The following is a 268,798-nucleotide window of genomic DNA, read 5'->3' as shown; positions in this document are numbered from 1 at the left end:
GAAGGAAACCGAACCGCAGGTAACCATGCAGAAAAATATGTCAGGAAGGCATGAATCTTATCTCCTAACACCAAGACTAAAGGACCATCCAAATGCTGCCCGTCGGGGAGGATTCACGGGCTGACAAGTCTCTCAAGTTGTCCGCAGCAATTCCCCCTCGGCAGCATCGAGGCAACGCAGCTGAGCAAGGGCACCCCCTCACCCCACCAGCAGTGCAGTAGAAATGCACTCAGCATTTCTCTCCAGAGTCCTCAAGGGAGCTCACCGCCGGAACCCGTCAGCTCACATTTCTGTGGGGATTACAAACAAAATTACCGTCTAGTCAATTTCACAGCAGCTGCTCTGCTCCTTTCAGCCGCCGTGTTCCAGCAAGACCTGCTGGCCGTGCTGTTACCAGCCAAGACAGGCACATGCACAGCTCCTGCACAGGTTAAGCCATCACAGATAGTCACTGTCACCAGGCACAACCCATTCCCAGCCTAAATCAAGGGAATAAGAAAGAATGTAAAGCACAAGCAGCTGGACAGAGAAATGGCAGCTTTGAAGGACCTTTATCAAACAAGCTTTCTGCGTTCCCAGAAATAAGAGGCCACATGATGACCTGTTTGTGACTAGACCGTTAATGAAGCTTTGGTATCAACACAACTCTTATCTACTCTTAGTAGCATGTTGCAGCAGTTTTAACTCTAGTGCTTATTCTTCACTGCAGTTCATGTAAGTAACCCCAGCTTTGACTCAGCACTGGGGCTCTGGCCAGCTTTAAGGGTGTATCTAGTACTCTGTGCCCCCCAAGATAGCAGGGTGTCTCTTCTACAGCACGTTCCTGGAAGCAGAAAACAATTTGTTACTTGTGTTAATCCCTTGTACACAGAGGATTTGGCCTATTGCTGGAGTTCTTAAGACTGACTCATGGTACCACCAGCTGTTTGTACTGCAGTACAAAGATACTGCACACACACAATGCAAGAGCAAAGGTCTGGCTAAAGTCAAACCATGTCATCTCCCAGAACACTCTCATCAGCCTCTTTATTTCTGACCTGCCACCTGCTCATTTCATTTGATGGCACACAGATTTGTACTGAAAAAGCCTAGGGACAGTCATTCCTTACTTGCTTCCTCTGTCCTGTCAAGGTTTCACAGACCTGCACAACTGCTCTTCCAGGCTGATGAGTTCTCAAGCATATAGTTACTCTTCCAGAAGTCTCCCCATAAATTTGATTATTCCCATCCTTTTCCAGGTGCACCTCCAGCCAGGTGGCAAGCATCACCTGCAGAGATCCATGAGAGAGCAGGCAAAGACAAACAACCTGCATGACACCTACAGCCATGCCTTTCTGATCTCCAAGAGCCTAAAGACCCCCAACAGGGCCCACTATCTGCAGCACAGCAATGTGGAAGCAAGCCATGATAAATGCAGAGCAGCTGTACACAGCAACTTCTCTGCCTATACAGAAGCAGAGAACACCATTAAGGTTAACTCCAGCAGTAGCATCTCCTGTGGCAATCCCCACTACTCTACAGGGAGCCTGGAAGGAACTCCAAAAGGTTTTATTGCACAAGAGCAAGACCAAATGCCAAGGAAAAGACAAATCTCAGCTCACTTCCCCAACATGTATACCCTGAGCAGAGAACCTGATGGGTTCTGCCATCACACTCAAGTTTTACTCAGCATCTACCATGTCATCTTGCAGCACAAAGTCAGTCCTGACTCTGGGTTAATTTCAAAGCCCAGAGAAAGCTGTAAATCAGAATCAGTTCCAACTTCTACATTTCCCAAGCAACAGAGAAAGCTATCCTACAGCAAAGACCCCCAACACACCCAGGAACAGCAAAGTCAAAGAGAAGTCAAAGGCTTCACAGTCAGTCATTTAGACCTGGAGACCACTCTCTGCACAATCATCTGCTGCCCTAGTAACAGCCTTCCAAGAAGGAAAAATCCACCTCCAACAAAAGGACATCAAGTTCTTTTATTACCTCATAGATTTAGAAACTGAAAGTTACTTTTATTTCTCTGTAAGATGGATCATTTCAGAAAGCAAGCATGACCATTTATGCCAAACTTACTTTTATTTATTTTACAAACAAAAATATACATTTTTTCCCCTATATTTCCTCTCTTTTTGCTCCTCTTTCCCTCCCCTCTGCACAGAATACTCCTGCTTGAGGTCCATTTTGAATATGGCATTATATATACATACAACAGGAGGAAGATCAGTCCATGATCTAGCACAGAAGCTCCTCAGCAGCAGAACATGGGACACTCCAGAAATACTGGAGTCCTGCCAGCAAAGGACAGGACGGACATGTTGACCACCTGCACAGGTGATTCTTCAGCATTGAATTCAGCCAATAAAAAGGCAAATTCATAACCTGCTCTTCACATCAAGGAGGGCAGGTAAGTCCACTCAGTCAGGGTGTTGAGAGCCACCAGATACTCCTTTGGATGGCAAAGCAGTTGCTCCTCTGTTTCTCAACTGCTTCACGACCTTCATATCTCAGCGCTGTCCGAGGCTCACCGACTTCAGGGAAGCTTTGCAGGTTTCCCCACGCTTTCTACCAGCAGCTCAGATCAGTCATAAGCAGCACTAGGAGCAGCAGCAGGGCAGTTCTAGCACCCTCATCCATCCCTTTCAGAGTACACAAGCATGCATGGCTCAGGCCAATGCAAATGACAGGAGCAGCACAGAACACTGCTGATGTGGCAGGGTTGGGCTGGCCACTTGCTTGTCCAGCCCGTACACAGACATTGCACAGAGGGGAAGAGTGAAAGGCTGTTGACCTACACGAGACAACTCAGCTCTCACACAAAAGGAAGCCTTTTTTCCTCAAAAGTACTTTTTTTTTTCTTTTTACAAGGGGGAGGTGTTTGTTTTCAAGGTGCCAGTGCTACTTAGAGGCCTGTGGGGCAAAGTCCACAGGCAGAACAGAGAGGCTGCATTGCTCATTAACAAAAAGAGATAAGCAAAGGGCCTGCATAGTTTTGGCAACCAATATGAACTTAGTGTTCTTACCCTGGTAACCAATGCTTTCCCCCACCTGCTCCTGATCCAAACAATTCCACACTGCACCCTGCATGACAGTTTCTCAGGAAGTTACTTCAATATTCTTCAGGACAAGCAGTGAGTTGGGACGAGATTTACACAGTCCCCAGACATTTCAAATTCTCTTTCTACCACACCTAATGGGAAGTTGCTATTGCTTATAGCAGATCATCACCTACCTGGAGGACTCAGGTAGGAAAGCACCCCCAAAGCTTGAGGAATACACCTCTTCATCCTTGGAGAGCACAGTATGTCCCAGAAACCAGCCTGATGCAGCTTTCAGCTGAGCAGTCCCTGGACTGGAACATGATGTCTTGAAACTGCATACAAAACAGCTCAGACAACAGTAGTCCCTTTTCCAGCACGGAAGAGGTTAATAAGAAGTTCCAGATGGTCTTTAAGTGAACCACATTCCACATGCACATAAGCATATCAAGACATGAAACCCATTCAAACCAGCACTAGTCCAGGGATCTGAACATAAGAGAAGGGACACTGCCAAAGGAACACATCCATCTCCCACTTGCCTACCAACTTAAGACACCAGCCAGCTTGATCCTAGCACATCTGTGGTGTTTGAGTACCTGACAGCTCAGCTTCTGCTCTGCCTCAAGCACCTGAACATCTCTGGAGCCTTCATCTGCAGAGTCAGTTTCCTCCATCACAGCACTCTCCAAGACCCTGCCAGAGCCATGAAGCAGGATGCAGACAGAAAATGCCCCTACCCCATCGCTTTTCTTGAAACTCAGCCTTGATTCAGTGTTGTTACTTAAGATTTTCCTGCAAGTTCAGATGCACAGCAGTACAGCCTCCACAGACTGTTTCACAGCTACTTCAGGTCAGCTAGACAGCAGCACTGTCTGTCCTTGTCTCCCTATTGTTCAGCCAGTTCACATCCATGCTGCTAGCTACCACCCCAGCAAAACGCTGCTAGGGCACACAGAAGAGTTCACTCCTTTTAGCACCTCTGTCCTCACTCACTCAGAACACTCCTTTTAACCCCTAGCAACTGCAATTCATTATTTCCATCAGTATTAGCTGAAACCAGAGATAAGCCCAACTTTGTCTTTTCCAACAGCTTTCCTCTTCAGACACCATCACCACTTATGCTGTTGCATTATGCCAAAGACCCAGGCAGCCATGCTGCTTGAAAATGCCCACGAAGACCATCTTTGGTTTCAACCACCAAACTCTTTCTATATATGTACAATACAGCAGTCAAATCAACATCCTCATCCCTAAACACCATTCCCCAAACTGGCAGACAAGTGTTTTCAGTCACTGAAAAGGAAGAGGTGCCAGGCAGGCCTATCTTCTGGGTCATATTCACATCTGGAACATGGCAGAACAGGAAGGTTCAGTGTTTATAGGTTTATGAAGACTGTTTTACATTGTTGTCAGATAGTGAAACAAAAATGTTCTTTTCAACAGGACTTGGGCTGCCAACTCAGTTCCACAATAGGTTTTGGAAATCCTAAGGAAGAGCAGAAAGCCATGGCAGATAGCCAAGGCCAGGTTTCCAGTGGACATCCTAACAGCTGTGGTATCAGGGAGTTTGGAAGGAAAGGAACAAGACATCACATGAAGCAGGTAGCCCTGCTTTAGGCATTGATGGCTTTCCAGCGGTCACTGTCTATGCTGTTGATGCTGCCCACGTGATATGGCATGGAGGCCACATCATCCAGGTAAGCTGTGGTGTCTATCTGAGTGCTTGAGTAGAAGCCAGAATCCATTCCTTCCTTCTTGGCAACAGCATAAGGGTGGGGTAGGTGCACATCCACATCCTCAGGCTCATCCACTTGACATTTGTAGGAGAAAAGGATCTTTGGTTCAGACCTGGAGCGATGAAAGATTTCAAATGTATGGTTAAGCAATGTAGTATCACAGCCACTCGCCCTTAGCTGAAACTCAGCAGCACTAAGAAATTGTGTATTCAGACCCTACAAACACATTAGCTTTCAGGCCTGAAATACACCTGGCAGAGCAACTGCCGTAAGGTAACGCTAAATGTAGTTTTAGACTAAGTCACCTAAGAGAAATAGAAATGGCAGAACCCCAACTCTAGTGTAGGAAAGGTGCTCTCATCTTTGGAAGTTCCAAATCACTGAGGGCAACAGATTCCAAACACCACTGGGACTCCACAGAAACCTGGTTACTGATAGCAACAGAACAGGTCCACCTCAAGCTCCACTTGCATGCATCAGGAAAACCAAAACACAAACACTTGTGGGTTAGCAGTAACCATCTCTAACTCCAGGCACCGTTCCCTTCTGATTTCAGAAGGCAGCAGAGGCACATTTGGATATTTTAAGAGCACTTTATGTCCATAGTTATTTCAAAGCCTGCTGTTTCTCGCTTATGAACAAAGCTAAAGGTCCTGCATCTGGGTCGAGGCAATCCCAGGCACAAATACAGGCTGGGCAGTGACTGGCTGGAAAGCAGCCCTGAGGAGAGAGACTTGGGGGTGCTGGTGGACAAAAAGCTCAACATGAGCTCTCAATGTGCACTTGCAGCCCGCAAAGCCAATCAGATCCTGGGCTGCATCAGGAGAAGTGTGGCCAGCAGGTCAGGGGAGGTGATTCTCCCCCTCTACTCAGCCCTGGTGAGACCCCACCTGGAGTACTGTGTCCAGTTCTGGAGCCCCTATTACAAGAGGGATGTGGACATGCTGGAATGTGTCCAGAGAAGGGCCACAAGGATGATCAGAGGGCTGGAGCACCTCTCCTATGAGGTCAGACTGAAGGAGTTGGGGCTGTTCAGTCTGCAGAAGAGAAGGCTCCGAGGTGACCTAGTTGTGGCCTTCCAGTATCTGAAGGGGGCCTACAGGAAGGCTGGGGAAGGACTTCTCAGGATCTCAGGTAGCGATAGGACTAGGGGGAATGGAATGAAGCTAGAGGTGGGGAGATTCAGGCTAGATGTGAGGAGGAGGTTCTTCCCCATGAGAGTGGTGAAAGCCCTGGAATGGGTTGTCCAGGGAGGTGGTCGAGGCCCCGTCCCTGGAGGTGTTTAAGAGCAGGCTGGACGAGGCTCTGGCCAGCCTGATCTAGTGTAGGGTGTCCCTGCCCATGGCAGGGGGGTTGGAACTAGATGATCCTTGTGGTCCCTTCCAACCCTGAATGAAACTATGAAACTAAAGCTTCCACCGAACCACTGTTTTCCCTACCAAGATGCATCTCCTCCGAGTGGCCACGTGGCGGCAACCCCGACCCAGGAATCACTCCCGAGCGCTTATAAGCGGTGGCTCTTAGGCCCACATTAGAGGAGTCCTCAGGCAAAGAGTTAACCTAACCCCTAAATCGTCTCTACAAATCTACTCAAAAAAATCCCACCCAGAAGACCATTTAACCTTCCGAGATTCAAGCTCTCACTAACAATTAAGTTAATTACAGTGGGAAAACTCTGTAGTAAACAAGACAGACACCAAAATGGTAATCCTACCACTGAGAGGTGGTACTGAGAGTGGTCTGAGAGGAATATAGCTATCAGCTCTACTTTGCATGCAAAGGAGCCTTGGATAGAAGCAAGTATCTCTGGATCACACAAGAAAAACTTCAAGGCCAGAAAGGAGAAAGTGGTTCCCCATCTGGCACTTGAGCCATTACCTTTATTCTACAGATGGGGAGAACTTGAGTGCAAAACAATTAAGTGACAGTCTACCCCCTGTAACCTCCTGTGCCAGGCTACTCACCCAAAGAAGCCTTTCAGGAATGCCACATATATGAGAGGTGCAAAGAAGCTGAAGTAAAGGAACGTGGTTGCATCAACACAGCTGTCAACAACAAAAAGGAAGAAGGAATTTGGCACTCAAGCACAATACAGCTGTGTAACACCAATCACATCCCCCTAGAATGATCTAATTTCCCTCCAGAGGACAAGTCTTGTGCTAAACAGATTCAAGCTGATGTAAAGTAAACAGACATTGTCATCAACACGTGTCACTGCTCTTAGACACTCAGAGGGAGCCCTGCCAAGACTCAAGGTCTCAGTGCTCCCAATTTTGACTCACAGAACCAACACTGACCCTGAAGAATGAGACTCTAGATATGAACAAGGCCATTTCTAGCAAACAGAATATTCAATTACCTAAAAAACATGGAAACATGAGCCAACGGCCAGGCATTTGTTCTCCACCTCAAGAACACTGCAGAGCATGCAACTCTACAGACCTCTCCCCTGTGAATTTCTTGACCACATAGAGGGCTTTTGGCACAAACCAGACCAAAGAGCTTTATTTTTCCTGAGGAACATAGCACAAGTTTATTTCCTTGGGAAAGGCAGTGATGAAGCACAGTCTTATGCAACATGATCAGCTGGGCTGTAGGCCTCTTCCCCCAGCATACATACCACAGTCCTTCTATGATATCCACACAGAGAAGAGCACTGCCCAGGCCCTGCACCAGGTTCAGCAGTGCCAGGATTCCAGCATAAACATAAAAACTCTTCCTGGCTGTGGAAAAGACATGGACACAGATAAAGCTCACTTTGTAAGAACAAGCCCAGTGTAAATCTGGTTTGTCAACTCCACCAAACAGAAGCACCTCTCCATCACATCTAAGAACTCCTGAAGAATTAAGACTTTCCCATCCTGACAGGATTCATGGAGCTATAGTGGACTAAACCACATCCTCCTGCATGTGTATGATGGCTTTTGAAAACGTGGTCATGGCAACACATGCAAAGGCTTTACAGGCAAGCATCTGAAACCAGTGGCAGTCACACAACTGAATGTAGGAAAAATAAACAAAAGACCCCACACAGCTGAACCAGAAGCTGAACTCTCCCAAAGAGCAGCACTAGCACAACCGCTCAGGAGACCTGGACAGAAGCAGGATATGCTGGACACTGTGTAGGTCAGGCTTGAGGCATGTGCCACACACATCCACTCCTCCAGAGGACCCCCACACAGAGGCCAGCGCTACTTAAGACAAAACAGCCCAATGCAACCAGCTCAGTAACATCTTCTCTCCCTATTCAAGAACTGCAGATAATTCTGCCACAAAAAGAAAAGCCAGAGAAGCACCTCAATACAGTAAATGTAAAGAAAAAAACTGAAGCAGCTCACAATTAGCCATGCTTCCTCAGGAGATGACCAGCATGTACACTTTAACATCATCCATGCATTTCAAAGGAAGCTATTATTAGGAAGCCATTTCTTGTGACTTTCTGAACTTCATATATTTACATCTGTACCACTACCTGAGCAGTAGATCTGGTTTGCTTTAGGGAATGCTTAGCTGCTGAAGTAGCAAAGTAATTGCCCTTACTGTGTTCTCTAAAAATGTACCACATGTTGTTTTTTCCAGGGACAACTTAGCAATCCTTTGCCATGTACCTGTACCCTGAGACAGTGGGATGTACCTGCAGCACAATCACATACAGGAACCTCTTACCCCCACCTATGTTTTATTCTGACACTGTCTGCATCTGTACCATGGAAGACACTGTGGTCACTTACAGGGCAAAGAAATCCGGTCTTTCAGAGGAGTTTTTGGAAGAATCACCACCAAGGAATAGACCTGTTGAGACAAATAGCTAACTGTTCCATGGCTCCTTGGCAACAGCACTCAAGCACCTCTGCAGGAATGGTGCCACACACCCCCTAGATGTCTCAGGACAGAGGCACAGACCTCCTGATATTAAACCCAGTGCAGATGGTGCACATGTGAAGGTCTCACACCCCATCTGCACCAGCACAAAAAGGCTACTCACTGAGAAACAAGGGAGAACATCTGCTTTCAGCTGGAATTCAGCTGCCACAGCTCACACCACTCCCACCTCACCTTTACTGCTTCCAGCTTCCCTGCTGCATGAGAAGCATCGGTGCTGCGCCGTATGGGGCAGGAGGGGCACTAGGGCCTTATTGTACACAAATCATTCTCCCTGCCCCATTGGGAAATTACAAAGAAGCTCTGAGAGGGCATAACACATGCCCAGTACTTACCAGAAAGAAGAAACAGGAGCTGGCAAGCCAAAAGTGTCTTCCTCCATGGCCATAGATGTTGAAGTCTTCTGCTGAGAGGTGGGCATCAGGGTACAGGATTTCCAGGGTGCCCTAGGAGAGAAAAGGCACCAACATAATTCCATTATAACCAGCATCCTCACTAGAGAAGGTGCCTGAACAATGACTATGTCTAAAGAAGTTCAGGCACAGCTGTATCTACCACCTAAGATGAACCACTGCCCAGCTTAGATCAAGCTCACACAGGGAAAGTAGAAGAAATTGAAAACAAGGGAGGGGAAAAAAGTGGCAGGAATCTGCATCTGAAGGAAATAAGCATCAGTGGCATTCCAGAAGAGAGACTGAAGGGACAGGGGATGCAAGCAATTGTCTGTTTGAAATAGAGATACATTTCCATCTCCAAAGCAGGCCTTTCCAGAATACAGGAAGCCCACACTTGTGAAAGAAATGGGAAAGGACACTCTCATTCACTTAAAACTCCTGAAAAATGGTATGAAGAGAAGCTACCACATAAATAGACAGTGGAGAAAAGAGCTTGTAAGCACTCCTGAACCCAAATATAGCTCCAACCCTTGACATTAAACAAGGCTTCCCCAGGTTTATCATATGGTAATGAACAGTTCATTGCCTATGCAAGCAAGAGCCTGGTCATGGAACAAAGAGCTCTGTGTTGTTCTAGCACTGTCCCAAGTATAGAGACAGAGGGCTGACCACTTACACATCAAGAACAAACCCAGACACATACTGCATTGTTCAGAGAGATGGAGACAGCTAATAAACCCAGTTAGCAAGCCAGCTGCTAGTGTGAAGAGAAGCAAGAGCTCTCAGAGTCAGGAGACAAGAGACTCACTGCACTGCCCTTATCTGGCAAACACCTCAGATCTCTCATCCACCTTCCATGGCACTTCAGACTAGATTCAGAACTTGTGGCTCAGGAGTAAAAATTCTCACTCCTGTTCCAACATTCACTTAAGGCAATCCATCTAAACCTCACCTTTCTTCACCTAGGCTGTGTTGGAAGAGGAAGAGTCTATACTTTACAAGGCTGAGCCATTCCTGCCACAAAAAGGACAGGAGATAGAGTCTGGTGTACCCTGGGGATGCTGATACATTGCCACAAGCATCCTGTCTTACACTAAAACCTCATCCAAAGAATAAAGCTGACACTTGCCAGATAAGAGTCCCAGACCTAACTACCTAGCTCCAAGTAAAGTCCTCTCTTTTGCAAAGACTAATTCTTCTGCTCCAATGTACCCACCTGGGTGACAGAATATGCCAGAGACAGCACTGTAGTGATTGCCAGAACACGTTTCACGCTTGACTTGCTCTCCAGGTGACCTGGAATTAAGAACCACAGCAATGACTCATGATAAAAATCAGTTCCCTCCAAAACCAATACAGGAAAACATCTGTAACTCCAGAGGCCTTCAAGGGAAGGTTAAAGTTCACTGAACTGCTATAAATTGCTTCCCTGCTTGTGGAGTTGAGCCCTTCACAGACAAAATAGTCCTTAAAAACAACAGTGCTTGCTTTCCCCCTAACACAGAGAAAGTAACTGAATTCTTTCACTGAGTTTAACATAAAAACCAAAACAAACAAGCACCCAAAACCCAAGAACCAAGTCAGGAATGACTCCAGTGCCACACACTCTGAGATGCTGTGAAGTTTATTCTCAGGAAGAAGAAAGTTTCTGGGAGACTGGGTTAGAACAGGGAAGAAGGGCTTATATCTAAACCTCCAGAAACTCCTTCCAACCTAAATTATGCTGTGAGCCCTCAAAAGATGAAAGAGCTCATGCTCAGTTATCCCACTGGCAGACACAACAGCAATGCCTAGCAACCCTTCTCCTCTACCTCTGGCCCACAGGAAGAGGTGCTCCAAAGTGCATTTTTACTTGTACAATTGAAAAAAAAGCAGAGTCACAGATTGCAGATACAGTTAAAGCATTTGAATGAAGCCAGGATGGAATCAAACCAATCAAGTAGGGGATTGGAAGACCCCCAAAAGCACAATCTTCAATAAAATGGAACTGAAGCAAAGATCAGACTGTTGACATCTGTGTATGTCTTTCACCTGAACTGTACACTCCATCACATGCTTGCAGGACAAACAAAGCACACTGCACAAGCCACAGATCTGTAAAAGCAATCAAGCTTGCAGCCATTTCTAACTAAAACTCCCCAATTAGTCTTTTGTCTTTATTCTACAGCTCCTTCACTTGACAGAATCACTATCTCCACAAAGTTATAGATGCAGCCTCTGTGCAAAGAAAGGGAATAGGAAACAGCCAAAGCACTGAAACACCTCCTGACACATACCAAAGGCAAGGCCTAGAATCACCACACTCAGTTCAATCGCCAGAAGGAAGAATCTTGTGATCTCCCACAGGATCTGAAGGATAACAGAAACCAGATAAACTCAATTAGATGGAGCCAGGAACCAGTCATAAGTTAATACAGCAAAACTCTACTCCCTGCTCCAGGGGATGGCAGCCTCTGAATGGAGTAGGTCATTTCCACAAACCTACCACGTGCTTTCTAGAATACCAATTGCATGCTTGTTCCAAGCCCTGTCCATGCCCATGAAACAGACCAGTTGTGTGAGAGCAAACAAAGAGCATGCCTACAAGAGAGAGGAAATGGCTGGTTTGCCACACTTGAGGATCTGCCACTTGTCTTGGAAGTATCCTTTTAGCTGTATTCCCAAGAATCACAAACCCAAGAAGACATCAAAAGTGTACTAAATAGGGTCAAGCAGTAGATTCTGCAGTACAGTTATGACTGAACAAACTCAGTTTTCTGCACTCCTCCAAAGCCACCAGTCCCTGAATTTAAAGTATATTCAACTCCAAAGCCCTCCCACTTCCCATGTCTTCTGTGGTGAAACAAGATCAAAAAAAACAACAGGTGAGGCAACTTTTAAGGTAGTCATGTAATAAATTAGTGCCAAACCTAGATCAATAATCCAGATTCTGGTTTATTAATCCTTTTCCTCTGATCACTGAATGGCATTCTCTTGTACACAATATTTAGAGGCATTTGATGAGATTTCTAAGCTCAAAAAGTATAGAACTACAGAATGCTAGGGGTTGGGAAGGACCTCTAGAGATCAAAGTCCGACCCCCCTGCCAAAGCAGGATTACCTAGGGCAAGCCACACAGGAATGCATACAGGTGGGTTTTGAAAGTCTCCAGAGGAGACCCCACAACCTCTCTGGGCAGTCTGGTTCAGGGCTCCACCACCCTCACCATAAGGAAGTTTCTCCTCATGTTGAGGTGGAACCTCACACACAGTGTATTTGTGTATATGAGAGAAAACAAAAGAAAAATGATAAAATGTATGTTCACACGAAGAGAAGCTTGACAGCATCTGTTTTACTGCATGACTTCCCAGCCAGGTGCACAACACCAACAGAGCTGGGGAAAAAAAACCACCTTCTCACCTATTCTCCATTATTTGCATCCCAGACCTACATCTATTTGAGAAGTGAATGAACATGCTACAAACACCCAGCCACTGACAACAAGCAGTGTATTACAATGCTTTGACAGGTAACAGTAAAGGGGAAAGTAAAAGAACCAGACCAATCCCACAGAAAAAGCCAGAAGAACCTAGACACTATGGGTGGCTCTTGTTCCTCTACCCCCAGAGCCTTTTGTTTTAGGTAATACTCTACTAAAAGTCAAATGACCACAAAGAACAGCACGTACAAAGCTATTTCCTGTTTGCTAAGGGTTACCTTGTGCTCAGAGTGGCCACAAGGACATTCAGCTATCAGTCTCAAGTGGAAATGCAGTTTGATTTGCTCTCAGTGCAAAGGAATTTAACATTTTTCCAAGAGCCGCTCAACTACTGCAAGGACAAAGCAGCCCAGGTCTTGCCCAGCCACTAAAGGTATCTGAATGTTTAGATGATCCCAGCAACAGGAAAGTTTTGCTGCCACTATTTTGTGTGCCTATTTTAGGAAGTCCATTGTTTCACAGCCCTGGCTGTTGTGACTATTTAGATAAGAGCTATCAGAACAGGATTCCATAGTACACAAGTACTACAACACCAAACCCACATTCCTCTTGAATGGATATAAAAGGGAAAGCACAGCAGACTGGTGTGATCAGAACTGCAGTAAACAGCATGGTACCTACCTTATCTGCAACTGTGGCAGCATCAGAGGCACTCACAGTCATGGAGACAACAGCACGAGCAATACCGACTAAAGCCACCACAAATACCTACACAAAAAGATACCAGAAGTGAGCTCCTGTCTACAAGGAACATTAGGTAGTAGTGACCAGAAAGCCTTCTGCAATGCTATTTCCAGGTCATCTTTCAAACCTGATGTGTATTAAGGATTTCCTGCAGCAGATTACTTTGCTGAAGAAGATTCCTCAGGCCTGTTAGATGTAGGAGCACTGGTTTAGAATTTAGGAAGGAATAAATCTCCTCAACTGTCAGATTAAATAGTTCTGAAGAGGTCTCATCCCCTCCTTACAATAGTATCTTTACAGACAAGCAGGCTTCCCACAGACCACTGAGGCAGGGCAGGAGAAAAACTAGACAAAACCCACATCCCTCCAAATGACAAGATCAAATGACTGAACAAGCCACTCACATCAGATAACAGAAGTCACTCACCTGACTACTACAGGTCTGTGATAAAGCTAAAATCCACAGTTCTCTCTCTCTCTCTCTCAACATTGACAATGCTCAGGAATGCAGCAGAAATTCAGCTGCAACGAACAGCTTTAAAACATCTTACCCTGATGCACAGTGCAACATAGAGATACTTAGGTCATGACAGCAGGGAGCTCAGTAAGGCTAATTTACCAACTCCTGCGCTGTCACAGCCATACTATGCAATTAAGAGCTCTGTTGGATATATCTACCCTCTGCTGTGCAGACTTATCCCCTAAGAAAGCAGATTTTTCCAAATAAAATTCTGTGAGGCACAGGCTAATTCTAATGATGCAGGTATGAGACAGCTAAATCTGTCAGGGAATGAAGAGTCCAAGCTGATTCTAAAGTGTCTGTAGAATGGAAGTGATCAAGAAGCCACCTGCAGCTGAGTATTTCTTCCTTAGAGGAAGAAGGGATGCAAGTGGCAGGAAAGAATAATACACCACCCTCTCCTGGGGTGGAAAACTCTGACAAAACATTGAGAAAGAAGAAGGGTCCCTGAACAAAATATTCTAGAGCAGCTACCAGGCATACAAGATGAAAACACACCCTCTTTTGCTTTCTCTAAAGTAGCCTGAGACTTTGCTTCATCTATTAACTTTAATATCTACTCCACAGGAAAGCATTCCTACAAGACATGACAAACAGCCATTTGAGAGGAAATTCTCACAGAACACACTTCCATCCTCATTTCCCAGTAACATGCTCCAGAAGATCAAACTGAATGAAACTGTTTTCCTCTAAGGCCACTTCATCACTTTCTGCTTTTCTGACTTGAAGAAGGCAACATCACAAAGTCAGTGCACTTGTTAATTCCCTTTGGTTTATCAAGGGTTTCACTTTCCAAAGCCTTTGGCATGAACTCCCCACTGAGCCATGTGCACTACTGGAAGCATAAAGGAAGGTTTAAATCCAGATTGGAAAGGGCTGGTAATGTTTTCAAAAGTTTGGACCACTGATGTGTACACTTGGTCACCCAAAATCCTGCACAAGCCCAGTGCTCACACTCCAGGCCTGAAAGAGCAAACAAGTGTTCCCACCAGAGATTTAGTTGGGGCTACTAGTTCAGATTTGGTTTTGATGCTTCTTGAGTTTTGACATGCCAGGCCTCCAGCCCAATTCAAACACACACTGCCTTCTATAACTTGTACTCAACATACTGAAGAAAAGCAAGCACATTATGCCATGCACTAATGCAAGCCAGGATCATAAAAAGCACTAAAATAAAGCTTCTGAACAGTATTTTTAAGCAAATTTAGGTGAATTTACTTTTTTAACTGGGGAGAGAACAAAATCTTAGATGTCCTGAGAACTGCACTGCCTATATATTCTGTTTCCATCTTAAGAAGCATGAAGAGCATCAAGCCAGCAGCCACTGATATGGCAGGAGAGAAACAAACTGGGTTTGGGTTCTACATTCTCAGACTAACCAGAACCCTGTCAAATAATTTTCTACAGCAGATGGTCAAGCTCTTAAACAGCTTCACATGAATAATTCTCCCATGTTTCTCTTTCACTGCCTCAATGAGAAGCTGGTTTTGTGTCACATGCTACTTACTGCATGGAGAAAAGTGTAAGATACTGGATTCCAAGACAACAAAGTAACAAAAGAAGGGGGAAAAAAAGAGGGGGGGGGGGAAGATCTCCACAGGAGAACAAAATCCACTCACATCCAGTAGACATGGTCCCACAATCTGTGAAAAGCAGAATTCAGACAGTGAAAAAAACCACCTGTGTTTACTTGTAGCACACTTTCAATTAAAAATGGATTTTCTCTCTGTGAGATCTGGTCTAGGCTCTCTCTCCAGCAGCTCCTGAGTAGTAATAAAAAACACTCACTCATCACTTCACAAGCACAGTGGTACTCACTAGTATGTAGAATGTAGTGAAGATTGGGCTGGAAGTGACCCGGATTTTGGCCCTGGCAGAGGGCAGTTTCCAGAGAAGAAACACAAAGAAAAGTACGTTGGGAACCAGAAGCAGAAGATCCCAGTAGCGGACCCTGCAAAAGTAAACAGATCAGCTTTTGTCCTGTTCTTCAGCATCTACAAGTGCAGACACCAGCCCCAGTCCCTTCCCAACCAAACTCTGAGAAATAAAGCTCTCTCCCCTGAGCCAGGGTCAGTTCATTATCTCATTTCTTCTGTCTCACCTGGACTTCCCAATGTCCTCATAGAGCAACAACAGGCACTTGTGCGGCACACTGATGTTGGTGTCATTGATTGCCTGTGTTGTTGTTGGCCACAAAGCTGTCACATTATCCAGTGGTGTCACCAGGCCAGTTGAATGTGTGATGTTGTCAGACACTGTGAACCTCATCACAGACATCACGGACCGGAACATCCTGCCCTCCTTCTGGTTCAGGTCCAACCCAGCACAGGTCAACCACAGAAGAGACAAAAAGCAACATTCAATCAGTAGTGAGTCAGAGCTAAAGAGCACATCCCTGCCATTAGGCCCCTGCACAACTGCTTCCTGCTTGTTGCAGCCAATTATCATCATCTGAAAGACTGGATTACACAATGAAATGCCACCTGCCCTCACTCTCCACACAGCCATTAGGGTGGCCAGCACAGAAACCTATCTTGTATCACAGTAACAAGCACCTTCAAAATAGTGTAATAACATGTTGAATTCAATTCTGTGATTTTTCTGAGCTTTGACAGTCTGCAGTCTGAGAACAGGGAAAGCCTCACATGCTGTTACCTATGGGGACTGTACAGACTCTTCATCTCCCTAAGACAACACCAGCAAAAGCCAAGATTCAAAGTTATTCTTCTAACCCTCTGCAAGATGCCAGAACTATTCTGATTTTAAACATGACAGTAAGGCTGTGAAAAGACAGTGCCTAAAACCATGTTAAGCATAAAGCCCTTCAGCTTCTTTGCATTCAGCAGTCTCAACTGCATTGCCCTTCTCAGACAGATCAGCATCAACCCTAGTAGCTTACAAAAGCCAAAACCAGGCACAGTCCTGTCTAATGGGTTTCCTGAGGTCAAGCCCTCAAGCAGCAGAGCAGTGTGGTCAGAACATGAGGAGCCATGGCACTCAGTTCTTTTGCCTGCACTGCTTTACACCTCTCCTGTCTCTCAGAGGTGACAACATGGAATCTATCATTTCCCTGATGAAACTTCTTTGTGCTATCTTCCCTGAGAGCACATTCAGATCTTTTCCACCATCTGCCCACCCCCCAGACCCTACACTACTGTGATATTAACTGCCCCTCCAGAGGTTAAAAGGAAACAGATGTGATCCACAAGCCCTGAGTGCTTCATGCTCACGACTTTGGCAGAAACTACACCAGCAGTTTTCTCTCTGTTGCTTCTGTGGTTATCTTGGAGCTTAAGTGGACTACAGCCCACAGTACTTTAGATCAGGATTTAGCACATACTAATTAAATCAGTATATACTGATTTACCTTACTAAGCCTGCTACTGATTTAATGTATCACTTCGTGCAAATCCTCTGCTCTTCCCTTTCTTAAACAGAAAGCCTCACCCTTAAGGCACTTGACTGCCTAGGAGCTGACTACAAACAGAAGGTCCTAGCCCATCTCCTGACAAAGAAGTGGTCACAGAAAACACACACAGACACAAAAATCTCTGTCAGCTGGCATCTTACAGATGCACATTGCCAGGAAGCACTCCAGCAGTCTGTGTGCTAGAGTTAACCCAGGATTCATCAGGGAAAAAATACTCTCCCTGTTTGACTTTAGCCCTGGATGCCATAGCAAAACCTGACAGGCTCTGTGACAGGACTCAGGAGGTATTTTCCCTGTGAGGTTCTGGGTAACTCACAATTCAGAATGAATCAGCACAGCTCCAGATCATCTGTTAAGCTTTCAGAGTTCAGTAGCACCTTCCCCTCAAACCACTCAAGACTGTCAGCCACAGACTCCTCTTTCTCTTCAGAGGCTAAGACTCTCTTCAGGTCTTCTGAGGGGTAAGGGGATCATCCTCCCCTCAGCTAACAAACCCTCCTTTTGATTCATCCATGCTGACAGACGCTCACTGAGCTGGGACTTTTCTTTGGTGACTGCCATATGCTGTGATACGTAAGAGAGATCACATTAAACAAACACACAGACCTGGAAAGATCAACTTTGAGCCAAAAAGTCCCAGCTCTAGAACAGCTTCTAACAAACTTTCACCTTCCTTATCTCTTCAAATGTCCTCTCTTCACTCCAGCTTCTCACTTCTCCGAATTAACACTATTTAAAATAACTTCTATCAATAATTTTGCTCCTTTCTCTACCTCTGAAACTCCTCTACCCTCTCCATAGCAGCAAGGATAAGGATGTTCACATTTGTCAGCATAGGAAAAAGCAATACATATTACAAAAAATACTGGAGAAGAGTAGATAAAAACCTCACTGAGCATGGGTACCACAGTACCATGAACTGCAAACCATAGCACTCTCCTACTATTCTTTCCTGGGGCAATGGATTTGGTCAGCCTGTCCCACTGAAAAGAGCTCAAGAATAAAGTTGCAAGAAAATCAAAAAGGAGAAAGATCTTCCTTTATAAAATGAACAAACAGGCTCCATTCTTTGAGCCTAGAAGCCACCGCTATCATGCAACAACAGCAAGCTGCTGATAAAGAGAGGAGTTGGCCACACGCAGCAAGGCTCGAGTCACAAAGTTTCAAAGGGCAAAGAGAATCAAACCTGCCTGGCTGGGCTGCTTGCTACAGCCTTGTACCCATGCTTGTATCAGCATTCTATTTTTCCTCCCAAGATGGAGCATACACAAAGCAGAGCAACAGACCGTCCAACATGATAAGAAAGGGCAGCCAAAGCCATCAGCCAGACAGCACAATCATCATGCTTTTGTACCAGCTAAGGCCCAAGGCAAAGATATAAAGAACTGGCCCATTCCCACTGGAATCACCAGCAAACACTCTGTGGCAACAGGACCACAAGCTGATGGCAAGTATCTGGTTAGGCTTTGGCATTCCCAGCAACACTGCTCCTTACAGCACACTGTCCAAACCCTCACCCTATCTAGCTCAGAAGAAATCCAGTCAGCTGAGCATATCGAAGAGATCACTCACCACACCCTGCCTGTACCAGGCTACTCACTGCAGCCGGCCCAGCCTACACAATGGGGATAAAATCACCCCATAGCCACATAAAAGCAAACCAGTGCCACAGTCCCGGTCTCCCTTCTTCTTCTAGCAGGTGTATCTATTCACCATACACCAGGAAACAAAATAAAATGCTTTTCCACACAATAGCTGAAGTCTGCCCGACTTGGCACAGGCTCATTTCTCTGTCCAGGCACTGGACTCCCAAGGTGCACTTAGTTCAAGAACATCCACATGACTTAGGCTGCCGTGACAGAGCTGCTGGGGAAGGCTTGGCTCCACCTGCAGTGAAAATGCCTCCCATCCAGGGGATGTTGTTTCTTCATCCATGGCACCATAATCACATCAGAGCTCAAAGAAATTCGGGGGTCACATCACTGGCAATCGTGTGTGTTCTCAAAACCCAACCACAGAAAGGTGAATTACACACTACCAGAGTTTCAGCTCTAATTAAGAAGAAAAAAAGTTCTCTTCATTTCTGAAAAGAGTATCAGAAAAGCTTGCAAGTACAGATCACACTACACTGCATACTGCACACTGCTCCTTAAAACATTAGTGCAAGTAAAAGCTGCACTGTCCAGATTCATGCTTAAATATACCTCTTACTTCAATAAATGCTTAAAAGCAAAAGAAAAGAAAAAACCAACAACAAACACACACTTTTTTTTCTTCTCTTCCTTTTTAAGACGGCTCTTCAAGTTTGGGTTTGGTCCTAACAGTTGCATTTCGCATTTCACCCTCAGAACTCACAAGACAGGGACTTTCTACCAGTGATCGAAGACCTCTCTTTTCTCCAAGTTTTGCTCTGGACTAAACTCGGAAGAGAAAAGAACTGCAATGCTAAAAACAACCGGAGAAAAATACCGAAAGCAGAAGCAACAACGATAAGCCGCAACTCTCAGGAAGAATCCCAGCTCAGGGATGTCTGTCAGCAGTTAAGAATCCTGGTTTGTTTTGGTTTCGTTTTTTTTGTTAACTCTAGAAGGTGGGCGCACATGCAACAAGCAAGAATACAGCAAGCGAAGCCAAGAGATCAAGTACATGGTGACTTCACTCTACGCTGACGAATAAACATTATCTATGTTGAATGGTACTAAAAGATCCCGAAACGGGGGGGGTGGGGGGGGAACCCACGTTAAGTTACTTTCTACGGCATAGGATCGGCAACGGCGCCTGTGGACGCTCCTGCCACAGCCGGGCTCCCAGGCTGCGAGAGGAGGCACCCGCTGGAGCGTTCGCAAAGGACAGGGCAGAAGCTCAGAGCACCGAGGTCGTCCCAGGCTACCGGTAATCTCCAAGCCGATACCGACTGTAACCCAAGAACCGCAGCGCCCCAGGCAAGGCACGAAGCTTCCTTCATACACGAAAAGGGCAGCTAGACGCTGGCTACTGGAGCCTGACAGGTATGTTCAGACTCCCCGCTCGCTCAGGGACGACTGCTGGAATCCGACAGTCCCTAGGGGTCCCGCACAGCCCCGGCCTCGCCGCTCACCTCGGAGGGCCGCGGCCCCGCCGCAGCCAGGCCGTGCGGCCACGGCAGAGCCCACCCCTCCGGGCTGAGGTGCCCCGCTGCCCCTGCCCGCAAGCCCCTCCCTGTAAGCCCCTCTCCCGGCGCCAGCTCCGCTCCTACCCGCCGCGGGCGCCCGCCCCTGCCTCCCCGGCGACGGTGCTCAGTCGCGGAGGCCCAGCCCCACCATCCCAGGCCCCGGCCCCGCCGCTCCCCGCAGCCAGGGAGCGTCCCTAAAGAGTGGCTCAAGCAGAGCGCCGCACCGCCAGAGCCGGGCGGGGGCGGTCTCTTTTCGGGAGTGTCTGGTGGCGCTATTGATACACAGTCCCCGAGAGGGAAGCCGCTTGGACCAATCAAAGACTAAAGAAGAGAGAGTCGGTGACACGGACCGAAAGAAATAGCGGCGCCAGCCAATGGAAGGGGGCGAGAGGCGGGACTCGGGGGGCGGGCCCGCCGCCCTTTAAAGTGCCGCGGGCTTCTGTTCGTCTAACTGTTGGCTAGGCGATTGCCCTGCAGCGGTCAGTCCCTTTGCTTGATCGCTCCCTGAAATACGTGGTAGGAATAAAGCTTCCCCAGTGCTGAACCCTAGCTGCTCTTATGCCCTCCTCCCTACCGGGCCCCTGCAGTAACTTTGTATTGAGAGCAGCCCTGTGGAGAAGGACTTGGGATGCTGCTGGGTGAAAAGCTGGACGTGAGCTGGCAACGTGCACTCACAGACCTGAAGGACAACCATGCCCTGGGCTGCATCCCCAGCAACCTGGGCAGCAGCTCAACAGAGGGGTTTGTGCCCTCTGCTCTGGTGAGACCCTGACTGCGGTGTTGTGTTCAGCTCCGGAGTCCTCAGCATGGGGTAAATACAGATATATTGGAGTGGGTCCAGAGGAGGGCCACAGAGGTGATCCAAGGGCTGGAACACCTCCGCTATGAGGACAGGCTGCGAGAGCTGCAGTTGTTCAGCCTGAAGAGAAGGCTTCAGGAAGACCTTTTTGGGGCCTTTCAGTACTTGAAGGGGGGCTACAGGAAAGTTTGGGACCGTCTTTTTAGCAGGGCCTGTTGCAACAGGAGAGGAGGCAATGGTTTTAAACTATAAGATGTACACTAGATGCAAGGAAGGAAACTTTTTTTGCAGTGGGGGTGGTAAAAATACTGACACAGGTTGACCAGAAAGGTGGTGGAAGCCACGTCCCTGAAAGGTCCCTTCCAACCCAAAACATTCTATGATTCTGTCTTGGCATGGTGCAAAGGACGGTGGGGAGCAAGGCAGAGCAGTGGCGCCGTTGTCTTGCCTGAGCAGAAGCCTATCTTGACCACAGGCAAACCACGTTCAATGCTGCCTGTAATGTGCCAGCTCTCTGTTCTACAGCCTGATCATATTTTACAGGCAAGCCCACACGACCCAAAGCTATACCCAAAGGCAAACACTCATAATCCTGTACTTGTATTGTCACACACCTCCATGGAGAGGCGAATAAGGGTTTTTATGCTACTTCTGTATTAGAATTATTGATTACAAGGCAGGGGAGTTAATAATCTTCCATGGCCTGGATCCTATAATCAAGTCCCCATGGTAGAGAAGGATTTAAAACTGGGAGAGTTGGCTTTTAAGGAAAGTTTAAAGCTGACTGAGCCAACCTGGCATAACTTGGATAATAGCAGCTAAAGGGTAAGATGATAAATAATCAGCATGCTGTGGAGGTGAAAATAATAGGCCAAGAAAAGAGTATTTAACTATAATAAGCAGGGAAATAGCTAGGATGAATTAGTCGAGATTTTAAAAGGTAATTGAAGGAAATAACTGACTAAATATTAGCAGATTATTCTCAGGAGTAAGAGATATCTAACTGTGAACAGTTCTTGTTATCTGAGTTATTTCAAGGACTGGGGGATAAACTCTGGTGTGGTTTTCTACCTGTGGTTCACCTAGGGCTTTAGGGATGGCTTCTATAGGAGCACAAAGCTTTTGCTAAGCTGAAATTTGCTGTACAAGGCCCACACCTCTTAGGGAGATCCCTACATTGATCAAGTTTGCATTCCCTGCTCTAGCCAACAGCAGGTGCACAGAGTTCTGGGTCAATCTCATGCATACCTCTTTCTCAATTTAGTTTGGCTTGATCCTCTTCTTGGGTTTCATTTTTGAGTTTCACTACAGCAAGCCTCATGAAGGGGATATACCCTGTGGCTGTGCTGCCTGCTGCAGCCCTATTCCTGCGATTTTACACTGGGGTGAAAGAGGTTTTTATACTGGTATCATGCCTTTGGAATGACATCTGGAGTAGCCAGTCCTTAGCTTGTCTCTCCCATGCTGCCATTCAAGTTAATCAGATGTTGCAATATTTTGACTTGTTCTATTTATGGATCCAAGCTCAGAAGCTCAGCAAGCACCAGCATCTCTGAGTTACAGAAGAGACACTTCTGTTTAAAGAGAGGTGGAGTGCTTCTGCCTAAAAAAGTGCCTTGGTAACACAGCCAAGACCAAAATCCATGTCTTCTCTCTTGTAGCCTCAGGCACTACCTAATTAAACATGTTACCTCCCACATAACTGTGTCAGAAGGAGAGATTCTGCTTTCCAATCCACCTGCTCTTTCCATCTGATTCACTCTGAGGCCAGAGCCCAGCACTTGTGACAGCAGAGCCAAAAGCTGTATCTCAGGCAGAAGACTGCTGGGTGCCACTGCAAGGACCATGACACTTTAGATCCTGACTTCCTCACTGCCTACATAAAACTTGTATTTCCCTTTATTTGTAAACCATGCCCTCCAGCCCAAACATGGTGTGTGCAAACTTAACTTCCACCTCCAAGGACTGCCCCATCTCCTAACTGCACACATCCTCCCACTTCAGCTGAGAACCACTGCTCTCTCTGCACTCCATGCAGTGCATAAACACGATGGGACACACTCCCCTTGTCCTCACTGTGCCACTTGGAGTTGCCAGGCTGAAGCAGAACAAGAGGTGATATTTACCAACTTTAGTATAAACATGAGGGCCCCAAGGAAAGCTGGCACTTGGTGCTGTACTTGCTGTACCGACCGCAGTCTACTCTCCTTTGGCAAGGTCACCTGACGTGCAGGTGTTGGAGGTGGAAGGCACGGTCATGGTTTCCAGGGCAGCATTACACCCTCGTATCTTCACCAAATTCCACTCTTCTAGGACATTTTATCTCTCTAAAATACTCTTTCAGCTTTTATTAGACCAGTCTGTTGAACAGGGCATAGCCCTGTCCTATGCATATTGGCCACCTGATTTTAGGGTTTTAGCTGCCCAGCCTCAGGTCTTCTCAGAGAGAATGAGCACCCTAATTGAAGCACAGGACCACTTGTAGCAGGCACCCAAAGAAAGCAGCAAAAAAATGGATATGCTGCATGGTCTTCCGGGAAGGACAGAGCAGACTGTCCATCCAGCTGTCCAGTGCCTGGAGAGACAGTGGCACCCTGTGGTGAGGCTGTTTCATCACAGCATGTCACCTGCGCCTTGTCAGACAGCACTGCCTTACACAGCTCCTGGGTTGCCTTCCTTTAAAGCCATCATGGTCTCTAGTAGCCTACAGGTGGGAGCATCTCTGGGTGCTCCTGGTGCCTGAGCATCAGCCAGCTCCCCATGATGTGTCACGCAGAAGAGGCTGAGGCACTCCTATTTATATCATGGTGCTCCTGCTTTGCTATATTCATACCAGGCTGAGTCATCCAGTTGGGCTTCTGGAAGAGCCATTTCAGGTCTGATTGTCAGCTGCCTCTTTAGTCACTTTTGCTTTGGGTATCTCCTGTTTCAGGGTTACTGTCTCACACTTGAGTGCAGCCAAGAGCAGAAATAGCCTGATAGTAAATAGTGGTCAGAAACCCTTCAGAGAAGACAGATCTACAAAATCCAAACTGGTTGCTGTCATGCAAGGGCCTGTGGCCTGGATTGGAAGTGGTTCACCTCCTTGCCAAACACTAGCCTTTTCCCATCCTTTGTCTAGATTTCTCCTCCACTTTCTGTGGGACAGGTGTTCACTTCTTCTGGCATTGCTTGATGCATCAGGCAACTGTGGAGATAGATGTGTCTGCTCTTCAGAACTACTCCAATTAGCTTCTCATTATTGTTATTACATATGGACTCACACCAAAATCAACTCCAAATGTCTGAGCCCCCTTCCCATCTCCTGTAGTTTCAGAGTGATGCAGAATAAAGGTGGTTCAAGCAGGTGGCCCACGGGTCAGTGGCAAACACGGTCAAACCAGACTTGATTTCAGCTGCAGAAGAGGCAGACATGAGAACATGGACACAAGAATTCCCAGTAAGGTCTCTCTTGTAACTTAGGTTCCTGGCAGGAAAGGACCCCTCAAGCACAGAGGGAAATGCCCAAATCATAGAATACTTTGGGTTGAAAGACACATTTAAAGGTCATCTAGTCCCTGCAGTGAGGAGGGGCATCTTCCACTAGATTAAGTTGCTCAGAGCCTGGTCCAACACGACCTGAGATGTTTCTATGGATGGGGCATCTACCATCTTCCTGGACAACTTCTGTCAGTGTTCCACCACCCTCACTGTAAAAGAAATATTCTTCCTTGTATCTAATCAAAATCTCCCCTCTTTTATTTTAAAACCATCACCCTTGTCCTGTCACAACAGGTCCTGCTAAACAGACTGTGCCCATCCTTCTTATATTTCTTTCTGATCTGCCTGTTAAGTAGTGAAATGTCACAATAAGGTCTCCCCACAGCCTTCTCCAGGCTGAACAACCTGGCTCTCTCGGCTTGATCGCATGGTGGAAGTGTGTTCCACCCTCTAATAATTTTTGTGACCTCCTCCGGACCCACCCATGGCTTTCCCGTGCTGAGGACCCCAAAGCTGGACACAGCACTGCAGTCAGGTCTCACCAGAGTAGAGGGCAGAATCCCCTCCCTGGAGCACCTGCCCTGACCTTCCGGGCTGCGAGCACACGTTGCCAGCTCATGTTCAGCTTTTCACCCATCAGCGCCCCAAGTCCTTCTCCGCAGACGAACTTTTGCCAGTTGCTTGCAAAATTTGCCAAGCTGGCCGCTGCTGCCCGCCGGGCGCCCGAACCCCCGCGGCCGTGCCCGTGCCCGCGTCCTCCGCCCGCCTCTTTCACATTTACATAACGGGGCGGGGCCTGCCCCGAGCCCTAGTTCATTATTCATGAGGTTTCGCGCGCTTTTGCAGACCACGTGGGTCTGTTTTCGCGCGGAATCCAGCCGGGCAGGAAGAGGCAGCGGTGATGGCGGTGAGCGGCTGGGCCGGATCGGCCCAGACCGGGGCAACGAAACGGGACGGGTCGGGGTGCCAGACCCGCGGGACGCACATCCCGGGCCCTCCCCGCCGCGGGAGCTTTGGCACCGCGGTCGAGTGGGGCCCGGAGGGGATCCGGGGGGAAGGAGGGGGCGACTGAGTGGACTACGCTCGCCGGGGACACCCGGAATGCCGAGGGAGGTTTTCCATGTGCGCTGCACCGGAGAAAAGCCGGGCCGGGAGAGATCGGATCCTTTCCCCTCCGCTCCTCTGCTCCGGGCTCGGAGGATGGGTTTCCCCCCGCTTTCCCGTTCGCTGCTGTTGCCGTTTGCAGGGAGGGGCTGAACTCTTCCAAACCTTTTCCCCGCATCGGAACAGAGGCACATCGCTGAATGACGGCACCCTCTGACCGCCGCCCACCCTGCGGAGGCTCCTGGAAGCATTGTCTCCCCTCTTCCCCCACGGTCTGGCGCCTGGGAGGAGGGTGCCCGGGCTCTCTACCTCACCCTCTCCTTCCTGTCCTTGCAGGACTCCTCCGAGTCGCAGGCGGCGGTCACCAGCCCGGTGCGCAGCTCACGGCGGGGCGATGCCTTCACTTCCAGCCCGGGCCGGGACCTGCCTCCCTTCGAGGATGAGTCTGAAGGGCTTCTGGGGACCCAGGGCCTCCCCGAAGAGGAGGAGGAAGGGGAAGAACTCATCGGGGAAGGGATGGAAAGGTAAGGAAACCGGCGGGAGCCAGCTTCTGTGCGGGGTTTTGTCTGGGGTTTTGTTACTTGGACGCCAGTGCAGTCAGCAACATCAGCGACCTGGGGACAGGGAAGCTCTCAGCCATGGCAGGGTCCTTCTGCTGTGCTGTTAGCTGAGGTGAGGGGGCTGAAGAGCAGCTGGACAGTGGAGAAATGTCAGGGCCTGGTGTCATCTGTGTCCTGGAAGAACTAAGCAAGTTGCGTGCTGGGAGCAAAGTGGCATCATGATCTAGTGTGGGTTAAACCAGGATCTCCCTGGATGTTTGATGTGCATCCAGACCAGCTCTTTACTCTTCCATGTGTGAAGTTTAACGTTTTCTTACTCATCTGGGCCTTCCCACTGCTGGTGAACTTTACAGCACGAAGGCTTGAATGCTGACATTCATAACTATGGTGCTGGAGCCGTTTGTATTTGGGACATCTTGCCTTATGAAGAGCCTTCCTTCTCAACACATTCAGTCTTGAGGCAGAACAACTGACACCTACCCAGCTGCAGCCAGAGAAGGGCTGGAGAGACGCTCTCTGGAGCCTGGCCTCATTCTGTGCTCTGTGTGTGTGCTAGGGACTACCGCCCCATCCCTGAGCTGGATGTCTATGAAGCAGAGGGCCTGGCCTTGGATGATGAAGATGTGGAGGAGCTCACGGCCAGCCAGCGGGAAGCTGCAGAGCGAGTGATGAGGCAGCGAGACCGTGAGCTGGCGCAGGGCATGGGCCGCATGAGGAGGGGACTGCTCTATGGTAGGTACAGATGGGCTGTAAGCCAAGTGGGCTGCTGATCCCTATGTCATTGACTGTAACTTGGCTCTTTTGGGAAAGACAGACTGTCACTCTCAGAGAAGCACAGAGGTCCCTGGAGCTGCAGCCTGTTTGGGTTCATAGTGAAATCTCTGTGGATGGGTTCCTCAATGCGTGATCTCTTTGATTTGGGCTTCCTAGGAGCTCATTTGATGTGTTTTTCTGGTCACATGCTCAGTGCTGAAATGAAGTCAAAATCCTGGGTTTATATCGAGGGTTTGGTATTTTAACTGAGTGTATATTCTGGAGTTTGCTCGTGTTCCTATGGAGAGTTCACTGGGCCAGGTTGGAGAGCCCTTGATGCACTTGGAAGCCGATTCCTTGGTGTTTCTCCCTCAATGCATTAATAGACATAACTGGATATTGTTGCATATTAATCTTGTTATTTACCTCTGTAAAGTCTTCAGCTATGTTGTGGAAGATGTAGCTAAAGCTGGGTTTAGGCTGGGCCTGGGATGGTTCTTAGGTTGTATCCCAGGCTCTGAGCTCTTTGCTTCCACAGCCTGTGCAATCCAGCAATGACTAAGCCAAAGAGTGAGAGTGGGAGTCCCAATTCTTGAAGATCTTTAATAGCTTTTCCTCCCGACCCTTAGATAGTGATGATGAAGACGAAGACCGCCCTTCACGGAAGAGGCGGCTTGCGGAACGGGCTGCTGACGGCGTCGAAGAGGAGGATGAAGACATGATAGAGAGCATTGAGAATCTGGAAGATATGAAAGGACATTCGGTGAGGGAGTGGGTTTCCATGGCAGCTCCCCGGCTGGAGATCTACCACCGTTTCAAGAACTTCTTGAAGACCCACGTGGATGACCATGGGCACAATGTCTTCAAGGAAAGGATCAGTGACATGTGCAAAGGTAGAGCTGGGTGATTAGAGGCTCTCTCCTCTTTATGCAGGTCATGGTGCTTTGCAGTGATTCAGTCCAGAGGTGGAGTTTTTTTCTGCCTGCCCTGTTTGTCACAGACATTGAATCAGCACTTCAAGAAACTGGGATGCTGACAGAGATAAATGAATAATGGAAACATGTCTACTCTCTTCTTTGATTCTGGCTGACTAATTAGAAGGCCTCTGGCGTTTGCTACTCATTAATATTCATATGGCAGAAGTGCTAGTAAAAAAGAGTATGTGGGGCAGCAGACAGTGGTCTGCAAGCTTGTGATCTGAAAGAGACAACAATTGCTTGCTGTCTGTGCCAGTTACTTTCTCACACTAGAAACTGGATTATCCAGTGAGGGGACACAAACAGACCCTGTGACTTTGAAAGCCATGTCAGCACTGTTTTCTGACTAGGCACTGCCAGAAGAAGCAATCATTAAAGCTGGCATTGATAAATTTTAAAAGCAGAATAATAATGAACAACTAATGCAACAGCAATTGTTTGTATTTCTTCTTTGTGTTGGGGCAGAAGCTCCAGAAGCATGTGGATCAGGGTCAGTGTTATGCAGCTTATATAGGAAATAAAAGGTATTTGTCTTAGAATCATAGAATTAATAAGGTTGGAAGAGACCTCAAAGATCATCAAGTCCAACCTGTCACCCAAGACCTCATGACTACTAAACCATGGCACTAAGTGCCATTTCCAGTCCCCTCTTGAACACCTCCAGGGATGGTGACTCCACCACCTCCCTGGGCAGCACATTCCAATGGCTAACAACTCTCTCTGGGAAGAACTTTCTCCTCACCTCGAGCCTAAACTTCCCCTGGCACAGCTTGAGACTGTGTCCTCTTGTTCTGGTGCTGGTTGCCTGGGAGAAGAGACCAACCCCCTCCTGGCTACAACCACCCTTCAGGTAGTTATAGACAGCAATAAGGTCTCCCCTGAGCCTTCTCTTCTCCAGGCTAAACAATCCTATCTCCCTCAGCCTCTCCTCACAGGGCTTGTGCTTGAGGCCTCTCCCCAGCCTCGTTGCCTTTCTCTGGACACGCACAAGAGTCTCAATATCCTTCTTAAATTGAGGGGCCCAGAATTGGACACAGTACTCAAGGTGTGACCTAACCAGTGCTGAGTACAGGGGCATAATTGCTTGTCCCTTTCCAGGAATTTCAGTTGCAGAAGGTTTTTGCTACCCATTCAGCATAGTTGTCTTTACTATTAATGTCTGTTTCCTGGAAGTCTGTAGGAAAGTTGTGTGTTGAACTGAGGGTTTTGAGTCGCAGGAACACTGAGCCTGGGAAGTATCTGTGCTGAACCAAAGAGGAGCAATCAGAAGTTTGGTACCGGTGAAGAGTCTGTCAGTGAAATAAATTTAAGAGTTTTCTGCCCATTTTCAAGTTGTTGACCCCTAAACATTTTTCAGGAAAGGTGTAGGTGTCTGCAAACTGCTGCATGCAGGATACAGGCTGGTCTACTCTGGCAATCTTTTGCAGACTCTTGAGGAGTGAGCAGGTTGAAAATACAATTCACCTTATCTTTTTCTTCAGAGAACAAAGAGAGTCTGGTGGTGAATTACGAGGATCTGGCAGCCCAGGAACATGTCCTTGCCTACTTTCTACCTGAGGCCCCAGCAGAAATGCTGAAGATCTTTGATGAAGCAGCCAAGGAAGTGGTGCTGGCCATGTACCCCAAATACGATCGTATCGCCCAGGAGATCCATGTCCGCATCTCCCACCTCCCTCTGGTGGAAGAGTTGCGGTCGCTCAGGTAAGCAGCAGAATTCCCTGCAGCAGGCCTTGGGATGCTCAGGAGAATTGGTCTGCAAGCTGAAGCTCTTGATAGCTCCAACAGGATGTGTGAGTTTGTTCCAGAAGGAAAGTCAGTTTAAGGATGAGCTTACAGTGTTCCCAAAAATAAAGCACAAACCCTGCAAGAAAACTACTGGTAACTGTTTTTTTGTAGGCTTGTGGAAGTTGTGCCTTGTAGTAAGAATATTTCTGTAGGCTGTTCTGCCTTCTCTGCCCTGCAGGCATCCAGCATCTCTCTGTCTTTCCTCAGGCAACTGCACTTGAATCAGTTGATCCGGACCAGCGGAGTAGTGACAAGCTGCACAGGGGTGCTGCCTCAGCTCAGCATGGTCAAATACAACTGCAGCAAGTGCAGCTTTGTCCTGGGACCCTTTTTCCAGTCTCAGAACCAGGAGGTGAAACCTGGGTCCTGTCCAGAGTGTCAGTCTCTTGGCCCCTTTGACATCAACATGGAACAGGTAAGAGATGTGCTTGCCTGGATGGAGCTATCTGCTCATCTTACCTAGGCTGCTATGCTGCCTAGTCTCCCCAGGCTGGCCTTGGAAAGGTCCTGGATAGGGCCTGATGCCAGCAGGGAGGTCTACCCCCATACCCGGGGGTCCGTGAAGATAGGTGTTACCTGTTTGAGCTCTTGACCTGAACTGGCCCAGTTTAGCAGCCAAAAGTAATGCATTTTCTCATTGTGAGTGTTTGTGCTGAATCTTGCCACAATCACCTGTGGTACACAGTTACTTACTTACATTACAGAAACAGACCATCCAGCCCTCCTCCTTCCAAAGTCAAGTCAGTATTTCCTGGTCTGCCGGCTAAAGAAATTAGAAGACAATAGCAAAAGCCTTCATGTAGAGCTTCTCACTTTTGTCCTTTACTTTAAGTATCATGAGTGGAGCATCCTCATCCCAGAAACTGCTCTAGTATTTGGGTGGACAAATACTGTGGAGGCTAAAACACAGTGGTGAGAAGTGGCAAAGTGTTTTACTGCCCCTGTTGCCTGTCACACCCTGGAATGGCTCCTCACAGCCTTCATCCTCCCATGCCCATAGTTTTCTAACCAAAATACAGTAAATCTTTGGTCATTCTATAGTGAGATGCCTTTGAAAAGCATGGGCTGTGCTGTTGCCTTGCTGGGTAACTTCTCTTTTGCTGCTGCAGACAGTCTATCAGAACTACCAGCGCATCAAAATCCAGGAGAGCCCTGGGAAGGTAGCTGCTGGCAGGCTGCCCCGCTCCAAGGATGCCATTCTCCTCGCAGATCTGGTTGATAGCTGCAAGCCAGGAGATGAGATTGTGAGTACATTATCAATCTCAAGTGTGGGTGAGCACAGAGCATCTTGAAACCCTGGAAATGACATCACAGGAATGTATGTGGGGAGGGTTTGTCCTGAGATGTGTTCGGGCTACTTTTCAGACTGGTATCTTAAAATGGAGAGGAGGCTGTTTTGCACTGTGCAGGCACTGACATACCACCCCCTGCTTCCCAGGAGCTGACAGGAATCTACCACAACAACTATGACGGCTCCTTGAACACTGCCAACGGGTTCCCAGTGTTTGCAACTGTGATCCTGGCCAACCACATCGCCAAGAAGGACAACAAGCTGGCTGTTGGAGAACTGACTGATGAAGATGTGAAAGTCATTATGGGTCTGTCCAAGGATGAGCAAATTGCTGAGAAGGTGAGCCAGCCTCAGACATTCCTTCTGTTCCTGCTGATAGCCTGCCATCGCCTGGCAGCTGGATCGCTAAGTGATGAAAGGTGTCAGATGTCTAAATAGTTGTTAAAGAAACCTTTACCAATCTCAGCCCCTCTGAATGGTCTTCTGTAGCTCTCTGACAGCTGTCAATGAAAGTGAGTTGTAGGAGGGAAGTAAATAAGAAACTGTCTTTGTACTTTTGGGGGTAATATTTTCTGTTTCTCTCCTGACTTCTCTGAGTCTTCCACATCACAACAGTGCTGGAGGACGAGAGAAAGACACTTGGACACTGCTTCTATCTGATCATTGTTTTTTCTCCCTGTATCTTGAAGGGCAAGTATTCAGAGGGGCCAATGCTTGCATCTCCAATCCTCTTAAGGGGATGTTATTACTTAGCTTAAGCTATGGTAGAGATCTTAGCATTGCTTCTCTTTTCATGCTAAGACCTGAATCCAGTACTGGGAAGAACAAAGCTCTTCGATTAGTGCATGTTCAACCTCATTTGGGTCAGGTTTAAGCTCTGTAGTAGAGGGACTTGCTTATCTTGCTTTGGTCCTACTCTTTTTATTTTGACTGCTGTTCCCAGTTGGTGGAACAGCTGCAATTGAACCAGGACTGTTTGAACGTTAGTGGTCTCCAGCATCAGGCTACTGACCATATAACCTTGAGAAAAGAAGACAGTTGTTGTTAGTATTTGACCACTATCATGTGCAGTGAGTTACATCTCAGATCAAGGTCTCCAGCTTTGCAGTAGCTGATAACAGCCTCTGCGATGTGCTTTGTGCACAACAGGAGTGTGGAGGCAGTGGCAGCAGCCTCCAGTGCCAGACTACACAATCTGCCATGCCCCAACAGCCCCATTTTTTGTAAAGAACTTTTAGGGAGCTCTGGGTGGGTAGCTACCTTGGAAGAAGCCCCCTCACTGTGGATAATAAAAAACAAAGGCAGCAGCCTTGTTAAAGCAACCATAGATAAAGCCTCTTGCTGATTTTCATGCCAAATGCTGCCCAGACTGGCAAGTGGTATTCCCTGGACAACTCCTCCTGTTTTCCTTTCAGATTTTTGCCAGCATTGCCCCATCTATTTATGGGCATGAAGATATCAAGAGAGGCTTGGCTTTAGCGCTCTTCGGTGGAGAGCCCAAAAACCCAGGTGGGCGTCGCTTGCGTCATTTGCAGCTGCTTCACTCAGCTGAAAGGAAACTGTTCTGGGTTTGTCTACAGTGTTGCAGTGAAAGTGGTTAGAGTTGTCTGTGTGTCTTGGTGAGGGACAAAGTAACTGAGGGATATCTGTGGTGGCAGTAGCTGCTTTTATCATGCTGAAAGTTCTGGTGTGGCAGTAGAAGCTCTAGACTGACAGCAGTTCCTGCTGCATACCTGGGCAGCTTTTTATTCCTGCTCCTCTGGGAGGTCATGTTTTAATGTCCCTTCAGAGGTGTGACTTTTGGAATCCTGATTTGTTTTCAACTCTCTTAGGTGCATTCAGCAAGGTTAGACATGCTGGTTTACATGTGACCACCTCCAAAGCTGACTTTCCTTCAGCTTCCCTGTAAAGTGGTTTCCCTGCCTACTCTTTGCCTTCCCTTCAGCTTTGTGGTGTTCAGGGCAGGATTGCTATCAAGCTGCCAACGTATCTCTTCTGTTACTGTTGTAGGTGGCAAACACAAAGTCCGTGGTGACATCAATGTGCTTCTGTGCGGAGACCCTGGTACTGCAAAATCACAGTTTCTTAAATACATAGAGAAAACATCCAGCAGAGCAATCTTCACCACTGGCCAGGGTGCTTCTGCTGTGGGTCTCACAGCCTATGTCCAGAGACACCCAGTTAGCAAGGAGTGGACTTTGGAGGCAGGAGCCCTTGTGCTGGCTGACAGAGGCGTCTGCCTGATTGATGAATTTGACAAGGTGAGGCCTATCTTTATTCTGTGAGAAGGATTAGCTGTAGAGGGACTATCTGTATCCTCTGTGATGAGGAGACATTATAACTCCTGGTGCCATCTTCCATCTGACTGAGATTGGTGTGGTTTGCTTAGGCTCTCACCAGTCTATAGTGCAGTTGGCTACTTTTTCAGCAAAACAGGAGCTGACTCTCCTTGGTGTATTGGGCAATGGGTAGAGAAATGGACTCAGTTTAAATCACTCTTGCTTTCTTATAGATGAATGATCAAGATAGGACCAGCATCCATGAGGCCATGGAGCAGCAAAGCATCTCCATCTCCAAAGCAGGCATTGTCACATCCTTGCAAGCCCGCTGCACTGTTATTGCTGCTGCCAATCCCATAGGTAAGTGCTGGCAGACCACAGGACTATCTCATGCCTCCAGCATGAGTCCTGCTGTCACAGGAACTGGTGTATCTTCCCTTTGCTTGGTTTCTCCAGTTCAAGTGAGCAGTAAAGTCTCTCTGTGCAGAAGGTCTGTGCTTGCTTCAAAGCTTCAGCCTTGGAGCCTGTGTTTGACTTGGAGACATGTTTCTGTGCTCTAGGAGGACGATATGACCCATCGTTGACTTTCTCAGAGAATGTAGACCTGACAGAGCCCATCATCTCTCGATTTGATATCCTCTGCGTGGTGAGAGACACAGTAGACCCTGTGCAGGTACAATTTGAGCTTGTGATGATGCTGCTGGGATGCTCAGTTGCAGCTGACTGCTGAGTTTTGCCATCCAGTGAGCATCTTCAATGTCTGTTAGTCCACTGCTCTCTTGTAGGATGAAATGCTTGCCCGGTTCGTCGTTGGCAGCCACATCAAGCACCACCCAGGTAGCAAGGAGGCAGTGAATGGAGACACCAGTGAGATCATTCTTCCCAACTCATATGGGGTTGAACCTATTCCCCAGGAAATCCTGAGGAAATACATCACCTATGCCAAAGAGAAGGTCCACCCCAAACTCAACCAAATGGACCAGGACAAGGTGGCCAGGATGTACAGTGACCTCAGGAAAGAGTCTATGGTGAGAATACTGAGGAAGAGGGGGAAGCAGTATATATCTAGACTGCAGAGCAGCCTGAGACTGCTCCAGCATATGTTGACACATTCTTGCCATTCCCGTCACAAAAGTATGTGCCACTGTTTTGTGACAGACAGACAGATCCTGCAGTGTCTGCTGAACAGATGATTCTTCATGTAAGTGCAGAATCGTGCCTGTTGGTGATCTGCAGACTGATGGACTGGACACATGCACTAGTTAGTGCCTGCCATGGCAAAGTCATTTCATTGTCACCCAGTCTGGCAGGCCCACAGGAGATGTTCTCATTGACTCAGACCCATAAGCTCCTGGTACATTAGAGGGAACTGCCCAGTATAGAAGTGACCTTCTCTTTTGACGATGCGGTGTCTCAGGGTTGTTTCTTGCTCTCCAAGTGGAAGAGGAATTTGCTGAGGTCAGAAGGAGATTTTTGGAGCTTGGGAAAACTTACTGTCTTTTCTTTGTTATTTTGTTTCTTGAACTCCTCTTAAAAGTGGCTGGAGGAAATGGGATTGCTGTTTGTGGAAAAGCACTAAATAGTGGCAGAGAGGGACCTCAGGTAGCATCCCCTCACCTCCTGCTGAACTGAAAGGTTGAATGTGGGAGCTTGTCTCCCTCTCTGCAGAACATGCCAGCAGGTGGCAGAGCCTCCTTAGCTTGAGAGTCCTCAAAAGGCCAGCAGCAGCTCCCTGCAGTGTGAAGTAGACTTCCTGGGCCAGAAGCCATCTGCCTTGCCCCATGCCTTATGCCATTTGCTAAGGAGTTGCTTCCTCCTCTCCACGCTTAGGCAACGGGCAGCATCCCCATCACAGTGCGTCACATCGAGTCCATGATCCGGATGGCTGAGGCCCACGCCCGCATGCACCTGCGGGACTACGTGGTGGAGGATGATGTCAACATGGCCATCCGGGTGATGCTGGAGAGCTTCATCGACACGCAGAAGTTCAGCGTCATGCGGAGCATGCGCAAGGTGGGCACCGACCGAGACAAGGGCTGCAGCTGCACCCTGGACCCGGAGGGTTTGACTGTGGCACTGCCCTGGCCGTGGGGAGAGACTCTTCCAGGCTCTGCAGGGGTCTGTCCTGCAGATTCAGGTGCTGAGCCCATGCAGTGAGTCTGAAGGCACCCCTACGTGACTGCCTTTCTTTAGTCTGTGGTAGAACAGTGTTTTTGTTGAGGATGAGAAGGAAGCACGCCCTGAGCGTCTGTATCTAAAGCACGGCCACACTGCTCTTTCTTTCTGATGCCTTCCCTGCTCTTTTGGCACAGGACTCCCACTGCTGCTGCTGCCAGGTGATCAAGCCCAGGCAGACAGTTAGTTTCTTCACGTTTTTGATCAGAATCCTCAGTGGATGGTTAAGCACAGGGGCAGCACTCACTGTGGTTTAGTGCACAGTCTGCTCTTTTCTCTCAGTGGCAGGGGCTGGCTCCAAAAAGCTTTTGGCTGGCCACAGCCTGGCATTTATCCACTCCAAGAGTCTGCCCTTAGTCTGGACAGCTCATGGCCTCTCTCTTTGCCTGCAGCCAGACAGCCAAGTGTGAGTGTCTACTGGGGAGGCACAGGGCAGTCTGGGTTAAGGGAAACTGCTCTGTGCCTTCCCCAGGGTCAGCCCTCCCACAGCTATTTCCCCAGTGGGCAGCACACCTTCACAGTAGTGCACTGCCAGCCCCAGGAGGCTCCAGGGCTGCTGCTGAACCTCCTCAAGAGATTTTTTTTAATGGATGTAAAAGCAGCAGGCAGGGGAGTGTCATGTCTTTGACAGGGATGTGTTTTAACTGCATGTACAGGTGGCAGCTGGGCAAGGCCAAAGTCCCTTAAGAGACACTAAGGGCACAGGTGACAGTGCTGTAATTCATTTGGTTGATGTTGGGCATGGGAGACTGCTGTGTCACATGTTTCCTGACCCTCTTGACTGATCTTGTCCTCCTTCCCAGACGTTCTCCCGCTACCTTTCATTCAAGCGAGACAACAATGAGCTGCTGCTGTTCATCCTGAAGCAGCTGGTTGCAGAGCAGGTGATGTACCAGAGGAACCGCTATGGGGCCCAGCAAGACACCATAGAAGTCCCAGAGAAGGACCTGGTGGATAAGGTATGGGCTTATCATAATAAGTCTTCTCTGGGTTTTGTTCCTGCTCTCTCTCTGCACCCTCAGAACCAGAGGTGTTCTAAGGCTTGCAACTTCCCTTGCTGAGTTGTGGTACCAGACAAAAATGGTGCTAGTCATTTTAACCCAGGGTCAAAACTGTCTCATCTGTCCCTTCTGCTCTCTTCTGTAAGAGCACCATATTCTTCCCCCTCCCTTCTCGTGCATCCCTGTAAAGCTTGGGTTGGAGTGGTGAATCTGCACTACGGCTGGTGCTTTGTCAGGGAATGAGGACACAAGTTCCCTGGCACCTGCATTTGAAGAAGCAATGAGCAGAAAAATCTCAGCTTGTAAAATCTTTTCCAGTCCCTCCTGAGGCTCATAATCATCCTCTTTAATGCATTCTCATCCTTGTCCAGGTGCTGCATTCTACCTTTCTGTATAATGCGTTGACCTTGCTTGGCTCTAAAGCAGTATTTGATTCCTGGGTGCTGCTTTTCTGTTCATTCTATCAAATGTGCAGAGTAACTGCTTCCAGAGGTAACAGCTTGGTGCATCATTGTGACCACCTGTAGTCAGAGGTTTCATGCAGAACTGTCTCCCACTGGGTGAGGTATTAGGGTTTTGGGATGACAGCTGTGTTCCATCTCTAATGGAAGTAAAAGGGCAAACTAAGAGCAGGCAGATGCTGAGCCAGCATCCTCTCTTTGCTCTGCTCAGCTCAGCTCTGCCAATGCTCCTTTCCTCCTGACCTGCAGTCTCCTTTGCTACTGCAGTTCTGGTTCCCACTGAGCAGAGCAGAGATTGCTGACTCAAATTTTATGCAGCCTCTGCTATGGAAAACCATCTAGTTCTTATTTGTTTTAAATAACCATTTACCTCTCCCTTCCCTCCTCCTCATCCCAGGCTCGGCAGATCAACATCCACAACCTCTCTGCCTTCTTCGACAGCGAAGTGTTCAAGATGAACAGGTTCAGCCGGGATGTGAGGCGGAAGCTGATTGTCCAGCAGTTCTGAGGCTGACAGTGGAATTTGCCACATGCTCCTGTGGGATGAGACCTCCCTCTTGCAGCCCTCCCAGGCTACAGAGATCACCATCCAGAGGGACTAAGTTGCAAGTTCTCATGCTTGCTTTGTGCCTTGTGGATTAAGGGAGTGCTGTGCTGCTGAAGACCTTGTAAATAGAACAGAGTTAAGTAGTTAAATGCCCAGCCAAGTCTGTTTAGCAGCTTCTTTCAGTATTTTGCCTTGTAGCTAAGCACAGCAGGGGGAGAATTGCTGGCCACATAGATGGCCTGTTCGCTGTTTGTTTGTTGCTAGTTGTTATGGGCTCATCTGCAGGAGGGACCAAGAAGTGGGAGCATTCGAAAAGCATTTGTCTGCCTTCTCCACGCCCCTTGGATTGCAAACACCCTCGGGGATTCTCTTTTCCCATCTCTGGTGACTCTGCAGCCTGCTGGGTGATAATTGAGCCTGCTTTCAACTCTCTGTGAACCATCCAGCCTCTCAGCTCAGGCTTCTGTGTCCAACACCTCACATTTCCCCAGGTTGACACACGTATTGACCTTGTGTTTGTTAAGGGGGTAGGGCAGAGGAAGGTGAGAACTGAACTAAAACATAACAATTTCTAATATTAGTGGTGATCTCTGTGGGCATTTTAAGCTCCTTCAATACATGCTGTGGAGTGTTCAGAAGCCTTAGGGAAGGGGCTTCCCTTGCCTTCCTGGGTGTTTTCTTTGTGCAGCTGGCAGATGTGAATTTATGGTGGGATTGAAGTGCTGGCATCTGAACTGAACAACATCTTTCACCTCTATTTGTTGAGGGTGAAGTACCCACAGTGCTGGTTTGGGGAGCAGCAATGGAGAAGCCCTGAGTTGAAGGTGTTCAGGGGGGACAGGATGGGCTCAGTGTTGACGTGTAATTTTCTTACTGTGTGCTTTTTTAATACATTTGTCTTTAAATACTTCTGTGTTTCCTCCTCTTTGGGAATTCCTACAACCACAGAGGGGAAGGAAGAGTGCAAGTGAGCAAACTGGATGCTGGACCAGCAGCTCAGCAGTTTGTGGGGTTGTGTTTGGGTGGAAGCACATCTCATGATTGCTCTTCTAATAAGAGCTGCCAGTGCTGGTCTCAGCAATTGCACATCTTCACCATGGGTAGATATGAGGACACAGATGTCCACCAAACGCTGTCATAAACAGTGCCTTTCCCACCAAGGGCTTGCCTGAAGTGGCCCCTTCCATGTCTTGCTTGCATTGATCTCTGTGTTGGACTCTTCTGTAAATGTTAGTGTCAACTGGAGACTGTCACATCACTGTATCTCCCATCTTCCTTTCCCACTCTTGGGTGAGACAGCTAATTCTCATGTCTTGGCTGTCACTTGGATTCCAGTCTGGGAGAAGCAGTAAACTCTCGAAGATGCAGCTGAGGTCTGTAGTGAATGTGCTTTGCCTGGCCAGGCTTAGGGCATCGTAAGGCATCTCCAGCTTCCTGCTGCCTGTGCTTGAGAGAATTTGTGAGCTGGCTGCTGGGGTTCTGTGCTGGCCAAGCAGACGTGTCCCTGGCTGTGGGCACGGTGGGGTTTGTCATGGTGATGTGCATGCGTGTGTGTCCTCTCAGCTGGTTTGTTTCTCGGGAGCTAGCAGTGCTTGAACCCTGCTGGGGGCTTAGCACATGACTCTCAGCCTGAAACTGGCTCCGCGTGTTGCCTTTTCTGTCTGCCAGCTCCCTCCTGTGTATTTGTTTAACTGTTTTGGCTCTTTTCACCCTTCCCACTGAGTCTCTGTCTACCAAAGCTTTCCACGGGCAGCCCACAGAGACACTTCCCTGGCATGCTTTTCCCTGTCTGAGCGAGTCCTTTGCCCCCTGAATGTGTGTCTGGGTCAGGTGTGTGCTGGGGATGGCAGAGCTGCTGTGTGCCTGGAACCACACGGGGAGGCCCAGCGCGTGGTTTGTCAGAGCTGGGCACAGAACTCTTCATGCCTCACCGCCTCGTGCCAGAGGTCATGGGCAGAGGCCATCCCTGGGGAGAGCAACTGCCAGCACTTGCAAGCTGTGCCCGGCTCTATGTTAACTCGCACACCTTGCAGGGGAAAATGCCGTCCCTGAGACGGTAAAACCAGCAGCAGTGAGTGATGGAACAAGCTTGTCAAGCAAACTGAGCTTGTGTGTTGTGGGCATGAATGATGGGTGTGGGAAGAGAAAGAAGTTTTGTGTCACACTGGCAAAATACAAGCTGCTTCCTAAACACTTGGCAGCCTTGTGAAGCCTCTGCTGTTCCTGTAGTGACCCACACAAGTAAATGCATAGCCAAGCATGCCACACAAACAATGAGAAAACAGACAGGAAGGGACCTGATTTTCCCAGCTCCTTGCCCTGTTGCTGGACAGGGTTGTTGACAGTCACCCTTCAGTTTTGCCTTACAAATTACTCCTGCCTCTTGTTCTCTGGTCCCACCACACTTGGCACACTGTGAGCAGTGATAACAGAGAAATGCCATTGGAGTCACTTGTTTGTCACTTTGCTTACTCTGCCTCCTCCCAAAACCTCACTGCAAAGGCAGTTGTGCCCTCCTACCTTGTTGTGTTGCCAGCATCCAGCAGAGCAATGAATTCTTGCAGCTGCGCCCTTGCTAATGTTGGCATCAGCTGCTCCATGGAGTGCTAATGCCAGTCTGAAGGCATGTTCCTCCTCTCACAGCCTCTGAGCTTTTCAGGTTCCCTGCAGCAAGCCTTGGCTGTTAACAGGATCAGGTGTCTTGTCTGGACAGGGGTACAGACAGGTGAAAACAGATGCTGCTTCGAACAGGCACTGCCTTGCCAGGGGGCATGTTCCAGCTGAAGGCAGCAGGGATTTTACTGCAGGGCTCTGGAGATGGGCAGGCCAAGCTGCACTCATGGAATGAGGAGTTGCTCCCCTGACAACCTTGAGTTTAGCCAAGTTTGAGTATTTGGCTTCTCACTGCTGTGCTCCAAATGATGCACAGTGCCTCCAACAAGCTGGGGGAAAAGCAAGAGTCTTGGGAGGTGAGGTTTGTCCAAAACAAGCTGTGTGTGAGCTCAGATGGAAGATGATGAAGATGCTCCTTGAAAAACAGAGAGGCCTTGGTGAAGCAAAGCAGTGTCCCTTCTAGTGGTCATTCCCCCCGTGGGATTGTGGTTGTTGGCAAATGCTGTATGAGACTGGCTTGGAAGAGCATCTTGATTTGAAATGAGCATGATGGGCCAGATCTTGACCCACTTCAATTTGAACATGCTGTGTGCATGCTCCTGAGGAACAGTGCAGTTCTTTGCTGCTGTTTGACCCTAGCCCAGCACAGGGCATTCCTGTACACCACAAGCAGCCTGCTTGGGCAAGGTGAGCAGTCAGCCAGCTAACAGGTGAGGATGTGATCTAGGAACAGGTGAGTGACAAGCCCTCTCCTATTCTTGCTCTCCTATTCTGACAGGGTTTAGAGCCTTGATAGCTTCTCCCTTTATTGTGATCATAAACCAAGACACTATATTTGCAAGTCCTGGGCTGTATCCAGTGTGTTAGTGGCTGTTTCTGAGTCTGCTTGTCAAATGGCAAGTAGGGGTTTTGTTGGTTTGTTTTTTTTACACTGATGCCAAAGCCACTGAGAAAAACTAGCACACTCCAGACCTTGTCTGGAACCTGCTCTGTCCATTGCCTGTGTATTTACTAAAGAGCCATATGGAAACCAGTTATCAAGAACTTTCCTAGAGTACCTGTGCTCAAGAAGGAGCAGTCATGTTGGATGGTGTCTTCTTCATAGATTACAGGAGGCAAACCAGCTCCAGTTCAGCCAGAAGGGCCAATTCAGGTGCTTATGGCTATGTCCTTGTTGACCTCAACTGACCTGAACACCTGAATTCCAGCATGTGATTGCTGAGTATGTGATTGCTGTGAGGGCAGTATGGGAATGTGTTTACAGAAGTGGATCTACAGATAGTGGCAAGTCCCTGCAGACAGCTACTCCTCATGCAATGCTGCAGGGAGGATGCACTTTGAACTTCCTAGTATTTTTCCATCTCCTAAAATACTTTCCCACTGAACAAGGCAGAGCCAAAATTGGATCAGGCTTCTGCTGTATTTTGCATCTATTATGCAGTTCTAGCTGCCATGACTGATTTAATGTCTCCATTATCATGGAGCACTGGCCTGCCAACAGCTCCAGCCGTCCAGCATGCTCCTCAGCCACAACTAGATGTCTGTGAGGAGCTCTGAATGGCTGCTGGACACTGCATCTTTAGAGCAAAAGCTCCTTGGAAGGGGTTTGTGCTCCTTTCTGCTCATCTTGCAATTTACTTCCACCTAAAGGTCAAGATGAAGCTGTGGGGAGATGTCAGGTTTCTTCTCTGGGTTATCTAGTGTTCAGGGAGATCTGAAAATAACTGTCCTGTGTAAAAGATGACAATGAACTTCAGTCCCACTTGGAAACACATGTAGAAATGCCAGTATTCCCTTTGAGCCAATGGATGGCTCTCCTTAGAGTCAACAGACACCAGCCCTCCTCAATCCAGGCTGCTCTGAAGATAACCACATCCCAGTTTGACCAGCTACTGAAGAGCAACCACTTTCTCTGAGGATAGCATTAGGCTTTTCAGTTTAGCAAGGAAAGGTATAAACCACTTTAAGGTTCTTCCTAGTGAAGATACTTTGCTCAAACTCCCCTCCCATTTCACAAGTCACTATGCAAGCAGAGACACTTGCATTGTCAGGGTCCTGAGGGTAGAAATAGGCCTTGTTTGCCCTAACTAGGCTCTGCTGAGGCCTTCAACTACACCCATGGTCCAGGTGTTCTATTTAAGCTCAGCTCAGGGCTCTTAGTGCTTGCTTGAGCTATGAGGTGTAGGTAGCATCTGGCTCACTGTGCCTGGTCACAGTCCTTATTGCTTTGGGCTGTGATGTATGGACTGCTGTCTTGACCTGACCTTGGTCTTCTACTGCTTTGGTGCTGCACAGCAATCACTAGGTGATGTTTGACCATGGCTGCTATCAGCAGGCCTTGGTTCTGACTTCCTGGTTTGATGTTGGACTGGCTTCACCACCATGAGTTTCTCTGAGCAGCTGCCCTTCGGGCTGAATCTGGCTGCCACCCTGAGCTGCTTTGTTCATCTGCCTTGGGTACTGGGAGGACTCTGTCCTGTGGGTTGGTATTGTACTCAGCTCTCTGATGTGTGCTCCTCAAACCCTGCCCATCGAGGGTTGACAGCCACTTATTTGGCTTGGGTTGTACCTCTAAAATAGGCAGAGCTAAGACCAAATCTCCTGCACCTTGTCACCAGCCTCTTGCCTCTGCTTGGCTTTAGCTTGCTTATCCTACTGCTCCAGTAAAAAGCTTCAGGAGGTCTGAGGTTTGCCTGTCCTCATGACATCTTACTTTTCTGCATTTCTGAAGATTTTTCCATCCCTTCCAGAAGGACACTAGGTCTCTGCTTAGTATCTGAGTTGATGAGCTCAACACAGAGATTGGAGAGTTCTCCAAGCTTTGCTAAACAGAAGCCCATCTTATGAATGGGATACGAATAATCCACAAGAGATGTAGTCCTTCCTCCTTCCAGGCTGGGAGCTCAGCAGTCTCCCCTCACACAGTGGAAAGCTGTGAACATCCCTTTGCATGTTAGCTCCACCAAAGCAATGTGTCTGGGTTGCTATTCCTCTGGAGTGAGGAGCCCTGCCCTCTGGGCTGTGAGGAAACCTGCATGGTCTTTCAGCCTGAGAGCTATCTGCTTCCTTGCCCTGGGTGCCTCTGTTAAAGGTTACTCTGGCTCCTTAATCAAATTCAACATAGCTTTGTTTTCCTCTGCCCTCTAAGAGTCCACTGAGGTTTGCTGTCAGAGCCTCCTGCAAAAGAATGGCAAGGCTACTAATGCAGCAATCAACTCCACTTTAGTGAGGAGAGAAATGTAAATCTTCAGGGATGGAGGGCAGCAGGGTCATGTGAAAACTGGAAAAGTAAATCGTGACTGGTGCTTGCTCTTCCACTGCACCTGACAGCAGGGGATGAGAAACAGGCAAAGCTGGGAACACTGTGCACCAGGTAGGCAGCATGCCCTCCTCTAAGGTGAGCAAGATGATGCAGAGGGATGAGGAAAGGCTCAAAGTGATAGAGAAAATCTTGGTCCTGGGCTTTAAATTAGAGCAGATTCTGTTCCTTTTTGATTACAGCATATCTTAGAAGGCATGAATTGTTCCAGGTCACTGTTCCTGAAGTGTTTATTTTATATCTTCTCCAGTAGGATTTTGGATGAGAGGAGAAACTGCACTTTGCCCAGAGTATGGCTGCATGCCTGGGCTGCACAAGAGTTGAGTGAGTACCCAGCCCTGCTTGGTACAGTCAAAATGTTTCACCGTGTCCCAGCATTAAAAAGGCTAAGTCAGCAAATAAGCTTATACAAAGCTTGTCAGAGGCTCTGAAGTAAATTCACATATGCTGAGACATGAGAGAGGTTAAATCTTTCCTTGTGCTTAAGGAAGGAGGGGCTGAGCAAGGGAATTCTCAAGCTTTCCTCTTATGGGGGGATGAGACGTCAAAAGGCTGCATAGCTTCATAGATAATGGAGTTCAATGGCACGGTGTGCCACAAGCCTGCTGTGTCACCCAATCTCTGTCCCAAAGAGCCAGCCGTCGAGCTAAGGGGACAGAATCTGAGAGCAGGCTTTTCCTTTCTGATCTAAGAATGGGCAGCAGAGATCACCTTCTGTTTTCTGGACAGTTGTCAGCGTGCAAAGGAAGAAGGGTTCCAGTGACATCCTGCATTTTCCAGCACTGCAAAAACGTGACATCTGACTGCCTGTTTGTTTTGCTTATTGTTTACTTTCTGCTCTGCTGAGCAAGGGCAGTAGATGAGCTTCACCTTTGTAGGTGAATTCAGTTTTGCTGTATTTAGAGGAATAAAACACCTCACCAGCATATTTCAGGTTAATGTATTCCCTTTTTTTCTTGTTTTTTTTTTCTTTTCCCCTATCTGGAGTTTCAAAATAAGTTACATTTCTGTTGAGATTAGACCTTGTGGCTATTTTTAATTAAGTCCCAGACACCAAATTCTTTCCCTTAGCTATCACCTCATTCTTCTACCTCAGTAGTATTTGGAACAAAATGTGGCCCTTAAATTGAAATCAGAAAGCTGGCTGAATTTCCTGAAGGCAAAAGCTGTTATGGTAACTTACAGGGGCAGACGGCAGAAGGATTTTCAGCTTGGCCAGCCTAAAATGCACGATTGCATTCTGATTCTGCCTAACAGACCTAACTGTGAAATTGAACAATTTGGGGGAAGAACAGAAAAGCACAGATAATAGTAATGCTGAGAAAAATTTCTGAGCAGCTTCGAAGCAGCTATAAAAAAAGCATTTAGTGCAATTGTAAAGCCCCTTTTTACCAGCGCTCTGAGCATCACTGGAGAATACACACCAGGTAGGGAAGCTGGAGGAGATCAATTGAGAAATGCCAAGCCTTTGACTATAAAGCTGTCAATCCTTCAGAAGGGAGCCAAGCCAGCCATAGCTATTCCAGGGAATGTAAAATGAAGACACAAGGGCTGTGCTCTGTTTGAGTTCACGCTGTTTCTAAAGAGAACTGGTGTTGCCCATCTCTGCTGGCTGTTTTCTGCTCTGCTGGCAGCCCTGCCCTGCCTGATCGATGTTGCCACTAATTTTATTTAATTGTCTTGCCTAAAATGTAGCTTCTCCTTTCATATTCCCCACTTTGTTGCTCAGTCTCAGATTGATGTGTAACGTCAAAATAAATCCAGGGAGCAGCACAAGCCTCACAGAAAGTGTGCTCAGTGCCACGGCCGCATGGTTTCCTTCCCTCTTGATTCGAGACCGTGTAATACATGAGAGTGTTTTTGCGCTTTCTTTGATGTGATTAGGCTGCTTCAGACACTGGATTCAGTTTCTAAGATTTGGGAGCTGGATGTGGCAGGGTCAGGAGATCTGAAAGGCTTTTAGTTACCCACTTATAGTAAGCCACCTGCATGCTAAGACAGCCAAATTACCAGCAACAAAGTGAAAAATGACAAGAGCATTCATTAAATGCCATGCTTGGACTAGAATCTGAGCGCACTGAAGTGTTTTTATCTCATCTAATGGGTAAGTGACAGCTCGGTAGTTCCTGCTGCATTTCCTGCTCAGTGGGGGCTGGGGGCTGCATTGATTCTGGGATAAAAAGGACTTTCAAAGCACTGGAAGGATGTGGTTCAAAAGAAGCCAAAAGAAGTACTTTGGTTCAAGCCTGCCTTGCTGCTTTGGGTGCAGCCAGGCTGATACCTGCCCTTGTTGTGCTCAGGGTAGCTGCTGCATGGGAAAGAAAGAGCTGGCAAAAAGAGGCAGGCAATTGCACAAAGGAGTGACGTGTGCCAGCGCTGGGCTGGAAGGAGCTGTAGAGGCCAGTATTGATAATAGTGGGTACCCTCAGCTGGCTGTTTAGGTCACTAGAAGGTTCAGAGGGCTTTGGCACATGACCTTTAACTGTTGAAAACCATCAAGTTCATGCCAGGAAAAATCATGATTGATAGTTTTTTTTTTCAGGAGTTTCATTCTTCAACCAACCACCAGATTAAATTAATACAGAAAACAAACAAACAAAAAAACCACCAAACAAACAAAACATCACTCTGGAATATTTTTAACATACAGTTATTTGAGGAATAAGAGTGTTTGAATTTGAAGTCCTGATCACCTTCAGAGCTACATCCTGTCATCTCAGCAACATGCTGTACTGGAGACCTAGAGCACTGAGTGCACAATGCAAGCATTGCAAGCATGAACACACTTGGTAAGGCCATGACAGGGCAACTGTTTCCTTGCTCAGAGCTTGCAGGGCTGGGTTTTAGCATCTCCTGCCCTCCTAGAGCTGTGTGACAAGAGAGGACTGTTTTGAAACCAAAGGAAAAGGATCCTACCCACTGCCTTTTGAGGAAGCTTGAAAACGTGAGCTGAATGTCTAATGGGAAGGGACTGATATGTTTTGGGGTCCTTTGGCTTGGAGTCATATCGTGTTTGCAGCCTTGTGATGCTTGAGGCTTGCCCAGGTCCGTGGAATATTTGTCTGGGGCAGGACTGGATGTTGCACAGCTCTGCACAGCTTGTGATGTGGCCCATGCTGGAAGCCTGCAAGAGGGAAGCAGGAAGGCTGCAGCTCATCCAGTGGGAGCTGAAGGGCTAAGGTGCAGGGAGCTGGCAGGTATCCCCTCTCAACTGCTGTGTTATTATGGGACCTGTTGAGCCTTATTTCTTGGATACCGGTCTGATAAAGACCTTGCTCAAATAATTTACTGTAATGTTGTGCCCTGATGTCACTAAAGATGTGTTTAATTTGAAGTTGAATGTAATTGGAGCAGGCGGCCTTACTGCTATAATAATGATTTTCAACATGATATTCAGCATGTTTCTGTGCTGTGCTACCCACCCCAGCAAGAACTGCTCCTAGAGTGACAAACTCAAGAGCTGCCACACTAGAAAATCTGGGAGGGGTTGTTGTTGGGTTTGTTAGTTTATTTTCAGAGATGTGCCAGTTTTCACAGAAGGGCACAAAGGAAAGGGCATCAGTTGTATTAGTATCACTGTGCATCTCAGATATCGTGGTCAGACACCACAGAGCGGTTTCCCCAGCAGGTCTTGGAGCTGCTATCGCTGATAGGGCAGAGGCACCAACACTGTCCCAGCTTCAGATAATGCAAAGATGCAACCCTCCAAGCTCTAAGCTGCAGCAAGTTCCTGGGACTTCTTTGTGGTGCCAGGAGAAACCGGTGCTCTGTCCTCAGGAGTCGTGCACTCTAGGATGAGCTGTGCCACCAGGTGGAGGAGTTACAAGAGGAAATGAGCACACTGTGCAGCATTAGAGAAGATGAAGGGAAATAGACAGGGTCTTCTCTGAGACAAAACAACTTGAAGACCTCTTCACCGCAGATGAAGTAAAGAAGCAGCAAGTGTCCATCCCTAATATTAAGGTAAGGTCATGGTGGACACGTCTTTGCCACAAAGAAGGCCAGTGGTATCCTAGGCTGCATTTGGAGAGCTGTTGCCAGCAGAGTGAGGAAGGTGATCCTTCCCCTCAGTGCTAGTGAGGCCACACTTGAGGTGTTGTGTTTGGTGCCGGGCCCCCCAGAAAATAAGAGACATGGACATATCAGAGAGAGTCCAATGAAGGGCCACAAAAATGATTCGAGGACTGGAGGATTTCACATACAAGAGAAGACTGAGAGAGAGGGGATGTTTTTCTAGCCTCGAGAGACTTAAGGGATCTTGTCAATGCATGTAAATACATGAAGGGAGAGTGCAAAGAGGATGGAGCCAGGCTCATCTGGCGCACAGCAAGAGGATCAGAGGCAATGGGCACAAGCTGAAACACAGAAGGTGCCCTCTGAACCTCCCCTTCTTTGTTTGTTTGGTTTTTTTTTTTCCTGTGAGAGTAACAGAGCACTGGCACAGGTTGCCCAGAGAGGTTGTGGAATCTCCAGCCTTGGAGATACTCAAAAGCCATCTGGTCATGGTCCTGGGCAACTGACTCTATGTAATCTGCTTGAGGAGAGAGGTTAGAGCAGGTGACTTTTAAAGGAGGGGAAATGATAGTTCCTCTGAGAGAGAAGTTTTTCCAGACAGTATTCCAAGTGGTAGCTGAAGTAGACGCAGTGGTGCTGTGGACAGGTGAAGAAAGGTCAGAAGATGGATGCTAACAGTCTTTGGGCTGGGCACCATTCCGGTCAGGACCGCGAAGACAGGCAGATACCTTCCCGCTGTGGCTTTTACCCCTGTCCCTATCTCACCCTGCGGAGGGGGGCGCGCCGGAGGCGTTCGGCGCTCTCATCTTCCCGCCGCGGGGGCTGATCACCCACCGCCGGCGCATGCAGCCGCACCGCCGGCACTCGTTGTGCGTGCCCGGGGCCCAGCAACCGGGGGCGGCCGGGCTGGGCAGCGCCGGGCCAGGGGTGGCGGCGGCTCAGCACCCAGAAATTAGGTGTAATCACCGGCTGCGCCCCGCCTCTGCTCCGGCCGGTCCGGCTGCGCACCCAGCAGGCATTTAGGAGAACCCCCCCCGCTCCCGCCGCTTCCCCCGCCCCCGGAGCAGCGGGCAGCAGCGGCGGGAGGAGGCGGCGCCGGGCGGCGGGATGCAGTGCGGGGCCGGGCGGCGGGCGGGCGCGGCGGCGAGGGGCAGAGCCCGGCGGGCGGCGGGGCGGCCCCGCTCCCCGTGAAGAGGCGGCGCGGCAGGGCAGCGGCCGCCGCCGCCATGCAGTCGTTGCACCGGGCCCCAGCGTTCCTGCTGCTGCTGCTTCTGGCCGCCGGTGAGTGAGGGCTGGTGGGGTGGGGGTCGCAGCCATCCCTATGGGCTGGAACTGGCCGACCTCCGGGAGACCCGTGGTGGTGCTGGGCAGTGCTGGGCAGCGGGTGGGTGTCGGTCCCCTCCCTGGGCACCGGAGAGCCACGAGCATAGGGACCCTCGGCACGGGGTGGGTCTGCGCCCCCAGGCCCGGGGAACTGCACTTGCCGTGGGTCCAGTGCCCCGACACACAGCAACCTCTGCGGGAGATCAGTCCCCATCATTCCCTGCCTGTAAAGCAGCAGCGGCTACCGAGGCAGTGTCGGGTCCCCGTCCTACACTCCGGATCTCTCCCCGTGGCATTGCCCCCCATCTGGGTTTTAGAACCCTCTGGAGTCGATGGCTGCTGCCCCAGGGCTCTTGAGGGTCGACGGGGGACGGCCGGGCTCCTGGCTCAGGGGCTGAATGCACGTGGGTTTTACCCCGCGGGGCTGGGGGCTCACCCGGGGTCTCCTGCTCAGAGCCGGTACACGCAGTGCTGTCCATGCGGGGAGCCCGCACGCCATGGCCAGCAGCGGCGGGGCGGGAGAGGATGGACGGGGCGCGCTGTCCCAGAGCCGCCTTCCCTTGTATCGATGGCTTCGTCTGGCGTCGTGGCGACTCTGCTAAACTACCGCGAAACTGGCACAAAGAAAGGGGGAACCGCAAATTGCTCCGCGTTTCCCCAGGAGCCTCCTCTTGAATTTTGGAAGAGAGGTAGGGTGCCAGAGAAAGGCAATTAAGTGCAAGAATAATTATACTTGGAATAGTTATGAATGCTGTGCTTCTATTTTTAAATAGGCTGGGGAAATTTACCAACAAAGGGATGCCCCTAAAGACTGTGAGGCTGAGATTGTCCGCTGCCTCCCTACCCCCATGCGTTTTGTACAAAAATCTGGTTAGTGTGGAACCGGAGTTTTCAACAGGGACATTTAAAGAGTGGGGGAGTCTTTGTCTTGAGTCATTCTGGCCGGGAGGGAAGGGCTGATCTCCCAACCAGTCGCTTTCTTCCAGCACAACTGAGCTGTAAACCAGTGACGTCCAGCCCCCAGCACATCTCTTCTTACCCCCATCTCCCAAAACCATTGACGGGAAAGTGTGTCATCTATGGAGCTGCTCTATTTATGAGCTGTATGTACAGTGCCTCACCTCTGTTGTTTGGGGCTCCCTAAAGAGAAGGGATAAAGCCTTTTAGGTTTGCAAACAATAGTGAGTTTAAGGAGCAAAATGGATCAGAAAACCTGTTGGGGTTTTGTGCCAATACTCAGTGGCACAATAAGCAATAAGCTTTTTCAGGGCTGAGCAGGGGAGCCAGTTTTCTGGCTTCCTCCAGGCAGGTTGTCCATGTTAGGGAAAACCTCAAGCACAGCCAGCAAGGATCCTGTAGCTGCATCTCAGGAAGAAACCTGTGTACCCAGGTTCAGCCAGGGGGCAAGGTGCATGCATGGGGAGCTGCTGTATTCTGCTGACTTGAAAGCTGCATTTGCTCTGCAGACACAGACCTTGTTTTAAAACCTGGTGTGCAAAAGGACCATAGCAGATAATGCTGTGCCGAGGGGAGGGTGTGCTTCTTGTTCTGCTGAGACTGCTGGAAACTTTCTAGCATTGCTGTCCAACCCGTGATGATATATGTAATTTGGGTCCTTGGCTTTCCTTGTGATCCTTTGTTGCCCTAGCAGGTAGAAGTATAGGTATGGGAGGCAAAGGGCAGTTCTGAGGGACAACTCAGTTCCTAGCCTAGTGAAACTGGTACTCCTGGTGGGTTGTGTTATCTCTTGGAGGGCTGGACTCAGTTTGCCAGGCATCTCTGGACACCTGGACTCCTACCTAGATGGGAGGTCAGAAATGACTGCTGGGAATTTGTAAATGAAGTGCTGTTTTGGTTAGCAGCTTTGCTCAGTGGTTTAGGATCTGTTCCAGTTTGGAATAATTCAGTGTGCTCTGGCCTTGCTCCTCCAGTCCCACAGGACAGGAATAGTTAAAACCTGAGAGAGATGGAGTGCTTCCCAGGATCAGAAGCCTCTGCAGACCTGCAGGATAGGCTGAAAGGGGATGTGTGCCTCATCAGACAGCTGGGCAGCACAGATCTGCTGACAGAGCGTGGAAACATCTCTCCAGGCTCCAGGGTATCTGAGCCCCTTTGCTTTTGCAAGTAGGAAAATGATGTGGTTAAAAGCAGGGGGAAAAGGAAGGGAGTTTATCTCTTCCCTCTTGTTTTATCCCCAGGTGTTTGTCTGCATGTGGGCTATTTGAGGAGTATTTTTTTCCCTTCTGCCTGCTTAGAAGATTCCTTGTTAGCATTGTGTGAACGAGCACGAGATGAGCAAGTATAAATCAGGATGGATGAAAATTCCCTGTAGACAGTTTTTCCTTGGCCTCTTCAGTGCCATAAGGAAATGTTCGTTTAATTATAGGCATCAGGGGTAGAAATAACTACATTAAGCCCTCAAGGGGAAGCTGCCTGTGACGAGCTGTAGATCAGAGAGCACAAAAGTTTTTCTGCTTGCTCGGTGTGGGAAGAAGCTCCAGTGTTTTGTGGGTGCCCGAGTGAGCAGCAGCAGCAGCAAGAGCAGCCCTGTGGCAGGGCCAGGGAAAGAGGAGCTGTGGGGAAGGTGCATCGTGGCCCGTAGCTGGCAGTCGGGTGAGCTTGCTTCCCATCCTGGCTGGCTCTTGCAAGACGTAATCCCAAAAGAATGGAGAGAGGCTGTTTGTCAGCCGCGCGAGCGCAGCCCGCACACAGGCAGCGCAAGCACGTGTGTTGGTTTGTTCAGAGGGCCGGGGATGCTGGCAAGGAACATGCGTCTTTCTGGGGCTTGGATCAGCACCCTGCTGTCCCTGTGCCTGGTTAAGCCCCAGTGTGGTTACCAGGGTATGGTTGCGCATTCTTATTTGGGGGATAATTTTGTACTGTTGGGAAGGCAGCTTTGCTGCTCTTCCTCTATTTGACAGCCACGGCAGCTCGACTGTTGCTATCCTGCCTGATGCGTTGGGAAGATAGTTGGGACCCATATGTGTGCCCTGGGACTACCAGAACTTTTGCATGGGATTTTTTTTGCCGAGGATGCACCAGGTTGGTTGGAGACTGGAGCCTCTTGGGGTGAGACTGCTGCGTACATGGCGGTGTGTGGCGGGGTGTTCATCACTGCTCTGCTACAAGGGCTAGAGCAGAGTGTGACCATTTTGTCCTCAGTGTTGTGCCCAGTGAGTTTTAAACACCTTTTGGGGTGTAAAAGGCTTCTGTTACATTTTGATGGGTAACCACGTCAAGCCTCCTGCATCTGTGCTAGTGCTCGCTCTGTCAGGGAAGGGAGGCTTTTGAAGATGAAATGGCCACAAGCTGTTATTTGTTGGGCTGGAAATCAGACAGAGCACCCTGCAGGATGTGGTCCATGTTGTGACACAGTGAGAAGAGGAAGCACAGGCCTGGCTAGGTGAATTTTAGAAGGCAGATGAAATGCTTTAGGCCTATGAAAGGGCAGAGAAATCTGTGGGCTGTGGTTTTTTCCTTAGATCAGTGGCTTTCATCCTGTGGTCTGTTAACCCCTAGGGGTCTGTGGGCTGCTTTGAGGAGGCCTATGAAAGGTAACTGAGGAAAGAAAATTTACTTCTGCTGTACACTACTGTCTATCCAACATTGTTCTATCAGAGGCTATGTCTCCACTCACCACCTCCCCCCTACCCCAAGCTGGGAACTGCCACTGTCAATAGCAAGAAACATGGAGGAGAGCAGGGATCAAAGCAGCAGAGGAGGGAGGTGTGAATGCTATGAGACAATCTGGGGAAGGAGCAAAGGCAAACAGTCTGGGAGACTGAAACCAAGCAAGATTGTGACTCCTGGCATGAATGGTTGAACAAAGTGGGAAGGATAAATAGACATGTCTGAGTTGCCTTGACCTGCTTGCGTGGAGTCTCTTCTGTGGAGATGGGTGGTGGTGCTTAGAACAGCCCTGATATTACTGATCATAAGGATAGGAGACCTGACTCTTCTCAGTGCTGGGCTGAGGAGGTGAGGCCCCTGGTACACATGCTGACAAAGGGCACATCTGCAATTATCTGCAAAAGCAGGTACATCTTCTGTCAGTTCCTTGCCATTTCTTGTGGATATACCTGGGTCTGTATGCTGTAGATGTTCTCTGCTGAAATGTCAAGAGAGCAAGCGTTGGCAGTCCTTCGCAAGGTAGCTCCCACTCAGTACATGCAGACGTGCACAGCCTGTAGCCTGGTGTTTGAGCTCTCTGATTATGGTAGCTGTAAAGGTCTGTGCAAGCTGCAATACTGGCACAGCTACTGTGTGTGGTAGGATCTCCCTCTGAAAACCTGTCCCATTGCAAGGGCTTCTTCACTTGTGCTTTGTTCCTTTTGTTGGCGCAGATTAGTTAGTGTATGTGCTTGCCACAGACTCAAGTGCTTTGCTTATCACTGTAAAATATACTAGGGTTATGGGAAGGGGGATGGCTTTAGAGGGGTGCTCAGCAAGGGACCTGGTTGCTGACAGTACCAGAGGAGGATGGGAGTGTGATCTTGTTTTCTGAAGCCCTAAATAGAAATCATCTCAGAGATTAGGGACCTTGCTGGGTTTGTAAGTGGTCTAGTGCAGTGCAAGAAAGCAGCAATAAGGCCATGTGGGAGCTGGACTGGAAGAAGGTCTCTTAGGTGGAATGTCACAGCACAGATAAGGTCTGTAGCTGAATTAGCACCAAAAGTACGTGGTCAGCACAGACTCTAGGTGAGCATGGGGGAATCAACATGGACATCCCTCACAGAACAACATTTTGTTTTCCTCCACTGTCTGTAGTTGAGATCTTTTTTTCTTATTTAAACTCCTCTGTGTTTTGTTATGTTCTGCAAATGGTTTGTGCCTTTGGTTGTTCTGCCCTGGGGCCTCTATCCTCTTTGCCCTTGGGCCTTGCTCCCCAGCTTTTCCAGGAATGGTGGTCTGGGGGAGGGAATATCCCTGGCAGATGCTTCCCTCATCTGGTCATTGTGTTTCTGTCCTAACTGATTATTAGTAAATGACCCATTCCTGACCCAGCTCTCCTAGGAAATAACATTGGTGAGTAACTCCTGGGTTTGGGGTGGGCTTGAAAGGAAGGCCAACTGTAGCAGGACCAGATGGACATTGTTATGGCTGCTGCATTGGCAATACCGAGATTCTCTGGCCCCCTCCCCTGGTACCAATTGTATAACTGCATTTGAGTGGGGCTGTACAGCTTCTGCTAGTTGGTGGTGAGAGGCAGGTAATTCATAGTGTGTGCTCCAGGCAATTGCTTTTCTCTTCAGCAGGCTGATACTGCCTCTGTGGTGTGGTGGAGTAGCCGCAGCACCCAGGAAGGACCTGTTGCATAAACCAGAGGGCATGCTAGCCTCTCTATGGGTCAAGTTGATGTGGTGCCATCTTAAGTGGTGTTTGTGTGCTTCCTTGGTGAGAAAGTTGATGTTTTCTTGTTAATTAAAAAAAAGGAAAATGCTAAAGGCTGTTTCACACAGTCAGAGCCAGATTCCGTTTCATGTCCCCAAATCCCTCCTCTCATTTCAGCTGGATACAGAAATGACTTTTCTCTTTCACTTCTAGTACTATTCAATGCATCAGTTGGGAGCTTCTAAACAGCTGCCCTGTCTCATGGAGAGGTGGCTTGCCTTGTGGGATAAAGTGTATCTTGGTGGACTAATGCAGAAAATACTTGAAGCAATTTGAGAAGAACCCCAGAAATGTGAAATTGCTTATTCACAGCAGTTTGGGAGAGAGATGGCAGATGTGTGGGGTTTTTTTTTTACATTTGCTTCATTTGCTTGGGTTTTTTTTCTGCTATTGAGTGAAACTCCCCCATCTGCCTTGTCCAATGCTGTTGCATTGAATCCTTTGCTGAGCTCATCAGGGGAAGCTTCACCACGTTGACTTGGAACTGTTTTCTGAGGGGCCAGTGGGGTCAGCAACCAACAAATTCTGTTGTGTCCTCCTGGCTGGCTCTCTTCCAATGGCCTTGGAAAGGTAACACTGCAGTGTTATTCCCTGTTGTTTAAATTGCCCCATTGTGCTCCTTTCAGAGGTGAAGCATCTTTTGCAAGGTCAGCATTACCTCCACGTGTCACCTTTGTGGGTGGTAGCAGCTGGGGAGGTTGCAGCCAGCACGGGAGCTCCCGTGGTTTTTTTGGTTCTCGCTCTGTCTTTGTTCCCTTTTCCCCCTCCACCGACTTCTCCCACTTTCTTTCCTTTCTCAGCCCTCCTCAGTCGGGTCTGGGGAGGGTTTTTGCTGCGGTGATCACAGCCCTGCCGTTTCCCCGAAGGCTGGCAGCCCTCTTTAGCATGCAGAGCCTCATCTCCTCCAGGTTACGCAGAGGTGCCGCAAAAATAGAAATGAGAGACAAACACCCCATTGAAGCAGCTGGCGAGCCCTGGCTCCATTCCCTGCTCCCTCCCAGCTACACTCACAGGGCTTTATTCGGTTGTGTTGCTTTTTTCCTATTGCTTGATCTGCCTTTTAGAATACAGAATTGGGAGATTGATGGCTAATAGAAGTCATCTAATCCCCGTTGCCCATCCTGGGAGGAAAATGGCTAGCCACTGATGGCTTGAGCATTAAATTTCCTCTCTCAGCTGTGCTTCCCTGCCTCCCAGCTCAGTTTGTGCTTTGATTCTTTCTTTGCCTTGCCGTTGACAGCTGCGTTGTGCTCCTTTATGAGATGCTCGCAAGAAAGCGGGGAAGGTGGCAAATTTTGGGTCTGCTTTTTGGCACCTCAAGCCATTGAGTTTTTGTTGCTGGTACAAAAGATATACAGTGGTGCCAGGATACTGTCTGGAGAGGTACTGGTTTGTACACTGGTGGCGGTGTTGGCATGGAGGGTTCCCCCAGGTCAGCCTCTGCGTCCCATCCTATGGGTCAGGCCCCAAGATGTTGTCTTATGTCAGATCCACCCCAGAAACCTAGCTTGCTCAGGCTATGTCTCTTAATGACTCATTCTTAAGGGTGAGGTGATGGAGTTTATCTTGGGCTGATGAGAGCAGAGCATCCCAGGAAACCACATAATGCAGCTTAGGGGATTTTAACTGGGTAAACACTTCAGAGTTAAATGAGGGTAAACAAACTCCCAGGACCTGAGCTTCCTGCATGGATGGGATTAGCTCTCCAGGTGCCCAGGCTCACCTGCCACAAGATGTCAATTGTAGAGGTGGTGTGATGGGCTGTGGCTGAGCTCTGGAGGCAGCCCAAATGGGGTGTAGCTGATGGAAACAGAGAGGCTTGAACCAGTGTTTGGAGATGGTGCAAAGTTAAACTTTGAGGCTTTGTCTGGCTTGGCAGGGGACCTGGGATGTGTATTGTGGTGCTGCTGGAAAGTGAAGGTGCATCATCAGCCACATTTCTGAGGCATTGGGGTGGATAAAGAGTTGATGTAGGGTCAAGGCAGACAATTGCAGTCCCAGCTACACCAAATTTTCCATGTGACTTTGGACCTGCTGTGGTCTCTCCCCATCTATCTGCCCCCCTTTCCTGGATAGCTTTAAGAATAATGTTCCCATTCTCCTCCTCGCTGGTCTCTGTCATGTTTGCTTAAGCAGTAAGCTCCTCTAGTCAAGCGCTCTCTCCGCTGGCTGTACAGGGCTCAGCAGTGCTCCCCATTAGTGATGCAGGTCTCTTGTGTCAGCCTGGGAAAGCCCAGTCTAGGCACCATCACTCTGGAGCCTGGTGAGCACCACTGAATGGACATGGGGGCTGGCCTGGTAAGGTCTCTCCGGATCCATGCTCATGCACTAGAGCTTGTTTCCAGCTGTGGATTTCACTGTGCATGCACAGCTCCCCAGGGATGCCCAGAGGGGCTTTGGCTGGCTCCATCATGCTGCAGTAGCTTCCTTCCCCTTTGATACTCTGCCTCTCTTTGCTGCACAGGCCGCAGCCGATCTCACCTTGGATCAACAGAACAAAATAAAAGAGGATTAAGAAATGCTGAAGTCTGGCCCAAGTGTTTATGGGAAAGAACAACCAATATTGAATGTTGCTCAGTTCAGAGAGTACTGGAGACAGGTGGAGAGGGTCAGAGCAGGCAGAAGGCTTGAGCATTTCTGGCTTCCAGTGCTCCCAGGACAGGTTTGGCAATCAGCCTGTCAGGGTGAGCAGCAGCTCCCAAACTTTTTCCACTAACAAGCCCATGGTTTCAAGGAAAGTAGCGAGGCCCACCCACCTCCTGTTGCTCTGTAGCTCATCTTAGCACTGGCCCTGCTTTGAATTTGTCCTTCTGGGATGTGGAGTCATAGGACACAGTGGTGGGAAGGAACCTTGGGAGGTTTTCTCGTCTGTGCCCTTGCCTGAAGGCAGTTCAGCTCTGCTTGAATAATTTCAGGTTGTGTGTACCCAGCTCTGTGTGCAGCATCCAGGTGATGCCTCAGCAGTGCTTTGTAAAATCTCTCTATGCTCCAGGACTGTGCAAGCATTTTCACATCTGCATTCCAGTGATATCTCCAAGCTGATACAGATGGCTTCCTATCTTGTATCAGAAATGTTTTGTGCTAGTTCTCAAGGTCGTGACTTACCACTTTGTACTATTTCTTTTGATAATATTTGTGATTTCAATTCTCAGGATTACCTAGCTGTACCTACAGTCTTTGTCCAGTGAGACTGTCTCCTTGCTTTGTGTTCCTGGATAATTTCATAATCATATTCCTAATTTTTGTTCCAAGGTCACTCGGGAAAGTATTAAAGAACAGCAGATCCAAGGACAGACCTTGAGGAATTCCACTAATAGCCTCCCTCTAATACAAGCTTCTGTCATTTTTCTTATGTCCACTGCCTTACAGATTTCCTGCTAACCAGTTTATTCTCTTGCTCTTTTTGTAATTCTCCATGAGAGAACACATCATGTTTTACTGAAGTCCAGTTGGATTAGAACTGCTGCATTTTGTTGTCCAGAAAATTGGTTATCCAAGGAAAACACCAAATTAGTCTTCATTTTAGCTTCTTCAATTAGTTCAGTTCAGTGACTAGTTCATTAAGAACTGAGAAACTGAGGATAAGCTGAGAAAGCAGCAAAACTTGTCCTTTTTTTTATCTAATCTGTGAATAAGAATCAGCTGTGAGAGGATGAGATCTGGTTTTCATGTGCTGAAGAACAGGGGGCTAGGAAGCAATTGGTGCAGTTCACTCAAATTAGTTACTTTGCTTGCTTGACAAAACTATTTAAAATGTAAAACATGTTGTGGTAATCTCATTTTTTTTTTCTCCTTATGTCTCCATATTTACCATGGTATTTATTGGTTGAATAAAGCTAAGTTCCAGGTGCTGTTTTCTTGCATTTTGATTGAAGTTCAATATGCATGTGAATGTACCTTGACACAAATCACAATTAAAGTCTCATCTAGGAATCAAGAAGTGTCAGTCAGCCCTTCTAATAGATAAAATGGAAATTACAAGGATGTAATTGTTGAAAGAGAAGCGTAAAGTGCAGCCTGCCTCCCTGCTCAGCCTTAGGTGGATGTTTGGTGTTGGTGCATTTTAATTCTTACCTGTGACAGTCAGCCCCTCCTTAAGAAAACCAAAAAATGTGAATGCAAAATGAAGTTCAAAGGAATTGCTTAAGAATAGATTTCCAGTGTGCTAATTTAAAACATGATTAATATTGGCATGCTAAATAATTTAGGTTTAAATCAGTCCCCGTGTGTATAACACAGCTACAGATCAGGAGCACAGAGTGAAATCTTGCCTGGGTGACGGTCTGATAGGAAAGTGCTATTGACTTCACAGGGCCAGAGTTTTGTGGCTTAAGTATAAGACATTCCACCTGTTCTCCAGGATGGGTGATTAACAAGGCACCTTGTTCTTTCAAAAAGGCAAAAAAAATCCACAGAGGGAGTGAACCATCACTGCCCTGTTGAAGAGAAGCTCCCCAGGCTGGGTGGCTGCTTGCACCAGCCACTCCTGGATGTGGATGCTCTTCAGCATGGCTGTGGATGTTTCCCAAAACGCCCTGATTTTTCCTTATCAGCTGAGAGCACAGCCCCCCTCGGGGGCAGGTCATCCTGATGGCAGGTGTAAGTGTCAGATTAATTTGGTGGGAGCAGGCAAGAAGGGGAAGACAATCCCAGTGGGTGTCAGCCCTCTCACTGATACAGGTTTACTGTCATCATACAGGGACCTTGTGGCTCTGCCTTGCCTCCTCGGAGGAATCCACCACTGATGGCCTCACATCAACTTCTCTTCTGGAATTTGCCATGATGTCCCACCTGGAGGCCATGAATTCCCACGAGCAGACCAGCCCAGAAGCTGCAGAGCCAGATCTTGCCCCTGGCTCTCTGCATGCTGCCCCGGGATCGGGCTTTGCCAGCGAGGAGAATGAGGAGTCCAAGATCTTACAGCCCCCGCAGTACTTCTGGGAAGATGGGGGAGAGCTCAATGACTCCAGCCTGGACTTGGGACCAGCAACAGGTAGGTTATTTTTATCCCATTCTTCCTCCCCACTCTGCAGGGACTCTGGGGAGGTGGGAGGATGCAGGGATCTTGCCTCCTGCTTTGACACAACTCTTGCTAAGAGGGCCTGAGATTAAACGTCAGCTCTATTTTCTCACCTCAGTGCCTGATGTGTCCCCAGTGAACCCTGAGCAAGCACAGGCTTTAGAAACCAAGTTACACTTGAGCCTTTATTCCTGAGCTGCTGTGAGCTGGGAAAAGTATTGCCTCCACCTCCCATTGCATTGTGCCCTTCTTTCTCCTTCCCCGTTCTTTGCTCTCTTCCCTCTCCCTCCTTTCTATTATTGTCAGTTATGCACAACCTGAAGGTCTCAAGGCTCTGGCTCAGAGATCAAGGGCCTCTGGGTGTTTGAGTAAGAGCTGAGTTCCATTGCCCAAATTTTGTATCCTTTCCTTTGCGACTTCAGTGGGGATTTGGCCTGAGAGAAGACAGCAGGTTTTCTGTCTTGGGCAGCTGTCCTGCTGCCTTTCCTGTGCTGCCTACTTCCTGGGGAGCCAAGGCCAAAATGAGTTTTGTTAGCATTTGAGCTTGCTTCCTCTGTGGAGTATTTTTTGAGACTAGTGAGTGGTTTCTACCCTAGCACCTTGTTGGCTATGAGATGCTCTCAGGGAGAGAGATGGGAGGAAGGAGGAGGAGTGTTGCAGGGTTTCCAGTAGCTTAGGAGATTATTTCACATGCTCCTGCTCTTAAGTGTTATGTGGGGCATGTATTAGTGTTACCCAGGAGCCACGCTTTGGCCTGATCCCTCTGCTCTTATCCGGTGTTGTCTCCTCCCTGCCGGCAGGTCTGGCTGAAGTCTGCAGTTAGAAAGCACAAGTCTTGGTTTATCTTCACTCATGTTTCTGTGACCTTAAAGACCTGTGCTGGCACAGGGCTGAGGGCTGCCACAGGGCTGCAGCTCAGGCTGCCCACTGGAGCACAGTGCATGCTCTGCAGGGCAAGGGCCATCCCAGCTGAGGTCTCCAAAGCTCTTCACTTGCTAACACTGCTGCTAAACTCATCTGGCCACACTCCTGCTGCCCTGTGGCTCCTGTGCCCCGTTGGGAGACTTGCAGGCCTGGCCGTGGGGAGGCTGTGCAGATGCCGGGATGGATGGCGCTGGTTCTACTGGCGCATCCTTGGGACACGCTCCGGCTTAGCTGCTCTCGCGCTGGCAGCGCGCTCAGCGGCGCTTTTATTTGCGTGCCAGCAGGCACCTGCGTGTGCTCACAGCTCGGGACGTGACTTGGAGAACAGCATGTGCTTGTGCATTGAGAGCGGGGTGCGCTGGGTACCCAACCCAGCCTCGCCTCCTGCCTGTGCCTCGCCCCATTTGTATGCAGCACACGCGCCTCTCTCCTTCCGTTCTTGCCTGCAGTGCTTTCCTCCATGAGCAGATGTGCTCTTTCAGTTGTCCTTAACGCATACCCTACCCTGTCCACTGCCCAGCTAACCGCTGACGTGCTTCCCAAGCGCTGGTTTTCTTTCCCCTGGCCGTTGCTGTGTCCAGGGCTTGTGCCTCGGTGGCATTTCAGAACCTTGGTTGATAGAGCAGTTTGAATTATTCAAGAGCTGGGAGCACGTTTCTACTTAAAATTTAATTAGAAACCTGCTGTGTGTCATTTTACAATAAAGGATGTTGTAATAGCATCCTGAAAGTGGGCAGCCTTCTCCTGTCGTGCAAAGCCCTGCGCATGAGATGTGCACAACCAATGGATCTTGCATGTTCCGTGTGTGACAGGTGCTGTGTGGTACCTCCTGGAACTGTGTGATGACATCTGGTTCAATGTATAAATCCCTTAAAGAGCTTCAAACAGCTGCTGTTTAAGGAAAAAAAAAAAGTTTGTGGTATAAGCTTCCCTTATGTGGAATTTGTATCTGAATGACAGTTAAGTGTGGCCCAGCAGAAGTGGTAGCTCTGTCCCAGGCATGGATTTGAGATGCTGTATCAATCAAGGCATAAACCAGGATTGTTATGTTACTGGACAGAGAAAGTTCCCATGAAAGGAGACCTGCTCTGGCTTCTTTCTGTGTTTGGTGTACAGATACTGGGTCTGGAATTGGTGGTCTTCTTGCAGAAAGGCCAGGTCCCCTGAGATTTCGAAGCTGTTAGTCCATCTTTCCTTTCTTTTTTGGTGTTTTGTCCCTCTCAGGTCTGTGTAGGGAGACTTCTCTGCTTTCATGTTTCTGTGAGGCTGCAAGAGATTAAAAAGTAATAACAATCTGCAGCTGCTGCTCTTTTTTTAATTGCACTTGAACACCCTTTAAAAATATTTCTGGAAAACATGTGGCGTGTAGGGCCACCTGTTAGTCCATTAGAAAGTGAGAACAGCCTCCTCCCTCTGGCAGAGCACAGCTCAGCACGGGGCTCTGATTCTCCTGGATAGTGTGGTTTTGGTGACTTTATGCTACAGAACAGTAAGTCTATATTGGCATCCATGAGCTTCAGCCTGTGGAAGGACCCTGAGCTTTGTCTCATTCTGTTGGGTGTACACAGAAGTGCAGGCTTGCATGTGTGCTAATGTGTACAGCTGCTACCCAGTGGAGCTGCATCTGCAAGACATGAATTAGGTCTGATGGGAATGTGGATGCCGTATCCTTAGGAAAGAAGCAGTGTGTGACTCATAGCCAAGAGGCAAGTCAGTGGAGCTGTGAACCTGTTACTTTTGCACCCAACTGTCCTCAGGCTTCCAGGGAACTCAGAAGCTTCTCAGGTTGTAGTTTGTGCTTGGCTGCTTTGTTTCCCTTTTGATATCAAATTGGCCTTAGCCTAACCCTGGAGATAGACTCGACCTGCAGAGACTTGGATCTGGTCTTGTCCTCATTTTCCTTCTTCCTAGCTTCCCCGTTGTGTTTTGCTTGGAGGCTTCCAATCCCCCAATTCCTGACAGGCTGGATTTCCTAGGCAATGGGTGCAACATCTCTTCTAGCTTTAGGGCTTGAAGAGGGGAGTCATTAGGGATGCAGATCCCTTTGAGTCCCTCATTTTCAGTGAGTTATATGGTGGTGTATGCATCCTGGAATGCTCTCTGGCTTGCATCTCTCAGCATTCTCATTTGGCTCGGTCACAACACCATGCCCCATGTGTTCCCCATGCAGTTAGGTTGAGGCAGCCTAATGATTGGTTGTTGTGAAGAGAGGGCTCCTGAAAACTGGTGCAAGACTTGTGAATATCTGCTGAGTGATGTCCCTCTGATGTCCCTCTCCTCCTTTGCCCAACAATTAAGCCTCCAAGGATTGGAGTGAATTATCACATCTTCCAATGTGATGGCAGGCTGACAGGGAGCTTGCTTCATTAGAGCCAGGATCTATTCCTTCTGGCTTCAAGGTTGTGCTGTTGAAGACCAAAGTATGGCTGTGCTAAGAGCTGTCCAATCTAGTCTTACAGGCTGGGGATTCACTAGGATGGCATGTGGCTCTTGGAGGGGGGTGGGGTGTGGAAATTGTAATCTTTTAATTATTCATAGTAATTAGCAGAAGGGATTCCCAGGATGAGGGATAGCAGGACAGTCAGGTTAGAAGAGATATATTCAAATAAACTTGTTTTCTGAGCAGCTAATAGAATAAAGTATCTTCCATCCCTAACTCTTCACTGATGGTGAGATTCACTTCCTTCCATGATGAATCACTTGCCTCTGGCCAGAGAGATCCCAGTCTCTCTCAGCCTTGCTGAAATCTGCTGCCTCTTCATCCAGACTGACAGCAAATCTGCAGTTCTTAATACCATCTTCAACCCAAGCATTAATGAAATGAAGCACCTGGTAAAGACTGTCTACGTAAGAAGCTTAGCACTGAGCAGCCCCCTGCCTGAGCTCAGCTTTTGTTTATGCCCTGGTTTAGTGCACACTGACACATTGGGTGAGCTGTCTCAGGACAAGGCTTCTCGACTGAGACATGGCTGGCAAAGGCTGACCTGTGACAAAGAGGATTTCTCTGTGCACAACGTTATTTTTGTGCAGCTATCCCTGACTGACTGTGTTTGGGTGAGGGTGGCTTGTTCTGGCCTTTTTGCAGTTCAGGCACAGAGCAGTTTGGGAGCAGCTGTAGCACGTGGTGCCCAGTCTCTACCTGAAGCAAATTCCACACATAATAAGACTTAACTACATTGCTACCCTGGATCTTTGAGGTTTTTTTAACTATGATCTCTTTTGTGTGTGTGTACCTTTGTTGGAGTCACAGATAGTAACTTTTAGCTCTTCTGGAAGATTAGGATATTAGCCCCAACTGGCTTAGTTCCAGCACCAGTAATTGCATTTTGCCTCTTTCAAATCCCCCTGCAGTTTCAATCAGATGATGTATGCCTTTTTGCAGCAAGCCTCACTTGCGCTCTGTGCTGCAAAATGGTGAGAAAATATCACCTCAGACCTGGCAGCTTTTGAAGCAGTGGGTAGAATGCACCTTGTATTTCCCAAAGTTGGCAGGTGCTTTAGTATGCATGGTGCTATCAGGCTGTGTTGTTGTGGTGGGGGCCTGATGTTCTTGTCTTTATATTACAGTGCCTTCTAGTTATCAGTAATTCAATCACTAGTTAACATGATCTTCCAATTTAATCCAATAAAGACCTTATGGTCAGGTTATGTGTACTAAAAACAATGAGGGTCACCCTTTTTCTGAGCTGTCACAGTTGCTTTAAACAGCTAATAGTGGCAAATACAGGGTAGGGAACCTTGCAGGGCAGTGACTGAGACCAGCACTTCTGAATGAAGAAGGAGCAGAAATGTAATGAATTGAATGTCTGGCTGGGGAGCCATGCCTTGGCACAGTGCCAACTCTTGGCCCCTCTGGTGTCAGGGAAGTTTTGGTATTGATTTCAGAGGAAGCAGAGCATCGCCTCAGTGGCGACTCTTGCAGAGGTTTGGAGCTCATGTTCACCTCTCCCAGGGCAAATCATCTTCCCGGGCGATAGCAATGAATCTGCGCAACCCAGGCCTGGGTCTGCTGGGAGATGCAGAGGGCAGTCCTTGGAGTCACAGGAGGGCTGTGCAAGATAGTCTCTTTAGCAAATAGTGCCTGAGGGTCTTCACAAGTGAGCTTGGAAGGGAAAAAACTGGGAGGGTGGGAGGTGAGGACAACTGGATGCTGCAGTGTGAGTAATATCACTATTGATGGAAAGCTTCAAGGGTTGTAGCTAAGGATGTGGTGGCAGAGAGGTGAGGTGGAGGTGTGGAATTTCATATCGGTGAGCCAGACTCCCAAGAGGATGGTGTGACTGAAAAGCTCTGAGAGATGCATAATGTGGCTGCCTGCTATGCTCATCTGGTCCATCCCTGCTCAACTGTTTGACCAGAGATGCTGGGACAATTTTGTGGCTTCAGCAGGCAGTTCTCTCGAGCTGTCCCACTCTGATCTGGCTGACTTCATCGTGGCTTGACTGCTTGTTTGTGGCTGGAAGGGGAGCATGGCACACACCACGGCTGTGTATGTCTGTAGGCTCCTCTTGGTCTCCAGCCTACTGCTGATCTTAGTGGGAGACTTACAGAGCAGACCCTTATAGGGAAGGAGCTTATGGTGTGTGGTTACCACCTCCTCCCTTCTCAGGCACCCTTCTCTTTGGCAGTGCTCTGCTTCCTTGATGATAGTTTATCAGCTCATCTAATCTGGTGAATCTGGCATTGCAGCCACCTCCATAATACCTGTCTCTAACAGAACACTCTGCCCCATTTCTGCAGCAGGAGCACTCATTACCTGTGTCTGTCTGGCCCCTGTGTTCCACAATTGCTTTTTTCTCTCTGCAAAACCTGGTGGGATTGGGGCTGAATAGCACTGGTATAGGTGTGTGGGAAGGTCTGTGGGTGCAATTCCATGTGCCCAGGGCATGGGAAGCAAGCATTAAGGATTTGCAGAAGGTAATGGATAGCCAGGTGGGACAGTGGGTTGTGAGGTCTAGAAAACCACTTGCTGAGGCAAGCTGCTAGCTGAATGTTGGGAGGAGCTGCTAAAAACAGGCGATGGCCTTTGAGTTACTTTAGAGCTGGGAGGGAGGGGAGATGAAGCAAATGCTGAGATAACTTTCCAAATGAGGAAGCTCCTAACTCTGCATTGCACAGATGACAGACAGAAACCAGCTTGTCTGGAAGCAATCTTGGGAAGATGCTAGGACATACTTAAGTGGCCAGGATCGCACCAGGGAGATGGACGGGGGCAAACATTCCTTCAAATGGTGGGAGAGGAATGTAAAGTAAAAGAAAGGGTGAACGCCTTGAAGAGACCTGATCTTGAGATGTGGACAGACCCTCTTGGTAGTGAGGCAGTAGGAAGTGAATCCAGACAGGATTCTAGGTAGAATGTCTGGAAGGAAGGATTGACTTGCCATCTGTGAACCTCTGAACCTGAAAAAATAGTTTGGGATCTGGGTTGTATGGAGAGCTGCTTGTTTTAAGGTGCACTAACCAGCACAGCTCTGACCAAGGTGCCTGGAGTTTCACTGTTCTCTGTGTGAATCTGAGTAACAAGCCTTGCAATATTTGTGGGGAGTTGAGGTTATAATCAGTGGAGTCTTACAAACCAGACAGGAGACCAATGCTCCCAGCTTAGTATGCAGAATAGTGGAGGGTGTGGTGGCAGGTAGGGATGTTAACTCATTTAGTAGTGAGTGTGAGGATTCCTGTGTCTGCTTCTACCTTGTTGATTTGTAGGCCCAGTTTCAGTCTTTGGTTGCCTTGTTAAGACAGAAGCTTGCTGGAAAAGAGTGGGATGGGTTCTCCCTCAGCTTCCATTGCCTGGGACAGATAGCAGAGGCAGCAATCCCTCTGTCCTTAGATCTTGGTGGAAAGGCGGCATGGCTACACTTCCATGCAAGCGGGCTAATCTGTCCAAATGTGTTACTTGAGAGGTGAGCTGACAGGCCAGGAGCATTTTTTGCTCCTGTGGGACAAACCTTGTGCTTTACCACCCCCCCACCCCCCTTTGTTTTTTCTGCTGTGCCCATCTGCCAGTTCTTGTTCTCTTCCAGGTAGGAAGAGGGATAGAGAAGAGATGCAGAGGAGCTGAGAGTAGCCGAGAGTGTCTTTAGGCAACGGAGATGGGATCACTGATCTTTGAAAATAACATCTCCCCTGACAGGGCCTTGTTTTAAGGGGAGAAACTCTCACTTTTCCCCCACAGTGTGTCAAGGCAGTCAGGTTTTCTACAAAGTTTAGTGGTTTTGGTGCAAACCCTGAGTTTCCCTGCCTCAGGAGGAGCAACAGTGAACACTAAACCTCCCACCATCTGTCTGAAGTGGGGCCCGACCTAGTGTACTCAATCTCCTGGTCTGTTCCTGCTTTTAACCACCATCCACCCAGCAAGGCATTGACTGTGTCTGTAGACCCTGGGATGTGTAGCTTGATAAAGGCCTTCAGTGCCAGGCAGGGAAGGGGTGATAGGTTTTGTTTGTCTGTGCTACTGCTGGTTGGTCTTTCCAGCCTCCTTGGCCACTGAGGATGCATCACCAGGTTAGGTTGCAAAAATCTGCTAATCCTGAGAATCCTTGGGTAGACTCTCAGTCAGGGTGAGAGCTCTCCACTGAAACATACAGCAGAGCAGATGTTGACGTTGCTTGCGGTGGTCAGTAGATCCCAGTGGCTTTTTTTGCAGTCAGAACTGTGGGACAGATGTGTCACAAACCTGAAGGTCAGCAGCTGGATCATATTCATCTTTGGACAGCATCTGAAAGGAGCTGCTGGCAGTATGAAGGGAATAAGCTGTGGGTTAAGGAAAGCTACTTGCCAGCTGAACAGGACCATCTTTGCACCTTCTCCCCTGGATGGAGGGACCAGCATGGTTCTCTGCTCAGGAGGCATAGGGAGGAGTGTGCAGGAGCAGCATGGACAGTCCTCATTGCCAGAGAATATCCAAGGTAATGGATGTGTTTGCTGACAGGGCTCTGTCTGCCTGGGAGCTCACACCCACTGGCAGCAGCAAGCAATGGACTGGAGTCAGGGATGCATGGAGAATCCTTGTGCAGATCTCCACTGTAAGGCATCCAGACAGCTGCTGCCCACCATGCTCAGTGGAGCATCCTCTGTAGCAGGCAGGAGAAGAAATGGGGGCCTTGGGGGTTTCAAACAGTCACCTAATAACAATAACTACCCATGGGTGCTTGTTTCTGGCTGCTGAGGGGTCATCTTCCTTCCCTTTCTCACTCAGAACACATGCTGTGCTGGTCTTGAGGAGAAGGGGAGTTAATTGGGATGCAAACTCCTGAAATGGAGCTCCTCAGCTGCAGGCAGTTTCTCAAGAAAGAAGAGGGTTGATCTGTGCTTGCTGTTTTATGCCTACCATTCTCAGCTGAACCTATCTGACCTTACAGTTACTCTCCTTATCCTGAGCTCTCAGAAGACAGGGCTGCCTGCTCTGACCTTGCATTTGTAAGGTGCATCTTTTCCTTCAGCATCTACATTTGTCTAGCAACATCACAGGCAGTCATGGTCAGAGCCACAGAACAGCCAGGGGTTAAAGTTGGAGGGAGAGGCTCCTGTTTCTGGCTTCTGTTTCCCTGCAGCAAAACTATTCCTTAATCACATGGGAGTCTTAAAATGCATATGTTTGTGAGATGACTTCTGCTGTGAAGTGCTGTACAAATGGAAGTTCTTAATTTCAAAGATGCCAGGGTTGATTCATGTTTTGGTGACATTACTGGAGTGTACCAGGATTTAGTTTGCTGTGCTTTTGTTTCTCTTCCCTAGTGCTTTCCATTTAGCTTGGGGCTGACTGCTGCTAACCACTCCTTATCTTTCTGAATTCCATCTGAAACAAATCTCTGGGTCTCTGCTTGATTCCTAACTCTCACAACTTCATCTTAAAGATGCCAGGTGTCAAACCAGTGTATTATTGTTGACGAAAATGCCTTGGGACAGAAAGGATTGGAGAAAATGAACATGTGAGCTATCCTTAGGGGAAGTGATTTCACTGGGATGGGATGGAGGGAGCTGGGGAAATGCAAAAGCTGCAGTGTACTTATCTGATAGAATTGTTCTTTTTGGTGGCAGGGTACCAGCTCTTAGAGGATCTCTGCCATTTGACCCCATCTGTAGCTAGACACATACAATGGAGCTAGCTGTCTGCCTTTTGGAGGTCATGGTTGCTTGGGTTGTGACATGGAGTCTTCTGGATCTCTTTTTAGATTACAGCTTTCCTGCTGTGTCACAGAAGGCCCTGCTGAAAGGGAATGAGACACAAGTGAAAGACACCTGGGAAACAGCCACTGCCCAGCCACCAGCAGAATTTGTTGAACCTGACTTGAACACACCTTTCTCCAGCACGCTGGAGGAAGAGGAGGGGCTGCTCCCTATAGACCACTCAAGAGGAGGAGTGGAGAACTTCCAGACCTCTGGGCCAGAGATTACATCTTCTGAACCAGCAGATCAAGAGGACTCCTTCTCCCTTCTGTTTTCCACAGCCTCTGCCGGGCCAGGTTTTGTGTCCAAGGCAGCCGCAGGAGGGCAAGAAGAGGACTCTGTTCCTCCAGGCTTAGACCTTGGGAGTAGCATGGGACCAGGTCTTCTGCCCATGTCCTCTGTTTTTTCTACTACTGTTGCTGCAAGGTCTCCCAGTGTTTCAGAAGAGCCCTTTGAGGTGACAGCTGGGGATGTGTGGGCTGTTGAGGGAGCAGATTCGGAGCTGACTGTGACTACAACAAGAACAGAGCTTGCAGAGCCCACAGTGGAGGCTGGTGGGGAAGAGCATTCAGCCAGAGAGGAGGTTTCAGAGGCCACGGTGGGGTGGGAGATGCTGGAGCCCACATCACTAACTGAAATGGAGCAGACAGTAGAAATGCCTGTGGGGACACCCTCTTTGGGAGGCAGCTTCCCAGGCACCCAAACTATTTCTGAAAGTGAGCAGCACACCACCTCTGCATCTCCATGGGACAGGGATGATGAATCTGCACTGGATCCCATTTGGAATGACACCGAGTCAGCCACTGAAACTGTGGCAGCAGAGAGGAGCTTCTCGCCACAGGCTGGGGATGCCCGCATGGCTGTGCTACCAACAGAGCTGCCCTGGGATTCAGCACAGGTAGCTCTGGGAGCAGGGAGTGTGTGGGAGGTTGCACTGATGATATTTGGGCCCTTCTTCTATCCCCTTAACCTCACCTAAGTCCCAAAGTCTTACTGCAAGTAGCTTTTTTTAGTTCACCCAGCCAAAACTGAGAGTATTTCACAGTGCTTCTTACTGGCATCCATCAGCTTTGGTGAAAGCCCTGCCCCCTCACATTTCCCCCAGTGAACTGCTGCACAAAATTCTGCTTCTAATAAACACCTGCCCTCTGGGGCATGCACAGCAGCAAAAGCTCCTTGTTTCCTCAGCCTGCATTATTGGAAATGTCAGGACAAAAACGGCCCCAAGGATTTCTGGAAAGGGAGTGAGAAAGAAGTGCTATTTTTGCTGCTGCCTGCAGGGACCAGATGCAGAGCAGGTAGAGTAAGATACAGCAATCTCTGTGAGTATGTTGGTCTCCTATGGGAGAGGAGCTGTGAGGTGAACTGCAGTTCTTGAATCCAGCAAACTGGCATCTAGCTAAGGGTAGCAGGAGCTGAGTGGTGAGAAAAAAGCATTCCCTGATACTAATTTTGCTTTCTACCCCATGGTACTTCTGCCTCAGCAAGAGACTTAGTCCATCTGTGCATCCAGTTCTGCCTGCAAAAGTGCTGCCCTGCCCAACCAGTTTAAGGACCACAGAGGCTCCTCATTAGGTTTTGTGTTAAGTGCTCATCATATACAGGACAAGGCTGCAAGGCTAGAGAGTTTTCCACTTGAGTCATCCTGGAGTCTAGGGAGAGGTGGAAGGTAAGATGGACTGTGGCAAGCCAACACAGTAACCTTGTCCCTGCTTCACACACTAGCACTGAAATGGGCGATTCCTTCCTAGTGTGGAGAGTTAGAGGACAGTTACACCTTTTGAGAAGCACTTCTCAGGGTTATGGCACAGCCCCTTGCTCCTGTCCCTTGTGTACCCTGTGCTTTCAGCAGGGAGCTACAATCACAACCTGAACTCAGTTGTCTTTGTCTTTTCTCTTCAGGTAATCTGCAAAGACTGGAGCAACCTTGCGGGGAAAAACTACATCATCCTGAATATGTCAGATAACGTTGACTGTGTAAGTCAGCCCACAGAGATCTGATGGCATGGGGGAATAGTGCTTAGAAGTGGAGGCAGGCGTAGCTCTTGCTGTCTGCTACGAAACCTTTTAAAAACACTCAATCTCGACTTCCCTACAGAGGCTATGGAGGGAATGGGAGGAGGACAGAAATACTCCTTCTCTCCAAAAGGAAAAAGAGTGGGTGGAGAAAGATGATTTTGCTGCAAGTCTAGCACATGTCAGACCCATACTGGATTTTGACTAACTTGTGTGTGCCAGTCAGTACCTGGATTGTCAGATAGGAGAGCTTTTAGTGTTGCACCTCTTACTGGAGGAAACCTGGCAAGGCTGAAGTGCCATTCTCCCTTCCTCTCTTACTTTTCCTCCTCTGCTTCCAGGATATAGATGGCTCAGAGGAACAGGGACTCCCCATTTGCAGTGCAAATAGTTCATCGTCGGGCAGCTGTCACTAAATCTTCCTTAAGTGCCTCTTCTCCCAACCCTGTTATTTTGTGTGTTATCTGGATCTGCTAACCAGCCATGCTCTGCTAATCCGGTGCCTGTCCATCCATCCCTGTAAAGCTGCAGTTAATTCATGAGCCAGAGCCCCTTGTGGATCCCTAGTAAAAGGGCTCATTCACTTCTGCTAGGCCTTTTATCAGGCACTTTAAAACCAGTTGTGAAAGACCTGGGGTCAAGGTGCCCTTCATAATTCTAAGAAATGATTACCAGCTTGACAGCCCAAGACCAAAATGTTTCATCAGGGAAGTGTGTTCTGGCCTCATGTGTCTGCGCTCTTCCCTTCTGTGACTCCTGCTCTGGGCAGAGCTGCCTGATTTGTTACTGCAGAGTAGCTCTGTGGCTCTGATCTATTTCCACCAGCGGGTTGTTGGGTCAGGGTTTTTTGTGGTTTTCTTTTTAAGGTAAACTTTCTGTGGAGAGGGAAAAGAGGAGAATTCCTATACACAATAAGGCATGTTGACTGCTTTAAGGACAGAAGAAAAGTCAGTCTCTTTCCTCCTGATGGAGGCAAACCATTTTGCTCTTTGGAGGGTTTTAAGTGTTTCTGCTGTCCCTTTTCCTCCATGTCCTATTCTCTATTGCTTGTTCTCCCATGTCTGTGGAGTTTAAATGCTGGCTAATTTTGTAGCACATAGTAACTTGCTTCCCATGGTCACCTGCACTTGTGTTATTTAAACCACAGGAAGGGAGAGAATTGAAAAGCAGATGTGCAGATGTCTCTTGACCAAATGGTGTTGAATCCTAGGTTCTGCCTTGCTGAAAGAAGACAGGGCCCTGGGATAGGCAGGACTGAACTGTTTTTCTACTTCATTTCATGTTTCAAAACATATTTCCTAGTGAATGATTTGTGCTGCCCTCCCCCTCATGCAAAGGGACACTTGTCAACATGCATATTTAACGTGAGCATCGCTTCATTGCCTGCCTCCCATTATCACTCTGCACGGCTGAAGCTGCTTTCCACTGATGTTGATGCAGTTTGTTTCCCACCTATGGTAATTTGTTCACTTTGGGCAATTCACCGACCCTCTGCCTGTCCCTTTTGTTTCCTGGTTTCTGTATCTGAGCCCTGTTGTGTTTGGATTTCCAGGGTTGCAAGGGAGAACCTGCATTGTAATTGGTGTAGTTCCAATCAGTGTGTGGGGATTCCTCATTCTTTCCTGTGTTCCAGTGCCCTGATCTGCCTAAGCACTGAGTTCTGCTGAAAAGCTGAGGGACAAGAAGGGTGCTTAGCCCCTTCCAGAGGGTCATGTTTGAGCTTAAATATTCTTCATAGTGCCAGGCTTTTACCTGGGGGAGGAATGATGTCTGTACTGCTGGTTTAAGCTGGCAACCCATTTATCTTCCTAATGGACTCAGGGCAAGGGAGGCATTTCAGCCTCTCTCTGGGCACATCTTCCACTCAGTATGCCTGGAAATTTTGCCCAAGTGAGGACTCCCAGGTCTGACCCAACAGTGCTACTGAGAGGTGGCCTTCACCTCGGTGTATGTGTGTCCAGGCTCTCTCACATCTCTCTTTTCTCCACTACAGAGAATTTATCAGTTCTCTGCAACCTCTGCTTTTTCCCATCACTGGAGACATCTCACCTCTCTCTGTCTCCCCCCTCCTCCTGCTCTTGTCTCAGCTGCTCCCCCTTCCTCCACATCCCCCAGAGCAGAGCCACAGGCCTGCGGCACGGCCGCAGCATAGCGCTGCGTCCTCATGCTGCTCCTCCTGCCTCCCCATGCCCAAACCCGTAGCCTGATGAGAGGAGGCACTGGCAGGCCCTTGTGATTCAGGCCCCAGTCATCGGTGTCTTTTCCAATTAGGCCATTTTCAGCACAGGCCTGTGCCTGCCCTGAGCGCTTCAAATTGCCATGGCAACAAGAGCTCTCCATTTTATTAATCATCTGTGTGGCCTTCAGGTTGGCATGGCAACCAGAGATAAGAATAGAAACACAGGAGTGAGAAAGCAGCAGAGGAGCCCAACAAGGGATGGCTGGAGCATGTCATGCTGAGCAGCACCCGCTGACCCAGCACTGGCTGCAGGGAAGAGCCTGGCTGTTTCCTTGCCTTACCTGATAGTGTCACTCCAGGATCCCTGTGTGCTGGGCTAAGTGGGCTTGGCATGGTGTGGGGCATATGGCCGCAGCAGGAGCCCAGATGGAATGTTGGTGTGTTAGGAGAAGTACATGGGTCCAGCCTGGGGCACTGGGGATGTGCAGGGGAATGTTGCACTGGGTTTAACATTGCTGGCTTTTAGATATGCCTGGTTCAGGGGTCACAGCTGTGCCAGCCACGCAGTGCTACATCTGCTCTGTTCTCACCATGTACTCACCAAGGTCCCTTTCCTGTGGCAGGAGGAGTTTCGTCTGGAGAGGGGTCCCCAGCTGTTGGCACTGGTGGAGGATGCTTTCTCCAGACAGGCAGATGGACTGCAGGACCGCTGGCTGATATCTCTGAGCAAACCCAATGAGAATGACAAGCACTTGCTAATGACACTGGCAGGGGAACAGGGTAAGTGCTGGGAGAAGGAGCCTTCCTATCATCAGGGGGTTTAGTGAAGGAGCTCTAAAATGGAGCTTTTACTCTCCAGTTCATTTCAATCACACTAGTTCCCAGTGTTGACTACACTTGAGGACTTAGAAGAGGGACTGAGGACAGAAGACTCTTCTCCACATTCACTTCCTGGCTTGTCCCTTGCCACTTGCACAAAGCTCTGTCTTAGGCACTTTGCCTCCCACTTAGCTCCCTCCCTTGAAGGCCTTCACTCAAACATCCATCAGCTTTCTCTCAATGCTTATATGCTCTCTTCCATGGGTGGGCCACTGCAGTGGCAGGACATGACAGCCTGCTCCTACTTCACTTCTTAACAATTCTTAAATCTTGTCTAAGCTGGGCCAGTCCTGACAGTGCCTCCACTGCATCCCCAAAGAAAGATAAGCTGACAGTGGAAGGTGGGATGGGCTGGAACATTTTAACATCTCTTTAATCCTCTTCTGGTGCTTTTCCTGCCCTGCTTCTGCTGCCTGCTTAGTGATGGAGGTATCTTCATGTTGACATGATGGGCTGTGTGAAAAAATCCTAGCAGTATCCTGAAGTGGGCCACAGTGACAGGAAAATGAAGCAAACACTTAAGCGTGTTTGCTATATCGATGCCTTAAATCATTGCATCTCTCCCACGCCCCTGAGCTGGACCATGTGCCAGTGAAAAGGCTTTGGTGAGCAGTTAGTCTTCTAAACTAAAACCTTCATGCCATCATGCAAGGGGACATCCTGAAGAAGAAAAGAGATCTGAACTCCAGCAGCAGCACAGTCAGGCTGAGAGAGTTTTGAAACCTCAGGAGCAGAAGTGTTTTCTGCCCTGAAGAATTGTGTTTTCATTCAGTTATTCTTTTTACTGCTGTGAAAGGGGAGGGAGAAATGGGCCTCAGCCTCTAAATCCTCGCTGACTACTTCTGCTCTCCTGTCTGGGAGAGCATCCTGGGAGCTCCTAGTGAAGGAGGATTCCAGGAGGAGGTGGCTCAGTGCGGACTGGTGGCTCCTTGACTGAAGCTGTCAGTGCTGGGAGTGGAGCTGTTACGGGACATCGGCAGTCTCTGCTGTTGTGCTAGGCACACCACCTTGCCAGGGTGCTCTGCAAAGCAAGGCATACCTGCTAATGGTTGTGATAGGTGAGCATGAAGCTCTGTGGGAACATACTGAGTGGTGCAGCTCAGAATCATGTTGTACTGGATGGGGAGGATGGATCAGGCAGCATAGGTACCTGCCTCTGTGAATTTTTGGACATCACTGCTGGCTGCCAGAGCACAGATCCTGTAGCTGTGGGAAGGGCACCTAGGTGCTTCTGGTATCAGTTTGTGCCTGGATTTTTTCCCCCCACTTTAAGGAACACTTAGAGGTACCCTTGGTTTTGGTCCTTGCATTCTTTCAGCCTCCTAATTTGAAGTGCCAATGAACAAAAATTTCCATTTCCTTGCATCCATTCTGTTAGGGATTTCACAGGGTTGAGTACATCTGATTGAACTAACATGAGCTGAGAATAGCACTGATCTCTCTCTCTCTCTCTCTCCTTTGCAGGCATCATCCCTACAAATGATGTACTCATGGCACTAGGGGATGTTAAGAGGAGCTTAGCTGAGGTAAGAGCCTGTCTGCCTGCATCTATTCATTAAGACTAGCTATACAATTAAAATAAGCACCTTGAAAACTGGGACCATATCTCGGTCTACCTGAGTGCTGAACCCTCAGCAGGCAAACAGATGAGTCACGTATTTGGCAAACTCCCTTCTCTCTCTAGTAGTTGCCAGGCCATCAAATGTCTGCTCCCATTAAGGGTGTAAGTATGGGTTATTCCTTCTCTGCTTTTCTTGCTTGGTTGGGAAGCTGCTTTTTGCACATTCATTGTGCTGGGATAGTTGATCCCATCCCTTCTGTACTATTGCCCGCAGCCACGTGGGTGCTGCAGAGCCCCAGATTTTGCCCTGCTCACCCTTCAGCTCATTCACATACACTGGCTGCTCTCAGTAGCTCAGGCTTTGCTGAAGGAGGTAGGAGAGATGCCTGTGCTAGATGGGACATGTTCACACATCATCTTCCTGCAATCCCAGTGTCTGGTTTTCATTCCTTTAGACAACTGCCTGCACAAGGGCAGACAGAAGACCAAAGGCAATAGATTCCAGACTCCTCTGCCAGCTGCCTCTAGCCCTCACTTGTTCTTTTCTAACCTTGGGCACCTTGGAAGAGGATAGAGATGAGGACAAATTAGTCCCATGATCCTGACTTTGCCCCTTAAGCCTGCAGGATATGTAGCCACAGAGGGCCTGATTGTGCTTGACTCTTTTACACTGCTGGAGTAATTCTGCTGATTTGAGCAGCAGAGTTGGGCCACTGCCTTGCTGGCTGTCTGCTCTCGGGTTTTCCTCTGACCTAACAACAAACTGGTGCCGTTAGACAAAGCAAATTAAGTGCTCAGTACTGTATTGATTGGCTTACACCAGAGAAAGTGCAAAAAGCTAACCCTGTAGAAACTGTGACTGAAGTATCAGCAGCTAGAAGTGTCCAGAAAAAAAGGATTTCTGTTGCTGTAAGGTTTGACTTTGCAACCATGACCCTGTGCTAAGGCACACCCTACCAGAGCACCCCTGCCACATGACTCTAACTCTCCAGCTCTATCAATAATGAATCGCTGCTCATTACACCGACCTTGTGCTAGCATGAGATTGGAAGGAGGAGGAAGGATATTCTCTTACACTTGTCATACATAATACTGAATTGCTACGTAACCTGGTTGAAATCTGCCAAGTCACTGGGACTGATGTTAGGCTTTGTCTGCTAACAGTCACAAGGAGTCCATTTCTAGGGCAGCTATTCCTAAGCTTTTTGGATCAGCAGGTAGCTGTCTACTTCAAGACCTTGGAAAGACCATTTTTAACTCTTGGGACCAGAGCTTTAACGTAAACATTCTCTGTCAGTCACTACAGCCTCAGCACCCATCAGTGGCCCATAGTTTGTCTTGGGAACTCTTAATTTTGGGCAGTTTCTCCCATGAAAGCTTCCTTGTCTTGCACGTAGGTGGGATCTTTGTGCATGTGAGCAAGGTAAGATTGTACCTACTGACATCTGCTGACATGTCAGCTTCCATGGAAGATGAAGTTATATTTAATTATGTGCCTTCTAGTTGTGTATGCAGTGTACATCCTGACTCCCTAAAACCTGGCTTTTAGTTCCTGTGCCCACACCGATGGTCCTGTGCTTAGACCCTGGAAAGTCTGAACGGGATCCCACCTGACTGTGGGCCAGGGAACTCAGTGTACCCCATTCTTCCTTCCAGATTGGCATCCAGAACTACTCAACCACCACAAGCTGCCAGTCACACCCCAACCAGACACGCAGTGATTATGGGAAACTCTTTGTGGTACTGGTGATCATCGGCTCCATCTGCGCCATCATCATCGTCTTGGGCCTCATATACAACTGCTGGCAGAGACGCCTGCCCAAGATGAAGAACATGGTGAGCACTGGACGGGTGGAGAATGTGGCTGTACTCTTAGCCTTTGGGATGGAAGGGGAATTGGAATGTTAAGAGGGAGATGATTTTCCCCTGTCCACTTCTGGGATATAGCTAGATACACTGCTGCAGCAGCAAGGTAGCCTGTTCAGGGGTAAGAGAGATGCAAACCTGTCTGCTGCTTTGCTCAGGACAGTTCATTTCCACTGCAAGCACTGGGCTAGGAATAAATTTATCTTTTCCTGCTGACCCTGCAGAGTCCTCAATGACCCTCATAGCCTGGTCTGATTGTGCTTCTCAGCAACATTAAAACCTGTCCTTCTTTCTCTCCATTTGTTTCTCTTGTCCTTTGCAGTCACACGGTGAGGAGCTGCGCTTTGTTGAGAACGGCTGCCATGACAACCCCACTTTGGATGTGGCCAGTGACAGCCAGTCAGAAATGCAGGAGAAGAAGCCAAGCGTGAATGGTGGAAACACTATCAACGGTCCTGACAGCTGGGATGTCCTGATCAATAAGCAAGCGAGCGAGGATGTGGATGTGTTTGAGGAAGACACACATCTTTAGAAAAGAAAGGAGGGAACCACCCCCTTAAATACACTTTCTCTCCTACCTTGACTGTTGGACCATGGGATCAGATGGCTTCTCAGGTCAAGTCTTTGGGCAAGCTTTCCCAATAGAAGTCCTGAGTCTGCATCTGAGGTTTGGAGCCAGGATGATCACTGAACAGAGGGAAGCGGGGAGGGTTGGGTTTGTAGGTCTCTGTGTGTGTGTTCCTATCAGTAGCACCAATGCTTTCATTACCTTTAAATGCACTTACATGTAGCTCTCTGGTAGTGGCTGGGCTTGAGAAGCAAGGCAGTGAGGCTAAGTCTGCCACCAGGAATCCAGCTTTAGGGAGTAAATTCACTTTGGGAGTCCAGCTGGAGCTGTGGCAGCCAGAATCCTGGCCGTGAGATCACGTTCAGTCCCTGCAGGTGCAGTAAAAACTGCATTTTGGATAGAGGGGTCTCAAGACTCAGTTAATATCCTGAACAGTGTTTGCATTCCACATGTGAAAAGAGATTTTTCTAGTGCTCTGGCATTCAGCTGTTCATTAGATGGGCTGATGTTTACATTTTGGGAAAACATCCCTCTGTAATCTTATTTTCCCCCTCCCACCACACTTTTCAGCCCCACTCTTTTTCAGCTCCACAGCTCCAAACTGTTTGCAAAGTTTTGAGCACTTTACCCTTGCTTGACTGATTGCAGAGAATTTGGTGCCATAGTGCAGCATCTTAGCTAGGAATTTGCTTTAGGTTGGAGCGTTGCTTAGAGACATTTATGTGCCTCTCTCTTGCAACAGCCTGTGAAATCAGCAGCAAAGCATCCCTTGTCTAAATCTTGAGTGTTAGACTGGCAGGCCTTCCCACTCCTGTTCTTTTTTCCAGGATAGTTTGGTTTCAGTTGGTGGTCTTGAAGTAAGTGTAAAGACTATATGTGTGACTTTTTAAACAGGGAGAAAAGTGAAAGCTTGGAAATTTTTCTAGTCCCTTTTTTTCTCCTGTTCAGCATCCTGCCCTAAGGAGAGGAAGTGTTTAATGTCCACAGATGTAAATCAGGGTGACATCTTCAAAATAGCTGCATTTAAGCAAGTGTAAAAGGCGGTTCAGATGAGACGAGAATCAGATCTAAGAGCTCCCCAATGAATGTTTCATGCCTCAGGCAACTTTGAGGCTCCAGCTCCCTGAAGATACATGATAAAAGGCACGTGAATATGCGTAATTGTTCTCTGAGCCTTGCCTAAACTAAGGCTCAGGACTACTGTCAAGCCTGAAATCCCAGAACATTTGTTTCTTGTCATCAAGGGATTGTGGGACTTGCTTTGGTTGCAGGCAGCAGTACTCCTCTGTTACGGTGATCTGCATGCTTCCTTACTGCAAGATGCAGCTTCACATTTGGTCTTTAAGTGAACCTTTGTACAGACAGACGCCAGATATGCAGCTTGATGCTGAGCCTGTAAATCTATCCCTGTATGTATAGAATTTTTTAGCATGCTCATCCCCCATGTGAGTGCCTGAAGTCAAGGTACAAGAGTCTGTTGTTTCATCTTGTATAGCGCTTTGCATACAAACTGAACCACGGATCACCTCGATCTGGGACCACGTTGGTATCAGTTTGTTAGGGATTCTAGAAAGGAGAAATCCTTTGGTTTCCTATCCAGATTCCAGTTTTCAGTGGTTTTATCCTGCCTCCATACCTTTTCCTGTGTTATGTAGGAGGTGGCGATCGTCAGCTCCTTTGGTATCTTGTTGGTAGGGTTGCAGAGATGCTCAGCGGAGTGCCCCCTCCTTCCCCAGCAGCTGATAATGGGGGACAGTCCTTGTACACTGCCAGCCACATGTGGCTTTTCTCTGGCCACTCCTTACTGGTGGCTCCTGCCAAGTTTGATGGGTCTGTGTGTGAAACTGCACAAATTAGGTGGCTGTGCTGATGGCACTTTGGGGCTCACAGGATTAAATGCAAGTTGTTGTGACAGTGTGGTGAGTAAATTAAAGCATGGAGGAAAAACTTAAGTTTGTATAGCACTTAGCATAATGGGGCCTGGCATGGCTGTAGCCTTCAGGCAGTTTCACCATATGAATATTTCTAAGTCAAATAATCCTCATTACATAGGTTTTTCATGCCCAGTGGCTACTAATGATAATTCCACCCATGAGATAGGAATCTGTTCACCCACAAACCAGTTCCTTGGTGTACGTCATTGCAGGGAGCTGCTTTGCTGCTCTGAATTCTCTGCACTACTAATTCAGAGAAACAAGGTGCTGATAAAGCAATGCTTCTGGCTAGGCTCAGCTCCTCCTGATCTTGTGTCAAACTTTAAAGAAACCAAGGGAGCTATGTGGGCTTAGTAGTAAGCTAGCACATTCCCCTGATTTGCTCTTCTGGCTTCTTAGGGCCTGAAGGTTTTCCACAGACTGTAGAGCTTTTTTGTGCCTGGAGTATCCAGGTGCGCTTGAGAGTATCTAAGAGTGGCTGTACAGAGGCTGTGAACAGTTTTCTGCTGTCTGTGACAGGGTGCACCTGTCTGTGTGATCTCAGTTTAGCTCCAGAAATCTACTGGTTAATAGCATTTCACTTTAGTCTGGTGATACTTTTTATACCTTTACCGTTTGTTTTTCTCTGTATCGTTTTTTTGCACTAGGCTGATCTTGTAAAGTCGATTGCACTGTTGTCCCTCTCCCACCAGCCTTGCAGAGACAGGCCATCTCTGGGGACCTGTGGGCTGAGGAGCACTGTAGAGATGCTGTTGATAGACCACTTACTCTGCTGTTCAGTGCTTGGGTTTTACAGCTCTGCACAGGGAGGATTTAAAGAGGAAGAAAAATTTTGTCTTAGCATTTGTAACAGGAAGCTTTTCTATCACCTTACTGTAGTTAAACTCCTTTTTAACAAAAACTGTCAAAGCTGAACTTCTTGGAGTGGTGTGCCCAGTGGCAGAGCAGATGAGGGAAAGAAACTGATCCCTGGAAAACTGTTTTCCACCTACTGGAACTTCGCTGTAGTCCAATCCGCCAAACGTTTGATCTCACTGACACCTGGTGGCTGTGGAGAGCTGGAGACGAAAAACCATTCAAAAAGGAGGACTCTTTCCCCCTCTTAGCTCTGGGTATTAATTTCCTGCGGCTTGCCTAGGACAGTCACCTGCTCTATTCACAAGGGTCTGCTGGACTTGTCTGTGAGCAGAGGGGCTTGCACCAGGCACTTAAGAGATGATTTGTGTGAGTACATCTTCATCTGCAAAACAATGACATTCCTTGGAGTCACTGGTCTAGAGGTCCTGGTAACAATACAGGGTCTCAGCTCCATCTCCTCACTTTCTCCTCCACTTGCCCCCTCTCCTCCCAGGAAGCACAGCAGGAACGCAGTGGCCCTGGCTTGAAATGGAGCAGCTTCAGAGAGAGCATCAGGTGCTGGTGTAAGGAGTTCTGTGCCCAGGGGAACACCTGCAATGTCATCAACTGGATAAACGGTCAAGATTGGAGTGGCTCTCCATCTCTGTGCAACAGTGCTGCAGTTCACTCCAAGATGTCTAGAACAATCTCTGTAATGTGGAGTCCAACATGTGCTAGGACTTTGCATCCTGCAGACTGCCTCATGGTATGTAGGGTGTAAAGAAACTAAGACAAGGGACACAATAACTGTGCTATGGAGTATAATGCAGGTTGGGAATGTAATTCAAGATAACCACTTTAAGGATCTCTCTGGGCAAAGGATGCAGGGTGCGATGGAGGTAATAATTGTATGGATCATTGCAGTGTGACCCTAGGGCACTGCAGCATCATCCTGCTCCAACTGCTGCTGTCAGCAGCTCGTCTGTTCCCATCCACCTTCACAGTCATGCAGAAGCATCTCTCTCCTTCACAGACAGTTTGAGCAGTCAGCAAGCACCTTCATCTGTGCTGGTTTATGAGAGCCTCGTGGGCTCATCAGGGCTGACAGCCAGGCTCCTAGCTGTCCATCTCAACACCCTTGTTCCTGCTGGACCTAGACTGTCTGCAAGATCTGGCCACTGCTTGAGACTGCTGGGGGAGAACACTTAGAAACACTTGCGTCTGGCCCTGGAAGCAACAGGGTTGTGGTTGTTTTCTTTGCAATAAAATGCACCTCCTGGGTGTCTGAACACTGATCTGAGTGGAGGAGTCCTTTGCTTGACTGCATTTACCAGAGTTCATGTCTGTGGGTCTGTGAATGTGGTGTTGGCCAGGGTACCTCTGCTGGGAGGTGAGGCAGTCAGTCTCCCTCCCGTGTTCCCTCAGCACCGTGATTCTCCCATCACAGGTTGCTGCTGAAGTCAAATTGAGGCTGGTGCCCGTGGGAACTAACTTATCCCTTGGGGTCATAGTCCTGGCCCTGTACGGTGCTCACAGGACCAGCCCAGGACCTCTGTTTCCTGCTAGTGCAGGTTGCCACAAGCCTCTGTTCCGGAGCAGAGCCCCTGCATGCCTGCACCCCCCTGTGCCACGTCTGTCCCAGAGCGGATGCCCCCAGCTCTCTTTCCTCGCGTCCCACCCCTGCTCCAGTGCTGGATTCCATGCAGTTGCACCTGTCCAGAGTCACCGGGTGTGCTCTAGCCCCCCTCTCCCACCCACGTTTTGGAGCAGGACAGCAGTAGTTGCGTCCCCGCTCCCTTTCGCTCCTCTTGTGTGTCCCGGAGCCGCAGCACCCCTAGTCCCCTGCGTAGCCCAGCCCAGCCCCGCTCCGCTCGCTCTCCAGCTCCGGGCGGAGGTCCTCCAGCCCGCAGGGGGCACTGCGCTGGGCAGCAGCGCCGCCCCGCTGCCGCCGCCCCGCCCGCCGCCATGTTTACATCCGCCGCCGCTTCCGTCCCGCTGGCGGTGCCCCTGCCCCTCCGGCCCGTTGCGGCTGTCCTCCGCTCTCCGTGTCAATGCGACGCCGCCGCTCAGCGGCCTGCCCCGGCCATGGACACCAGCGACCTGTTCACCAGCTGCAAGAAGGGGGATGTGAGCCGCGTGCGGTGAGCCGAGCCGGGGCGGGGAGCGGAGCGGAGCACTTTGCGGTGTCCCCTCGCACTGAGGCCCTGCCTTGAACAGTTGCAGTTTCTCGGGGGAAGCTGGGCTGGACCTGTCGGGGGGCAGCTTGGCCTCACCGTGTTCGTTGCTGTCTGGCGGCCGCCCCGGCGCCGGGACGCGCCACGCACGGGTCGTGTTTACCAGCAAGCAGCCCGGCCCGCCCTTCCCTTCCCCTGGCCGCCCTGCCCCTGGCCGCTCGGCCAGCGGCTCTTGCTGCCGTGGGCCTGCCGTGAGCAGCCGCCGTGCCAGGAGACACCTGGGGTGTGAAAAGGGAGAGTTTCTGGCTTTATAAACGAACGCACCTTGCTTTTCCCTAAGGCTTTGGGGATTTTGCAAAAGTCTTGTCTTTCCGGCTGCGCTTTCTTTGACGTCGGAGGCTGTATCTGTGTCGGCAGGAAGCTGAGTTCTGGGAAGTGATCGTCCGGGAAACACTTAGACACTTTGTGCTGCAGACTGTGAAAAACACCAGGCTGCTCAATTTCAAGCCAAGTGTCCTTGCTCACGTTGAAGCAGTATGGCTTAGCTGCAGTGACTGTAGATCAGGAGTCAGGTGGGCTTGGTCTCCGTAGGGTGAATGGGTGTTAGAACACCACGGCCCAGAGTTTACAACAGGCTCTTGGCTGCATCTCATGGTTTGAGTCTAAGACTGTTCTTCACCTTTTGCTCCTGCTTGGTTCTTCCAGCTCCCAACATGTAGATTTCCCCAGGTAATCAGAATGAGCCTCTCTGTTTCAGAGTGCTCACTAAGGAAGGGTAAATAGACACATAGGTGAGATCTGGGGAACACTGTAATCTGTTGGGTACTCAGATTAATTCATGACAAGCAATCACTTGTGGCTTTACTGTAGGAGGAGGAGCTCTGCAGGTGGCCTTGCAGAGGTTTGAGATGAGTGGCATAGAAGTGAAAGTGGAGAAATGATCAGGGATAAATTGGGCTGAGTAGAAAGGAGGGGAGTTGTTTGGGACTTTGCATGTGGTCAAAAGGACTTTAAATCTGAGACAGGAAATATGGAGGGAGTGCAAGGAGAGGCTGATGAGGGAAAAAAATCCCAGTCTTGAGAATCTTTGTGAAGGCTGAGAAGGACTTTTATGTAGAGAGATGATTGCTGCAGTAGCTGGAGACAGGCTGGATGTAACAAGAGCCAGGCAAAGTCTGTCTTCTGGAGGCTCTAAACAGGGGGATTGTTGCCAACATTTGATACAGCATGAATATGCAGGACAAAGAAGTAGCAGGACTTAAGGACTGCCTGGAATGGTGCTGATGTTGTTACATGTGGCAAACACAGTCATGAGCAGGATGGGCATCCAGGCTTAGACTTGTGAGCTTGGCCACTTATTTGTAAACATCCAGTCTGTGTTGCTGGAGAATGCAAAGGTACTGCTGAAGTGCTCAGGCTTCTTTTGTGATTGCTGCCCTGTTAGGGGTCTGCAGGAGGTGGGATTGATGCTCTTCTTTTACCAGTTAAGAGTGAAGGGAGCTGCCGAGCCATGCTGCAGAATGCCATTCTTTGGGCTGAAGATTTGTCCCTTCAGCCATAGCTGACAGCTCTCCAAGTGCAAAATCCTGTCATACCTGTGGAAGTTACTGTACAAACTCAAAGTTACAGCTTTTGAAAGAGGAGAATGTGACTAAGTAGCTGCATGAAGTTATAACTTTGCTCTCCCTTTTCTTCCAGATACCTTCTTGAGCAGCGAGATGTGGAAATCAATGTCCGTGATAAGTGGGACAGTACACCTCTGTGAGTCCTGCAGCCTAGAGCGCTGGCTGAGTGGGAGGGAAGGGCTCTCAGAGGTCTTTTGCTCCTTAGCAGCTAGGAGCACTGCTACCAAATGTCTCAGGTTCTGCTTTTTGGGAGATTTGGGTACATATTTCTGCTTCTCTGTTCTGGGGGCGCTGTGTTATGTATGTCTTTGTTTCCTATCTGACGCTTGCTGTAGTAGCGCTCAGAAGGGTGGTTCACTTTGTGACCAGATCACCTGGATTAAGTGCTCTGTTCATGGTCTGATTAGGCTTTTTCCTCCTCAAAGCGTGTGTCATTCTAGCATTTCTTTTCAGGTGGAGGCTTGGCTTGGTGAAATACAAAGTGACTGCTGGATCACAGTCTGTCTGGCAAGGCTGTGAGCATGCAGTAGTTAGTGAGGAATCCCATGCTGGTGCTGAGGAGGGTGGTGTGACCTTTTTACCTCCCCACATACTAAATCCAAAGTTAATTCCACATAGACATCTTCAGTATATTCAGAGTATGGAATAACTCTCCAGAGCACAGGTAGGCTAACATTTGCTTCCTGCAGTTTACATTACAGGATTCTCCAAGTTTGTAGGACAATATGAGGTCCTTGTGAGAGACAATCGTGAAAGCTTAGATTGTGAAGGAGAAGACAAAGCTTATCCTAAGCAGGAGTTTGAGGGGTGGATTTGCTGTACAGCAGTGTGGGTGCAGTAGTCAGACTGACAGCAGAAGAAGCAAGGAATGTTTTTGAGAATTCAGTGGAATTGCTGAGTGCATGTGAAATGAACTCCATTAAAATGAGGATGGATTTGACAGCTGGTGAGGCAACAGAAGATGCTGAACTGAGACTGGGACCTTGAGATCTCCTTGCAGGACAGCAGTGCTGAGGAGTGCTGAGCACAGATCCTGCTTAGTCCTTTGCTGGGGTTGGACTTCTATGCTATTCAATAGCAATTCCTCACTCCTATGAGGAGTCATCTCCTAAGCTTATCAGGGATGGCTCAGTGCTGAGGTCTGCATGCTGTAATGTGCCTAAACACTGAGTTTTGCTTGCTACTGTATCTCTGATTGTATTTCTCTTCTTATTGTCAGGTATTATGCTTGCCTCTGTGGACATGAGGAGCTTGTGCGTTATCTTCTAGCCAATGGTGAGTAAAAATGTCTTGAGTTAGGGGTGCAGTATCTTTCTCCAGGCTTGTCCATAGGGATTATATATCCTTCTAGCTGTCCCTTGTGGAAACAACTTCTGCTACAATCAACTATCTGATCAGTGTCTTAGGCTGCAGTGGGAGCCCTGGATACACTTTCATGATCCTTTTTGCTTTCATTTGCTGCTTGAATTTGCTATGGGGGCTCACTCTGTGATGACTCAGGGCAGCATGACCCTCTGGAATCACAGCTGATGTCTTGTGAGGATGCATTGCTGTTGAGACTGTGCTGCTGTAAGAACTGTGCTTCACCTGTGTAAAACTTTCTTGTATCTTTCTGATAGCCTTGCTTTCTAAACAGGACTTAAAGGTGAAATGCAAGGACTTTTACTAACCTCAGAGCAAGACAGACTCTCCAGGCAAAGTATTTAGCCAGCTGGTTCCCAACACCTAAATTCCCTTAGGTAGTGGTGATGTTCTGTCTTCTGGCAGAGGAATCAGAGCGCTGTTGGATCTCAAAAGGCTTGTCTCTTCTGCTGCATTCAGACCATCTTAACCAACTGCTTAGTTCTAAAACAGCAAAATGAAAATACCCTCCAGATTTCTAGCAGAGTCTAACCTAGAGAAGTATCTTGTGCCTTGTGCAAAGCAGAAATGCCTTTTTTAGGAAGAGCTGTTGAAAAGTCCAGTAAATGGCCTCAGTCTTTGTACACTGAGATTCCTCTTCCCAGAGCACTGCTGGAGCCATGCTGATATGCCTTCACCAGGATCAGTGTGAATGAGTCATGACTTCTTCAGAGAGGGATTTTGCTGTGGGAGAACAGCTTTAGGTTATGCACATGAAAATGGAGCTTAGTTACTTTGAAATATGGTCAGTAACATGTGGGATAGCAGGCTGCCAGCCAAAAGTCAGGAATATTTAGCAAGCATCTGGGGACATGTGAGAAAGGTGTAACTCTGCCTTGCTGTCGTATACCTGTGATCATTTTGCAGGAGCAAAATGTGAGGCAAACACTTTTGATGGGGAACGTTGTTTGTATGGAGCTTTGAGTGATGCCATCCGACGTCTGCTGAAGGAGTACAAGCAGATCACAGCACAGTGCATGAAGAGAGATTACTACGATGTCTTCCTGCAGCGGTAAGCAGATGAGACAGCTCCATGTGCAGTGCATTCTGTCATCCTTCCTTCCTAGCTGTTAATCTGGATATCCAAGCTCTCTCTAAAGGCCAGATTTGAAAGGCAGCTGATGAGCACCCTGTCTTATTCCTGGGCATGTAGAGCTTCCTCTAAGGATGTTCTTTGTACCCTAAGGGAGAACATCCAGGTGTGTATGCATTTAAAATACAGCTTCCACTGACCTAGGTACAGACTCCAGAGCCAGCAGAAAGCTGATCATTATAATGCAGAAACATTAGACTGTCATTTTTGATTGTCAAACCAAAACCAGATCACTAGTACCACATGAGCAATTTAGGATAATTTCTCAACTGAAACTGAGTTTCAGACCTAGAGTGCTATAGCCCACGAGCTGAGGTTTCCAATAAACAGACTTGAGGTTTCCAGCAGTGATAACAGGCATCTTAATTTCTGAGACAGAGCACCGGTAGAAGCCTCAAAGTGACTTACGGAGACAGTGCTCAGTTCTCCTACATTTTTGTCAAATAACACAACAACCCCATGCAGCGCTACAGGCTGGGGTCAGAGTGGCTGGAGAGCTGCCAAACAGAAAGGGACCCTGGGGGTACTGTTTGATAGTAGGCTGACCATGAGCCAGTAGTGTGCCCAGGTGGGCAAGAAGGCCAATGGCATCCTGGCCTGCATCAGAAATAGTGTGGCCAGCAGGAGCAGGGAAGTCATTGTGCCTCTGTACACAGCACTGGTTAGGCCACACCTTGAGTACTGTGTCCAGTTCTGGGCCCCTCAGTTTAAGAAGGACATTGAGACACTTGAATGTGTCCAGAGAAGGGCAACGAGGCTGGGGAGAGGCCTTGAGCACAAGCCCTATGAGGAGAGGCTGAGGGAGCTGGGATTGTTTAGCCTGGAGAAGAGGAGGCTCAGGGGAGACCTTATTGCTCTCTACAGCTACTTGAAGGGAGGTTGTAGCCAGAAGGGGGTTGGTCTCTTCTCCCAGGCAACCAGCACCAGAAGAAGAGGACATAGTCTCAAGCTGTGCCAGGGGAAGTTTAGGCTTGAGATGAGGAGAAAGTTCTTCACAGAAGGAGAGATTTGCCATTGGAATGTGCTGCTCAGGGAGGTGGTGAAGTCACCTTCCCTGGAGGTGTTCAAGAGGGGATTGGACGTGGTGCTTGGTGCCATGGTTTAGTTATTCACGAGGTGTTGAGTGCCAGGTTGGACTTGGTGATCTCTGAGGTCTTTTCCAACCTTATTGATTCTACGATTCTATGGAATTCAAAGGTATTTCTTAAAGTTGCCTGTCACACCTTGCAGTCTTAATCTAGAGCTTGAGAAAAAGCTTAACTTGCTCAAAGAGTAGAGGAACAGTGTCAGTCTTCTTGCTGTTTGTTTTTTTTCTCTGATAGTTCTGGTGTTACTATGATTCTATGATTCTACACAGACTAGTTTTTGTTTGTGTTATTTTTATCTTCCCACGGGACTGATTTAAACAAGGCCAGCAAGGTTTCAGCATCTGTAGTTTCAAAACTGGAGAGCAAATAAGTCCTGGAAACATCTGACAATCTCACCATTATCATGGAGTGCTAATTTCTGAAGCTGTGAGGAAAGCAGGAAGAAAAGCAACTCATTTATCTGGGTAAAATCAGACTCTGCCTTTCAGGGAGGTAGAATTTTGCAGGGTGATTTATGCTCCCTCCCTTGGTGAGTTTGTGGCTCAGATGATGCAGGGTTGAGTGGACTTGAAAAATGGGCTGCAAGTGCAACACTAAAAGGCAAAAAATAAACACCTAACTGCTTCTATTTTGTTTTGGGCAAGATGCTAGTAGGAAGGAGATCAAGATCAGAATTCAAGACCCTGCTCTGACATTATCACCTTGTGTGACCCCCACACCTTTCTGTATACCTGTCCAGCTCTCTAGAAGGAGTATGATATCTTATGTCTGCCTGATTTGATCTCCTGGGGATGTTAGTGAGACCTGTATGTAAGGGCTGATAGGCATTAGGAAACCTTGGTGATGGTTCCCATAAACAACAGAACAGAATTAACCAGGTTGGAAGAGACCTTTGAGATCATCGAGTCCAACCTATCATCCAAGACCATCTAATCAACTAAACCATGGCACCAGGCACCCCATCAAGTCTCTTCCTAAACACCTCCAGTGATGGTGACTCCACCACCTCCCTGGGCAGCAGTCTTGGTTTTTAACCTTTTAAAGAATGAGAGTATGGGCATGTCACCTTCAACAAATCTCTGATGTGGTAATAGCCTGTATTTCATGCCTGTAACATCCTTCCTCCTCCTGAGAGTGGGTGACATCAAATCCTCTTGTATTTGCTACATAGTTAGAGTGTGTAGCTGACCATGTCTGGAGAGCAGGAAGGCTGTACCTCCATAGTGGAGTAATTCTTGTGTGCTTCCATAGGGCTTTTTGTCATCTGACCATTTGAAACATTTACAGATGTGTTTGGGGCCACTAGTTTCTCTTTACAGTTTATTACCTGGATTTAAGGGTTTGCCTGAAGTTGGAAGATTTCATTCTCCAGCTTCCCTCATGCACTAATGGAACTTCTTTGTCGTTGGAGGCAGTGGGGGATCCCACTTTTGTGAAGTACTGGCCCCACTGCTGGCCAGCTAACAGGGCAGGGAGAGACTGCAGCATCCAGAGGTATTTGTTCATTTAGACCTAAGTGTAGGTTTGCTGGCTTTACTGCATTCTGCCCTTTCTCATTTTGCTGACTTACTCCTCTCTTTGTTCCTTACAGATTGCTGGAGCAGGGCTACCAAAGCGACATTGTTTTCATTGTTCATGGCAAATCCTTCTGTGCCCACCGCTGCATTCTCAGTGCTCGCAGCGCCTACTTCGCAGAAATGTTTGAGACCAAGTGGAAGGGGAAGAACATGATAGTCTTGAAACACCCACTGGTGAGCTAGGCTGTGCTTCCAGCACTCTCCTTTCTTTGCCTCTTTCAGCTGGGTGGCAAAAGTGAGCAGGAAGGACAGTCCGAGGGTTAACTTCCACAGTGAATAGCTCAGAATGGAGAGGAGCTTGTAGAGGTACTGTGTGCTGTAAAATAGCTACTTACTGAGATAGCAAAAGGCTGTAGACTGTGCGCTTCCCCTTTGTTCCCTTGTCCTGGGCTCAAACATAGTTTAATTAATGGCAGCAGTAGGTAGCTGTTACCATCTGCCAGCTGCGTCACGACTCCTCTGTGGAATGAGTTGAGTCTGTCTAATTCCTGGTGGACAGGTGGTCTGTAGTGAACACATCACCTCCATAATTGGCACTAATTGAGTCCCTTTTGTTGCCTTTGCATCAAGAACTAAATAGGCCGTAAGTGCACTCCGTCCATTAGTTGCCAATACTCCGGCATATGCTTCTATAGCGCGTCTGTGGCTGTGCAAAACCTCTCATGACAAACATACTTCTGTTTTCTCAGGACGTTACTTAATATCTCTCCTTTTTCTTTGTACAAGAATGTGTCTTTCCTCTCAAATCATGAAGAGCTGGAAAAGTTTACAACCAGTGAAAGACTGCATTTTACAGAGCCTGTATTGCAACTGTGCCTTCAGAGCACCTCCATTAGTCAGGTCCTGTCTCCCCAGGCACAAGGATTAGTATCAGCTGATACATGTAGAAAGCTGTGGAAGCCTTAGTTACATGAGGGACAAGGAAATCAGGTGCAGTGTGTGAGTTGCCATTTAAACGGTTGGTTGTTTTGGGGTGTTTTTTATTTGTTTAGGATCGTGTTTCTATCCAAGCAAGTTTCATGCTTGTTACTAAATTCCTGGTAATTCTATAGGTAACTTTCTCATGTTTTATTTTAGATTAATCCAGCAGCCTTTGGCTCTCTTCTGCAGTATCTATACACAGGTAAATGACTCACTGTCTGTATACATGGCTGGCAGACAGCTGTCTGTGTCTCTGCCATATCACTGTTCAAGTTGCACAGGCTTGCAGACAGCCACGTTTGGGTGCATGAGCTGCCAACACATCCTCAGTGCTTGGCAGGAGGGGAGAATTTGAGCAATCCCCAGCTCTTCCAAGTTGTTTGTACCTTTTACCAGTTGTTGTCCTGCCAATGACTACATAGTCAGTTATATTTAAGGAAAAAAAAAAAAAAATCAGCTTAATTTGCTTGGTTGGATGGATGTGGAGAATGTTTTTAACTCAAGGAAGGAAAATCTGTCACCTGGGATAACAATCGCCTAAAATGATGAAGAGCCAGGTTCCCAAGCATAACAGCTTCAGTCTGGCAGACCTGAGCAGTGTGTGCTGAATGCTTTAACTGCTTTCTAGTATGTATTTCTTTTTTCTGAATAGAAGTTGATCCCAAAGCTCCTGTGAAAATGCTTAATGCTAAGTGCTGAACTATTTCAGGCCAGGAGGTGGTGCCAGATCTTCAAGGCTGTCCTTGTCACTCCAGTGTTTTCAGAAACGTTCTTTGCCACGTTTGCACTGGTGGTAAAAAGATTCTGGGGTGACAGCTTGTGAGCCTAAAGGCTTTTCTTACCCAAAGCCAGGTAGCCAGTGGTGGCAGTTATGCATGCTGCTGTTGTGCTGCTGCTTTTTCTGTTCTGAGGGAAATGGACATCTGTTGTTTGGTTGTTGGCATCTTGAATGAAGTTACCAGGGCAGACACTGGAAAGTGGGAATGTGAATTAGATGTCAAACTGAGATCCACTGAGGTGGTGAGGAAGCCTTAGCTTCATGGACCAAGTTGTAACTGGATGGTGAAAAGTGAGGCAATATGTCTGTGCCATCAAGTCTTCAGTCCTTACTTTTTGCCATTTTTACACCTGATTGTTATGGGTTAAAGTACCTGCCTGCATTTCTCCTTGGCAGGTCGTCTTGATATTGACGTGGAATACGTACATGATTGCAAGAGGTTAGCCAAGCAGTGTCGGCTGCAGGACCTCATAGATGATTTGGAGACCAAATGTAAAAAAGTCTATGAATTTGGTGAGTATTTTGTTTGCTGTTGTCTTTGCTGTGCCTGTGTACCCTTTCAAGGAGAGAGAAGGAAGTGTGATGGTAGATGTTTCATGTCGCCCTTGGGACTTGGAGAAAACGATTCTGCTGTGGAATTCCCATGTTTGTGTGACAGTTTTCAGTCACAGGCTCTCTGTAGGGCAGCTCTGGTGGTTTCTGACACATGCATGGGTATCATTTATGTTGAATGTTTCCGTTACAGTAGAGCAAGCGTGGCAGCAGGACTGTGCTGTGGCTGCCAGACATTCAGTGGAGCACTGTGGGATATACTGGGAAGTGCCTTTCATTAGGGAGCTTGTTTAAATGCCTGGGGGAGATAAAATATGTGCAGTTAGGTGTCCTTTTTTTTTGCATTTATCTGTCCTCTAACCAAATTCACTCAAAAGAGAGGTTTTTTAAAAGCAGAGAAGTATTTCTGAAAGCATGTGTGTAACACATGTATATGCCAAACTTTGATGACACTATCCTCTTTTTAAGTGCTCTTTGTTACCCAGTCATGACATTAGCTTAAAGTATGAAAACTAACAGTTCATCATTCACCTCCTTGGTTCAAGCTAAAGGACAGCACAAGTAGGGCAAGGCAGTGTTAGTCATTAAGTTAAAAACAAATAAATTACCTGGTAACAAAACCTTCAGGCTGAAAAACATCTGATTCTCACTTCCTGCTTTGAGTTAACTCCTTTACTTCAGTCAAGTTAATTTTGGTTTGAGGATAGAATCTAGTCTGTAGGTTTTAAGTCAATAGCATCATCATCTTTGATCTAAGAGGTAAAGGTGTAGCTATTCCTCCTTTCCCTTTTGAATTACAATTTCTGATTATTTATCCTTCTGAAGCTGCAGGGCTTAGCATATAAGAGACAGTGCTTCTGGCTCAAGAAATTCCTCATGTACAAATAACATGGAAGAAATGTCATGGAGCATATTGCCATGTGTATGTCTTCCCTTAGGCATGCCCAGTTGTTTGGTGGTGGTGTAGTACAAGATTACCATGATACAATTGTCCCCATGTAGACCAGGATGCAAGTCCTTATGGAAAGTGTCTTACCTCAGCCATGTAAACATGCATCTGAGAGAATATTAATGTGTTTCTTGCCACAAATAGTGTAAGCGATCACTTTGTGCATTAAGTGGTGGAGAATATAGAATAGAATAGAATCAACCCGACTGGAAAAGACCTTTGAGATGATTGAATCCAATCTATCACCCAACACCATCTAATCAACTAAACCATGGCACCAAGTGCCCCATCCAGTCTCCTCTTAAACACCTCCAGGGATGGTGACTCCACCACCTCCCTGGGCAGCCCATTCCAATGGCCAATCACTCTTTCTGTGAAGAATTTCTTCCTAATATCCAGCCTAAACTTCCCCTGGCACAGCTTGAGACTGTGTCCTCTTGTTCTGGTGCTGCTTGCCTGGGAGAAGAGACCACCACCCACTTGGCTACAACTTCCCTTCAGGTAGTTATAGACAGCAGTAAGGTCCCCTCTGAGGCCCCTCTTCTCCAGGTTAAGCAACCCCAGCTCCCTCAGCCTATCCTCATAGGGCTTGTGTTCCAAACCCCTCACCAACTTTGTTGCCCTTCTCTGGGCACGTTCCAGCAAGTTCAACCTCCTTCCTAAACTGAGGGGCCCAGAACTGGACACAGGACTCAAGGTGTGGCCTAACCAGTGCTGAGTACAGGGGCAGAATGACCTCCCTGCTCCTGCTGGCCACACTTCCTGATACAGGCCAGGATGCCATTGGCCTTCATGGCCACCTGGGCACACTGCTGGCTCATGTTCAGCCTACCATCAACGAGCACTACCATGAATAGAAATTAAAAACCACTCAGACAATCAGTAACAAAATTACCTTCTGGCACCTTTGGATTTCAGAGGAATCCTGTGACATACTGGAAATCTTTTTTTTTTTTTTTCCTACCTTGTTTTTTATTCTTTACTCACAAGGTCTGCCTGAGACCCTGCAGGTGACCATTCCACTTCAGTACATCAGGTTAAAATCTCATGTTGGTTTGTGGGAGGAGAATAGGATGGGCAGCTTGCTAGCTGTCTGAAGCTGTTGCATGGTATGTCATTGGCAACTAAGGATCATAAGTCCAGTGGTTAAATTTGGGAACTGCAAAAAAGCTGAGTTATTGTTGGGGTTTAAAAATAGAAAAGGGTGAACTAACATGTCAGGTTGGCTGATTAGGAGTTTCAGATACAAGCTCCCCTTGGAGTTTATAGTGCAAACTTCTTGGGTGGCACCAGACAAATAGTTTAGTTTCTCTGTTCCTTGGAGAGAAGAGTTATTCTTTATTTCTACAGCCTCACAGAAGATAAAATCAATGGTTGGTGTTAAGCACTGATGCAAGTACTAGGCTTGATTTTTATTTATGTCAGGTTGGATTTAAGTGAATAGACAGGACTAGCAATAGGTCTGTTGAAGTTTTGTTTCTTATATCAGATCTCACGTGGAAGCCAGGAAACTCTGATTCTCTAGAAAGTAATACATACAAGAATTACAAAAGCTTAAAACCAAGGAAAATCTTAGATTGCATCATAAAAAGAGCATTACTGTTCCATCTAGTCTGTTAAAAATCTCTGCTTGTTCAGAGTACTTTTCTGTGGAGTACTTTTCCGTGGAGTTCAGGTCTCCATGGCAGGGTCATGTCTTGCATCTGTGTTCTAACGTTGAACTCTGCCTAATAATAAACAACATGAACTCAAGCTTGGGCAGCTCCAGTGGATAACTGCAGTCTCTGCAATCTCATTATCTAGAGTTAATCAGCATTTCAAAAGCACTTAGTATCTTGGCATACACAGAAAGTAGTTCAGGAAAACCCTGAAGAGGTTGACCCAGTGCCTTCTGTTGCACCTGAGATAGACTTCACTGTCAGCGCTTGGGTATTTTCCCCTTCTTCCATGTATGTTGTGGCTGCAGCAACCAAAACCTCTTAAAAGTGTTGGGAAGAGCTCAGACAGTTTGTTCAGGTTAAGCCATAATCCTTCCTTTAGAAGTGGAAGTATTTGAAAATAAATATTCTGCAGTTATTCCTGCAAGTTTAATGCAAAAAGGTTGAGAGGAAGGTTTGTGATGCTTGTCTTTATATTGGTGAGACTGGATGTACAGAAGGTGTGCTTATAGCTAGTCAGAGCTTTGGGAAGGGGATGTTTAAGGCAGGTGCCCAAGTGTGGCATAATTTTGGAAAGGTTTAGGAGTTCCCTGTGGTATTTTGTGGTGCTTTGGCTCAGTTGAAGCAAAAGACTACAAAGAAGTCTTGAGCAGTAAAACAAAAGCAGCTGATAAATTGGTAGGTGGCATTCAGTGCTATACAGCTGGGCTAAACTGGGAAGACAGAATCCTCCACTCTGAACTGCAGTTGGGTTTTTCCCTTCCAGCTCCTTGCATTGTTTATGTTGCTCTTTCAGAAAACTCTTCATTCCTTCTTGCAATAAAGTGATGGTCCCTGCTGCTTGCTTGTAGCCAAAAGCTTATTCCTGTTCTGTCACTTGGATTTTTGTTTCTGTCAGGAGAGGGTTGCTTGTGGTAACAAATGCTGTTCTCTTGGATTTGAGAGATAGTGTCTGAAATATCTTGGGATAGATTTACTTCTCAGACAAATGAGTGTTCATTCATGTTGCTGTGAAAGTGTGCAGATGCTTTGTAGATCCCAAGAGAAGAACTCTTTCCTTTGACTACTGCTTAAAACTTACTAGGTCCATCGGTGCTTGCAGAGCCTGACTGACTTGGTTGCTGTTAAATAGGCATTACACAAATGCAAATGATTCTCTCTGCCAGAAAGAATTTCTGTTTGCACAGTGAGAAATTTCCTTCTCTTACACTGGTCTGTAAGTGGGCAGGGCTTTTTGAGAAAATGCATTCGTTCTTGTTTGTAGTAGTGCTAGGTGTCCTCTGGGCTTGTTTCCCCTTAGTCACCTATGTGAAGGTAGCATTTAGGTCTAATGGAGCAGCCTTTCACCTTGCTGGTGTAACTCTCTGTGTAGCAGTGGTGATAACCTGGCTGTCTTGTATTGGGAGATTGTCCTTCCTTTTCCAAGGTCTTTCTGGGATATTCAGCCTGTTTGAGGTACAGTGGTGACATATCTGAAGGGTGCAGCAGTAACGTGGAGGAGGGGGTGGAGAACTTGTTTTGTGGTACATCGTGGTCTTGTTTCACCCACGACTTAAGGGAGTCATCTGATGAAGCTCACGTAATGCCATGTAAAATGTCAGAAAAAATGAGGTCTCAAGGTGGTGTGATTCACCTGAGAGGGGTTTTAATGTGGTGAATCAGCCTGTCAGAAATTCTTCTGAACGCCTCAGCATGGGGCCACTTAACTCTTTTGTCCTTGAGAGTTAACTGTTTCTTTCAGGCTCCCAACAGCACTTCAAGCCTTCCTTACCACCACTTTGCATTTTCCGGTGGTGTCCTGTGTTTTCTTACCTGCTTCCCTGTACGCCAGGGGCGCTTGAATGTCTTACATACTTCAGTCCTCATCCCAGAGCACGCTGAGCTGAAAACAAACCTGAGTTAGTGAACCGAAGGAGTGAGGTGGCCAGAAAGAGCTGTGCTGGCAGAGGTGTTGTAACACAGTAGCTGGGCCTGCTTTGGGCTGCCACTCAACTCAAGTTAGAGGAGTTGGCTTCAAGCTCCACAGCAACTTTGGTCATAGCAAGACCACAAAAGTATTACCCTTTATTAGGCTGTTAGGGCAAGACAGAAAGACACACTGGGTTTGAAAAGGGCAAATGAAATTGCCATCTCTGTATGGTTTGTTTGATCTCTTTGATGGTAATGATGCTTATTTAGCGTTTGTGAAGAACATAGTCCAGATGTTTTGGGGGTCTTGGTGCTTTGGGGATCTGCAGGTAGAAAATGGAGAACAGGCTCTCACTATCTAAACAAGAATAAATCCCTTTGTTCCCTGGAGTGAAGTTAGGATGGTACAGCTGAAATGAGACCCATGAAAGCATGTGACAGAGCAGAGAGGCATGGAAGCAGCTTTATTTGGACTAGATACTCCCTGATGTGGGCTTCACCTTAAGTGACTGGTGCAGGTGGTAGGCAGAGGGAGGCATTGTATGAATGGCTCTTAACAGGCATCAAGGGCAGCCTGATCAGTGGACCTCAACTGTAACTGATGACATGGATGGCAGAGGGCAGGCTGGGCTTGAAATATGCCTGTGGCAGCTTTGCTACAGCTGATACTCCATCACAAGAAACTAAGTGGGGATTTCAGGAGAGACATCACCACCTTCATCCCCTTCCAGTCCTGCTCACCAGCTGTACTAGGGGTGGATGCTGTGTGCATGTTTAGATGGAAGAATGTCCTCTGCTTTGCAGTAAAAGCCAAGCAGCAATAATACTGGCTTCTCATGGAGTGCCCTGTCTTTTCTCCAAATGGGAAAGAATGTTTGTAGAGGAATTTAGGCATCTCTGCTCTTTTGTTTTTTGCTTCTTCCAGTCTCTTCCAAGCCAGGGACCTGTGTGAAAGTGCTGACAATTGAGCCCTCAGGTAACTGCCGGCTGCAGGAAGATTTGGCTCTGCTAGCAGACTGCGCCCTGCCAGCTGAACTGCGGGTAGGGAGCTTTATACTACTACTGGTCTCGGTGGGGCTGGGATGTGTGTTCACATGTGTTCAGTCTCATTCTCTCCATTTGAGTTAGTGCTTGCTTCTTTGCTGAAATGCTGAAAGCCTTTTATTGCTTGGAAATGCTGTAAATTTGTTTAATGAAGCTCCCAGTGCTGGCTCTTTCCCCTTGATTTTTCTCCCAGGGAGGATCATGGTAAACAAAACCCTTGCCTTGTGGTTGATAAGGATTTCCCCACTGACTACAATGGATCAAGAGTTGGCCCCTGGCTGTTTTCCCTTCTCTCTCTGCCATCCCGCTTAAGTATCAGAAGTGTTTTATCAGCAGGCATTGGTACCCAAAGGGACGTGTAGATGAAGATGGCTTGCTGGGCTTGTTGCTAGGAGCTGACACCCTGCAGTGGAGAGGTGCTTTCAAACCCTGGAAATATTTCCAGCAGAAATGTGAGTCCCTCTGAAGCAAATTTAACTGGCAACAGCTTTGCTTTTCATAACTAAATCTTACTAACTCTTAGAAATAGTCCACAGGCTACAGGTTGATGATGGCTGTATTAAAATACCACCAAGTCAGGTCCTTGCTCCCAGTTGCAGGAGATCAGGATAAATATTAGTGACCTTTATTCTCTCTGCACCTGTTATGTTCTGTAATATCAGCAGATTCATTTTACTCTTGAGTCTTTTTTTTCTCTTTTGGTCATACCAACCACTGAATTTAATAGCATGAACATATTTTAGGTGGCTGCTGTGCCTAGAGATTGTATGACTGAATGATGTAGTAAAGTTTGTTGCCTTTTTCTTTTGTCCCCTGTCAGATAGTCCTGCCTGGTGCAGAGTGTGTGTATATAGCATGGCAAAGGCTTTCTACCTGTACTATGCCAGCATGGTTTATGCTGGCTTTTGGCAGACATGTTTCTGAGTACTGAGCACTTTATAGAGGGATTTTTTTTCCCTCATCAAATTTCCATCTACCAATGCAGAAATCTTTACTATGTAACCTGCCTCCCCCAAATACCTGTGCATTTATTTGTGGCTTTCAGTATACTTGTCTGTATGTTTGCAAGCTTTAAAGGGTGGGGTTGCTACAAGTAAGCCTCAGATTTACCTCCCCAAGAACTAAGAAAAGGATTGTAGACCCCAAACCCGTGAGATTTACATAAATTTTCAATCACTTGACAAATGATAAGAAATACTTTCTCTTTGGTTCCTTGTTCCCAGACTTCAATGGCATGCTCCTGTCAGGTTAAGCTTTTCTTCTGAAGATTTGGAAACACTTTCAATTCTTCTATGCAGAATAGGAGCTGGAAACGTGGAATAATTTAATCATCTGACAGCACTGCGAATGCCTCTGAGAGCTGTGATTTTTCTCACTGAGTTCATAGATCAGGACAAAGGCAGTTACAGCAGTATGAGACTTGTTATGGCTGTAAAAGTGAGGAGGGCAGGGGCACACACCTGTTTACTGGAGAGTTGCTATGCCATGCACAAATGTGGCTGCCTTGGTTTAGCCTGATAAATTCTGAAAGGTTCCCAAATTTCTCTCTCTAGGTATTTTTTGCTTTTTCATTAATATATAAAGAACATATGAACAAAGCCCTTTATCCTATGGCCATTTGTATCTCATCCTAATGTTTACAGATCATTAAATTCCATGAATTAGACATCTGTGTTTGGGGACAGAGGGAGGAATTGTGCATCCTTGCTCTTACAAGATGTGATGCCATACAAGGAACAGTACACAAACTGTGACCCAAAATGTCAGGGACAACTGAAGAGTCACGTTCAAACATCCCATGTTCTCAAGAGAAACATAGGTCTGTTTATTTTTTTCAGCCTATGCAGAACAAAATAGATATTTGGCTTCTGGACTGAAGCCAGCATTCACAGGATTCAGCAAGAAACCTTCTGAGCTGCTGTATGTTACGGTGTGCCATATTACATCACGTGGGGATGTACACAGCTTTCTGTTTCACTGGAGGCAAATAATTTGCATGTAGTGTCTTCAGTGCTTTAATGATGCAGAAAACTCTGTGCATCCCAAATTCATCGTTCAGTAATATGTTTTATGAGTAAATAACATTTGATGTCCAATCACAGTCCATGAGGTTTTTAGAGCGAGGACTATCTGCTCTTTGAACTCTTAAACATCTTTATAATCTTCTTGTCTTGTTTCTCATTCTTGTTTATGCTTGAAAGTCCTTTTCTCTCTTAGTGTTTGGGTTTAAAAGTATGATTGTTGTCTGTGTTTTGTTTTAAACTAGTCGAGGCCAGAGCTTGTCTGACCGTGACAGCTGCTCCTTTGATTTGTTGCAGTGAAGTTCAGCAGTGACAGGTTTAAGGAAAATACCATCACAACTGTTAGAAACCATGTGGCTTTCCACTCTCTGCTTGCCTAGCTTTTCATCTCGTGTCTGCCAGGTGAACTCTGAGTTGGGGCTGCCAGTATATGAGACTGTAGGCACATCATTTCCTTGTAGCTGTTTTTTCATTACTTTTTAACTGAAATCTTATTTTACAAGCCAAGATTAAATCAGACTTCAAAAGACCAGAATTTGCTGTGAAATAAATCCTTTTCACAGAATCACCAAGGTTGGAAGACACCTCAAAGATCATCAAGTCCAACCTGTCACCACAGACCTCACGACAAAACCATGGCACCAAGTGCCATGTCCAATCCCCTCTTAAACACCTCCAGGGATGGTGATTCCACCACCTCCCTGGGCAGCACATTCCAATCGCTAACAGCTCTCTCAGTGAAGAACTTTCTCCTCACCTCCAGCCTAAACTTCCCCTGGTGCAGCTGGAGACTGTGTCCTCTTGTTCTGGTGCTGGTTGCCTGGGAGAAGAGACGAACCCCCTCCTGGCTACAACCACCCTTCAGGTAGTTGTAGCGAGCAATGAGGTCTGCCCTGAGCCTCCTCTTCTCCAGGCTAAACAATCCCAGCTCCCTCAGCCTCTCCTCATAGGGCTTGTGCTCGGGGCCTCTCCCCAGCCTCACTGCCCTTCTCTGGACATGTTCAAGAGTCTCAATGTCCTCCTTAAACTGAGGGGCCCAGAACTGGACACAGCACTCAAGGTGTGGCCTAACCAGTGCTGAGTACAGGGGCACAATGCCTTCCCTGCTCCTTCTGGCCATCTGTATCTCCATCTGTATTGCCATTTGGTGTGGCTGCAAAACAGTGGTCATGTGTCACTTTTGGGGTAAAGCTAAATCTTGCACTGTATAGAAAGAACAGTTTGAAACAAGAGGATGGGTTCCTTTTGTCTGCCTCCACACTGGTGTAGTGCAGCTCTCTGTGGCAGATATCCCTGTGCTTTGCTTTGCCCCCTTGGCAGAGGCAGACTAATGGAACTATTTACAACATGCTTCCATCTTTATTTTTTTTCCCCTCTTAAATCCAATCCACTTCTATCTGTTTATGGGCTGGTAATCTTCTCTTGGCTCACTAACCCTTTTATTTTGTGTAGTAATTTATTTACAATTTTCCTGCTGAGATGCTCTGGCCAAGGTACAAATTACTGCTGATGATTTCTTTTGTGTGGTGTTGGCTTTTTTTGCCTCCAGCAACAATTCTATTTTAGAGCTATCATTCAGATTTGTAGCACCAAAGGCTTGATCCTCCACACATGATGGCTGGAAGATCCTCCCAACTTTCAAGAAGTCTTACTGCTGTAAAGATGTTGAGAACATTTCTGTATGGTGAATTAGTTTATTGGGAATGTGTTTGCACCTCATAGGCTGAACTGCTTTGTGCTTTCTGTGTGACATACTCAACTTCGTCCTGCACAGAGATACGCTAAGTAGGTTGCCTGAACGGGGTAGTGGGAGGAATAAGTCAGTTTTCAACAGGGAGACCCTGAAAGGAAGATTAAATTCCTCAAGCATGACAAGGGAGGCACATAGAATTAGTAGAGTCTCAAAAGGGAAGTAAAAGGGAAAATTCTGTATAGCCACTTCAATGCTGAATAGGAGAGACAAAGCCATGAACCTGCTTTTGTAGCAGGAATTGGAAATGACCTTGTAAACCTGAGCATTGGAGGGGACCAGGCAGAGCTAGAAGCAGGAAATTGAGCCCAGAGGTATTTGTCATTCAGGAGACCAACTCTGAGGCAAAACTCCATGTGCTTTCCAGAGGGGATGGATTTCTTTCATAAAACTTACTTGTGTCTCAATAAAAGTTCTTGTGCTGCCAAGAGGGACAGCTTACCAAAACCTGTTTATAAATTTGTCTTGCTTGTAACATGCCTGCAAAGTTGCAGCCTTTGAAGTCACATCAGAATTTGTAGAAGACATGGAAGCTGTGGGCACAGGGTGAGGATAGCAGCAATGCAAACAGAGCAGGTAGTTGGATCAGGGCTACTGGTGTTTGTAAATGTGATGCCGCAGAGAGAGCATGGCTGCAGATCCCCAGACCACAGCTTGTTTGTTGCCTTGAAACATAAGGCACAAATCAGATAATGGCAGAACAGCAGCTTGGGGAATCTGCAAATGGGACAGTCTGATCTCATCTTCAATGCTGGAGGTGCCCTTTGTGTTACATCTGTATGAAAAGCAGGTAATGGATTAGGTGGGGATTGTACCTTGGGCTGCTGCCTCTCTTCTGGGAGGGGAGTTCCCTGACGGAGAGGCAGCGTTACTGCTACAACCATGTGTGCAATTTGGGCTTACTCTTCTGTGATTAGGAATGAGAAACTGCCAAATGTTGCTGTGGACAGACAAAAGAGCTTGGCAAGTGGATCCAGGTTGCCATGTGCAGTGGTGGCATAAGCTTTTGCCAGCCTGGTGCTTTGCCACATCCTGGGACCTGTTTTGTGAGAGAAACCTCACTGCACGCAAACTGAGCTTGGCAGCATAGGGTGCTGCAGGCTGTGTCTTTGTTCTGTTTGGGAGGGAGGAGTCATCTGGCTCCTCAGTAAAACTGAATCACTTGCTTTCAGTCAGGATGGAAGCAGGCATGTTGGGTAGTCTGCAGTTGGGAAACTGATCTTTGTGGTGAGCCCAGGGGTTCAGCCCTAGAGGCAGCTTGGGTTATAGCTTTCCTGGAGGAGAGACACTGGTAATCAACTCCTCAGCCCAGGAAGCTCCAGGGCCTGTGTTTCGAAGGCAAAAATGGGGGAAACTTGTTTCCAGGGATTGTCTTGGTTATGTGACTGTGACTATAAACTTTTTCTTCCAGTTGAATTACCCTGGATATAGGGTAAGGTAAAAAATATTTGGAAATGTCACATTAACATAAAGCAAACAAATTAATATTTGTCTGTGTGTGCTGTCTTTGGTCTGTGGGACTGGAAGGAAGTGTGTTGGTGTTAAAATAATTGACTAGAGTATTAATGCTGCACCAGCACTCTTTGGCTGCAAACAAATCAGAAATGTAAGATAGGCTTTAGAAATGTTGGATTATTCAAGTGAGGCAATAACTGTAGCCAAACCATTTCAGTCTGGTGTGTGTATCATTGTAATCGATAAGTTAGTACATCTACACACAAAAGGGCTAGTCCTAAGCTCTAGTGTGCTTATGATACCTGCTACATGCAGTAAACTTTGTCTCCACTTGGTTATCTGTCTTTTTGGAGGTACAGAAATACTTTGCAGAGGCATATGGGGAGTCAGGGAGTTTACATGGATAAGGAAGACCCCTGTAGCTTGTACTAGGAATATCTCCATCAGGAGTGCAAGGACTTCAGTTCTTCACATTGAAATCTGTCTAGAGCATCTCTGGTACTTTACACTGTACCCAGGGAACAGATGGATGGTGGCTTCTGGGAAGACCAAGAAGTCCAAACTTGGGACCGTGAGAGTATTTAAAGCACAGATGTTACAAGCAGTGTTTCCTGGTTTCTCTTCCTAGGTTGGTTTTGGGGAGTTGCCATTTGACAGCACTGACAACTTTGACAGTTGTCCTGACGTGTGTTTCCGGGTGGCAGATTACAACTTCTTGTGCCATAAGGTATGTGCTTGTGCTGGACTTCATTCCTCTCCCTTTCTGCTGTGGGTCTAGTCTACCTGTCTCCCCCAGTCATCCAGTGTGGGATGTGTTATTACAGCTGGCAACTATATTTCAAACATTTAACAAAACAGGAAACCCTGCCTGTCTCGCAGAGGTGAGGAGATAAATTTATGTATCCAGCTTCAGCATTCACAGCTGCAAAATATCCTACTGCTGGCTTGTGATTTTATTATCTGGAGAGGAGAATGTTTGATCTGCAAGTAAACAGCAGTAAGAATGGGTTTGGAGAAGCAGCTTCAACTTAAACTCCTTCCCTAAGGCCATGCTACTTTTGAATCTCTTAAGTTTACATACTGTTGTTTTGGTTTTAAGGGCAGCCATGGATAGAAGTAAGGTCATAGATGCATCTTCAAAATAAAGGGAGGATCAGAGTTAGAGGACTTCCAGAATAGCTTGGTGCAGTGAGAGAGATCCAAGTGTTTTGGGCTTTCTTCCCTCTCCAGGCATTTTTCTGTGGTCGCAGTGATTATTTCAAAGCCCTTCTTGAAGACCATTTCAGTGAGAGTGAGGAGCTGCAGACACAGCCCAGCATCCCTGTGGTGACTCTCCACAGCATCTCAGAAGACATCTTCATCCGGGTCCTCTACTACATCTACAGCGATGATACAGAGGTGAGGCCTTCCATGGAGCCTTTCCACCTGCCCTGGCTCATTCTGGAGGGGTTCACAGCAGTGCTTGCCTACAGCATCTGGAGCGTGTGCGATTTCTTTCTGCTCTGCTGCCTCACGTCTAGCTCAGGAACCCACACCCTGGGATTTGCTATTAGCCACGCAGGGATCCAGTTTATATGCATGACACTTGAGAAGCAAATCCCCAGTCTTTCATCCCAACATAAAAAATTGGAAATCAGATTGCACATTGTACATTGGCGTGAGGAATGCAGGGAGAGTTCCCTCTTGGGCTCTGTGGGAAGCTAAGGTGAGCAGCTGCCAGTAGATGGCAGATTGAGCACATTTGGAGATGTGGAAAGGTTGAGGGATTCTGCTTGTTTGCTCTTTGCATCATAGCCCACTTTTCCTTTTTTAGCAAGTCATTATTTCCACTGTTATTTATTGCTGGGGTGGGCAAAGGTTCCACTGGGAGACCAATGCCCTGCTGTGCTCTGTGTTACAAGCAGTAACAAAATGGCCCTAACCCACCTAGTTTCAGCCTAATGGAACGTGCAGCAACTCTCAGTGTTAAAGCAGCTTCCTGCTTTGTTTTTGTGGCAAATGCTTTCAGCAGATCTAGCTACTAGATGCCAGGGCACGTTCTGGCATTAGGGCAGTGATCAGAGATGCCACTGCACCTGCCAGTGTCACTTCTCCCAAGCAATAGTCATGCTCTGGGTTAGGTGCCACATACAGAGAGAGCACACAGCTGTGACCTTGTTTCTGCTGATCTCTTCACCTCCGGGTAGCAGCAGGGAATGTGTGGCAGGGAGAGATGTATTTAGCAGGCAGTGAGGGCAGCATTGCCATTGGTATGCCAGAGAGCAGATGTTTCACTTGTCTGCACTCTTCCATCAGCTCTATGCTGAAAGGGCAGGCAGAGAGGGAAAGGAGCACGTTAGGGTTTTGAAGAACCTCCTGACCTTGTGACTGCACTGCAGTGTGACTGTTGGCTGGCACCTCTCCACTCTGCCTGCCCTCCTCATACTGGCTCACAGGAGGGATGTTTCCCAGACAGAAGGGGTACCTCAGCTGCCTTGTGTGAACTTGGAGCAGGAGTGCAGATGAGTTGCAGCATGTAGGAGTTGAAAGGACCTTATTCATGAGGTTTCTGTGCAGAAACTCGCTTGGATTTCAGACTGAGCAGCCAAGATGTGAGCTCTTGCAGAGAGTTCATCTGTCATGAAGATCTACTGGGAAAAATCTTCAGAAAAACAGGAATATAGCTCTAGTTCCACAGTTTAATATGGAGTGTTCTCCTTGCCCTTGTGAGGTTCCTGAAGCTTATGAAAGGACAAAGCAGTACTTGATTAATAGCCCCAAGATCTTTGTTACACCAGTGTGGCACTGCAGCACTCATGGCATGCCTCTACTACATCTTGCATCCTTCTGCACAGCTGTTGCAGAGTGTTGCACAGCTGAGACTTTTGCTGTGAGTAGTCTCCATACACCAGTGTGGACAGCTGCAGGGGAAGAAATAATCAGTCTTTTGCAGTTGTCAGAGTGAGCAACTCCATGTGTGGATGTTGACAGCAGTGGTTTTGCTACCGACTGGTTCTTGGGGCAGCGAAGTACAATGCACCAAGAGTTACCATTCTTTAGTCTACATCAGTGTGGCTGGATGTCTAAATGGAAGAGATCTCGCCTCCTCCACAGCCAGGGTGTGCTGCATCCTGCAGATTCTCTGCTGAATTGGATGTGCCTAACTGTGCTCTTTGCACCTCACAGTAGCAGGAACAGAACTGTGCAGAGAGGCTCTAGCTCCAGGTTAGTGACGCAGATGGCTGACTAAAATAGGATTTGCCCAGCCGAGGGGAAGAGATGGAGTGAAGCTGGAGGTGGTATCTCCAACATTATCTACAGCATTTTTTTTATCCTCCTATCACTTGCAAGGAACAAAAGTACCCAAGATGGAAATGAGAGGGTGATTCTCTAGCTCAAGACCCTGAAAATATTAAAGGCCATCCACAGCAGTGTGAACTTGAGCTTCTGGTGCATGAATTTAGTTCAGTTTGAATGTCTGTTAAAGCTTTAGTAGTGTTCAATGTTCAGTCTGTTCCTTACTTAGTTGAGTCTCACCTGCAGTTCATTTGAAGTGCATTTTTTCTGTCCCTGGATGTATCCCTGTCCCAGGGAAGTTGTGCTGGTTGAGTTAGCAGAGCCAGTTTGAAGAGGGAACTTGTGAAAAATGTGCAAACTTCTCCTAAAATGTGAGTCCAGCAGTACAACATGGGAGGAAGAGTCCTGCTGAGGACAAGGTGCTCTGTTCTGCCAGCCTGCTCTGTCTCTTTGAAGGGTTTTCAGTACCTCTGGTTAAAGCTATGTCCTTCCATTGCCACACTGAACATTCCTTAGCAGCCATCTTTCTGGTGTGCTTCCGTGTTTGAGCATTGCTTTGTGCTTAGCTAAAGGGGTTAGCTGCAGCATGGCAAAGTTCTTGCATTGTGCTGCCTCTGCACACTCCTCTGTGGTAACTGAGTGAGGAAGACCTCTCCCTGAGCTCCCGACTCCACAGTACTGTTTACACTTACCTGGTAATAGGTGAAACACTGTCATCTCTGCTAAAAACACAAGACAAGAAGGCAGTTTGCCTGGGACAGGTGAAGTGGGTAGGACTGGACACTAATTCTCCCCCTTCCATGGCCAGCTGTCCCCGGAAAACGCCTACGACGTGCTGTGTGTGGCAGACATGTACCTGCTGCCCGGGCTTAAGCGCCTCTGCGGCAGGACCTTGGCTCAGATCCTTGATGAGGACAACGTTGTCAGCATCTGGAGGATTGCAAAGCTGTTCCAGCTGACCCGTCTGGAGGACCAGTGCACGGAATACATGGCAAAGATCATCGAGAAGGTATCACAGTATCACAGTATAACTAAGGTTGGAAATGACCTCGAGGATCATCGAGTCCAACCTATAAACACAGACCTCATGACTAGACCATGGCACCAAGTGCCACGTCCAATCTCCTCTTGAATGCCTCCAGGGACGGTGACTCCACCACCTCCCTTGGGCAGCACATTCCAATGACGAATGACTCGCTCGGTGAAGAACTTTCTCCTCACCTCGAGTCTAAACCTCCCCTGGCGCAGCTTGAGACTGTGTCCCCTTGTTCTGGTGCTGGTTGCCTGGGAGAAGAGACCTACCCCTTCCCGGCTACAACCACCTTTCAGGTAGTTGTAGAGGGCAATGAGGTCTCCTCTGAGCCTTCTCTTCTCCAGGCTAAACAATCCCAGCTCCCTCAGCTTCTCCTCATAGGGCTTGAAACACTCCCCACGTGTGCCCATAAATCTATCTGCACAGTGAGCCATAGATACAACACATTTAATGGTTGGGCTTTAGTCTGTTGTAAATGGTTCCCCTCTGTGGCTGAGTGAGCTTCCTGAAAATGAGCAGTGCTCAAGTAGCAAGGTAAATACTGAGTTAGGACAGAAGATGAGGAGCGTAGCTGTAGCTGATGTCAGTGAAGTAAGCCAGATGCTAGTGGTTGTCAGCATATCCCTGTGGGCTAAGGGGTGAGAAACCTGCCCCCAAAATTTTGCAAGTGCCATGGGCAGGTGACTTTCACCAGCCTGTCAGCCACTGTGCCCTAAGCAGCAAATGTGTTGCCTGCATCCACCAGCCGCAGCCTGGAGAACCCAGTGGGGTATGCAGGGGAGTTCTTCCTGACATGATGCTATAGGAGAAATCATTGTGATCTTTACTCTCCTCCAGGATGACAAACCTAACGGTAGGGTTTCCACAGGGGAAATTTGGCTGCTGAACAGCCAGAAGTCATGAATCTAACACTGAAGTTTTCTTTGTAGGGGTCTACTTAAGTGGTATCCTGGGTGATAATAGCATGAAGTTTCAGGACTCATGGAGAAAGTTGCCATGCAAAAGGATAAAGTGGAATTTATGGTGTGTTTTTTATCCTGAGACAGATCTTTATAAATGGCTTGTGCAGTTCATGTGGGAATGTAACATTTTCACCTGCAGCTTGAAAGGTGTGAAATTCTTTTTGGCATGTGAAAACAGTGAAGGAAAGGATGCTGGGGCTGTTACTTTCCTCAGTGTGTATAGGTGACAATAGATACATCAACATGCACCCAGACTCTGGCTTCTGGAAAAGGGGGGATTTGGTTTGAGAGCTGATGAATATCCCAAGTAGTAATCAGGCAAGGTAGGGCTTTGCTTGTGTGCTCCCCTTGTGTTGTTCTTCTCTAGACTGAGTTCTCAGACCCAGCACTGGCAGTCCTAAGGCTGCATTCCTAAAGGTGTTGGCACAAATGGAGCCACCCCTTCTGTTCAAACATCAGCAGCTGCCAGCATCTTGTGGAGATGCACTGATGGTGGCAACAGGGAGAGATTTTTGGCAGCATGTGTAGCATAGAGCAGGGCTCAGCAGCCTGCCGTGCTCAGGCACAGTTTAGCAGTGCAGGCAGACAGAAGCTGTCTCTCACCCTTCAGCACACCACATGTTCTCAGGGAATTTGGTGCAAAATTATTGATGGGTGACCTGATTCTGTCAGGTTGGGCGCAGAACAGAGCAGCTGCCTTGCTGCGGTCTGCCGGTCGGCTGGTGGTGGTGGGGCTGAGAGCTGTGGTGGAGGTAGTCATTTGTGGCTCCTGGTTCTGAGCTGGGCACAAGCACCTGCTCTCATGCCTGCTGCAAGACACTTTCCAAAAGTATCTGGCAGGATCTCCTGGTTCCTGCTGGGGAGGCTTTCTGGAGGCAGTGCTGTGTATATCCCTGTGCCCCAGTACTAGAGCTGTGGGTGGTGGGTGTTGCAGTCCACTGTTTGAGGTTCAGATGGCTTGCAGTTTTTGATCTTCTATTATTGGAGTGTTGCTGCCTCACTTGGATGAACAGCATGATACACCTCCAAGCAGTGTTTGTAGGAAGATTGGGGTCTCCATGTACCCTTACCGTTACCTTTTCTTCTATAGGATCCCTCAACAGTGGTTGAGCCCGTTGTCACAACCCTTCACATCCCTTTACCTGGCTTCTTATCTTTCTAATGGGTCTCTTGTCCATCCCATCCAGCTGGTGGAGTTGGAGGAGTTTGCGGCTGCTGTGAAGGAGAACGCAGAGGCCGTGGAGGAACGGCAGGAGACTGACTCCATTCCTCTGGTCGATGACATCCGCTTCCACATCACCAGCAACGTGCAGACTTACAGCGCCATCGAGGAAGCCAACCAGAAACTTGAAGCTCTGGAAAACCTCCTGGCCAGCATAGGGCTTGAGTGCTGATGCGTGCAAACCCTGCCTGTCCTATGCAGCCTGCGTAGCCCCTCTGGTTTGGCTTGGAGTGCAAGAACTTCTGAGTCTTCCCCTTCTTTGTCCTCCTTCCCATCCACTTTCAGGCATGGTGTATTTAATTTATTTATGTCTGGACATTTGTGTGTCTGGCTTATGTTTGGTTTTATTTCTCCTTTTGGAAGTAGCTCCCAAAGCTCAACCCAAATCAGTAGCTGCTCCTTTGCACAATGCAGTGTGGATAGGAGAGTGGAAGCTGTTGGGAGTGGTACAGGATAGACATGCTGCTGCCTGGTGTTAGTTCTGTTGCCCAACAACATGCTTCTGAAACTAGTTTGTACCAGGATATTTGTTGAGTTGTCACCAGCAGAGGAAGAAAGCTACATTAATTTCTCCAAATATATTGAAGGGGAGGTAGGCTTCTTTCACTGTCAGGATTATAAAATGGGCAAGCCTCCCTAACAGGGACATAGGAGTACTTGGCTATGTAAAAGGCACTGTAGAAGGCACCTGCTGTTCTAGTACGTGGATGAAAACAACCAAAGTGATTTCCAGATCTTCCTTAGCTTTCCATTGCTTTGAAGTGCTCAGAATTTTAAAAGCTTTGCTTTCTGCACAAACATCTTTGGGAGTAAGAGTAGAAACCAGAATCTTTCTGTTCATAGAAAGCAGTGGCTTTCAGTTTTCTTCCTAAGCTGGGAATGAAATACTTTCTTCTTGGAAACAGCACTTTTCCCTTTCTTTCTGTCCATTGTGGTAGAGCAAAACCGACTCAGAGGGGTCACAGGAATTTATTATTTTTAAAGTAAAAGGGCCTTTTGGGTCTCTTGCAGGGCAGCTGTCCCACTCATCAACCTTCTGGCTTTGCTCAGCCTTGAGCCTCATAGCTTCATTGTTCTCCAGGAAATTCACTGTTTGTGCTAACGAATGTTTTTGAATCTGTGTTCTGCAGTAGGTCATGTTATCTGCTGTTGTATCCCTAGGCTCCTAATGAGGGTAATGATGTTCTTTCTCCTTGGCACTAATCAGCAGCCGATAACCCTGCATAAAGCTTGCCTTGCTAAACAGGCTGTCCTCAGAGCTGTTCATCTCTGCAGTGGCACGTTGTTAGAGCCTGGGGTCTCCAAGGCATAGACCGGGCATGCTCTGTCATGCTGTGAGTGGGGAGGAAGAAGAGGCATTGTGTGAATTGCACAGGGAATTCTACACAGGCTGTGGGCTGCCCTTGCTGCAGTAGGATGCACAGTGTCATTTTGGTCACTTTCTGAAGCCAAGACTTGAAATAATCCATGTCCAGTGTGCTTTCACTGCTTGAGATGGGAACTGCAGACACAGAACTGGGATGCAAAACAGATGATGAATTGGGTTTATTAGATAGGACTGGTGCAGAGGGAAAAGGGGAAGGAGAAGCAGTGGGGAAAATACATATCAGAGAGAAGGGATATGGCCAATTTCCTGGCTTGAGAGCATAGAATTGTCACAGGGGCAGTTCTGAGTTTTTTGGTGGCAGGCGCACACCCTCTGGGGAGCGGGGCCCTGCCACATGGTCTGCTCGGGGCCTCCGACAGCACAAAGTGAGGCCCGCACTGGGCACACAGGCAGCGGCGCGAATGGAGCGGCGCGGGGCCGGGCGGAGCAGGCAGTGCGGAACGGAGCGGTGCGGAGCCGAGAGGAGCAGGCAGTGCGGAACGGAGTGGTGGTGGGAAGGGAGAAGCGCGGCTGCCTCGGGCACCCCTGCTCTCTCCTGCCTCCCCGCAAGCCCAGCATCCCAAGAGCTGTGCGGAGCGCCATGCACACACCTGCCCTTCAGTGGCGCTGTTTGAGACAAGTGAGATGGAGAAACAAAATTCCCAAGGAGTGTGCTAAGGCTTTTCTCTACAGGTGCCTCACCTGCTGAAGCAAAGGGACACCGGTAGTGGGCAAAAGCAGGAGCAAGGCAGAGAAGGGACAGTGGTGCTGGGAAGTGTTTTTCCAGTGTGGAGCAATTGAGGCTGCAGTTGTCCACGTGGAAGGAAAGGTCAGTGTGACCTTTTGGTCTGCCTTTCCAGTAGTGCAGTTGGGCTGCTAAGCAAGTGCTTCACTTAGTGGTCGCATCTGTCGAGTCTTGTCACATTGTCTAGTCACTGGGGTTCCTTTAGCCACCACTCCCTTTCCTCTTGGCAAAATAGGGCTATCAGAAAGCATGCATAAGCAGATGGTCAGCATGCAGGCAAGCTCTCTAAGATGAGCCAGATCAAAACTTAGATTTGAATTCACTTTATTCTTGCAGCAAAGAATTTTATTGCAAAATAAAACCCATTTTATTTTTCTGTTGTTGCCAGTGTCCTTCTTTGTGTTCTGCTGCCTCTGTCCTTTTTGATGCCTGCTAACCACTCGCTGAATCGAGAGGATTGTAAAATTTACCAGAGCAACGTTTATTTAAGAAGAAATGTGTAAGCATGTATGCAGCAATAAAACAGTCTATTTCACTATGTCTGTAACTGCTGGGGCCTCTTTGTTACCAGCTGATACCAGTGTGGCTTTATTTCTGACAAGGTGGGCTCCTTCCTTACTGTCCTGCTCTGGGGCCAGGGGCTGGCTCTGTACCAACTGGTTTCCAGGCAGTGAGGAAAGTGTGACTCTGCTCTGCTCTCTTGGTGACCCATTTGTCACCAAGAACATGGGGGTAAAACCAACGACTTGTTTTCACTGACTTCTGTCTCCCTGGGTTATGTCACTAGCAGCACTGTGGCACAGGCTTGGCCAGTTGTTGGTGGTGTGTCAGGGGGGTGATGGGTATCTTGAAAAATTGCTCTGGGCAGCCTCTCGGGTAAGCTGTCTCCTGTGCCTCTGGCACTGCTGGCTGTCTCCAAGGATGGAGATTTCTGAGCCTCTGCTTAACCACTCTGACTTGTTCAGTGCATTCTCAGCGCTTTCTCTGAAGCCATGTGTTTTCTCAAAAACCTCTGAGTCTGGTGAAATGCCTGTGCAGCCCTTCCTCTCCTCTCCTCTCCCCCTCCACATACACACACACACACACACTTTCTTTTCTGCCTTCTTGTATGCCTGGGTAACTGCATTAGTTTCAGTGGCAGTAACTTCCCTAAATGCCAGGATCCAGGAACATGCACATTTTTTGGGGGGGAGATACTAAAAACACCTGAGTGATTAATGCTGCATAAGGGAGGGACTGGGCTCAGGGAAGTTCAAGCACTATCTGGCTTTTGGGACAAGCAGTGTGGGGGCCTGGAGGAAACTCTGAACCTAAGATGTTTGAGTTGTTCATGTTGATATAGTCATGGTCAGACTGGGGATGACACCTGCCCATGTAACAGCTCCCAGCTGGTGTGAGTTGACAAACTCATCTTCTCAGGGTGACACTTGAGTTTTTCTCTCTCTTGCTATGGGCAGTCTCATGAAGCCTGCCACAGCCTGGGGAGCTGGATTGTGTTTGCCTCTTCTCAGCTCCCAGGGATGAACAAGCCTAGCTAGGGCTGTTGATGGGAAACAAGGGTATTGAGGCCAAAGCTAAGCTTCAAATGATGTAGGATCAGCATCTGGGGAAGGGGGCAAGCATGCACATGCTTTTTCCTACTTGTGGTTAACTTAATAAGCTTGCAAGTTCAGGGCATGGTTTGAGGGGCATTTCAGGAAACTAAAGAAGGGCCTGGAAGAAGACTGTGCCATGCCAAGAGCTAGCTCTGCTCCCAAGGGTCTGGCTGCTGAGTTCCCAAAATATGCCCTTAGATATGAGTGTAAGAGCTTTCCTCTCCCCCCTCCTATTAGCAGCATGGCGAGTTTGAGGTGAAAGAGAACAGGAATGGAAAGGGAGAACTTCATCCTCTTGACTGCAGCTTTCTGCCAGTGGATCTGTTTTGCTCCCTGTTCTGTTTGGTGGTATGCAAAACATAAGGCCTTTGCTTTGGCATGGTGTGTTAGAAAAGAGGGAGGTGAAGGGACTGCTGTGATGTGGCCAGATGGGTTGGTTCATGAGTTCAGGGTAGGGTGGGGTTGGCCTTTGTAAAGAAATCCAAACTAAATTGATGTACCGTTCCTGTGGAGAAACTGAGCTGGCCTGTGTTGCGCTGGGATGCCATTAAAACCCCAGCAAGAAAAAATGCTTCTCTTGTTATTCTTTTATCACTTCTTCACTAGCCAGGGTCATCCCAGTACCATTTGTACAAGGCTGCAACAGTGATGAACTGTTCAGGTAAGGCTGTGCTGAGACCTGCTCTGAAGGGAAAGTAAGTGTGGTAGTTACTGCTCCTTGAAATATGTTTTAGGAGATGAAGGCTGATTTTTCATATCAAGGCTAAGATGACAGTCTGTCTCTCCCTTCAGCTCAGAAGGTTTTATTCTAACACATACTTGGCACAGCATAGCAGAACCACCAATAGCTTTATGAATTCTATTAAGCTTGCTTCCATAATGGGAGCCAGCAATCTGCTCTTGAGAACCTCCACTCCCCCCTACTTCCTGAATCTAAAACTGAACTAGGCCTTCTAAACCAAGTTTGTTGGCGGCAAGTTCAATCTCTTTCCCATTCCCAAAGGCTCTCATTGAGAAGCTGAAAATGCTTCAAGCAAAATGTCCAGAGAGCTTCTTCTACCATGCTCCTTCTCCAGTCTAAGTGCCCCTTGGGCACAGCTTCTTCAAAACCATTCAAGGTGCTGTCTGGGACTAGCCATGCTGCTCCTGGGGCGACTGCTCCTTCCTTTCCAAGGGCCAAGGGAGATGGTATTTCTTGTTTCCTGATTTTGTGTGGCCTTTTCCAATCCTGTGCAACTTAACAGTCTAAAAGGTCTGGAAGCACACAAGGGGACAGTGATTCTCTTGCTCTCAGACTGCAGTGCTCACAATGCTAGTTGTGATAATAGGGCAGATCAGTCTTGTGTGTGAAGTTGTGTTTCCTGGGGATCCAGTGCCTTCAGGCTGGGTTTCGGTGCTGAGCAGCTACAGCATGGGATGAGAGGGCTTTGTGTTAAAAGTGTCCTGAAAGTTTAGTCCCACTGGGGCTTTTGATGTGACAAACACAAGGTCTGCCCTGTGCTGTTGGCAGGCAGCTTGTGGCTGTCACTGCAGCACAAAGCTGACCTGGCAGTCCAGCATGAGGGAAAACCTGTTTGTTTTGTTTTGTTTTTCCCCTCTGAATGGGGATTCAGAGTTGAGTATTTCTAGCATGTAGGTGTCTTCTGCTCCAGGATTCACCATGTTGGCCTGAGGAAAGTTTTGCTGGTGTTGCCATTGCAGAGTTTTCCATCTCAATGAAGGCATGACTTGCATATGAAAGCTACTGACCTTGGGAAGGCTGGAAAGCCTTGCTTTTCCTGGGGCTCTTCCTTATGGCAGGGTTTACTGTGGCCTGGCAGGGCCTCACTTGCCTTTGGTCACAAACCCTGCCTAAATGATGCAGGGAAGGGACTACTTGTCCTTTGCCCATGAACTGCCATTGTGACCCCTCCACTGTTCTCATCTCCACGTGTTTTCTTACAAGACAAACATTTTCCATCTTGCCCTCTCTTCAGCTGCTCCCTAGGCCAGTCAGCTTTCTTTGCCAAGTTTCCTCTGGTTAGATATCAGTGCATATCTTGTGATCCATCTAAACTCTTAATTGATCTCTTAGGAATTGTTTTTCATCCAAATTCCTGGAATGTTTCCATACACTAAAGAGTTTCCTCCGGAGGGAAGGGTAATTAATCCTGTGTCACTCCCTCCTGAGGAGCAGTGACCACAGGAAGGATGGTTGTTTGGTTTGCTCCTGTTGGGAGATGTGGGCTCTGCAGTGTTTGCTCACAGAGGTGGTTGTTTGGTTTAATAACACAGTTGTTTGGAGAGCAGCAGGAAAGTTGAGTGGTAGCTCACATCAGCAGCTTCCCCTGCATAGAGAGCATCACAGATTGATGAGCTGGAAAGCATTGCCCTGTTTGTTTGTGCAGAGGAGACTCATGCTTATATGTGGAGAAAAGAGTGAACAACTGCTCAGAGCCCCCCACTTTTGAGAGCCTGCCATGAGCAGGAGTAGCAGTGGCAGGCAGTCAGGCTGCTGGCACAGTGTGGGTAGCAGTGTGGTCGCTGATGGTAACATGGCACCTGCATGACCCCATCAGCTCCATTCCCCTTTCCCTGTGATGGAGATCTGCCCAAGACTAGGCAGGGATGATGGCAACTGGTGAAGCGGAAGTCCCTGCTTGCCCTCACCAGCAGCTCTGGAGTGAATTGCAGCCCCTCTTCTCCCTTCTCTGGTGGGCTGTAGATCCCATGCTGAAGCCACAGAATCACAAAATGTCAGGGGCTGGAAGGGACCTTGAAAAACCCTGCCAGAGCAAGATTGCCTAGAGCAGGTCACACAGGAACACATCCAGGGAGGTTTTGAATATCTTCAGAGGAGGATCCACAGTCCCCCTGGGCAGCCTGTCCCAGTGTTCTGTCACCCTCACAGTGAAAAATATTTCCTCAAGCCTGGCAAGCTATTGCCAGCAGCACATGCAGCTGAAATGCTGCCGCTTTATATGCTGAGCAGATCTGAAGTAGAATTGCTCCCTGCTCACTGAAGCTGCAGTGTTTGGCTCATCCCCGGTGCCTGAGCCTGGCTGGGTGGTCCTAGGTGTCTGAGAGGCATGGTCCCTGCAGCAATGTGATGGACTGTGACCCCTCTTGTTCCATGCCCCAATGCTGGAGCAGGCTATCTGTCCCTGCCAGCTCTCTCCCCCTCCCCACCATGGCACTGCTCTGACTTCTGCTTTACCTTTGTCTGATCCCCACTTTGCATCAACCCTGAGAGCCAGCTTTGCATAACACAAGGCCCACCACAGAATGAGGGAAGAGAAAAAAGGCAAAAAGCTTCAACATTTCCACAGACTCACAGGATGAGACTGGAAGTACATGCTCAAACCAGAAAGGTCACCTGTGGCTGTGACAGCTTGCTGAGCTGTGGTGACACCAAGAAAACTGCACTGCCAAAAGTGCTGCTCTCAGACTTGTGCAGGACTCTCCCCTCCTTCCTGGGCTTGATCCCTGTCCCAGCACTGTGGTGTACACCCTCCAGCAGCCCTCAAATCTGCAAGGAGCTGAACGAGGCACTAAAATACCCTGAGAAAGAGCTGGGGAGTTGCTGGCAGTAAAGTAAATCCTGTTACTAATGATGCTCCTTCCTACCACAGTGTGCCTGCTGGGTCAGCAAAAAGCCATGGTTCTGTGCTCTGGGTTGAGGTACATCAGTCCTTGGACAGAGCTCCTAACCTGGTAAGATGAGGTGTGATCAGACATACAGCCTGATGGGGACATAGAAAACTTGTATTGTTCTCTTGATTTAGTGACTCAAGGTATGAAGAGGATGCTGGAGGCTGCAGGTTGAGTGCACGAATGCATCATCATCCTGCCTGTCCCTTGCCACAGCAGCCCTCACCCCCTTTGGAGTGCAAGAGAGCAGCTGGGGAGCCCTCAAAACACAACAGCTTGTCCTGAAGTCTACACAAGGATGGAGGTAGGAGGGGACCCTGTGGTTGGTCTGCCCCCCAGCCCTCCTCCCTGGGTAGGTGTGACATTCCTGCAGCACAGGGCACCATGACAGCATGAGCCCTGTGTCTGGGTGAAGTGGGGGCTCCTACACCACCTGGGCACTGCCTGGGAGCTGAGAGAGCAGCAAAAATCTGCTCCCCAGCCCTCTCTGTAGTTGCAGCTGCAGGCACAAAGTAGGATTTAAATGGCTGCTGTTCCTGGCCTTGGTGCAGATGCTTCCTGTTTGAATGCAGTACAGTTCAACTTAATCCTTGAATGGACTCATAAAAGTGTGGGAACCAGGTTTCAAAGCAAGCCGAGACTGCTGATTGCCCAGGCTCCTCCACCAGCTCTGGACTCCTGTTTTGTCGGGGCTGGGGCAAGCACTTGGGTTAGGGAACTTTGTTTATTTTTTTTCCCTTGAAGTCAGCACCTCAGCTGCAATGTAAAACAAGGCAAGCTCTGGCTCCAGGAAGGGCCAAGCTAGCTTTCCTTGGGATTACCCAGAGAACCCTGCTAGGTCAGCGTGGTGTAAAGACATCTCACACCTGCAGTGCCTCCAGCTGATTTTTTTATTGTGCTGCTGTGGGCTATAGCAAATAGTGGTGTGAGGCTGTGGGTTTCAGGGTTCTTTGAAAAGCTGTCCTTGAAGCAGAAAGGGAATCTCAGGCCTCCATGAGACTAGACTGTTCCCAGACCCCTGGGCTTCAGTGGCTGGGAAGCAGGTGCTGACTGCATCCCCCTCCTCCAGAAGCTGAATAGCAATTTAATACCTCTCTGCCTTTCCCTCTGACCCTCCAGAGGGATGGCAGTCACCAATGATGCCCTCAAACACACTCTGCTCAGAAAACATAACTTTATTAGTAGTTGCAATATCCATTGCATTCCTTTAAGAATCCTAGACTTGTTTATGTTTTTTTTTTCCCCCACTGAAAATACATGTGTATGTATATATGCCTTTATATATGTGTGTGTGTATATATATATATATATATATAAATGTATTCTATTGAACTGGAACACAACAGAACAAGAGAGACAAGCTCAGAAATTACTTGGAAAAGTAAATGTGATCTCAATGGGCTTGTGCTGGCAGTGTGCTAAGGTGAGTGGTATAAAAACAACAGGCTAACTAGAAAAGGGGATGGATTAGGCAGTTGGGGCAGGGCCTGTCAGTGCTACAGGTGATGATCTCTACAGTAGTTACAGGTTGCTATTGCTCAGTTGTGAGGGCCACCTCTTCTCAGAGGCAGAGCGGTCTGGGGGGCGGCTCCACACAGCAACGTTCAGAAGGCTGGCTCTGCTCTCTGCCAAGGGGACCTGCCATCTGAAAATACTTTAATTACATCTCCCCTGGCAGCAGCTCTGCTCTTTACTAATCTGGTCAGGGAAAGGAAGAATTCCTCCGGGACATGGTGAAACCGAACTGGGTCAATATAAAGTAGCTTACAGGCAGAGTAAGGGATCAACAACAGCAGTGAGAGCTGAAGTGTGCAGCCTGAGCTGCAGCTCCCACCAATCAGTGTCTCGACTGACCCAGGCTGGTTTGCTCCTGGCCCCCTCTCCCTGAACTCATGCACCCTTGCTGCTCCCTCTCTGCAATGCAGCCTGCCTAGAGGGGTGTGCTGCCAGGGGCAGGCAGCTTTCCAGGGCTTTTCAGGGAGGTTTTCCCTGTGTTAATGTCTTCAGAACATGGTAACTCTTCAGAAAACTGGCTGAGGGTGGCATTAAACGTTGTGTCCATGCTTGGGGCTTATTTGGCTTGTTTGTTGTTCTTCATCTTTCAAATCCTTGTTTGTTAGCCTGATTTTCAAACATGGCTTCCCCAGGCCATTGCTGAGCTTAGCTAGACAGAAGAACAAGTCTTCCCCAGATCAATGTAATTGGTTTCCTTTTATTTCTGCAGAGCTGCAGATGTTTCTTGAAAGGACACATTTTAGCAAAGGCACTGATCATAGACTTTCCTCTGCCTGAAGCCAGGTTGGAGGGAGCAGACAGGCTCTGACCTTCCTGCTGGAGGGTCACTTCCCTCCACCCCCACAAAGTGCTTGTCAATTTGGGAAGGGATTTAAAGAATGTGTGTATTGATTTACTCCTCCTGACTTCCTTGGGAAAAGTGCTTTCAAAAATCCCATCCTTAAGTCATCATCTTGCTACTACCCCCACAACGTCTGTCACCACTGGATCACGCCTACTTGATTCTCCTTCCAGCTGAAGAAGCAGGTAAGGTTTATCACTGCTGTGGTGTTTCACTTCTTGCTGTCTTTGCCTAGCAGCATCTGGCAAGGAAGGATTTTGTGCAGGGAAAAGAAGTTGCAACAAGCCAGGGTGCTGGAAGACACAGAGCAGATGACCTGTGCATTCCCTCCTTCCCATAGCAAGTGTCACCAGAGGTTTAGCAGGGGCTGGTGAGACAACAGCTGATTGCACTGGAACAATATTTGACTCAAAAGCTGGCATTGCTGGGAGAACTACAGCTTATTCCTCTATTTAAAGGCAAGAAAATACAAGTGTAAAAGTGCCTGGATCAACCTATGTAACTTTCCAAGCACAAAACCTGCATCCACACATCTTTCATCCCCCCCCACGCTGTTGGAACTAAATGGGACCAAGTCCTGGTTCTGTTATTGCACAGAGGCCCCTTTCCTGAATCTTGCCAGAACTGGTTTCAAAGGGAGGAGAGGTGGATGGCCCCTGTAACTGTTGCAGGTTGATCCAGCCCTGGGCATGGTGGCTCAAGTCACAGCAATGGTTCCCACTGCTGGCAGGCAAGGCAAAAAGGAGGCTGGTTTCTCACTGGGGGAGATGCCTCCTTCTCTCATAATGCAACATCTGCATTTTCTTCTTGCAAAATTGGAGGGAGAAGCACAGGTTAAACTTCACTGGCTAGTGCTAAGTGTATTCTTAATCAGAGCCACCACCCCGCACAAACTGACCTGCAGAGCCATGCTGTGATCATTAGGCAGCTTTTAGTGTATCAATATGATACCTCTGCTCCATAACTGGCTCCAAAGTCTTTCCTTTCACCTTATTGCTACCAGAGACCCAGGCGGCTCTAGCATTTGGCTTGTCTGCACTGCTGGACCAGTCCACAAGCTCCTCTGTGGCAGCTTGTACACCAATGCCCCGGATGCCATCAGTGCACCAAGGCAGGCATTGGATGGATGACTGCACACTATGCTCTGTGTTCAGCCTCCCACCTTTCCTAAAGGGGTGAACTCAGCCCCTCTGTTTAGCCCCAGATTTGGCTGTGCTGATTAGGAGAAGACTGGGATGAGCTTAGAGAGGATCTCTGTTCACACTGTGGGTCTCCTGCTAAACTGGTGGACCATGAGGACACCCACTGCTAATCCCCACCCACCAGATGCTCTGCACTTCTCTCTAGCATTATTTTCAGGACATTTTCCAACTGATGAAGGAAAACAACAGATTATGACTGCAAAATTATGGCAAGAGGACTGGATCCCGGTAGAAAAATGTTATTCCTTGCCAAGAGAAGGAACAATTAACCCCTTCTTTAGACTCTCCTCCCATTTCTTCTCCAACTTCCAGCCACCTCTATATACATCATATATTATATTACTATATTCTCTTTCATAACTTTGACTTTGCATTTTCAGTAGCACAAGTGGTTAATTCCAAAAGGGAAAAATATAAAAAAGGGAAGAAAAAAAAGGGAAGGAAAGAAAAAAAAGGGAAGGAAAAAAAAGCAGCCCCTAGGAATATTTACAGAATAGCTCATTTTGCAGAGGAGATGAGGTTTGGCATTGGGAAAAGCATGGGTTTTGAATGTGCTAAGTGGGTTTGATTCCACATTCCTCCTCTCCCTTCTGGGATTTGCTCTGCTGATGAAAATTAAAGAGCAGTTCAGCATGCTTTCCTCGAGTGCAACCTCGCAGAGGACAGGCAGAGCGGTGGGGGAGGCTGTCTTGATGCTCTCCCTTGGCCTGACCTGCTTATCAAGACGGTATCCAAAGAGTCCTGACCTTGAAAACCAGCCTTTCACTTTCAGGGAGCTGTCAGCTCCATCTTCAGCTTCTCCTTGTTACCCAGCACCTTTGTTACTGCTCTCCTCTCAAGGACCAGGGCTTTTAAGGTACTGGATGGTGGGGACAGGGAAGGGACTATATGCACCTGGAATCAAAACCATAAAGTGGAAGATACCGACTTCTTTAACATACTAAAAATTATTGCAGTGTAAATACGCCCCTGTGATCCCAGCAAAAGCAGAGAAGGGGAAGTGGTGAGGGAGATTTGGTGGGTGAGGGGCATTCCAGTAAAGTCACTCGACCTACAGAGCTGTCAATGAGGGGAATGGCGATTTACATCAGCAAACAATGCCTCACCCTGTGCCTCTTCCCCCACCCTCCCTTAGGCTGTGCATGATAAAATATCCCAAGAGTCCCTCCACATTACATCTTTTTCAGAGAAACTTCTATTAAGAAAAGCATCTGTTCCCAGAAAGGCCCAGGAAAAGCTGCAAAACCAATTGCTCTTAGGTATGGCTGGTTTCCTCAGCTGCTGAGATCTTCTGGCCAATCCACGTTAGTATTTCTGTGAAGACAGAGGTAGAGACCTCGGGCAGCTCTTTGTGCAGGGCATGATAGGCTTCCTCATACACCTGCCACCAAGGAGAGAATGGAGATTAGCACAGGAAACAAACAAACAACAAACAAACCATCTTTTTAGCACCCATGGGTCCAACATGTCCTGCCCACACCTTGTCAGGTTTTTATCCTAGGTGTGGCAGGTTGTGAAATCAGAGAGATGCCATTGGTGATGCTGGCCCTCTGTGAGCAGGAAGGCATTGGCACCTGCAGCTTGACACCCTGCTGCAAGATAATGCATGTCCCAGCCCCATCCATTTCTTGTGTATCTCACTAAGAAGGAGGAAATACTGATCATGCCCTTGGAGTTTAAAGCACAATGGGAGATGCTCCCGTCATGCCTTGTGCAATTTTACTCCCTTTTATGCTCGGACTACCCAGTTATTTTTCCAATGACAAAAGCTTTCCCTTGGTCTCCCTATCTCTCTTTCAGGCTCATTCATGTGCTAACAATTGGTTAATCAGCTGTGGATCTCTTGAAATGAGCAGATGTGAAGTGGCTTTTGTTGTGCAGTGCTTTGGAAAGGCCCTGTAGTGTACCTTTACACACTGGGGCATGAGGTAAGGTTGGTGCTTACACCGTTAGCATTGTTCAGAAGAGATTTTGGGGTCAGCATTTTACTGCTTATGAGCCTCACTCCACTTCTAATACCAGGCTGCTTCATGTCCAAGAGACCCACTAGACACACAGCCACTGCTGGGTCAGATCTCACCCACCACCCCCTTGTCCACAGCCTGGTGGCAGCTGCTGAAAGGCCACCATGCTGTGCCCAGGGAGGGCTGCACTTGGGCTACCTCCTCTTGATAAAGGGACTGTAACCTGCTCTGTCTCAACAGTGCTCTGGAGCTCAGCAGGCTCCATGCCACCCAGTCACTCCGGCTCAGCCCAAACACTGACAGAATCATATCCTAAAAAATAAGCAAGATGACCTTGAGTGTTTTGTCCTGGCTCTGCACTGTGTCCATCAGCAAATAGGACCCTTTGATATCACAGAGCTTGTCAGTAGAGCCATGTAGCACCAGGATAGGCAAAGTCAGCTTGGGCAGAGCTCGCTCAATTCTGGCAATGGCATTCATCAACTGGATGACGAAAGACACCTTCATGCCACCATGGTAGACCAAGGGATCAGATGTGTAAGACTCCATCTGGCAGGGAGAAAGAAGTAATTTAAGGTCAGTGATATTTCGTGTGGAAAAGACAAAGCAGCTCAGCCTGGTGGTGAGGAGTCTCTTCCCTTGGCTTGCATGGTCATTTCCTGCTGTATCAGGACATCCTGCCATCAGAGTCAAGGTCAAGGTTTTTAGTGTGGCTACCCAGAACTGCTCACACAACCTGGCTCGCTCTTGGCTATATCTTCCTATTATGCACCACTAGAAAATATTCAAGCCAAAGCTCTTTCTTCAGGCAGACAACCAGTGTTGGACAAAGACTCTTCCTGAGGGGGCACCTGCCTACATTTTTTCCTTTCTGCCATGTCCTTCTGTCACTCAAATGTGACATCTTGTCTGCAGAGGATTCTTCACACTGTATTACTTCAAAGATGATGTTCACTGGGTCCTTATTCCCCTCTGCTGAGGGCTCAATTGTTTTTCTCTTCTACCCTTGCTCTCTGGGGTGAAGACCTACACCTACAGACAACTGACACACGTGACTGCAAAGCACTCTTATGCTGAGGGGTCCTTTCTCAGTACAAACTGTGCACAGACGAGGCAGCAGATGATGGTATTAGCCCTATGAGGAGAGGCTGAGGGAGCTGGGATTGTTTAGCCTGGAGAAGAGGAGGCTCGGGGTGACCTCATTACCCTCTACAACTACCTGAAAGGTGGTTGTAGCCAGGAAGGGGTTGGTCTCTTCTCCCAGGCAACCAGCACCAGAACAAGGGGACACAGTCTCAAGCTGCACCAGGGGAGGTTTAGACTCAAGGTGAGGAGAAAGTTCTTCACCGAGTGAATCATTCGTCATTAGAACGGGCTGCCCACGGAGGTGGTGGAGTCACCGTCCCTGGAGGTGTTCAAGAGGGGATTGGACGTGGCACTTGGTGCCATGGTCTAGTCATGGGGTCTGTGTTGATAGGTTGGACTCGATGATCCTCGAGGTCATTTCCAACCTTAGTTATACTGTGTGATACTGTGATACTGTATTAGGTGGCACACAAAAAAAGAAGGAAAAAAAAAATCACCAACTTGCTCTGCCAGCCTGTAAGAGGATAAAGATTTAGAAGAGCTGGTGCAGAAAGTTGCTAGGAACGAGTAGTTGCTGCAGCAGGCCAATCTACAGTAAATATTTGTATACTGTACATGGAGACGGCCCACACAGCCACTGCCATCTCACTATTTGCCAGAATGCTTTGATTATGGGTTGGTCTCTGGCACAGCCTCTAGTTTCTCCCATCCCTGGCAGATGTTTATAGAAATGATGGTTATTAATAGGTTAGCTGAAAACAGTCTCCTCGTCTCGCAGGCAGTGGGGCCTGTTCAATTCCTCCCTCACTGTGCTGAAGCTAGAGGTTCTCTTGGTTGCTGCACGTGTCTGCCCCTGTGAGGGGACCATGGCTGGAGGTGATCCTCAAGGCCACTGCAGGGGCATATAGCTAGGTGTAGGTGCAGAAAGGCACTGTAGCAGGACAGTGTGGCTTGTTTGTTCCCCAGCAAGAAGCTAGAAAGGCTTTGGGGTGGATTCTGCATTCATCTACCTGTGAGATGAAATTATCAAAGTGGCAGAAGGACAATACGAGGTGGAGCTTTCCTGGCTGGGGGACATTATTTTGATGAAGGACATGAAGTCGGTTTCCCTCCTTGTCATCTCAAGTGTGTTGGAACACAAAGCACTGGAAATGGAATTGGCAGTGAGAGATGAAGGTGCTCACAAGTCTTCCCCCATCACAGTACTACTTCCACTCCCCACCATTTGCTGTCACTTGAACTCATAGTTCCTATCCCTGAGTGCAAGGGGAAGGAGTGGGTGGGAATTTGGGACTATTGGCAGCTGGCATCCTTCAGTCTCAGCCCACCATTCTGAGGATGGGCACAGCAGTGACAGTTGTAGTGCCTCTAATTTGTGCTGGAGCTGGACCAAAGAAATTCAAATTGTTGCAGCAGTTATCCAGGGACCCTTGGACGCAGCAGATGTTTCTAGTATTTGATTAAGGCCATCAGTGGGTTTTGGCCCCTGCGCAAGATCGTGGCTACTCTGAAGTGATGGTAGTTTTTGGTGGGGAGACAGACATCAAGGTCTCTCACCACAGCTCATAATACTAGGACCTTATGCACAAAGCAGCAAGTGCCCATGCATGCTGAGGCTCTGGAAAACACTCTGTGTAGGAGGCCACTGCAAAGATGAGATTGTGATTAAGGTAAACAGATCCAGTTTAAGATAGGCCAAACATCCTCTGCGCCTGCTAAAGGCCCTACGAAACACAGACGCTCAGCAGCATGTAGTCCTCTTGGCTCCATATGGATTCTCCCAGTGCCCAACCAGTTTATTGGCACAGAAACCTCCACCTGTGTCCTCCAACCTCCCTGTGGCTCAGCCTGTCTGTCAGCCATACCTTCCCTGCTCTGCAGAGTGCCTCGTAAAGGTGAGAAGCTCTGTGTGTGTGCTAAGAAAGAAGTGCTCAAAGGAAAAGTTCACCTTTGACTTCCAAAACACCAGCCGCCTAGTGCAGTGGTGTTAGCTCTCCCAGCTCTCCCAGCTGGGTGTACCCTGACATTTTCAGCCAAACATGTTGACTTTTCATCAGTATTTTGAGCAAAACTACCGTGTTGCTCTGGCTGTTTAATGACTGGCTCCAGCCTAATCTGAGAGTTGTCTGGATCTATGTCACAGCACTGCACTAAGGCAACACAGCTTTGAGAGGGTTGGATCGTTTGTTTGTTTGGGTTTTTTGTTTGTTTGTTTTAATTGAAGGCAACAAATGAGGGACTGTAGAGGGGGAGAATGAGGAGAGGTGGGTGGATGGACTGGCATAAGTTCCATTCCCATGGAGTAAAACAGTGCTGATGAATTCATGTGAGCTGGCCCCCTCCCTAGCCCCACCAATGCTAAGAGAATGACCTAATGGGTTTCTTCCTCTCTCTTGTTCTTTTCTGCAGGAACAGGGAGTTTTTAGCTACTGAGCAGTCAACAAATATTTTTGTGCAGATGATGGAAAGGGAAAAAAATAATAACCCCAATCCCAACGCTGAATGATCAGGACTCCTAAGAGAGGATCCTGTTCCCAGTCAATGAACAGGAATCCTTGTGTTCAGTGCATGGGGTGAGGACAAATCAGCAGCAGAGGGGAAAGACAGGGAATGGCCTTTATATTCTGGAAGGTATAAACTGCAAACCCTGCAAGCCCAGAGCTCCTGTTGGCACACTGAGCTCTGAGACAGCAGGGACAAATGAGGAAGGGTGATGCTGGGAGAGCCTGCAACTGCTTCCAGCCACAGTCCAGCAAAGGCTCTGCAGAGTCCCTCACAACAGCTCTTTTTTCTCTCTATGTACTTCTAACACAGAAGCAATCATCAGGGCTCCTGCTGCATTACATTCCCTTGCTTAGAGATCTGCATCTTCCCTTTGAGTTTTGCAGAGCAATGAATTAATTATAAGCTAGCTGATCCTATGTGGACTCTGCAGGAACAAGACTAAAGTCAGGGGACTATTCCACTGATATCAACAGCAACTAACAAAGATTAATGAGGGAAAAAGGTGCCATGTGATGTTATTCCTCCTTGGAATAACAGAACTGGGTTTCTAAGGTTGCTGCTTGCTCTCTTTTGTGTCTCTTGCACTTGACACAGTAAATGGATCAAGCAAACATCTCCATACCATCCTGTGTTTCAGTCTCTACACCCTGAGGACAGCCTGCTGAGAACACAAACTAGTCAGGAAATTCTTGGATGATGTCCCAAAAATATTTCCAGATAATAGAAAGTTGGTCTGGCAGGAGACTGTGTTTAACATATAAATAATGGATGTTTCCAGCACATTGTGTGCTTTGAAGCTCTGAGTCCTGTGTCCAGAAGGAGGGTGGAGTGTGTGTTACAGGCAGCCAGAGGACTGAGATGCTGTGTTGTCTTCAGTAAATGCCTGAAGCCTCAGATCCTGGTGATTGGAGATGACCGGGAAACTGCTTTACATGACAATACACAGCTGCACAGGAGCAGACCTACTGTTTTTATCCACTGCAAACGGTTTTCCCTTGTTCCATGGAAAGGGAAGGAGCAGAGGAAAACCAACACTCAGCGGACGCTCTTGAGACTCGGAGCGTTATAGAGCACAGGGAGCAGCAACAACTATTTGGGTAGAAAGACAATACAATACCATTTCTTATAAGCTCTGTCCAGTGGTTGCTGTGGTAACTTCTAACATTAGCCCAACATGGAAATGCTCAGCCAGTGTTGTGCCCCAGCTGAAGGAAGCTCACTCACACTATTCTAAAGGCATTATTCTTCAGGATGTGCTCCCTGTGAAGCTATCTAGTGGAGCACTGCCATCTTCCAGCAGAAGATCCGACTGCTGGAGGTGCTTTAAAACTGCCACCTTTCAGGACCAGCTGAGGCACTGAGTTCAAGTGCTACAGAACAAATCAGTGCAGAAACAGGCAAAGAGCCACATGTCCCAGCCATGCTCACTCTTCATGTAGGGGGTAACACTCAAACTCCTCTTTTCCTCCAGAGCACTGATTGCTTTTATCCTCTCAGTACAAATGCAGAAGTGAAAGCTTTCCTCTGTGTGATTTTAAGGAACTGGCTGTCTAATTTAAACCTTTTCTCTGAATTATCTGCAGCAAGCTACAGCAGCTGAATGTAATTAAGAACAGGCTCCTACAGCCTGACAGGGATCAGTCTTCTTCCCAAGTATATATATTTTGTGCAGCCTCAGATGGTACTTAAGAACATATGTCATATGGTGCATCGGTGGATGCACATCAACTCGCTCCATGCTAGTCCTGACAGTTTCCTAGGACCTACTCTGTCTTCCTTTTCTTAGCTCCTTGAATCTTTCCACCTTCAGCCCAGTGAAATGCTAAAACACTCTGTTCGCAGATAAGTGAACTGGAAAGTTATTTGACCAAAAAACTGTTAGTACCAAGAAACAACCCTGAACACCTTGAGGCTATAATGGAAGACTCTGCTTTCCAGTTTACTGAATCAGTGAATCAAAGATGTGGGATAAGCCAAGGCTGAATGCATTGCCTTCACACAGCCTCTGACATAATCTTTGCTCCTGATCCCTTCAGGTTCAGTTTAATGCCAGCCAACCAGCCTCCCCAGAGGAAGGCAACTTATTAACTTCTACTTCAGACGTGAACCATTGCATGAACAGCAGGAAAAACTGAAGCATCTGTCAGTGAGATGTGAACTGATGTGGGAGCACAGGAACAACTGACCACTACACCACACAGCTCTCCTGCTTTTGAGACACCCTTGGGGGCCATTTTCCATTATTCAAGTTCATTTCTGAAATGCATCAAGTTCTGGGTCCAGTCAAAGCAGATTCATTCACTTACAGTTTGTGTTTTCACTCCTTTCACTCCTTCCACAACAGAGAGAAGTAAGAACCTTTGTTAGGTGTTCTTGCAGCAGTTGCAGTGACAGCTGTTTATGCCAGTGGTGGCATGAATAGGCTGTAACTTATTACTAGGTGGGGGTATGAATGGCTGAAGAGTCCTAAACTATGGTGACACCACAAACTTCACCCTGGAACAGTTCCATGCAGCGTGGCTGCAGGTGCAAGGTGCAATGAAGGGAAGAACAGGTCATTTTCCCCAGTTTTCTGCTACGTGCAGTTAGTTCCACTGACTTTTGAGATGTTTCACCTTTTCAGTTTAAGAATCACAGGATCATAGAATCAATAAGGTTGGAAAAGACCTCAAAGATCATCAAGTTCAACCTGTCACCCAAGACCTCATGACTACTAAACCATGGCACCAAGTGCCATGTCCAGTCCCATCTTGAACACCTCCAGGGATGGTGACTCCACCACCTCCCTGGGCAGCCCATTCCAATGGCTAACAGCTCTCTCTGTGAAGAACTTTCTCCTCCTCACCTCCAGCCTAAACTTCCCCTGGTTCAACTTGAGACTATGTCCTCTTGTTCTGGTGCTGGCTGCCTCAGAGAAGAGACCAACGCCCTCCTGGCTACAACCCCCCTTCAGGTAGTTGTAGACAGCAATAAGGTCTCCCCTGAGCCTCCTCTTCTCCAGGCTAAACAATCCCAGCTCCCTCAGCCTCTCCTCATAGGGCTTGTGCTCAGGGCCTCTCCCCAGCCTCACTGCCCTTCTCTGGACATGTTCAAGAGTCTCAGTGTCCTTCATCAGCACAGATCTTTCTCTCATGATTAAGCAAAAGAGCTGTGTGGTTTCTAAAGAGAAATGGCAGGTTGAGGACAAGACACTGACTATAAATGGCATTAAGGTTCTCACCTCCTTCTTGTTCCGGGAAATTGCGCTTGGATCTATTGACCCCAGTGACAGGTTGGGGAGAACCAAGTTGAGCACTTTCGCTGCAAAAACCTGTGGGAGAGGAAAGAAAGCAGATAAAGAGCTGGTTAGAGCAAGGCAGATAACACAGAGGGCCAAATCCTGAGGTGATGGGAATCATCGTGGAAGTTAAATCGTTGCAAAATGTCAGCTGACACTGGAGCAAGACCTGTCCTATACTTAAAAGATTTCTCTTACAGGAGAAAGTGTTTAAATTGCTCCATCAGGGAGTGGGTGTGTTAGTCTGAAATGCCATCAGCTGTCCATCCACGTGCAACATCACCACATCATTGTGCTTTGCCTTTGTCACATTCTCAAAGTAGTTTCTAAAAAGGCCTTAGTTAAGCACTTTGATAGGAAAAAGCCATTTCCAGCCCTTGGAAGGGCTGGGGTTTGTGTTCTACAACCCTTTCCTTGTTGCCACAGCTCTGATTTCAGGCTGCAGTGATGTTCAGTGCAATCTGCAGTAGTTGCCTAGGCTGCACTCTTTTTGAGAAACATATTCTCCAGGGAACCAGTAAATAACCCACAACAAAATGTGCATGCATTGGCTAAGGAATCCATTGCTCACTTGTCTCCTGGGAGCAAAACACAAAAACATTCAGCAGCCCAGGCTTGAAACCACTGGCAGAAGAAAGGGTAACACCTTTCAATTCAATAGCAGTACAAGCAGGCTGATACCAGGGTTCTGCTCTGACTGCTGATAGCCATAGTTAATTAAGTGACCACCACTTCAGTCAGAAAACATGCAATTAGTATTCCTTGGTCTGTTTTGTGGCCCTTTCCTGTTCTCAGCTAACACTTGCAGGTTGGCTGTCACCTACGTTCTCTGTTTCTGCTGATGCGTAATCATTTCTGAAGTGCTCCCTGACATCTCAGATCACAGATGATACATGACAGAGTAATTGCAATATTAGCAGAATAATGCAAGGGTGAAGGCAAAGTCACATAGGAGTGAAAAGCAGTGAAGAATCACAGCAGATCTGGGAACACATGTGCACCTTGGGATAGGAATGAGGAGCGAGAAGTGCCACTGCCTTCAGTACATTGAGTCCTTCACTGCCTATGACATTGTGTCAGCACAATTAATTTCTACTGAGATTTCCAGAGTTAGACAGTAAAATAACATATCCACACCAAGGCAAGCATGACCTTATGATGCAAACAAGCAGGAATGGGGTTTTCTTTGTTTTAATTGCAGGCAGTGATGGTTTGAGGAATGTACCCTCATGGATCCTAGGTGAGGTTCTGGACTTTGCGCTGACGACACTGTAAGAGTTTTGCTTCTCTCCGACCACTTGTGATGACCCAGATACATGCCAAGCAAATTTAAACACCTAGCTGAAGAAGAAGTGGAATTGTCCTAGGCTTTCTTTACAGAGTATGGGGAGTGAAACACTCCAAATAAAGGGCTGAAAGTGTTTGTCTCCATAAATTCTCTCTCAAAATCTATTTAGAGTACTGGCCACGAGATTGATATGTTGGCATTAAGGCCACAGATATTTAGATCCAGGATGATAGAGAAGAGAGTGAAAGATGGCATGTTTTTTGAAGAGGGGTGCTTCGCTTACTTTTAAATTTGGCTGAAGAAGGAAGGTAGCTGACATACTCTTAAACTCCAGAACTGAGTTTGAGGGGAATTCTGCTCTGTGTCTGCTTGGTGCCTGTGTAAATATTCATATTCCCAAGGGTCTGCAATAGAGATTTTGCAGAAAGAGCATAAATTTCAATCTTCATCCCATATGAGCAACAATGCACCAGCCTAATGATGTGCAGAAGGCAGGGAAGGTGTGACAAGGCAAGGAGAACTACATAGATGCTCTTTCTCAAGCTCTTCCTTCTTTGAGACCAGGCTAGGGCAGCTTTTGTCAGTCAGTATGGCCATTTTTCTATTCAAATGATAAGTACTCATCATCCCAGCCCCAGAGCCTACTGATGACCTCCTCTCTGTGATGTGCCTTGGAAACCTTCTTGAAGGTTTTGCACATACCTGGAGTTTTGTCAAACCAAGTCACAAGCTGGTTGCTAAAATGCCACAGAGATAGAACTGGTGTCTGACCACAAGTGTAGCAGTATGCACCATCCTGGGTGGGAGATACCAGTTAAGTAATTTCTGGTGTTCAGCTGTGCAAGAGAAACACCAGGCCCTGTATATAGGTCTGCAGTTGTGCTTGCACACATACATATCCTCCCTGTGTGCATAAACGTTCTCATTTATGCACAGACAGAACTAAACTCGGTCTGTAGGACTGATTGTTAGTCACTAGGGAATACTTCCCAAGGGGTTGTCCTGCCCACCTGATTTCAAAGCATTCAACAGCAGAAATGCCGTGGGAGATACTCTTTTACCCTTACTCTGCTCCTTGCTAGCATATGTGACTCCTGTCTCTTTGCATCCTTTTAAAGCTTCAGAGCTGAATTTTGTTCAGATTAATTGAGAAGAAAACCAGGAAGGCTGTGAGATCCCTCCCTCTCCACTAGATTTGCAACTGGATGCATCTATCAGGACACAGGATTTATAGGACGTTAATGAAATTGTTTCTGCAAAGAGCAGAATTTGATTTTCCTGCAGGTAGCCTAAAATGTGTTGTGTTTCTGCTGCTGCCAGGACTAGCTGGGCAGCAAGGGAAGGTATTTCTAGGACAGGCTGAAGGACCCAGTGTGTAATCTGGCCCCCTGTTACTGTTGCCTTGATCCCTCATTTGCTTAGGCCAAGGTAAATTCTTGCTCAGCTGGAAACTTCCCCAGCAAAGGGATGAATGCAATGGTTCTTGGGAAATGGCTCAGGGCCCAGAAGGCTACCAGTTCCAAGGGAAAACCAAAGCCTTTGTGCCTCAGAGGCACAAACACCAATGAAATGGTTTTTGGTTCTCAGAGGACAAAAAAGCACACAAGTGTTTCCAGCTCGGCTTTACAGAAAAACGTGTCTTGTGCAGCAATACTCTGCCTCTTTTCTCTCCTTTCTCTTCCAAGCACCTTTTCAACTCTAAGACTGACCTCAACTCAATTTGACAGAGCAGAAATACTTCAGGAATATTTCTTTTTTTATCAGGTTTAAGATGCAACAATCGACTTGAAAGAGACAGAACCCCACTGTGCACCTGTATTACTGCAGGTGAGAGAGTCTCTAGGAAAAAGATTGTATAAACACCTCCAAAATACTTCAGTTAGAGACTGGGATTTCCTGCACTGAGATAAAGCAACAATCTGGTATAGATCTGCAAGAAACCAGCCTACAGTAATACCAGTTCCCACAGAACTGCTAAGCCCTTATTTCAGAAAAGGTTTAGCATCTAGCACCAGAAGGACAATGTTCCCTTATTTCCTTTAACTAGATACAGAGGCTAACAGTGTCTCTCAGATTCAGACCCTGTGTAATGTCTTTTTAATATTCCTTCTTTTTCCCTTTCCAAAGAAAGAAAACGTGCTGCTCATGGGACCCCCAAGCTGAATCAGCTGTAGCCTCACCTGTGAAGAATCAACTTCCAGCCTTCCCAAAACAGATCTTGGTGCTCTGACTCCTATTTAAGTAAGTTTTCCCATATTGGATTACTTCAGGATTCTCTTCCCCTCTGAAAAGTAGGTGGGACTGTGAGGAGGCACTTAGAGGGAAAATATTGACTGGCATCCAGGTGGTGCAGATCCCTGGCACTTTCCATTTTCATGCTAGAGGTGGTAACATGTTGCCCTCAAAGGGCAACAAGGCTGGTGAGAGGCCCCGAGCACAAGCCCTATGAGGAGAGGCTGAGGGAGCTGGGATTGTTTAGCCTGGAGAAGAGGAGGCTCAAGAGTGACCTCATTACCCTCTACAACTACCTGAAAGGTGGTGGTAGCCAGGAAGGAGTTGGTCTCTTCTCCCAGGCAACCAGCACCAGAACAAGGGGATACAGTCTCAAGCTGCGCCAGGGGAAGTTTAGGCTCGAGGTGAGGAGGAAGTTCTTCACCGAGCGAGTCATTCGTCATTGGAATGTGCTGCCCAGGAAGGAGGTTGAGTCACTGTCCCTGGAGGTGTTCAAGAGGGGATTGGACGTGGCAGTTGGTGCCATGGTCTAGTCATGAGGTCTGTGGAGACAGGTTGGACTCGATGATCCTTGAGGTCTCTTCCACCCTTAGTTATACTGTGATACTCTGATACTTCAGTGGAAGAGTGAGGTCATCAAAAAGCACCCTTTGGTGCTCTCTAAAGTCAGTAGATGGCTTTGGCTACAGCAGAAGGTGCAACAGGATTATACTGAAAGCTGAGGCAATCTGTTTCCTTTCTCTCAGAAGAAATAACAGCAGGAGAAATAGCTTAGAAGTAGATTAAAACAAGAAGCTGGCTCCAGGAGAAGAGTCTAGGGAGAAAGGTTAAAAGAACAAGGCCAGTGGGAATGTGATAGTCTGTCCTTCCTGCTGGCTTATCTGGCTCTTTACTTTGCTTCCAGCTTCTTTTAAGGTTGTTGTTTATTCTTTTAAAAATCCAGCAAGGAGTGGGCACCTGAGGTTCAGTTGCTTTGCAGAGCATCCCTGGGGAAGGGCAAATAGGGCAGTACAAATCTGGATCAGAAACAGTTCTGGAAGGGAGGTGTGAATGGGGGTGGGGTAAAGCCTAAATGCAAACTAAAGGAGATGGTCTAGACAAGAACCAGCTATAGTACTAAGCCAAACAGGACGCTGCTGGGGCGGTGATGCTTTAGCTGGAAGCTTCCTGGACTCCTGGGACTCAAGAACTCTAGTTTTGTTTAGAAATTGGTTGTTCCCCAAACACCAAAAATAACCTTGCCCTGACTTAGCCAGCAGCCAGTGTTGCAACTATACCAGACTCGGTATGAGTCAGGAAGAAAACTGTAGAAGAGGAAGGGAAAGGATGGCACAGTGTGGGCTGCCGTGGGGTGTGGTGTAGAAAGCTCAGTCTGCTACCACCTCTCGAGGTAGCATCATTATCTGACTCTCATTTAAATAAGTTTTTCTGGATGAGTTCAAAGTTTACTTCCCCTCTGAAAGGTAGGTGGGACTGTGGGGGAGGCACTTAGCAGAGAAGTACTGACTGGCATCCAGGTGGCACTGATCTCAGCAGGGTTTTGCATTTTAAGGCTAGAGGTCTTCATGCGTTTCCTTCTGCAGAAGAGTGAGGTAACTAGGCACAAAGCAAGTTTGCTCTTACCTTGATGGGAGTGGCGACTTCTGGGCTGGCTACCACTAAAGGAGAGATTAACACCATGCCTGAAAACTCACTGGGTCTCTCACTAGCTGTCAGAATGGAGATGGCTCCCCCCTGCAATGCAAAATAACAGCCCACAGCTTAATACAGGTGTCAACAGCTTGTTTCTACAGTAATCCAGGATTTTAGTCCTAACAAGCAAATTATTTCTGCCTCAGTGAGAATGCAGTGTGGTCAGCAAGGAAGGCTGGAGGGGTAGGGGCACTAGAAGTATCTGGTGTTTGTGGGGGAGAAGAGATCTGGTTTCTATTTCCTTGAGAGAAGCCCTCACATCACACTTAAGACTCCACTGAATGTCTGTCAGCTCCCTAGGATGCCTTGTGTCCTCCTCAGTTTAACAGACTAAGAAGAAACTGTGTGAAGTGATAGTTCAGGTGGAACTTGAAACGTAAGCTAAGGCTCTATCAATGTGACAAACTGGTCAGCACCAGCGCCACTGGTCAGGAAGATGTTGTGAAGCCAGGCTTGCACCATGCTTGTGGCACTGTAACCTGGGCAGCAGCAGTGCTGCCATCTGGCATGCAAAAACCTTCACTAATTACTGGAAGTTAAATATTCTCCTCTCCAGTGTCCCCACCCCCTGCAGCCCTGAAGTGCTGTGCTTGGGACCTGACAGCAAGCATCCAGCCCATGGTTTGGAGCTGAATGCCAGCCAGGCTGAGCCCTTCTGCACGAGGCCAGGGGCTGGTGGCGTGAGCGCTGGGGACAGAAAGGATCTGGCTGGCTTGCTCGGGAAAGTTTGCAGAGGATTAGTTGCCAAGGGAAATATTTGGTGAACTTCCACGCTGCTGGACAACTACAGGCTTGTTAAATGGAGTATGAGCAAGAAGCATCTCAAAGACCTCACTGGGAAATTAGCTCCTTGTTACCCAGCTTTGGAGCCCAGCAAGCACTTCAGAGCATGCCATGCCTTCTTATGCAGGAACACTTGTTTATGTGAGCATGGGCTGAATCCCAAAGTGCTCATTCATTTTCCCCTCCTCTGGGAAGGCAGGGAGAGCAGATCAATGACATCAGGGGGAATATTGCAAGCTTGAATAAAGGGATTTGGCCCATGCTGTCAGAATCAGACTTCAGATCTGTTCACCAAATCAGTGCCTTTGTTTTTGCAGCCCTAATCCCTGGTACATTTTCCTGTTAGGTTGTTTAACAGAATGAAAGGCTACAGGGTAATTCCATGCTTCATCCAGCAGCCTCTCACAAAGCTCTGGAGGATTTAACCTCCTGGTTATAGGCTAAAGCAAAAGGAGAAGTCCAATGCTGAAGGGAGGTGGTGGGACTTGCCATGTACCCAGTGTGAATGAATGGTCCTGTTGTTGCAAATGGCACTCATTAGGGCCATGATCCAGGTAGAAAGGTTAAGGACTGAGTGTACTCAAGACAGCCCTGGTGGGGTAAGGCATGCTGGCCGATCAGTCAGTGAATAGAGCGGAAGGGAAGGTTGCTTGTAGTTTTGTTTTTCCTGCTGTGGGCTGAGCACCACCTGCTATGGCACGTGTCCTGGGGGCTGCCAGGAGGGGTAGGGGATGGTGCTTACCATGGAGTGTCCCAGAATGAGAATGGGCAGCTCAGGGTGTTCTTTCTTCATGAGATCAATGTGCTGCAAACTGTCCCTGATGAAGACGTGGAAATCCGAGACAACCATACGATCACCCTCGCTCTGTCCATGGCCAACTGCAGGGGGAAAGGAGAGCATGCAGCTAAGCCATGTGAAGCAGTGGTTGCAATTGAGAATTTAACAGAAACTTGCCCGTTGGACTGTTACTGTCCTAACTTGACCTTCTCCTGCAGACATCTCTCAACAGAAAGAGTACTGTAGAAATACAAAGGAAGCTGCACAGAGCCATACTGTCCGTGATCTGATTCAAAAAATACATCTCACAGTCTGTGTTTCTACCTGCTCTTCTACACTAAAGAGCACTCATCTAAGAGCTTAGATCACCTTCAGCACAAGGGTGAGCAGGGCAAGGGGGCTGTCTTGCCCTGCTGTAGAGATGCCAGGTCACTGCACTCTGGGAAATGGGACTTTTCCCCAGAGATCTTTGTGCTGGAGTCTGATGGCAAAATCCCAGGGCTCATTGCACTGGGGTCTGATAGCTCATTGCAGAGCAGTAACTGCTGTGTAAGGTCTTGGCAAGCAACAGAGAAATTCTGAAGACTAGATGCAGCGGCTATAAACTCAATGGGCCATGGACACAGCGTTTTCCAGTGCCTGTGTATGAGCTTTGCAGAGTCCTGCCTTTTCTCACTGATACACTGGAGCACTAGGTGGGCTGGAACTCTTCCATGCAGTCTCTGAACAGGAGGCCAAGTACTGGTGGGTGGGACACCCTGCAGGGGGAAAGCATCCAGTGGCCCTCTCCTCCTCAAGTGTTAATGCAAACTGTACTGCACATGGACACTGTAGCTCATTCTGTATCTGGGAATTATTTTGTCTGATCAAAGGGAAGGGAAAGACTAAAATGGGAGATGGTGAGTTGCCATGGGAACAGTGGCATCCCTGACAGAGGTGGAGCCAGCATCACCACAAACAGAATCTCAGGCAATTTGAGCTTGCAAATATCACCTGAGTGAAGCACTCTGCATGTTTACCTGACCACACATACATGTTATTACCTATCACAAATAGGATTATTCCTTAAAAAATATTCTCCTTGCTGCTTCTATTCCATGGAGGTTGTTAGGAAAACTGTGAAAGGAAAAATGTATCCCATCCATATAGGACAAGGCATAGGGAGTCTCAAACAATATCTCCCTCCTGCTATGTGTCTCCATAAGCCCTCTCCAGTGGGCACTTAGACATACTTGAAGGCACAAAGGGGCAATGGCTTAATGGCTTGTCATAGGATGTGAAGTGCCTGACAATTGTTTACATGCTGTATGGTACCCACCCAGTGGTCGGCAAAGGAGGGCATTGCCTGCCCAGCCCAAAGGTAAAGACTTCAGTTAGATCTGCTGGCAATAGCCACACCAGAAGAAATCAGTACATTTAAACTTAATTTTCTTGTGAGCCATCCAAAAAAATCACCTTGCAAATTAGGCAGAACTTGTAATTATAAAAATGGACTAAACACACTCCACTTATGGAGAGCTGAGCCCCAGGTTGTGGAGTCCCCTTCTCTGGAGACTTCCAAAACCCACCTGGATGCATTCCTGTGCAGACTACCCTAAGTGATCCTGCTTTGGGAGGGGGATTGAACCCAATGGTCTCTTGAGGTCCCTTCCAACCTCTGATATACTGTGATACTGTGACTTCTTCTTTTGTCCTGGCAGCTGCTCTCCAGAGCTGGGTCTCTTTGCAGTAGACACTGCAATCAGCCACACTGCCAGCCAGACAAGCCCACAGATGTCATGCTGGTCAATTATAGATAACATATTACCAGTTCTGCTCTCATGCACACATTCCAATTCTTGCCAAAATATGACATAGCAAGAGTCTGACATGAATCAGGGACCAGAAACAAATTGAAGAACCAATTAAAATACAAGCTGAAATAATCTACAGAAGTGAAGCCGTGTGTGTGGCCAGTGGACCTGTTAACTTTAAACTGATTTTCATTGCAGATGGAAAGTGAACTTTGCCCAACTTCTGTACATGGCCAGTCCACTCACTTTGTGGATCTCAAATGAGTTATCTGCCTATTATTTAAACTTCAAATCTGGCAATTTGATACGAGTTTAATCATCCTGACAGAAGAACATTTTCTCACAGCAGAGCTCTGCACTTCCACTTCTTTTTTCTCTTGCCCTTGCTCCTAGTACCTCTTTCTCTACAGTGTCTGTGTAAGACAGCTGAGCAAGCAGAAACAGCAAACCCCTGTGGCCCAGGTCTGTATACGGGCCATGACTACCTGCTGTGGAGCTGTGAAGCTTTGCTCTGTTTTTGGGTGAGATAGAAGCAGGTCTGGAAAGCCTTCTTGGTCCTCAGCATAGTGCAAATCCCCTGGTTCTACCACATAGCAATAATACTGCTCATGACAGTCAGAGTTGCAATTGTGGAAGCCAAGAAATAACTGTGAGCTAACTGTGACAAGCAACACATTGGATTTCTGCATGGTTTGGGTCTTTTTATTAATAATTTAATGAGCCCACCTTTTGACCCTGATTTTAACTACTGAACTACTGCTCCCCACTCCGATGACACTGAGCAATGCTTGCAGAGCAGTTTGTCTGGGTAAAGAAGGCCATAACATTCTGGCTTTGATACTATCCCTGTCCTAGCACAAGACTAGTCAGATGGCATTGCTGGGTTGTGTCCTTTTATTTTACCATTCTTTTCTTTTCTCTTCCAAGAAACTAAACTTACACAGCCAGAGAATGAGTTTACTGCAAGTTTGAACTTCCCACCCGAAAAAGCTTCAGGGTGAGGAGTGAAGACCTCTTCTATTAGATGAAAGACATGCTCAACCAAACATCAATACAGTCAAGAATATTGACATGCTTTGCTCTGATCTTTTGCTTTTAGAACCATAAAGGATGAAAGGTCATGTTCAGCCTTCATGTAAAGCTATTTGCCTTGGGTTTTGCTGGGAATGGATCTGACACTGTGGTTCCACAGTGCCAGTGGCATGACAAGTGGGTGCAAGAGGAGGGGGAACTACCTGCACCCAGGAACTGAACTAACCAGGGGTTGCTCCACACCATAGTGACACAACACTCAGGAGAGACAACAGAGAAGTGTCATGAGAATCACAGCTCCACAAGTTCCTCATTGCAGCACTCCCCTGGGGCCCCCAGTTTCAGGAGGGCGATGTGAGGTTATAACCATGAGATGCTCATCTGTAAAGAGCTCTGACTGCCAGTGCATGTCCATGTGAGACACTTGGTTTTCAAAAACTGTCTGATAGGTTTCATATCTATTTGGCTTCACATCCAGCTCGTGTGGGTCACTGCTAGTACTGTACACGTGCAGTGGCTCAGTGGTTGACTGTTTCAGGTTGTATGTACTGAGATAACTGTGGGCAAGCCTGTAAAAACAAGAATCCAAACCACAGCTTTTCAAATTGCAAATCTAGAATTAGGAGGTCTAAGCCTCCATTTTCCACCAAACTGGAATAATAACATACTTTGCTCAAACAATGTCTGAATAAAGGCTGCAATGATCTGGCCCAATATGTAATTTCTATTAAGTTCTGCCCTCTGTATTTTCTGCATGAACTTTCTCAGACTGCAGCTCTGCCACCGCAGAGACAAGAACAGTAACTGATGATCAACCAATTCTGTCAGAAAGCATGATTTCACCTATGATTATAGACCCTTCAAGGCTGCACACCTCTCTGGATGGAAGAATACTGGCTGGCTGCACAGGAAGACAAAGCCAAAGGGTTACTGATGAAATATTTGAGGTGGTGAACTCTGGGAAATACTTTGTGATGCACAATGTATTCTGTGCCCCTGCAAATGCATCCTGCTGCAAGGTCCTTCATTTGTCAGATCCCATGTTCTCTTGTGCTGTGGGACTTGCTTTGGAAAACCACTCCAAAACAGCCAGACTCCAGCTGACCTTGCCTCATGTGCCCCCCAAAAATGTTACATCCTCATGAGATTGGAGATATGCTGAAAAACAATGTAAATAAAAAGCAGAGTGCAACTCAACACTCCCTTCCTTTCAGCAAAGGCCAGATGGAAGCTGCCTGAAGCAATGAACACCCCAGCTCTGGGCTTGCTGGGCAGAGTCATTCAGATGAGGGGAGCCGTGCTGGGTTTCCAGCACCATGTTTTTTTTGCTGGGGCTGTGGGGCCACATCACAGCTGAAGTAATCCATCCTCAAGTCCACTAACGCCACTAGACCATTAGGCAAAGAGGAGAGCCTGGCAGTGCCTGTCTCATATCCCAGGGCACATCAGCACCCAGCCTTCTGAGACCCTGAAGGGATGGATGAGCATGGCAGCACACCTTGGCCACCCTTCAATATTTGCAGGTTTTGTTCTAAACACCAACTTTTATGTGAGCCACACATATTGTATGCATTTCTTTCTCTTTCCTAGTGTCAAACCCTCCTGACAAAGGTACAGCCCGACCCTGCACGTTCAGGTGTGGACTGAATCGCTCCTCAGAGCTTCAGCAGGAACGGTTTGCAATGGAAGATGAAGTGACAGGGGAAGTGCAGGGTCAAGTGCTGACTTCAGCTATGCTGCTGTAGATTTACCGATTCAAGTCCTGTTCCTTAAAGCTTACAGTCATGGGAGAGCAGAAATTATGGGCTATGGTCTTTTTTTTCAGCCTTTGCTTCCTATTTATTATGGAAAAGCCATAAAACAGAGAGAAAGGACATGAGGAATCTGCCTGGGGAGCTGTAATTCTCCAGGCAGAAACTGCATCTCGACTTTTCACGTGGTTTGATGTTTCCAGCTTTAGGGGAAAGGGGATGGTTTGGATCCATTTTTATTGTAGTCAGGACACCATCACAGGCATCTGTGGGGTGAAATGCTCTCCCTAGACAACTGATGGTGGAAATAACAAGGAATAATGTAGGGCTTAACTCCTGCCTCAGGATATATCATCTGTGTGTTTGTTTTCCTCTCTAGATATGTAACTCCAGGATTTTCAAGCGGGAGCACCAAGAACAGGGAGAGTTACAAGAAGATATGGCACTCCAGGCTTACCACTTCATAACACAAGGTCCCTAACACAGGAGTTCCAGGAGTTTTCAGTAGTTAAAGGTGAGAATTGCCACCGCTGTGATGTTAACGATTCACCAGCCACAGCCCAACAGCTGCTTCTGTACTGCAGAGTCCCACACTGAAAGGGCACTTCTTAATTACATCAGAGGAGACAATTGGCAAGGCTCCATGCTGTAGTACCTGACTGAAATTAGCTGGAGCATGGGTACAATTCAGTTCCCAGAAGAGGTGTTGGAAGCCAGAAAAGGTGGTTACTGCTTCAGCACTAGCTCTGCAGTAGCAGCAGGCAGTGGCAACACATTACAGTGCAGGCAGTAGGGTGCAAAGGAAGGGTTTTGGTTAGAGTCCACAACCAAGATCAGGCTAAAGACCCTCTTCTTTCACTGTCTCTGAAGTCTGACAAGTCCATTTGAAGCAAATGCCTAAATGCCCTTTGGAAAAGGAGGTATTTACATTAGTATTATGTGTTTATTAGCTTTTTGAAAGATTGATTTTATTCCTGAAGGCCTCTGCCTCTGTCTTTTGCCCCAAATTAGAGACAGGATGGGCTCCTCACTAGTGTTTGACACTGCAGCACACGGGAAGGTGAGCCCACATCACCGTGTTTTAGCTCTCACTCCTGGGCAGGTGATGCTGCTGGAGGGAGAGGTGAAAATAGTATGTTCTCCCTGCTGCTAAACTGTCTGCCTTAGGAAAAAAAAAACCCAACAACCATCATTAAAAGATTTCATGATGCTTTCACTCTGTGGCCCACATGGAGATGCAATGCTGGGTCTTGAGCCAGGAGAGAGATGTCAGTAACAGAAATTTGGATGGCTCTTCTGGTGTGAAAGGTGGAAACGTGCCTACCTAATCCCTTTCCTGTGATCCTCCTGAGCATGTGACAGCTTGTTCAGGTGGGGACCTCTCTGTGGTGGTCCACAGCCTACCCTGCAATCCCACTGCTATGGGAAGGGACCACTTCAGTAGCACATTTTAATATCCAAACTCCACAAACTGGGAGACAGCAGCCTTTGCCCGCCTCTGCTTTCTTCTCTGCTGTATACTAAATGCATTCAGACTTGGAGGTAAAACTTAGAAAGCACAAGATGAAGCAGACACAATTTTCAGAAGTGTTTCAATTTTGGAAGTCATTGCAGCAGTTGTCACAAGGCATTACAGCTGATGCCTGTGCTTACATCTCCTGAAACTCGCCTGAGCAAGGACTGGGATTTTTTGCACTTGTATAGCACCCAGCACCACAGGGCATCATCACAGACCTTAGTCCAAGGTACTGCAAGATCCCAAAACAATAATTAACTCTAATCCCAGACTGTAAGGCAGCACAGTTTTGCAGAGGAGGATGTGGAAGAAAGCAGAGAGATGGAGAATGTGGGTGAGACAATACACAAGACGACACTAATAATGGGTTTACATAGCAAATGGGGTGTGAAGCCTGGATTTTCTGCTTGGGTGTTTTTTAAGGTTTAATAGAAGGAAAAAAGCCCCAATAATAATGAACTAGTAAACACTTCAAATTGTCATAACAGTTCACTGTTGAAAAAACTACACTTGTTTGGTAATGAATCAAGTACACATCCTTTTCATCAAGTGAGCAAAGCTCATTAATTAAACATACCGGATTCCAGAGCTCTCAGTGTTTAATTATTTGTTTAACAGGCAGTACATCCAATCCACCATTCAGACACACAAACAACTAAAACAACAGGAAGAAGCTTCAAAGCAGGACGATCAACATCTGGGAAAGTCAACAGACTGTGCCTGTAGTGTCAGTGACATGTACAGCAAATGTTCCACTCACTGAGCAAATACACACAGGAACCACCTCCAAGTTCATCCTGCAAATTCCTACTCAACTAAGTGGCTTGCTTGCCCTGCAAACAGACTTGGCACAGCAAGGGAGCCTGTTCTGGTTTTATTTCCCCTATCTCTTTCCCTTCCCCAACCCAATCAAATCCGATTTGAGTACCTGTTCTGGAACTCTTCATCCTGCATGCAGGTGGAGAGCCAAGGCAGGACCTTTAGCTAGGAGAAGCAGGATAAGCTGTCGTAGGATTTGCCATGCTACCTTGACTCTGATCAAGTTGTCACCTAGGTCAGCTGCTGTGCTGCAGTGTATTTTGTAGCTAAACCTTGGAGGTGAGCTTTTCAACATCCATCTGACTGAACCTTAGTTGTGCACCATCTCTCTCATCCTTTCTGGCAGCTCTGGTGTCCACAAGAAGCAAAAACAGTGCTTAGGCTGGAGAGCAGCTGTGGAGTGCTCCAGCTAAGCCCATGATCTGGACCACCAGGGAACAGGACTATGGTGCATGGTACATGGTAAATTTACTGTGCAGTACTGACAAGCACTGTGGATATTTGATACAAGCCTACAGCCTAAGGCTTTTCCAGGAGGAGTTCCACCTCAGATGGGAAGCTTTAAGTAAACTAACAGAGGAGAGTTCCCTCTCAGTACTGCTTCCATCTTTATGTTCATTGATAATCTCAAATATAACTGAACACATGCTTATCCTCAGTAACTTCTCCATCAGCATCCTCTCTTTCACACCACCTGTCTAGGCACAGTGAGCACACTGGGTTTTCTATGGTATCCAACAGAAGTACCTCTCCAACCTTGGTGGTTTATGTATGGAGCATGTAACTAAGAATTAGAGGGGTTCTGCATCTCTCTTAGCAGAAAGGAGTCTTATCCTGAATGCACAAGTCACCAGCTTCCCTCTTCCTTCTCAAGGTTAGGAAAATAATTTTTCTTTCAGCATTTGCTGGTTGGTTTTTCTACACTTGCCTCACACAAAGAGTGCAGCAAACTGAAAGCCTTCTCCTCCCACATCAGAGACACATTTGCAGAGCTTAGATATTTTTAGAATAGTGCACACACAGACTTATATTGTTTGTTGTCTTGGTTAGGGGGGGAGGAAAAAGAGAAAGAAACAGGCAATTTTCTATACTAAAATTATTTGTGCCTTGTTGCTGAGGAGCAGGGAAGTAGTCATCTTGCTCAAGCCATTCAAAACATGTTCTGTACTCCAGAGATGACAAACAAAATGACCTGGTACATATCAGAGCAGTCGTTAATGCTGTCAGACAAGGCAAACTCTTTCTGTCCATGTCAAGAGCCAATTCATCTCTAAAGGATACAAGCATGGTTCTGTTGGCTTCAGAAGACTTGCCCATTTCTTATGCTGCTGCTGAATTTGGCTCCAAATTGCAGTTCCTTAAAAGTCTTCCTGGAACATCATGTTGCTCATGAAAGCATGCTGAAAGAAACCCCATCCCAGCGTTTGTGTGGCAAAATAATGAGCTGCATTTACAAACAACGGTCACTGTGGCCAGACTAGAAATGCAAGTGTCTCCTGGGATGTCACAGAATGAAAAGGGGGCAAGAGAGGATGAAAACCTGCACACACCATGGTCGCTTCCCACGCTGCCTGGAGCAGGGTAACTTTGTCATTCCTGTCACAAAATCAGGACACTGCTGTGGCATGGCTGGTAGATGCTAAGGCTGATGAAAGAGGAGTATGGAGTGCAATTCCTTTTCTACAAAGCTCATACACAAGAGTATTCCACCTTCTTCCTCAGCCCCTTCCACAATGCCACCTCCCAAGCCAGCCCTCAAGAATATGAAAGCAAAAGACAGCTGAAAAGAAGGCCCTTCTCCACCAGGCTGCTGGGGTCAATGATTTGCAAATGCTGCACAAAGCCAGCATCGAGGGCTGAGCAGGTGTTGAGTTCCTCTGCAAAAGTGTTTCCTTTGGTGATGGGTGAACCAATTCCTAGGTGATTTCTTTTTCCACAGGATGAAGATCACAATATAAATCTAAGAGAAGTAACCAGGGGCTTACAACTTACAGTGCCTCTAAGGAGTCTTAAAATTTGTCACTGATTTTATTTAAGGCCCTCTAATATTTTTAACTGTTATTCTTGCAGTGTTGCACTGAGGTTTTGCCCTCTTTCATGAGGAGCAGAACATTTCCTGAAGTATCATTGAGGTGACTTTACTTAGCATCTGAATTGGTCTTCAAAGATTTATTCTGGTGGGACATGGAACCAGTATCAGTGCTCAGATACTGCAGAAAAAAAATCTCATGGGTTTGCTGGAGTTAATCCAGGGTCACATTGGCTCACTTGACCTACATGCTGCTGATCTTTTAAGAACAGAGATGGGTCTCTTTTCTGGTGTCCACATAACTTAAGATAACACCAAGGGTAGCCAGAATTTCACATTCCCTGAAAGAGAAGAGCAGCCAAGGACAATCTCACCATTATTTTAAAGCATATGAATAAATTTCTCCTCTTGTTTTAGTACCAGAAAAATCCAACACCAGGGTACAAACTTCATTTTATTCCCAGATGAAAACAAGGCTGAAAGTCCACTTGCATTAACTTTCTGCTCCAAGCTCCAGCTTTGAAATAGCTGAGACATCAACTTGAAATGTCAGGGTTTGCAGTGAAAAAGGCAGCACTGGAGTGGAACTGCACACTCCCCTTCTCCTTCCCTGCCCACTTATTCCAAAGCACGGCTGGCATGTGGGTTGGTTGTCCAACACGCACATGCTATTAAGTCCTAAATGACAGCTTGTTTAACTAGAAAACATTTCCATTTTTTCCCTTAACAAAGGCCATTCATTTCTTGCTCTTCTATTTGCTCAAAGACGGTTTCATTTGCCCTGCCTGAGAGTTTGCACAACCCTCCTGATTGTTCCCCTCCAAACGGCGCCGCAAGTTAATGACCCACCTCTTGATCTCGGAGCAGGGAGCCTTGCCCAGCACACTGCAGCAGCATCCAGCAAGCTACTTACATTGCAAAATCCATACGTGTGCCTTGAATATTCTTATGCTTGAGTAAACAATGGAACAAATTCATCTGAGGGAAGACAGTCCTAATTCCTCCCTGCCAGCAGTAGATTAGGCATCAAGAAGAAGATGAAAGCTGAATCATGTAAGAGCTCCCTCCATGCTGTCGATGGATGTCTTGGGGGACAGGCACAACTTCCTTTCAAGCTATCTTCAAAAAGTTCCCCTCCTTGCAGACCACCCATTGGGAACCCACATCAACAACAAGAAAACAGACCTATTTTTCACCCCATTTATTTACATGTTAAAATAAACACAAATTCCCTTCTAGAGCAAGGGCTCCCAGTGGGTTCTGTTTAGTCTGTGAGATTCTTGGCGTCAGAGTACAGCATTTCTCTACTCCAAAGCAATCTTGGCAGGGATTTTTTTTGGTTATATAATATGTTTCTTTTTTTTTTCTTTCTTTTTTTTTCAGCAATTGGCAAATGAAGAATAATGTTTCTAAAAAGTAGAAACCATATTCTAAGACCTCAGCAAGGTGTTTTACCAATTAATCTGCCAAAAGGTCGTTAGCAAGCCAGAGCTCCCAAATTCCTCCATTCAGGGTCAGTTCTCCCCACGGGCTTGCGCTTCCAGTTCTCAATCAACCTCTCCAAAGGGAACTTTCCCACAGAGTTAAAGAGATTTTTGCTTTTTGCTTCTCTCCTTCCCATTGCCACACGGCAGCGTCACCCTCATTAAACTGGTTTTGTTCCCATTCACGACCAAGCATGAAAGAAATACCTCTCTTCCAGAGCTGGTAGTTTTTGATACCCACTTAGCACAAGCTCAGTGGGTGAGCAGCAGGTGGATTATTTGAAATAAGGGTAGGGTTTCTTAATCTGGGGTTTTTTTTTGAGCAGGGTACATCCATATGGGAGCAACACAAATAAGACAAAAACTTCCAATTAAGCAGGTCTGGCAGGGAGAATTCCTGAGTGGGACAACCCTGCCCAGTGTGCCAGAACAAAGTCCCATGGCTGCCAGTTGGCTTACGGCTGGGTGCTATTTAGGTGGTGCATGGGAAAAGTCACGCGGAACGTAGCGTGGCAGAAAATAGCTCTACTAAATTTGTCTTGCAGCAAACCTGTTGTCCCTTCTTGGTAAAGATTGATTGCATCATTATTGTTTCAGCTACTTTTTAGCACTTAGAATCATAGAATTGTCAGGGTTGGAAGGGACCTCAAGGATGATCTAGTTCCAACTCCCCTGCCATGGGCAGGAACATCTCACAGTAGATCAGGTTGCTCAGAGCCCCATCCAACCTGGCCTTAAAACTTCCAGGGATGGGGCTTTTACCACCTCCCTGGGCAACCTGTTCCAGTGTCTCATGACCCTCACAGTGAAGATGACCCTTCTCTTTATAACTCTCCTCCCTGCAACTCTGAAACCCTCACTAGATCCCTATTTACCAAACAAGCCAGGATCAGACACACAGGTTATTGCTTTCTGTGCTCTGTTACTCATTTCAAACCACGGTTGGTTGACAGCAGACAATGAATACTAGCTGACAGGCCTGCACCTCAGTAAACAATGCTCAGGTACAAGTATTGAGCTGTTGAAGGTTACTGACCTGTATGTTGCTATTGGCCTATGATAGCCCACACAGCTATCACTTAGCGAGGGTATATTTAGAGCTCAGAGAACACTCTTCAAAATCTGTGGCCATGGAGGTGTTGCATAAAAGGTTGGAGCTGATAATCTGAGAGGTCTTTTCCAACCCTAATGACTCTATGATTTTGTGATTCTGTATGTGCAAGGTTCATGAAAAGGCACAGGACTGTCATCAAAAAAGTAGCTTGTACCAGGCAGCCTCAGTACAGAGAAGCCCCCAGCCTCTTCTCCCTGCCGCCAGCCATCCATCCACCCAACCAAGCATGAACTTGGCACCACCTTACTTGGCCCTCTCCTTACCATCAGACAAACTGCCAGGGTCTCCCAGCATGCTTTTCCTTTGATACATTCAGAACCAGGAAACAAGTGCAGCACGGAGAACGTCAATTTGAAGTGATCTGGGCTGAAAGCATTGGTGATTCTCTGTCTTTGTACCAGCTACAATTCAGCACTTTTAAAAATTTATTTTTGAAGCTAAATAAGGATTCTCAAATTGGAGAGTACTGCCAGGCCCTGAATAAATCCCAGCATTAGAGATGCTGTGGGTGTAACAGCTTTCCCCCCTGAACTGAATCTGCAGACAGTATCTTCAGAGAAATTAACTCCCGAGTGCCACCGGAGAGGCTCTGTGGCATCAGTTTCAATGCCCTAGGAAACTTACCCTTGTGGTTAACACAGGTCATTCCTTTTCGTGGGGCAATACCAACAGAGGGGTGGAGTAAGGCATTAGCTTAGCTGGTATAGAATACCTTTTATGCACTGTTTATGAAGGAGACAAGTTTTCAGGTACAATCCTGAATACAAATTCAGTCAACCGACATGCAACTACCAAACTCATCAATCAGCGTGTGATTACCTGACATACAATTCTTAGTTTTCTATCCACAACCCCATTCTAGCAGTTTGGAAAGCAAATGCCTAGCATTAAGAGATAAGAAAACATTTTACAGTTGCACTTGAAACCTTTCTTATTTTTCTGCCTTATCCCTTTAAATATTGGTGAGATATTTTATTCTAAGCTGCTCTCTTCACTGTCTGAGTCTGCCTCCCAGCTTGTGAAGAGCCATTCACAGAGCTTTGCGTTCTTGGAGCTCAGGGCTTTTCTTCTGCAAGCTCTCTGGAAGTGGGTTGGTATAATGCTTGGATTTTGCCATGAGTAACCTGAGAGAGAGTGAGGTGTTTTTCCTGAGATCCATAATAAACCTGGGGAAAAGCCAAGCTGAGTGTTTCCAAGCACCTTCTTGCATAGTCCGCTACTGCAATACAGAATGAGCCACATCTTGACCTGAAGCATACAGGATCAATTAGATGACTACCCAGAAGAGATATCCATGGCCACTGAAACTGCTGCTGTGCTGAAACGTAACAGACTGGCCAGACCTAAAGCTATGTGAAATTCAGGGAAGTCTTTGGATTACCAAGGAAATGAACTTTTCTAGTTCAGGTCACTAAAATTTGGCCATGGCAGGCACAGACCAAGATATTCTATTAGCTGGATTGGCTGTTGCTTAAGAAAGCCAATCAGATCCTGGGCTGCATCAGGAGAAGTGTGGCCAGCAGGTCAAGGGAGGTGATCCTCCCCCTCTACTCAGCCCTGGTGAGACCCCACCTGGAGTACTGTGTCCAGTTCTGGAGCCCCTGTTACAAGAGGGATGTGGAGGTGCTGGAACGTGTCCAGAGAAGGGCCACAAGGATGATCAGAGGGCTGGAGCACCTCTCCTATGAGGACAGACTGAAGGAGTTGGGGCTGTTCAGTCTGCAGAAGAGAAGGCTCCGAGGTGATCTAATTGTGGCCTTCCAGTATTTGAAGGGGGCCTACAGGAAGGCTGGGGAAGGACTTCTCAGGATCTCAGGTAGTGATAGGACTAGGGGGAATGGAATGAAGCTGGAGGTGGGGAGATTCAGGCTAGATGTGAGGAGGAGGTTCTTCACCATGAGAGTGGTGAAGCCCTGGAATGGGTTGTCCAGGGAGGTGGTCGAGGCCCTGTCCCTGGGGGTGTTTAAGAGCAGGCTGGATGAGGCTCTGACCAGCCTGATCTAGTGTAGGGTGTCCCTGCCCATGGCAGGGGGGTTGGAACTAGCTGATCCTTGTGGTCCCTTCCAACCCTAAATGAAACTATGAAACTATGAAACTATGAAAATGGGTGAAGGAGTTCTCATTGGACGTCTTAGGACATCATGAAACTGAAACACCTTTGCTGCAACTGCGTCCCTGACTGCCAGGATAGATGGAAGACTTCACAGTGGGCTACACACACACCCCTTCAGTAAGACTTCCTCCAGACAGCACTAGGTTGTGCAATATCTTTTGCAATGCTCTTTTTGTTATTATAAAGCAAGAAGATGCTCAAGGCTGATAGGAATGTTACTGTGATGCTGGAAAAATCTCATCTGAATTGGAGAATGAACCAGAGGCTAAACAGATGCTCTGCTTTACTTTACTAATGGGCTCAGAAGAGGATCATGGTTCCAAAATCACCAACCATATTCAGTTCCCTGTACACCCCTTTATGAGCAAAACCAATACTTTCTTATCTAAAATGGTAGTCCAGGACATGTTAGCTTTTTACTAAAATAGGAAAACCAACCTTAAAACACGTAAGTCAAATCCTGGCCCCAGTGAAGTTAGTGACATTTAGCTAATGCTTCCAGAGGGTGCATGCCTGTGTGCTGCGTGCACAGCTAGAGAGTTCAAGGAACTAAGAAAAAAAAACCCACAACCAAACAATGTTAAGAATCAAATTATAAACATGATTTTAAATTAAAGGCATTCTGAAATTAAAGAGAAGCTGCAGTGCTGAGCTAGGCACACACACTGGCACCATCCCCGAAGGGACAAGAGGCAAAACGCTGACAGCATCCAGCACATACTGGGTCAGCCAGATGCCTCCAAAGGGAGAAGGAGAGGCAGAACAAGGAAACAGTCAAGGGCTCTGCGCTACATAAGTGAGAGACACCAATGAATGTTGACCTCTGCCAGGCTCTGCAATGTGTGAGACTGAAAGAGAGATGCTCTTAACTAACATGTTGTGGGTAACTACTAGACTGAGAAAAGAAAAACATTGGCACTGAAATATACAGCCCTAAAGTGGGCAGAAACACACTGGGACAAAAGCAGGGAAGCTTCTGAGAGCCAAAGGAGTGAGAGCCTGGAAGAGCCCGCTCAGCTGGAAGAGTGCTTGCTAGCAACCAAACTGGGCTTTGACCATTTGCCACAAAGGCAGAGGGATGCCATCCGCAGGAACAAAAGCCTAGATAACCTAGGGAGTGTCTTCCTGTCTGTGCTGCTAATAAGAGTATGTTTTAACAAACAAGTACGTGTTCTGTCTCACATTCAAAATGGATGTGCAATAGGAGGAACAGGATTAACTGAAAACACCAGACAGTACAACTGAACTGCTGTTTCTCTGCAGTACTCAGGCTGCTTGAAGAGGGAAGGATCTACATACGTGCATCAAAAAAGAATTCATTTTGCCCTTCATTCCTCGTCTGTTTTGCTTTTGGGGCTTGCTGCTGCAATATTCAGGGTCTTGTTTGCAGCTGCTGATTGAGAATATTCTGGGTTTTAAAAATGTCCCCACACCTTCTGTAACAAGAAGGATGTCTGTTAGTTTCAGGACTTGTGAGACAGTCCCTTAAAAAGGCTTATGGTCCGTAACAAACAGAGTTATACCCCCAGGAAAATCAGCAGGGCTAGTTATTTATGGAGGAAATCCACCAACGTGAACCAGACATACCAGCTCTGCAACACCACCTCACACTTTGTGAATGAGCAAATAAACAATCAAACAACAAACACCAGAACTACAAAGCATAAAAAGCAGTATATGGGATGTTTCTGCATCTTACTTGGCCAGAGCAGCTCTGGCCCCAGCCCTCAACCTAATCTAAGCGTGCGGGCCATAAAAGAACTCGGAAGCTGTGGGGAACAGATGTCTCACCCACAGGGAGCCTGTGGTTGGCTTAGACCCTGCATCAGCTCACAGTGTTTTACACTGTGCTAATGGACACAGGGCAGTTGGCTTGCCTGGGGCAGGCTCAGAGAAGCCATTAATAGCACCTTTAGGAGAACAACTGAATGAGATTGCCACAGTTTTGATCAGAACACACAAATACATGTCGCTTACGTGAGTACTTTCCAAAGGGCATTAAAAAATGGAGACAAAATGGCAGGTTTAGGCCATTTATTGACTGGTTATGTATTTTATTTCTTTTTGCAAAGCTGCCTGTCCTTTGCCTCTGTTTCATAGAATCATAGAATTAATAAGGTTGGAAAAGACCTCAAAGATCATCAAGTCCAACCTGTCGCCCAAGAGCTCACGACTACTAAACCATGGCACTCAGCACCATGTCCAATCCCCTCTGGAACATCTCCAGGGACGGTGACTGGGCAGCCCATTCCAATGGCTAGCAACATTCTCTGTGAAGAACTTTATCCTCACCTCGAGCCTAAACTTCCCCTGGTGCAGCGTGAGACTGTGTCCTCTTGTTCTGGTTCTGGTTGCCTGGGAGAAGAGACCAATCCCCTCTTGGCTATAACCTCCCTTCAGGTAGTTGTAGAGAGCAATAAGGTCTCCCCTGAGCCTCCTCTTCTCCAGGCTAAACAATCCCAGCTCCCTTAGCCTCTCCTCATAGGGCTTGTGCTTGAGTCCTCTTACCAGCCTCATTGCCCTTCTCTGGGTTTGGCAAAAATGAAGTTTCTTTGAATACCTTAGCAAGAGTGTTCCTCCAGGTTAGTGCTGATCTAGACACTAACCTGATTTGGGCTCTGCTCCCTTAACCCTTGTTGTCTACCTAAGAAAGGTCTTGAAGGAAACCAACATTATGTCTTAATCCAACAGGAGTTAGATACACAAAATGTATTTTCTTCTGAAATGGTGTTCAGCGACTAGGAGCAGTCATTTGTCACTCAACAGGATGACAACTCCACATCTGTATGAAGATACATTCATAGCTGAGGAATCATCAGTAATTAGCTTCCAAAATGACCTCCTCCAAATGAGACACATCTGACAAATAAGCAATTGGGAAGCAAGTCACATTAATGAAATGCTGTTGCTAGGGGACAATTGTCTCTGTAAAGGTGAAAATAAACAGGCTTCCTTTCTTCTTATTGTGCAAAGACCAAAAGCATCTCCCACAGAAGAGGCCCTTATGAATTGTAGATGCCACTGAAGTCTGCTTTTCAGGGGGTCATTTCTTCACCTGTTTCAAAACCTTTTGTGCTGTAATTTTGGAAGTAACATCCCAAATGCTAGCAGCTGGGATGCTCTTTAGCTCATCAAGAATAATTGAAGCTAGAAGGCACATACAGAGGTTATCTAGTCTAAGCTCCTGCTCAGAGTGTTTCCTATTCATTCAGGTTGTTCAGGACTTTGTTGAGCTGAGTTTTAAGTACCTCCAAGCCTCTCTGGATCCTGATCCAGCATTTGACTGCCCCCATGGTAAAAACACTGCTACTTGTAGCTAACCGGGATTTCTCATGCTGACTTGTGTCAGTTCTCTCTCATCTCATCACCATGCACCTTCAAGAAGGGTCTGGCTCTGCTGTCTCCACATCCTCCCAAAGGGGACTTGTAGACAGCAATAAGATTCCTTTTTAGCCTTCTTGGGCTAAATAAACTCAGTTTTATCAGCCTCTTGTCGTACATTTTGTTCTTCAGTACCCTAATTGTTTTGACAGCCCTCCTCTGGCCTTGGTCCAGTATGTCAATGTTTTCATTTCACTGGGGAGCAAATTGGACCTGGCATTCAGATGTGGTCTCAGAGATGCTGAATGGAAGGGCATAATCACTTGTCTTGAGTTACTGGCTGTAATCTTTCCAATACAGCTCAGTATGTGGTGACCTTCTTCACCACAAGGTCACACTGTTGACCCATGTCCAACTGGTCTGCAAGGATCCCTGGGTTCCTTTCCACGAAGTTCCTTTCTATTCATTCAGTGCCCAGCCTTTAATGCTGAATGGGGTTACTCCACCTCAGATGCAGAGCTTCACAAGCGCCTTTGTGGAAACTTCAGGAGGTGCCTGCCAGTCCATTCCTCCAGCCTGTCAGGGTCCCTATGAATAGCAGCCTTCTAGCATTTCCTCATTTTCCATAATGTGGGACTCCTGAAAACCAGCTGAAAGTGCTCTCCATCCCATCACCCGCACCATTAATACCATTAATGAAAAAGGTCCACTGATAGTATACACAACATCTACTTAGCATTTTTTTCCTTGAAGAACACAGATTCCTTTGATGCTTCCTGAGGTGAAAATCCTTGCTGACATGAACTCTTGCCTTGCCATGGCAGTCAGTAAAGGCAATGACCCCTGGAACAAAGTTTGAAGCAAGTTTGATGTCTGTCCAGTAGTCCCAGGTAACAGACATAGGCAGCAACATGAGAAGATCTGTTCTCTCATCTTTAACAACCATCTGATCCATCTCCTTCCACCCTCAACCATCTTGCATGCAGACGTGCGCCTACAGCTGGCAAAGCTGCTTGTGGGAGAACAAGTAAGCTGTTGACAACATTATACAAGGTTGTCATCCCTCCTTGTCTAACAGGAAATGTAGTTAGAAGTTACATGCCTCAACCTGTCTTCTGACATGGTGACAGAGGCACCTTGGATTTACCTGAGCAGCTGTGAAAGCAGAATTTGACCTTTGATGTGGGGCTAATTTGTATATGTAAAAACTGAGTACAGGTGGCAAATGCCCTGATATCTGAGACAACAGAAACAAACCAACAGGCTGCAAAACCAAAATGTGCTTAGCCCAGTCAAGGCTATTTCCTCTTCAGTTTCTCTTATTCACCAAAGCAAATTCTTTGTACAAATAAAAGATGTCTTATTCCTGATTATCAGGACCACTCGGTCAGAATTCCTACCACTTAGTCCCACCCAAGTGGGACTCCACACAAGTTTAGAGGCTCACTCCTCTTTCTCACGGAGGATGATCTGAAAGGCAGAATCATGGAAGGAAAGCCAGAAAGACTCAACCCTCACAGGAAGAAGGAAGCCTTTTAAGTTTTCTGAATGAATGACAAGTCTTTCTTCTGCCATGCAGCCTGTTTGTTAACAGCTAACACTGACAGGTTGAGGAGCACATCTGGAAAGTGGCCAGTGCTGACAGCTCCATGCTAAAAGTCATTGTGCTCGAAAAGGAGCACTCTGTTCCTTCTAGCACTGTGTCCCCTCTCACTGGGGTCCGTTGTTTCAGCCTCACGCCTCCTTGTGTGAAGGCCAACAGCGAGGCTTTGTTCAAGAAGCAGCTGCTGAGAAGATGTACTATCTCGTGGAATGACCCACTGACATTTCTCCCTCTGCTCATTAGTAAGCAGGGAATAATTAGGAGAAGTAGGGCAGATTGCACGGCCCATTTCTTTCAGAGTAAAAAACCAGCTCCTTAGATGCCAGTGCATCCCACAAGGGATTCCCTCATAAAGTGGGCTCGCAGCAAAGCTGGGGGATCTTGCTTTGTGGCACCTTCTTATCATCTGATAGAGCAAGGGAAGAGAACAGCTCGTGACAGAAGGTGGATTGGGAAAGGCTGGAGTAAAGGGTGTCCTAACTTTGCTTCGTTCAAGAGCTCAACTCAGCTCAGCCAGGACCTGAGCCAAAGATCCTGTTCAACTGGGTGATATATTGTTGTTTATTCAATAATCTGTTGTCATAGGGTGGGTCTGCAGCACTGAGGAAACAATTGAGTGGTTGGAAGGAGCAGAGCAATTGAGGGAACTGAGAAAACCTTAACCATTCTTTTGCAGTCTTTACTGCAGTCCAACATTATCATCTGATGATGTCCACATATAGGAGCCATGACGAAGGAGCATCTGCACTGCCGCCTCCCCCATCCAAACAATGTCTGCATCCGGCTCTGGGTTACAGCACTGAACATATCTGCCTGTCTTGTATCACTGGTTACACCACAATGAAATCTGACTTTAAAAAAAGTAAACTGGGCAGTTAAACAAATGGATGGCTTTGACCTGCCCACCTTTGGTTTGGCTTGTTTATATAGCACACGTTAGATGATGCTGTGTGTCTGACTTCAGGTGTTCTTGCTTTGACATGTCTGTGCTAAAGGTGTCTCCAATCCTCACAATTTCCAACCCTCCTTGTGTAAAAGATATGAGCAGGTCCATGGTTTCCTCACTTTTACACCAGCATGGTTCCAATATTACTCTTGGGAAGTCCATGAAACAAAGTCAGTCTCATCCCCTGAGTGGAATGGAGTGAAAACACCTCTGAGTATCTCCTGCTTTAAAGCAGAGAACTCCTCTGCAGTGTATGTGTGCACTGCCAGATATATCAGCTGCAGGCAGTCTCACTGTCGCTATTTATAGTTTGCTGTGGTCTAGCTGCTTCCTGGCTCGACGGCGTTGTTTCATCTGCTTTCACAAGACAACATAAAAGCTGCACTTGCATTTCCAAGTCCCAGCTTGTGGCTTCTTCTAGAGTATGAGACTCTGTAGGTTTTTTCTTTCATGATTTGGCTAGTGTTTTCTTGCTGTTTTGTAGTTGCTCTCCTCAGATGGCCACAATGCTTACTGCCCTGAAAGATGCCATGGGGTGCGCACAAAGATTAGGGACTGTCTGATCCCAGTGTGAATGAAGGGCGAGAGCTAAAGCGACAGACTCACTAAGAGGACTTCGCTGGAGCAAGACTGGGCTGCAGAAGTCTGTAATGAGCTTCTCAAAAATAACAGTAATAGTGTGCACATCTCCATTTAATAAAACCTATCTCAAGGGGCTGACAATGTCTGATATGATTATAGGCACTCTCAGCATCCCTCTGCTGTATGAGCTGCAGCCAGACCACGTTTTCCTACACAAGCTGTGACCCTTCTTTGAGGCACTGTCTCATGATTACCAACTGAGCCCAACTCCACGCAGCAATCTGAAGAAAGCAAGATAAACTACACTATGCAGTTGAAATAGTGTGCCCAAACATTTGTCCAGTATCTGGAGAAAGTTGCATCTTAGCCGTATGAATCATTTTGCCTATAATTTCAAAGAGGCTCAAACTGAATGACCTATTTTCCTTACCAGGCTGTCACTGCTACTCTGAGCTTCAGTGCTACAAGACCATTCATCAGTCCAGAAGAGCCAGAGGTGAGAAGTGACTGGTTTCACTGGAGTTTGCTGTGCTGGGCAGGTTGGTCTCCCAGTTTGTCTTGACTTCACCTTGCTTTTTGCTCTTCAAATTCACAATTCATGTCTGTGCTGGGAGAAATGCATGCTGTAGCCTCACTTGACATGAGAATCCCCACAACCAAAACAGAGTTCAGAAGGGGTGGCAGAAGTAAGTTCACTCATTATCTATTTGCTTTATAGGAGGACCTTGATCAGGTTCTTAGAGTTTTCTCTCTGCTTAAGGAATTACATGGTGTACTGCAGCATATGAATTCTCACCCTGCAGTTACGCACTGTGGTTTCACCTCCTGCATGCCCTGCACATACTAAGCATTCCTCACCACTGCCCTAGAAGGAAGATAAGCCTGACTGCTACCTTCCTTCAACATCTGGAGAAGAAAAAGCTAGGGAGAGCTAGGCTGGCTTGGGATTGTACGAAATGTGGAGTCAAAACAGGGATGAAATGGCACTGGCAGTGGGATGCCGGCCAAGCCAAAGAGCCACCTTCCCTGTGATCCCCTTGCTATGAGGGACACATAGCAGATGCTTACAAGAGAGAACATGAGAGGTGGGATGGACCAGCATGACTGTCTGGTAAATCCCTTAAGTTTCTACCTCTGCCCACATGCTGTGCAGCAGACATCACAGCCTGCTTTTGACATCACAGCCATGTTTACGACTCAATCTTCCCCTGGGTCAAAAGAGAAAAACAGATGAATTCCAGACAGGGCTCATGGGTCCATATGATACTTAACATGGATCAAGGGTCAGAGAATCGTTTAAGTGATCCCTTATTTTCCCATTGTTTTTACTCTGCCATGAGCTTTCAATCTAGCAGTTTTCAGAGCTATACACACCAAGATTTATGTCCATACACTTGTGTCACGGTGGGACAGATTAATCACCCCTTAGCAGCTCTCTCTACACTCCAAATAAATTGTCATAAAAGACTGAAAGACTGACAAGTTGAGATAATTTGAAGAACAAAAGGGCTAATTTCCCCATGAGGAATGTACTTCCAAAGTTTAATCTGAAGCTGTGAAGAATTTCCCTCTTTACTTCTAACAAATTATCAGTGGCAAATGGTCCTGCAGCAGTCCTCACCTGACAAACACAAATGGGCTAGGAGTCTTCAGACTGAAACTGTTAGTAAAGATACTAAAAGAAAGAGTTTTCCTGACTCTTAAGGAGTGGGGGTTTGTGCAGAGGAAATACACTCCTCCTGGGAGAACAACTTTCATCGCTTCTGAAAAAGGCCCAAAGTGGATGCACTAACAGAGGGCCACAGCTGATGCAATATTCTCTTTCCTAGCCAAGCAGAGCATGTATCTGAGGATAAGTGCATCAGTAGCAGTCCAGGGGCTCAGAGCATGGCTACTGGGATAGGCCAGGTAGTACAACTGATCATGTAAGCAAATCCCAGTACTGTGTGAGGTTCTGCCTGCTGGGGGTGGGGGCATGAATGAGAACAGGATTCATGGGGAGAACAGTCATTTTGCACTCCTGAAAATGCTGTGTCTATAGCCATGGCTATTTCCAGTAGTGCATACAGAAGATTTTATTTCCTGGTGATGTTCAGGTATTATGGCCAGGAGCCAGGAGCCCTTCTCTGGAAAAACAAAACAAAATACCAGTAAAAATGCTCACACCCCACTGTAAGGCCCCTGTCAAAGGAACTGCACACAATGAGTGCCATTCCTTCTTATGTCCGTGCAGAAAAGCAGAATAAACATTTCCTGCTATAGTGAGGTAGACTCAGTCAGAGAACAGAAAGAGAACAGACTACTGTGGGTACGTGGGCCCAGCCCCAGCCTTGCTACCAGTCACCAACGACCAGCTGTGCTTCTCTGCCAGCAAACCAGCTCAGAGTATTGCCTGCCAAGGCTTTCCTGACTCCATCTCTGGAGATCACCCTGAAGCCTGCCTCATCACATCATCAGGGAGCACTGCTCTCCAGGAACATTCCCTCATGCTGGTGCTCATGAGCTGTGACTTCTTTCTCACAGTGCTATCCTAATTGTTGTGCTTATTAATGCTGACATCCTTCTTAGTCATTTCCCCCCTCCCAGTTTGACCATGTTTAGTCCTTTTTAACCTTTCTGTGTAGACCAGTCCTTCCCAGTGCCATGAATAAATAAAAGCCTTCTGTTCTCATCCACAAAATGGTCTTTTAAACAGTTGCAAGAACAACATGGCAATCATTAGGAGAAAAAAAAATAAAACAAACCACCACCAGCTAATATTTATACATTTCAAAAATCTCTGCTCCAGCTATTTTCTGCTTTGTGCAAGTAAGTGCTTTGTTAAATAGAGAAAGTGAGACATTTAATGGTGAGCACAACCAGTGGTAGGTGCCTGAGAGGGACCTGCTAACACATCAGAAATGCTCACCGCACACAATGTAGCAGCAGGGCTGAAAAAGAAAGCTGAACTTCAGCCAGAAACATCTAAGGAATATGAATAAGCTTTTAGAACTGCAACCTTTCCCTCTGCTTTGATCTGATGTTACACATAACTTGAGAGTGGGAAATTCAACAGCTGCAACAAAGGTCAGAGTCAGAGGTTTCCATACACCGGGACAGGTAGAGGGTTTGCTGCACCTGGAGAGAGAGAGGGACATTGGAGGGGCTGTTCTCAAGCAAATCTAAAGGCTAGGAACTGCTGCCAGGTTAGGGCTAAGTACTTCACCTCCTTCATCTTCATGAAAGACAGCCACGTTACCACTAAGAAGCAGCAGGCAGTGCCAAGTGTAAAAGAGGGCCGGTGCCTATACTGTTAAAAGTGTAAGGAGACAAGTAATTACATTTTTGTGGCTCTTGCATCTTGGAAATGCTTTTGTAACTGCTATTAGTTGACATGTTCTTTTGAAGGTGAAATTGTGGCTGTTCTGGGCTCTGGCCATGTAATGCAACCACAGAGAACTCAGTAAATGAGATGTTATAGGAAAAGAGATGAGGATAGCTGGAACATCATGTGCTTTACCAACTGAAAATGCTTGGTATGAGAAAACAAAGCCACATTCTCCTTTATTCTCATTTCCCTTGGCTCTCAGCTTTATGGATCCCTAAAATACTGTGTAACTAAAGGGCTGCAATCTGCCTGTGACTGACTGAAGAATTACAGCATCACACCAGTTTGATGAATCTCCCACGGGCATTCCTTCAAAGAGGGCTTTCCTAAAATGATTGCCAATAACCTAGTATGTTTGTCTCATTTCTTCTGTCATCAGAATGTTGCTGTAATAAAATACTAGTAATACAGAAAACAGATTGAGATGTCATTTCAATATACCTAAAGCTTGAAGAAATGGATAGCAAGGTCATCCCAACAGCCTTAGCTCTGCCTTCATGAAGCTGCAAACCAAGTAAATCCAGAAATCATGGGAAATGGTCACCTGCTTATGAGAAACATTGTGTAAGAGACCACAGAACAAAATGCTGTACTGCAAAGAAATATCATCTTCCTCTTTCATGGAATTGACCTAAACCAAAGCCATTTAATAATTTAAGATATAAGGCAGGGTTAAGGGGTCTTCTACAATTCAATTTTCACCACCACCATGGAAAGTTTCTATGAAGTCCTGCAGTCCTGGGCTCACTATGAAATACACCAAAGAGTAATTGTGCAAATCCTGACATACTGAGGGAACTAAGCCAGCCATACCTTTTACAGGGCAATACAAAGACAGAAATTTGGGTGAATACTGTTACTCTGTGAAGTGCTGAAGCTTTGCATAACAGGAAACTGTGGTGCAGAGCAGCCCTCGGCGAGACTTAGAGCCAGGATGTGAGCTGCTACAGACTTCGCAATATATATGGAAATGATTCTTTCTTCTTTTGACTGAAAGATAGACACAGCATAAACCAGTCAAGTCACGCATACTACAGCCCTGGTAACTTCCCAACTCATTTGGGAAATCATGCTAGCCACACTGTGGAACTGCATTAATAATCTCATGGATAATCACCTGTATTGGGAATTTTTATCCATGACAATACCAGAGCCAGAAATCTATGCCAAGCCCATAAGACTAAGAGCCACAGTAAGAAATGGGGAGCAGGAAGCAATTATTTTGCTAACACAACTGAATAATTAGTATTATCCAAAGATACACAAAGGACTGGATGCAAAGGGGAAACACACTGCTGAAGTGATTTGGAATCTCCAAAACAGTGGAGGAAAGCTATAAACTTCCCAGTCTGCCGTGACCAATTTGGCAGTGGAGGTGTTTATGTCCTTTGACTCTTGCTGGCATCCAGCTCAGGCTGTGATGTATTCCATCCATCTCCTTAGGTGCAAAGATTATTGTACAGAGCTTAAAATTTGTTAACTGTCTTTCTAATTTATGGTGAATCTAGGCTCACTTAAAGTAGCTCTTTGTGTAACCCAATTGTGTTCTGCTTTTGGGTTCCTCTCTACCCTCTGCCCATTACGGATGAAGGAAACCAAACTAAATGTACAAAGAAAACTGCAGGCTTGACAGGAAGAATGAAGGTGTTAACTGGCCTGAGAACTCGTATTTGTACTAACTGAAGTCAACTAATTAATCCAGTAACATCAGTCTATAGCAAAAAAAACCACCGACCCACAAAATCTTCATGCTTCTCCAGTAAAAAAGATATTCACAGAACAGGAGAGCAGGTAACTGTCTCATTACACACACACACCATGCCTGACAGGAACCTTCCCTCCAAAGGCCCTTCTCCATGAACAAAAGAGGCAATATATTTTTCAAATCCATGCAATAAATACAATGTTTTGTTGTTTCTTCCAGGTTGGTTGCTTTAAATTTTAACTACTCTTTAAAACCTTTATCAAGTTTTAAGGGACTGAGGAACTAAGGTGCAATGCTAAGCCTTCAGAGAGCAACTACAGTTCTCTTGTAAGCCCACAGTGGCTCTGAACAGATTGCTGCTGTGCCCCAGAGTTTAGTAACTTTTTGTATAGGTACTGCCTGTGATCTACTGCCAGCAGCTGCGGAGTGGACAGCATGTAGCCTGTTCCATCACGACCTTTATGCCACACATAAACAAAAAGGAATGGAGGCACTTCCTACTGGGATTACTGCAGTCTGCATCCAACTAGGATGTGTACCCAAATGAATGAACTGACACCTAGAATACACGTCCGTAAAGGGAAAAAAGAGAGCCATGTGGCCAGCAATGATGCTTCTGCACCTTGTAAAGCAAGTCCTGAGTATGGCAAGCAATCAGTTGTCCAGAAACAACACATCAGTTTTATTTCTTTTCCTTGCAATCTGTCTTGAGGACTAGGTATTCTCTCTTTTTTTTTTTCTCCCAGGGAAAATACAGGGTTTGGTTTTGTACATCAAGTACACAGCTGTGATTGAAAGGGACTCATGACAGGAAGTGCAATGGGAGGCCTTGCTTGCCTGGATTAGGTAAGACTTTGCCTTTCCTTTTGCAGGCTAAATTACTCAACGCTTCCGGTGAAGTTAGGATCTTCAAGCTCAAACAGTCCTGTCTGGGGGTAGGGTTGAGTCTCCACTTCAGCTAAGTAAATTACAGTATACTTTCCAATGTGTTGCAGAAGGGTGGCTGTAGCCAGGAGGGGGTTGATCTCAGGGAGATCCCAGGCAACCAGCACCAGAACAAGAGGACACAGTCTCAAGCTGTGCCAGGGGAAGTTTAGGCTCGAGGTGAGGAGAAAGTTCTTCACTGAGTTGTTAGCCATGGGAATGGGCTGCCCAGGGAGGTGGTGCAGTCACCATCCCTGGAGGTGTTCAAGAGGGGATTGGACGTGGCACTTGGTGCTATGGTTTAGTCATGAAGTCTGTGGTGACAGGTTGGACTTGATCTTTGAGATCTCTTCCAACCTTGGTGATTCTGTGATTCGATTTGCCAGAAAGAGATCAGATTCAGACTAACTGAGATTCATCCCTGCTAACTCAGAATTTGTCCTTGCCTATTGCCCCCTACCATCATTAATCTCACTGATTCATTATACTAGAGTGACTACTGCAGGGATGCTTAAATCTGCAATGATAAAAATAAAGCAAAGACTTTCAAGCACAGGGAAGTCATGAAATTGCAAGAGTCAGGTGTGACAGGAGGCTACTGAAGAACCAGGGCAGATGGTTCAAACACGTTATTAGGGTGCCCCTGTTCATGCACTGCAGGAGATCTGGTGATACCCAGCATATCTACAGGCACACACTGGAGCACAGAGCAGAGATCCTCAAGACAGAGAGGCTAGGACAGTAAGCCTGCATGACATACCATTATGCAGGCCTACTGGTTGGTGTCACTGTATTATCATAGCATTGCATGCGCTTGAGCTGCATCCTCTTCAAAGGTGAGGTGTGTACAGCCAGCTCTGGTGTCCTTGCTGGGCAGTGAGCATGTGTCCAAAGAAAGGTCTGTGATGTCTCCATGCCTCTCCATGTCCCAGGGCAAGGGTATAGCTACCTAGTTGTATCAGCATATGAAAGCTACACAGTCATTTCAGCTTCCTTTCTGGGATCATTTAGAATACTGACCATGAATCTAGCAGATATGCCACCTAGTTCCAGGAGTTAGATGAAAGAGAAATAATCCCATACAGAGAGGTTAAAATAGCACTACCAGTAATGTCAAATCTGAGGAAAACTCAAGGTAAACACCTCTTTACAGATTCAATATGCAGATTCTCCAAAGCAACAGATGATCCCTTTCTCATTTAAGCTGAGGTATAGATGTTTTACTGACTCTCTTCCCACTGCTCAGTAGCTTTAATGGCATTTACTTCAATAAAGTCCTGAGCTGCTGTAAATCAAGTACTGTTTTAGGCTACTCACCATGGTCATGGGCAAAAACAAACAAGTTAAGTTCTGTCAGCCTCTGGGCCAAGTCATCATAGCGGCCGCAGTGTTCCCCAGCACCATGAGCGATAAACACGAGGGCCCTAAATGGAGCATTAAGGTATAAATCATTAGCTTGGCAATCAACCCACAAAGGCTTCTGAGCTGCAAGCAAAACCATTATATACAATTTAACAACAGCATCAGCAAATACAAGGCAAGTACATAATGGCTGAGGTAGGTTTCATCAGAATGGAAAGGGGTGACACTTTGACCTACTATTGACCTGGTCTTCACCAGGTGGTATTAGGACAGACATTATGAAAGACAGCTGCTCAGATACTGCCTTTTTCCATTTGTCTGCCACCACAGTCTGCTTGCAAGCTGTAGATGCAGATGGGTATCAGCATTAACCTTGAGCTGGATAACTGTTCTGGGTTTGGGGTGCCTACACTGCTCCTACAGTGTGTTATCATTGACTTCTTTTGGGATTGGTGTTCCAAATACAAATATTGTCCTTAACCTATACCTTACAACATTGTGTGATGCTATAGAGCATTCTGAAAGATGAAGTTTGGGCTAAAGAACAGGTCTTAAGCAGAGTCCAGAACTTTGTTGGAATTGGGACCCAGTTCTGGTAATCTTACCATTCCAGTTTCTGCCCCCCAAACAGCTGGTTCACTTTGGTGACTAAAGCACCTCTTATGCAGCCAGTGTACCACTACAGAGAGGGATATAAAAACCACCCAGTCTAACAGACACTTCTTTGTGAGAGACATACAAATACTTATCTTTGAAGATTCCAGTTTTACCAATGATATTTTACTTCTACTGGAATGGCATCAAGTGAAAGTGAATGAAGTTGAAGGAACCTTCCCAGTGTTTTTACTGGGCAAAGTTTGTATAGAGTTAAGACTAGAGCCAGAGCAGATGTAGCAATGAAATTACAGAAGTTTTGCTGAACTTGACAGGTGACTGTTCAAAAAACAGCTTTAGCAAGATAAACATAACTTGTTCATTTAAAAATACCATCTGTCATTGCAACATCAATAACCACAAAACAGCCTGAAGGCTACAAGTTAGACACTTTCAGTACATTGACAGTGAAATATTAAAGGAACTGACAACCTAAAATAATGACAGCAGTGGTTTACAGCTAGGGAATTCTTCAACTTTGTTTTGATTGAGGTTTGGAAAACCTTTTCAGAAAGTGTATTCACTGTAATAAACTGTTTTGAGCTGACTATATGTAAACTTAGAGAAGATGTTGGATGGTGTAGAAACTCTTGCTCTAGCCCTCTGATTAGTACCTGCTTCAGAGTACTTGCTCATGCCAGACAATCTGAAAAAAGCATCCTTTGAAACCAGAAGGATTTTCCAGAGCACACTGCAAACACAAAGCAGCAATGCAAAGATGCTCTGGTATCTGTCTAACACTAATTAGGAAGGGTGAGGTTAGATCATGTAGTATATTTAACTTGCTGTGCCTTACAAATGTTCCTTAGTATCACAGAAGGTTTCAAAACTATCAGTGTGGAGCAGTTATTTCTTCCTTTGTCATCTTTCCCAGTCAATAGATTTGTCAAGTTATCAATGCACTTGCCAGACTGCCTAATTTTCAGACTGCAGGGTCTATTATTATAGCTCCAAATACTGATGAAATAGAGACATTGCTTATTCCACAGCAGAGAATACTAACTTTCTGCAGCAGAAGCATCATGACTTTAAGTGTCCCACCTCTCCCAGATGCAGTCAGCCCAGTAGAGACACTGTGGCCAATGCCAGAAGGGCAAATTATTATTCCATACATGCCCCTGAAAATTTGGAGGCACAATCCAATTGCTTCTGCCTCCACTTATACTTCAATTGTCTGGCATCTCAGCCCTGGTCATCCTGGTCCTGGGTAACCTAAAGAGACATCACAGTTCCCAAGTCTGGGGCTTGCAGATCTGCCAAGCATTGAGAAATGCAGGAGAGAGGTGGGAGATGAATCAAACCCAGGCTGTTAACCCACAGGCTCTGGACTCTGTGGCCCAGCTGTGGTACTGCATGCACAGGACACCAATGCAGAAACCAGGAAAATATGAGAGAAAATTCCTGTGTAGACATCACCTTGATATCCAACAGACCCAGACAGGCTAAGTCTGTCTGCCGGATACCTCCTATTACCTGGCTCTTGACAGCTTCCCTGCTCAGTGTCTTACTTAAGCCCTCAGTTATTCTTTGGAGGATGTGTATTTTTTTCTGCTGACTGGGCACAGAGATTAAAGTGAAACTACTCTGACTGCATACAGCCCTTAATTTCACAGAGAAATATTGTTTGCGTGTATGCAGCGAAATGCATCAAGTGAATCCTAATGAATCCTAATGGAAGCCGGCAAAGAGATCTCTGCCAGGAAATCTGTGCTGCTATTCATTCCCCTAACAGCAAAGCCTTAAGTTTGCTTTCATACACATTGATGAAGCCACACAACTTCGCCTGACAGCATCCTGCTAGATGCTCAGACCCCTAATCTTCTGTGAAAACAGTGCGAAAAGAAAACCCCTCAGTGCTTCAGAGAGGCAAGGTGTTCCTGCAACCTTTCCTCTCATCTAGCACAACTGCCAGGCATCATAGAACTGAGCTTTTAGTCACCACAGGGAAGAGACCTGGGTTATTAGCTGACTGCAAAACACTGAAAAAAAATTCTGAGACTGCTTGTGCCTTAAGCACCCTAATGTCAGTAGCTGTCAAGAAGACTTAGATACTTTAAAAAGTTTTGTCCTATCAGCAGTCACAACCATGGAGTAAAATTTCCACACTGTTATTTCCAAACAGAAAGAGTTCATTTTGTTGTTTAGTGAAGTGTGAGTGGCTTTACACTGCCTAAAAACTAGGTCATGTATACACAGCTCTTAAGCTCCAGCCTTAGGGTCTGAACACAGGGGCCACACATTAAACACAACAGCTTGGGAAACTGAAATCAGTATGAGTTTCATCTGCACAAGGATTGGAGGATTTGACTCTTTCACCTAATCTCTCATTTTCCATTGCAAAACAAGTTGAGGGTTGGCAAACAATACCTGAAGGCAGTATAACAAATAGATGGTTCAACATATTTTCACTAGCAAGGTGACATGAAAATAAGAGCGATTAGATTGACTGACAGCGCTTCTTCACTCTATGTACACATTTTGTGCAGACACCCCTGCTCTGGAATTGCAGCCTGCTCTTTCCTACCACAATGGTTGGAATACCAGAGTATCAGAGACTACTTTCAACAAAGTTGTTTAAAATTAATACAGAAACCCTGCAGGCTTTCAGGGTAGGACTGCAGTGCCCCTGTGCATGACCTCAATGGAAACACTGTTTGAACAAGGTTTGAGTATCAGACACGTATCAAATCCACCCTGGGGAGAAATTTCTTCACCTCCAGCTCTTGCAATTGATTGGTGAAATCCTTGGGAAGCTTGCACATCTCAGGTAGAAGACATCATGCACAAGCTGCAAAGTTTTCTGGTGGATACCAGCCTGCACCTGAATCCATGCTAACTCTGGTCTCTAATGGCAGGCAGGGAAACTTGATGTATCTTTGTGTGGTACAGCTCGCTTTGGCTGGAGGAACTGTAATTGCTGAGTATCTTGAAATAGCATTTCTTTGGCATTTGCTCAAGAAAGCACCTTATCACACAACAGCATGATTTCCCCACACTCAGCAGGTGTGTCCCCACATGAGGCCAAGGTGTGAGCTGAACATGAGTAAACATCCACACACTTGCTCTCACCTAACTAGCGCAACAACAATTATGGTTATTAAAGGAAACCAGTTTACTGACTGCTGTTTGCAAAAGCAACAGAGTTTTCACAGATCTCTGCCCTTCCCATAGCCTTCACCACCTCCTACTCTCTCCCCACCACTTTCTCCCCAATACTGTGCAGCTGGCAAACAGATGTAGGTCCTTATTACACCAAGAGGGCAGGACAGTATTTGTCTTCATTGTTGAAATCAACTACTGGCTGTGTTTACCCATCTCCCATGAGGAGGCAATGGCATATACCAGTGACCAGTCCCCCATTCCCACATCCCCACTGTGCTGGTCATCCATGGCTGGTATTGGTCCCTCCTTGTGTAACAGCTGCAGCTTGCTAAGTAGATGATACGCAGCAGGTGACACACAGAGATGCCACACATGCAGCTGGTACAAGGCACATGCAAACACTCTTTCCTGAAGCAGGGAGGCTGGGAGTGGTAGAGGCCAGGCTGCAGCACAATGTTGGTGTGCACAAACCCATATGAACACATTTTCTTCCTGTCCTGCCTCTTGGAGAGGTCACCAGCTGTTCTAAGCTTCATCTGTTTGCAGTCCTCCCATCTTTCTCACTGTTAGCGTCATGTCCCCTACTGTTCCACTTCTTGTGTGGGTAACAGCTTTGCAGGGCAGGAATTCAGCCATGCCAGGACAATTGTTTAGAGAAGCAATTCCACAATCCATTGCAGAAGAACAATTGCTGGGAAAATAAACAGCAGCACCAGGCTTACATCAGTGAGCAAGAGCTCTCTTAAACCAGGGCTTTGTTACCAGAAGAAACACCTTGAAATCACACTCAGAAAGCTCCTGGGCTACGCAATCTGTCAGGCCAGAAGCACAACTCAGGACTTGGATCCTGCTGGGCTTCATTTCTTGCTTTATTTTCAACAAAATCATGTTGAAACTGAGCTGGATGAGGAAGGTTGTGAGCAGGATGGTGTTTTTTTAATATCTTGTGTCCTCTGGGAACAGAGTCACTTCTGTGGGACCCCTTGCGTGCTCTTTTATTGCCAGAATATAACCTAAAGCACTGAGACTAAACCAAAGAACTGAAGACAAGCTTCCTATGACTGCATATATGAAAAATGCAATCTTTTCCACCCCATTTGAAAGCATCCCTCTTCAGAGCTATATTTAAGTACTTGCTTAACCTCAGGAAATTTTCTTCAACGCATGAAAGTTGGTAGGACTTACAAAGAACAAGATGAAAGTTAAAAAAGGGGTTGCAAATGCTGTCTTGAATAAGGACTGAATTAATCACACACAGAAGTGATTTCCTGAGTCAATCCCTTGCAACTTAAGCTAATGCCATGTTAGTCTATGTGAGGTAACTGTGCTTTTCCTTTGTTATTATGTATGTTGTTACCAGAACCGGATCAGCTCTAACAAAGAACATCTGACCTGAGCAGTTTTGAATATTTGACTCTAAATTCCTAAAGTAGTTTTTGTTTTAATGGACAGGAAAGCTCTGAGTTAGGTAGGTGGCCAGGAAAAAAAAATGCCTGGCTTGCTGAAATTAAGCATTGCATTTTGTTGTGCTGTTTGAGCTGATTTATTAGTTCCTTTATCGCCAACATCAGCCCAAGCCTTAGAACCACAGTAAACAACTAACCTTTAGTTATCAAAAACATTCCACTGGGGATGTTTTTGAACAAGCAACTGGATAGTAGCTCACAGACCTTTTTAATGTGCTAAAAATGTAACAACATGTATGTATATTTTACTTCCAAAGTATATTAGAATGGAAAAATCAGTCAAAGGTTGGGAGGTGGTGGAGTCACCATCCCTGGAGGTGTTCAAGAGGGGATTGGACATGACACTTGGTGCCATGGTTTAGTTAGTCAGGAGGTGTTGGGTGACAGGTTGGACTTGATGATCTCAGAGGTCTTTTCCAACCTTATTGATTCTATGCTTCTATGCTTCTATGCTTCTATTATCCTGTTAGCTGGCTAACAGTGAAACTGGCTGATTGTGAAGATCAGTTATCCTTCACATAAGAAGACTGTACATTAAGCAGCTGGTAACTTTGCTCAGCTTCACCTGTCATTCCTATTTTCCACCCTTGGTATTTGGTTAAAGATTACCTATTTAAAATAATAAAAAAAACCCCAGCTAATAATTTCCAAGAGGTCATAATGAAGAACTTTTGTTGTTGTTGTCGTTCACTGTTGGCGACCTTTTTTTCTGGAGGGCTCTTGAGCCTTTTGCTTTGAGTGTAAGCCCCTAAGTCTGGAAGAGGGATGTCTGCTTTTTGAATCAGCTGTTGCACTTTTTTCTTTCTTTTTCCTTCTTCTTTTTCCTGAGGTGATTTGTGTTCCCAAGCACTCCTGGAAAAGCCTGGGTCACGAGCATAGATTACGAATAGTTATGGTGAGTTCTCTCATGTTGTGCACACTCGTAGCCAAGAGGTCAGCCTGGTGACTCCAGTTAGACAGGAATATTTATGGTGGAGTCAGGTGTGTCCCTTCATGCTGTCCTCCTATCTCTATGTAAGATGTGGACTTATGTTCCTCTGAGGGGGCCAGAAACAATGACTGTGCTCCCACTCCCAAGCCATGTTTCAGGGACATGTTACACCCTAGAGCTTTGCTTGCATTCTTGCTTTGTTTTGTTTGGCTTTGTTTTGAGAAATGCACAGTCTCAAGCTGTGCCAGGGGAAGTTTAGGCTTGAGGTGAGGAGAAAGTTCTTCACAGAGAGAGTTGTTAGCCATTGGAATGGGCTGCCCAGGGAGGTGGTGGAGTCACCATCCTTGGAGGTGCTCAAGAGGGGATTGGATGTGACACTTGGTGCCATGGTGTAGTCATGAGGGCTGCGGTGACAGGTTGCACTTGATGATCTTTGAGGTCTCTTCCAACCTTGGTGATTCTGTGATTTCTAGCCTCTATTCTACTGGCCCCCAGCTTTGCCATGTAGGCCCACAATCTGGGTAGCCACCTCTTTTTTCACCTGTCATTGAAGCTAAACAAGATGATGTTAAACTAGCAGTTCTATAGCTATTTCTCCAACTCAGAGTCACAATAGCCTGGAGTTCAGTCTCAATGGACCTTTTCTTGGTATCACAGACCATGCAGCATCAGCAGAGATACCTCACAGAGCTCCAGACATAGAGAAATTCACCTTTTCCAGATAGGCTAAAGTAAACAGTAGTTCAAGAATGTAGTTTAACCTGTGAAAAACCTTTGTCAAAGGACCACACATTAGGGCTTACCCTACAAAATTCCCCCTGGATTTTATAAAGCTTCTGGGGATTGAGGATTTTGCATATTTGTGTTTGATGTGTTTTGCTCCAGTCTAGTAGAACCAGTAGCTTCATTCCTGTTCAGCCAACTCTGCTTCCTACTTTCTTTACCCAGCTTTTCAGGCTTGGAAGTTCCCATGCAAGCCTGTTCAAAGGGACTGCTTTTAGTTTAAGCACCATCTTACTGCCTAACATCGTACAGACTTATGGCTCAGCCTTGAAATCTGTAGTTGCTTCCACAAGCAATTCCCTTGAAACATGTCTGCAAGCATGGTCTCATCACACATCTCAAAATCACAATTCCTCATCAGCTCAGTATTAGGAGGACTTTGAGAACTGCCATCATGTCTAGGTGGAGCAGCACGGGTAAGTTATTCAACAGCACCAGAAAGTGTAGACACCATAAATCAAGAGGGCAGGGGTGGAACTGGGTTGTACAGATATATTTCAAAACAAAAGGTTCAACAGGATCTAGCTAGAGCCAGGACAAAACAATGTGGAGAAACAGTTTAGGCTGATTTATTGCAGCTCTTTGAAAAGCAAGCCTTCACTGAGTATAACTCATGAGTGGTCTAATATAAGGAAGAGAGATGAAGGAAACTTCAGGTGGGGGTGGGACGGAAGGAATTATTGGAACCATGCAACTGCATAGCTCTGGATAAAAATCTCTGCAAAGTTACCATCTGAGACCAGCTGCATTTTGTTTCAAGGGAGCTTTGATGTAATATTTTAAGGGACACAAGGCTGAGATCAGAGGTGAAATGTGTGGTGTGTAGTTTAAAATGCATGGGCTGGATCTTCCCACCCTTTAGTTGGATAAAACTGAGGATGAAGGATTCTACAGTTACAAGGACTGCCTCGGGGAGACACTCCTCCACTTTGATATCAGAGATGGGATTTTTCCTTGGCAGAACTGACTGCCAGACCTGCTGCTCTGAATTTGCAAGGCAGACAAGCACTCTGGAGACAGGGACAGCTCAGAATTTGGAGCTGTGCTTCCCCCTTATTGCTGCCCTTCTACAGAGCACAGGAATCCTTGAAAGAAGAACTACAACTTCTTTTTCCAAAGGTGCAAGGTGTAGACATTGCTACACATGGGGGACTGAAGAAGGGCTGACTGTCCCCAGTCCTGGCTGGCAGTAAGGCTGGAATTAGACATCCTGGTTCTATACTTGGCTCTGCTTCAGCCCTTCCTCAGTACAAGGATGATAAGAGAGATAAAATGGAGACAGCATCTCCCAAGGCAAGCTACAAGCATGAATGAACAAAGCAGTCACTGTCTTTCTAAGAAAACTGGGCACAGTATTATTGAAGTAGAAGACATCAGCTGCAGAATTCAGGATGATCTGAAATCATATCCAAATTTTTTAGCTTAGCTTTAAGGTGTAGAGGAAAAAAAATCAAGGAAACAAGAGAGTTTCTGGCATATATCCTGTATCTCCTTGGATAAGATATCTCTTGTTAATTGTATCAAAAATTAATTCTCACTTGGAAGCAAAGCCTCTGCTGGTGGAAAATGGCTTCAGGACCATGATTCTCCATGGAGAACCAACAAATAGGGGGTAAGAGCAAGAACAGTTTTTGCAGACTTCCCCCTCCTCTTTCATGGACTTGCACTGAACCTCTAATGATTTCCAAAGGGACAAAAATTACCAGTTAGCCAGTCATGTAGCAGTTTCTTCTTGGAATCAAAATGCAGGCACTGCATGCTGAGCCAAAGCCTTGGGAAAAGAAATGCTTGTGTAATTAGACGGACTGTCCTTCCAAAGCACGAGAAAGTGGCAATTAAAGGGCCAGAAGTTTTCTTCTGCACAATCACTATTGCTTAAACTCAGCACTACTCCACTAGCATAGGGCTAAACCTGTTCACTGAATGAAGGAGGCGTTTTCATGCACAAGTAAGCTCCCCTTTCAAAGTACCTATGCAAAACCAGTTCTTTCTTACTGAGTTCACTCAGACTCAGCATACTGAGAACACTGGTACCTGCTCCAGTGACAAGTCATTACTTATTGCTGCTGCTCCAAGCTCATAGCCTGGCAAACCCGACTCAACTCAAGAAGCTGTCTACAACTACCTGAAGGGAGGTTGTAGCCAGGTCAGGGTTGGTCTCTTCTCCCAGGCAACCAGCACCAGAACAAGAGGACACAGTCTCAAGCTGCACCAGGGGAGGTTTAGACTGGATGTCAGGAAGTAGTTCTTCATAGAAAGAGTGATTGGCCATTGGAATGGGCTGCCCAGGGAGGTGATGGAGTCACCATCACTGGAGGTGTTTAGGAAGAGACTGGATGGAGTGCTTGGTGCCATGGTTTAGTTGATTAGATAGTCTTGGATGATAGGTTGCACTCGATGGTCTCAAAGGTCTCTTCCAACCTGGTTAATTCTATTCCATTCACAGTATCACAGTATTGCCAAGGTTGGAAGAGACCTCGAGGATCACTGAGTCTAACCTGTCACCACAGACCCATGACTAGACCATGGCACCAAGTGCCACGTCCAATCTCCTCTTGAACACCTCGAGGGATGAAAAGACTAAGCAGGCTTCCTAGAAAGGAACAAAGTGTGCTTGATTACGGGATCAGCTCAAGCCATGCACAAATGCTCCCTACATGGCACCTCAGCCACATTTTGATCATTTTATTTCACCTTTCTGCATAGTAGAAAAGATGGAATTAGGCAGCAGAATCTCTGTATTGGGGTGACAAGTTCTAGCTGAGCCTCTCTAGGTTTCAGATGATGGAAATTACTTTAGCTAGGAAAGCCATCCCTCTGGTTAGGTTCATGCAAGTGCTTGGTGACTTTAAAGTCTTTAGTAACATCCTTACTAGCTCAGTTATTTTCAAGTGATTGCTTAGAAGTGCTTATAGTTTAAGGCAAATCATAAAGTGGTGCAAAAGACAATACACCAGAAGTATTTCTTAGAATTCTCTTAAGACAAGTCTGCAGACTCTTTCTGACTTTTTTCATAAGGTATTTTTCACGTGGGAGCAGGACATCACTGGTGGTCTGGACATGGGCTCACCAGGGGTTCTTCACAGTCAGTCTCCACTCTCCTTTAAAATAGGTTTGTCCCATATTAGACTCTAGCCACGGCGATAAACACCTCCTGTCCCAAGCTGTTATTTCAGGGAGTGGATGGTACAGACAACTCATGACAGACAATGCTGAAAAAGTTATTAGAGGACCTCTCCTATGAAGAGAGATTGAGAGAGTTGGGGCTGTTCAATCTGGAGAGGAGAAGGCTCAGGAGATCCTATTGTGGCCTTCCAGTACCTTAAGAGGGCCTAGAAGAAAGCTGGTGAGGGACTTTTTAGGAGGTGAGGTAGTGATAGGACTAGGGGGAATGTAGGAAAAATAGAAATGGGTAGATTCAAACTGGATGTTAGGAAGAAATTCTTCAGCATGAGGGTGGTGAGACACTGGAACCCATTGCCCAGGGAGGTGGTGGAAGCCTCATCCCTGGAGGTTTTCAAGGCCAGGCTGGATGTGGCTCTGAGCAACCTGATGTAGTGTGAAGTGTCCCTGCCCATGGTAGGGGGGTTGGAACTAGATGATCCCTGAGGTCCCTCCAACCTTAACAATTCTATGATTCTAATTCTGGTCATCACCCTAGCAGCTGCGCAGGAAGGAAGCTGAAGAACACACAACTGGCAGAAGGGCTCAGAGTGTTTCCAAGCCATTCCTTGCAGTACAAACTGCACAACTGAAGGACATTGATCAGGCATTTTGGGCTTACAGGGGCAAGTCTTCCCAGCTTGGAAGAGAGCTGTGAATCAGTACAAAGCAAGAAAGGGGATGATGCTCTACCTGTTCTATGAACTCAAGATAGTTTGATATTATTACTTTTTAATAAAGCACTGACTGTGCAATTCCCAACTGTATGGCAACAGTTTCAAGCAAAACATAAAACTTCAATTCCCTGAAATACTCAGGCCTGATAGTGTGGTTCATAACCAGACAATTCCACCCATAATATGGAACTCTTGATTACTTCCTGCACAGATTCAATTACTTGTCCTCACTTTTACCTTTCTGATCCAATTTTGCCTGCACTCCTCTGTGTTGGCAGAGACCTTAATTGGTTATCTTTAACAAACTGACAAACTCATAAAAAGTTCAAATACCAGAGATAACATGACTTATCACCCAATCTCTGTCTGCATGATCTTCCCAAAGGCAGGATGGAATCATCCCATAAACTTTGAGACAGAAACTCAAGGATTGATTTCTTAATCATAAAGCACTTATGTATATTTAAGCCTACTTTGAGATTAAGCACATTCATTTCCAATGAATATTCCTATCTCAGCACATCCCAGAGCTGCACTTCAGCTATGCCCAGCTATGAGAGGAATCTTTGCAGTGAGAGGCTTTACAGGCTCTGTCAAAATCAATATCAGCAGCTATTCTTCTGGGAAATCAGTAATGTCCTAGGCAAAGCGCTTGCCAAGGCTTTGAGCATGTTCCAATTAATTCACTATTTCATGTTTGCTGTAGACCTGAGGTAGGAGAGAAAGTTGGATGTAAGCAGTTAAACATGAGCCACAGGAGGTCTAAGACAGTGATCACTGCTATATGTGCTTTAAAGGCTGAAATGTTTATTCAAGGTTTGAACCAAAGTAAATTTGACCCGGGGCTGAGGTTGCAGTGGTTTACCTACAGATGACTTAAAAGTTAACAAATGGATGGAGACTTCAGCCTACGGTTGCCAAATCAGGGCCTGTGTTATTTCTTGGCCCCACTGAGCTAATCTGGCTGTCCAAAGGCTTAAAGCTATGGCAGATTTGCTTCCTAAAATCTTCTTTCATTTCTAACACCGAGGCAGCCTTACCTATTGCAGCAAAGACTAATGTATATAAGGAACTACTTGCCATGAGTTTTCAACACTGTCATGTTGATTTGCTCTCAAAAAGGCTTAGATGTTACAGCTTTAAACTCCAAAAGGTGAACAGGGACCTGACCAACTTGGGGTGCAACTACTATGACAAAGGGATGAGTGGCAACAATAAGATTATTCTGTTATATAAATCCTTGGCTGCTATCACTGTAGGTACAGGCAAAGAAAGCTGAAGGCATGTGGGATGCTTTTTCTGCAGAAAAGCTTAAAATAGAAAAGGAAATCAATACTCATTTACTGTATCTGGCAGTCACTGAACCAAAACATACATGTACACCTACAGCAGAGCAGAAATAACAACATTTATTTAAACCACAAGCTGTTATTCTGCTGCAGGAACGCTGTGTTTTATGTGGAGTGCTTCACCAGGAACTGAGAAGTACCACATATTTCTGACCATTTTAAAAAAGCCTCAGCAATATCAAGAGCAAATACTTTCAATACCACAGTTATTAACCCTGCCACTGCCAGGCTGGCTCCAAATCCTCTGACTGCCATCAAAGACTCAGAGCTGGTGTCCAGCCTAGCCGCAGGGAAGATGTTTTGCCTTTCCTCCTGAGTTTCTCTCCTGCCAACTTACAAGACACCATTTGTTGGATCATATGTGAGGTGTGAATCTGCCACAGCCTGCAGTGGGAATGGGAAGAGCTTCATCAAGTATATTGCACCAGCACAACACCAGGGCTGTTCATGGAATCAGAGTTACAGAGATCCCCGATGAGGGCTGAACCACTGCATGTGTCATGCACAACATGGGGAGGAAAGGAGACCTCAGTTCTGCAGTTGTGAGATAGGAATGGGGCTCAGGAGCACTGCAACACCCCAGTTTGTGCCCTGAGAGCTGGCAGAGGTGTATGGGGCAGCAGAGGTTTGCCAACTGCCTGCAGAGCTATGGGGTGACTTGAGCAGGGACATGGCTCAAAATACCCTGGGCTTAACAAAATGTCAGCAAGTTTTGATGCTACAATTAGCAGTGCTGAGGGATCTGACCTGCTCTCCCAAAGCAACAGGAGAACATGCACAGCAGGAAGCAAACCTTTGATGGTCAGAAGCCTTAAATGATGCTTCAAAAGATAGATGCACACATGTACATAAGAATGAGGTAATGTTTCCACCAACTACACAAAACTAGGGGGGATTAGAGGAAGTAGCAGTGTTTACAAATCAGCATTCCCCAAACACTGAAAGAGAAATTAAAAATAAACAAAGTGAATCTGCTGATGGTTTATTTTCCATCCCCCAGCTCTGAGAAATGTGACCAGTAAACAAACAGCACAAATAATAACAACAGCTGGCTCTGTACAACACTCCTCATTCACAAACCCCCAAATGCTGTACAAAGGGTGCAACTAGGCTTGTTGCAGTCACACACAGAGCGATGAATGGGACCTCAAGAGGTCCTCTGGTCTATTATCCTGTCCCAAGTCAATGATCAACTCTTCCCCACACTGTCATGTGAACTGAAACACAAGAGGCAAAAAGCCTTGCCCGTGGCAACACAATCTGCTAGATGCAAAGATGGACACACAGTGTGGGGCAAAACCTGACCCTACAACAAACAGCAGGAGTTTAATAGCACAGTCAAAATCTCACCATGGGTTCCCTGAGCTCCAGCCCTGTGCCACATACAGGGGGCCACAGTGAAGCTGGGAAGAAAATAAATTGTTAAAAAGCTTCCTGTTGTGGGCAGCTAGTAACTTCAGAGAAGTGATCTGCGTGTTTTCAGGACAATTTGGGTTGAGATGCTTGGTGCTCCTTGCTAAAATCATTTGTGGAGGGCCACAGTGATCACTTTAGAAGAATAGAATAGAATAGAATAGAATAGAATAGAATAGAATAGAATAGAATAGACCAGACCAGGTTGAAAGAGATCATTGCATCCAACCCATCATCCAACACCATCTAATCAACTAAACCATGGCACCAAGCACCCCATCAAGTCTCCCCCTAAGCAATCCCAATGATGGTGACTCCACCACCTCCCCGGGCAGCCCATTCCAATAGCCAATCATTCTTTCTATGAAGAATTTCTTCCTAACATCCAGTCTAAACCTCCCCTGGTGCAGCTGGAGACTGTGTCCTCTTGTTCTGGTGCTGGTTGCCTGGGAGAAGAGACCAACCCCCACCTGGCTACAACCTCCCTTCAGGTAGTTGTAGACAGCAAGAAGGTCTCCTCTGAGCCTCCTCTTCTCCAGGCTAAGCAACCCCAGCTCCCTCAGCCTCTCCTCATAGGGCTTGTGTTCCAAACCCCTCACCAACTTTGTTGCCCTTCTCTGGACACATTCAAGCAAGTCAACATCTTTCCTAAACTGAGGGGCCCAGAACTGGACACGGTACTCAACTTGTGGCCTAACCAGTGCAGTGTACAGGGGCAGAATGACTTCCCTGCTCCTGCTGGCCACGTTGTTCCTGATTGCACTATGGAATGCGCTGCCCGGGGAGGTGGTGGAGTCGCCGTCATTGAAGGTGTTCAGGAGGAGACTTGACGGGGTGCTTGGTGCCATGGGTTAGCTGTTTGGGTGGGTTGGATTGGTTAATGGGTTGGACACGATGATCTTGAAGGTCTCTTCCAACCTGGTTTGGTTTATTCTAATAAAGGTTTATTCTAATATCCTTTTAATAAAATGAAATTATGAATGCTACTCAGAATATAGTTTTTAACAATACAAATAATGTAGACTGGCTCTCACACAAAACTGAAGAAATGAAGAAAAAGCTCAACCATTCAGTCAGCTAGATGCTATCTCCACAGCCATTTAATTAGGTACTGCTTCCTCATCACTCCTCCTGTCTTTAGCTCTGCAAATTAAGCCACAGCAGCTTTCTGGAATTTGACAGTTGAATTTGAAACCTTGCTGAGATACTTGAAAAATAAGGGTAAAAAATATTTTGAAAATCTACAAAAATAAGCTCATCTTGCCAGCTGGTGAACTAGCTAACCTGCTGACACCCACAGCATACTAAACCAACTTTTGGTGCTGAAAAAAAAGGCCAATGATCTAAGTTTAATTCCCTCACTCTTCAAGCATCAAGCTTGATAAAGGAAGAAAGAAAACATACAGAACAGGACCTCTTTATCATAGATCAGGCAGAAAAAAAGATCAGTAATCTTCCTGTAGCAGCTTGTACATTTCCTCCTTACTCAAATGGTTTGAGGAGGGCAACAAAGCTGGTGAAGGGCCTGGAGAATAAATCTTATGAAGAGCAAGGGGAGGAGCTAAACTGTATGGTCCTGCTCTGGCAGGGGGGGTGGATTCGATGATTTCTTTGGGTCCTTTCCAACACTGACATCCTGTGATCCTGTCAGCTGGGGCTGTTTGGTTTGAGAAAGATGAGGGCAGACCTCACCACTCTCTACAACTACCTAAAAGGATGTTGTAGAGAGGATGATGCTCATCTCTGGTCTCTTCCCACAAGTAATTACTGATAGAACAAGAGGGAATGGCCTCAAGCTGTGACTGGGCAGCTTCAGACTGGCCATTAGGAAACATTTTTTCACAGAAAGAGTGGTCAGGCATTGGAATGTGCTGCCCAGGGAGGTGGTTGAGTCACTAACCCTGGATATATTTAAAGATTGTTTGTATGTGGTTGTTGGGGATATGCTTTAGGGGTGAACCTTGTAGAGTAGGGTTATTGGTTGGACTTGGTGATCCTGAGGGTGTTTTCCAAACCTGAACATTTCTGTGATTCTCTTACTACACTATTACCACTGAATATCTGGCTTTAGCCCAGGTACCATTATTTTGTTTCCTTTTTTCCCCTCTCTTTCATTTAACAGATTGCTGCTGAGACAATTTGCTTGTAGCTGAATGGCACCAAACAACTAATGCATCATTTAGTAGATGTTTTCAAAACCTCTCAACCACCAAAACTTCCAGGGATAACTTACTTTTGCTGGCATCTTTCATCTAGGGGCTCCAGACCCAATTTATATCACTTGTCTGGATGATTACACCCAATTTTAAATGAGGAACCAATAGCACAGAGAAATGATGAGTCTCAATCTGTAAATCACTGGTCATTGTGTCAGTGCCTAACAAGTGTCTTGATCATGTGTTTTGCCTGTTCTCTGCTCCTCATTGACTTCTTTGCTCTGTTTTCTGCCACTAAATTGTCTAGTTCTAGCAAGTTGCCTTTGCCATCGCTTAGTATGAGAGGATTCAGAACCTCCCATCATCAAGTGAGCATTTGCCAAACAAAAATGAAGTTAGCTCCTGGCTGCAAAGCATATGTCTGACACGCAGAAAGTGAATCTCTTCCATTCCAGTGGAAGTACTCATAAAATTCAGTGTTAGTCAATGTCTTGGGACACTGAAAACAGCTACATGGCTGCTACTGAAAAAAATAATTGATCCCTTTGGACATGAACATACTGCAACTTAGGAGAAACAAACACATCCCCAAGCAGAGCACACTCCAGGACTCATCCCCTCTCCAGACCCTTGATGATGTGGACAGCCCATAGGAATGTGCTTTGAGGCAGGCAAATCTGACTGGAGTACTCAGGCCACCAGAACTACTTTCACAGGTCATATCCTGCCTGTCCCCAAGGCCACACCGTGGTACCACTGTCTGGATAGTGAGTCTGGCCAGCTCTGAGATGCCTTCCTGATACCTCAACTCTGTGACTCGCCCAGGCCTGATTGCTTTAGAAGATGTTTATGGTTGGGACTAACCCAAGGTTGGTATTTGGGATTGCTCTATCAGTATTTCTTTTGCAGTAAACCTATGTGAAATTTTGCTGCTCTTCAAGAAGAAACCCTAGGAGAGCTATAGTTTTAATGATATCAGAAAGCTTCATTTACCCTGGTGCTGCTAATTTCCTTCCAATAGGATATCAAACTATACTGATTGAGCATCAGAATGTCTATACTGGTACAGAACAGAGCAGGGAGGTATGGGTATAGTTAAGGATGTACTTGGGATGAGCAGAGGTGAGGGACTTGCCTAAGCAATTCTTAAGGAATCTCATGGGCAAGATCAAGGGTGCGACACTATCTCCTTGGATGCTTAGGAGAATCCTCCATTTGCTATCAAGGTTGTGTCACATCTCTTGGATAAGGGACAACAGAAGGTTTAAAACACTGATGGCTTCCATTCAAGTGGAAGTACATTAGGACAATGGCATGCCTGAACCCAGGAAGGCAGCTCAGCCAAATGCGTCTGCAGGGACAGCACTTACAACAATACAATTTCCCTAGAAGAACAAAGAGATCAGAATTTTGCCCTGCCTCTGAAAAGCACAAAGCTACAGCAGCTTGAGGGAAACCTGCAAGGCCAACTCCACTGCAACAGGAATCTAGAAAAAATATCCTCTTCTAGCCAGTACAACTATACTGCCCAACTCTTGTATTCACCATGCTGGACAGCACCATTTCCAAGAGCTCATCAGGTGCACTGGGAACCAACACAGATTTTGCTTCCTTGAACGCTTTTTAAGGACCATGATAAAATTTTACTGCTTTGAGATTCACAACAGGGAACTTCTAAAGTCACCTTGCTCCCACACACCAGTGTTACAAAGCTGCACACTTTGTGCCCAGGAGCTGATCCTAAGAGGGCAGTGAGTAAGGGGGACACATTACTTAAAACTGTTGTTCCTTTTGTTATTTGTCTTTTTCCTTGGGTTCTTTGGAATAAAAGGCAGATTTGCTTCTGTTGAACACTCCTGTGGAGAATGAAAAAAAACAGCCAAGAAGGCCAGTAGCATACTGGGGTACACCCAGAAGAGGTGTGCCTAGTAGGTCGGGAGAAGTTTTCCTCCCATAAGGCTGCATCTGGAATATTGTGTCCAGTTCTGGGCCCCTCAGTTGGAGAAGGACTTCAGGGAACTGCTTGAAAGAGTCCAGTGCAGGGTCACAAAGATGATTAAGGGAGCAGAACATCTCCCTTATGAGGGAAGGCGGAGGGAGCTGGGGCTCTTTAGTTTGGAGAACAGCAGACTGAGGGGTGACCTCATTCATGTTTTTACATACATCAGGGGAGAGTATCAGCAGGACAGACCAGACTCTGCTCTATGATGTCCAGTGATAGAACAAGGGGCAATGGGTGCCAAGCTGTATCACAGGAGGTTCCAGGTAAACATAAGGAAATGTTTTTTTTTTTCACTGTGAGGGTGACAGAGCACTGAAGAGGTTGCCCAGAGGGGTTGTGGAGTCTACTTCTCTGGAGACATTCAAAACCCTCCTGGATGCGTTCCTATGTGATCTTCTCTGCCTGAGGGTTGGACTGGATGATCTTTTGAGGTCCCTTCCAACCCCTAACATTCTGTAGTTTTGTGACAAAGCCTGTTGGAAATCTATAGAGGAAGAGCCAAAGCTTCTGTTGGAGCCCCCCTGCTGTGAACCCAGTTTGCTAATATGCCCGTGCTCTGGAAATGCATAAGAAATCATAAAAGGATGCCCCCATTCACCAGGAAGAAGCCAGGCACGTGGAGCAAAGGGAACAGTCATTAAAGGAATACATCCATGGCTGATGAATGGGTGGAAGGCTTTAGAAACCCAGGCAGTAGCAGTACACCAGGGGAAGCCTGGAATGCTGATTTGGCAGCAATTTTTTGTTACTTCTCCTTCGCACTGTGTACAAAGTGATCAGACACACAGGGGGAGTTGAACTCATCCTGCGACAAACTGCGCCGACAGAAGTCCCCTTCCACCACACGCCTCTGGCCCTTGTGCCTTAGTTTGAAGTCAATCTCATTAGCACAAGCCAAAGAGTTCTTCGTGAGTGACACTGAATCAGAAATTCCTTTAAATATTTCCAGAGACTAACACCACACAGTATAATTAAGGACTTGATTTCATTTGCTTTGACTTCACTTTGGTTTAGTTATTTATTTATGCCTTTTGGAAGGGTCTGAAAAGTCAAATTCAGCTTTGTCATCTGCTCATGCTGGGAGCTGGGCTGTTCTTCTGGAAATGCCATGGAAATGCTGGTAATGAGGTGCCAAAATCAGCAAGCAATATCCCCAATTTAAGGGCCAGTCCAAATATAAAGGCTGTTTGTATTTCTGCACCACAGGCCCTTCTGCAAAGTCCTTGGGGGAGACAGAAATGTATTTTCTCCTTATTGGTTTGGCCTTTCACTGCTATCAAGTCAGAAGGAAGGACAGGCATTTTGCAGAGAGTAAAACAAATGTATAAAGTAAATAGAAAAGCAGGTGCTTCTTGTTTGTTTAATTTGGGATTTTTAATTGCACATGCCAGCTCTAGAACTGAAAGAACTCCTACAAAGACAATGTTTACTTAGACAATTGCAGCTCTGTACAGTTAAACCATGGCCACAACATCGACAATTGAGCCAACTTATTTTAGTGTACATTAACAACTGACCAGGAGCACATCTGTGACCCACACGTGTCTCAGCTTCAGGCAGCCTCCACAGGCTGACCACTTCAGTTGCTGGCAATCACGTAAGTGCACCTAGACACCACTATGTGTAGAGACACACCAGCATCGTGCTGACCAGACAGATAATGATTTCTGTTTGATGGATGAGGAAGCTCAGATACGGGACCGTCTGGAAAACACATTTTCAAAAGCGTCCTCCAACGACAGGTCTCTCAAGCTTCAAGTGTGCAACCTTGAGTGGGTGATATAGAATAGAATAGAATAGAATAGAATAGAATAGAATAGAATAGACCAGGTTGGAAGAGACCTTCAAGATGGGAGGGAGTTGAGCATCACTTTTTCACCCTTGAAAAAAATACTCTGAGTCAATAAATCTCACAGGGTTTGTTTTTGGTCGAGCAGAGGGGCCGAAAGTGCCCCAGAACAAGCTGCTTGTGCTTTAGGCAGTGGCAGGAACAGCTGAAGTATCCAGAAAAGGCTAAGGGGATACAGAATAGAGAGGAAAAGAAAGCAACCTCTGAACTTCTCCAGGCCCTTTAGGGGCCTCAAAGGAAATGTCTTGACTTCTCCTCCCAACTTTCCTTCCCCTTCCTCATCCCACCTCTATTCTTAGCAGCTTTGTCTGAGAGCTGGGAACAGAGCATGGTTTCTTAATTCCTCACCTCCTATTACCTCATATTTTGACTCAGACCGCCCAGGGTGGTGGCAGAGGTTTTAACCTTGCATGGAACTGTTGTTTTTGTTGACACAAGGACTGCTTTCCCATTAAGTAGGATTTACTTGGCTAGTGGGACACACTATAGGCATGAGATCAACCTGTTTTGGTACCAATGATTTACTTCTCCAAACAACATTACATGGTCTTGAGAATCCCTGCCTTTCCCTGATCTCAAGTTTTGCACTCAGTGAGCGCTGAGTGCCAAAGAGCTACCTGTTTTCATGCTCCATAAATCTTGCCGTTGGCAGGACACCTGAAAACGACACCAAAACACACCGCTTTTTCCTCCCTGCTGCATTCAACAAGACCACTTAATTACATCTTAAGATGAAACTGGCTCAACAAGTTGGGCAGCTTGCAGGGCTGCTGGCTGGGGAAGTCCCACCTGCACTGCTGTCAGCGGACAGGGACAGAAGGCAACACCCAGTCCCCAGCTCTGCTGTTGGGAGTGAGTTCCCAACCACTGAACCAGTGGAAAACTCTGTGCTCTCCTTCCTTAGTCCCATTACTATCTACTCGATCTACCCCATCTAATCATTATGACATCTGAGTGCCTTTGTATGTCAGCTTCCTGTGAAGTAATCACCTAAATCCCCCTTCAAAACAAAGCAGACCCTGCTGAGGAACTCACAATAGGTGCCTTTCACTCCCAGGACAACCTTGGCCTCGGTGGCACTTACAACAAAGCTTCCATATGTGCACCAGCATGGACTGATCAGGCAAATCAACACCACACAGGATCAGAGCCTGGGTATTTGTGAGGCTGAAGCGAAACAGCCTCACAAAATTTCCCCATCTTCCTGGAAAGTCTTTTCTTAAAAAAGTATCCTACAGCACATTTGTTTGCCACAGCCTTTGTCCACCCTTGGGGGTCTGTTTGAGGAGATAAAAGAGAAGCACCAGCTCTGAGGGGCAATGTCTGTCGCCTGGCCCCACTCTCTGGACTGCCTCACCATTGTTTGCTCTTCAACCCCGGGCTAGGGCTACCTTTTAATTTTTCCTTTGGCAGACATCCCTGGTTTTTTCCCCCTCCCTGGGGCAGGGATCAAGGGTGATAAGTTCTGTTCTAATAGCAGACAAGTCAATGATAACCTTTGGGCATCTGCAGTAAAGAGGTATTTCTATAGCCCTAGCTGGGATTAGATGCATAATGGATCAATGAAAGATCCCACTGCTTGACAGTTATAGCGCCATTCATTAGTGTTAAGATTTGAACCTGAATCAACAATTGAGTTGGAGAATTGAAAGAATCGCCTTCAGTAGTTGAAATAGAATAAATTGTAACGGGCCTGTAAAAGTTCCCTGAGGTGTCTCTCTTTCTCTCCCCATATATATATAGATAGACAGACCACTTTTGCTGAACATTTAAAATTAGATGAAAGTTGCTGAGCTTCCCCATACAGAGCAGCAAAAGCTGAGCCACTTACAGAAAAATGAGAGGAGGGAAAAAATGAATTATTTTTGGTGCGCCTATCAAAGCACTTCAAGAGCATTCTTGACTGTGGGATCCAGGCACTAACTTGTTATGCTGTCACTTACCACCTCTCTCATACATAACAATGCAAAAGGAACTAATAATAAACAGTACGCCCCCACGCCCCCTGCTTATACACCAACATGCAAACATAACACACGCGCGCGCTTAGGAACCACTTGTGAACGAGCAACACTGATCCCATCCACCTTTTTTTGTCACAAAACTAGGGCAAGCTCACTCTCGATCTTAACTGCTTGGCACAGAGGGCCCTAAATAAAATACCCCACATGAACTGCCCAGAGGACTTAGCCACCAAGTTTTAACTCTCAGCTCTTCATCATCCTTTTCTTTCGTGGATCAATAGATCTATCTCCTCACCGTTACTTCGGTGAGAAATGAAACACACACAAAAAAGGAAAGGGATTCCACCACTGGGTGAAGAACTTTGTGGACAGTTAATGATTAAGCAGCATTATAATACAAGACAATCTGGTTTCACAGAAGCAGCTTGGTTTGAGAGCAGATTTCTTTTAATTATTGTTTTTTAGTAGAGGAAATCTTCAGGTTGGTGCACAAACTGTGTAAAGCATCCCTGCCAAAACCCCTCCTCCTTGTTTCTGAAAGGCAGTGAGTAGAAGTAAATAAAAAACAACTTCTGTGGACCAGCTGATTTTAAACCACGACCTGTGCCTAACAGCCCAACTAGTGCAACGGAGCTATAGTGGGGTGGCTGCACTGCCCTAGCCTCTCTGGACAGAGTATTTTGGTGCTTGCCCACCTCCCACCTCCCACTGCCCCTTAGTTTGGCAGGCATAAAACCCAAGCTCAGCTAACTGGGACCTGTATTCCTCTCTCAGCGCAGTTGCAGGCTGATTTGGACACAGGATGATGTCCAACCTGTTGTGTGGTCAAGGAAAAAGTTTAACTCCCTACTGCAACTTAAACAACTTAAACAACTTTTTCCTGTGACAGTTTTCTAACCACATAAAATCAACATAGTTTTTCCTGTTGTCTTGCAGAAAAAGAAAACAGTAATACAACGTCCTGATTTGTATGAAGTAGCTACATGTATAACCAGTGGTTGCATAAACACATGCCAAGATACTGGGAGGAAGAAGATCATAACTATGGGAGGAAGAGAGAGAGCTTTCTATAACAGATCATAATCAGCACATGATCAGCATAGAAAGCTATTACAGTAAAGGCATTGCTTAAATTATGACAAAAGCATTAGAGAAATGTCTCTATCTGGTTCCTTGTCTATGCTTATTACTGAGGTCAGTTTTGAAATCACGGAAGAGCTCCCTAGATCATTTACTAACTATAAATAATTAAACACCCTCCCCCCCAGGAGTCCAAAAAGCAGTGCAGTCAAACCATACTCAGCCTGTTGCCCTGAGAGTTCAGCTACTACTGCCAAAACTGAAGTCAGGAGCTGATGTTTCATTTGTTGGCAATGCAAAAATCAGAAAGTGCAGACATCCCTAAATATGTATCCTGTCCTTCCCTGACTGCCTGTGCTGCTAGCAGTTTGAAGACAGTTGTTTGCTGTCAATAGACATCAGCCACCTGCATGTGCGACTCGGCAGCAGACTGGACTGTCAGGCAAGCCAGCTGTGCATGCAATGACAGTAACTCCATATTTTACATCTGTAAGGCTCACTTGAGTGAGTAAAGGCTAGGAGAATACTGACTTTACAGCAGGGGCTCTCTCACATGAGAGAAACCTTAGTGGCTTTGTAAAGCTCCATGCACACAACCCTGTAATGTCAGTCAGGCTATAAATAGTAATCACACAGAGTCTTATTTACTGATAGCAAAAAAAGTCATTTGCTTGAAGGTGCTCACCTGGGAGTTGCTGCTGGTTTCCAATACCTGCAGAAGAGATGCTGCCCATCAGCATTGACGATATGTGGCAGGTCCTTGTATGGGATGTTTTGAGGACTCCGCTTTGGCGAACTTTCCTCTGGCATTCTGGAAGAATGACCTGCAAGGTATTGGAAGAAACAAGACATACCTTAAAACATTTGAAAGCAAGATAGAAGCTGCTGGGCTTGGTAGCCACAGAGCCACTAAAGCCAGTCAGTAAGGCAAGCACCACTAATGGGAGTCTTCTTCCAAAGCTCCAGCCAAAAAGCTCCCAAAATCTTTTCTGCGTTAAAACAGAACAGGCTCACATTTTGGGGAAGGACATTGAAGGCAGAGGGAGGAAGGAAGGAAGATCAATCTAACACCAGTACTTCATTACAGCTTTCTCTCCTTTACTTCTCCCATCTGTGTTTATTTTGCATCGTTTTGTGAAACGGCTCCTAAAGAGAATATTTTAGCTGCAATCAAGTGCAGACTGTGCAGCAACTGCTACAGATATGAAAACACAGCTGCATAAAAGATTTATCTCTGCCTTAACATCTCCAAAGAACAGTGGAGGGTACGCAGCAGCGGTATCTGCCACCGTATCATCATTAAGCTCCCCTCTGACATCTCAGGCAGAAGAAAGGTGGCGGCGGCGAGGAATGAAACATTTCCAGGAGAAATTGCCACAAACCTGTTTTCATCCTGTGCAAGGGTTTGCATTCTAGTGAGGAGCCGGAATCGCAAGTCACACGGCAGCAGGCAAGGCTTTTTGCATCTCGCTGCGGAGCCGCGTTCACGCCCCGCCAGCCGCGCAGCCCCCACAGTCCCCGGTGGGTGCCCGGCGGGTCCCTCCCGAGCGGCTCCGGGAGCGGCGGGCGGGCTGCGCGGGGCTGGCCGCAGCTTCTCTTCCCGGCTCGCTCGCCCTTTGAGGAAAGTCGCTTGGGTAATTCACCACTTCTTGTTCATTTCATCACTTTTTTTTTTTCCCTTTTTTTTTTTTTTCCCTCCCTTCTCAAACAAATTGCGTGTGTGGGCTGAAGTGGCGGTGGTGGGAGGGGAGGTTGGGAAGGGTGGGGGAGAGGGAGGGCTGACGAGTGGGAAAGCTGCAGTCCACTTCACAGAAGCTGCTGTACACACATCAAAGGCACCTTGAACACATGCAGCTGGAGCAGCTCAGAAAGTTCCTGCCGCTGCAGGTTGTTTGCAACTTTCCTTCCTTCCTACCACTTACTGTTCGGAGGCCACGGCGACGGGGGGAGGCGAGGGCGGGGGAGACCTTTTTCTCAAAGCGATCCCCGCTGCGAAGCCATCTCGCGTGTAAGCGCCACTGCCCCGGCCCCTCGCTCCTAAGCGGGGAGCGGGAGGGAGGGGAGGAGAAGGAGGAAGAGAAGCGATCCAAGTACCGACGCTATCCCAGGTTGCCAGCCCCGCACACGCATCCTCCCGCGGCGGCGAGGCGGGCAGTGGTCCCGCTTTCCCCCGCCGAGCCAAGGCCAAGCGGCCCCGCACGGTGCGCACCGGCTGCTCCTGGCGGCAGCGGCGGAAGGCTGGCGGGTGGGCGGGCAGGGACGCGCCCGGGACGCGGCCGCTGCTGCCCCCCCCGGCTGGGCTGGGCTGGGCGCCGACCAAGCAAGGAGCGGTGCCCGCCGGGAGGGGGAGAGCGGCGGGCAGGGAGGGGAGCTCGGGAGCGCTGCGGAGCCACCTGAGCTGCGGGAAGGGGGAGAAGCAGCCTTCCCATCCCCACCGCGGTGCGGGGCTGCCCGGGCCTCGGTGGATCCTCACCGGCCGAGCCTCCGGCTGCCTCCCCGCGGGCTTCGGGAGCGGTGCAGGGGCCGCAGCCCGGGCGGGCGGACAGAGCCCGGACACAGCGCGCCTGCCGTGGGAGCGGCCGCTCGGTGGCTGCCAACGTGCTGGGGTGGCCGGGAGTGACAATCCGGGAGCGCAGGTGGCTTCTCTCCCCCAAATTCAGAGAGGGGGATGCTGAAGACGTGCTGCCTTTGGGGCTTTCCCCTTCCGAACCGCTCTTTGTAGCCCCAAATGCAAACTAAAGTGTTTTCATTTGGATGTTTGGCTCTTCAGACTTAAAAGTCATACCGAGAAGATTGGGCTCTTCAGAGGAGCACCCGAGCCCCACTGCCACCTTTGTTGGGGGCAGTGGCAATTTATGAGCACAGTACATGATTTGTACACACGTGATCTACAGTGCACCTAGTTGCCATAGAACATAAGCAGTGCATACCTTGCAACTGGGTAACTTGACATCTCTTTGATATTTGATACTTATCAAAATTGTCACAGCAAGGCTCCCCAAAGTGACAATATCTCCCCAGCCTTAAGACATCCCAACACTGAACTTTCTTTGTCATTTTATGCTGCTAAGTGCTTTGCATTTATTGAGCACTTTAAAATTGTTTCTATGAGGGGCACAGATCCAGGCCTTTTACATTTCATTAGGATGATATAAACTTCAGGTTTTACATACATACCTATATGGGGGTCTCAGGCCTGTCTAAGAAGAGGCAGGTATCACCACTGGTTTTTAAAGACAGGCAATATGCTCAGTGAGTCCCAACCTGGGACCAAAGGCTGAGGAAAGGAAAGAAATATGCACTAACAATAATAAGAAGAAAGGCAAAAAATCAGAGATTATACATAAACCCAGAACACATACACATAAACCCAGAAAGGAGATAAACCCCAGACTGGTTCCTCTCTCAGTGTAATTTATATTAAGTGCCCCAGGGTGGAGGGGTTTAATTATGAATGGCAAATTACATATTCCTGCAACTGCATTGTTTGGGGGAAAAAACCCCAACAAACAAAACAAAGCACAAACCCAAACCAACAACAAACACAGCATTTTTGGTTATTAAAACCATAAAATGAGTGAGATTTAGGTCAGATGGGTCTTACCCAGAGCCCTGGGAGCTGTCTGTGCTTGGAGGTGTGCAGTTGGCTAGGCCAGCTCCTGTCTAAGCATGGATTGGTGGAATTAAAGAGCTGCTACAAGCCAGTTCCAGAGCTGAAGGAACAAGGGTGTGCATGTTTATTTAAGGGATACAGATCAGATAATAACTGGATTAAGAAGAAAAAGAAAGAAGGAAAGAAGCCTCTTCCCCTGCTTGCAGTTTATCTGCCAGGAACCCTTTACTGCTTCCCTTCAGCCATCCATGAAACCTGATGCCAGGAACAGGCTCCTCTCCCACTGGGAATGCCCAAGTTCCCAGGGCCACAGGGAGGTGGGGAGAGACAAGGGGAAAAAATCTCTTTCTAAAATTCAAGATAAAAATAGCATCTCAAAGAAATTGACCTTTGCTGGGACATGAGGGTGAGATCTTGTCTTTGAGAATCTGCCTGGTCAGTCCAGATATATGATTCCCTCGATGGCCTTTTAACCTCCATGTAGCTAAAAGTGGAAGCAGCAGGACCGTGGTCTAACCGACACTCTCTGTCGGGCTCAGGTTCTCAGCACTGAACAGGAGCAGAGGATCAGCTGACCTTTCTTTCCCTTACCCCCAGCTTCCCTGAGGCCCCAGGAATTTAAAGACGTTTCTTCTCACAGGTAGCACACCCTCTGCCATCTCGTGATAACATCATAAGAATGAATGAGAAGCAACTACTGAGTAGTTCCCTTATTATTTTATGGAGTTTAAGCTGTGAATGAAAAGCCACCTGAGAAAACTGGTCTGGGTCTGAAGAATTCATCTAGCTGGTACCCAAACAGGATAGAGGGCTTTAGCAGAGAAATTACTGCTCACTAGCTCCCTGCGAGAAATCAAAGGGATATTTGAGCATGCAGTATTTATGAGACTGTAACATCTTCTCTTGTCTCAGTGGAATGAAATATGATTTAGAATCAGATTTTAAGCTAAACCAACTTCTTAATAAAAAACCAGAAATACGCTTGGTGAATCTTTACACTAACTCAGTAATTGCTTAAGCCTTGTAGGGAAATTTGGTGTATTAAAGGCTGAGCCCTGCTGAGTTTCAGTATCTCCATCGACTCCCAGGATACTCAAAGGAGTATAAAAAAAAGGATCATGCCCTCAAATAAGGCAAATTTTAGGAAAAGAATCAATTGCTGGAATGACAGAGAAAACACACATAATGAGAACATCACAGGAGGGGTGGTAGGTAGGGGTGGTGGTGGAGGGAATGGGCTAGAGAGAAGCAAAAGAGCAGGATGGATAGGAGACAGCGTAGCAGGCTGGCATGTAGTCCTGATGGTAGAGTAAGGGAATGAGAGGATTTTCTTTTTAGGCCTTGCTTCACAACATGAGTTTCTAATGGATCACATCCTGCCAGCATGCAGAGGTGCATAGACTGTGTGAGATCCTTCTACTCTGAGTGACAATACCACACTCTAAGATTGCTAAGGAGTATTTTTGATTGAGAGGTGAATTTCATGGGATGTGGGTGCTAAACCATTTGGGATTCTGCTCACCAGGATCACAAAGAGAACTTTTGCTGACAACAAGAAAAAAAAATAATAGAAGAGGAGGAGGACACAATAACAAAACATCTAAGAAGCATGTGGTTATGGAAGAATCTGCTCCAACAGAAAAATGCTGGAAGTTACAGTAGTCAGGGAGCAGCTGGAGAGAGCAATAGGCAGTGCAAGCAAGAAAACACATGGGAAACAATGGGAGATGAAGCATGAAGAGGAAGAATTAAAATCACGTGACAAGCAAAGAAGCCAACACTGCTAAAGCTGTCAGTTCAGCATCATCTTTTTGGATTTGCTCCTCTCTTTGATTTTTTTTTTAAATGTATTTATCCCTAGGCAGACCTCAATCATTCATCTTTACTAATTTGTGTAATCTGCCTTTGCATGCCTGTTGGGATTGCTGAAGAAGACAGGGCTGGGATAAACTGTTTTCATTTTCCTGTAGAACACCCATTTTAATGTCTTGCTGCCAAAAAAAACCACCCCAAACAAACCCTTGGTGTCAGGGAAACCAGATTGAGGAAGAAAATGTTAAAGGACAATATTTGACTGATCAGATTAATCTTAACGATATCAGGAGAAATTATAACTAGCTTGGCATTGGTCTGCAATTCTGCAGTCTCATGTACCTCCTTCACAAATTAGTGCTGAGGGAAATGGAGGAAGGTCGAAGGGGCAGAGCAGGGATAGCTCAGTATCGCAGAAATTGTTTGCAGGCTTCTACTGATTTGTTGCCCATCAGTAATTTCACTTTCCATAATCAGTGGAAATAGAATTATCAGATTAAGCTCCAAGTGGTTTAATACCCCTAAATGCAAACTACACTCAAGTAATAAAGTATTTTTGCAGTGTAAATTAAAATAATCAGTGGTAAAAATAGGCTTCTCTTTTTTTTTTTGTCTTCCTTAGGTAATAACAATTCTGCAAATCATTGCTGTCATTAGAAGTCACTTACAAAGCTGTGACTGCAAACAGTAACCGTGTGAGCGAAGTGATTAGTATCTTGCCTGTGCTCCTTGTTTGACAGGACCAAAAATACACACATAAAAATACACCCTTTGAATATAGGTTTCAGTCATGTAAAATGATGTTCAGAAGATGACCCATCCTACATAGCTGCCAATTTGAGAGCTGGTTGGTTGTAATTACAGGAGCAATACACATTTTGTTTGGTGGTTCATTTGTGGCTTCCTTGGGTTTTTTTTTTCTTCAATCACAAGAATACTGATACCAGATTCTGACACATTCTTAGTGTGAAATATATGAAAGGCATCCTCCAAAGGCAGGAAATTCAAAATGAAAGGTGGAAATTCTGCCCTAATGTTTTGTCTGTAGAGGGGAAGTTGATAAGTGTTATTCTATCAAACCTCTTGCTTTAGAGGAACTCTGTGTGGTTTTTGTTAAAGCCTGGTGTTGTGTAACCTTAGCAGTGTCCCAGCAAGTGAGCAGATCTGGAATGGGTGCTGTAGCAAGGTGGAAATTCTCAGGTGCACCAGCCCCCTGGTTTATAGAAATGGCAGTTCAGTATTGCAGGTCTTGCACTAGAGGGCACAGCCACAGCTCCCTTGTGTCCCGTGAGCATGGGCACATGTCAGTCCCACCAAATATCCCTTCCTCCTGAAATGTTTTTGGTTTAAAGTCATTTTCCCTTTTATCATGAGAAGCTTTGCTTAAAATGCTTGTCCCTTTTTTTATCTCTGTGGCCCAGTATTGGTTTCTAAATAAAAGTTTCCTGTGCTGATATATAATTAGTCCAATTTTCCCTCTGGATTCAGTCCCATCACAGGAACAAACTCAAGTGGTTTGTCCCTTGGACAAGCACACTGCTGCAGTGCTTGAAGGGAAATCCTGTCCTTGTCACTGTGAGGGCAGGCAGATGAACAAGTCTGTTACCGGATGGCATTTCCTCTTTTACCGTGATGTGACCGCACGTTGCCACATTAATACAGGTAAAATGTTGGTAGAAATGGCAGAAAATATCATTAAAAGATGTCTTGAGAGAAATGGTTCCAAGATTTGAATTTTAAAATGCATTAAAATTGGAGTAAGATAGCATTCCTAATTTTCTCCAGGTGGAACGATGGTCTCCATTTTGAGAAGTACCTGACCGCCCCTTTTCTCATTGCAGTTACTAAGGATGGCTGCATCATCCACTTTGCAAACCCAGCACCATTGTGTCAGGACTGCCTAACACAGCCAAAAGATACAGCCATGGTTAGAGGGGTGCTTTATTTTGGTAGCCAAACGGGAAGCACTGACTGGAGGAGAGTTATTATTGTGCTGCCTGGTTTTCTTGCTGCTTTGCAATTGACAAAGCATCATTTATCATGCTTTGCATTCCAATTTTTCTTTGCATGTTTTCCAGCTCATCATAACATAATTATGTTTCTGTTTCTTCCAGCCAGGGGCTGATACTTTCTTTTACTAAGACAACAGCTGCACTGCACAACCTTGATGAATCCCCATAAGGGTAAAATGTGTCTGTGGTGCTCGTTTCTGCCTTGGCAACCCAAATGCTCAAGCTCTTTTTCATGACAAATGTTGCTCTAAAATGCACTCAACCCTGATGCTTTCATAGCATCTCTCAATATGAAGGTTTATATTGTAATTTAGAGTTGAAATATTAAACATCTTGGCTGGTTTCTAATTCTAAGGGCTCCTTTTGTAACATTGCTTTTTATAGGGTTTGTGTGTTTGTAAGCACTGAGATGGAATTGTCGAGGGCCGTGGTTTACTGATGTGCAGTTGATCTTAGGCGTGATCTGGAGGTCTGCTTTATGCCCCCAAAAAGGCATCTTGAGGGACCTTTCATGGTACAGGTGAGTCATGTCCTTACTTGGCCTCGAATGGTCCAGCTGCACTGCAACACGAAGGTAATTATACCAACCCTGTGTATTGAGTGTGTTAACTGGTAGGGATCATGGGATGGAAAATACCACAAAATACATGCAGTGTATTATTATTATAATTATTTACTGAGACATTTCATTTAACTCTAATTTAGTAATTTGAACCTGAGATTTCATAGACTGTTTGGTTGGAAGAGACCTTTAAGATCGCTGAGTCCAACCATTCTCTAATTCTACCAAGTCTGGTGCTAAATCACATCCCTCAGCATCACATCTCTGTGTCTTTTCAACACCCCATCTTACTGGAGATCCTGTTCTAATGTTTGATAACCCTTTCAGTGAAGAAGTTTCTTCTAATATCCAACCTGAACCTTCCCCGGTGAAATGAGGCCATTTCCTCTCATCTTGTTACTAAGGAGAAGAAACTGACCCACTCCTTGCTACAACCTCCTCTCAGGGAGTTGTAGAATGATAAGGTCTTCCTCAGCATACTCAACAAACCTAGTTCAAATACAATGGAAAGGAAGGATAGACATTTTCTTTTACAAGGGGGAAATCACAGCAGAGAAATTTGGGCTCAATGCTAGGGGCAAGCTGAGAGCAGAATTCATTCTTAGTGCTGCTGATTTTGTTTATCCAATTATACCATTACTAACTCCCATCTCATCTTGAAATCTATCCATGAAGGCACTGTGAACAACCAAAGCAGCAACTCTTTCAGTCATTAAAGATTATCCAGATTTGCAAGTATAGGGAATATCATGTCCTGGACAAACCCACAGCCTGGGTAACCACGTTCTTCAGTGCAAAATTTTGCTCTCTAAGCTGATGTCCTGTGTGTCATTACTGCTGCCACCATTACTTGAAGACTGGTTGCATATATATATGAAAACAATAATAATTGCATAAGTGAAGGCAAGAGTTTTAACTCATATGATCAGTTCTGTGTATGCTGTGCACTGTGTTCAAAGGGTCCTTTGGGATGTTTGAGGATAAGGGTGAATGTAGGAACAGTTTAGTTCTGCCCACTACATTGATTACTGATGTAGTTGACTGAAAAGCCCTTGGATGTTGATGGAAACTGCACCTGTACTTCATCTTCTGTCCATGAATGGTGAGTGTAATTCTGCTGTTCCTAGAAAAGGTAGCAGGCTTACTGTTTTGGCTATACAATAAACATATGGCTCAGGAGTAGAGCTTGCCTTGTGCTGTTTCTTCTTTATAACCCCATGGCAAATTCTGGCAGATTCTGCTGAGATATATTTTAGATTTTTTTTCCCCCCTTGTTTTCATTTGGTTTCTTTACACAAGTACAGCATAAGACATGCATTTTCTTTCTGATTCATGTACAGTAATTGCTTCCTAACATCTGCCTGAGAGATTTTGTAAGAAAAGTAACTCTGCAAATATTAAGGAAAAAAAATTAATGTATGAAATCTTTGAAATCTCTATTACTGGGGTTTGTTATCCACAGCTGACTGGATCCATTCCCAGCCAGGAAGCTGGTTCAGCAAAACAGCTGCATTGGTTATTTAACTGGAGGACTGATTCTGCTCTCAGTCACACTGGTGTAAATCAGGAGTAGTACTAATAAAAATAAAGAACACCACTAAGTGCAAAATGCATGCTGAAGAAAAAGTAAACATTATGGTATGGAACAACAAGAGAATTCTAGAAGGTAGTCTGCCATCCTGGACATGGTCTTAGGCAGGATCTTTATGTCTTACAGACAACTTATACCAGAACCACTGCTTACTCCAGGGAGCATCCTCCTGTATAGACACTGTAGTAGTACCAAGAGGCCAACAAAATTAAGGCCCGGTTGTGCTCAGCACTGCATCCTAATGCCATGAATTCTCATGGGATATACTCTGTACTAACCACCATGCTTGTTACTGTTTGCATCTGGTTTGTAGTTGTGCCCTTTCAGTTGTTTAATTTTTACAGTACCTGCTACAATTTACACCTTCTAGTGCAGGAAAACACACTCCCTGGTTTTCCTCCCAGGCTGAATTAATGCATGTAATAACCCAGAAGTACCCTTTGAGAAAGTGGATGTCAAATGAGGAATCCTGCAGTGAAAAGGGGGACAAAGCATCAACAGGCAAAGTATTTCCTATGCAAGATGACAATGCTCTATCTCAGGAGAGCGAAGGATAGTTGCTAGTTCCTCTTGTGCTCTAGAGATGGACATCTTCAATCCCCAAGGCTTTTAACACCCTTTGTATTTGACCATATTGTAAATTAGCAGCATGTGCTGTTAATGACATCCAAAGTTACGGTATCCGGGAGTTCAGCCCTCCAACCCTCATCCTGTTTCCTCCAACACAAGGTATCTATTATATCTTGGCTACAGTCTTTGATTCTCATGCAGCAAAGGTATCTGTGGTTTTGCTTGTGCTTTGGAGTCATGAGCATCTGCAGTTACTGTGGGCTGGGAATGTCAGTTCAGATTCCTGTTACAGACCTGTCGATGTGGCTTCCTGAACACAGGAACCTTCCAGTTCACAGTACTATGCTTTGATACCAGCATGTGTTGATTATTTTAACTTGATGACTTTTCATAGTACCTTACTGAATCTTCTCTGGAGTTACAGTGAGTTTTATGGAAATCTAAAGTTTGGAGATGCTATGCCTTCAGGCACAATAGGAAACACTCAGCTCCTGAATGTAGGTAGCTGCATGTAACTCCATCATTCCCAGACTGTAGAAGGTTATGAGGAAGAGGACAGCAGAGGGATGGTTGCAACAATTCAGCACCTGAGCTGGAGAGCACAAATCATGTGCTGTGAAATGTGTATGAGACAGGCTGAACAGCCTGTGTGTCCTCAGTCCCATCCCGAGATCCATGCCCAGCACCTGCAGAGATGGAATTACAGTGGCATTTACACTTCAGTTTAAAACATGGACAAACTCCTAGCCTTTCATGTTGTGGAGCTTAGTCTGAAACAAGTAAGAGGCAAAACCAATCCAGCAATGTCTGCCTGATTCCAAAACTGAGTCTGCAGCCCAGTTCAGACACATACCCCAGACTGCGCCTCGGCAGTATAGCTCTCTGCCACAGCTCATCTGCTTCCACCTCTGCCCCATTTCAAGTCTCTTCAGCAATATGTTCTGCAACAAGGATTTCTGGTCTAAGTTCAGTAATAAGAGAAAGACTCCCTTCTGCTGCTTTGAAATCTGTGAGCATGAACAATTCATTCAGCACAACACCCCTTGGCCATTCATATCTATCTGATGATCCAATATATCTTTAACTATCAATATGAGGTGGGGTTTGTTTGTTGGTTTTTTTTGATCCTCACTAGACAATACCCAACAGTATTGTAAGAGCCATTGGCACTGAGCCAGAGAATTTGGCAGGAAGATATGGAACAGTTGGGCTTTCGACACTTAGGAACATATGGAAAGAGGTTTGGAGGATTGCCACATGGGGTGTAACTTGGAAGACGCTACATTTCTTCATCCTTTTTTTTATTGTTGTTGACAGAAGTAGAAGAAATTTTACTTTTTCTGAGGATCCTAATTCCTGATCCTCTTCTGTGAGGTACTGCTGCTCTAGAATAAGCCACTTTGCTCAGTTGCAAGGTTTAAGCATAATCAGCTGCATGTTTGTGGGCAACTGTCAATGGGCAATTGGAAAGGTGACAGTACTGCAGGTCTTTCCAAGTTTTTACCTCCTAGTTCATGAGATCTCTCACAGATGAACTCACAAAACTACTGACTGGTGAATCAAATAATGGGGGAAAAGACAATATCTGGTTCCTGGCCTGAGATACAGAATAGCATAGCATAGCATAGCATAGAATAGAATAGAATAGAATTAACCAGGTTGGAAAAGACCTTTGAGATCATTGAGTCCAACCTATCATCCAACACCATCTAATCAACTAAACCATGGCACCACACCATTTACTGAGGTCTTTCAGGATAAGGCCTTGCTAGGTGGTTCATTCTCCTTGTTTCTGCTGTGACCATTTGTCTTCCTGTCACCTTTACACCCATGGATGGAGAGGCAATTCAGGCTGGCTGGCTGCCTCTGGTACGTAGTTTCATCATGTGGCTTGGAGCTCCAGCACTGCGCTGTGAATGCCAGTCACATTTGGGTCAGCAGGGCACAACAGAGAGGAGCTATCTCCAACTTGACAAACCAGTATTGTCTTCATACCACTTTAGGGACAGATGCCTCATGCCCAGGATGGGAGAAATTTGTGTCTCTCACAATTATTCCCTCTGTCAGAAAATAAATGTATGGTTTGCTTCCTATTCAGTAATTCATACACCAAGGCATAAGAAAGGGGTTTTTAATGCATCTTTTGTAGTACAGTTGTGTGCCAGGTTGGAGGATGGTAGCACATGCAGAATTCATTGGAATACACAAACATGGATACCCTTCTTAATTTGCACAATTGGCACATGGGCTCTGCAGCTTAGTGAATATTAATTAATCTCTTTGGAAGGAAAATGACGAGGGACAAAGACCGAAGAGAGTGACAGAGGCTTGCACTGAGTGACAGATAAAATCACAGCAACCAGAGTTACAGTCTTCTTTGGTGTCCTGAATAGTAAATCACCCAAGTTTGCCAAGACTGCATCTGAACAGCAGCACTTTGGGGCTTTTCCCTCTATTCCTGTCACTAACAGCTCAGTTCATTGCAGGCTGCAGCTCTAATCCCACCTGCAGTGTCAGGAGTGAGAGTGCTGGGTGAGAGGTGTCTGCCTGCCCTGCCTTCAGCAGGGAAATGGGAACCATTCTGAGTATGCATTCACTTCTGGGAAATGGGAAGCACTCTCAGACACTGCATTTTGTTCACAGTCTGAGTGTCTCTTGCCCACAAATTCATTGTGGCCTTTTATCTTGCATTTTTATGTGGCTGTTTCAACACATGCAACCGAATAATGACTAGATAAGGCAAGTTTCTGTCATTTCTTTGCATGCCAGGGGGTCACTAAGGTATCTCTAGGTTAGGAAAGGGGCAAATGAAGGCTAAGAAGATGACATCCAGGAATAAGAATTCAGCATGAAGGAACTGGTGACCAGAGAGTTGGAAAGAGCATCTCCTCCAAAGAAGTCAAAGATGTGTGGCAATAATAACCCTCGAGGACTGACCAGGTAAGTCAGGAGAGTAAAAAAGATAGGCAAATCTCAAATCATTTGAATGGGGTTTATTTTAGAATGAAACTTCTGCCTTTCTGGGTAAAACCTGGAAAAGACTGGGTGAGTCTTGAGCATGTATTTTTGTAGCCTTATACCCTGTGGCTGCAGCATTTCTGAGCAGGTTAAAATCTGATTTAGGTTTTTTGTTTGGTTGGTTTTGGTTTTGTTTTGTTTTTTAATATTTTGCTTCTCCTCACAGAGCATGCCCTGAGAAATGTTACAGTTATTTCTGCTTTCTGTGCCCATAGTAGCCCCAAGTTCTGCTATTCAGACTATGCCCTTCCCTTCCTGATTTTCAGGTTTGGTGTCCATTTAGAAATCTCTTTAACACAGCTATAGTAATAATTTTCTTAGAGAGATTAAAAAGCACTAAAACTAACATTCAGAGTAACCTTTCCACAAAGCCCATCCAGTTACATGCTGCTTTGCATCTTTTCCCATCTCTACTGATCTAAAAGGAGGAAAAAAAAATGCTCTCCTATCAGCCCATTCCTTCTGTCTGATTAACTGGCAGCTATCGCAGGTCTTTCTTTGTGCTATTGCAGTTTCACTTCCAGAGGGAAGAAAAACCTGATGGGGGCTGAGCTCCTGGATTGTGGCACTACTGCAAACCCCCTCAGGTTTCTGTTAATACAAAAGGTCTGGCAGTACCTCCTTAATCAGGCTGTCTCTTCGTTGGAAATCAGCAGATATTTTGCCTAAAAGCATCTGGCAGTGCAGGGTAATTCAGCAATAACTGCTACTCGGGGGGTCAGGAGGGAAACCCCAGAAGACAGACTGTGGGTGCAGATGGAAGCACTGGTGAGGAGCTGACTTTAGGGGCTTGCATTTGCCTTTTTTTTTTTTCAATAACAAAATCGCCTGAATTCAATGGAGGCTCTTTCATGTAAAAGGCAGGAAGGCCTACAAATTAAGCAACATCTAGCTGCTAATGTGTGAAACTGCAATTTGCATACATCATGGCAGCTGCTGAGTGGGTCCTTATTACCTCCGCTGGAGTGTTAATTTAGCTGCAACTTTCTCATTTATTTAAATGAAGCAGCAGCGGGGGGCTGGCATGCCACATTATCTGTCAGGCAACCTGGGAATCAGGTCGACGGGGCCAGGGAGAGCTTTCAATTTAGAGGGAATGCAGGGGTGCTGCCCCCCGGACCGATGGTCACAGGCAAGCTCACAACTGCCCTTGGTTTGCTCGAAAGGTCAACACTCACCCTAAGAAAATAAATAAATAAATCAAATGATTGTTATATTTGGACTGACATAAGAGAATAGGTAATAGGATTAAACTGGAAATCTCTGTTTCTGTTTTTCCTCTCTCTCTGTATCCAAACTGCCACTGTACATATGGATATGATAACCCAAATATCATTACTGGCCCTAACATAATACAAATAGAATAATTTCCATGTGCAGAACACCTAGTGTCATCTGGTCTTTACTCACCATCAGGGCCTGAATGCACTCCAGCTCCCTGCCCAAGCAGGGGAGTGCCAAAGCAGCCCATGAGACATGCCGGGAGGAGGGAGCAGCTGTGGCAGGGAAGCGGTGCCGGTGCTGTCGCCACTGTGGCCAGCCTGGAGGCGATTCCACACCCAGCTAGCTGATGCCAAGTGGATAAATGGACATCCCAGAACTACTCCTCTCTGGGTAGAAAAGCAAATGTGAGGTACTAGTCCCCACATCAGATGATGCCTCACTCTCCAGGGAAAGAGACTGAGGAGCCCTGGGGAATTGCTAAGCTGGGAGAAGTGGAGAGTAGTAGCCACATTGGGAATCACCCATGAACACTGAGTCAGGCAGGATGCTGTCCTTTCCCCCATTACAGTCTTGTGCTGCTGTTTAGTGACACAGCTATGTAAAACTCTCTCTGTTTCAGCAGAGAGTGAGAGCACAGAACTGCTGAACTACAGCAAGAGTGATGGAGGACATGAGTTTAGATCAGCACATAGGTTGCAGTGTTTCAGTGGTATCAAAAGAAAAAAATGCATCCTGATATCATCCACAGTCTAACTGAACTGATGTAGGTCTCTTCTGAAGCTGAGCAGTAACTCTGTGGCTTGTGGGTCTGCTCAGTGCAGGCTGTGGTGTAGCTTCACCTATTGACAACTGGCATGCACCTGCTCATCAGGTTTTCTGCTTTCAGATAAAGTGGGGCTGTTGGTCAATAGCCTGCTGAATATGAGCCAACAGTGTGCTCAGGTGGCCAAGAGGGCCAACAGCATCCTGGCTCATATCAGAAGTAGTGTGGCCAGCAGGACCACAGAAGTCATCATTCCCCTGTACCTGGCACTGGTGAGGCCACACATGAAATACTATTTTCAGTTCTGGGTCCTTGACCTGGTTTTGCTGGGACAGAATCCTAGACCAGCTGTGGCCTGCAGGTTGTTAGCAGTTTAGTTTCAGTCAGATCAGCTGCCCTGAGTTGTCTCTCAGGTGTTAGCTCTGGCCATAAACATTATGCTCAGTATAAAAGAGGAAGCTGCTCTTTTTTTCTCCTTCTTCCCATTGCTGCAGGGGCTTGCTTATCATCTTGTTCCTGAGGACTGGTTTCCTATTTGCTGGGATATTTGCTGGGCTGAGTATGACTTTACATGTTTTATATTAGTATTGCTGTTGGTTTAGCTGTTTCTTCCTGTTGCTGCAGGAGCTTGCTTATCATCCTGTTCCTGAGGACTGGTTTCCTATTTGCTGGGATGCTCGCTGGGCTGTGGAATGGGTTGTCCAGGGAGGTGGTCGAGGCCCCGTCCCTGGAGGTGTTTAAGCCCAGGCTGGATGAGGCTCTGGCCAGCCTGATCTAGTGTGGGGTGTCCCTGCCCATGGCAGGGGGGTTGGAACTAGATGATCCTTGTGGTCTCTTCCAACCCTGAATGATACTACGATACTATGATATTAGCATTGCTGTTAGTTTAGCTGTTTCATTAATACTTTTTTCATTTCAGTCCAGGGGTGTCCTCTCCTTTTACCAAGCCCCCTATCTGCAGGGGAGGAGTCATCAGTTGGTAGAAGAATTGCTGTAGTTTAGTTCTGGGTACGGGCTGGATGTGGACAGTCCCTCACTGCAAGAAAGACATTGAGATGCTGGAGTGTATCCAAAGAGGAGCAACAAAGCAGGCACAAGGTCTAGAGCACAAATCTTACAAGGAGCAGCTAAAGGAGCTGGGGTTGCTCAGCCTGGAGAAAAAGAGACTCAGGGCAGACCTTCTCACTCTTTACAACTCACTGAAAGTAGTTTGTACCAAAATAGTCCTTTCTCTCAAGTAACAAGTGATAGGACAAGAGGAAATGGCCTTAAATTGTGCCTGAGAAGGTTTAGATTGGGTGTTAGGGAAAAAATCTCTTCACTGAGAGGGCTGTCAGGCATTGGGACAGGCTGTCTAGGGAAGCAGTGGAGTCACTGTATCTGGAGGCGTTCAAAAACGTGTAGTGATGCAGTTTAGTGATAACTTGGCGGTGCTGGGCTAACGGTTGCTCTTGATAATCTTAAAGGTCTTTTCCAACCTAATCAGTTCTATGTTTTTAAATGTTGTGTAGCTGCTCCCAGAGTCTGTTTTCAGAAAAACACAGCCTTGGAAACTGGTCAGAATTTCTCCTGGGAAGAGAGGGCTTGGGGTGGCTTTTTTTTGCAATCATTGACTCTAGCAGTTGAGATTTTTGAAGGGAATATCTCTTTGCACCCAACAGCAGAATGTGCTGTGTGACTGGTGCCTCACAGAAATGGTTCTAAAACATTAAATTCAACACACTTCGTAAAGTGATACACAGTCACATAAAATGTGTCTCCTCTGTCTCCCACGCCTACTTCTTATCATTGTTTTGAAATAAACTGTTAGAAGATCACCCATTTGTTGTGTTCCCACAGACACTCTTCCCTTTGCCATCAAATTCAGGAAGTTCAGCAGAAACTTTTGTCTTTGTCCACTCCTCAGCCGTTCATTTTTGTAATTAAAGTTACCATGACAACAGATAATGATATCAGAACGAAAGGGCTCTGACTTAATTACATGAGGAAGGTGAAAGCAGGCTTGGCTTACAGCAGAGAAAGCTTTTAATTCTATCAAAAATATCAGGGGCCTGATTCACTGTTGTTACTCCATTTCTGTAATTGCAAAGTTCTGTTAAAAGCTGCCCAGTGGTTGCCCTGCTGCTAGACAGGGCATCCCAGTTAATTTGGGGGGAAAGCAGATTTAGCATTTCATGAATTACAGAAAGGAATTTGTCCTAAAAGCATTTGTGTTTTTATGAAACAGAGTCATTGTGTGCATTTTCTTCAGCTCATTCCCATATAAAGGTAACGTGATTATGGTGGAGGATATATACATAAACCCCTTTACATAAGCACCCCACATTAACCATCACTATACTATAAATTGTTCTATGTAACAAAAAAAAAACCTCAAGGCAGTTTAGGGGATGTGGTCCAGTTTTTTATCACAGCTGTGGCATTTCATCAGTTAACTGTTCTGCCTTTGCTTCTGTGGATATTTGAATTTCTAAGATAAAGCTGAAGGGCAGATCCTGCCTCTCCAACCTGATCTCTTTCTATGATCAGGTGACCTGCCTGGTGGATGTGGGGAGGCCTGTGGATGTGGTCTACCTGGACTTCAGCAAGGCCTTTGACACCGTCCCCCACAGCAAACTGCTGGCTAAGCTGTCAGCTCGTGGATTGGACCATTACACTCTGTGCTGGGTTAGGAACTGGCTGGAGGGCCGGGCCCAGAGAGTGGCAGTGAACAGTGCCGCATCCAGCTGGCGACCAGTCAGTTGTGGTGTTCCCCAGGGATCAGTGCTGGGCCCTGTGCTCTTCAACATCTTCATCGATGATCTGGATGAAGGGGTAGAGTCAGTCATCAGCAAGTTTGCAGATGACACAAAGTTAGGGGCAGATGTTAGTCAGTTAGAGGGTAGAAAGGCTCTGCAGAGGGACCTCGACTGACTGGACAGATGGGCAGAGTCCAATGGGATGGCATTCAACAAGTCCAAGTGCCGAGTGCTGCACTTTGGCTACGGCAATCCCATGCAGAGCTACAGGCTGGGGTCGGAGTGGCTGAGAGGGACCTGGGGGTGCTGATCGACAGCCACCTGAATATGAGCCAGCAGTGTGCCCAGGTGGCCAGGAGGGCCAATAGCATCCTGGCCTGCATTAGGAATAGTGTGGCCAGCAGGAGCAGGGAGGTCATAGTGCCCCTGTACTCTGCTTTGGTTAGGCTACACCTTGAGTACTGTGTCCAGTTCTGGGCCCCTCAGTTTAAGAAGGACATCGAAACACTTGAGCGTGTCCAGAGAAGGGCAACGAGGCTGGTGAGAGGCCTTGAACACAAGCCCTATGAGGAGAGGCTGAGGGAGCTGGGATTGTTTAGCCTGGAGAAGAGGAGGGTCAGGGGTGACCTGATTGCCCTCTATAACTACCTGAAGGGTGGTTGTAGCCAGGAAGGGGTTGGCCTCTTCTCCCAGGCAACCAGCACCAGAACAAGGGGACACTGTCTCAAGCTGCGCCAGGGGAGGTTTAGACTCGAGGTGAGGAGGAAGTTCTTCACCGAGCGAGTCATTGGTCATTGGAACGGGTTGCCCAGGGAGGTGGTTGAGTCATCGACCCTGGAGGCGTTCAAGGGGAGATTGGACGTGGCACTTGGTGCCATGGTCTAGTCATGGGGTCTGTGTTGATAGGTTGGACTCGATGATCCTCAGGGTCCTTTCCAACCTAAGCGATACTGTGAACAACCTGGGAGTGCAGACACTACATATTTTTGTAACCTGTTGGATTTTATGATAAGCAAATTTGGATTATTGCTTCCTGGTTTTGTTCACAAATGATAGGAACTGTGCTTTTAAAAGGATACAACTTAATCTTCCCACAAAAACCAAACTGCTCTTAAAAGTTGAACATTCCTGAGCATTCCCTGGATGGCTTTGATGAAGACTCTGTGATAAAACCATCAGACTAAAAATCTAGATAAGGAAACACATTTCATTTTCAACTTTCTTAGAAGCTATTATGCTCAATCAACCAATTAGTACAGTGAATAAATAAATCAATGCCATTTTAAAAGGAGCACTCTGAAAACTCCTTAATGTCTTCCTCAACTAAAAGTATAGGCTCAACATCAGTCAATTTTATAACCCTAAATTTTGCCTAATCTCTTTTTTTCCATGTTGCTTAAACATATGGAGATATAAATAGTGTATTATGGCCTTTTTTAGTGCCCTTTAATTTGCAGAGTACAAGATCTGTAGCTGATGTAAATCAGTGCAGCCTCACTCTTCTGGACCAATTTAGTGGGTCTGTTTCTAATTTACATCAACACAAACAAGAAGATAGTCAGGCCTTATGCCTGATTAAAATATACAGATAACACTTATATTCTGTCAGGAAGCCTTATTTATTGCACAACTTCAGCTCTTGGCAGTCTATCAAGGGCAGGAGAAACAGTCTGTGGAAATGCCTGTTAAGATTGTGGCCTTGGTTTTGACTTGGGGATGGTCAACTAACAGCAGCATCTTTTCTGGTTTGGCATCAAGACCTCAGTGGTAGGTGGGAGTCATCTTGATCGGCATTGCCTATGCTGGAACTGCTCAAGCCATCCAGACAACTGTGACACAGATGGCAAGGTCTGGGGGGGCACACATAATTCTTCAGGTGGGCCACTAACCCAACCAGTGGCTGTGCCATCCCACAGAGGAGCTTGCTGTGTTTTATTGGTGAGTCTGGCAGGCAGAGGCCAGGAGCACATGGGCAGAGGCAAGGAGAGAAGCACCAGTGCCAGTCAGTTGTGTCCTAATGTGTCCCTAGGCATGACATTAAAGCAGCTCCTTGCCCCAGCCAGGAGCACAGTATGGGCTATTTATAGTCCTGGCACCTCACTGCCCACCAGAAGCCCTGTGCTGCTGTATGAGATCTCCGTTTCCCTCTCCCACACGCTCTCACAGACACCCTCCGCTCCCGGCATTGAAAAGGTACAGTTAATTCCTTTCCTCAGTCAGAACAGGAAAGAGCAAGGAGTTTGGTGCTGAGACAGATGGGCAAGGTGGAAATGCCAGGGCCAGGATTGTTTGGGTTGATGGGTGCATGGGAAATTTGTGGGTAAGGAGACTTGAATATATGTCTTGGGGAACCCTTAAAGATGCTGGAGAGAGAGAGACTGTAGATGGTGATAGAGGGTCAGCTGCAAGGGAAATGTTTTGGGAGGACAAATGGTTGGTGACAAACCTGAAACCTTTACAGTTCCTTACCTTGCCTATTGTCCAGTTCATAAAGGATGGGAATGCCCAAACAATACCAAACTGGGGGCTGTTTGCAGGTATCTGGGGTTTGCCAGCAGTGTGGAACTAGGATCCGTCTGTGGGTGCAGAAATTCTGGTGTCTGAGGTCTGTGTGTTGGGAGCTTTGCATACCCTGCAGACATCTAGACCTGCTTCCAGTAAGGAAGCTCAAAGAAATTCCTGCTTCTTCCATCAAGGTGTCTGTATGTGTCTGGACTTATACTTGCTATCAAGAGGAAGAACCTTTTTCATATGAGGGTTCAGCAGGGATTGCAGATTTAGTAGGTGTCAAATACATGTGTCAGTGCAGGGGCCATTTTGGAGGTGTTGCTGTGTTGTTGCTATGGTTTGCTATGGATTTTCATTCACGTGGACATACCCAGATACTTGCTTGGTAATGACTGCAATCAAAACTAGAGAAGTATATGGAAAGGCTAGATTTGAACAGTAATTAATGGAAGGCTGACATCAAGTTATAAAGGTTTACAACTTGCAGTTTATTTTAGCTCACTGCTGAGTGGCAAGGGTATAAAGCTTCGGCATACTAGCATTTCCTCACCCAACAGATACACACTTCAGAGTTTTATGACAATATTAGCAATAAGAGCTCACAATCTTTTCTGTGGTAAAAATACAAGCAGAATCTAGTTTGCACCAAGCTATTAAATTGTTTTTAATTGTCATACATTCCAGTTTCTACTGTATGTGCGTTCCAGAAAGTCTCTCTTATAACTTGCCAGTATGTTTAGATAAATGCAAGAAGAAAAGGCTCTAAGACCTTTACTAGACTGCTTAAAGAGCTACTGAAATACATCTTAGAAATACATTTTCCCTCTGCTGGCATCTGCCATTAGATATGTAAAAATGAGTGCATCTTCCTTCTGTGAATGAGCACTTTGCCATTTCAATTAGTTTTGATATGTAAGGAAGATGATCTGCACATGTGAACTGTAAAAGGAAAGGGCTCTGGCTGTATATATTTAGCTTCTATTCTTCTCATGCAATTACTGCACACAATTGGCCCAGGCTGGGATTTGTTTATAGGCATTTGTTTGTGAACAGAGCCATATCCATTTCCTACTTAAATCATGGGATTCTTTTGACTGACTTCTCTGAGCTTTGAATTGGAGTAAGATTAAGGTCAGGTGAAGGCATATTTGAAAAGATGGCCCACAGGGTATTTCATTTGCAGCTGCTTTGATTTTTTTTTCCCCTGAATCTATAACAGTTTAAAGAAAAAAAAAAAAAGGCAAGCTTAGTATTTACTGAGATAGGATCAATATTAATCCAGTCCTGCACCTAGGCCTCTGTCTTGGCAGTAAACGGAGCTCAAACTGTCAAATCTTTCCAGAATCAGAAACTACCCAAAGGCTTTGAAAACTGATCAAAGCATCTTCTGGTCTCCAATGGTCAATTGTGCTCCCAAACACGGTTTCCAAAGCTGTGCAGACTGCTTAAATTCTCCCTGTTAGATGTCAACCTTCTCCTGGCCCAAAGGGCCCTGTTGAGTCTCATTTTATTTTTAGTTTAAGAGCAAAGAAATTAGAAAACAAATAAGCTATTGCAGAAAGGATAGGCTGTGTCTGGAGCAGTCTAAGTGGAGCTGACTGCGGTCTTTGCTGGTGGGTGGGATGCTAAGAGCAGCAGGGATGCAGTGATGCACATGGGAACCCAACACTGCCACAACTGTCTACATCTATAGTAGCAGTTTGTAGGGCAGCAGCCTGTCTTTCTGCACCAACAGCCTCCTTTTACAACACTTGCAGACTGTAACTGGCTAAGAAAGCTCCCATGAACTTGCCTAGCAGCCCATGTCTCTGCAGGAGCTGGCCCATGCTTGGGTATCATGAGACCTCAGACTGCCTTGACCCAGGCGCTTCAGTATTTGATGGCATGTGAAAATAAACAGGGAGCCACAGGGACTGAGGGAGGAAAATAGTTACAATCTCTCTTGTAGTTAAATTTCATGGTGAGCATAAGTAGGACTTGAACTTTTAACTTAATTACATGCCTTTCAACATCTGAAGATCCTAAATCTCTAACTAGAAACTGCTAGAGTACAGAAAACTTCAGAAAAGATGCTCCAGTAGTTATGGTGATACTTGACACTCATCCAAACACTAAATGCCTAATGTAGCAGGGAGTAATTTATCATAGGCACTTACCTCTGTGCCCTCCCAAAACATATAGACATAAATTACACAGAATCACAGACTCTTAGGGGTTGGAAGGGACCTCAAAAGATCATCTAGTCCAACCACCCTGCCACAGCAGGATCACCTAGAGCAGGTCACATATCCAGGAATGTTTTGAATGTCTCCAGTGAAAGAGACTCCACAACCTCCTTGGGCATCCTGTTCCAGTGCTCTTTCACCCTTAACAATGAAATGTTTCCTGAAAAGAACTGGATGTTCTCCTATGTAATGCTCTTCCATGGGTTTCTGTATTGATCTGGATGAAACAGATGAAACTAATTCCAAGAAATAATGTTTAAGTCAAGCAGAAAAGTGTTCCCTGAAACTGAAAGTGACGTTTTCAGAGCAGTTCTCTGAGCACAGACTAGAAATGCTTCCCAGGCTGACCACCAGTAACTATTTGAGTCTGCTTTTTCAGCCAGTTGGGCATTTAACTCATGCTGATTTTGTTAGTTAGTTGATTTCATCATAATTTGTTTCTGCTGCTATCATGTAGGACCATATAAATAATGTCACTCAGGACAAAGTATCTAATATTTCTCCTATTATCCCTAAAAAAACCAACCAGATAAGAAAATCAGACTGACACAATTTGTTCTTGCTAAATAGATGCTGTAGCTGCTTTTATCAGCTTATTACCCTCTAAATTCTTATGATTTAATCCTGTAATAATCTCTTCCAGCATCTTTGCAGGTATCAGAATTAAGAGACTAGTTCCTATTATCCTATGGATACAGGAACATCTATAATTCCCTGGAAGCCTCCTTTTTTTCCCTGTATCTTCTAGTTCTTGTTACATCTTTTCCTTACATCGTTTAGCATTATTATTTGCCCTTCTCAAGCACTGTGGGATCTTTAGCACCATTTAAAATCTTGGTCTTAAATGCCAGCACAGCCTTCATAATTAAACCTCGAGATTATAACATTATTATCTTCTGGGTACTGATTTCTGCCTCGTTGTGGCTGTCAGCCAAATGTCATAATGCATACAATTAACAGATTTGCTTCCCAGCTTACTGATAACAAAAGAAGCACAAATAATTCATAGGCAGAGGCACTGGTTCTTTGATGTGACTGAACTCTGATCCTTTCAGCACCTGAAGGGAGGCAGGCTGAAGACAGGGCAGCCTCATTAAGGCAGAGAAGAAACAAAAATAAAACCAAGCAGAGGAGGAAGAGGAGGATGCAGGAGGTGCCCCCTGCGCCGCAGCCCGCTGCCCCATGCTGGGTGCTGTGACCTCTTCTGGGCCAGGTCTCACTGCTCCCACCCTCCCACCACGGTGCAGGAAAGAGAAGATTCCTTGGGACTGGGGGAAAAGACAAGAAAATTCTATGTCCCAGACAAAAATACAGACAAAATAACGTGTCTAATTACAAGGTAGAATTTTTTTTCTCCCCCCAGAGGTTACAGGAAATTCCTGATGAGATCCTTCCATCTGGTTTGCAGTCCTTTTGCACTGGGGCAGTTCAAAGAGGCTGCAGTGTAACTGAGAATTGAGGACAGCATTTATTTATAGTTTGATAACCTCATAAAAGCTGTAGAGCTGAGCTCACAGCAGTGCACTTATTTATGTTTGGAACTGCTCTTGCAGCACCCTACTGCCTTGCAAAACGTGTGCTGAAGCTCCTGTAGCATAGAATTATAAATGACTCTTCATAAGGTCTGTGACACAAAGGCAAGAAAAAAGTGAAATTAGAATAACAAAACAGCTGATAGAAAAATTAAAGTAGCAGCCAGAATTGGAGGAAAATGAGCAGTCTGGCTCTGAAATAAAGTAACATCAAATGAAGATTTGCACCTGAATCCATTTTTCACAATAGAAGAAGGAAAAAAATCTAAGAACTCTGAATAAGGCAATAAAATGACTCTTATTTCAGCTCCTGGTGACATTACAAAGAATTTGAGCCTTGCACTGGAGGTTTTATAATGACAGCCCAGCCTCTGGCACAATCTCAGTAGTGTCTCACTGCAAATTATATTTGTATCACATTTATCCTTTCTTTTAATACCAATGTTCCATCTTTTTTCCCCCCTGTAACCCAGAGGGGAAGGCAAAGCAGCACCATTTCATTATTACCCTTTAATAGTCTTCCTGGTGATATAAAGGAGAATATTAATATCCTTCCAATGACCTCACCTAAACAGTGCTAAAAGCCAGGAGGGGAGTGACAAGTTTGTAGCTAATGCACAGGGGTGAATTTCTGACATTAATGAAAGGATTTCACCCCTGGGTTTCAATCCTGTTTCCTTTTTAGCCTTTTAGATTCAGTCTCCTCAGCTGTAGGATGGAGAAAATAGACCTTCACACAAGTCAGCAGAATAGTTTTATTGAGTGCAGTCAGGAGCTTGGTGTGCTATCAGACAGAAAGCATGTTCTTACATGAAAAGGCAAATACTGTGGTGTTGAAAGTGTAAGGTGGTAACCAAGCACTGCCTGTAACTCTGTCTGGCAAAGCAGCATTGCTCTGCAGAGCTCTATGAGGTGGGTGAAGAGGTGGTTGGAGTGTTGCAAGGAATCCTGCCTTCAAGCTGAAGACTTCTTGAACAATTCAGCCCAAGTATGAAGTGATAGTTGGGTATGAACCAGTCCCAGAAGAGGGAAGGCCACACCTCCTACAGCTCACAGGTTGTATGTAGCTTTACTGCAGCTCCAGAGGAGGATTCCCAGCACCAAACTACCATCTTTGTAGGCAGCAGAGAAGACCACCCCACGCTGGGTGCAGATGAGCAGTGCCCTTTGTCATCTGAGTAGTGGGTGCAGGATGATTTGAGCCTAAGTAATACATAAATGGTCCAGACTGCCCTGTGCTTTAAGGTTCCTGTTGTTGCCATCTTAATGATGAGAGAGAGGAGAAAACATCTGCGAGCACCTTGTGACAGATATCGTCATCACTGCTAAACAAACACATACAATTCACCAGTTGACTGAACAGTGTAATCAAAGACAATGTGTTGCTCTTCAGAAAGCCAAATTAACAGTGAAAGAAAACTTAAAGACGACCAGCAAAGGAAGTGAAATCATAACTCAGTTCTACACACTGCTTCTTCCTGATGTGCAGAAAAGTCTGGTAGAGATGATGGTAATGCTTAATCATCTCACTTGTTCTTCACATTAAAAATGCATACTCTGTCCATTATGGAAAAGCTGGAGGATGTGTGAGGCTCTGACATCATAAAAGAGAAAGGAGAGAAATTGATCACTTTGAAGGAAAAGCCCTGGTTAGTCAGATTGCTAAAGAGAATTGGGGTCTTATGGGAAGTTATTAGCACTCTCATCTAGCTGCAGAGTGAAAAACATGGATAAAGACACTACAGCTCATCTGTCTTAAGATGCATGTGCTCATAAGAGCGCACATGGAGAGCGGCCAGGCGGAGAGGGACCTGGGGATACTGGCTGATAGTAGGCTGAACATGAGCCTGCAGTGTGCCCAGGTGGCCAAGAGGGCCAATGGCATCCTGGCCTGTATCAAGAACAGTGTGGCCAGCAGGAGCAGGGAGGTCATTCTGTCCCTGTACACTGCACTGGTTAGGCCACACCTTGAGTCCTGTGTCCAGTTCTGGGCCCCTCAATTTAGGAAAGATGTTGAGTTGCTGGAATGTGTCCAGAGAAGGGCAACGAAGCTGGGGAGGGGTTTGGAACACAAGCCCTATAAGGAGAGGCTGAGGGAGCTGGGGTTGCTTAGCCTGGAGAAGAGGAGGCTCAGGGCCCTTCAGGCTACCTGAAGGGAGGTTGTAGACGGGTGGGGGCTGGTCTCTTCTCCCAGGCAACCAGCACCAGAACAAGAGGACACAGTCTCAAGCTGCACCAGGGGAGGTTTAGGCTGGAGGTTAGGAAGAAGTTCTACACAGGCAGAGTGATTGGCCATTGGAATGGGCTGCCCCGGGAGGTGGTGGAGTCACCATCACTGGAGGTGTTCAGGAGGGGACTTGATAGGGTGCTTGGTTGCCTGGATTAGTTGATTAGGTGGTGTTGGATGATGGGTTGGACTCGATCTTGAAGGTCTCTTCAACCTGGTTTATTCTATTCTAATATGTAATCTTTGAGATACAGTGTGGTTCCCATACCAAAATGCAGTGAAGATCAAATATTGCAAGGTGATTAAAACAGAATGAAGGGAAAAGAACAAACTGGCCATCTAATTATCATGTAGGATTAAAAAAAGAGAAGAATTTCTCATTAAAGGTTTCTATGACTGTAAAGACTGCTCCAGAGGCAGTCAATGCAGGATTAAGATCTAGGTTTTCACTTCAAGGTAGCAAGTTTTCTGGATTTTGGAAATACCATTGCTTTATTTCTTGTTCTAAACTTTCTGCCTTTGATGTTTAAAAGTATCACAAGAGGAGCTCAGAGCTTAGTCCACAGTCAGACTGTATAGTTGATGTTTTGTCTTCCAAATCAACTATTAAAATCTGATAATAACCCAGATTAATTTCTCCCATGTTTTGCTTCTAGTTCCAGATTTGGAATATGGAAAGAATTGATCAACTCAAGGAAACTCTAGACTTCAAGCATGCCTAGACTTTAATTTAGCACTCAAAGTGAGGAACCTATGTAATTTGCTAAAGCACAGTGATGACCACTTCCAAAAAATAACTGAACAGCTAAAATTGTAGGTCTGAGATTGATGACAAAGCTGCAGATTTCCCTTTCACCTGGGAACTACCTATTCATTTAAAAAAGCCATCTATCTAGATCTGTAGAGAAACCTGGACTGGTTGTGAAAATACCTTTAGGTGAATGTAATGGAATTTAACACACTCATTTTTAATACTGATGTATGTTTTCTAATGAAACTAAGACTGCTCTGTGCTTTCTGGAGCTGAGAAAACCACTTCAATCTGTCATACAAGAACCTGATCCTGCAAATATTTAAGCTGGAGAGGAATGTTACTCATTTGGATAGACTCATTAAGCAATTCATAGCATGTTTACAATGTGTCTTAAGCGTGCTTGTACTACAGCTTCAGGACTTGTCTGTGTATTGGTGATTCATGATGTGAGTCCTTAATGCATTTCCACAACAGAACTGCCTCAGTATCTCACTAGAAACAAAAGCTGTGTTAAGGATTGGCATCCCTGAAGTGATGGCTAAACACATTCTTTTTGTATTTATGGCTTTACCACTGTACCTCACAGTTGTGCATCTTGCTGGTCTGAAAGCCTGAGGGGTTCAGCAAGGCCCTCCCCCAAAGCCCAGAAGTGGGACCATCAAGTTCCTCCCATTTGCCCCATAAATAAAACTAGGAGGAGTATGTCAATAATGCAGTTTAATTAATAATCCCATTTGAGGTTACAGTAAGTGGAACCAATCCTGTGGATCCTGCTGAGAAGTGAGAGGAACAGCTGGAAGCTGGCTTCTCTTTATTAATCCTTCATTTATCCCAAACCAAACCAGTAGCAACCCTAAAAACTAGTGACCTATGCTTTGATGTGATAAAGAACCTGGCCAACCAGACCAAGTTGCTTCCTCCCAGTTTGCCACCATGCTTCAAGGGTGGAAGCTGTCTCTGATCACAACAGTCTTGATTCTCTCAGGTTGAAGTTACTGGTGAAGAGAGGTGACAATCCACTGGCAGAGCAGGGAGGCAGCAGCTTCCTAACAGCTCTGCACAGTGCTTCTGAATCAAAACTTCAGCAAATGTGTAGCCAGTTCTGTAAATTGCTGGTGAATGGGGTTGTACCTGTGGCTTTGTTTCCCACCCATTTTGCAGAGGTGTAGATCACTGTGAAAACTACAGAGAAAAGTAGGTCTAATGTTTTCCTTCTTTTTTTCCAGTCTTGTAAAACCCTTTTCTGTAGTCTCTGCTCAGGCATAATTACTAGTTTGAGAGGAGCTGTGAGCACAAACAAGGCTCCACCGTGGTGGTCTAACCTGAGGGGCTGTTGAAAACATGAGGTCCTTCCAGTGTCTAAGGAAGGACTAATGTCCCTCAGGTGCATGTGAGAGGCAAAACTAGAATAGCCAAGGGACTAAAGGCCTGACCTAGAGTTTTACAAATGTCAGTGGAAATCTTTCCCTCAAATTTAATAGGTTCTGGATCAGGATCAGAGAAAAGAGAGAGAAAGCAAATGGAAAAGACTGTTTTGAAAGGAAGTCTGTAGTTTTCTTTAACCACTAAACTTTGGAGTGAGGTTACTGAATATTGAAGGTCACTTAAATGTAAATGTAAAATTTTTATTTCTTGGAGATCTTGAGCCTGAGACCTCACCATAGTTTTACATATTCCTCCCCCCCCCCCCCCCCCCCCCCCATTATTGAGTTGTATCCCACTCTGTAGAATGACTACCTTTAGATATTAATGGCAACATTCATTTACCCAATCATTTGTTCTCATTGGACAATGTTACACTTCTACCTCTAGAAATGTTCCTGATGAAGAATTCTAAAGAGATTTAAACCCAGGAAGTTTGGAGACAAACCATGGATCATAAAGCTGAGGAGAGAAGGAGGCAGCGCCATAGTTTGATTTTACTGGAAGAAGTAAAGAGAATGAAAGAATCAACAGAGATAATTGACATTGTCCTAGTTGCAGAAGGTGAGAAATTTCCCTGCCATAAGGTGGTGCTGGCAGCCTTCAGTCCCTATTTCAAAGCCATGTTTACCTGTGGCTTGGTTGAATGCACACAAAGAGAAGTGGTGCTGTATGACATCTCGGCGGAGAGTGTGTCTGTAATACTCAATTACATGTACAGTGCAGATTTGCACCTCACTAATCAGAATGTGCAGACTGTTGCCCTTTCTGCATATTTCATGCAGATGGAAGATGTTTGCCGTATGTGTCAGAAGTACATGATGGACCATATGGATGCTTCCAACTGTGTGGGCATCTACTACTTTGCCAACCACATTGGGGCAGAAGATTTATGTGATCAAGCAAAGAAATACTTATATCAGCATTTTGCTGAAGTGAGCTTGCAGGAAGAAATATTAGAAATTGAATTCCAGCAGCTGTTGGCTCTCATAAAGTCAGACGATCTGAATATTTCCAGGGAGGAAAGCATTCTGGACCTCGTCATTAGGTGGGTCAAGCACAGCAGAAAGTCACGTTTAGAGCACCTCATTGAGCTCCTGAAGCAAGTGAGATTGGTACTGGTTAGCCCTTCTTTCCTTGTGGAAGCCCGGAAAAGGAACACGATGATCCTGTGCAGTGCGGAATGCAATGATATGTTTGAGGAAGCGCTGAAAACCATTGAACTATCCCAACGCCCTTCTCTCAGCCTGCGATACGGCATGGAGACTACCGACCTCTTGCTCTGCATCGGCAACAACTCTCTCGGCATCAGGTCAAGACACGGCAGCTACGCAGATGCCAGTTTCTGTTACGCTCCTGCGACGCGGAAAACTTACTTCATTTCCTCTCCGAAGTACGGAGAGGGTTTAGGATGCGTCTGTGCTGGTGTGGTCACTGAGAAAAATGATATTATCGTGGCAGGTGAGGCAAGCGCCGCCAAAATGTCTAGGCAAAAGACCAGGAACATCGAAATTTATAGGTGTGTACCCTCTGCCAGAAAATCCCTAATCACTATAAATAAATTAAGACTGAATAATATTTCTGGGGATAAAACCAAACCAAACCCAAAATCCCAACAGCAACAAACCCCCAAACCAACCACCAAAAAAAGCCATTAGACAAAGCATTCTTTACTTCTTTACTTGAAACTTTTCCCAAACATTCAAGAATCATAGAATTGTTAAGGTTGGAAAGGACCTCAAGGGTTACCTAGTCCCAAGCCCCCTGCCATGAGCAGGGACACCTCACGTTAGATCAGGTTGCTCAGAGCCACATCCAGCCTGACCTTAAAAAACCTCCAGGGATGAGGCTTCCACCACCTCCCTGGGCAACCTGTGCCAGTGTCTCACCTCAATTTATCTTCTTAGCAGTAAAATATATACACACCACCAAATCTTCATGCCTCCTGAGAGGAGGATTTACTCTAGTGGCACCTCTGCCTGTGTGAGCTTAATTAGATCCTACACAATGTACATGAATTTTATATTCTCAGCATTTCCCTGGGATGCTCTTTTCTTGGTCATTAGCAAGGGAAATTGAGTCAAACAAATGACCTAAGGAGTCCAGTAAGACTGAAAAAGCACACTTCACTGTTCATGTTGATGATAATGCCTCAGAGATTGAAGGGTAATGATTGATAGCTTTCAACCCTCATTTTTTTACTCATGTCTTTTTCAGATTCACCTGTTTGAAAGAAAACCAAACATTTTTCTGGATTAAAGATAAAATTAGCACTTGGCAACAGCATTTTTAAATACAGATACCTAGATGTTGAGGAAGTAAATCCTTAATGAGGCAGATGAAGTAGCCTTATTTTCAGTGGTGTTGAGCTCTCACTTTTCCCTCTAACTAGGTGGAAATTGTGATTGAGAGGCACATGCAAAAATAGGAGTTGTCTTGCCTTTATTGGGGACAGATATCTTTGAAAGGAAGCCTAGGACTCATACTAAAAATGCTTGATCTTAAAAAGATTGGACTCAATTTTTATAGTTCCTCTGTGAAGGAGAAAGCTGCTTTTTGTCATGGTACCACTGTCTGAATAAGCATTGATGATGAAGGGGGTAACATTTCAAAACAAGCCAATGGGACCTCAGTGAACCAGGGCATTTGTGACTTTGGATTTCTCTACAGATACCACCAGCGAGGAAACCAGTTTTGGCAGAGCCTGTGCACCGCTGAGTTCCGTGAACTCTACGCGTTGGGCACCATCCATAACGATCTCTATGTCATAGGAGGGCAAATGAAAGTGAAAAATCAGTATCTGGTCACAAACTGTGTGGAGAAGTATTCCGTGGAGCAAGGCACCTGGAGAAGCACAGCACCTCTTCCGCTGCCATTAGCCTGCCATGTGGTGGTGACGGTGAAAAATAAGCTCTATGTGCTGGGTGGCTGGACACCACAGGTGAAGAAATGCTCCTCTTATTTGGGTTTGTTTGTTCACTAGCAAGCAGAGCTCTGCTTGGTTTATATAAGGTGTCATTTTGTGGTACTTCTTACATAGGGAAAGGGCATCACTGGTAACAGAAGAATAAATTGTTGAGATTCCTCTGATTAAACATCTTTTGTAGAAGCACCAAACAGCCAGCTTATGCCATCCTGACTGTAAATGCCAACTTCAGGAAGGGCAGCTATTTCAGAGACACCTGCACAGTGAGAAAGAGTTTTAAAAGCATCTCCTGTGTCAACATGGATTCCATTTTAACTATCTACTGGGTTAAGCAACTTATTTTTGGGGGGGAAATCTTGAAAAAACTAGGATGATACTAAGTACTTATTTGGCACTCTTTTGTCAGGACAGGCTGTGGAAAATTCATTAGTTTCAGTCTTTCTTGTATACCATACTCTTTTGATTTTTCTAGGTGTCATTACAGTCTCAAGCTCTGCCAGGGGAGGTTTAGGCTGGATGTTAGGAAGAAATTCTTCACAGGAAGAGTGATTGGCCATTGGAATGGGCTGCCCAGGGAGGTGGTGGAGTCATCATCACTGGAGGTGTTTAGGAAGAGACTGGATGGGGTGCTTGGTGCCATGGTTTAGTTGAGTAGATGATGTTGGATGATAGGTTGGACGCAATGATCTCAAAGTTCTTTTCCAACCTGGTTAATTCTATTCTATTCTAAATAGTAGTAGTTAACTGAACCCTTAACTGAGCCTTGTCCTCAAAAAGCTTGTACACAGGTAAACTTCAGGGACAGGCTTATACCTGAAATTTAAAATCCACTTCAATGCCTCAGGAAACTAATTTCTTGGTTAACCAGAAGTCATGTATTTGATTTTTATTGTATTATGTTTTAAATGAAAAGTGAAAGCATTCTCTTGAAAACAGATTCCTTTAATTGGCTCACTTATTTATTTCAGTTGCATTGCTTGGCCATAAAAAGTTTTAACAGCAAGGTCACATTAGTTACCACATTCAGTAGCACAGGGAATATACACAACTATGTTACAAGGAAGATGGATGTTAGGAGCAGTGTCTGCTCTCTCCATTTGTTCCCAGTGTGAATGATCTTTTTAAAGAGCATAGCCCATTGTTACTTACTGCTCAGTGCAGTTTAAGTGTGAGCATTAACCTGACAATGAAATAGAACATCTATAATCCCTACTGGTGATGACAGTCTGAACATACTGCTGTCACATCTCCTTGGTTTGTGTTCTCTTGAAACAAATCACTGGTTAAAGCATTCAAAAGTGCATTCAGCAAACAAGATTTCCACCTTTTTAGGTATTTTGAGTGCAAGGCTTCCCAAAGGAGACAACAGAAATATCAGAGAGTATTTCCAGTGCTGAAACAGCTGAGCAAAGATACCTTGCTATTTAGAGAAGTTAAATATGAAAACACTTAAAGTAGAAACAATCTGTCTGTTAAAAAGCCTGAACTGAAAGATATATCACAAAGACAGATGCTGAAGTCAGACAACCAGCACTGTGTTTCTTAACAGTTCTCTAGAACTGATTGTAGGGGGGAAATGGCTTAGAAGCACACATCAGGGATATTGAGCCAAGAATGTTTTTTAAAGGAATGCAGGTATCTTAAACACCTGAAGCAGATACCTTCCAGAAGCCAAACAGTGTTATCAGTACTAATACATAGGACTCTGACATTTTATATCTATTGGCTTGAGATGAGCAGATTAACAGTAATTAATTAAACCCCATAGCTTTGTAAGATTGGTGCTTGCCTGAACAGATCAGAACATGTTAGCTAAAGCTCCAAAAACAGCTTTAAGACCATCACTGCGGAGTGCTGGATAATTCTGGTAACACACATCTCCCACACTCACCTGTCAGATGCGTTGATTGTATGTGTGGGGCTACCACAGCTGCACTCTGAAAGCAAATGACTTTGTCATGCCAGGAGTTGTCCCTGTGCTCAAGTAGCACTGAATGTTCTGTCAATCCTGAACAAATACTAATGATGTGGCATTGATAGTGCCCTAAATGCATGTGGCCATTACAGGACAGAGATAAATACATGTTCCCTGCCCACTCGGGCTTTGCAATTGAAACAAGACAAGACAAAGTCAAGCCAGGACATAAAATGACAGCTTAGGAGGGCAAGGGCTTGACTCCCAGCAGCATTGCTCTGACTCAGTATTGGTTTAGCCTCGCTGATGCCAGTGAAGTTAAAAACCCAGGTGACTCCAGTCTTGGTAGCTGGGGATTCTTAAAATGGAATAAAACATTTGGTGAGGCTGAGGGGAAGATTTCAGACTCTTGAGATGGAGAGAAAGGCTGCTGGATGTTGGTTTTTGCACAGAAATAGCACAAGGTGTCCTCTGAGGTGAAGGTTACCACCAAAATGAGGTAGGATATGAATTTGCAGCATGTCAGGTGGGGCCTGGCTGGGGCTTAGTCTGTGTTGAAAATGCAAAGCTTACCCCTCTTTTAGTGAATCAATTCATGTTCCATGCTAACCACAGAGGAAGAGCCTGGTCCTGGGCACTTACAGGGAGTAACCAAGGGGCTGTAGATTTTATTCCTACTTTGCCTTCTCCTACCTTGTATGCAACATCAGTGTTGGAAAGGTCTTTGGGGAAAGAAAAAAAACAAGCAAAGCAAGAACATACATAACACTGTCATAAGTAAACAAAGTAGTTCTCACTCTCTCTGTGTGAAACTTCTCATCCCAAAATATTTCAGGATCCTTCCTCCACAGCCTACTGCTTACATTCAGGGTGTCATATCCCAAAAACATAATCTAAGTTCTCTGCATCATATGAGACAGGCAGAGAAAGGGGGAGAAGATTAGAGAGAACAAGAGGTGTAGGAGTGTGTATAACAAGAGTATTATGGCAGCAAAGGCATAGCAGGGGGTTAGGAATTTATTATGAAAACTCTTGAAGGAGAAGTTACAGCAGTTGAATATTAGTCTGGTTAGGCTAAATGTGCAAATCACTTGAAAGTAAGTTATGTTTATGTACAGACTTGAGACTCACAGTACAGTCTGAGAAACAGTGGGAGTAATTTTCAACCTTCAGCAGGAAGAAAAAGCGCCAGAGAGATTGGTTTCCCCTCTGTAATTGTTAGGCCTTTACAGTAGCCTAGTGAAAGAGTTAGGCTCTGACAATGCCAGGCCCATGAATGGATTGCTATTACCCAAATCCTCAGCTTTGTTGCTGCAGAATATAAATGCTCTCTTATTTATCTGCCTTCTAGACCGTGCTCCCAGCCACAAGTCTGTGAAACCCCAGCGAGTATGAATCACTTCGCAGCTATAATTGATGTGTTTGTGTTATTTATCTGCTCAGTTGTCTGCTGTGATTAATTGCGTGCAGGCATGTGCAGAGGGCTCCAAATGTTGTATTATTATATGGCTGTCATATTTCATGCAGATGGATCTGCCTGACGATGAGCCGGATCGATTAAGTAACAGAACGTTTCGGTACGACCCAGGCCAAGACAAATGGACAGAAAGGGCGCCAATGAAGTACTCCAAATACCGCTTCAGCACAGCCGTAGTCAACAGCGAGATTTATGTCTTGGGTAAGAGGAAACAGATTTTTAACTGATAGTACCATGACTACTTCTTCTTTCCAGCAATTTGCTTCCTTGAAGTATCTCACCCTTTCCTACATACCGTAGGACAAAGTGTGTTGAACTAAATGGGCAGAATTTTTTCTCAAGTTGGTTTTTTCCCCCCCCACATACTTTCTTCCTTCCTTCTATTATGCAGATTAAATTCAGTGAATGCTTGGTGTTCTGGATTAATGTAACAAAGATACTTGACTTTTGAAACTATTTCTCTTTGATGTATCAGCATGTGCTACAAGTAATAATGAATTTTAAAAGGTGTCAGGTGTGAAGAGAGTTAACAGCGCTCGAGCTTGAGGTGGTTCTTAGTGAAGAAAAGGCAGGTAAAGAAGCCTTGTTAGCACCATTTCAGAGGAGAGCAGGGAAAAGCTAAGGAACATACACAGCATCGTGAAGGGATGGCATAGGAAAAAGAATCATAGAATCAACAAGGTGGGAAAAGACCTCAAAGAGCATCAAGTCCAACCTGTCACCCAAGACCTCATGCCTACTAAACCATGGCACCAAGTGCCACGTCCAATCCCCTCTTGAACGTCTCCAGGGATGGCAACTCCACCACCTCCCTGGGCAGCCCATTCCAATGACTAAACTCTCTCAGTGAAGAACTGGAGAAGTTGGATCTCCCACAAAAATCATTAGTTGTGGATTCTGATCAAATTCAATGAGCCATTCTCTTCCACTCACCTCAACACTGTGTATTTGAAAAGAAACCCAAAAGGGTTATTTTGTCAGTTTTGATTGTGCCTTTTCAGTTTTTTTGTTTCATAACAGTATTTTGACCAAAAGTTTTAATATTTGTGTGAAAGAGTTCAACAGTCTCCTACCTGCAAATCTTTTGCCCCAAATGATCCCCATCCATATCCCCAGTTCTGCAGTTTGCCTATACCATGACTCTGCACAGACCATCCCTCATGGCCCCATCTCAATCTCTGCCCAGGCCAACAGAAGGAACATCACCTGTTTCTAAACACTAGCAAACACCTCAGAAAGTGGCAAGCAAAAGATGTTTTTGAAGCAAGAGATTTCGTTTAGTTTCTGAACAGAAAATTGTGATCTATGGGAGGGAAAAGCACACGGGGAAGAAAAGCATTACAAGCACTAGGAATGATATGGGGAAAACATTCAAAGGGACATCTTAGAAGGGCAATAGGAGCTAGAAAGGTATCTGTGACACAGAGAAGGACTACACATAGGGGTCTGACTGGAAAGTTCTTAAAGAAGTGGGGAAAAGGTTCATACAGTCAATTAATCCACAGATGGGGTGCAAGTCATTCATGGCCTTCTATGCTCTTGTGGCCCTGTGGATAGTAATCAAATCAGAACCTCAGGACCTTTCAATTCCTTCTGCTTCAAATTGCTCCTGTGAACACAATAAATATGGTCTCATCAAATTAATACATTGCCTGTATAAAGAGTGTTCTGGTTTTTATAGAATCAATAAAGTTGGAAAATACCTCAGAGATCAAGTCCAACCTGTCACCCAAGACCTCATGACTAACTAAACCATGGCTTCAAGCGCCACATCCAATCCCTTCTTAAACACCTCCACGGTCAGTGACTCCACCACCTTCCTGGGCAGCACATCCCAATGGGCAATCACTCTTTCTGTGAAGAACTTTCTCCTCACCTCAAGCCTAAACTTCCCCTGGCGCAGCTTGAGTCTGTGTCCTCTTGTTCTGGTGCTGGTTGCCTGGAAAAGACCAACCCCCACCTGGCTACAGCCTCCGTTCAGGTGGTTGTAGACAGCAATAAGGTCTCCTCTGAGCTTCCTCTTCTCCAGGCTAAACAACTCCAGCTCCCTCAGCCTCTCCTCGTAGGACTTGTGCTCCAGAGCTCTCCCCAGCCTCATTGCCCTTCTTTGGAGACATTCAAGTGTCTCAATGTCCTTCTTAAATTGAGGGGCCCAAAACTGGACACAGTACTCAAGGTGTGGCCTAACCAGTGCTGAGTACAGGGGCAGAATGACTTCCTTGCTCCTGCTGGCCACATGAATAGAATAGACCAGGTTGGAAGAGACCTTCAAGATTATAGTTTTGTCTTGTATTTTATGTACCACAGATAAAGGATAGTTTGTTCCTGGCATGTAATGCAGAAAGCATTTTGCAGGAGGTGTATCTAAGAAAGGTGTCTTTTAAGTAGAAGAGGGAAACAGCTTTAAGCTGCATTTGATGTCTTCTGAGGAATCTTCTTTCCCTTAATTGGCTTGAGACAAGCCTATAGGCACAAGCAAGGAAAGGCTGGAAGAAGTCCATAAGGCAAAGAGTTTTGCAAGCAGAGAATAATTTCATTATTATCATAGGTTAGTGATAGAGAATGTCAGTATGCTGTTAAATAATGAGAGTGTTGGCTGCCCAGGTTCAAAGGTGCTTTAGAAATGTTGAAACTCCATGCTTTGGAAAAGGTTAAATATATATAATCATTAATACTGACACTGATGCTGTAATGGGGCAGCAGAAGCAGCTGTAGTAGCTGGGAAGAGAAAGGCTCTATTCATGCATTTCAGTAAGAAGTGCTCTGAGATCAAGACCCTGAATGCTGTGATGACACAAGAGCATCAGGGAGGGAAAAAAAAGGAGCTGCCTTGGGCTGCATATGATAAAATAAACTGAGAGTCGTCTTCACAGCAAGTGTGACACTGAGACAAGGCAAAGGAGTGGCTAATAAGGAAATCTGCATCCTCAAATTCTTGCAAAGAAAGAAACCTATCAGAGTGATTCCAGTACTGAAATGTACAGATGGGACACAAGGCATGGTATGAAATCTGAAAAGGGCCTGTTTAAATGGCAGTGGGGAATGTTCATGGTTTCACAGATCTAAAGAAACTTTTTTCTAGCATAAAAAAACCTGAAAACATCATTTTATTATGTATAGCCACCAGTGCTGCAGTATTCAGGGAGCTTGACTGTATTCATTGACTTGAATTCTTACATGCTAGCCAGTGCCAGTATTTTTTGGGGTGAGAAAATCTTTGCTAACAATTGGATCAATATGTGAACTAGAACAGCCTCTTGTTCTGTCTCCATCATTTCCTTGGTTCACACACCTTCCCACGAGCAGTCCTTATTCAGGCAGTCCTAAGGAAACCAATGCACTTAAATCCTGAGATAAACAATTAGCTGAAATGGACTCTTCACTCTTGCCACTAAGTGCTCCTAAATGTACTTAAAGGCAGCATTTGTTCTCAGTTTTGACAGTGTAGATCTGAGGTAATTTCACTGTAGTTAACAAACTAGCTTGTGATTTGTACCAAAGGTCAACTGAGATCACATGCTGCTCAGGGAGCAGATTTCTGAGAAAGATTGGGCTGTTTTCACTGTTGTGTTTCTGAGCCTGCCACTATTCTGATGCTCCACTGGCTCAAGGTGTAATTGCAGCAAGTGTAGACATGAATGAGTTACTGTCAGATACCATGAGTATCTATTGCAGGGAAGACATTTTGGTCCAGGTCTGGACTGTTTTCACAAACTTCCAATTGCCTCTTTTCACAAACCTTGTGATGACTTCAACATCCATAAATCTGTAAAATTTGGCTGAAGCAGAAGCTGAGAGGCACAGACAAAATAATGTGAACAGAGATGCAGGACGCACATGCAGTGAGGGTAATTGCATAAGTCTTGTTTCCTTAGGAAATCAAATAATATTCATAGTAATTTCTTAATTGAAAGACCAAACCTGACACTGAGCCAAAAAATGATTCATCAACAATTCCTGCCTTTGCATGTGCTGATTTAAATCCGCTTTTAACAATATGGGCGGAAATAAAGATGTGTCTGTTAAAATTGAGAGACAATGTGGTTGGTAAATGTTAACCACTATGGTCTGAAAAGTCTGAGGAGAAGATTAAAACATTTTTCCAAGACCTCATAAAATGATGAAGTAATTTCCAAATGAATTCTGTTTGGAAGGATTGATATAGCCACTGGTATTGGCATCTTAAGCTGCTGACAGAATAGGATAAACCAGGTTGGAAGAGACCTTTGAGATCATTGCGTCCAACCTATCATCTAACACCATCTAATCAACTAAACCATGCAACCAAGAGTCTCCTCCTAAACACCTCCAATGATGGCAACTCCACCACCTCCCCGGGCGGCCCATTCCAACGGCCAATCACTCTCTCTGTGAAGAGCTTCTTCCTAACATCTAAGCCTCCCCTGGCACAGCTTGAGACTGTGTCCTCTTGTTCTGGTGCTCGTTGCTTGGGAGAGGAGACCATCTTCCACCTGTCTACAACCTCCCTTCAGATAGTTGTAGAGAGCAAGAAGGTCTCCCCTGAGCCTCCTCTTCTCCAGGCTCAAACACACATGGTCACGTCTCCAGCTGCAAACTCACACTTGCCAACTTAATTAAAACCTCACATTAAAAAAGCTACGTTCCACAGTCTATTCATGGTGACAAGTTCTTGTTACCTCGTGAGTTCTCAGGCTGTTGGGCTGTGAGGTGGGTACAGTTTTCCTTTGCAAACAATTGTGATAGTAACCCCAGCTGGGAAACGGGCAAATCATGGCATTGAAAGGAAGACAGTGAAAGCATTCTTAATCTGGCTGATGTTGTACTTGATCATACAGATGACATTCAGGAGAGAATGGGAATGGAAGGAGTGGAGGTTGATGCTGACAGACCAAAGAATAGCAACTGTCATGAGGATGGTAAAACCATTGCAGGCTGTTCAAAGCTCTGGATCCCTCAGGCATCACCCTGTTTCACAAGGAATGTGGAGCACTGTGGGTGTCTAGAAAGATGCTGTCAAGAGTGATTTGTGCAAAAAGACACATTTTGAAGAGTATCACAACCCATAGGCTGTCCTCATGTTGTGACATCTGAAACATCTATGCTCAGGCATAATGACTAAGCTTGTGTGCTACAGATGAGAGACTTTTGTGGAGGCTCTACCATTGCCATTTCTACCCCTCCTCACACCAAATGCCCCCCCCCCCCCCGGTGAAGTATGTGTGCACAGAACCTGAATATCTGACAGGATCCCATGAAGCCTCAGTCACAAGACATCCAGGGAAGGGTCAATTCAGAAAGATGCTTGATGGCATTCCTTGGACTCCCACAATCATCTCCTGCTTTTTGTATCATAATTATTCCCTTTGTGATGCACTATCTGCATGGGCTTCCTGCAGTCTGCACCTATCTGAGAAGATCCACTGGGTACAGAGGAAGGAGGAGGGAGACAAGGTGGAAGCAGGTAAATGCAAGCTATCTTCTGTATGCTTCAAGGACCAAACCCTGCTTCCCAGAAATAAAAGCATGAAATAAAGAAATATATAGCTCTAGCTAGATACATGAAGGAGTGCTGCCCAGAGATGAGACCTCTCTCAGGCATTTCTTGAAAACAAAATCCCCAAGTAGGTTTGTCAGCTTTTTCAGGCAAGATCTCTGTCTCGCTATATGGTTCATACAGGTGTCAGCACATTCAGGGTTAGGTGGGACTCTAGAGCACGTATGAAAAAAATCACAGCTGATCCTCTCTACTATCTCTGATGTATGAACCAAATTTCTATCATAAATATGAAGCAAAAAGCATAGACAGAGGTCTAGCTTTTAATATGATACAGTAGCAGACTCTTTGATATCCAAGTCTAATTCTTGCTCTCATCCATGTAGGTGTAAATCTCCAGTAAGTAGTCTGTTGATCTCAGTTGTGTTGTGTCAGACTCATTCTAACCCAGATCAGAATGTGATGCTTAGCCTTTGAAGTGTTAATTTCTGACAAGTCCTATTGGCACAGAACAGAGTACGTAGTCACTGTCCAAAAACTCTTTCCAGCCTAATTGCCAGCTCCAGTGTGTAAAACCCTAATGACTTCTATGGAATTATTCTAGAGTTACACTGATGAAAGGGAAATGAGAAATAGATTAGAGTTTTTGGTCTGAGCAATAGCGTTGTTCAGGAGCCTGTACCATGGTCTTAATCAGCAATCCTGCCATATAATTGTCTGTTTGTTGTGTAATGTTCCTAGAGAATCTTAGGCTATTTATACAGTGTACATAATCCTCATAAGTAAATGAACAGCATTTCCTAGGGCTCAAAATCCTTTCTCCTATTCATCCCATTTGACTGGTCCTAGCTCTTTCTCTCCATATTTTCCCAGGAACATAACTATATTCGTTGGAAAGCCCAAGAAAGAGCAGTATTGTGTTCTTAATGACAGAGGCAATTGAGACACTTCTGGAAGAAAACCAGAGGGGAGGGCTCTATTTAAGGTCATGCATTTTAATCTCTTGCTTAAAAAAAAAAATATCCTTTCCAGCTAAGTCTCTGAAAACTCATTACAGCCAACAGATAAATTAGGAACACTTATCCAAATGGATCCATTTGAATGTCATATTCATTAGCTTATGGTAAACCATGTTCAGTACAACTAGTGTCTAGGAAATACAGGTAAAAAAGTGTTGTATCACCATGGCAGCTTTACCCATGTCTTGCTCTTGTGTTATATAATTCCTGCTTTACAAATAAGAACACATAGGACGACTTAAATGAGAAATCCTATTAGGGGAGATTTAGGAATCAAAGAATTTTTGTTTGTCCTCCTTAGCCTGGCATCCTACTTATTTACAACTTGGTGTTTTTTTTCACCTGAACTCTTGCTGAGACCTTCTTTTAAAAGTTTTAAGCAGTTAAATGTGGTTCAATTAAATACTGGATGCCTTGATTATAAAATACTCATTTGAATATGTAATTTGGGGTCTCCCTGGAAGGGAAAGCTTGTGTAGGAGGGGCTGGAAGGAGACATTGTAGCTTTTCATGGCAGAGTGTTAGCTGTGTTTTTGAATAACACCTTCTTCTAAACTAAATATGTCCATTTATAAATACACTTTGGAGTTCTGACAAGGAGCAGATTATGGGCAGAGAGATTCTGCTCTGTTATACCTGTGCAGCAGCCTCCAGAGTGCCTGTGTGCAAGGAGGAACAAAAAAGGCAAAAATTTGGTCTGATAGATGGAATCAGAAATGGTTATGAAAGGAAATGAGAACAAGCCATTACAGGAGAAATGAAGGAGATGGAACTGAAGTGCTGACTGTTTAGGAAGTCAATCACCTGTGTTTGCAGCCCTCCTTCTAATCAATCTTTTGCCTTCACGTCTTCTACAAGCAAGCTGCATTACCTCATCTGTGTTAATAAAGACTGACAATGCTTCTCAATTTCACCTTTGGAAGTGCCTGCCAGGGCTAGCTTTATTGCTCCTCTTTTTCTGTGTCCAAGACACCAGCTATGCAGCTCTGCCTTGCAGAGAGTGAGAGAGCAACCAAAGTGCTGAGACTCTCAGCTTGAGTGCTGTTAAAGAGTAATGAAGGGAGATGGTACAGGAGAGATTAGCATTAGTAAATCCATTGTGCATTACAGAGATCAACCCAATAGTGAATTATTTTACCAGAGGCAAAGCTTAGAATTCACCTGCTTGTTGGGGAATTACATGTTGGTGTTTTTTTTTTTTTCTTTCCCTATTTCCCAGGTTCCTTTGATAAAACCTCAAAGAGGCACTAGCAAGAATACATGTCGCTCAGTATTGTGATCACAGGACTTAATTATGTAATAAAGAATTACAGTGTTAATGCCTTGAGGGCTTTAATAGGTCTTGATCATCCTGACCAGCATCATCTGGGACTTCCACCCACACCCTCTGCCCATAGGTCCAGGAGCACCACTTAAACACAGGCCCAGGGGTAGCAGCTTGTTCTTGCTTCTTTGCTTTGTGCCTGAGAAATGCTGGTAGGATCCTCTGCAGCTCCCTGCCTCTGGTTCTGCTGAGCTGTGCCCTAATGGTGAGCTGATTACCTGGGTGCTCTTCCCCTTGGGAGCAGCTATGCTCTTTTTGCTCCCTGATACACTGCCCTGGCTGAAAGACACTAGCTCATGTCTAGTATCAGCTGTCTCCTAGTGGAGGAACCAAATTAAATGGTATGAAGTTTGATATTCAGGTGTCACCATCACCTGCTCCTTTCAGTGGACTGCCTAAACTATTTTCGGTCCTATCTGGACCACCAACCACTTTGTAGGTGATCAGCCATCCTGTCTGTGCAGTGAGCAACACAAACTTGGTCTGAGGTTATCCTGGGGTGGGGTGGGGGGGGAAGTCCATCTTGGACTTAGCTGCCCGGCAGATTTAGCTGCATAGGAGTTCTGTGTGGATGAGCCTTCAAAGTGCGGTTACTCTGCACCACTGCCTGCTTTTACAGGTATGAGTGACACAGCTAGGTGTAGGTAGGGCACAGCTAGGTGTAGGTAGGAATGCTGCCTGTCTCTTGAAACTCATCTAAGTGTGTCTCACTCCTCTAGACATATCTAGATTTATCTGAGATACTTCCTCTACAGCCACTGAACTAATGATTGCCAATGGCTCCTTACCACTTCACAGCCATTGCAGATATTCCCCTTCAAGTGCTGGAAGGGTGTTCTGTTATGAGAACTGATGTGACACAAATTGCATTCAGTCTTCTCAAACAATCATGAGGTAATGGGGAGGCAGCACATTTTAGTCAAAGCAATATGTTTTGCCTTCAGTCAGCACTGAGCAGCACATGAGTATAGCAAGGCACAGAACCATCCCTCATTGAAATTCTGAAGCCATGCTAATTGCATCACCTGCCCTGCTTTGCCTTCCTGCATCAAAGGCTTGTCTTTTCTAGCCTGAGTCCTTAATAAAGATCACGTGCTTTTATTTATATATTTATTTTACTAATGGAGCTTCATGTTAAATTTAAAGTCCATTAGAACCACTGCTTACAGAGTGCCCTTGAAAATATGTTTGATTGCAGAATCATCCAAGCGTGATACAGCAAGCTCTCAAGCATTAATGGGTTTGGGAACACAAAGGTGGCTTCGCTGGCTTTGTTTTAGTCTTTCAGTGGCATCTGAAATATCTCCTAGGGAAAGCTCATAATGTAAAATGCTTAACATGTTGGAAGGGTGTCTTTGTAAGGGGTAGGGGCTAGGGGTGACACTGAGTTCTGGGATTAAATCCTCTTGTGTGATGAATGTGAACATGACAGAAATGCTCAAAATTCCCAGTGAGAACTCCATCTCCCTCAGCACAAAGGATGAATAATTGGGTTTTATGTAGAGATCTAAGACAAGTAGTGTTGAATTCACTTGCTCTGTTTGTGTTCAGGTGATTGAGTCACCAACCCTGGATGTGTTTAAAGGTCATTTGGATGTAGTGACTTGGGATCTGGTTTAAGGGTGAACTTTGTAGAGTAGTCCAACTTCATCGGTTGGACTTAGTGATCCTGAGGATCTTTTCCAACCTGAATGTTTCTGTGATGAGATAGAAAAGTGTGGCTCAATGAAGGACCCTCCCCAGCACCCATTCCAGACAGTGGGCATGGAAATAGCAGTTGCTGCTCGTTGCACACCTGTTGGTACTCCCAGGAGGCTTTTACCACAGCTTACAATTTAGTGATTCCACCTATAGTTCTGGGTGGTTTAAGTAAAACTGCAAGTACACATCCATGCACTCCTGGAGTATTACTTGGCCCAAGAGTCTCCCTAAAATGACCCAAACCCCTCTGCTCTCTTTTCTGCTTAGCCTTAGCTTCTTAAAGGTCACACTCATTTTATGTAGAGTCTCCTGTAGGAGCAGAGCATGAATTCAGTTGCTCAGCTGCTTTACCCAGAGAACATGAAATAAAGACAGTCTTCACAGTCTTAACTGTGATTCTATGAGTCTCCACTTACAATCCAAGTGGTTTCATAAATCTGAATGAGGGAGACAGTGGGACCTGGATCTGGAGTCAGGCATGACAAAGCACGACACAGCCTGAATTGTCTGACATGGCAAGTTCCTTTGGGTTGTTTTCTGTCAGTTTGAAGCTTTGCATGATATATGCATTGATGGCCTGGTTAACGTGAGATGCTTCCACCCTGTTGCAGATGTGAATTGACTTAAATTTGAGAACATTAATTTATAGTTTTTTAAAAGTGATTTGTGTATTCAGTTCTTTGGGAAGAGGTCTGAGACATCAGCCTCTTGTCTCACAGGAATGTTTCTCAGTTGCTGCGTCTGGGGAACAGTAAAAGCAGCGCTGGTAGAGTCTAATAACCTCATATTCCTTGGTAAACAATATATCAGTGTTAGCATTGCTTTAGAAGAGGAGATTGCAAATCTTCATTTCTTGTTTTTCAGAAGACTCTTTTTCTAAGCTTGAAAATTAAACTTTATTCCCCTCTGATTTTTCTTTCCTAATTTCCACTCGCTGAGAGCTTAGCTTTGCACTTGTAAATTGAGCACGAAATTGGATTTATTTGAAAGGGCTGTGCAGAGTGTAAATAAAATGGAGATATTTTATACCTTCAGGCCTATTTCTGATAATGAGAGAATTAAAAGAGGTTAAATTTCAGTTGCTTGAGCTATTCGGTGAAGGTTTCATAAATGCTTGAAAATATGTGTTAGCTCTGAAACTTCTGAAAAGGTGCTCCAGTAGGTCACAAAAATACTTTTCTAGTAGCTGCACAGGAAAATTATTTGGTGGTGGGGCCCCTGGATTGGCAGCTGAATGTCTTCACTGACTGGTAATGGTTGTGATTTTTTTGCCAAAAGTCACTGACTGCTGTATCAATTCTGCACCTGAATCTCTCTGTTCTTTCTGACATTACCATGTCCCACAGTTACTTGATTTAGGAAATGGCACTAAAAAGGCACTAAGAAATAAACAGCAATTATACTTCTAGAGGAATTCTGAGGCATTTTGTCCATTGCCTCCCCCATGAAACGTTGAGGCAATCAGCAAAGCTATTGTTGTTTGGCTCTGACATGCCACATGCATTCCCTAACTGGTACCATTCATTCCTCTAAACAAGATGCTCTTTCATTCCCCATATGAAGGCTTATGGGTGAATACATATTCTTCAGTGGTGTGCAGTAACACCTGGGCTAATTTGAAACACAGCCAGCTTGATAACCAGCAGCAGTCTGTCTTTGGCACCACGATGCTGTCTTTTGAACAGATCAGATTAATCTGTGAGTAGCTTTGATATTATTAGTTCTCAGTGAAAACTGCCTTGAATCTCTCTTTCTACATTACACTGCGTTCTGTAGACTGTACATACCCAGGCAGCAAATCATCTCTGGGATTCTGCCAATGGATGCTAAAGAATCTGAAAGACTATGGGACAAGTCATCAGTTAAATAGACTTATCAGTTGGGGGGAAAAAGCCTGATTAGCTCTTATAATTTTTCTTGATAAATTTGGAGGAATAGTGTTCTGTCCCTGGAGTGGCACCTTTCTTGTAAGCCAGTAAGGAGCAAAGGATAATACTGCACAGGGGAGGGCAATGCTCCTGGCACAAAGAACAATACAGGAAGTTAATGTTTGATTTCTGAAATTTGCTTTTGTTTAGACAGAGTCCTAAGGAATAGCTCAGTGAGACTCATCAGAAAGGCTCAGCGTGGTGATGTATACAACTCCCTTTATGACATGGAAATTATTAGCAAAATTCTCTGACCACCATTACTCCCTCCCTCAGCCCTCTTAGGTGAATCAAGCCTCCAAGGAAGAGCCCATCAGAACAAATGCTGCTTAGCTGGGGTTGTTAAATTGGCAATGAAGGCATTTGTATGGCAGCCTTGTTTAAGCTCACACAGAGTGAAACACAATGCTAACTGCTAGGACCTTGCTGGTAGGTATTAGGGCAAGTAAAGATGTGCTGTGCATGAGAGAGGAGCTGAAAATCAAACCCAGTGAAGGTTTTTCAAATTCAGATATTGAACTGAATCAAATGCTGCTAAATTCAGCTGGAGGTAAACTTCCTGCTTGTGATAGAGGACAATGAATTTGCTTCTAATTTTGCTGCTCTGATGCAGGGATAACTCATCTTGTCTTTAACTGATTAAAATACTAAGTCAGGAATGTAGTAGTAGAACGTTTGGAACATTGTGGTCCCCACTGACATGTAGTTGCCTCTTAAATACTTTTGGAGAAGCCAGAAAGGTTTCAAAATATAATACAGTCCATACTAAGAGGCAGATGAAAAACCCTGTGCAAGTAGAACTTTGAGTACTGGGGGCTCGTTTTTCTGACAGACCAGCTGAACAGCACTAGGGGCAATGTATTTTAAAAGCAGCTGTACCAGCCTTGCACAGGTTATCCTTGCAATCCTTTCCCTTTGCATATGCAAAGGCATAATTACATGCCTACAATGCATTCTGGATTTGCACAACTGAGCAGCCCTACACGTGTATCTGGAAAGGCAGCCTTCAAGTGGAAATTGCTTGCATATTGCAGTCGTTTGATATTTAAAAGTGGTCACATACACACACACATGCACAAAAGAGCCCCTTCAGCACGCCATCAGTGCTCATTACAGGGTATTGTGTCCACTGGCACAGATGGAAAACCTGTGAGGGTACGTCAGCATATTAATTCTGGAGAATCAAAGGCTGTGAATTCAAAATCTTCATTTGATCACTGGAAAGGATTTGGAAAGGCAACATTTACACTGTAATTTCAGTGGACAGTGTTTCCAGCATGCGCCGAGATCTCAGGTGCATCTGCAGCCTGTTGCAGTATGTCCCAGCAAACAGAATGGATCTGTTTCAAACTCACTGACTCTAAGCATCCTAACTAACCTCTCGGCAGCAGGGCCTGTCACAAATAACTCAGCTGGCACTCCTGCATGTTGAATGGGTTTGTTTCTCAAAGTCGATTTCCCTTAAGAAATGGGTGCAATCTTTTCCTTTTGTTGAAGACAGCTAACCAGCAAACCCACCAGTCTGTTGGCTAACATGTGTGAGGGTCACATCCACTAACAGTAACTGCAAAATAGTTTTTGATCCATTGCAACCTAATGATAAAGCAATTTGTCCATCACACAGAACAAGTAATTATGACAATTCCTACTGTACAGAACAAGTAATTATGACAATTCCTATTATGCAGGCAGAAAACAAGAGAAAATACCTTTGCTTTCTGAAGGCATGCTGCTTGTCCTTCCTTTGATGCAAGACTTCAGAAAAGATCTTGCTTTGATGTCTGTAGAGAACGTCCAGTAACTTCTGCTTTGAATTTACTTTCTAATAAACTTCTGGAGCTGCAAAACAGAGGGAAAAAAAAGGGAAAAAATAAAAAGAGAGAAGGAGATGAGAACATGTAGGGAAAAATGCTGCAGCCAACAGTGGTTTTCAGCAGAACCTGTGACTGCTACATTTCACCTACCTGTCTTTTGCAGGAGGAATTGGGTGCCTTGGTCAAGACAGAGGACAAACACGAAAATGTCTTGATGCAGTGGAGATCTATAACCCTGATGGAGACTTTTGGAGGGATGGACCTGCTATGCCTTCTCCCCTCCTCTCCCTACGAACAAACTCTAGCAGCGCAGGCTCTGTGGATGGGAAGCTGTATCTCTGTGGAGGATTTCGTGGAGCAGGTACTAAAATGAGTTTAATGTTTCCTGTACAGTTGAAATAATGTCCACTTTATACCGGCTGATCTGGTGATGGCCCAACCCCATCAGGTGGCACTGGCATGCCCTGTAACCACAGAGATGATTCTGCCCTTTGGACTACTGACTCCTAATGTAAATATGAATTGTGTTCTGTTTGCCCTTTGTGGGGTTTTTCCTTAACAAAGCATGAAAAATTCAGGATGTTTCTGATCTATGATAAATCTGCATGAATCTACAATTTCAGCAGAATTGTTCTGGTTTTACATCCACAACTACCGAGATTGGGAGCTTGGTGTGTTATGGACATGAAAGAACTTGGGCATATTTATTGAAATTAAGGCACTATCTGTCTGTCCTCAGCCAAGCTATCTGGCTCTGCATATTTGCTTACCTGCTGTTCATAATCAATGCTGAAAAACCTCATATGCTTAATGAGTACTCTGGGTAGGGAACAGAGATACAAAAGGACTTGAATTCCATATCTGCTGATATTAAATAATCCTAGCCCCATGGCTGTATTTCTTCTTTTAGTTCATGTTCCTTCCAGCTGCGCTTAGCTCTGTCTAAATCTCCAGCACTGTTAACCATTTTTTTCATCATAAATGCCAAGAGTCTCAAAACATGCAGACTTAAACTCTTCTGTCACATACAGCGGGTAGCCCAGCTTCATTTCTAGGAAAAAGCAGCAGCACAGATGCACAGATGAGGGGATTGAGTCCATCATCAGTAAATTTGCAGATGAAACCAAGCTGGGGGCAGGTGTTGATCTGTTACAGGGTAGGAGAGCTCTGCAGAGGGACCTTGACAGGCTGGACAGATGGGCAGAGTCCAACGGCATGAGATTTAATACATCCAAGTGCCAGGTTCTGCACATTGGCCACAACAACCCCATGCAGTGCTACAGGCTGGGGTCAGAGTGGCTGGAGAGCAGCCAGGCAGAGAGGGACCTGGGGGTGCTGGTTGATGGTAGGCTGAACATGAGCCTGCAGTGTGCCCAGGTGGCCAAGAAGGCCAATGGCATCCTGGCCTGTACAGGCAACAGTGTGGCCAGCAGGAGCAGGGAGGTCATTCTGCCCTGTACTCAGCCCTGGTTAGGTCACACCTCGAGTCCTGTGTCCAGTTCTGGGCCCCCCAGTTTAGGAAAGACGCTGAATTGCTGGAACACATCCAGAGAAGGGCAACGAAGCTAGGGAGGGGCTTGGAACACAAGCCCTATGAAGAGAGGCTGAGGGAGCTGGGGTTGCTTAGCCTGGAGAAGAGGAGGCTCAGGGGAGACCTTATTGCTGCCTACAACTACCTGAAGGGAGATTGTAGCCAGGTGGGGGTTGGTGTCTTCTCCCAGGCAACCAGCACCAGAACAAGAGGACACAGTCTCAAGCTGCACCAGGGGAGGTTTAGGCTGGATGTTAAGAAGAAATTCTTCATGGAAAGAGTGATTGGCCATTGGAATGGGCTGCCCAGGGAGGTGGTGGAGTCGCCATCACTGGAGGTGTTTAGGAAGAGACTGGATGGGGTGCTTGGTGCCATGGTTTAGTTGATTAGATCATGTTGGATGATAGGTTGGACTCGATGATCTTGAAGGTCTCTTCCAATCTAGTTAATTCTGTTCTATTCATTCTCCACCACTAATAAATGTCATATCAGGCTCACTGTTGCCCAGGAATGGCCACATGGTATCACTGGGTGATGTCCTTCACATTACAAACTCTAAAGCTGCTGTTATTTTAGAATGATGGTTCTTATCAGCTGCTTCACAGCTCACCTTCCCCTCCCTGCATTTGCTGCTGTTTGAGGAAGCTGCTTCCTGAGAACAATTGTATGGCAGCTCCCTTACAGGCACGTTCTTGTGTCACCTCTGATGGAAGTTCCATGACCTCATGGCAGTTATGATTCTGACACATCACTGTTTCCATAGCAAATGTTGTGCCATCGAATTTGTCTTTTTCTCAGCAACGTTATGAAAAACGCTGAAGTTAGTGGGCACGAATCGCAAAAGGCTGATGATTTGCACTGGCAAATGAAGCAATTTCATTCAAGATGACTAACATTTTAGTATGAGATTTTCTGAATAAGCTAGCTTCAGAGCCATAAAAACACCCTGTACAATACCACCACATTCTGTCACTGAGTCATGTATAAAGAGTGGTAGCACTGGGAGAGGCTGAAAGTGCCCCTGCGGATCTGAAGACGGCCATCTTTTGTGTGTTTGTCAGCTCAATGGGGTCCTGATTCCTGACTGTATTATTGCAGTCTAGATAATTATGTATAGAACTCCCCTGCACTTAAAGTGCTATTTAGATTGGAAAAACAACAACTCAAAGTTAGAAAATGCTGGTTTTGCAGTTACCTGTGCAACCTGAATTCTTGCCCCCTGCGTGTGCGTTTTGTATGCCAGTGAAGAAATTATATGTGATTGTGTTGTTAGAGGCTGTTGTGATGTCTATTAACAAGGGAGCCAAAATAAGATTCTGTCAACTGTACCTCAGATGTAGCCACATGTTTGAGAAGTTGAGAGGAAGCTGTGCCTTAAAGACAGGCTTCTTGATGGGACTTACAAGTTACGAAAGGGAAAGGGCTTTCTGAATTTTTGTTAACAATTTCTATCTACCATCAGCAAGAAAAAGAAGGGTGGACTCCATATGCTGAACCTGAAGAGGGTATCAGCCTGACTTCTCTTCCTCGCCTCTCTCCCTTGCTGGAAAAAGCTCTTGCCTGTTCAGCTCTTTGGGGGGTGAAGAATGGAGTGAGAGAGAGTTATTACTGTCATATGGGAATTTGGAGAGGGTGGCTTGACTCTGCTCTTTCACAATTACAGCTGCTCAGCAGCTTCAGGATATTCACAGAACAGCATGTGCTGCTGCTGCTGCTGCTTTAGTAGCAGATAGAGTTATTTTAGAATGTGCTTGTTTGGTTTTAGTCTTTTAGGTTTCTTGGCATGTCACTTTGGTTTTTGTGCGGGATGCAACCAAGAGAGGATATTCCAATTTTACAGAACATTATAATTTAGTTTCAGCCGAGTGGGGTTTTTGGAACAAGCTGAAGGCACAGCTGTAGTCTCTGAGTTTTTTGCCTGCTGAACACTAAAGGGCTGCTGTGAACATTCAAGAATGAATGCTTCTCAAAAACACAGAAAAATAAGCCAAGATCACTGCTGCAACTGAAAGCCTTAGCCAATGTCTATAAGGGACTGCAAACAACTTCCTCTGCACTATAGATCTGTCCCCAACTCCCCAGCCTCAGCTTGCCTTCACATGTTCTTAACTTGATCCAGCAGCATGAAAGCTGACCTAAGGACATTGTTGCATCTTAGTTTTACTCAAATGTGCCATGCTCTGTACGTCTTTCTGCACAAGTATTGACATGAGAGATGCTGTGCATAAGCACAAAGCCTGAAAGCAGCTTTCAGCTGTTCAAAGGCCCTTAAATTTGGATGAAGATTGATGCTCAGCTACCATCTCTTCTGAATCTCATGTGTGACTTGAAGATTTGTGAAGGTAGGATTCCCATCCCAGATATCTTGCCTCTCACAAATCTTTGTCTGCTTGAAGAAGGACAAGTGAGGCAGCCATAACAGCATTCCCAGGAGCAGGAAATGCAAAACTGCAGCTACTTAGAGACCCGAGAGGGAAGTCAGCTCGGCCAACTGAGAGCAACAATACAGAGCATAGGCTCTGTAAAGGATGAGTGGACTCCAAAATATACTGAAGCTTGATCAAGAGAAAACTTTCTCTGAACTCTTCAATGAATGGTGCTCAGTGTTGAGCTGTGTTGGTAAACACAGCTTGTAAGACTTCCCCTGCTGAGACATCCTCAAGAGAAGCTTGGTCGAGGCTGTGAAGGAGAAAAGGAGATAGACACTTATCTGTAGTGTCTACACTAAGACATTAGCTGGCCCCAGGCTACCTGCAGCATAAGGAGAAGTACAGCCAGTTCTACAGGGAGATTCAAGTCCTAAAGTGCTTTACATCTGCTCTGAAAGACCAGAAGGCAATTAAGAACACTGAGCACTTCTCTTGCCTCTTAATGGTCTGTGTTTTGATCAGGATATGGGAGATTCTAACTTGACTTACCTAAGACAAACACATCAGGAGCTTGGTGTCTATAGTTAAATGGTACAAACCTCTCTGAGACCTCCTTGTTGTACCCCTAATGGACAAATGCATGTTCCTACAATCATGATAAGTACCCTGAAAAAATAACATCTGCTTGTTTTGGATTTGTTTCCTCCTTAGCAAGACTTCCCAAACTTTATCTTTTAACCAGTAGTTTATATAAACTAGCTCATTTTCTCCTAAAACTATTGTGGCAAGTAGGAACCATTAATCTGCTTGTCTGTGGCACTCAGCTCCAGCAGCCTAGTGCTGTGAATGCCTTCATTTGTCAGCAACGTTACAGCATTCAGCAAGGCACTCAGAAATGTTTACAGTGGTTTGGGTTTGTCTGCTAGTTGCTAGCTTTGCGTGGAGTGAAAACCTCAGCTGTAGTGTGACCACTGAGAAGGACTCAATGTGTAGCAGGCAATCGACTTTCCATTAACTGGTGAAATATGCTGCTGTGGGTACTGCACTAACTATGGATTTTAAGCCAGCCTTTGTGCTCTGACTGTACAATATTCCTCTTGACAAGTTTTATTTCCTTTGCCATTAAGTAGAACTAAAACCTGACACCTGCACAGGCTGACAGCTATTAACCTGAGCCTGTGCACGGCAGAAGCACCTCATTAGTGTGCCTCACCCACGGGGGTGGTGAGCAGGTATTCAGCATTAAAGGCTTATGAAGTGGCAGCTAGACGGGCATCCCTTTCTTTTTAACTGTTTCTGAGTAGTAGGGATATATTTTTTCTGGTGAAAATAATGAAAGGAAGCATGCATGTTTGCTGGGACTGTGGCATCTGCTGTCACTGTCAGCTTGCAGAGACACATGGTTATTGACTTTGCATTGCAGCTGCAAAAATACAGATGGCCTGGTTCAGGGGGCTGGGGGTTGTAGCTCTGGTTTCAGGTTATAGACATAGGTCCAACTGCCTGTCTCACAGATTTGAATTAATAAATTCAAATCCAGAGTTGATTTTTTTTTCAATTTGATGCATCCTGGTCTGTATCAACAACAGTGTGGCCAGCAGGACCAAGGAAGTAATTACTTCCCTGTACCTGGCACTGGTGAGGCTGCAGCTCAAATACTGTGTTCAGTTTTGAGCCCCTCACTACATGAAGAACATTGAGTTGCTGGAGCATTTCCAGAGAAGGGCAACAAAGCTGTTGAAGGGTCTAAAGCACAGGTCTTACGAGGAGTGGCTAAGGGAATTGGTGTTTAGCCCAGAGAATGAAAAAAAAGACTGAGAGGAATGCTTGTAACTCTCTACAACTCCCTGAAAGGAGGCTGTAGAGAGGTAGACATCAGTCTTTTCCCCCAGGTAACAAGTGATAGGACAAGAGGAAATGGCCTCAAGTTATGCCAGGGTATGTTTAGATTGGACATTAGGGAAAAAGTCTTCACCTAAAAGGTTTTTCAAGCATTGGAACAGGCTGCCCAGGGAAGCGGTGGTGTTGCCATCCCTGGAGGTATTAAAAGACGTGTAAATGTGGAGCTTAGGGATATGGTTTAGCAGTGGGTTTGGCATTGCTGGGTTAATGGCTAGACTTGATGATGTTAAAGGTCCTTTCCAACATAAAAGATTCTATGATTTTAATTAGAATGCCACCTTTACTGTAGACTCATGTGACATCAGCTGATGTGGAAAGTAGAGGGACAGCCACCTCCATGCAAATAATAACCTGTTTAACAGATCTGCTATTAGCAGCACGTATCACATAAAATATCTTAGGAGTTCATCAGCTAATGGCACCTGATGAGGAACTACCTTTCTCTGACCTCACAGTTTTGCCATCTCTCTCCAGTGGTGGTTTATAGCAGAGGAGATAAATGTTCTGCTTCCTTGATATGTTGAAAAAGTCTGGAATGAGTTTAGCACCATGTGTGGGACTACAGCTGCTCAACCCAGTTCTGTTATTTACTTTCTAGTATCAAGTAGAGACAAAATTTTCACTCAAGTGGTAAAGTTGGCATGCAAGAATCACAATTCAGTATTTGCAACTGTGACCCAATATAGGTGACAGCAAGACTGAGCCCTAACTCACACTAGCTGTGTAAATCTCATTATACAAAAACAAAAAGTTATATACTTACCCTAGACTCATTTTCTGGCCTCCTCTTCCTCATTTACATAAACTGCAATCCCTATATTGGAATAAAAGAGGTGCTGCTTGCAGCAGTGCAGAACTGTGTAGTAATTACTGTATTCCAGCTGAGCTAATGAGTTTGTATCTCCACGCCATCCTCTCCTGACAGTGGACTGGCTTAATAGTTATTTATTTTGACTAATCTCCCATAAAGGCTGTTCCCCCTAGGCTCCTCCATTATGTGATTTAGATGGAGAATCATTCTAGTGCTTATTTTTTATTATAGTGGTTATGGAACATTACTGGAATCAAATTAAATTTAGACATATTAAGGAGTCTGGCACAGTAAATACTGCACTTGTGAAGTTTGGGGGTTGAGAGACTGGAACAAAACCTGTTTCTTCAGCACCTTCCCATGTTCCCAGCTAAATAAAGCAAAGGGGCAAACCCTGAGCTGCCTATCTGCAGCACGGTTTGTTTCCCTCCGCTAGAATTTACTGGGCAGCGATGAATAATTAAAGTTCTCCTGCCCACAGTCGTTACCATTTGAATAAACACTCCCACCAACGGAAGGGATTCAAGGTCCCTGTACTTTGCTCAGCACAGAAATCTGCTGGTGGCCACCCGCTGTGCCGTGCCTGGGGCACGTCTCTTCAGCCCGGGTGACAAGTCCCCCCCAAAAAAGCGCTGCTCAACCTTTCACCTAAATCTCCCGCGGCATTGGCCTGAGCTGCCCAACCGCTGCCGGGACCCAGCAAGCAAGAGAGATCTCCTCCGCTTGCTGCCTTCCCAGAGAGTGCCGCCCAGTTAGCCCCTGCTCATTAGCTGGAAACTCGCTACCGTAAATAAGGCCAGCACAGGTCAGGGGAATTGCTGGGGAGCAGCACCTGCCCGCTTCAGATCTAAATTCGAGCCAGTATCTGACAGCAGGGGACTAGTAATTCAGTCCTGCTTCTTACTAAGACTCATTTATAGTTTACAAAGGGTTAATGAATGATTAATAGATATTTAAATGCGTTTTAATTAGTTGCTGAAGAGGTCAATAGGTTGTTTAGAAACATGGCTTGTAGCCATGTATGACATCTTCTATTGTGTTCATAACTGCCTATCATGCATACAGTCTAAACATGCTTTATACCCTCCATTAATAATGTATTAACCCATTGTAAGGCATTTAGAAACAGTATCTCTTGATGGCCTGAGACTAGTAAATGTTTATCCCTGTCTTGCAGTTTTCACTCGTATGAATGGTGCGTTGGTTTCCAGAGCACTGATCCTGCTGTCACTTGCATCACAAGCAGGACCAGCACTTGTAAGATTATATCTGAAAAAGGCCTTGCCTACGAACAACAGACAAAAGCTGGAAAGATCTTAAAAGCTGAAGTAGCTGGATGAGTAAAAAAAAACCCACCAAACCAAAACAAACAAAAACCCCCAAACAAACTAAACTCAAAACCAGCTGAAGGAACTGAATTAGAAATTCCCTCCTCTAGACCATCCCATTCTTTGCATATATATCTTTAAAATTTTGATCAATTTGTGAGTGAATGGGCAGATCATGAAACTATGGTTCTGAGGACTTACACACAGCAGAGGAAGAGGAGAGATGCCCTGTCTATGAGAGTGAATATCTTACCTTACTCCATGCAGGTGCTCTGAAAACAGTAAGCTGCCACAGTTGCAAATTCAAGCCCCAACCTGCCTCCCAGCTTTCTCTGTGTCTAGCGGGATATGCTGGCTTGACACTTAACATCATGAAGGCTGGCCAGCATGTTAAACAGCCAAGCCAAGTTCCCTCTCCTGTGTATTCTCTGCCTGCTTCTGCCCACAGGCACAGATGATGGATGTTCTTGACCCCACAAGGGGTGTCTACTGTGTTATGCTAGTAAGGCCGGTAGAGTTAGGGGCAGCTCACATACACAAATGGGATTGAAGGCCACAGACTTGGTGAACTTATTCTTTTTCCTACTGCAAATGAGGAGCCAGGACATCTGGTGGTAATGATCTAAATGCACTTTTATCCCTTTGCAACACAAACATGAATTCCCAAGTTGCCTAACTCCACATCATGTAATTATGAAAGCAGCTATTAGTGGCGAGGAAGATAAGCAGCAGAGGCTAGTCCCCTATGTTTAAAAACATTCTCTGGTACAGATAACGGCATGCAAAACCAGGTACAAACCACCAATGGAGCCTGAACTGCTTCAAGGCAGCTCTGGGGTGGCTTTTATGTGACTAGAACTGGGGAAGCCAGTGAAAGAAACACCTGAGTAAACATTTGGGGGGCTGTTGGGGAACTGGCAATCACCTTGTGATGTTGAAGTGCTTTTTTCCACAGAAAGAGCAGACTGACAAATCAGCAAACTTATTTATGTCAAAAGAGAGAGAGCACATTGGGAAACTGCAGACTGGAAAGGAACAGGTTCTGTGACAATCTGAGAGCCGACATCACCAGGAGCTCAGGCAAGTAGCCAGGTGTGAGGACGTCCCAGGACACAGAGCTCATGGGCAAGGACAGATGTGACACTGAGACTCCCCCCACCAAATAATGCAGTTCTGTGCTGAGGTATTTGGCTCTGCTCTGCAGAAACTTGCTTTGGTACTGCTGGCTACATCCCAGTGTGTTAGTTTTGCTGTGCTGCAGCTGGTAAGTGGGTGAGCTTGGCCCAAACCACTCTGGATGTCCCTGCCCTGCACTGATGCAGCAGCATCATGACTCGTGGCTTGGCACCTGCTCTCACTCTTTCCATAACTCAGTTTCCTCATTCATGAGATGGAGCCAATGTCAATGGGCTTCTAGGAAAAAAAATGACAAAATACTGGCTACATTGCAGCAAACTTACCACAGACTTAGCTCCAGTGCACTAAAATTCAGCATGAATTTTCTTTTAGTTCAATGCTCTGGAGACTAAACAGTCTATGGTAGAGTGAATTTATTTGTGTTGGCTTACAGACACAATAGCTGCGTGGTTAATAGTCCTGGATGACCTATAGATTTTCTACCTGTTAAGCATATTGCTTCATTCTTCTGCATCTGCCTCCCTTTAATCCTCCCAACCCAAAATCTACTAATTGCATCTGAATGTTCAGTTCCAAATAGGAGAGAAAGCAAGGTCAAAAAAAAAACGACTAAAAGTGGGACTATGTGCTATATTCACATGGAAAGTTATTGCTGCTCCCAACCAAATCACAAATGGAATGCAGTAAAAAAAAAGAGAAAGAGAAAAGAAAGAAAAAGCAAGAGTGAGCAGATCAAATATTTATGTTGCCTGCAGTCATACTGGGGGTCTTTCCAGGAATGATTCATCCTGATTTATGGTCAATCCTAATTCAAATGGCATGAGAGAATGAATAAAATGAAACCTGGCCCTATTTGTGGTGTGAATCATATTTGAAAATAAACATTTTTAAAGGGCAAACTTGATGGGGTATATGGAGGGCAAGCAATTACTTTGCTGGGAAAAAAAAAGTGGGTTTTTTGTTGGGTTTGCTGGGCATTCAAAGAAGAATTTCACATGAAAAATTCTGGCAATGCGTTTTAGTTATGGAGCAGAATATAAAAGAGGATGGAAAGAGTAGATTAATTTTGCTTTCAGGCTGCTCTCTTTGCATATATGAAATATGAATTTGGCACTTTTGTAATTAAAGATTTTCAGGTATAACTCCAGTTCTTTCACTGGGAAAGTAATGGGTTTGTAGGCTCAGTGTTAGCCTTCAGTCTGCACTTTTACGTCAAGAGGGCACAACTGTGCCAAAAGAGCTCTGACTTTCTTTTGACATGCCACAATGCCTCATGGGGATAAATTTATGCTGGAATTAATGTTCTCTGAGCTGGTTTAGACCTTTCCTTTCCTGAGTAAAAATAAACCATACCTCTATAAACACTGTTTTACTGCTTGGGAAGAATCTGCATTAGAGTTAGGTTTGTACTGCCTGAATAATTTTGGTATGAAGTGGTTTAACTCCTAAGCAGGGAAACACAGTGTAAAGAAAGTTTCTTAAAGCTTCTCACAATTAAACAAGAATGTGCAGAAAAGTAGTCCCTCATTTTGTAGACAACGAAAACCCAACGAAACAAAAAGGAAGCATTTGGAAAGGAGCAAAATCTTTTCATTAGGTAAGGTGGTTGTCTGGTAGGTGATGCAGAATGTATGACAAGGAGTTGTGTGGGGTGGTTTTTTAAGCAGGTAATCTGGGCACTTGGTGTTTGGTTTAGTCATGAGGTCTGTGGTGACAAGTTGGACTTGATGATCTTTGAGGTCTCTTCAAACCTTGGTGATTCTGTGTAATATAACCAATTATTTATATTTTTTGGGGCAGGTATTATGTTATTCTCCTGTAAGTAAAATTGGCTGCAAAGATACTGCCTTAAAAAAAAATACATTTAAAAAAATCAAATAAATAAGGTGAGACAATGAGGCAGACATTGGAATTATTTGCACCTTCATGCTGAAAACTGTTTATTGGGATTAAGGCCAAAATCACAGAGTCACCAAGGTTGGAAGAGATCTCAAAGATCATCAAGTCCAACCTGTCACCCAACACCTCATGACTAAACCATGGCACCAAGTGCCACGTCCAGTCCCCTCTTAAACACCTCCAGGGATGGTGACTCCACCACCTCCCTGGGGAACCCATTCCAATGGCCAATCACTCTCTCTGTGAAGGACTTTCTCCTCACCTCGAGCCTAAACTTCCCCTGGTGCAGCTTGAGACTGTGTCCTCTTGTTCTGGTGCTGGTTGCCTGGGAGAAGACACCAACCTCCTCTTGGCTGCAACCCCCCTTCAGGTAGTTGTAGACAGCAATAAGGTCTTCCCTGAGCCTCCTCTTCTCCAGGCTAAGCAACCCCAGCTCCCTCAGCCTCTTCTCATAGGGCTTGTGCTCCAGATCTCTCCCCAGCCTCGTTGCCCTTCTTTGGACACATTCAAGTGTCTCAATGTCCTTCTTAAACTGAGGGGCCCAGAACTGGACACACTGCAGCCTGGAATTAAAGGTCCTATTCTCTTTGGAAAACATTACCAATTCTATTGTCCTAAGGAAAAAAATAACAAAAAAGGCTTAACAATTGTGCTGGTTTAACTAATTTCTCTCTTAAAAAGAAAGGGGGTGGAGGGGGGGGGGAGGGATGTATTTTATGTTCTTCTGAAGTGTGACTGTAATTTGAGCAGTGCTTTTCCTCACATGAACTTTCTCATCCAGAGGGTGCTGCTTCCTTTCATATTAAACAAGATAAGACTAGAGGAATGATTGCTTCCTTTATTCCAACAACGTACCCCTTTTATCTCCCAGGGGTTAAGAGTTAACTAATACTCCATGTGCTGGAAAGTAGAATTTGTAGAGTGGAACAAAACCAGTTACAACATCCTACAGAAAAAGGAAACAGGGACACTAAAGGTTGTAAGTCACCAAGGTCAGGAAAAAACACAGCAAGGCTTCTAAGGAAGGGTTGCTGAGTCTGTCTTTGATGTTTTAATTATGATGTTATTTTTTCTTTTCTGAAGTGTTACAGTAACCCACAGAATGTCTCAGTTCTAGTGTTTGTTGGCTTGGGTGGGTGGGGTTTTTTTTCTTCCTCAGATTGTCTCATTTTTGTCAGCATTCATGCCAAAGAAAATCCAGGCTTAAAAAATTTATTGCATAGAGGAGATGATCTAATAATAAATACAGGGACTGGAGCCACCCATGTCACAGCTTAGGTCTGTTTGTGTCTCCAGATTTGCCTCTTAGGGAAAAAAAAAATGTTTACTCTTGCAGGGTCATACAGGAATGAGCTTTATGCTGGTAGTGGCACATGCTATTTGTTTGCAGTTTGTCAGTCATGTCTTCTCTCTTCACATGTAACTGGGTTTTCTCGCAGTTCATAGAATCATAGAATCAGTCAGGGTTGGAAGGGATCACGAGGATCATCTAGTTTCAACCCCCCTGCCATGGGCAGGGACACCTCACACTAGATCAGGCTGGCCAGAGCCTCATCCAGCCTGGTCTTAAACACCTCCAGGGATGGGGCCTCAACCACCTCCCTGGACAGCCCATTCCAGAGCTTTACCACTCTCATGGTGAAGAACTTCTTCCTCATGTCCAGTCTGAATCTCCCCACCTCCAGCTTTATTCCATTCCCCCTAGTCCACTTCTCTCTTGGATGAGTGCAGCTTTCCTATGTAGTGTTATTATTCCCCTTTAATATCCAGGTTCAATAAACAAACCATCATGGCTTGTTTCACTTTCAGAAAACAGCAGATAGGAATGGAACAAAGACTGTCCAGATGAGGGTAAATGCTGAAATCTTACCCAAATTTTATGCAAGTAAGCTCCTAGAGTTCCATGAAAGTACCAGAAGTCTGGTTTTGGCCAACAAAAATTATGCTACAATCAATTGTGACACAACTGAGGGGAAACTGGGTACAGGCTCAGGAACACTGTGCTGCACTCCTTTATCAGGCAAGAGAGGGAGCAGGGATGATGAATGGTTAGTCAGTGGTTTCCTTAGGTACACATGGCCAAAATGTCCACAAATATCCATCAATGAGACATCCACGACCCCCATGCATGGACAATACCCACAGCAAACAGAACTGTCCTGAATCAGCTCAGTAAGGAAACCAGTCCTGAGAGGAGAATAATTCTTATTTTCATTTGTCCTCCCTGTGTCCTGAAGCTACTTGCAAAGGAGCCCTATGGGTATTCAAAATCTAATGACTTTACATCATAACACCACCACCAGTTTTGCATGGAACCTAAACTACAACACTAATCACCCAGGGCTGCTGTCCTCTGGAGAAATATGTGGTCTGTGCTTCCAATGTAAGAAACAACATACACTTCTAGATGTTCTTCTGTACTTCACTCTTTTCTCCTTCAGTCCTTTGCTGCTGGTTCCACAGAATGGTAGCGTCCAAACAATGAGATGCAGTTGAAAGGGGTGAATGTGGTGGTGGTGTTTGTATTTTTTGCTTTTGAGTTAAATAAAGCTTTCTAGAAAGGAAACCTATCTGGACCCTGTAAAGCTTTAGCCTGTCACCAGCCTTTTAAGACTCAATAAGACAGAGTTGAGTATTTGATATTTCTTGCTATGATGGTTCTTATCGTGGTACCTGAGAAGTGGCTGTGCTTTTAACTCTCCAGGATCTGTCTTCTAATACATCAGAAGCAAGCTTACAGCTGAGCACTTACACGTCCTCAGCTCAAAGTAAGAAGTTTAGAGTAAGGTTATGTGCTGTGAGAAAAAGTGAACAGAAGTGAAAGACACTTTTGTAGTTTTTTTGTAGTTTTAGCTTTGTGAAACAACTGCTGGAGACTTCAGGACTTCTGCTAGCAAGGAAAGGTTTTGTGTTAAGCCGTTTAGTATAGCACTATGGGATGACAACTGTAGTTCTCTGCTGCATGGTGATTCTTTCATTATTTTTTGGATAATCTCAGTAAAAACCTTCTTGTCTTGAGATTGGCTGTGATTTAAAGGCATTCTTCTAACCTGACTGCTCATGACAAATTCCTCAGCACTTCAGAACATCTAAAGTACATTTAAAGCCCTGGAGGTTTCTTTCTGTCTTCATTTTTCCCCGCATCACAGGATGTCCAGACTTTGCGCCCAAGAAAAGCCCTGGTATTGGAGCGCTTCCAGGAGCCAGAGAGCTGTATTTCAGTCAGGGCAAGGAAAAAGCCAACATCCTGTGTGTAGGCATACTTGCTAACAATAGGCAACACTCTGATTCTAAAAGATAAGCGTTGGACACTTGATTGCATGATGAAATGCCACCTGCATACTTCTACCAAGATAGAGCACTTTGTGTTTTTGTCCCTGCAGCTGCACCTGGAGTCCAGAGTGTGAGGACTGAATACATTGTGCAGATCTCCATCTGCACTATTTCATTTGCTATATGTTGACAACTTGCATGCTCTTTGAATAGGGTAGCTGTTAGTGCCACAGAAATTATCTTTTCACTGCCACCTTACAGAAGGATCATCATAGTAACTGCACAAACCTCTTTGATCCTGTTTGACTTGACTTCTGATGTCCGCTGTTGTTGCTTCTGTTTTTCAGCACGTCATGAAGTTATCACCAAAGAGATCCTTGAGCTGGATACGTGGGAGAACCAATGGAACGTGGTGGCCGTCAATGTCCTCATGCACGACAGCTATGATGTTTGCCTCGTTGCCAGGCTAAATCCAAGGGATCTCATCCCTCCTCCCCCGGATTTAGTGGACCAATAGAAGTTCAGTGACTTTCAGTGCTTCCAGATTCTGCAGAAACTGAAAAGTTTGGAAAGACAAATGCTGCACTGGCTCTAGATGACATCTGAGTCCTTCAGAGAGAAGCTGGCAACATGTGCTTAAGGACAGGACTGCCTTTGAGCTGTGCTTCTCAGATGATGCTTAATTTGCTGGTACTGATATTCTGGACTTCCTTGATGGAAAGCTGAGATTTCCCAGCCTTTGTGTTTGGTTCTTCATCTTCCACCTGGCTGTGCAAGCTCCAGTGCTGGGTACAGCCTGAACTTCTGGGACCCTTTGCCTCAGGCACAGTGACAGCACAGGGCTCATTTCACAGCAGAGCATGCATGACACATGAAGCTCTAGCCAGGGAAATCCCTTCTTTGCTGTTCATCCCACCTGGTTCTACTAAGCCACCGAGGAGGCTAAGAAATAACATTAAGTCAGATGATGAAAACCAGTCCAGCTCTGCCAAAGGGCCAGATTGTACTGGACTGATGAGGGAGCATATGGAAACCAGAGAAGAGTCTTTGTTTTAAACAACAACAAAATATTAGCCAAGGTTGACTAGACAAGTACACCAGCTACTACAAACACGATCTAACCCACAGACAGGACAGTCAAGAGATCCTGTCTTTGCCAACAGAGCTGAGCCTATGCTACTAAAAAAACAGTCTTTTGGCAACAAGTCACAAGCAAGTCTTCCAGCAGGGTTAGTAGGCAGTCTGTACCAAAGACAAGAGTCCTAAATTTTCATATAGCTCCTATCTGTTACAAGGTCTGGTGTTATAGAATCTTAAAGCTCAGTTAGAAAACTCTCTTCCTGTAAGAGATGGAGAAAGGAATGTAAACTCGAAAGTAATAAATGAGATGAGTATTATCTGCATATCAGCTCTGTAGCTACAGGGAAAGAATAGATGTGCTCAGCAACAAATATTTATATAACAGTAGCTGTTTTTATAGAAGTAGCTTTAATGAAGTAGCACAAGATGAATTCTCTACCAACAGAATTGGCTGTGACCACAGGGAAGAGAAATAATTCCAACAGTGTTTCTTCGGGCAGTGTTAATCTTTATAGGGCCTGAAGACACTAGTTTACAGGGAAAATTGTTACCAGTACTGCTATGATGTTTGAATTACCATGAGCCAGTAATGTGCTCTTGTGGCCAAGGCCAATGCCATTCTGGGCTGTATTAGAAGGGGTGTGGTTAGTGAGTGAAGAGAGGTTCTCCTCCCCCTCTACTCTGCCCTGGTGGGGCTGCATCTGGAATATTCTGTCCAGTTCTGGGTCCCTCAGTTCAAGAGGGACAGGGAACTGCTTGAAAGAGTGAAGTGCAGAGCCACAAAAATGATTAAGGGAGTGAAATATCTCCTTTATGAGGAGAGACTGAGGGAGCTGGGGCTCTTTATCTTGGAGAGGAGGAGACTAAGGGGTGACCTCATTCGTGTTTATAAATACGTAAAGGGTGAGTGCCAAGAGGAAGGATTCAGGCTCTTCTTGGTGATGTGCAATGACAGAACAAGGAGGAATGGGTGGAAGTTGAGGCATAAGAAGTTCCATCTAAACATGAGGAAATTTTTTTCCCCTGTGAGAGTGATGCAACCCTGGAACAGGCTGCCCAGGGGCAGTTGTGGAGTCTCCCTCTCTGGAGATATTCAAGACCCGCCTGGATGTGTACCTGTGTAATCTGGTGTAGGTGATCCTGCTCTGGCAGGGAGGTTGGACAGGATGATCTTTTGAGGTCCCTTCCAGCCCCTGACATTCTGTGACAACTATTCATCACTTCTGTGGTACCTGTCACTGCTGAGGCAGAATGGATAAGAGAACTGGAAATCTCTATTGTGCTCACTGGCCAAAACTGCAAATGATAGCAAGCTGCAACACGCAGTGACTGGCAGGGGCAAACGCTAAGAGTAAACTGTGATAAAGTACGAGAATCATAACTGTCAGCAGTAAGTTGCTTTTGATGGCTGCAGAAGCAGCTACAAAATTGGAAGGAAATAATTGGTAAAGAAATGAGGGAATCTATCAGATAGTTCATCTGTAGCTACTTCCAGGATTTGCACTTAAGAGCAGCTCCATTGTTTTTCTCTCAATTGCATTTTAGGCTGCAGAATTGCCAACTGGTTTGTTTTGGGGTTGTTTTTTGTTGTTGTTTTGGGTTTGGTTTTTTTTGCCTGCAGTGTTAATGGCAGAGAGGGGTGGAGAGGATGACCCTAAAGCCCTTTCCCAGTTCTGACTTTTCTGATTCATGAACTATTCTCTAAAATATCCAGTGGGAATATTAAGCTGTCACATAAACAATTTGCAGGAAGGTCAATAAAGTTCACCTGATAAGTACAGTAGGATGCTGAAGACTGCTCAGACAATAAGGGAGTTGGAGAGGGAGAAGCTAAAGAAAACATGTAGGAAAAGAGTGAATCTCTGAGCCTTTTACAGCTTGTCTCTTGTCTCCTTTTATGTTTCGCAAGCAGGATGAGTACCACAGCCTAAACATGCACTCTTGTGTTTATCTTGTTTCTGTATCATCCAGTCACTCTTTTATTTCTCATGTTCATACGTAGTTCATCATCTATCTAGAACACAGTTGTGACAAGCATGAACTTCAGTGGTAAAAATCACCGACCAGTTCCACTCTGGTCATTAAAATCAGTAGAAAGTTCTTCCAATTAACCATCCAATGCTGGAAACTCTGCTTTTAGACCATCCAGTGCTGGAAACTCTGCTTTTAGCTTTCTTGTTTACTAAAAAGTAAAGAGACTTCTCTTCTAATTTCTTTACAGAGCTCTCAAGGCAGCTGAAAGCCACCTCTTGAGCATCAGTTAGGTGTTTCCTTGTGAAACTCCAAATTCTGCAACTCTTTCTACTGATTTTGCTTCTTTCACCTTTTTTGTTTTAAGGAAAAAAAAAAGCTTTAAAGTTGGCATATTTTTTTTTTCTTCAGTCTCTGCTCTGTGGTCTATTCCTAGCAACTGAAGTCCTCATGTGGTATAAAGCCTGAGCTAATCTACTGGATTTCACTCTCTGAAAGACAGTTCACTTGGAATATTTCAAGGGGAGAAGGGAGACTTTCACAGGCTTTCATCAGTTGTGTTTGAGCATACCTATGGAATACAGCTGAGACTCCTCTATTAAACTGTTATTCCAGTAGTAAGCTGGCTGTTTCTTTCCCACTTTGTATGTTTTGCTTTTTAGGCTGATATTTAGTGAGCTGGATGGAAGGAAAGTATGTACTCAGAGAAGGTCTGTCTTGATAATCAAGGAAGTAATTGCATATGTTTTGTATACTGGCCTTGCAATCAGCCAGCTTGAGCTGGCACAGGCCAGACACAGGTTTTCCTTCATGTGCCACTGGCAAGTGACCTGCCCTTGTGTGCACCGAGCATCACGTTTCCTGATGCCTCCAGGGTCTGAGTGTTTGCAGGGACTCTGTGTCTCCCAGTTTCAGCCAAAGTCCAAATATCCAGCACTGTATATCAAGCAGGGAATTGCTTTCTTCTGGATTAAATATCTAGAACAGAGGCATTAACTTCTTAACTTTGTGTGGGCCCTGTGTAGGTCATGGTTTGCCCTTGGGGCGACTCTGATTTCTAAACCAATACTTGGAAATGAAAACTTGACTGAGGAAGGAGGGAAGAAAGAGGCAGAAACAACACTTATTGAGAGAGGTATAGATCTTAGCCAAAATCTTTCTGAAAGTGTATGAATACAGCACATATGATATGTCCATGGGTAGAGTCACATTGCTGGGAAAGTCCTTAAGAGTCTTAATTTCTTCTGCTACAAATCCTGATTTAAAAAGCACAATAATAATAATTACAGAATCTGCATTCTCCAAGCTTGTGAGTTTTACTGAAATAATAGTTTACTTCAGCCCCTTTCTGTCTGAGCAGCAGTTAGCTGAGCATTTAATCAAGGCTGTCTTGACATCATCCATAATTCTGCAAAGCAAACAAAGCAGCGCTGGCAAGCTACTGACTCTTTAAATGAATGGGGGGGATTTGAGCAAAGGCACACACTTCAGTGTCAGTTGAAACACTGAAGCACATCACTAGTTGCCAAATAGGAAGAAAACCATTGGAGAGGTAGCTGGCCACATGGTACACAGGGAGTTAACAAAAAAAGTGAAAAGCTATTAAAAGCTAATTGAAGCTCTCCATTTTTATCCCCCAGCTCACGTTTTATTTTGAAGTAGTCCATGTATAACTCATTTCATAAGGATCCATGCAGATCTTATCTCTGTTTTCATATGTGGGGTCATAGGAACTGCCCACATACCTGAGCCATCGGGCAGCTGACTCCCCACCCTCACATACCGCTGCTGTGGCTGCCTGTGGCTCAGTTCCTGCCCATGCCAGACAAACACAACCTACATTTTGTATGTGTGCAACACTGAGATTGATGGGGCAGTTTCTGTATTGTGTTCCAGCTGTATTGTGCCACTCAAAAAGCCTTGATTTGCCAAGAGAAAATTGCCTTGGTTCCCACAGAGCTGTCAGCTTCTCTACCAGCACTCACAAATACACTTCAGGTAAGAGGCTGAGAGAGTATCAAAACTGAGACACTGGCACCAGTGATGAGAGGTGCTCCCAGAATATTAGAGCACACAGCAGAGCCAAGGTGTGCTGAAACAATCTTCCTTATCTTGTCATAGGGAGAGTACAGATGTAAACCAATTTAGCCCTGGATCTTCATCTTGTATTTTTTCCATCTAGTTGAAATATATAATGAGATCCTTGATCACCTGAAAAGCAATGAAAACATGTGCTAGAATAATTAAAACATATTAACAGACATCTATATTGGTTTTCTGCTGCTCTGGAAGACGCTGACATTCTTTTAATAAGCTGTTTACCCAGTGATCACTATCTTAGCTACAGCAATGGTCTCTTTCACAGGCTGCTCTCCTAGAGGATTAGGTAGCTCCTCTGCAAACCTGTTTCCTGAATCACAGTGCTTTGACTCACCAGGTCAGATTTTCAGTTACTCTTTTGCAAATTTCTGTGGCTCTCCCTACAGCGTTTCAAGTGGACTCTAGCTTCAGCTTCAAAGAAAAGCTATTTCACCCCCAGTTGTGCTCAGCTGGAGCTAGTACATTTGCAATTTCCTATCATTTGACACATAGAGGTTGAAAGCAAGAGGGAATTTTGGAAAATGGATAAAATATACAGAGACTATTTGTGGAAGTGCACTTTCCTTCTTTTCTTGGCAAATGTCTCCTGTGTTTTCCGCCTTGCCTGGGTGCCTGACGGAATGATTTACTAATGACCTATGATTGCAGCCACAGCGAAGGCCACGCTGAGGCTACATGTTTGTTCTGCCAGAGCAGAAAGAACCAGCATGGTGCAGAGCATGGTGGCTCCTGACAGGCTGCCTGCCCTGCCATAAGAAATTGCCTTCAAAGGAAAATGCATGTATGTGTTCCAGGGTGTATACTCCTATGTGGTTTGCATACATATGTAGAACATTAATTTGAGAAGTTCTTTCCTGACAGGTTGGTGTTTTTTTTAACACATACCTGGCAATTCTGCATAGTTTATGAAATTACTTTAAAAAAAAATAAAAATGTTGGTCTTTAAACACATGGAGCTATTCCAGGCTTCAAGTCAAGAAGAACCTCAAATTCCTTGCTCAGCTAAGGAGCACCTGGGGAAATCTTTTAGTCTCCTTCCTTCTCCATGATTTTTTTTTCCTGGTTGTAGTACTTCCTTCAGAAGCTCAGACTACCCTTGAAAGCTTGGTGTAAGTTTGCTCTGTTTCTCTCACCCCTAACCTCAGCCCACTCATCTGGCCTGCTCTTAAACTCCTTCTTTTTCCCTTCAGCTCCCCAGAAGATGGGGACAGCGCTCAGGGTGTTGCCCAGGCTACAGAATTCTCAGAAGCCTATTGCTCCAGCAACAAATCAGCTTTGAGGGACAGGAGAAAGACCATACCACCTCCCTGGAAGTCAGGACACTCATCTTTGAGCAGCCAAATCCTGTGGTTCAGTCTCACTGCAAATGGAACCTGCCTGCTCTGCAGTGTCACTGGTCTCTGGCTATGACGAAGGTTGGAAGGCAGGTGACCTGCAGTCTGCTTAGCCTTACTGCTGTCTCGCTGCATGATGCTGGTAAGTTTGACACTAAATGCCTTGCATACTGTGCATACCATAGCTGTAACGATTGCAGGCACAAGCCATTATCATTATTTCTGACTCCTGAACATTATTTGCTACAAAAACTGTCTGAAGCACAGAGGGAGGCGTCTTCATTATTGCTTTACAGCTCATGTCTTAAAGCCAGATTTTGTCTTGTAGTCTCAGTAAGTCCAGGCTTCACTCAAGAGCCTGGTCTCTAATTTATCAAGTTTTAGTACTGGTATTTTTTTCTCCAATTTGTCATTTTCTTCTCATTTTCTATAAGAGTGCAAGTGATTTCATCAACTCTTCTAGGAAATGTATTATTCAAACTGGCCTCCCGAGGCCACTGGCTTTTCATTGTCAGGGTCAAAGTACAGCCACTGAAGTGTCAGTCAGCAGCACTACTTTATTTTCTCATTCAGTGGCTTCATAGTAGAGGAAATGTATTTTGTCCATACATAAAGTAATGTGAGAGGAAACCACTTCCCACATACACAAATTCCTGACTCATTCCTTTCAAATGTGGCTGAAACAACTGCAGAATCCTAACATAAAAACAATGATATCCCTTCAACAGGCTTTTCCAGGTTTTCTAGTACGGGGAAAAGGACCACAGGGAGATATCCTTTAACTAGAGCAGAGACTGGAAATTCGAACTTCTGGGGTTTGTTTCCAGTTCAGCCACAGATTCACAGATTGCATTGGGTTGGAAGGGACCCTCAAAGGTCATCTTATCCAAACCCCTGCAGTGAGCAGGGACACCTCCAAATAGATCAGGCCTCCCAGGGCCACATCAAGTCTGATCTTGAATGTTTCCAGGGATGAGGCCTCAACAGCATCCCTAGGAAACTTGTTCCAGCATTTTGCTGCTCTCATTGTAAAGATCTTCTTTCTTATGTCTAACCTAAATCTACCCTGCTCCAGTTTAAAACCATTGCTCCTCATCCTATAACTACAAGCCCTTCTGAACAGTCTTTCCCCAGCCTTCCTGTAGGTCCCCCTCAGATATTGAAGTGTAGTTATGGTTACTTATTTACTCATCTTGAGCACCTGAAGTCTGCGCCTAGGTTCACCCATGTAAGGTAGTTACCAATACATCACTCCTCATTTTGTGTGTCTGCTTTGCTGTGCTTTTAGAGGGAGTGGCTCACAGATGTCTGTCAGATCCAGAGATCAAAGTGTGTTACACAATGGCAGAATAATAATATTATTTCACTGCTGTAATCTCCCTGATTCTTGGTAACACAGTTGTCCACAGCATTCAGAAACAGAGCTTTCCTGGGAAAGAAAAGATTGCATGTTTGTAGCTATCAAGCAAGGGTTTTTTGTTTACTCCTTCATAGAAAAGCAACAAAAGAGTTCTAATTGTGTAATACATTAGGTAGAAGAAGAAATGTAAGGATTATTGTATGTGCAATAGCTAGTCGCAGTTCTACACAGGCAGAACTAATCTCATCAAATTGAGAGGTCACTAATTGAGGCTAAATTTAAACAGCAGTGATTAGAAGAATGAGTGAAGTGTATTTTTCTCAAAGCAGATTTGATTTAATAAATTAGGCTGCTTAGATGGCCACAGTTGCTATGATGCAAAAAGAAGAGAAGGTGCTTTATGGAAGTACAGTAGATTTGCTGGGTAACTGAGACCTGAATTTAGATGATCTACCACAGCTTTGATATGAAAGCTTCAACTCTTTGGGGATTCACATAATGAAATCTGTGATACATTTAACCAGCCCTGTAGGTCAAAGGCACTGTAGGAATCGCCTACAGAATACATGTAAGAGGGTTTTAGGCTATTGCTGAAGTGTAAACAATGTGGCATCTACTTGCTGACTTACTGAATTGCTATTAGGGATTGTGTTGCCTTCCTCACAAGTGTGCATGAGTAAATAACTGAATTGGCAAGTAATTTCAATACTTACTGGCAGATAATCTGTAATATAATAAGGTCTGAGATTCCAATGATGGGGGCCCCAGAACTGGACACACTACTCCAAGTGAGGCCACAAAAGAGCAAAGAAAAGTGTCAGAAACACCTCCCACTTCTCTTGATGCAGCCCAGAATGTGATTGGCCTTCTGGGCTCCAAGTACAGATTGTTGGCTCATATTCTCATATTCGGTTTTTCATCTGTCAACACCCCCCAGTCCGTTTTAGCAGGGCTGCTCTCAGTCCTCACATTGCCAGCCTGTATTTAAGCTTGGGGTTGCCCCAGCCCCCATGTAGGGCGTTGCACTTGGCCTTGTTGAACTTCATGAGGTTTGCACTGGCTGACCTCTCAAGCCTCTCTCTTTCCTGTCAGCTGGGACACACCTGCACTTAGGTGTATGTTAATAGCAAAGCTCTAGCCACACTGCAGTTGTGAGATGTGGTTTCAAGCTGGGTAGATGTACCCAAGCCAGATCTAACGATTAGCAATGAAGATTCAATTGTACAGGCATCAGCTGTCCTAGCAATTCATTGTGATCTCTAGCTGGCTTGGACAGGCCATGCTGAAGCCCAAGCTGTTAGGTGCTCACTGCTCTCATTAATTAGTAGTCTTGGCTAAAGCTAAGGTATTCACTCACTTTGCAGACTGAACTCCTAAATGAGTATGAAAAAGACTAAACTGTAGCCGAGCTGCAGAACCTGAAAAAGTCTTTTCCAGCCATATCATTTCACAGTCCATGTTGCCACAAAACTACAAAATTGCCTATATTGGCATGGTACAAAGAGGCATAAAGACATCAAGAAGTGCCTACTAATGGGTGTGTGGTATGGCAGCTGTTTGTGCCAGCATTGTCACTTGAAAATTCAATCATCTAACTGCCTTAGCACACCGGCATTTACCTTGGCTCCAAATTTAGCCCACAGTAAAGCTTGCTCTTTGGAGTGCTTCAAGGGGACAAATAGTCAAAGACTACACAAAGACTGATAATTGCTTCAAAGCCTTGTCATGACTCATGCATTAATAACTCAGTGCTTGATGGCTTCACATGCTCTCATGCAAAGAAGCCAAATAGCATATGAACAAAATCATGAGACAAGACATTCTCCTTCTTTCCTGTGTTTACAGCTGATGAAGCCTTCCTAAAGGTTTTTGGTAAATACTTTTCAAAATGGATCCAGACTTCACCCCTGCCCAGCATTACAGCATGGAGCAGTCATCTGATGCACAAAGTAACAGTCGTCTTGCCAGGAAATTTGCTGTACTAATGCTGCTGTCCTAAGGCACTCAATCTTTAATCTGATTTCTTTGTTTCTTATTTCAGGCAAACCACTGAAACAGAAATGTTCAGTAAAGGCTGCTAAGCCACTTGGCATGTCTATAAAACCTCTTGCTCTTCTCAGCTGGCCAGGGTCCTGCTCACTTGCATTTAGAGAAGACTTTAATGTGCTCATGCTACTTTGATATTCCACTGATCAGCATGTACTTAGTCATTTATTTTTCTAGCAGAGCTAGATAAATATTGATAAAGACTTATACAGGTTACTTTTACAAGGAAAGTAAATCTTTATAAGCAGAAATTCAAAGTGAAGCTGTAGCTTGCTTTTTTTGGAACCATCTGTGAGCTGTGTGTTTAATCACATTGTTGTTATTGGATTTACTGGATACATTTTATAAAATGTATGAGGAGGTAAAAAAGGGACCTGATCCACTCAGAGGATATGACCCAGCAGGGGTTTTTGGCCAATAATTGCAATAGGAGCAAGATCAAACCAAGCCTGTCATCCCATTAGCTTATACAAAAGCCTTCTCTTAGACCAAGAGATAAACAGTAACAAAAAGTCTATTAAAAAGAAGTTATATGTTGTAATTTACATCTAGTTTGGCTTTAAACTGCAATTTTTAGAGGGAAAGAAAGTTATTCAGGAAACACATTGTATTCCCAACCTGAATACAAACCTGAGATGATGCAGCTGCTGAAAGTCATTCTTGTTCGCTGAAAAATAAGAGTGGATAGAGGGAGAAGGAACCAACCACAGGGAATAACAGCATAGAAATGTTAATATAAAGCCCACAGTTGAGCCATCCACAAAGATCTTCTGCTCCATTGAAATTAGAGAAGGTTTTTGAGGGGCATTTGTTAAAAAATCTGCACCAAATTTCATGGCAATATAACAGTTGAGACAAAACTGGAGTCAAAGAATAGTGGAAATACAGCTGCCTGGGGACTGCCCACAGTCAGACCGCAGAAGTGCTGGTCACTGGGTTAATGACACAGTGAAACCCTTTTGTAGTAAGGAGAAAGAAAATCCATTAGAAAAACCTACAGAGACATCTAGCTCTATTATCTAACATCTGCAGTTGACTGCCATGCTGTGGCATATTATGGAGATAAGCAAGCATGATAAAAATGTTATAATAACCTTTAAAAAATGAGAGCCTGGAAATAAAATGCTGGGTTTACTTGCAAAGTGTTTCTCATGCAAGTGTCCCTGGGAGATGTTTTACAATAAAATTTGAATGAAATACAATAAAAATCAAATCAAAGCTCATTCACTGTATACCAAACAGAATAGCTCAGGTTTCAGCTCTGGTTTTAAAGGCAGGAGGAGAATTTACTTGATGAATTTATGCTGCTGCTCAGAAAGAATTCCAAAACAAAAAAAAATCACAACAGCTTAAAAGGTAATTGACAAACAGTTTGGATTTCAGAGCTGGTGGTGTCAAGAGTTCCAAAGTGAAAGATTCAGAGAATTATTCAGCAAGTTATAAATATCCACAAAACTAAACAGAATTCAGTTGTGTTCCAGGATCAAAAAGCATAACTTTACACGTACAGCATTTGCTTTTCAAGCATGGATATTGTAATCACTGCATGCAAAATTGTTAATGCATTGCATGTTTCATTTGCATGAGAAAGTTATGCAATTCCAAGCATAGCTCTGCCCCCTCTTTGTGTGCGCCACAGCAGCACATGTCCACGTCCAAATGAAAAGTGTAACTCCAGGTCACTGTCTGGATGAGGTTATTCAAATCCAGTATCCAAACACTCATCTGAAAAACAAGAGCCCATGCAGCTGCAAGTCCAATGTCCATGCTGTTAGGTTTTGACTACTGCCAGAACATTCCAGCTGAACCATCATCATTTAAGATTTGATGACTTGCAAACCAGACGGCCACCTCTTACTGGTACTTTTTCCCATTCCCAAATACAGGTCCAATGTGGTTTCAGCACGAAAGGTATTTTTGCTCAAGCCTCATAAAATTCTAGATTAAATTAATGCTCTGTGCCAAAAGCTGTCTCTGCAAAGGTGTAAAGGCTCTCTTAGGCAGTTAATAGCTATGATTTCTAGTCCTGGCCAACTTCCACGTGATGACTATTCCTATGAAGTTGGCAGATTTTTATGTAAATGCATCCATTATCAGAACTATAGGTATCTGGTTACTAGACTTACAGGCACTTAGGGGAAATGAGTATCAATATTTCCAAGACAAGCACTTTTTTCCTTAGTGTTCCTTAGTGTTTCCTTAGTTGTTTGGTTGGGTTTTTTTTTTTTCCCCCTCCAAAACTGGCTCCAGTTTGATGATTAAAGAACAGATTCTATAGGCAAAAGCTAGTTCTTAATCCCTAGAAATATGAATATGATTTGGTTATTTAGCACTGTTAGAATTTTTTACAGAATTCAGTTAAATGAGGCACAGTAAAACAGGGCATAAAAAAAACCCCAAGCATTTGGAGGTAGGGGTGGGTACACACACCCCAAAAAATACACTGGAGACTTCAAAAGGCTTTAAAAAAGTAGAGAGAGAACACATGGGAAGCATTGAGATGTTACAAAGAGACTTTAACTGTGCATTAACTGCAGACCTTTCAGTCCTGCTGAAATATTCACCTGTTGGTTTACCATGAGCTGATATAATTTGTGGGCTGTCAGTTGAGAACCAGCCATTATCAATCTAGTCTGGAGTTCTGTGGCCAGCAGTAGCTAACACTGGTCCCTTGGGGAAGGATGTAAAACCTCTCCTTTCTTCTGGCATCTGTTTAAACTGCCCATATTGCATGTACTGAGAGTGGCAAGTATCTGCCTGGCCTTGTTTGCTGATCTGCATAATCTTGTCATAATTTGTCACAATTTGTTCCCCTTGTGGCACATTTTAGCAAACAGAAGGTAGCTTTAGTACTGAGCTTTTTCTGAACCAATAGCACTGCTATCATAGCAAACCTACATGTTACATTTCACCACTGCTTGAAATATTGAGGCTTCACTTGAAGATGTAGGATGAAATGCTGGTCCTAGTGCAGGTTTGTTGTCGTTCTTTGACAAGATCAGGGTTTAGCTCTTCATATTGCACAAGTGCATATTATAGAGAAGGTCTGTCTTAATCTGAGCCAGAATCAAGATCCTAGTTATTGAGAAAGCACTGCTGTAATACTGCCAGCTAAGAGCATGGCTGATCAAAGTTACAGTATTCTAAAGTCTTTTAGATACCTTATTAAGTACTGCCTTAAATGCATAGAATAAAGTGAAGTTCTAGGAGTGCCTGACTGAACAAATTGGAGAAGCAGGGGTGTGAGTCATAACAGGAGTTCAGGATTCAAAACATTTTATGCAAAGCAGTACAAAGACATTCAGTTAACCTCTCGTGTCCTGATAATGATGCTGGAAATACTTCTGTGCACTGCAATATTGGACTTATGCCTGGTGGAGAAGCTAAGCTTACTTCTTTTGATGTATCTAGGGCAATTCTATTTAATCAGCAGTTTGGGTATCTTATTTTAGATATCTAAATTGGAATTTAGTTGCAAATACCCACAGTTAAGAAACACCTGTGATCTTCAGGATAGGGTAAAATTTTGCATTTCTTACCCATCTGGCCTTAAGAGAGATTAATTTCATGCCTCATAGAAACTGCAGGTTTCATCTTTTAGCATACACTTCTTCAACTGGAAATCATCTAGGCTAGAAGGAATTTTCATTTTTAAAGGCCCCTTCTATTATGGAATCAGAGGATTTGATGGGCTGGGGGGGGGGAGAAGGGAAAAAAAGAAAGAAGAATTCACTCATCTTTTTGTTTCAATGAGACAGAAAGAACTTTTCCTACAGCATCTCGCATCACCCTGTACTTCTCAAGGCCCTGTAATAAAGTGAAGTTCAAATCTGTGTAAGAGAATGTTATTCCACAATTCTTCAACTAGAAATCTGGCTCTCAACATCTCCCCACTGCAGAAGATTCCTGTCTGCCTTTCTGCCACACTGCTTCAGCTTTCTCAGACAAGCTGAGAGATAATCTCCTGAGTACAGACTAGAAGGGAACTTGTAGCTCTGTTGAAATCAGTGGAGTTTGGCTGCTGGCCTTTAAGAAGCTCACAGTTAAGTCTCTTCCAGGTTAGCTGCATAGGAAAGAATTTGGTTTAGAAATGTTGTCTACTCAGGGTTCCATGAAGGTCATCCATAGATACTTGCTCACCTGCCATTCAGACTATGAGCTTCTACTTGTGACCTGAACTGTTTCACACATGCTACTGCCTCTAGAACCCACCCACCTGGCTCAGTAAATCTGTAAGGACATCTGACAAAGAACTGTCAAAAAGCCTGAGAGACAGCATGGAGGTGGCAAGCACAGAGGAGGTAAAACATGTCACAATTGTGGTTGCTCCCTGGAACTCTGTCAGAGCATTGGAGCTACAGCTGCTACATCTGAGCACAACTGCATGAAGCTCCCCACATGCATTTCTCTTCAGGCAGCCTGACTGAAGTGATCACAATCACAGAATGGTAGGGGTTGGAAGGGACCTCTGGGAGGTCATCAAGTTCAACCACTCCTGCTAAAGCAGGTTTGTCTATATCAGGTTGCATAAGAATGTGTCCAGGCAGCTGTTCTACAACCTCTGTGGGCAGCCTGTTCCAGTGCTCGACCATCCTCAAAGTAAAGAAGTATTTTCCTATGTTTAGGTGGAAATTCCTGTGTTCTAGTTTGTGCCCTTTGCCCTATACTGGGCACCAGATCTCTAACAGTATAGCTATACCATGCACAGAAAATTATCACAGTGATCTCCTGAAGTATCACAGACCTAAGCACTGTGTGGGGCACTGGGATCTATCTGCAGGAACCTCCTTGCAGGACCGCAGGCTGTATCTGTATTACACTTAGCACAAGGACTTCTGGTCCCGAATGGGACCCTTGGGCATTGATTCACTACAGCAATTAAATAATGGTAGTAATAAAACTTGCCTACACAGCTGTGCACACTTCATGCAGGCTGAGATGGCATCATAAGTAAAGCAGTTCTCCCACCTTGTGGTTAGACAGATTAATACTGCCAGAGTTTGTACATCAGAAATCGCAGACTGCAGAGGAATTCTGCTACCAAACAGACCCAGCACACAAAGGGCTGATGCTGTCACCAGACCTCTCTTGAACACAAATATTAACTAGCCTTATTTTGTGAGGGGAATGTTCGTGTGTGTCTACCTACACAAATGTGCAAGCACAAAGATTTGTCATGCCCTCCAGTGATCCCAGCCCACAGCAGCTATGAGACCTAGTACCACAGCAACTGGAGTGCCTCCTTTATCCTCCCTCCTTGGGAAAAAAAAGGTGTTTGTTCAATGCAACATGCAAACTTTGGCACGCTGATAAGATGTACTGGTGTGGGAACAGGGTCAGCATGTCATAGATGTGGAAAATGTGGTCTCTTCAAATAAAGATTGCAGCCAGTTTCTGTGAGCAATGTCACTAGAGCTAAAAGGAGCCACTGGGAGGCAAGTGAAAAATTCATCTGTGCTTCTCTCCCCGTTTCTACTCTCCACCCCTATCTTCTGCTTTTTATCCCTGGCTATTGAAGCAATCAGATAATCTTTATTGTTTGCATCAGAGTACACTGCAACACATCCAGGTCCAGCATATGAAGCCAGTTGCCACAGAGTGAACCTCGATCTCACATGTAGTAGTTAAACATCAACTTTGTACTAACGCAGTTGAGGTATATTGAGATACACCATTTTGCAGTAAATGCTGTATGAAACAGTGGAATGCAGTGGCTAACAAACTCCAGAGCCAGTGAGTGAATATTAATGTTTTTCAGTGATTCTAAACTGCACCATTTCCAAAGCAGGATTAACTTGGTTACATAAGAGGGATTGATTTGGTTCAAAGAAGAATAGCAGAACATGAAAAGAACAAGCTGTTTAAAGTCTAGGTCTGCTTCCCAGATATTGCTGTTCTCTAAAGAGCAGTTCATTAATTACATGCTATCCTCCTTCTCTTTATCATCCCATTTGTACCAGCTGACACCACTTTGAACTGAGTCCCCTTGCAATAGGAGGTGCTTCCCAGGCACAGTGTAAAAATCATCCCTAGCCTACCAAATTCCCTTTTTTGTCACTTGATCTGCAATTGGCTGCCAAAATAGTTCCCCAAGATAAACTGTCAAAGTGGAGACGTCACTCCAGACCAAAATTTGACCTAATCTCTCACATGGCTTTACTGTAACAATTCCCCAATAACAGTATCTTCAGTTTCTTTTGTTCTTCTGTTCCACAGAGTGACAGTTCATTACACAAAGGAGCTGAACTTGGCTCTTCTCTCTCTTTTTTTAACTTCAGTTGGCAAGAAATGATTAATTTAATTTTTTTTTCCCTGTAAGGTTTTAAGAGGCAGCTTTCATCAATCATTTTTTCTACCTAGAAATGAACATTTGGGCTGTAGGCTGGTACCCTCTTCACTCAGAATGTGAGGTTGTTTAGACCCAGCGTGGACAGAACACAGATGTAAGCAAAAACTAAGGAGTTTTCAGCTTCCATATCTAAGTAGACAATTCTGTGTCTCATAAGTGTGCTGGCTCTTTGTTTGTTCATTTTGTTGGTTTATTTTTTTTACAGTGGGAAGCCAAATTATCTTGCTTTCTATAATAGTTTGGGGAAACAACATGAACCCAAGAAGTCTGATTGGTGGGCCAGGTAAATAATACATTTATTAAATATTTTTGCCTATTCTTATGTCATGGATAAAGGCTACTGATACAAATCCCACGTGCAACGGTGTCCTACAAAGCAAACTTTTGAGGATGGATACATGACTAAGGATAGACTTACCACATTCCCCTTGGAGGGGAAATAGACTGAGGCTCCAGAAGATTGACATTATCTATTTGTCAAAAGAGCAGTTACAATAGGAACAGTAGCCTGCCAAGCTTCCCCTCAGGTGCTTTCAGAAATGCCCAAGCTTGATTCAGAGAGAACACATTTGAGGACACACTATTAGTCTTTATGGGTGGAATCCATCTGTTCTAACATCAAGTGTCTAAAATATAGATACCTAGTCTGAAGTGGTCACCTAACTTTCCTCTACTATCAAGAGACAGATACCTCTGGAAGACAATTCTTCTAATGCAAAAGCAGATGGCAAAGTGTTTCCCCATTGCCCATAGAATCTAGAAAACTGCCTAGACATCTGACTTCTAAAGGGCTAAAAGCAGATGGGCCACTTAGATAAGGATAAAGCCTTTTTACCCTTTCTAACACAGTAGGGGATCTGGCATAGAGATGTTCCCAGCATCTCTCACAATGGTTTGCCTTATTTTAATAAATTCAGCAAATTCTGATGTTTCCTTTGCATGCTTCTGCCATCAATCCCCTGAATAACTGCTGCTGTTGTTTCCTTGCTCAGTCTTCCACAAAACCACTGCTAGTCCTTCTTTCTTTTCCATCAATAGGCTCTGGTAAACCAGGCACAGTGCCCATGGTAGTAAGTCAAAATCATCCTAGCAAATCAACTTTGCAACACAGCATGTCACTTGGAAAGCAGTTGCTTTATCTGCAATTAGAAATGAGTGGGTTAAAACCAGTGTCAATGTTTTAAAATAAGCTGTTCTGGACAAGAACCGAATAGAACATTCTCATTTGTAACTGTCTTCAACAGCTCTAAGCTGTAAGAGGAGATGCACGGTTTTAGAAGCCTGGAGAAAGGCAAATATACTCTCCACCAATAAAAATGAGAGAGGGAAGAAAAGTCAGGAAATTTGGATTAAGGCTAGTCTTCCACAGTTAATCTCAGAAAAGTAGGGATCAAAAAAAACAAACAAAGCATACTAAGCACCTAAAAAAGTACAGGAAATCATTATGGATTTCAGAGAGCCTATATGCCGACTCTGATTGCTTTGTATTAATGCCTGTGTTTGCTTTTCTCTTTCCTCTAACCTTTCATTTTCAGATGGGTGATAACTCCTTCTACAGAGGCCTGGAAAGAACAGAGGATGTTATGTGACTCTCAGAAAGACGCACCTGCAGCAATAAGTCAACGCGAGCATGCTTCACTTGCTGGTGCCCCTGGGTGATACAGTGACAGGGGTGGTAGTGACACAATGATGTACCATTGCTCTTTGACACACAGCACAAGGTTTCACGGGTTTGCTTCATTTTTATTTTCCCAGTATTTCATAGTTTATTAGAAGTCCATCTCAACCTGAGTGTTTTAGACCCAGCCTGGGGGGGCAGTGACTGAACGCCAGCACCGTTTGTTTTGTGCGTGGGGGGTCCACTTACTGCAGAGGGCTACAACATTGCACCGTAAAAACACGACAGCAGAAAAATTTGTTTCCTTATGTATTCCTCGGTAAAAATCACTTAAGTCAGTGTTTCGGGGTTTGGTGGCTAAAACAGGCGTTTTGCAGATTAAGCTATGACCTCTGCGGCTCCCCACGGGCCCTGCTCCGGTGGCCCCCCCTAACCTCATTAAGATGGCAGCTGGGGGTTTACGACTACAATTACCAGCAAGCTGCGTGTCACCGCGTCATCTGACTGGCTGCAAAGACCGCCGGGAAGCCAATAAGGATCAGGGGCTCTCCGTGGAAGGTGCGGGTCACTTTGCCAGCGGTGAATGACGGGAGTTGTAGGCGTTTCGCCGTCGCTGCGGCGGAGGGCGGTGGTTGCGGGGGCCGGAGCGGGCGCCTGCGCCTGCGCAGTGGGAGCGGCGTGTGGCGAGCGCGGCGCGTGGCAGGAAGCGGAAGGAGGCGGCCGGGCTCAATCCCTGACGTGTCCCTCTGAGGCACTTGCCGCCGCTGCTCGCTCCTCGCTCCCGTCCGGCGGCCGCCATGGGCAGTGAGTACAGGGGCGATTCGGCTGGGCGGCGGCAGGAGCGGGAAGGCAGGGTAGTGGGGGTTTCTGCGGGGTGCGTGAGAGCCCCGGGCTCTCCTTTCACGGGCACCTTAGGACGGGCCCTCCTCGCGGGCGGCTCGGCGGCCCGTGCCCCCTTAGGGGCCGCCGCTCTGCTCTTACCCGCCCTGAGGCCTCTGGGCCCGCGGCACTCCGTCCGTGGCCAGCCCCGCGTGGGTGTCCCTTCCTGTGATTTAGAGGCTCCCTATGGAGTGAGTGATTTGTTTTCGCTTTCTCGATGAAAGATCTATTTCCTGGTTATGGCGATCTTCCCGGGGAAGGGAGCTTGCTCTGTGATGCCCAGTTACCGGGCCGCTTGCCTGGCGGGCGCTGTCGAGTCCCGCCAGCCGAGGTCCAGTGTGCCTGCTGTGGTACCGACGCGGTTAGAGACAGGGATTCAAGTTTGGAGACTGGTCACAACGCTTTCAGCTCCACTGACAGGTTGAGCTATAAACAGTGATCTGCAGGACAGGAGTAATCTGAGTGACTGGAAGTCTTCAGTCTGGTGGAAAGCCTCTTAGTTGGTATATTGTTGTGGACGTAGAAGAGAATAACGATTTGCTTTAAAACCACAATCCTGTATAACTTCAGACAATTAAGTAAATAATTCTTTTGGGCTGGTCTTAAAGTGTTACAGAATTGCCACTGAAGTCGCAGCATTCTGCAAAGACGTGAAAAGCCACCAGTAGGATCAGTTCTTTTGCATAGTACACGTCTTTGTTCAAATCAATCCAAAACATATGGGCAGTCTTGCATTTATCTTCAGTTTAGCATTAACTCCCTTCAAAATCAGATCACTCTGCTGACAGAACTTGTGAGTGTGCAGATACTCTCGTCGTCTGTATAGTATAAAAAGACTGAGATTCTAATCTAAGGATATATCTCCCTAACTAATCTCCCTGACTAGGAGGAGAGTGTGTGAGAAGTTCTGTATGCTAAGTGAATTGTTGCTTCTGAACAGTATGTAGTAATTCTGAAGTTGCATGGCCCAAAGTAACCCCTGATTTAAAACTGTCTTGCTTATTTTCTTTCTCAGATGTTAGACTAGAGGAGAAGAAGCTACTATGAAATAGAAGTTCAGTGAACTCCTGCAAAGCCATGGCAAGGGTGGGGGTTTTTGCACTGTTAACAGGAAAACACCAACTTCTTTTTAATTTCTCTGTTTCCAGTGCTAGCTAAATCTATGTTTAGAACAGATAAAAAGTGAACTTAAAACCCACACAACAAACCATTGTCCTTAATTGGGACTTTTGATAGGAAAAAACATATGTTCAACTGCAATTTTACTTGAGCTTTATCCAGTGTCCTTTGTATCTCTGTGTTAATTTTGTCTTTTAACTATTGTCCATACAGTAAAATTTCTTGAAGTAATCAAGCCCTTCTGTGTTATCTTGCCTGAAATCCAAAAGCCAGAGCGGAAGGTGAGTTCATACAGTTTTCTTCCTAGGCTTGTATGTGGTTGCCCAAGAATATATTTGCAGGTAAATGCAACTGTGCAGATATGGCTGTGCCATAGCCGTGAGTGGTGTGATGTTGAAAGCAGTACATGTCAGACTGTAAACTAGAGTAGTTTAAAATAGCACTTCATCAATCTTTGCTTCTACTCTAAGGTTATTTCTAAGATAAGCTTCTCTGTATTATGTTTGCCTTTTTCTCACCAGAAGCACTTTCATATGAAAATCTTAAGATTAATCTCTGTGGAAGTACTAGAATGCCTTCCATTGGCAATTGAGTTAAAGTTTCAATAAAGCCTTGTGATCTTCCATAGTATGAAAGGGATGAGCAAGTTACTTTCTTTAGGATGCCCTGTACTTTGTCCCTTCACAAGAACATCAAGTGTGCTTTAGCTACTATGACAATTTGCCTGTTTGACTATCTCTTGTTATCTTGACAGCTCTATCATCTTTGGTTGTTTAGTTTGGTTTTTGTTCTTCCTTTAGATTCAGTTTAAGGAGAAGGTACTATGGACAGCTATCACACTCTTCATCTTCTTAGTATGCTGCCAGGTATGTTTCTATCTCTTGTTTTTAAGTAGCAACAGAAACGTTTAAAGGATGTTTTGGTATCTCTGATTTAATACTATTTTTCTTTATTGGTTGGAAATGCAGATTCCCTTGTTTGGTATCATGTCATCAGACTCAGCAGATCCTTTCTACTGGATGAGAGTGATTTTGGCATCAAATAGAGGTACAGTCAGTCTTTCAGGAGGGCATTTTTAGCTTGAATCAAAACATTTTTTTTAACTCATTCTTGCATTGCATTTAATGAAGACAAAAACTAAGTAGAGAGGGAAGTCTGTTTGGATGTTATGTAAAATCATAAACCAGTGTGGTGTTGGGAAGGGCACAGCTTTGTGGACAAAATGACTTTATGGCTGGCTGTGCACAATCAGTGCCATGTACAAAAAGTCAAGGAGCATTTTAGGGGGAAAAGAGTTAGGGAAGAGACAGTTCTTAATTACCCACATCACTGCTGTTGCAATCTTCTGCATGTATTTCAGACCCTATTACACATGT

General features: G+C 45.8%; 7 protein-coding genes across 13 annotated transcripts in view; 5 read left to right on the top strand and 2 right to left on the bottom strand.

Moving 5' to 3' along the window:
- Positions 1–1,942: 1,942 nt before the first annotated feature.
- Positions 1,943–20,458, bottom strand: TPRA1 (transmembrane protein adipocyte associated 1). Of its 3 annotated transcripts, none has more exons than XM_068163794.1 (11): positions 20,390–20,458; positions 15,826–16,028; positions 15,543–15,675; positions 13,142–13,228; positions 11,319–11,391; positions 10,259–10,338; positions 8,983–9,093; positions 8,497–8,557; positions 7,386–7,488; positions 6,730–6,810; positions 1,943–4,877 (listed from the first exon to the last, which is right to left on the bottom strand). In XM_068163794.1, exons 2-11 carry the CDS (start codon positions 16,014–16,016, stop codon positions 4,643–4,645), a joined length of 1,155 nt encoding a protein of 384 aa, XP_068019895.1. In that variant the 5' UTR covers positions 16,017–16,028; positions 20,390–20,458; the 3' UTR covers positions 1,943–4,642. The 3 variants fall into 3 exon arrangements, with proteins under 3 accessions (XP_068019895.1, XP_068019897.1, XP_068019896.1); XM_068163796.1 differs by having other exon boundaries at positions 15,826–16,025; positions 20,390–20,432; XM_068163795.1 differs by lacking the exon at positions 20,390–20,458 and adding an exon at positions 20,252–20,270.
- Positions 20,459–25,438: 4,980 nt separating this feature from the next.
- Positions 25,439–38,591, top strand: MCM2 (minichromosome maintenance complex component 2). The gene is made up of 16 exons (XM_068163793.1): positions 25,439–25,491; positions 26,025–26,212; positions 26,805–26,980; positions 27,631–27,894; positions 29,460–29,679; positions 29,971–30,178; positions 30,873–31,007; positions 31,202–31,393; positions 32,470–32,563; positions 33,065–33,315; positions 33,567–33,693; positions 33,894–34,006; positions 34,119–34,361; positions 35,164–35,346; positions 36,312–36,467; positions 37,368–38,591. Exons 1-16 carry the CDS (start codon positions 25,486–25,488, stop codon positions 37,476–37,478), a joined length of 2,667 nt encoding a protein of 888 aa, XP_068019894.1. The 5' UTR covers positions 25,439–25,485; the 3' UTR covers positions 37,479–38,591.
- Positions 38,592–48,650: 10,059 nt separating this feature from the next.
- Positions 48,651–81,425, top strand: PODXL2 (podocalyxin like 2). Its single transcript, XM_068163792.1, has 8 exons — positions 48,651–48,744; positions 58,877–59,170; positions 68,296–69,188; positions 70,193–70,267; positions 73,109–73,265; positions 74,829–74,890; positions 76,582–76,761; positions 77,114–81,425. Exons 1-8 carry the CDS (start codon positions 48,690–48,692, stop codon positions 77,321–77,323), a joined length of 1,926 nt encoding a protein of 641 aa, XP_068019893.1. The 5' UTR covers positions 48,651–48,689; the 3' UTR covers positions 77,324–81,425.
- Positions 81,426–82,093: 668 nt separating this feature from the next.
- On the top strand, positions 82,094–111,104 carry ABTB1 (ankyrin repeat and BTB domain containing 1). Of its 2 annotated transcripts, XM_068163786.1 has the most exons (12): positions 82,094–82,271; positions 84,003–84,065; positions 85,149–85,204; positions 86,198–86,342; positions 89,103–89,262; positions 90,166–90,211; positions 91,184–91,300; positions 96,780–96,895; positions 102,753–102,851; positions 103,355–103,522; positions 106,209–106,409; positions 108,583–111,104. In XM_068163786.1, exons 1-12 carry the CDS (start codon positions 82,096–82,098, stop codon positions 108,787–108,789), a joined length of 1,554 nt encoding a protein of 517 aa, XP_068019887.1. In that variant the 5' UTR covers positions 82,094–82,095; the 3' UTR covers positions 108,790–111,104. The 2 variants fall into 2 exon arrangements, with proteins under 2 accessions (XP_068019887.1, XP_068019888.1); XM_068163787.1 differs by lacking the exons at positions 82,094–82,271; positions 84,003–84,065 and adding an exon at positions 84,569–84,593.
- Positions 111,105–117,113: 6,009 nt separating this feature from the next.
- Positions 117,114–247,974, bottom strand: MGLL (monoglyceride lipase). 4 transcript variants are annotated; one of them, XM_068163789.1, is made up of 9 exons: positions 247,855–247,974; positions 233,212–233,341; positions 185,851–185,989; positions 162,533–162,639; positions 135,081–135,217; positions 133,487–133,597; positions 128,287–128,376; positions 121,809–122,024; positions 117,114–120,892 (listed from the first exon to the last, which is right to left on the bottom strand). In XM_068163789.1, the coding sequence occupies exons 2-9, from the start codon at positions 233,228–233,230 to the stop codon at positions 120,767–120,769; spliced, it is 945 nt and encodes a 314-aa protein (XP_068019890.1). In that variant the 5' UTR covers positions 233,231–233,341; positions 247,855–247,974; the 3' UTR covers positions 117,114–120,766. The 4 variants fall into 4 exon arrangements, with proteins under 4 accessions (XP_068019890.1, XP_068019889.1, XP_068019891.1 ...); XM_068163788.1 differs by lacking the exon at positions 247,855–247,974 and adding an exon at positions 233,467–233,668; XM_068163790.1 differs by lacking the exons at positions 233,212–233,341; positions 247,855–247,974 and adding an exon at positions 186,548–187,253.
- Positions 198,167–248,963, top strand: KBTBD12 (kelch repeat and BTB domain containing 12). Its single transcript, XM_068163785.1, has 6 exons — positions 198,167–198,265; positions 214,127–215,255; positions 216,407–216,677; positions 220,105–220,255; positions 233,480–233,677; positions 247,914–248,963. The coding sequence occupies exons 2-6, from the start codon at positions 214,186–214,188 to the stop codon at positions 248,081–248,083; spliced, it is 1,860 nt and encodes a 619-aa protein (XP_068019886.1). The 5' UTR covers positions 198,167–198,265; positions 214,127–214,185; the 3' UTR covers positions 248,084–248,963.
- Positions 248,964–266,119: 17,156 nt separating this feature from the next.
- The window catches only part of SEC61A1 (SEC61 translocon subunit alpha 1), a 14,215-nt gene continuing 11,536 nt past the window's right edge, over positions 266,120–268,798 (top strand). The window contains exons 1-4 of the mRNA XM_068163783.1: positions 266,120–266,228; positions 267,636–267,703; positions 268,223–268,288; positions 268,391–268,469. Of these exons, the coding sequence (XP_068019884.1) occupies positions 266,222–266,228; positions 267,636–267,703; positions 268,223–268,288; positions 268,391–268,469 (220 nt within the window). The 5' untranslated portion in view covers positions 266,120–266,221. The remainder of the gene's footprint in view (positions 266,229–267,635; positions 267,704–268,222; positions 268,289–268,390; positions 268,470–268,798) is intronic.

This window comes from Melanerpes formicivorus, unplaced genomic scaffold (genome assembly GCF_026170545.1).
Source record: "Melanerpes formicivorus ecotype bairdi unplaced genomic scaffold, bMelFor1.0.p_v2 SCAF_74, whole genome shotgun sequence".
Lineage (NCBI taxonomy): Eukaryota > Metazoa > Chordata > Aves > Piciformes > Picidae > Melanerpes > Melanerpes formicivorus.
Note: the sequence above shows the minus strand (reverse complement) of the source record. Positions and strands in the feature narration are given on the sequence as shown.

Bases quoted from the DNA above. Each gene is read 5' to 3' on its own strand.
- TPRA1 (XM_068163794.1), bottom strand. From the start codon at position 16,016: ATGTTCCGGTCCGTGATGTCTGTGATGAGGTTCACAGTGTCTGACAAC. The intron at 15,676-15,825 runs GTGAGACAGAAG...TTACTTTTGCAG, and splicing joins GAGGACATTGGGAAGTCCAG to GGTCCGCTACTGGGATCTTC. The intron at 4,878-6,729 runs GTGAGTAGCCTG...TCATCGCTCCAG, and splicing joins TTCCTGAAAGGCTTCTTTGG to GTCTGAACCAAAGATCCTTT.
- MCM2 (XM_068163793.1), top strand. The intron at 26,981-27,630 runs GTAGGTACAGAT...CCCGACCCTTAG, and splicing joins GAGGAGGGGACTGCTCTATG to ATAGTGATGATGAAGACGAA. The intron at 34,362-35,163 runs GTGAGAATACTG...CTCCACGCTTAG, and splicing joins ACCTCAGGAAAGAGTCTATG to GCAACGGGCAGCATCCCCAT.
- MGLL (XM_068163789.1), bottom strand. The intron at 133,598-135,080 runs GTAAGCACCATC...TTTGCATTGCAG, and splicing joins TCATTCTGGGACACTCCATG to GGGGGAGCCATCTCCATTCT. The intron at 128,377-133,486 runs GTAAGAGCAAAC...CCTCTCCCACAG, and splicing joins AAGTCGCCACTCCCATCAAG to GTTTTTGCAGCGAAAGTGCT.
- PODXL2 (XM_068163792.1), top strand. From the start codon at position 48,690: ATGCAGTCGTTGCACCGGGCCCCAGCGTTCCTGCTGCTGCTGCTTCTG. The intron at 70,268-73,108 runs GTAAGTCAGCCC...TTCCTGTGGCAG, and splicing joins TGTCAGATAACGTTGACTGT to GAGGAGTTTCGTCTGGAGAG. The intron at 74,891-76,581 runs GTAAGAGCCTGT...TCTTCCTTCCAG, and splicing joins TTAAGAGGAGCTTAGCTGAG to ATTGGCATCCAGAACTACTC.
- KBTBD12 (XM_068163785.1), top strand. From the start codon at position 214,186: ATGGATCATAAAGCTGAGGAGAGAAGGAGGCAGCGCCATAGTTTGATT. The intron at 220,256-233,479 runs GTAAGAGGAAAC...TGTCTTTTGCAG, and splicing joins CAGCGAGATTTATGTCTTGG to GAGGAATTGGGTGCCTTGGT. The intron at 233,678-247,913 runs GTACTAAAATGA...TCTGTTTTTCAG, and splicing joins TGGAGGATTTCGTGGAGCAG to CACGTCATGAAGTTATCACC.
- ABTB1 (XM_068163786.1), top strand. From the start codon at position 82,096: ATGTTTACATCCGCCGCCGCTTCCGTCCCGCTGGCGGTGCCCCTGCCC. The intron at 85,205-86,197 runs GTGAGTAAAAAT...ATCATTTTGCAG, and splicing joins GCGTTATCTTCTAGCCAATG to GAGCAAAATGTGAGGCAAAC. The intron at 86,343-89,102 runs GTAAGCAGATGA...TGTTCCTTACAG, and splicing joins TACGATGTCTTCCTGCAGCG to ATTGCTGGAGCAGGGCTACC.